A 286851-nucleotide genomic window follows, 5' to 3' on the forward strand; every position below is an offset into this window, starting at 1 on the left:
GCAGGAAGCTATTCTGCCTGGCTTTCAATTTGAACTTAGACTGATCTTTTATTCCCCTTCCTTCCCTCCCCTTTTTATGAATCTTACCCGCTCTGGGATCCCACAGTTAATTCTCCCCTGGTCTCTTCGCTGGCCCAAAAGGACTAACTTAGCCAGTTAGCCCTGGTGATCACCTAATGTTTATTGGATGGATTTCCCCCCTAAACTGATTTTTGAATTCTGAATTTACTGTTATTCACATTTTAGACTGTATTTTATGCTGTTTTTTGTTGCATCAATTGTTTTAAATTTGTTGTTAGCCGCCCTGAGCCCAGTTTTCTGAACCAGGAAGGGGTGGGGTATAAATAAAAATTTATTATTATTATTAGAGCAGGTCTATAGCAGGCCCTCGACCCTCCAGATGTTTTGGGACTACAATCCCCATCAACCCTAGCTAACAGGACCAGTGGTCAGGGATGATGGGAATTGTAGTCTCAAAACATCTGGAGGGTAAGTAAAGGTAAAGGGACCCCTGACCTATAGGTCCAGTCGTGGCCGACTCTGGTCTTACTAAACTGAAAACTATGGAGAGGCCTGGTCTGAATAGAGATTGGATTCTTGTCTCATTACATATGCTAAAGCTATCCTTTGTCATCTGCATACTACCCCTTGCTTTTTCCTGTAGGACTAATTGCAGTCGTTAACAGTCGTCAACAGGTTTACCATACCCATTGAGTCAATCACCCATCTCCTACCACCCTCCTGAGAAAAACCCAACCCCACCCTCCGACTATATATAAGGGTCTGGTGACTTCTGTTTCAGTGTATCTGAAGAAGTGTGCATGCACACAAAAGCTTATACCCAGAACAAACTTAGTTGGTCTCTAAGGTTTTAGCAATGCCTCAGTGCATGTGGGATTGTGAAGCTGCCATTTGCTCACATCTACCAATGTTTTATTCAAGACATAACTCTACTTTTACTATCATTTGTGTATACTGGAGATGGTAGGATTGATGACAGAAGCCCGTTCAAAACTACACAGGAAACACAAATTTTAGCCATTCAGAATTAGAACTTGATTGAAGTATAATAACGTTGGGTTAGTAATATGGACAAAAAGGTGTTTAGAATTTTTTTATTAAGCACATTCCACAGTACAAAGCCTTATATCATGAACAATATCTGTACAATTCAACAGTTGTCCAATAAGCTGTTCATACACACACTTTCCAAACAGGTAACTGGCAAACATAATTACAAGTTAGAATAAGACTATCCCAGTGCTTTGAAACATTAATCTAGCAGTAACATACAGCTGCTCAGTAATGATTAGCGAAACAAAGTCCAGAGTACAGCCAGGATCACTATCATTAAATCCCAGGAGCCAAGCTCCCCTGGGTGCCAGTCACAAACTCCACAGCTATGTTACACCAAGCACAATCAAAAGTAGTTTAGGCTGCATCTTCAAATACCATTATTTCCCATGGGAAAAAAAACATGAATTTCATCTTACACATGCATTAAAAAAGGATAGTTTTCCATAAATACCTTTTTCTTCAGGGCTGCAATAGAAAGTCTTTCACATGACAGCCATTCAATGACATTGGGGGGGGGGGGTCATTCATATTACAGCTATCATAAGACAGTTGTGTGACTGTCGACCATATTAAAAACCGAGAACATGGGAAAGGCATCCTCTGATGGATTTGATCATATCCATGTCTTAAGTCTTTGAAGCAGTGCTCCGAGGGGGCAATTCATGAATGCAAAAAGCAGTTGATTTGTAACATCTAGGAAGGTAAAGAGTGGAATACCAGAAGCAGATCAAAAAGTTGCGCCTTTTGTTCACATCTCACGTGTGCTTTCTTTTGACTGACAAGCTGGCAGGTGTGCAAGTGAAATATCCAGCCGCAGCTGTTCCACTAAAATAAGCGATATTCATTCATTGGTCTTTTTTTATATATTGGTTATCAACATTCCTTGACCCCTCAACCAAAAGAAAAAAGGGAGAGGGAAAGAGAAATCAGGAGTGGCGGCAAAGGAAAAACAAATACAAAACCATATGACTAAGGAATGACAGTATCCATATCCATGCCAACTACACAGTTCTTAGACCATCCAGTATTATATTTTATTAGTTAATAATTTTCAAAACTAGCATTAAGAAGAAGCCACTAAACAATATTGCCCAGCAATAACTTAAAAAGATGAGAGAGAGGCTAGGAAGTTTGCTTTTGTACAGGGAAGCGTATGACGAACTGCCACCACCAGTCATACTTTTAAAGGAGAAGACATTCCAATGACACGCTGCCATAATCCGCCGGGTTTCTCAACAGAACTGTTAAGGAACACAGACCATCTCTCTTAAAAGATCACAGTGGAATTGCAGTTTCTGCTTCAGTTCAACACATAAGCGCACGGTAAGATCAAGGACTATCTGAATGGATTGTAAAAGTTGTTTCCAGGTATGCAACTTTGGCCAACGGCTTAAGATGGTTTGCAAATATTGCAGCATGGAAAATCAGAACCACTTTTAACTTTAATTTTTTTCTTAAATAAAAAAAAGTTCTTGAAGTTTAACATTAAGATGTTTCACCTCATTTTTTCTTCTTTTCTTTTTCTTTTTTTAAAAATCCCAATGGATACCAAAATCCTCCTATTCACAGAGAAATATTTCTAAAGCAATTCATCCCAACCCCATTATGGTGCCAGTGGTAAGAATGCCTTGATGCTTAAAAACTTCTTCCTTGAAATCTGCATACAGTATCAGGAGACCCTGACTCCCAGCACTTGGAGGTTACAATGTTTATGTACAATATATCTACATGCTTATACAGTTACGGTATTGGAAATTATGAGGCAAGCACACATGAAGAATTCGACTATACCAAACATGAGGTGGAGGTGGAGGAGGAGGAGGAGGAGGAGGAGGAGGAGGAGGAGGAGGAGGAGGAGGACGGCTGTAGTACAAAGCACAATTAAAAGAAAGGACAGTGCTGTACACCTAGTTTAGATACTCTAGCCCAATTTACAATCGTTAAATTAAAGCAAATTACTGTTGCAGAAATAAGTAAACAATCATCCAAAATATTACTGATCCATTCAGAAATATCTCTATCAGTCCAATTGATACTCCTAGCCAACAGAAGAGGATCCTCATCAGTCGTGAAACGTAAAGTCTACAGGAGGAGGGTGGCTTTGAGAGCAAAGCCCTGTACATTCTGGGTATGTTTGGCACCCACATTTCACTGAGAATGTTTTTCTTCTTCAGAGTCAGATAAAAGTGCAAAGCAAATATAAATTAGGTCAAGTCCTTCCTTGACATCTGATTTACTCCTGGAAAAACAAGCCATCAGTTCAGTGTATATGGGCAATTTACTCATGAAGCTTTGGATCTTGCATTGCAGTGAAGGACAGACTGAATTTCTTCTAGCTGGACTCAGTGAGGAGGACTGGAAAAGGTAAGTTTAGATATAGACTTGTGCTGCTTTGCATCTACACAGCATCTAGAACCACTTCCGACTTTAGCGGTGGCTGATGTCTTCAGGTGTGTAATTGCCAAATGTCCAGTAGTTCAAAGACTGTGGAATCCTAAAAAAGAAGAAGTCTGAATTAATTTCAACGGTCTATAGTTGCTTACTGTCAGATTTTAGGCAACGGCGCACACATCTACAAACACCAGTGGTCACAGCTGTCATTTAGGGAACTCTTTGTTTCGGATGTTCTGCTTTTTCAGTGGTATTTCACCACTCTTTAAATACACAGTTTGGCAAGTATTTTTAAATCCTCTAGGGCTGGCTTGTTTTTGGTACAGTGGTACCTCAGGTTAAGAACTTAATATGTTCTGGAGGTCCGTTCTTAACCTGAAACTGTTCTTAACCTGAGGTACCACTTTAGCTAATGGGGCCTCACTGCTTCAGCGCGATTTCTGTTCTCATCCTGAAGCAAAGTTCTTAATCCGAGGTACTATTTCTGGGTTAGTGGAGGCTGTAACCTGAAGTGTCTGTAATCCGAGGTGCCACTGTACTTTATTTGGTTATTTGCCATTCTGTCCACTTCTAACCAATAAACTCTGTGGCTGGTATTTGGCTGGTGAGATGGTTTCTTCCCCCGTCTTCCAGCCATGCTCACCTGACCTGCAACTGATGTCGTATGACGTCAGGTGTAAGCCAGGTAAAGCTGTGTCTGCAATTTTTCCCAAGTTTTCCTCTGCAAGCCTAGCAGGGACCAGCTCCCTTGGCAGCTCCTGAGCAGGGCCAACCCGTCAAAAGCAGGAATGGTGTGTTATGAGGAACAAAAAGCTACAGTGGAAGGGGAAGTCAGGAGACATCTATAGGGCTATCTTGTATAAAAGTGTCTTTGTGTCCACACAAGACAGCTCTGGATCCTAGGGCATTATTAAGATAGATTCAACTGATTTAAAGGAAGACCTTTTAATGCAGGCAAGAGTTAAGTTCTCTCTGCAATATTACAGTTATACAAGTGCAGTGCTTTATCGGCTCTCCTGAAACTAATACAACTTACTGAAATTAAGCACAAACTAATTAAACTTAATCTTCTATATATATTTTTCTTCCCAAGAGAGGCAAGCTTTGGTGCTCAGTTATGGACATGGGAGTTTCGCCGCTAAGAGGCTAAAACATTTTTTATTTTATTTTCCACTAAAGTGTTTAAATAGCGGATTATATTAAGATTATCATATGGTAACAATTTTGATCCTGTTACAATAAAAAAGGAATTCAACAGAAGGCAATAAAATTCTCTTATGGCCAAGAGCGCCAGGGTTGTCAGAAATGATCGACTTTAAAAGGCATATTCATTTGGGACATCTAGAAGGGAAAAGGTGCAGGATTTGGTTAAAAAGTTAGAAACCTACATTACTTGAGGTGAGCACATAAAACGGCTCCTCTATCGTTAGTAATATTTGTTATTTTACAGCTTTATAAAAAGCAACATTTCTGCCCTGTGATGTGGGAAAAACTGCAAGCCGTTTTAAACAGCGCCGGATCACTGGCAGTCCGGCACAATCCACTTGGATTGGCAGTAGCCCTACCCTCCAGGGAAACCTGCGACCCTCCAATTTCCATCAACGCCAGCTAGCATGGACAGCAGGCAAGGATGGTTTATTTTTATTTATTTCTATACAACCCTGAATCTGAGGATCACAGGGAAGTTTACAATATAAAAACACAAAAGCACCGTATTTTTTGCTCCATAAGACGCACTTTTCCCCTCCTAAAAAGTAAGGGGAAATGTGTGTGCGTCTTATGGAGCGAATGCAGGCGGGAGGCAGGTGGGAAAAGCCCCCAAGAGCCACACACACGCTCCACGCGGCTCTTGCGGGCTTTTCCCTAGGAGGGAGAAGGGACTGACTGGACGCTTCAGTCCCTTCTCCCTCCTCGTAGAAAAGCCCACAGGAGCCACACGCTCTTTAAAAGGTGCGCCGCTCTTGGGGGCTTTTCCCTGAGGAGGGAGAAGGGACTGACTGGCCGCGTCAGTCTCTTTTCCTTCCTCATAGAAATCAATGCAAAAGCCATGCGCTCTTTAAAGGGTGTGTGGCTTCTGCGTGTCAGTGACAGGGGAAAAGCCTGCAAGCACTGCCCCCACGCTCCACGCGGCTCGTGAAAGGGAGTGCTGTGCAGAGCCTGGGATGCATACAGGTTCTGCTCAGCGCTCCCTTTAAAAATATTTTTTCCCTTGCATTCCCCTTCTAAAAACTAGGTGCGTCTAATGGTCAGGTGCATCTTATGGCACAAAAAATACGGTAGGTAACGTATTAACAAGCAGAAACATTGCCCCCCATCCCAACAGTTTAAAAGACCATAGACTGTTTAATTAGCCAAAAGCCTGGGAGAAGAGGAATGTTTTTGCCTGGTACCCAAAGTTGCAGTTTGACATCTGAAGATGCCAACGATCAGAAACTGAAACCTCCAGCTTCCAGGGGACGTTGTTTTGCTACGGAGTTTTGCACTTTTCTTTTTTTTTTTTTATAAAATTTTTATTTGGTTTTCTGCTTTTATAAAGACAAAACATACACAAAGAAGACAAAAGACAAAGACATGTATAAAATCAGCAAATCCCCATTTCATAACCTTGTTCCTTGACTTCCCCCCACCTCCCCTCGTGCATCCCAGTTTCAAGATTATATCAGCAAGTTGGTGTTTCTCCTCTTAACAATCTTATTCATCTTATTACCTTTTTTATAATAAAAATTGATTTTCATAAGTTGGACTTAAGTTCTCTTCCATCGATTTTCATTTTATCTTAATTAAGAGTCATCTTAACCAAACCTAGAAGTCTTAAGAGTTTATAAGAGTCTCTTCTTCCCTCCCTCCCATCCCCGGTTTTTGTCCCTTCCCAATAAAAATCCAAATTCGAGATTCTCAGCCTGGGTTCCTCACGTCCGAGGCTTTCAAATCTCTTTCAGTCCCTCTTCGCCTGTCCTGTTGGTAATCCTTTATGTCAGTCGTCGAGTCTGGGAAAAGTTCTTTCACCATCAAAGTGTATCCTCTTCCCACAAGAAGATTCAAAAGTAACTGCTGAAGAATTTCCACAAAGTCTATCCCTTCAAAGTCTAAGTCCAAACGGAGGGAGTTTTGCACTTTTCAGACAGCTGTTCAATGACTTGCCTACCTCTCTCTCCACTTAAGGGAGACACGGCTTTATGTTTCCAGGGCAACTCAAGCGTAATCCAGGGTTTGGAAATTGCCCAAGGCCTGTAACAGCAAAGAGGTATTGCCTACAACTGCTCCCCACCCCCATTCAATTACCTCCTCTGTTGTACATGATCCCCACAATCATGGCAGATCACGCCTCTCAACTGACTGGTGCTCAATAGGAAAGCATGGGAGTGAAATCCCTTCACTGGTGATTGCTCCCTCCTCCAACATGTACCTCTAGCTCATGGGTAGACAAACTAAGGCCCAGGGGCTGGATCCGGCCCAATCTCCTTCTCAATCCGGCCCACGGACAGTCTGAGAAACACAGTGTTTTTACATGAGTAGAATGTGTCCTTTTATTTAAAATTCATCTCTGGGTTATTTGTGGGGCCTGTCTAGTGTTTTTACATGAGTAGAACGTGTGCTTCTATTTAAATGCACCTCTGGGTTATTTGTGGGGCATAGGAATTCATTCTTCTTCTTCTTCTCCAAAATATAGTCCGGGCCCCCACAAGGTCTGAGGGACAGTGGACCGGCCACATGCTGAAAAATTTTGCTGATCCCTGCTCTAGCCAAATAACACACTGTCTCGAGGAGCCTGGGAAGAGGACATAAGATCCCCATTCCTTACAATTACTGTCCTCCTCATAGAAGTATGCCTCTCATTTGAGGTATATACACTTTTGGGGGGAAAGCGAGGTAGAGAGGAGGCGAAAGCAAGGTACAGAGGAGTTTTTGAGCATACCCTAGTGATAATTCGCCTTGTCCAGTAGCACCTTAGAGACCAACTAAGTTTGTTCTTGGCATAAGCTTTCGTGTCCTGGAGAGACCTGGTCTTAATAGAGATAACAGTGGTACCTCGGGATGCGAACGAGATCCGTTCCAGAGCCCTGTTCACATCTTGAATAGAACGTAAGATGCAACAGCGCGTCTGTGTGGGTCGCGTTTTGCCGCTTCTGCGCATGCATGTGACATAATTTTGAGCGTCTGCGCATGCGGTGAAACCCGAAAGTAACACGCTCCGTTACTTCTGGGTTGCCGCGGAGCGCAACCCAGAAGCGCTCAACCTGAAGCACATTCAATCCGAGGTATGACTGTATTGGATTCCTGTCTCATTACATAGGTTAATCATAGAATCATAGAGTTGGAAGAGACCACAAGGGCCATCGAGTCCAACCCCCTGCCAAGCAGGAAACACCATCAGAGCACTCCTGACATATGGTTGTCAAGCCTCTGCTTAAAGACCTCCAAAATAGGAGACTCCACCACACTCCTTGGCAGCAAATTCCACTGTCGAACAGCTCTTACTGTCAGGAAGTTCTTCCTAATGTTTAGGTGGAATCTTCTTTCTTGTAGTTTGGATCCATTGCTCCGTGTCCGCTTCTCTGGAGCAGCAGAAAACAACCTTTCTCCCTCCTCTATGTGACATCCTTTTATATATTTGAACATGGCTATCATATCACCCCTTAACCTCCTCTTCTCCAGGCTAAACATGCCCAGCTCCCTTAGCTGTTCCTCATAAAGCATTGTTTCCAGGCCTTTGACCATTTTGGTTGCCCTCCTCTGGACACGTTCCAGTTTGTCAGTGTCCTTCTTGAATTGTGGTGCCCAGAACTGGACACAGTACTCCAGGTGAGGTCTGACCAGAGCAGAATACAGTGGCACTATTACTTCCCTTGATCTAGATGCTATACTCCTATTGATGCAGCCCAGAATTGCATTGGCTTTTTTAGCTGCCGCGTCACACTGTTGGCTCATGTCAAGTTTGTGGTCAAATCATCTGCATAGTACCCCTTGCTTTTTCCTGTAGGACTAATTGCAGTCGTTAACAGTCATCAACAGGTTTACTATACCCATTGAGTCAATCACCCATCTCCTACTACCCTCCTGAGAAACCCCCCCCCCTATATATAAGGGTCTGGTGACTTCTGTTCCAGTGTATCTGAAGAAGTGTGCATGCACATGAAACTTATACCCAGAACAAATTTAGTTGGAGTCTAAGGTGCCACCGGACATTTTTTTATTTTTTTATCAAAAGATGGTTTGTGCTTGTTCTACTGAAAAATCTCACTGAAAGTATGAACGACAATTCACTTTTACCAGACCCACTACCAGGGATGGCAGTATAGTGGATACAAAAAGGACATCCTTAAGATAGCAAGGCTTACCTTGGAGAGCAGTACATTGCAGACTGTTATCTGGAGATGTAAGTGTATGTTCTTGATGGAGAGCGTGTCTCATTTTGGGCATTGGGGGGCACATTTAAAAAATCCCAAATCAAAATGGTATCATCATGGGAACTACTAATGATCTGAAATTCATCAAATTGGAGTCTAAACACACGTCCTGAGTGTTCCTGAAAAATGGCAAAAGAGTTTGCAGTTAGGAGGGCAGAAGACTCTGTTTACCGTGTTCACACTTGCACTCAACTATTCATTTCTACTTGTAGCTGGAAGGAAATATGAATGCGACAATCATGAGTTTTATAAAACGTTAGTCAAACTCAGAGTAGACCCCATTGAATTTAATGTTAAGTTGGTCACATTCATTTCTGCATTGCAGGGGTTGGACAAGGTGACCCGTAGGGTCTCAATTCTACAATTAATTAATTTCAATGGTCTACTCTGGGTTTGACTAAAATCAGAAAGAGCCCCGTGTCATAAAGGATTTTTTAAAGGAAGGAGGAAGCGTGTAGGTTATCATTCAGAAGACAAAGGGACTAGAGTAATTTAGCACAATAGTGATACCTTGGGACATTTTAGAAACTAATCAGGAAGAACTGAATTTCACACAGACAACATGCCAAATATTTGCTTTCAACAATTACTGCACTCATTTAATTAATTTATTTAATTTGTGTACCACCCTGCATGCGAAGATCACAGGGCAGTTCACGATCTAAAATGAGAACACAAAATGCACAATAAAAACAAGGCGCACCAGTAATGCCCCCATTGCCTGCCTACAAACATGTTTAAAAGGGAATAGAATGCTAATCAGCAAAAAGCCTGGTTAAAGAGAAACGTTTTCACCTGGTGCCTACAGATATGTAATGAAGGTGTAAGGTGAGTTTCCCTGGGAATTAAAAAAAAGAGAGCCATTGCAGAAAAGGCCCATTCTGGTATTGCCATCCTCTGGCATAAACACACCAAATTTCCACTCCATTACAAGGTAGTAGATTTAGAAACAAGCAGACAAAGGTACGGTCAACATGTACTACTGCTGTACGATAATATCTGTATAGTTGATGTACATACCACCAATGTACGTAAGCATAGCGTACTTGCTGGGGCACGGGGGTCAAGAGCAGCTTGCAAGTCCCAAACTTTGATTTTGCTATGAAGCAAAGAGAGAAAAGGCAGTGAGAAAACTACAACACCCTCCGAGTACTAAGAACCACAGAAAACCAACCTCCCAAGTGAAAACAGAACTTCGCTTTTAAGTACATACCCATCATAGGCTCCGCTTACAATCCTCTTGTTATCAAATCTGATGCACCTAACCAGTTCTTCGTGTCCTTCTAGCACTCTTAAACAGGCCCCACATTCTATATCCCAAAGCCTGAAAGAAGGAACACGTACAACTTTTTTCAAAAAAATAAAATAAAAGCAACAACGCATATATTCTTTCTTATATAACTTTTGCAATTTCCATCACAGCTTGACCTAATCATTTCTGAAAAGTCTATACTCAACACAACATTGGTTGTGGATGCTGAAGCGCTTGGGGGTCATGCTGGACAGATTCCCTGGAGTAGGGCTCACTGCTTCCCTCTCGCACCAATGGTTAAGCTTGATTACTTGGCTCAAAGTAATTTAATGTACTAAGCAGAGCTTGCGTTAAGACAATTTTTCAAAACAGCAAGTGAGTTTCCATACAGCCTTTCCCTGTCCCAATTGCTTTTGACCCTAGCAGTGTCTCCCCTCTGAGCTGATGCTACTGGGGAAACCCAGCCAGTTGGAAAGGATATAAATAAATAAATTTGTTGTTGTTGTTGTTGTCATTATTATTATTTGGCCAAACTCTGTCCATAACAAGCCAGCAGCTTTGAACATGTGCAACGGCATCTTCCTCTTCTAGAAGCTCACCTGCGGCCAACTGCTACTTCCACCAGGGGATCAAGTTTGTGACAAACAGCTAACTGAACTAAGAATGGCCAAGAAAAGCACACAGATCCCTGGGGGCGGTCTGAAGGCACATGAGGCTGCCGCCTAGTTTAAGCTAAGCATTCCTGGGTCTGATCAGTGCCCTCCTGGAAACTAGATGTGTATCACCTAGGTTCCACAACAGAAGAAAGATAGGACAGGCTATACATAAAAAACAAAACCTTTAAAAAAAATGAAATCCAGCAAGGTAAGACGACAAAAAACTGGAACCTGGTGCTTGGGCAGTCAAATGAAAAGGGGGTTGCAATGAAACAATACTGTTTCCATTTATCTTCACAGATTCCACCCACCCCTTACCTAATGGTATTGTCTGATGATCCACTCACAACAAGCCGATCCCTATACTGCAGGCAGGCAATGCCTCGCTTGTGCCCATTAAGAGTGCGAACAAATTCACATGTGCTTGTGCTCCAGACCTATGAGGAAAATAAATATTTAACTGCAAAAGATATAATGGCAATTTGGCACATTTTGAAATTCTGCATTAAAAGAGAGAGATGAAGACAAAATACAGTTTTCATTCCGAAAGCCTTCCCTTTTTTCAGACTATAGATCACATCCGCCCCCCCCCGGGAAGTTTGGAGGGGAGGCACATATGTCAATGATGGGCGTGGTCAGAGGCCAAAGTAATGGATGTGACTCCAACCTTAGTGCAGTGGGTTATATTTCAGCTATGCAAAAAGTCAGAGGATTCTACACACCCTGCCCGCAATCTCCCCATCCTTCATCTAGGCACACACCAACCAAGCAAAAGTCCTTGAGGAGAGGATGTGCTTGGGGAGAATCTCAAGGGCTAGGTAGAGAGAGCTGGAAGGTCACAATCTCCCCTGGGCAAGAATAAGGTTTTCCCACCTAAATTGCTCTGCTTAACCTCATGACAACAGTGTGCTACAAAGGGAAATATCTAAAAAAAGCTTAAAGCCATTAAAGCAGTCTTTCTCAACAGCGAGTTCCCAGATGTTCCTGAACTACAGCTCCCATCATTACTGGCCAAGCTGGCTAGGGATGATGGGAGTTGTAGTCCAACAAGATGTAGGGGCCCCTGGTTGAGAAAGGCTGCATATAGGGAATGTCAGACATACAACCACTATCCTTAGAAACTACTTTAATGGATGTTTCAGCAACACGTCAGTTAGAGACCAAACTTATTCTCCCATAACTCCTTTCTGAATTTGCAATTTTGAGAAACTGGTTGTCCACTTACTTTAATGGTCCTATCACCAGAAGCAGATACAATATACTTGTCGTCGAAGTCAACGACGTTAACAGCCGCCCGATGGCCAACTAATACGCGGCGCAGAGTGATGTCAGTCGGTGAGGCCATATCCCAGACAGCAATAGATCTGTCCTTTGAACAGGTCACCATTAAGCCATTGCTGAAACGCAAGTGAAGCACAGCCTCGTTGTGATGAATCAGTGTGTTGAGGACTTCACCTGTGTTCACATCCCAAACTCTGCAAAAGCACATATACACACATCAGATCATTTGTGCAATCAAAAGCTAGTTTCATGGGTGGTGGTAGTGGTGAGCCTTTAATTGTTTCAAACCACAAACTGCTAATGTCACACTATTCCTGAAGACTTATTTTCCAACCTATAACAATTAAATATCATCAGTAGTGCAGCATCATTGTTGCAGTCACACCACCATCCATCTCCATGTTCAAGCGCTCAAAGCCCTGTCCACTTTCAGCGGTTAAGAATAAGAATAAGAACAATACCTTTATTGTCAATGTACAACCCGTGTACAATGAAATTAACCGAGCCTCCCTCCCCCCCCCCCCACAAACACTCAATCTCATTGCACTCTGTGAGCTTGTCGCACAACACCACAACCCCGAAAGTCAGTTGCGCTATATTATTTTCTGTTCAGCAGCATAAGAGGCCACTGATAGAAACTGTCTTTTAGCCTGTTGGTACGACTGATTATACTTTGATATCTCCTGCCCGAGGGTAGAAGATTAAAGAGGTGCTGGCCGGGGTGTGAATCGTCCCTGAGAATTTTTCTCGCTCTCCTAAGGCAACGATCCCTTGCGATGTCATCTAGCGGGCTCAGGGGACAGCCCATGATATAATGCACTGTGTTCACCACCCTCTGTAAAGACTTTCTGTCCATGGCTGTCAAGCCAACGTACCACACTGTGATACAATATGAGAGGACACTTTCTATTGTAGACTGGTAGAAGGAGGTCAGCAATTGTTGTTTGACATTGTTCTTTCGCAAGACCCTGAAGAAATGGACTCTTGTTCAAGCGAGGGTGGTTAAGTCCCATTTGTTGTTTGAAGTCACTTTTACAGGGCTGCTAGGAGACAAAACCGCACGACTAGGGGCAGACCCAGGTCCTGAAAGCAATGTTGGCTCTCAAACCGCTATAAGCCATCGGGATGATGTAAGGCAGCAGTGGTGTGTGGGAGAGGGTGCTTAGTCCTTCCTCTATGGAGCTTCTGTAACTGTCTTCCCAAGGTCTCCCCCAAATTCAACATATTGGCTGTATTATTGGGGAATGTGGCTGGCAGAAGAAGGTTATGTCTTTTCCTCATGCCAACCCATTATCCTCTGCCAACTGTCCCCATCCAACAACATTTTAGGTGTTGCACAGAGACTGAAGTGTTTCTGCAATTGTAAAGACAGAAGCCATAATTCACAGTATTTAATTAATCTGTTCTGGGGTTTTCCCTAACCCTCCAGAACAGATTTACGGGGTCATGCAAGGACAGGAGGAGGGCAGGGACGTTCCACTGCACAGCTAAAAGTCCTTGTTGTGCCGGCAGAACTGCTTTGTTGGATACAGTCCTTAATTGGCCTGTAAACCCAAGACTGACTAGTACCAGGAACATGGGAGAATCTAGAGAATTCCAGATTTAGGTGGGCAACCCTTCTTTTCTCAAGAAAGGTTGTACCTTTCACTGGCTGTGAATTTTCCCTTTGCATCATCCTTCTCACCAGTTTCGCAGCTACAAAAATGCTCACCTCACAGTGGAGTCAGAAGATCCAGTTACAATTACTCTTTCATCATATTGCAGACAGAGAACGGAGCCAGTATGTCCTGTTAATACTTTCAAACATTCCAATCCTGTTTTATCCCAGATCTGCCAAACAGAAACCCAAGAGAATTATATGACTGCAGAATCACTATCTGTAAAGCCATGTCAAAATGAGTCCACAGTCCCTGTGGACATGGGTTTCCCCACTTGTTTCTTCTATACTTTCTATGCCTTTCTGGAAACACAGAAATACATAATTCACCTGAGTATCTGAATTATAGTGTTGTGCAGAGGGAGGTTTTTAAAAATAATAATAATCACAGAATCCTGACTGCCATTATTCCTTAATACCCCAGCATTACAACGTTTTAAAGAAAAATTATATTCTGGCTCCCCTGGTTACAAATAAGCTTGAGAATGCACGTGTGGTTTTTGCAGAAGCATCAGAAAGTAGAACTGGGTAAGATGGTGCAAAAGTGACTTAATTAAGATCTATAGTCCTCTAATGGCCCCCAGTCCCCAAACCTCTTTTATCCTCCTTCCCAAACACTGTTCATGTGTTCACACATTCCCAACTGCATGGGGAGCACGCTTGTTTGCCTTGCATCTTCTGTCACATTCCTAGGAGCTTGGCAATGCCACCCTCCCCCTGTTGAGGCTCAACGTCCGCAGAAAGGACGCATTCACTATACTCTCATAGGGTGCCCATGTCACTTAGAACCATGAATGGACAGTATGGGGAGCCTATATGAGCCTCCCCACTATAGAGTTTCAGCCTTAGCACATTGAGGGGCTGCAGAGACAGGCCACCAAAACACGATGAAAGGGACAGTGCCAGTGAGCACGTTCTCATTCTCCTCTCTTGTGATGAGGAATGCTTAATTCAAGGAAATGAGGGAGACTACAAGCACTGATTTTTTAGAAGGTATATATTGTATTCATCTGTGTTATGCTCTGACATGCTCTCATACTGTGATAGCTGCCTTGGGCATTCTCTTTTAAATTGAATAACAGGGTTTAATGCATGCTTAAAGATAAAGGGACCTCTGACCATTCGGTCCAGTCGTGGCCAACTCTGGGGTTGCGGTGCTCATCTCGCTTTATTGGCCAAGGGAGCCAATAAAGTACAGCTTCCGGGTCATGTGGTCAGCATGACTAAGACGCTTCTGGCGAACCAGAGCAGCGCACGGAAACGCCGTTTACCTTCCCACCGGAGTGGTACCTATTTATCTACTTGCACTTTGACGTGCTTTCGAACTGCTAGGTTGGCAGGAGCAGGGACTGAGCAACGGGAGCTCACCCTGTCGTGGGGATTCGGACCGTCGACCTTCTGATTGGCAAGCCCTAAGCTCTGTGGTTTAACCCACAGCTCCACCCGCGTCCCTTAATACATGCTTAATCAATAATAAATACATAAACCTCTGGAAAAGAAGAGATTTTTTAAGAATTACATCCTGCTTTTTCAGATTTGCTCTTTCTTCTTCTTGCGAAAAGCAGAATGTAGCAGAGTTCAATGGGCAGCATGTTGTATTCTAGACTATTAGTAAGGGCTCAAGACTTCTTCAGGTTCAACCAAGCAATATTCTACTTTTGTGCAGCAATGAATCATAGAATTGTAGAGTTGACAGACGTGAACAAATGATCTCACCAGAAACAAGACAAAAAGTAGTCAAGAAAGGCCTTTTTACCTTAATGGAGTTGTCCCTTAAGCCACTGATAATCTTCTCATCATCATACTGTAAACAGTAAACACCTTTACTGTTTTCAGAACGGCATTGAATTCTTTGCAAGTTGTGCCTTCCACATCGCCAGTTAGACTCTATAGTCTAAAAGAGACCACAAAAAAAGGGGGTGGGTGATGTAGAATCCCGACACGTTTTCATATCACACATGTTTAAGACTACGTTGTAATTCCATACCCACTTACCTGGAAGGAAGCCTCACTGAACATAATGGAACATGAGTAGACATGTCTATGAGTAGATAAGAAGAGGATTGTTCTCTAATTTATCCCAAGCCTTCCCTTAACCCCCCTCAGAGTTGTCATATCAGGTAGAAAGCAGCATCTGAGTTAATGAACATAGAATTCTGTGGCAAAAGACGATTCAGTCTGCAAACCCAGTTTGTCCAAAGGAAAACCACACGTCTACATGCAAGTCACTGCAGTGTGAGACACCTAAATGCCAGAATTAACCTGGAAAGAAGATTTATGTATTCATTTGAACAGATTGGCTGTCACAGCAACCTGAGAGATAGGAGGGATTTTTAGATTGGGAATCCAAACCGGTCAGCTTTTGCCCAATCTCTAACTTGCAATATTAACAGTGGACTACCCTGCTGCTGCACGTTACGTTTTCAACCCAACTTGCACCATGGGGATTAAAAGCAGTGGATTTAATGGAAGGGTCATCGTAAGCAACTCTCAGCTCAAACTTAGACCCTCTATTGAAGGTTAATTCCTCTGGGCAATGCCACAAGGCTGTTGTAAACCATTCAGAGCCCACCCTGAAATATTCAGTGTGGCACCATAGGCCTTCATGGTCACTGTCTCACAGCAAGAGTCTCTTCAAACCTGAAATACTGAGACAGTGCACTGAATGTTCTTAGGCATTTGCATAATCAGGACTATTTTTTAAATGTGTCTGTTTTAAATAAAAACTGAGAAAGCGCACAGCTCTTCTTTTTGCTGCGATATTTTGGAGGGTGGCCAATCTTGGGTTATGCTAAAATCTTGAATATCTCCCCCAATTTCTATAGGCAACTCTCACTTCCATTCCTAGGGACATTTTAAAATAATCTAGGGCTGTATTCAACACTGCAGCTAGGCTTGCACAAGAGACATCTGTGCACCCAACAAAACTTGCTCTTCTTCTCAAGTCCCCTTCACCCCCCATGTGCCTTCAAAATGAAGTCAAGGGAGTGTTGGGGAATGCTCCAGAGCAGATTTGGGGAGTGTGAGGGGCAGGGAAGAGGGGAAGTCCCACTGCACACGTGGAACTCTGCTTGCACAGTGTTTCACGCAACCCTTAGTATTTATTTATGCATCACCCATCCAATTTGCTGGGAGGTTCACACAGACACATAAATAATTCCAGGTGTGAACTATGAAATGGTTCTCTGTACCTTTTTTATATCTATGTGCCTCTTTTGTCATCCTCTTTTGCTCAATTCCCTGGGAGGGAGAAAGAGAAGGGGAATAATGGAGCACAATTCAATGGAGGAAGAGGCATAGACAAATAACTGCCTCCTGTACGCCTTGTCTTGAGTCTTCACTAGCCTTTTCTGCCTGCCAAGTAATCAGTAGCATTTTGTTGTGCCGTGACCACATCTTCTTCATCAGTAACTTCCCACCAGACTGCTAATTCCTCTCTCTCTCCCAATTACCTGCTTTTCTTTTCCGTCTAACTCCATGTTTGGTGTCTTGGATTGTTTTGTGGGGTTTGCAACTCCCTACAGAGGTTTTCCATCCCACAAAAAAGGGGTTTTGCAAACATTACAGTATCCCCTAAGCCTACTTATACCTCTCTCAGGTGCAGCAGTGGTGCAGTTTTAGCAACAAAAAAGATTTTAACTCCTCTCCAAACTTTGCAAATAGAGGGAATAGAGGTCAGAGCTTTCCAAACTGTGTGCGTCGACTGCAGTGTATATATGTGTCTGTGAATTCTCCCTGCGCTCCTCCCAGGGCTGGAAAGGGGTTAGTTTAACCTCTGGCTTGCTAGTAAAACAGAATTACTGTGTCATGAAATGATGCATGTCTAAAAAGTGTGTCACCAACATGAAAAGTTTGGAAAGCTCTGCAGTAGATTATATATTTCCTAGTGTGGCAAACAGCCAAACAGCGTGGACATTTACTTTCCCTCTCATGGGGAAACACTGTTTTGCCCTGTAACTAATCACCCATAATTCCAGATTGTGCAGACCTAACTTTGTCTTAAAACAAGGGACCTTGCATTGTTTTCTGCATGCGAACACATAGCCAAGGAGAAATCTGTAAATTTCACAGTTGTTCCTCTTTGTCTACACCACTACAACTGGGTTGTACAAAAGGCACAGGAGTTGCATGACCACAAGTTCTGGACTGTACTCTTAGGTAGTATAAACACTCCCAGGAAATGCATTTATTATAAAATGGGAAACTTGATATAAACCTGTCTTTTCTCCCCTTCAAACAACTGATTGAAACATAGATTTAAAATAAATTCAGTCTATGTTGGATGGGCATAAGATAGTCCTGCGAGACTCAGGTTGTACTCAACACAGAAACCCAGTTGATTAGTATTAACTAGCTAATTCATATGGTTATACATATGTGCTTCAGTTGTTTACAGTTCCCCACAGTGGCCACGTGGGCACTTGAATCGGTCACATATTTTGGCAAGCCACTGATTCTTGAGGTATTGCACATAAGCGCCTGTTCACCAAATAAAATACCAGTCAAAACAATTCTACCTAAGGGTTTAGGGAGAAATATGCTTTCCATTTTGTGCAATTTTCAGATTTTTAAAAAGCTCCTTTATAAAGTTACCAGAAGAAAATGTGGGCTGCAAATCAAAGCAACTGGAGCGTGTTATTCATCCTCGGGCCAGAGAGCTGTGAATCAGTAAGATCCATGCAGGTGCACAGTTTAATTCTATGAGTAGATGTGATTTCAGAGACACATTAATGTGGTGTTGCTACTGTGGGAAAATATTTTGTATTTTTGAGAATTTGTAAAATCCCCTTTGCCGTGTCAGTTGCCAGTATACTGGGAAAGTAGCCACAATACACAAAAAGTATACAGCTGCACAGAAATTGGCAGGAGTAGAAACATATGCGACTACAAAGCAGAAGGATTCGAGAGAACTAAATATAGCTGAGTGGGTGGGCCCTTTGAGGACCATCAGGAAAAGGCCCTGCTGAATGCAGCCCTCTGTAACCAGGCACATTGGAGGCTGCGGGTATGAAACATATTTCTAATATATGCAGATCTGATGCAGGCATAACAGGCCAATCACAAAACCAAGAACCAGGAGCACCTAACACTGGTGCACTTTCATTTTGCCGTACTTGTGACTAATGCCTTGTGATGCCTCATGGATTGTTTCAACATACTCTAATTGAGGACTGTACAGATAGAATCCTGATGCCTGGCCTTTAGCAGGAGTTATTAAGTATTAAGTCATCTTTTATTATTAACAGGAGTTATTTAAGTATTTATATATATATTATATATTATATATTTATTTATATTTATTTTATATATATTTATATATATTATATATATTTTATATAATATTATATTATATATATATGTTAATATATATATTAACAGGAGTTATCTAAGTATCTTTAGCAGGAGTTATTAAGTATTAAGTTATTAAGTATTAAGTCAGTATTAAGTCATCTTCTTGCTGAAATGGCGAAGCTCTGGTCTCATTCCAAGGCTCTGGGGTGCGATCTATGAAGACCTAAATGGCGTTGGCCCTAGGGAGCACCTTTTCCCACATGAGTCTTCCCCTCTCGTTAAGATGTGCATCAAGATTTCTGCATCCTCTATATTGAAAATGGCAGAATTGTGGAGGGAAATTATGCAAAGTTTGCAGACTTTATAGGGGTTATGGAATCCAGCTTTTCCTAGTACAGAATTTGAGCTGCCTGGTTGCTTATTTTATTTATTTCAGTATTGAATGCATGCAGTCCTCGCATCAGCTATGGAAAATGACCTTGGACGGTCTTTCCAATTTATCAGCCTTGTAATTTACAGCTGCCTTCAGGAGTCTAGGGCCACTGCTGTACTATGTACTGCTGTACTATGTTCTGTACTGCCCTACTATGACAATTGCCAGTGGGTTTTCTTTTTTTTAAAAAAAGGCTTCTAGCCAGACATGTAATTCTTACTCAAGTGGGAAGTCTGCGTGTCTGGACCATAAGGTTTCAGTGCAATTGAGGGTTAATATGACATCATGCTATTACCAACAAAACAAATCAAAGCCTTCCATAGAGAAACAAGCATATTAAGCGAAAGAGAAATCCAGCCTAACCTTCTCTTTGATATTCTCACTTTCTTCACTGAGGTTGTTTTTTGTATGGACAAATGATCAAGTCATATGTGCCTGTCCTGCAGTTGGTGAGTGGTGTCACCTCCCGGACAACAGATCTACTAAATCAGAGGGGAGAACTAATCCTTAAAGCTATTGACATCAGCCTAGAAGTAAATGATGCCTGCAACATTCTGCAACATTCCTAGCACCATACTACATAAAGAGCATACAGCCATAGAAACTGCTTGAGTGGCTCTCAATCTTCGTTCTAAGCCTTAATAGTTACTGTCACTTTGATTAGAAGGAAGAATGAGAGAAGAAGGAATAACAATCTCCATAACGCAAGGCAGCACTAAGGAGGCTGCATGTGTACAGCTCTTAACTTTCATTTTTGGTCCCTGCCCTAGATAGCACCTGAAACAGCTCCACAGCAACTATAAGAGTGTCTGTGGTGGCGGTGGTGAAAGGAGGAGGAACTCTGAGGGCAGGTAGGGCAGAGATTCTCCAATCAAGTGTTCACAGGGCTGCAATTCCATTTTAGTCTACTTATTCTGAGGAAGCATATTGCTCATTGTGTTATCTTTCCAGCATGGCTGGAAATACCGTATTTTTCGCTCTATAAGACGCACCAGACCACAAGACGCACCTAGTTTTTGGAGGAGGAAAACAAGAAAAAAAATATTCTGAATCCCAGAAGCCAGAACAGCAAGAGGGATCGCTGCGCAGCAAAAGCAGCGATCCCTCTTGTTGTTCTGGCTTCTGGGATAGCTGTGCAGCCTGCATTCGCTCCATAAGACGCACACACACTTCCCCTTACTTTTTAGGAGGGAAAAAGTGAGTCTTATAGAGCAAAAAATACGGTATATTGAAAATCAAGCAATAGATGTGCCCAGAAGTCCTTGTAGTGAATAATGCTTCAATATCTTGGTCACTTCTGGATGGATATATATCCATTTTTCTATCTTGTCTCGGCGGACAGAGGGAATGTAGGTGGATATTTTAACTCTCCTTTCCTTGGGTCCAATAGGTGGAATCTTTTTAATAGTCTGGCCACATTCTTCATCCCCACTTCAAAATCTTGCAGGGGAGGAGAGAGACAGGGAGCTTCCATATGTCACAAGACAGGAGAGCAAAAATAGTGTTTGTAACTGCTCATGAGGAATAAATTATATCTGTACTAATTCTAAAGGAATAATGAAGAATTTGGCCCAGCATCATGGATAATATGGAAAAGGCCCAGGGATTTAGAATTGGGAGATCAACAGTACACCTGGCAATCTGCCTATTAACACAGTCTGCTAATAAGAGTCAAATTGTACTACAATATTTTGGGACTGTGTCCAAGCACATGATTAACTGAACCAAGTCAGATTTCCACAAAAACAAGTTTTGCATACCTAAATAAAATTTCCTGGGAAGAACCCAAAAGTAGTCTTCCCTTTAAGGGAGTTCCTAAAACAGTTAAATCTGGCAGGTCAGCACAATGGATCCAGGCAGTACCAGAAGTTATTGGACCACCCTGAATGCAAGAAAGCCTCTTCATAAAACTATTGCCCTCAACTGCCTGCCACTGTGGAAGCAGAGAAACTATTTACCTATTTCCAATAATCACCCCCTCCAATACACAATGGAATGTTGTGCGTTTTAGGCACAACACTGTGTTCTTATAAGACTTTTGCAGGGGATTAAACACACACTGATGTCAAGTCTGCAATGTCACTTGCCAACTCCTACTTGCAACTGCATGTATTTTTGGCCCCAAATTTAAAGAGGGGTCAAAAAGGCCAGCTTACAACTCTGCTATGCATAATTCCTCACTGCCATTGAGTTTAACAGTTTCCTTTTAAACTGAATCAGTGCACTGATGTAGCTAATCACAATAAATTAAACAGTTTCCCGCTCACATTAGTAGCAAGAAAAATGATGTGCCTCAGATCTCTGTGTCCCCCTAGAAATAGCTGCTCCACGGTAGTGTAATTTTTGCTCCTTGGTGATCTGTTGACGTCCAAGACTAAGCATCTTTTGAAAAACTTTCTTTTTGTTAGCTTCTAGCAGCAGGAGGGGAGAGGCTAGGAAAGGTTCTTAGCATTTTTCATGTCTGATTTACTTCTATTAACATCTTTAAAATGAATGGGTGGCCCCAACCTTTTGGAAACTGTGCAGGTTGCAAATTTAAACAAATAAAAAAAGATTGACTGCTGGGAAGTAACAGAAATAATAAAATTGTTTGTATTACGTTGTACCTTAATGCCAATTTTTTTACCGTAACCACTAAACAGTAAGGCTGGGCGATATCAGCTTTTCAACATCATGGTGTATCGCCGGCCAAACATTGCGGTTTGGCTATAAAAATGTGTTCGGGGGGGGGGGCTATTGGGTTGTTGCTTTTACTTTTGTTTTGTGGTTTTATATCTTGATTTTATTCTGTGAACCGCCCTGAGAGCCCGGCCATAGGGCAGTATATAAATCCAATCAATCTATTATTATTGTTTATTGTTGTTGTTGTTGTTGTTGTTACTGCAATGTTGGGGGGGGGAAATGTCTTGGCCTCTGCTCGTGAGACACTGGGTAAAACTGCCCCAGCTGTCACCTTGAGAGATGAGGGGGTTTCACCCAGGCGCTTGCAGGCTGGGACTATGCAACTTCTTTGCACAGCTCAGCTGGGGATCAAGAAAGTTCCCCCTCCCCAGCTGAGACAGCCCTGCTGCATTTCATGCAAGCGGGCGAAACATTGGGGTTCCTTTAACTGCTTCCTGCAGGGAGCGGCAACCACGCTCCCCTCAGCTGAGCAGTTTCAGGGAGCCCCCACCCTGCCGGAGCCAGCGCCGACTGCTCAACATAGCTGTCAACCTTCCCTTTTTTTGCAGGAAACTCCCTTATTCCAGCGCCGTTTCCCACTGATATCACGGATTGTTTGATATCCCGTAGACTGTCCCCGGGACAGGTGAGGCTACTGGATCCCTTATTTTCGAGGCTGCTGATCCCTTATTTTCAAATCTGAAAGTTGACAGCCATGCTGCTCGACTGAGGCAAGGGCAGCTGCACGCACCTTAGTCAAGCAGTTTCAAGAGGCACAGGGAGGCACAAGCTCTATCAGCGCCTCGCTGATACAGTTTGTTTCTCCCTCTGCCTCGTATGAGGGCAGAGTGCGATGGCAGTTGCACTCAGTGATATATCGCTGTTGAAACTTCCGCCGCTCCTGGGTCCCTCTGCTACCACTGCCTGCTGGAAGAAGGAACTGTTGACTTCCTCCTGTGGACGCTGCTGGCAAAGGGACTCAAGAATGGTGGCGGTTTCACCAGCGATATATACTGCTGAGTGAAGCCGACATTGAGGTCTGCTTCTCATACCGGTCCTGGGCGATATATCGCCCAGGCCTACTAAAAAGCTATAAATACTCTCCTTTTACTCATAAACAAAGATCTCTGAAGAGACCATTCCCTTCAAATAAGAAATCAAATCCTCTAAATTTAGCAATTCTTTTTCCTGGGGGAGAGAAATCAAGCGGTCCCCCGGAACGGATTACGTTAGAAAACCGAGGTACCACTGTATGACTATTCTGTGTGTTGGCAGGGTACAGAAATGTTCTTTCTACTGAAATCTGGGAGCACAACATGCTGAAACGTTACAGGCTGCATTATCCAGTCAATCATTATCAGAACCTTGTCTTTAATTAATTTAATTTGCAAGTTGTAATGTAATGTTCACTTATACTATATAAATTTATTTATTTATTATAGCTGGGTAAGTAACAAAGAGCAGAGGTTGCCAATCATTTTTTTCCCTCCCGCCCCTGCAATTTAAGCACCCATTTGGAATGGGCGAAAAAGAATAAACCTCCTCTCCCAGTTTCTGAACCACTGCCCTCTCCCTTGCTTTCACCACCAGAAAAGAACAAAGCACAAAGGTTAGATAGAATAGAAATTCTCATGATAATAAAGCTTTGAGACCTATGTACTCCAATTATCATCAGGCTTGCGATATGCTATTAGAAAGAAACCCCTAAGGAGAAATTTGATGATCTAAAGTTATGTTACTAATATTTTTTATTTTTTTAAAGCAGAAATAGTTACTTGGCCCTATTCTAGTGACAGGGCAGGATTAGTGGCTAAGCTAAATTCTCCTGTGCTCTATTTGAGTAATTGTAACTGAGTAAAGAGATTTGCAAATTTTGGAAGCTTTGCTCTGTTCAGCTTTCGGTAAGGCCAAGAGTCCTGATCCTCTGGGCACAGAAATGCTGACATATACGCCAAACTCAGAGAGAACAAAAGAACGCACACATGGATCTTTTGCCTCTGCTGTAATAAATGGAGTGGCCACCATCTGCAGACCAGCTCCATGTGCGCAGAAAACCTGGATCAGAATACATTAGCTTCTTCCCCTGCAACTCAGTAAGTTATTGTGAGTTTATCACATCAACTTACTTGCTCTGCTTTGATACTTTCACATTTCTCAATTCCTTACTTTACGGTAACACTTCTTAAATCCACAATTCTTTAAATCCACGGCTGCTCGTTCTCATAATTCTTTTTTTTAAATACGTCTACCGAAGATCCTCATAACACTGAAACACATTTCTAAAAAGCATGGCAAAAGAATGAAGTTTCATGAAAACGCAGGCTTCAAACTCAGTACAGTTTAAAACAAGGTTTTCGAAAACATACCTCTATATCTTGTATTATCTTTGGGTACAGTGACCTGTAAAATGAATTAGGAGGGCCATCTGTGGGTCTGTTTTTAAACAGGTACTGATCCCTATAATAATAAAAAAGAGAGAGGTGAAATTTCGCGTTTAGAAACAACAAGCCTTGCAAAATGCACTAAGGTAAAAGGCAAGAGCAGCTCTAGTCCTTAGACGCCTACTTGACAAGCCAACTGTTGCCATGGCAAGAACAAACCACGAGCAGAGGATGTCCAGTTATATTTGCCCATCTTTTCTTATGCCCCACCAACCCACAACCCTGCTCATCACCTGAGTTGGGGGTGAGTACGTACAACTGCAGTGACATGGCTAAGGATGGGCCTGCACAGCTCTTGCATACCTCCTGTTTTTGCTTTAACTATAGTAGCAGAGCAGCCGGACCCACCTCAACTTCCTGAGCAAGACCAAAGGGCAGGAGTCACCCAACAAACCCTGCCAGCTGAAGACCTGTGTGAAGGCTTCCACTTGCACAACAGGCCTTCCCACCCCCTCGTGTGTGTCCCCTGAAATTGGCTCAGGATTTGTGTCAGGAGAGCATCCAGAAAAGCGGGTGGGGGAAGGTAAGGGGGGAGGATCGTTCTGCCTGGCAAGCTAATATGCTTGTGCAGACAGAATGTTTGCAATAGTACAATGTTAAATTCCACCCAAGGAATAGTGGGGCCGAGATCATCTATGGCTTGCATGGCTCCTCCTGTATCTTGATGGCGCAGGGGAGCATGCCCGGGTATGGGTGTAATTCTGGGAGACCACTCCCAGCATTTCTGCTGCGTACAAGTTACATTGCTCATATGGAGTTTAATATATTCTACCACCTCATAGAAATGCACACTTAAGGTGGCTGGCATAATGGCTATTTACAGCACAAAGGTAGTCAAGGAGCAAGAAGGCTAAAGACCAAAAAAGGGGGAGTAAGAACACACAAGTGCCAATTTTTGAAGTCATTCACTGTCATGTAATCCTTCTACTAAGAGTTTAAGTTGACCAGATGTGCCCAGTGGAATTGTTTCTGTTCTAAAGCAAAGGAGCAAATTTTGCACAGATACTTACCAGCCCCTTCTTTCCGATAGCCCCTTCCAAAGCGGATCGGTTCGTACCATTCTTTCAATAAGCTTCTTCCATAGCATTCCTTCTGAAATAACTCGCTGCCATTCCTTGCACACCAGCTCTGCTGCACAGAGTGACCTGGCATCAAGGTAGGAGAGGATATTTTCTGCTATGTGATCTAAGCCTTGCTCTAGCAAGAGAGAAAAGAAAAAGAAAGCACTGTCAGTCTTTTCGTAGCCAATGACTCTCTTGCCTGCAAATGTACTGTGCATGCTATGAGGCTGTACTGCCTCAGGGGGAAAGTCACACAAAACAGATTTAGCCTTTTTTCCCCACATATTTATATCCAATTTATGGGACACAGGTGGCGCTGTGGGTTAAACCACAGAGCCTAGGACTTGCCGATCAAAAGTCGGCGGTTTGAATCCCCGTGACGGGGTGAGCTCCTGTTGCTCGGTCCCTGCTCCTGCCAACCTAGCAGTTCCAAAGCATGTCAAAGTGCAAGTAGATAAATAGGTACCACTCTGGCGGAAATGTAAGCGGTGTTTCCGTGCGCTGCTCTGGTTCGCCAGAAGCGGCTTAGTCATGCTGGCCACATGACCTGGAAGCTGTACGCCGGCTCCCTCAGCCAATAAAGCAAGATGAGCGCCACAACCCCAGAGTCGGCCACAACTGGACCTAATGGTCAGGGGTCACTTTACCTTTACATCCAATTTATTACTGCACAGTTTTGGATAAATGCAATGTAACACTGACTACATAGCAAATTGCACAGAACTGTGATAAACTTTGAGGAGCTCTTGGGCTTATGTGACAAAGTGCCTATGGATCCAAATGATGTTATCCCTGGACTGGGATCCAAAGAGCTACTTTAAGCATGCCCAAAGGTTTACTTGCTCCCAGTGAAGTTTTTACATTTTTTTCCTAAGAACAGATCCCATCACCCCCAGAAATTGTTTTGAAAGTGGCACGCCATATGGCTAGGAGCCTGCCATTCCAGTTCAAAGCTCCATACTGCTCTGGATCCTGGCCTTCGTTCTTTATGGTAACATTGGTTTCTAACAGGCTTCTAAAAAACCATTTTATCAAAGGCATGCCTACAAGCAGAGGCTGGATCAGACTAGCATCTACATTCAGCTAGAAGTCTCAAGCCATTTTCTCTCCAGAGCATTTGTCTAAAGTAAAATAACTGCACATCCACACACATAACATCCACATACATTACATACTTGTTGGTCTTTTCTTACGTGTCAAACCTTCAGTCTAACACATTAATATATTTGCCTGGAAGAGTCAGCATGGTTGAATTAACCACCACGTGGACTGCCTGTGTTTTGATTCTTAACAACCCTCTTCCCAGGAACCTAGTAAGTTATGGATAGAACTTGGCAAGCTTATTATTTTCTTGGCTTTTCAAACTCCATTACTGGTTATCTAAAAAACATAGTATTTTACTAGTTAGAACACTGAAATGCTGGTTGGCCAACAAATTGAAAAGCCACCCAAATTGTAGAACAGAGACCCAAGCCTCTTTTGGGGGGCGGGGAGCCCCGAGGTTCTCCCATATCCTACAGATAACTATTTTGTGGGGTGGGGAGCCCCCAAGCACTGTTCCAGCAAGAAGTCCTGGGATGAATTCTTTGGGTCAGGAAAATGTCATGGTCTTCTCCACTGGAATTAGGAGACAATTGTCCAAAAGGATTCAACTGTTATTGATATTTTATTAACCAATTAACATAGTACTAGGGAAGGCAGGAGATTGACAGTCATGGTCTTTCATTCCTGACACATTTTTAGGGTAACATTGAGAAAGTGTGGAGGTGGATATAATGGGAAAGTATTCTCCTGGTCTCTTGAAAGAGATTCGGAGCTCTTTGAAGTATTGGTTCTTGGCGCATTTTCTTCTGTCTTTGCACTGCTTGGCTGGAAACTGATTTCGGGAACAGGGGACGCCATCCCTGCAGTAACAGCTCAGTAGCTGGTGCTACCATCCTGAACTAGACACGCTGCTCTAAAGTTTCAACATGTACAAGCCTAGCAACCAATAATATGCACTTTCTACGCCAGCAAAGGAAAACCACCACATAATTTGGCATTGGCTGAAGATTTCAGTAGCCTGAGAATCCCGGCTTTGATGTTTTCAAGAAGTTTCAAGCCGTTACGGCTGCAAAGACAAGCTTGGTAAAGTGTGGCTAATGCCCCGTTGGAAGCCAGAAAAAGAAGCTAAGTATGATTTGCAGTGGTCAATGAAGAGGCTTCAGAACTATAACCCTTTCCATGCTTTGAAGTGTCAGAATAAAGCGAGGATGGCATGAGCCATGTCTGTTCAATACCTGGCCAGTCAATTTTCCTTGATGCACAGAGTACCCACAACCCTGTGTCAATACTGTTCTGGCATCTGATGAGGAAACTATTGTGCTCTTGTGCATTATATAGTTCAGGGGCAGCTGAAATCAAAGGGCAAAGCTTCCTCCTCAACACAGATGGAAGACAAAAACAAAAGTACCAACCACAAAAGCTATTCATACTGAAGTGCGCCAGCGGCATCTAACCGTGGTGACTTTATTAGATGGGAAGACGGAAGTGGCAATGAGCTTTTGAGAGATGACAGAAAATTTTTAAAAATGTTAACAGCTTGTGCATTTCAAAAACAGTTTAATTTCCTTCAGACTTCACAAGCATCCTCTCTCTTGTGGTAAAGCAAAATTGGCCTGGAGTAGGTCAAAACAATTCTATAATCCAAAGTTAATGGATGAAACTAAGACTTTATAATGGAAGCTAGCAGCAGCTCACTTTCCAATAGCAACATTCAACCTTTGGACACTTTGGTTGCTTATATAGGCTGAGATTGCAGTTTATGAGTAATCAGAGCCCAAATTAAAAATCTAAACACTTCGGTTTCTACAGTTCAAGGTAGACCAATCCATCCTCCTATAGATATTGGCCAGCCGTTATAATCTATGGGGGTCTACCTATTCTGGCCAGTAAGCGGCAGACGTGCCAGAATCCTCACAGAAAAACACTAAGTAGCATTCCTTATCACCAGTTGATTCTCTGCGTACAGGAAGGTAAAACTGCAACAGATGTTATAGCCTGCATGAACAGTTGTATCAAAAGGATCCCACAGATCAAAGTAGTAGTGAGCTAATTTCCCGACTCTAGCAGACTTGAGGGACGAGATAATAAACATTAATTAAAATGCTAGAATACTCAGTTTATGTTTCATCCACTGTAGTGTAGCCATGCAGATGTATTCAGAAGTTGAGTGACAGCTCAAGGCAGCTTTCCCCAACCTTGGGTTCTGCAGATATTGTTGGACTTCAGCTACCATCATACGAAGCCAGCATGGACAATAGTCAGAGATGGTGGAACATGTGGCCTGGCCTCCAGAACACAGTAGCTTCTTTGGAGGGGAGACCAAACTACTTGAAGACCGCTCCTGAAGACAGTTCGGAAACTTCAATTGGTCAAGAATTCAGCAGTCAGACTATTGGTCTCACGCTGGTGAAATTCTCTTTCATCTGACACACACTTGAGCAAGGTCCTTGTTAGCATACCTGCAAGTTATCCATTATATCTGGCTACACTCATTTTTTATTGATTTCAATTTTGTATTGATTTTAATTATGTCAGTTTGGTTTGGATTGCACAATATTGCACAGATATTTTTCGGATGCTCCTGCTCTGGGAACTTTTGGAAATTGAAGAGCCGGTTATAAAATCTCCACATAAAGTATTGTTGATCAGATTTTAGTTACAGTGGTACCTCGGGTTACATATGCTTCAGGTTACAGACGCTTCAGGTTACACACTCCGCTAACCTAGAAGTAGTGCTTCAGGTTAAGAACTTTGCTTCAGGATAAGAACAGAAATCGTGCTCCGGTGGCGCGGCAGCAGCAGGAGGCCGCATTAGCTAAAGTGGTGCTTCAGGTTAAGAACAGTTTCAGGTTAAGTACAGACCTCCGGAACGAATTAAGTACTTAACCCGAGGTACCACTGTATATCCTTTCCTGCCTTCTTCTCCATGTTTTATCTTAACTGAATCGTTTTTAAAACAAAATTTAATGAACGATCCCATGTGGGAAAGAACCAATCAGAACAAATAAATCCTGATGACTGATATAGTGTGGTGATTTATCCCATGTGGAACAGAACTAAAGGATGCATTTTTACTGAAATTAGTGTTCACAGACATGTGTGTGCCTGGTTTGCTGTACTACTAAAAAAAGAAGACACACTGCTAGTGACATGACTGGCTTATGATAATATTTAATATATTATACTTAGTATTACATATAGGAACAGAAAACAGTATTCCATACCTAAAATTACTGGTTTCACCCCTTAAATATAACTTACTTTAGTTTACAGTGGTACCTTGGGTTAAGTACTTAATGCGTTCCAGAGGTCCGTTCTTAACCTGAAACTGTTCTTAACCTGAAGCAACACTTTAGTTAACGGGGCCTCCCGCTGCTGCCGGAGGACGATTTCTGTTCTCATCCTGAAGCAAAGTTCTTAACCCGAGGTACTATTTCTGGGTTAGCGGAGTCTGTAACCTGAAGCGTATGTAACCCAAGGTACCACTGTATTAGAATTTTTGATTTACCTTATATTCTTTCCTAAGGCCACAAAAGACCATCACTGTTTGAAAGTTACTCAATATAAAAACAGATAAAAGCTAAACAGGATAACTGGAAAGCCATCAAAGTTAACTATGCAGGTTATATATAGCCCCAGGTCAGTTTTGCTCCTTAAAAATAAGGATTTTTTTTATGCTTCTTGTTCAGTGTTAGAAACTCAGATATATAAACTAGGTGCCAAATAGCTTCTTAAACCAGGGTTACAGTCATCAAAACAGAAGGTCTAGTTGCCATTTTGGGGCCAGAGAGCTCTAGAGTCATATTTTTCACTACGACTTTTTGGTTCCTCAAATTCATTCTGATCGTGCAGATAAAATGTGACAGACAGAATTCTACAAAGTGTGCTGCTAGTGTATGAAAACAGTCAAGCTCCAAGGATCCACAGGCATGCATCTCCAGATGGTGGAGACGTCAGGTGCCATGAGGACATCTTCACTTGATGACAAGTGGTTGATAAAGGTAAAGGGACCCCTGACCATTAGGTCCAGTCGTGGCCGACTCTGGGGTTGCGGCGCTCATCTCGCTTTATTGGCCGAGGGAGCTGGCGTACAGCTTCCGGGTCATGTGGCCAGCATGACTAAGCTGCTTCTGGCGAACCAGAGCACGCACGGAAACGCCGTTTACCTTCCCGCTGGAGTGGTACCTATTTGTCTACTTGCACTTTGACGTGCTTTCGAACTGCTAGGTTGGCAGGAGCTGGGACTGAGCAACAGGAGCTCACCCTGTCGCGGGGATTCGAATCGCCGACCTTCTGATCAGCAAGTCCTAGGCTCTGTGGTTTAACCCACAGCGCCACCCGTGTGATAGCCAGGTGCAAAATGTGCCTGGTGAATTCCAACACTGTTCTGGTTATAAAGCGAGGGTGGGTAACTTATAGCCATCCAGCTGTTGTTGGGACTTCAACTTTCACTACTCCTACCCACTGGGAATGCTGGCTATGGCCAATGGGAATCTGGAGTTCAACACAATCATCTACTATGGTAAAGGAAAGAACTGCCTAGTGGCAGATATCTCAAACCATTAATTTACACCCTGGTGTACAATTGGGTCACCTTGGGTCACCTAATGCTCTCTCAGGGACTCCAGGGCAAAGAGCTAACTCAATGAACAAAATGGTCTTTCCAATTCAAGCCTGCTAGTTGCTAAGAAAGACTTAACTGTTGCAAAGTGCCTTTTCATAGATAAAACTAAGCAGAGGAGAACAGCTAAAAATGCAAAAGGTACAGTTATTCAGGCTGCAGCACTCCTTCTCCACAAGACATTGTTTCTGTCTGATGTTCTATGAAAAAGTACACTGCAGTAAAACTTTCAAGAAAATATAACCCAGCAGTAAGAAAAATTGAGGCTATCTAAACACAACACCTGCAGGGTCAATTCCAGGCTCTATTTCAACATCTTATTCACAGCATGACAATACATCTTGCCTCGTTTAAAGCATACGCCTTCATTGCTAACCACAAACTAACTTGACAAGAACAGACTATGCAAACTAAACGTTCTACCACCATTTTTTGAAAGTTCATATCATAATTATCACTTTTTCCACTCAAAGGAAGCCAGAGACCACAACTATTTTCCATCTTGTCTGCATGCGGACAGGTGCAAAATCCAGAATGGATGGTAGCAAGCGAGAGCAACTTGAGCATTATTTAAGTTTATACGAGACTATCTTTTTCAGAACATTTTATTTTAATGTGGCATTAGCCAATTATGGGATTAATTCAGAACAGCTGACAGGATAATCAGCCAAGGCCATGTGTGTGCCATAATCAAGATTATGCAAACATCTTTTCTCCCTCTTGATTTGTAAGATTTTAAGATTGCCCCAGAACACAAATCTTTCAATGCCACTTGGTGCTTGCTCACAGTGCTAGTATTACAGCACCATCCATACAACTGTAAACTAACCAAACATGTCACAGGAAATGGAAACTGCTCTTCATACAGAAAGCACAATTTGTATCACATACCAAGGTTTCATGCAGCCCAAATGACAGGCATTTCATTGCTCAGTGAAGATGAACCAAACAAAATCTTTGCAGAAAGTATATTGAAAGGCCAATGGGCAGGTGTTAGAAGATCCAAAATTCTAGTATCTTCCCTCCCCCAAATGGGCAATGGAAATTTTCTAAAGCACATGACTGAAGATTCTAGATACTGCAATGTGAAATCAAGACATTTAATATTTAATCAAAGCTGGCACATGTCAGATGGTAAAATATCGCCAGAGATCAATGGTGTTCCTGCAATTCTGTGCCTTTTGTTATGACTGGTCTAAAATTTCCATACAAAAGACTGTGGAAAATAGCGGGGAAGGAGAACAAATATCACAGTTGGCTTTAAAAAGGCTTAAGGTTTCAGAATTACTAAACTGGCATGGTCCATATATGCAAAGCCCATGCAGTCAGGAAACAGGCATAGGCCTGCCTTGTAGATAAGCCCACGGAAGTATTGGCCTGCAAAAAGCCCCTCCCACCTTCTTCCCATGGGATGTGGGTGGCGCTGTGGTCTAAACCACTGAGCCTCTTGGGCTTGCCGATCAGAAGGTCGGCAGTTCAAATCCCCGTGAGGGGTGAGCTCCCGTTGCTCAGTCCCAGCTCCTGCCAACCTAGCAGTTTGAAAGCATGCCAAAAAAAAGTGCAAGTAGATAAATATGCTCTGCTCCGGCAGGAAGGTAAATGGCTTTTCCATGCGCTGTTCTGGTTTTGGTGTTCCATTGTGCCAGAAGCGGCTTAGTCATGCTGGCCACATGACCTGGAAAAACTGCGGACAAACGCTGGCTCCCTAGGCCTGTAAAGTGAGATGAGCGCCACAATCCCAGAGCTGTCTGCTACTGGACTTAACTGTCAGGGGTCCTTTACCTTTACCTTTTTTACCTTCTTCCAAAGTTGGGAAAGTGCCAACTAGACTTTGGGGAGGAGATTGGGGGGCTACAGGACCCTGTCAGAGCCCTCATGCCTCCTTCTCAAAGCCCAGGGTCTCGCTTGCCTGGCTTTGGGAAGGCAGCATGAAGGCTGTGGAGGGAGGGAAGGAGGGAGGGAGGGAGGGAGGGAGGGTGTCAAATGTTGCCGTGGGCAGCTAGAAAAGGCCTTGAGGGCCGTGTGTGTCCACTGGGCTGCTTGTTGGACCGCCCTGGCTTAGGGTGCGAGCTAGATCCAGGCTATGGAAAGAACATGGAAAAAACTATGGAATCAGGAGTGAGGAAAAGTGACAAAGGATGCTAACAGCAGGTACCCTTATGTAGAGCAGAGAGAAGAAGGAAAGGTCCAAAAATTAATTTCTTCAGGTAAGTCCATTATCATTCCTACAGACCTGTGCTTGACTAAATGCTTTAGAAAGATATACTAGAAATAGATCTCTCAGGATGCTTCTAGAGGACACACACCATTGTATAAGGAAACTTTTTTTATATATTCGCTCTTTCACTTTACAACATCTCTGTAGGTAAATAATAGCCCCTACAATTTTGAGAAAGGCATGCAGAGGTTTCAGGTGAACAAAGCAAAGCCTCAAGGTCACACAGGGAGTTTCTGCAGACTCAACTAAACTATGCCAGCCCGTTGCCAACTATAAGGCTACCTTTAAAAAGAAAAAAAATTGCCTGTCTGGTGAGCCTAATACTGATGAGTCTAACCGCTTACCAATTTATACAGCTTTGACCTTCTGCTTGTTTTTAGATTCAGAACTTGCTTGCTTGCTGCATCAACCTGCCACTCTCAGACAGCAGCCCGTGCAGCACTTATCCCTTTCACTTATTCCATGCCATAGAGCAGTGGTGCCAAACTTTTTTCAAAGAGGGCCAGATTTGATGAAGTGAAGGGCCGTGAGGGCTGACTAAAGGGCCGACCACAGTTGTTGACCTTTTTTGAGGATTGAAGTTGTTGAGATTTTTTTAGGATTTTACCCCAGGAAATAAACTGCCACTGGGGCCTGATTAAACCGACCAGTGGGCTGGATTAGACCCCCGAAATGGACTTTGGACATGCCTGCCCTAAGAGTGTTTTGCGATCCATCACAGGTTCAGAGGCAGATCCTCAAGCTTTTGGTGCAACAGTAACACCTCCCCAAATCCCACTCTTCTCCCCATACCATAAAAAGCTCTCTGTCCTACAGCATCCCGCAAGGTTACGGGGTCCTTCCTCATGAGTCAAGGCCATGAGATACACAGCCAGTTTCTCATGCCTGTTTTGTATTACAGTTTCCAACTAGCTGGGATGTGTGGGCAAAACTCACAGGAATCGTTACTCATATGTCATTTAGGAGTGCCTCTGGCCCGTGTTTGGGATGAGAGGATTGCCTACACTGCTCTGAGCTCCCTGAGAAGGATAGAAACAGGCAGTATGCTCAGATACCAGAACTGCAGGAAAGTTAATTTAATGCACTCATTGCACAATGGTCATAAAAGTCTTCAGGTTTACAAAAGGAAGCCAAGCATCACTCCAGCTGTCCGTTCCTTCTTCCTTTTATATCTAGGGTTTTATAATATTCAAAGACATCCATATCAAGATTATACTAGGCACAAAACAGTGAATATATCTAATCAATAGGTTGGGGAAAATGAAGACCCATTTCAGCATAAATAAGTCTAAAACAAATTACAATCCAAGTCCTGAGGGCTGTCAAAGGAAGTCACAACAACTTCAGTGGGCTTATCTGTCTAGGATCAATGAAGTGTTACATCTAGCACAATAATACTGAGTCTCATAATGAACAAGTGTATGAAGCTGTTTCTTTAACTACCCATCCAGTTTTGAAACAAAACTTTTAGAAAGAAAAGCTACTAGGCTAGTTTTAATACAACGCACCTGGTACATGAAAACCAAAATAACTAGGTTAGTTGAAAAAGTATGGACCTTGTTTTACCTCTGAGACAGTTTCTAACAGTAGCTAGGAAACACAGCATTGAAAAATGCAGCACAAGTCTTGCATGTAAGTTTGAGAAGTTTAAAATACAATTCGCACTTCAGATAAAATCCCATTTAAAGACAAACAAGGCATATTCTATGTTTCGATGGAACAATACTGGCATCCAGTGGCCACTGCAATTATTCAGACATAGCTAACTGTTTTTTTAAATATGCACCGTACTGACTCCATTAACAAGAAATGATATTAGATCATAGCACACATCCATTTTGTACATTCCTTCTTTTTAAATGTGATGCAGCTTACCTGGTAAAGCAGTGATGAAATCCCTTTGCAACATAGGCTTTAGGTAAGAATTAATATGTCCATGCTGATAATGACACATTCGTGAAATAAGGTGTTCCACAAATTCAACCTGATCCGATTCAGACCACTGGTCAAAATATTTAATACACAAGTCTTTTTCCTTTTCGTAGTTTCCTTCAGATGGTCGTTTCCTTGAGACTATCACAGATGAAGTTCCATTGCTTATCTGTTTTTTAAGAACACAAAATTAAACCATATCAGCATTTCAAATTCTACGTTCGGGGAAAAAGGTTAGATATGACTAAAATTAACAACAACAACCAACCAACCAACCAACCAACCAATCACAAAATAGCTATTGGAACACCTTTTTTTGCACTCTGGACCAGAATTTTCCCATCAAACATTAGTCAGCACACATTTGGTACATTCTTTTGACATTTCGTTTCTATGTGGGTACTATTATGGATTTCAGCATCTGAATTGCTGTCCGTTGATCTCCCCCCTGCCCCATAAAGGAATAAGTTGTGCACATTATTCCAGCAGTTGTTTATGATCAGTTTCTTAAACAAACAATACTTTTGATTGACGTACGTATACACAGTGATAAAGACAAACTAGTTAGTTAAGTGGCTGGATACAGATAAGCTTGCTGCCTTTAAGATGTACAGCATGAACAAGGCACAAGAGTTTTCACAACAGCTTGATCCAATTTCATAAACTGAAACTGTTGCAAGAGCTGCAGTCTGACATAACGAGTGTGGTTTCACGTAAAGCCAACCTGAACAAATTGGGTCAGCTACCAAATCAAATATCTGAGTGCATCTGGAAACTGCATCAAGCCAGGCACCTATTCTAACTAGACTGTATTCTGTGAAAAATGTTCTAATCTCTACAAGTTGTCCACAAAATAAAATAAGATTCAGCAAAAGACGAGAGAGCAGTTAGGGTAATTTCCACAGTTATTAATCTTAGGCTACTAAAAGCAAGCATGTCAGCTAATTTCCTAATCTCTGATGAGAATCTCAATCATTGCACTCACAGCACCACCTAGTGACTGCAAAAGGCAAAACAGATGACAAGAACTTGTGAACAAGGAATCCGAAATTCACGATCCACAGAGAAAAAGATTAATTCACAGTACCATGCAGAAAGGCACTAGACAAAGCCCATTGACTGTTGAAACTTTGGCGATAGCCCACAGGGGCCTCAGACATCAAGCAAGAACAGTGACAGTCCACCTTAGAACTCAGAAAAAGCCTCCTGAAACTTATAAATGTGAACCTTACAACTGTTCCTTGACCCCTTATTCAAGGCTTGTTAAAAAAGTAGAACAAATATTAGGAGAAACACATAACATCCTTGTAATTTATATTTGCCTAGAATGAGTAGCAATTCCTGATATACATGCAGGGCATGTGTGGATAACCAAGTGGCAAACTGAGCCTGCCACTTTTACATAACCACACAGCAATACACTACCGTATTTTTCGCTCTATAAGACGCACCAGACCATAAGACACACCTAGTTTTTGGAGGAGGAAAACAAGAAAAGAAATATTCTGAATCTCAGAAGCCAGAACAGCAAGAGGGATCGCTGTGAAGGAAAGCAGCAACCCCTCTTGCTCTTCTGGCTTCTGGGATAGCTGCGCAGCCTGCATTCGCTCCATAAGACGCACACACATTTCCCCCTTTTAGGAGGGAAAAAGTGAGTCTTATAGAGCAAAAAATACGGTACATTTCTTGGCCACGAAAATACAATCCATCAGCTTGCAGCTCTGAGTTGTATCCAACACAACCATTCCAGTTCTGCACAACAGAACTTCTTTCTCCTCTGGCACCCCCTGAGCACACTCCAATATCTGCATGCAGGGAGAGGAAGGGAAAGCTCTGCTGCACAAGGGGAACAGTGCTTGTGTGGTGTTGCATACAACCCAAGGCCTTTGAGCCTTAATGGCTGTAGGGTGGTGTGTTAAAAGTGTAGTTGCTATAGCTCCGCAGGTTCTGTGCTGTTCCGCTTTCCATCTTATAGCCAGAACAGCTAGCGTCACACAACCACTACACCCCTTCAAGCTCATAAATGCCAAGTGACAGTGGCATGTTGAATGAACCCCATTTCCAAAACGGTTGCATTTGTAGCTGAGTAAAGTGCCATTTGAGATCAGGGAGCCCAAAGCAAAGAAAATAAGGATTTTGGCCAACAGAGCAGTGATGCTGTGATTATTAAAAGTTCCAGGAGCAAACCCTCCCAAAGTGAAGATGAAACTTAAAAGTAATTATATTATCCATCTGCATTTATGTAACTGCCACCCTGTTGTAGACCACCAAGAAACCCAAAAGTTGAATTACCATATTTTTCTGTATATAAGACTAGGTCGTCGTTGTTGAACTCAAAAGGGTCTTGTCAGAAGGTGCAGCAAGGGGGGGTGTTGAGGCTGGAATGTCCAATTTTGGGGGGCGTTTTATACATGGGGGCCATCTCCCTCCCCCATTTTCTTAAATCGGAGTCCCCAAAAATTGTGGGTGTCTTATACATGGGGGCGTCTTATAGACATAAAAATACGGTATATCCAAGCCATAACTTATAATAATAATATTTGTATACTGCCTTATACCTGTAGATCTCATGAGGCCTGAATTTTGTCTGGTAGCTCTTGCATATGCCAAACTTAAGAACATACCAATAGCATCTGAAGACACTATGGCTGGGGAAATGCCAAAGGTAACAATCCCAAAACAATAATAAAAGAAAAAGAACAGCACGATGACATCAATTTGCTGCATTTTTTTAAAAAGCAGAAAGGCCTACCTGCCACAGTGTGTTTTTCTTTGGAGACTCATCTTCATTCTGATCCTCCATTACTGATGTGTTCTAGGAAAAGAATACACATATAAACTAAATAGGCATATAAACTGAATTTTCTTCTGCATTATTATAAAAATTTTACACCAATTTCAGAAAGCAAATTCAGAACACTATACAATCCTACTCATAGTTATAAGATACATGCAATAGTTGTGTTTCTACATGCTGATACCCAGCTATGTAGATTCGCCATGTACTGATATATAAAGTAAGTCTGCAACTTACACACGTTTAATTTGTGTGCATTTAGCAATCCGCACATGGCGAAAAATTCAGAAGGGGCCAGAAAGGAGGTGGGGTTCCGGGGAAAATGACTTTGGCAAACCCGCCCACCACAGATCCCAATGTCTTTTGACAATATGCAGTTTTGGCTTTAGGCGCAACCTCCAAAATGGAACCCCCACATAAGTTGCGGGCTTAGTGTTTTAGTAAAGAGTAAGAAAGTAAGAGAAATAGAATTTCTTTGATCACTACTCATTTGGTTTTTTAGTGGAAACAGCCCATTTTAGACATCAGTTTCTCATCCGAGAATAATGAAGAAAATGTTAAGCGACACACTTCCTTGTATGAAAACAAAGGTCTTTTTAAAAACTTTGAACCTATAATAAAAAGTTATTGAACTCTGAGCCTTTGTCTATATAGTACTACTTCCTTCCTACATATCAGATTCTTCAACCTATGCATGTTTCAAGTAAGAAGATAAATGCAACTGTGAGTTGCATCCAGCACTATACACCCAGAGGTGCACTCCATTATCTTTCAATAATAATAATAATAATAATAATAATAATAATAATAATAATAATAATAATTTTTATTTATACCCCGCCCTCCCCAGCCAAGGCCGGGCTCAGGGCAGCTTACAAGCAATAATAAAAACAAGTTGAATGATTACAACTTAAAAACAACATTAAAATACAACATTAAAATATTGAAACATTAAAATATTAAAATGTAGCCTCATCGCAGGAGGAGAAGGAAAAGAAAAAAGAAAGAGAGGGAGGGAATCAAATTGGCTCCACGCCAAAGGCCAGGCGGAACAACTCTGTCTTACAGGCCCTGCGGAAAGAAATCAGATCCTGCAGGGCCCTGGTCTCAGGAGACAGAGCGTTCCACCAGGCCGGAGCCAGAGTTGAAAAGGCCCTGGCTCTAGTTGAAGCCAATCTAACCTCCTTAGGGCCCGGGACCACTAGGGTGTTGCTATTTATGGACCTTGAGGCTCTCTGTGGGGCATACTGGGAGAGGCGGTCCCGTGGGTACGAGGGTCCTAGGCTGTGAAGGGCCTTAAAGGTCAAAAGCAGCACCTTAAATCTGACCCTGTACTCCACCGGGAGCCAGTGCAGCTTGAAAAGCACTGGGTGAATATGCTCCCATGGCAAGGACCCCGTGAGGAGCCTCGCTGCAGCATTCTGTACCCGCTGGAGTTTCTGGGACAGCTTCAAGGGCAGCCCCACGTAGAGTGAATTACAGTAGTCAAGCCTAGAGGTGACTGTCACATGGATCACTGTGGCCAGGTCGGGTGGGAAAGGTAAGGGACCAACTGCTTGGTCAATTCATTTCAATTCAAGAAGAGAGAAGAGAAGAGTTTGGATTTGATATCCCGCCTTTCACCCCCTTTAAGGAGTCTCAAAGCGGCTAACATTCTCCTTTCCCTTCCTCCCCCACAACAAACACTCTGTGAGGTGAGTGGGGCTGAGAGACTTCAAAGAAGTGTGACTGGCCCAAGGTCACCCAGCAGCTGCATGCGGAGGAGCGGAGACGCGAACCCGGTTCCTGAGATTACGAGACTACCGCTCTTAACCACTACACCACACTGGCTCTAGATTCAATTCAAGACAGATGGATGACAACAACAACAACTGCAGTTCCAACTCATGAAGCAGGATTTCTCTTTCTACTCCTCACCGGTGAAGCCATCTGCACCACCACCCATATCTTCTCTCAAGGGTCCTCCAACCCTCTGGAGCTGATTCTGGGGGCATGTGGCAGCAGGGGCTGTAGGGGAGAGGAGAAGAAGTAGAAATCCTGCTGCGTGGGCAGGAATCTGTTGTGCCTTACACAACAACACTGTCCCAAAGCCAGATTCTTCTCTCCCAGATCTCCTTCCCAGGCACTACTTTGCCAAAGATCTCAACCATTGGCTATGAGACCTCATAATGCATTATTGCAGAGCAGCAGACCAATGATGGAGAGGCAATAGCAGGGTGCTAAGGGTCAAACTACATGTGAAGTTAGTCATGTGCTTAAAACAAGCATGCTGCTAATAATAATAATAATAATAATAATAATAATAATAATAATAATAATAATAATAATAATTAATAAATAACTGCATAAATAAATAAATAAATTTATACCCCACTCTCCCCGGCCAGAGCCGGGCTCAGGGTGGCTAACACCAATAAAATCGCAGTAAAAATAGGGGGGGAAAGAGGGGGGGGACAAAAAAGCCAATTTAAAATACAGGTTAAAATTCATTTTAAAATGCAGCCTCATTTTAAAATAGCCAATAAATCAAGACCATATGGGGCGGGAAACATAAGGGTCAGACTGAGTCCAAACTAAAGGCCAGGCGGAACAGCTCTGTCTTGCAGGCCCTGCGGAAAGATGTCAAGTCCCGAAGGGCCCTAGTCTCTTGTGACAGAGCATCCCACCAAGTCAGGGCCAGTACTGAAAAGGCCCTGGGCCTAGTTGAGACCATTCTAACCACTTTGCAACCTGGGACCTCCAAAATGTTGTCACTTGTGGACATTAAGGTCCTCCGCGGGGCATACCAGGAGAGGCGGTCCTGTAGGTATTTTTTTATTGTAGGTATTATTTATTGTCTACATTTGTACAGTGCCCAACAGCACATGTTCTCCGAGTGACTCACAAACAAACCACCATGAAAATACAAAACAACAAAAGCTGAATCAAAATTGGTACTTTCTGGCAGATATACAGTACAATGAAACATGAGTCATAAACTGGGACACTCAGATTTGAAAAGAAAAAAAACACTCAAGTTGAATATAAAGGTTCTCAGCTTGGACAGAAAAGATGCTTTAACCTTTCTGGAGAAAAAGCAGCTGCAGGGCTGCAACCCAGAACACGCTCCTGAGTGGAGTCCCCTGTTGGTTTTCTAATGAAAATCACTCCTTCCTGGCTGTTTTTTGCTCCCCAAGAGTACTGTTTAATGCAAACAACACCTTTCGGGCCAAAAAGGAATCAGGTTAGGAAGGACGGAGGATTCAGCAAACTGGTAAGGGGCCTAATTTGAACCCTATACAGTGGTACCTTGGGTTACAGACACTTCAGGTTACAGACGCTTCAGGTTACAGACTCCACTAACCCAGAAATAGTACCTTGGGTCAAGAACTTTGCTTCAGGATGAGAACAAAAATTGTGCTCTGGCGTCACGGCAGCAGCAGGAGGCCCCATTAGCTAAAGTGGTGCTTCAGGGTAAGAACAGTTTCAGGTTAAGAATGGACCTCCAGAACGAATTAAGTTCTTAACCCTCAGGTACCACTATAGCTGCTTTTTCTTCAAAATAACAACAGCTAGGTTGAGCATACTTGATGAAACAAGACTGGCATCTTATGTAATTTGGCCATAAGAGGGTTCCTTAAAGCCAAACCAAAATCAAAAGTCCCAAATGGAGATAAGTTTCTGCGAAAGTGTTACGGTTGATTCCCCAACACATTTCTTCCTCTCGTCAGCAGTTGTGGGCTCTGTTCTTGCAACACCAGAAATCTGCGGGAAATATTGGCCTATTTAGGAAAACCAGCTTTATGGGCACCCACTCAAAATTTACCCGTCTGCCCAAATATAGCTTACGTGTATAGCTATGTCAAAAAAGAAATAAATTATTCTGCAAGAGGCGGCTCAATCATGAAAATAAAGCAACTTTTATTCTTTATTTACCCATCCATCTATTACTGCAATATAAAAGGACACTGTTCCTTCCTTTGGAAGGAAGGGTGGAATAGAAATTTAATAAAATAAATAAATTAAAAGAGTGCATTATTTATTTGCTAGACTTTCCAGAAGGGTATACCTGAGCTTAATCAATTAAGAGCAAAATGAAAGTACTCCACAGTTCTTTGGAAGAACTTTTCATCACATCAGGACTTTTACTTTGATCCCTTCTGTTTCCATATGTTGAGATCAAGGTGTGTTTAAAGCAGTGGTTCTTAAAATAATAATAATAATAATAATAATAATAATAATAATAATAATAATAATAATAATAATAATAAATTTATGGGTCACATTTTCAGAATAAAAATTTACTTGCACCACACCTAATTTTTTTATTGATAAGAAATACATTGGAAAACAAAAAGAAAACTCATAGCAGTGCTTGATTTATAACAGAGAACACAACTACTTTATAATATGATCATGGAACATCCAGAAAGTATAAAATAATGCAGCCACGTAAGAACATAAATCGTTCCAGAAATATAATTATAAACGAGCCTCTTACAAATGTACCTTAAGTAGGTATACAAACTCAATGAGAGGTCAAAATAAAAAAATTCCTTCCAGTAGCACCTTAAAGACCAACTAAGTTAGTTCTTGGTATGAGCTTTCGTGTGCATGCACACTTCTTCAGATACACTTTACTCAGAAGGGTGGTGGGAATGGGTGATTGGCAGATAGCTGAGATGAGCCTCAATGAGAGGTGTGAGTTTGCTTTTGCCATGTAATTTCATATTCGTCAGAATTGAAAATCCGTGTTCACAACAATATGTCACGGAGAACTATAGCAATGCTCTTGAAGAGGCATGGATACAGTTTCTGGTTGTGTGTATGTATACACACACACACACACACACACACACACACACTACTGTGGTACCTTGGGTTACATACGCTTCAGGTTACACATGCTTCAGGTTACAGACTCTGCTAACCCAGAAATATTACCTCGGGTTAAGAACTTTGCTTCAGGATAAGAACAGAAATCGTGCTCCGGCAGCCCGGTGGCAGCAAGAGGCCCCATTAGCTAAAGTGGTGCTTCAGGTTAAGAACAGTTTCAGGTTAAGGACAGACCTCCGGAAAGAATTAAGTACTTAAACCGTGGTACCACTGTATTTTAATTTGACACTATATCATACTGTACTGAAATGTTTAAATATTTCTGATTATCCTTGAATCTTCCCACCACACTTGCCATCCTCTCCTGCCACACCAATGCGATGTGCCACACCCTTTGAGAACCACTGGCTTAAAGCACAGGAGCCTCTGGCTCAAGAGAGGGCTGATCTATGGGAGGAAAACTAATAAAAAAAATTAAAATCAAGATTTTGAGAGGCAACAATTAAAACATGCTAGCCAAACCCTGGAACTATAATGGATGCTAGGCATTACTCTGACATTCTGCAGTGTTCCTATGAACAGCAGGAATGGGGAGGCATAGGAGTTCCTTCAGCCAAAAATCACAGTGCTTTACTGAGTTATGTGACTAGTTGTGTGTGTTCATAATGGAATTATCAAGACTCTCTGTTGTTGTTTAGTCGTGTCCACCTCTTCGTGACCCCATGGACCAGAGCACACCAGGCACTCCTGTCTTCCGCTGCCTCCCACAGTTTGATCAAACTCATGCTGGTAGCTTCGAGAACACTGTCCAACCATTGCATCCTCTGTTGTCCCCTTCTCCCTGTGCCCTCAATCTTTTCCAACATCAGGGTCTTTTCCAGGGAGTCTTCTCTTCTCATGAGGTGGCCAAAGTATTGGAGTCTCAGCTTCATGATCTGTCCTTCCAGTGAGCACTCAGGGCTGATTTCCTTAAGAATGGAGAGGTTTGGTCTTCTTGCAGCCCATGGGACTCTCAAGAGTCTCCTCCAGTACCATAATTCAAAAGCATCAATTCTTCGGCGATCAGCCTTCTTTATGGTCCGGCTCTCACTTCCATACATCACTACTGGGAAAACCATAGCTTTAACTATACAGACCTTTCTTGGCAAGGTGATGTCTCTGCTTTTTAAGATATCAAGACTCTTAGTATACTGAAAAGTGGTCTAACGCACAGCCCCTGAGGCCGTTTTTTGGCAGCCCTCAGTAACACTTGACCCACCCCACCCTCTCAGCCTTCGCATTGCCTTCCCAAAACCAGGTAAGTGAGGCTCTGTGCTTTGAGAAAGGTGGGGGGGGGGTTCTGGAGGGCTCATAGAGTCCTCCCACACCCTTCCCAAAGCCTAGCTGGTGCTTTCCCAGCTTTGGGAAGGAGATGGGAAGGCTCTAGGACCCTGCCAGAGCCTCATGCCTCCCACCCAAAGCCCAGCACCTTGCTTAACCAGTTTTGGGAAGGCAGCATGAGGGCTTAGTGGGGATGGGGATCAATTTTTGAGCTTGCCCTCCCCCACACCCCACATGTGCAAGACAAGGCAGTGTGCGGCCTGCAAGTCCCATGTCCCAAGTACTCTTGTTGCTCACTTGGTATGAAAAGTTGGGCTGCCCTGGTATACTGTATGACTGCAGGCTAGAGGGAATAAAAGAATCAGGCAAAACCAGTTAGAGAGACTGGGCGTTTATTCCATGTTTAGAGTAAATAAGGCAATTATACATTTCCACAGCCTAAAGAATTATGGCTACAATGCACTAATTTATGCTTATTTTAAAAACAGTCTAAATACAAGTTTATGTTTTACTGAGATATTCATGATTGCTCTGTTTTGTTTGTAATCATGGCTTTGCCTGGACTAGGTAAGCTTTTAAGGACAACAAGGAAGGTTCAATTACAGTAACACAGAAGACAGTGGAAATGAGATTGGTTATAAAACTAGCTGTTTGTTCATTCAAAAGTAAGCACCTTTCTGAAGAACACAACTGATGTGGAGAGGGGCACTGCTTTGGTCTAAGGATATTCATATCATATGGTTGGAAAGTACCTCTCCATTTCATCTAGTTACTCATTTTTAGGAAAAATAATTATTCGTGCTCCACTGTATCTGAGGAAATGTGTTAATATGTATCTAAGCAAATACCATGTTCCCTAAAAACAGCCTCTAGTATAAACTTAAGTCTCTATTCATTTGTGAAGAGTGAACATTTCTGAATGATGTGAAGAGTGGAAAGCCCTTTGTCATAATCAAGTAATAACATTAGCAGCTAATATCTGAAGAACATCAGAGGTTCACAGAATAATTCTACTAGTGCAACTTTCAAACTGTATTAATCTAAATGTATTTTAATGTGGACACGATCTATTGTAAAAAAGAAATCTCTCTGTTTTCATACGGAACTATGAACCTGGTCACACGAAAGAAGAGAAAAGGTGGCAGAAGAAAACGGTCTGTAGAGAGCTTTTGGCCACAGTATGTAGACTAGATGAAAAACCTAAATGTAACAAATAAAATAAAGGGCTGTACTAAGGTAGTGGCACCAGTTAGGGAGCTGATGGGAAGAGGAAAAAATAGGAGGGAGGAAGGCATCACATGAAATTGGAAGTAAGCTGAAAAAAACACCCTCAGAAATACAGTGTTACTCCTGGATGCGAACGCGATCCGTTCCGGAGCCCCATTCACACCCTGAAGCGAACGTAACACGCGACTGCACGTCTGTGCCTGTCGCGTTTCACCGCTTCTGCGCATGCCGTCATTTTGAGCATCTGCGCATGCGCAAGCGGCGAAACCCGGAAGTAACACGCTCCGTTACTTCCGGGTAGCTGCAGAGTGCAACCCGAAAATATTCATCCCAAAGCTACTTCAACCCAAGGTATGACTGTACAAGTTATTATTTCTCATTTGGATGGCAGAATAGCTTGGGAATAGTGAAGTACAGCGCACATACACACTTATACTGTAATTAACTGAAATGTCAAACATGATCTGTTATGTACGGAATTTTAAGGCGTACAGTACAAATTTAAATGCCAGTCTTGCAAGCAATTATTTGGAGCCGTATGCCCTGAACTCCTTGACTGCCTGCCCTTCTTCCTCCAATGACCCTAGCTTTGCCTCCTTTCCTCCTCTTCCAAGTACACTTCTTTACCCCCAAACTCAATGCCCCCCACACCCCACATGAATTCTGCTGAATGGGGCTTCTACTTTGGACAGGACACCGTATTGATTGCAAATATGGCTGACACCTCCCTTTCTAAGATACTAAGAGCTTCTGGCTCCTGGTCACCATGAGGAAAGTCACCAATCCCCACCATGCACATGTCCGGTGCAAGGGCAGTACATGGTCTGGATGAATGCAGAGGTTTACTTTCCCTAAATGGACCACACTGCTCCCCAAAGAGTGCCCGATAAGTGGGAACAAGACGCATTCCCCACAGTTAAGAGATATAAGCTCCATGACTGGAAGGAAGAAATCCCAAGGCAGGTACCATACTGCTGCCACTGTGAGGCTTTCTGGCTCCCTTCAGCATTTTAGCATGTGGCCCTTTAAGGCAAAGGGACGCGGGTGGCGCTGTGGGTTAAACCACAGAGCCTAGGGCTTGCCGATCAGAAGGTTGGCGGTTCAAATCCCTGCCACGGGGTGAGCTCCCATTGTTCAGGCTCAGCTCCTGCCAACCTAGCAGTTCGAAAGCACATCAAAGTGCAAGTAGATAAATAGGTACTGCTCCGGCGGGAAGGTAAACAGCGTTTTCGTGCGCTGCTCTGGTTCGCCAGAAGCAGCTTAGACATACTGGCCACATGACCCGGAAGCTGTACGCCGGGTCCCTCGGCCAATTAAGCAAGGTGAGCGCCGCAACTCCAGAGTCGGCCACGACTGGACCTAATGTTCAGGTGGGGCCTTTACCTTTAGGCAAGGAGGGAGAAAACCGTATGATCAATCATGAAAACACAACACAACTTGGGGGAAAACAGAAGGGCAACAGCCTGGAGACTGCATGCACACGAATCTATCCATACATCAAGGATATAATTTTAAATCTCCCTAGGCCAGGCATGTCCAAAGTCGGTTTTGGGGTCCTAATGCGGCCCCCCGGCTGGTTTTATCCGGCCCCTGTGGCAGTTTAATCCTAAAAAAAGCTCAACAACTACAACTTTGGTCGGCCCTCTCGCATGTTCACTTCATCACATCTGGCCCTCTTTGGAAAAAGTTTGGGCACCCCTGCCCTAGGCGATCTGACGGATGCCTTTTGTAAGTCCATTAAATATCACAAGAAATTACGGAATTCTTACTTTCTGTGGCCAGCACAGCACCAGCAGTATCTGATCTAACAACAGGAAGTAAAAGACACGAAGGCCTCTGGAAAGTGAAATAACGAAGGATCCTTGTCAAACTACCATGAAAAATATGGAAGTAAGAAAAGGGAAGCCCATTTAGCAAACCAAAGGTACTAACTATTCATATTTTGTGGTTAACAGCAGAACTGTATTGTTGTTATAGTTAAATAGTCTAAAAACTATTTAGCACATTTGTGAATCTTAAGCAAGTTGTTCTATTAAATGTTTTATATGACTAGCTACAGAGACCATCAGTTATTGTACTACCTTATGATACAGAATACAACTGAAGAGTGGCAAGGTATCCACGAATAACTCATCTAGTCTAGAACTGGCTCAACTAAGCAGGAAAACCACATTATAGATTAAAATTTAACATGTCAAAATCAATAACCAGGCCTTAGTTAAGATCTACCATTTTCAGGTATCAAGAAGCATATCTCATCCAAACTAGTCTACCTGTAAAGAACAAGAGCTGGGATCCTGAGTCTACATACCAGCCAAGGGCTCTCCTCAGATAGTGCGTCTTAAGACTAAATTGAGAATATACTTCTCAAAATTTGTCAGACACTCTATTTTCCTCCCTCCACTGGTACCCACTATTTCTTGTTTTCTCTGCACTTTCAATAGAAAATACATCTTCCCTCACTTTGTCTTCTATCTAAATTTGTTCCAGATTAATTTCCTTTTTTCTCCAAACCTCTGGCTCGGTATTCAAAGAACAGCCACATAACTGTTACAAAAGTTACCATATTTTTCTGTGTATAAGATGCCTCCACGTATAAGACGACCCTATTCTTATTTTTATTTCTTTGAAGCAAAAATTTACAAGTCAATATTTATTGAGTTCTTAAGCTTTGGGGGGGGGGGGAGATTGCCGTTGAGTTGCTGAGCTTTTCCTGCAGAGATCACCCAAAGTTGTTAAGCTTCTTAGAGTGGACTTGTTTGGCTTTTGTGGGGGATGTCACCGCCACAACAAAACATTGTCTTGGACCCAGAAAAATTGTCTTGGACCCAGAAAAATTGTCTTGGACCCGGAAAACTTCTGTTTCTTTTAGGCCACAACCTGCTACTGAACCACAATAGGAATATGTGGGCTCATATCCTACAGGTATTTGCAAAGCTGCACTAACAAGTATTAGGGACGCGGGTGGCACTGTGGGTTAAACCACTGAGCCTAGGATTTGCCAGTCAGAAGGTCGGTGGTTCGAATTCCCACAACGGGGTGAGCTCCCGTTGCACGGTCCCTGCTCCTGCCAACCTAGCAGTTTGAAAGCACGTCCAAGTGCAAGTAGATAAATAGGTACCGCTCCGGTGGAAGGTAAACAACATTTCCGTGCACTGCTCTGGTTCGCCAGAAGCGGCTTAGTCATGCTGGTCACATGACCCGGAAACTGTAAGCCAGCTCCCTCGGCCAATAAAGCGAGATGAGCGCTGCAACCCCAGAGTCGGACACAACTGTACCTAATGGTCAGGGGTCCCTTTACCTTCACTAACAAGTATTAGGATCTGCAGACTGCCTAAAATATGTAGTGCAAGAATTGGACGGGGGGGGGGACACCCATTGGGCCATTACTACAACTACCTTGTTTCTAAATCCAAATATTAAAACATGTGCTGTGTTGCTAATCTATATTCAGCTATCTTATGCTTCTGGTTCTTGATCTCCTTTTCCTTTGTTGTTCTCTTCCTCAGTGGCATGCACTGCGATCTGCAAATCCTAATTTCTTACAATCTTCATCAATAGGGCGGAGACATGGATCAAAGTATGCCAAGAAAGCTTAATCAATAAGCTTAAGCAGCTTGTTTCGGCCCCACAACCTGAAAAATCTGAACGATTTGTGAACATGATATACTTTCCCACACAGTGTTTTGATTTCATTCCTTCTCATAATTCTTGTACACAACAGCTCCCTAAGGCTTTGAAGCAAAATAAACAAGTGCTTTCAAAGGCTGCTGTCCAACACTATTCATTGGCTCACAGTAAACACAAAATCTGCCATTTTGTATGCACCAGGCTTCCTATAAACACACATTTACTTATATACCGAAGTAGCAACTCTTCCTTACTATCTATGCAATCAGTCTCCAAAGGCATTTTTTACCAGAAGAGCTGCTGCCATCAAGAGAGATAATGGGTGGAATCCAAACACCTCCACCTGGTTCCTTGGGCAAAGGGACCCAAGGGTGATGACCCCCTGAAATGGCACCCTCTGAGGGTGACACTGCCACTCTTATGTGCACGATGTAGAAGCACTTCCCCCAAATGCATGAAGTTTGAATAAGTGAAAAATTGAACCCAAGATTGGATTAAAGCCCTAAGGCAGGCATGGCCAAACTTGGCCCTCCAGCTGTTTTAGGACTACAACTCCCATCATCCCTAGCTAACAAGACCAGTGGTCAGGGATGATGGGAATTGTAGTCCCAAAACAGCTGGAGGGCCATGTTTGGCCATGCTCGCCCGAAGGCTTGCAAAATACTTTTAACATGTGGTGTGCAATTGAAACATAATGTTGGAAAGCTTCCAGGCAATGGCCCTAATCTCCAAAAGGAGCACGTGCACTAGAATTCATTTTTGTGTGTGCTGCAAGTCATTGCAACTAGAGGCATCAGTGCTAGCTGTCATATAGACACCTGTAACAAATCTTGCAGACTGGAAGTGCGAGGGATAGAACTCAACTGATTTTGTAGCTCCATGTCAATAATAATAATAATAATAATAATAATAATAATAATAATAATAATAATTTATATCCTGCCCTCCCCAGCCGAAGCCAGTCTCAGGGCGGCTAAAAACAATAAAATAATACAACATTCTAAACATGCATGCAATGGGGCTTTAGGCCTGGTTTTGGCACAGAAACTGCTTTGATCGCCCAGTAGAGGCTTGCCTGGTGTCTCCATTACATATCTTTAGGCACTAGGTGAAAACAACAGAGGGGAAGGGAAATATTTTATTTATTTTTATTTAAAACATTTATAACGGTTATAATATTTAAAAAAATATCTCAATGCTGTACAACAGAAAACTGCAAAGAATATAATTAAAACAGTATACAACATAAAACCAGCAAAATAGTATTATAAAAGCATATAAGAATACAAACAAGAATTCAGGGAATTTATAGACAAAAATAGGGTCTGATCTTATAGGTCAGGAAAAGCTTGGGCAAAAACATGTATCTTTACAAGAAATGTGCCTTTTAGAACTGCACCTTACTGTTTTTAAAAAATTCCTACAACATGCAGGAAAAACAAAATCCAGGATGTCATGACCTTTTCAAAACCAGATTCCTTGCAATTAAAAATGTGATGTAAGTGCTGAATAATCTTAATTATTGGTGCATGATTATATGAGAAAGAATGGTGTGGAAATGCCTAACTGCAAGTTTTACTCACTCTATGCAATCTTTCCTAGCAAAGGGTCTCTTGAGAAATATAATTACTAACTCAGTAAAGCAACACAAATCCCAAAAGCATAAGTAACACTTTTAGCCATTTATATTAAATCCAACAGATATAGTTAAATATGTTTTATAAATATTAACACCCTAACCAGTCTTCAAAGTACAGAAGAATGCAACCTCAAGCCTTTTGGCATGCAAAGTTTTATTTTCGAACACAGAAGAGGGGATTGACAGACATGAGATTTCCAATGCAAGTAGAAAAGAAAGAATTAAATTCAAGCTTTCTGGGTTGTATCCAACTGTGTCCCACCATTGATGGAAGGCTCTTTGATCAATTAGAGGCGCCTGTGAGCAATAAGGGGGGGGAGGTGTTTTCAAAAATACCCTCTTTTCTCCTGCAGGCCCTTGCATCACGTCTCAATGCTGTTCCAAAGGGCCCCCCAACTCTCTGGAACGTATTGGCATGGCAAAGGGAGCTGCAAGAGGGAAGGTGGGATTAGAGAAAATTGCCTGTACCCACCCCGCTTTCCATTCACTGAAGCCTCTGTTGGTTCAAAGAGTATTCTGTCACAACTGATAAGAGGACACAAATGGATCCAATTTTCTGTATACAGCATATATCATGTTTGCTTGCAAACTATCGGAAAAAAGAAGAAGTAGTCATATTTGCAGTTGAGAAATGGGGACGGGGTAGAGATCTAAAAGTCCCTTAACATTATCCAATAAAAGTACATTTTCGACTGCAATCGCATTATCCAGTTCATTACATCCGAATCACACCCAAGCTTTTATGACTTCAGGGCAACGTATACCACGCTCTTTCATTTGATCTTCAGACGAAAGGTAATGGTGAAATGACTTAGTGGAGATTTCATCCCCATGGTTCCCGAATCGAAATCCATCACTACCCATTCTATCACAGTGGCCAAAAACAGTGCAATAAAAGGTGCTATGCACAAAACTGACCTTTCCCCCTAAAACAATTTACTTCTTCCCTTATCTTTATCATCTGTCTACAGTTGATTTTATCTTCCTAAATTTTACATTTCTTCAACCTTCTAATTTTAATTTGGGGAGCAAGCGCCAAACAAACACAGAAACACAAAGTGCAAAGAGAATTGTCAGCCTAAACAACACTGTGCTGAAGGCCCCCTCACCACGGTATCAAAGCCTTTGGGGTGGGGAAAGCACATTCATTCATCCAGGGTCTCGCATGAGCGAGCGAGAAGCATGAATGAGCCATATAAAAGAAGGCTTCCTGCCCAAACAGTCAGCCAAATGGGGCAGACATAACAGCAGTTCAGTTTTGTTCAGCATAATATGATCAGTCCAGATACTGTTGCAATAATTTAAAGTGAGAGACTTTTCACCACTTTGGGGAAGAAAATGGGACCTTGCCATTCAAAGTTTGAGCCTGGCTTTTTAAGATAAACACTGTTAAAAGAAATACATTCTCACAAAACTCTACATACACAACGTACACAAATTTAGATTAAGACTAAATATCTTTCCTGAGCACCTGTAAAATACTCTTTGGTTTTTCAGTGCACAGAGATTTCTATTCATGTGCTTACTGTCATCTTCCTCTCTGTTGTATTTGAAACTTAAGAAAAGCAACACACCTCTTTCCCAAATGGGACAAAACCTAGGAACTGAAACTGAAGTTGACCTAGTTTTGTCACGCAACGGCTGAGGCAAATGTAGGTCAGTAGAACATCAAGTAAGCTACAAGGTAGAATACCAGTTTATCACTCAGCACCTCCCAACTTTACTCACACACACCTCGAAACCAAGGATAAAAACAACTACTTGCTTTGGATTCAATTCCTGTATTTCTTTGCTGTTTACAGCACTTTACTATTTTAAAATATTTATTTAGCACTAAGGTGTCAGGCAGTGTGCAAAGCCATGAAACTAATATAATTGCTGCCCAGAAGGCATATGATCTAAAACTGTAACAGGACCAAAAAGGAGACTGGACAAACTTCAGTTGGAAGAGGCTGGAGAGTATTAGCTGATAGAGAAAAACTATGGTGGCTTCAGAAAGTCTTTATGAAAAGAAAAAAGTATTTCTAGTGCTGAAATCACTCATGCCTTTTACTGTTTTCATCACCACTCAGGAATCTTTCACCATTTCTGTTAATGCAAACGAGCCAGATCATAACTTACTATCTTCCCTGCGTTAAATAGATTCCTTTCAGCTGTTGCAGATAAAGCCACTCCTTCCCACCTACCTATCCTGGTAAAAACCAATCTGGATTCTGATGAAATCTCACATAGATGTTCCTAATGCACCCCATTGCCATTAACTCATATAGGGAAATCTGGTAGGGAAAGACGGGGTTCCACAGCACCATGTGGTGTCACAGCGTTACAACGCATACAACGCATATAAAACACTTTCACTTTACCAATCTAGCTGAGTCCTTAGCTCATTGTCCAACTTCTGCTCAGCAGAAACTGCTGAAGTCAGATTCACCAATGACTTCTCTCTCTTTTTGTTTTTAAAAGTATTGCTGAGCAGCAGTGTGCATGTCCTTTTGAACAGGAAAAACAAAATCCACCTGCATTTCCAAGCAGCTTCAGCTGTGGCAGAAGAAACTGGAACTGATGCAACTGACAAGTGACAAGGTTTTCCAACCACACGTTTAAAAAGTGCAAGTGGGGAAATGGTGGGTGGGCTAAAAATGTGCTTAAGATAGAACTTTTCTATTCATTACAGGTAATACCTGCAATTGTATATCCATCTTCCAGTATGGCCAAAAACCATTTTTTTAAAAAAGCTACGCATTTAAAATTGCATCTCTGTCTTTCACATAGGCACATTACAGCATGGGAAATAAATGTAACTATATAGTCCAGATCAAAGAGTGTGAAAACAGCACTGCAAATAGCTTCTGATGTGAAGTACCACCCAAACTGATCACCTTAAGATATGCCCTATGACAAGGGCAGGGGGACCACTGATTTGTTTTGGAGGGGGAGGAAAGTTTCTTCGCAAGACTGCCTTATATTTAAGGGCTAAGAGCTCAGAGACAACACAGACATAGTAACAAATCTAGTACAGTGGTACCTCTGGATACGAACAGGATCCGTTCCGGATCTATAAGCAAACGTAACTAGCAACAGCACGTCTGCGCGCGCATGCGTCACTTTTTGCCGCTTCTGCCCATGCACGTGACGTCATTTTGAGCATCTGCGCATGCACAAGCAGCGAAACCTGGAAGTAACGCGCTCAACCTGAAGCGCATTCAACCCAAGGTATGACTGTACAGAGATTAATAGCCATCAAGACTTGCAACAGGACTGTCGAATGCTATAAAACAAAAAAAATAGGCACATACTTTTTATTTCTCTAAATATTTGTAGCCTGCTCTTCAGTGTCCAAGCCTTCACAAGGCAGCTCATGTTATAGCAAAGCAATATAGATCCAATTTAGAAATACCCACTAAAACTGAAAACTAAACAAATAACTGAACTAAAACCACCCCAAAGAATTGACATAGCCAGAGCAAGTTAGTACAGTCATGCCTCGTGTTGCGTTAGGGTCACGTTGCGTCTTTTCGGCTTGCGAACACGGCAAACCCGGAAGTGTATACTTCTGGGTTTCGCCATGCGCACATGCACAGAAGCGCTCTATCGCACTCCTGAGCAGAAGCACCACTCTAGATGCGGACTTTTCGGGGTACGAACGGCACCCCGGAACGGATTGTGTCCGCAGCTAGAGGTACCACTGTATGTGGAAGAAGGAGCATCTCTGCCAGAAGGCAGGAGTTTCACCAGTGAGTGGGCAATGCCCACTGCAAAGGCCCCTGGTATGCCTGTGGAACGGCCTTCAAACAGAGTGTTTTGGGAGGCTGGGACAGATCAATGGTGGCTTGGGATGCAAAGCTCCTTTGCACTTCCAAGAGGCCCCAGGATTAGGCTAATCAATTCCCCCCTCATTACAATGGAGGCAAATTCTTACAAAATGGAAGCGTGGTTGATATGCCCCTCCTGATTCCCCACTGGACTGGACTGGACTGTTACATAACAAAGGAATAAAACCTAGTATTCAACCCCCAGCAAAATACGAGTTTAAGAGGTAGTTAATCTAAGCTGCTCCACTGTGCCAGAGACAGTTGGTTCTGACAGAATGAGCACCAGAACTGAGAGTTTTCTTAGTGTTGCATTCAAGTGATAGCATTTTTTAAAAAATTTAAAAAACCAAAAATGCCTAAAGCCACAGAAACAGAGCCATGGGGACTGCCTGGTAGTGGAGGAATGTAACAACAAATAAGGGAAGGGCAAGGAGGAAACTGGTTGCTTCCAGATTAACAGAGTTTATAACTTCTGTGTATTGATGTAACATTTTTATAGTTGTTTATCCCAATGTCTACCATAGCTTCCCGTGACAGTGAAGAACTTCATTTTGCTGCTCAATTTGTAGTCAGACAATTCTTGTGGATAACCCTGGATCCTTGCATTTTGAGGTAACAGCTTTCCCCGACTCACTTTTGCCACTCAATTTTAAAAGCACCTACCACATCCTCAACAGCAAATTTATCACCTTTTAGGTTTTTCTCCATTATAAATGGATTATCATTTTAACTTGCCTTTCTTAAACATAATTTTCCCAATTATATGATATACTGTTTGAGGTAAAGCAATGTCAACGAAATGCAGGTACATGTAGCCAAATTGTACCTACGATTCTAATAATCTACAGCTAAGATGGCAATTTCTTGCTTTTTATCTGTTCTTAAATTCTTTATATTACATTTGCTTTCTTCATTATCACGCTGCTCAAAGTTGACATTTTCACACTGCTCAGTTGACATTTTCAAATGACTGCAAAGTATTTATCAAATAGTTAAAGTCAATTAAGATATCTGTATGTGCACTTGGGGGTGAATGTGTAGGAATAATGGTTCCAAATGCCATTTATTTATGATCAGCACTGAATTTTATTTTGCATTCTCTTGCCCAGTTTCAAAAGATCCTTAGGGAAATAATCTTCTTTGAATTTTACTATTCTGAATAGCTGGCCATCTTCACAATTTACTCCACTCTACAGATTTGTGTTTAAAAAACACACAGAAAAGGTCTCAAAACACTTCCATGTTACACCACAGAGAATGACACCATAAAAACTCTGGTTCTGTAGTTTTCTCTCAGTCAAATGACACTTTCCTTGTTATGTACAGAGCATCATGTACAAAGATCAATTTATTTAATACACAAATATGACAGCAGCTCACAGATAAGAGTGATGATGAGAGCTAAGGCTTAGATACATAGCTAAGCAATTATAACAAAAAGGTAATCATTTACAAAGAAAGAGAATGGTAATAGAAGGTTGCTTTTCATGCATACAATCTCACATTGCGAAGCAGTCCTGTATTGTCATCCATAGCATCCCAAACTCTGAAGCATGCTTGCAATAGACTCCCACCAAATAACACAGCCATACATATTTCAAGGGCAGGCTCATGCATTTTCAGGTAATGATCAAGGGTGGATTTATCATGTGTAGTCCAACACATATCAGATTCAATAATAATATTATTATAATAATAACAACAAATTTATTATTTATACCCCGCCCATCTGGCTGGGTTTCCTCAGCCACTCTGGGAAGCTTACAGCATATCTAAAAACATAATAAAAGCTTCAAGCATTCAAAACCTCCCAAAACAGGACTGCCTTCAGATGTCTTCTAAAAGTTGTGTAATTCTTTATCTCCTTGACATCTGAAGGGAGGGTGTTCCACAGGGAGGGTGCCCCTATGGAGAAGGCCCTCTGCCTGGTTCCCTGTAACTGCCTGGTATGCATTAATTCAATTTTTGAGGTTCGCTAGATTTATTGTAGTCAGGAAAGCCTCCCATATACTAGCAGAAGAAGTCTTCAAAGATTTGGCCATCCAATGGATAAAGGTTCTGCTGGTCAATCCCAAAATGCATACAGTGGTGCCTCGCAAGACGAAAAGAATCCGTTCCGCGAGTCTCTTCGTCTTGCGGTTTTTTCGTCTTGCGAAGCAAGCACATTAGCGGCTTAGCAGATTAGCGGGCCAGCTGATAAGCGGCTTAGCGGATCAGCTGTTAAGTCGCTTAGGATCAGCTGATAAGCGGCTTAGCAGCTTGGGAAAAAGGGGGGGAGGGGAAAAACCCCGCAGGAACTCGCAAGACATTTTCGTCTTGCAAAGCAAGCCCATAGGAAATTCGTTTTGCGAAGCACCTCCAAAACGGAAAACCCTTTCGTCTAGCGAGTTTTCCGTCTTGCGGTGCACCACTGTATTTAGATTGCTATTTCCATTGTAATAACTGAAAATAGAGAATATTTTCCCCCTTGATATGTAACAAGTTTATTATCTGATGTTTAACACACAGCTAGAAGGTGTCAAAAATATACCATCAGTTGTTTACTCCTTTGCTACTATTTTCTGTACATAGTGCACATTTTGCATAAGGTATACTTTTCAGGCTACCAGTGCTACAAAGCAGACTCAAACATTACCTTGTACACTTACTTTCAAGAGATAGTGTGGTATTATATTTAAACCATATCAAGATACCAAATAATGGATTATATTTGCATTTCTCTAACACATAACTTAACTGCTGATCAGCACTTTTGCAATGGAATCATAGAGTTAGAAGGAACAACGAGGGTCATCTAGTCCAACCCCCTGCAATGCAGAAATCTATTTACCCAATGTGGGGCTCAAACCCATGACCCCAAGATTAAAAGTCTCATGATCTACTCTCTGAGCTATCCCAGTGATGTTAAGAATGACAGGGGGACAGTGTTCTGGCTGCTTTAACATTTCTATAAACTTACTGAAGAGAGCCATCTGAAGAGATAATATACAGAAGGAAATCTATTTTATTTACATAGAATATGATATCTAAATGAAATACAGTGGTACCTTGGTTTAAGAACAGCCCTGTTTATGAATGATTCGGTTTACGAACTAAAACAAAACTGGTAGTGTCCCAGTTTGCGAACTTCACCTCGGTCTAAGAACAGAAGCCGAAAGGTGGAAGGGCACCGGCAGCAGGAGGCCTCATTAGGGAAAGCACACCTCGGTTTAAGAACGGTTTCAGTTTAAGAACAGACTTTCAGAATGGATTAAGTTTGTAAACCGAGGTACCACTGTATAAGGGTCAATAGCTGTATAGTGGTACCTTGGTTTGCATACGTTTTGGATTACAACTGCGTCAAACCCGGAAGTGCGTATCCCGGTTTACAACATTTTTTTTGGATTACAACCCTTTTTTTTTATTACTAACAATTTTTTTTGGGAGGCCCCATTAGTGAAAGTGCGCCTTGGGTTACAACATGTTTTGGTTTACAAACGGACCTCCGGAACGGATTATGGTTGTAAACCAAGGTACCACTGTATTTTAAAGGTTTTAGTTCTGCCACTATCCAGGGAGGTCATATAACACACAGTGTTTGAGATATGGGTCCTAAGGCATGACACCGGTGGAAGCATCCACAAAAAAAACACACCAATTGTCTGGTTGTTGTTGTTTTTTAGTAAAGTCTCATATCAACAACCTAGGTGCAAATAAGCTAGAGAAAAAGAAAACAAATGTCGGCATCTTGTTGTGCCCCTGGTTAACAATTTAGACTGGAAACCTATTTGATTTCTTTATCTCACTATACTGTATGACTCATGGAAGAAGGAGGGCTGTATCCTTAAATTCCCAGGGAAGCCTCCATACAACATACCCAGACACCTTGTCAAATCCAGTATGTCACATACAATTTGCATCCGACACAGAGAATTACAGATTAACATTATGATCAACATTCCACTATTCTCTGTGGGCATAGATGATTCATGTTTCAGAAGACTTGGGGCAACTCATATTTATGCGATTTATTAGGGTCAACAGAAAAAAAACACCCTAAAAACACTAGTTATTTTCCTTGTGCATTTTGAGGTGCAGGGGTTGGGGTGGAGGAGACAGTGAGAAAGAACAGGGCTACCTCAAATCTCAAAGCACAAATATAAGTCCCATCCACCTGCTGCATGGCCTGTGGCCTAACTTATGTGAAAGTTATTTCTCATACTTGGGAAAGACCAATTAAGCCCACACAGTGAAATCCCAGAAAGCGAGAAGTGTACAAAGGTACTGGTGGGTAAGCCACCGAGTTTGGCCACTAGAGACAATTTAAAATGATCCCAGTGGCCCAAAGAAATTACTAATCATTTGCCATACTTAGTTCAGCTACGTCCACAAACAAAGCCCTCAAAAATTAAGAAACGCCACTACCATACGCTATTCTTTAGCAATACCTATACAAAACTAAATGTACCATTGTGAAGAGAAATCAGAGCTAGTGATCTTGCTATTTACACATGTTCTCAAGCTCCATAATTAAAAAGAAATAAATTCATTCATTTGAAAGAAACTCAAGCCATTTAAGTGGGTTCCATGCTAGCACTATTGTAAGAATTTTAACACTGGCACAAGAGAGCCCCTGATTTCTTCCATCTAAAAATCTCTTCTCTCTGAACATTACAAAAACTTTCTCAGGAACATTATTTGCTGTATACATGGAGGATTCAATGCAGTCGAGAAAGGAATTAAAACTGATATATCATTGTATTTGCTTGGCGGATTTCTTTATTTATTTTGTATTTTCACACCACCCTTCATCAGTTATTCCAATGATTTTACTGTGGAAACTCACAAACAAAAACAGGCAGCATGCAAGCCTTATTTGCATTGCAACTGGAGGCAACAGGTAGAGCAAAAAAAATGCGTACTACTTTCAAATTAGGAGTTTTATCATGCAGAGCCCTCTTAAGGAGGCCTCCTACAAAAAACTGAAGAGGATCATACAGAAAACATTCAGAAGGCTATAATATTTAAATTGAACCCAGCGAGATTTTAACAATGACCACAGCATAAGCATAACACATTTACAACAAGAAAGAAGAAAGGCACCTGGAGACATCTGACACTGGGCATGCTCTGCAGGCATCTCAGTGCGCACATGCTCTCTACCAGGTTGGAGCAGCCTAGCCACAAAGACCTTGGCACAGAACACTGCAGGGTGACAAAAAGGAAGGAAGAGAAGAAGCAGTTAGATGCCACAAGTTACTGAACGCAGGTAACTTATTAGTATGTTAAAGCGGATAACCAAAGGTAGGCAACCAAAAACATCTAATCCCATTCCAAACTGCTTAGCCAGATCATCAATCGAGGGCTGAATCCACCAAACACTACAATTGACCTACGCTATCTGAAGCATAAATTGGGTTGAATTCACACCAAGGGATTGTCCACATTTGAGCATGAATTAGCTGTTCATCTACTATCTCTCCATTCACATTAGGCTTGTGTGGTCCACAAATGCCTATATTTGAATCTGTGCATGGGAAACAACTAATAGGCATTCCCTTTTGGATGTGTCCCTACCGTCTAATTTGTTGATTATTTTATGCCAGGGATGTCCAACAAGTCAATCACGATCTACTGGTAGATCGCGGTCGATCGCTGGGTCCCCTTCCTCAGCAGTGCTAAAATTGATTCCTGCCCCGCCCCCCATTGCTGCACCATCTGCAGAATGGAAGACGGAATTTACTGAGTGAGGTTGTTTGTTTCCCCAGCGATTTGTTAGTGAGCGTCTGTTCCTCTTTTCCCCAAAAAACCGTTAAAAGCGGGGCTTTCCTCCTCCCTAAAAAAAATGTCAACGACTTTGACCTGAACCCCCCCCCCAAAAAAAGTGGGGGTAGATCACTGCCAGTTTTTAATTCTGTAAGTAGATCACAGTCTCTTGGGGGTTGGCCAACCCTATTTTATGCCAATGCATGTGCACAGACAGCTTTTTTTGGTTTGTTTGTTTTTTAATAAAAGCCACTTATGAAGTGGGCAAGTCAAGCAACTGTAAATTTGCTTGTGCAGTCTTCTGGTTTTCTGCAAATCATAAGGGATCAAAGGCCGGGGTGGAGGGGAGAACCTCTGTTCAGGAGCTCACAGGAAATAGTTATGAGCACAGGCAGAAAGAAATGAGAGCATCAAGGAAGTAGTGGGCATGGGCATGGGCAGGGGAATGGAAGAAAGTGAAAATTGAGTCATCCAGCCAAAAACACCCAAATAAAACCATCTGTGACCCTGAGGAGAGTGGTTTAGAACCCAATTTCCCTCAGTTTTTCAGATTATCTCCATAACAGGTAAGCATTGAGACAGGTGTTGTTTGAGGGTATTGCATGTGGACTATGCAAATTAAAAGGTAATACAGTAAACACTGGTGTTGACAACCCCCAAGTTAGTTGCTCTTGAATCTCACTGATGTAAACAGATCCTAAATCTGTCAAAACTAGTTGATTAGTTGACCAAAATGCAACTAATTTTATCCGCCAATCTACTGGAGTTTTCAACAGCCCCAATGAAATGGAGCTTGCAGAGTAGCACTTCTTAGTGCTGCAATTATCTAGTAACTTTCATTGGTCTAACCACTTCAGCATTTATGAGCTCCGAAAGGAAATAAATGAGAACAGAGCCCTTGAAAGTGGAGCCCGGAGTGCTCTCAGTGTTGATCGCTTTTTGTACAAAGCCACTCCCAATACACTACCCAAACAAAGAGAATCACAAATCTGGCACTGGGATACAAGTGAGGAACTTGATTCAGTGTTTTACGCATAAGTTTCTCACTGCTGAGTTTGAAAAAGCTTGCTGATCTATTGTACATAACTTGCCGTTGAATCAATTAGTTTCTCTGTAACTATTTCTAATGATTCATTCCAAGTCTCATATACTTAACTTGGAATGAAAATAAGTTGAAGAGTGCAGGCAGTTATGATGAGCCTATTACATAGCTCTTCTGTTATTGTGGACAGAAAGTGTTACTGTTTAAAGAAAAATAGAAGTTTCTCATAATTGTTGTTGAGGACTGAGCCCTACTAAGGATTTATTAACTTGTACAGCACATAATCCCAATTAGTTGTTAATGAGCCAAACAATTTAACATCAGATTACATAATTTGGCAGGCCACTAAGTCTACCCAGGTCACAAATACTTAACAGAGAGGCAACTTAAGGATAATTCATCCTGGACATAAGCTAAATGAGTTTAAAATCATAAGACTTTAAAGTTTGAAAATGGATCATAGGCTTTCAAATAAATCTAAAACCAGTCATCCCCCCCCCCCCCCCCCAGTAATAAACACCAGGGAAGCTCTGAGCATTGAGCATTGAGATTTTACACCACCTCTGACATTAGCAAATATGTAAAAGTTAAGGCTATAAAATACAGAAATCTACCTTACACTTGACAAAATGCATTGAATAATGTATCTCTTTTGCATTGCAAAGAACAAACCACTATACCATAAGCTGTTTTTGAAACTCCCAAGTTTCAAAAGCAGTTTATTGCACTGGAAGAAACTGGGGCTGCAGTTTGAGAAATGCAAATCTAAAGTTGATCATTAGTTTTGAGGCAAGGTGCCATCAGTATGCTGATGACACTCAGCTCTATCTCTCAATTACATCTGGATTGGGAGAAGACATGCAGTCCCTGGATTGGTGCCTGGAAGCAATGGTGAGATGGATGAGGAAAAACAAGCTGAACTTGAATCCTGGTAAGACAAATGTACTGTGTGTGAGTGGCTCCTGTGTCTGTGAAACTGGTCAATTTTTCACCCTGGATGGGTCAAATAATGCTATTGCTTTATACAAGAATGCTTGCATTTTAAAATACTGCAAATTAGTACTGCTGACTCATATCAAGTACTTGTCACATGGTCATAAGCAGACCATCAGGTACTACCATTTACCTCTCGTGTTAGTGATTAAGAAGACACAAAGTCTGGCTTTTAAGTCCCTGCACAACTTTGGTAAATAGGTAAATTGCTTATTAATTAAATAAAAGTGGTAACCCATGCAAGTGGGGGGGGGTATTGCTATCACGTCTGTTTTTAAATGACCCAGAGAATTAACTTTGGAAGGGTTCAAAGGCTTATCTTATCTACTCAAAACAGGCAATCGTTTCCCCAATTAGTCCAGATCACAGTGGGCCACAAGACAAAGATGGTTCTTGCACAGATGTCAATGCAATAAAGTCAAACTAAGCACTATAGCACAGGAAAGCAAAGAGGGCATCACACTGCCCATCAGTATTGCTGGTCAATCCTTCCTGGAAAAACATGTCTTCCCAGAACAACATATGCTGGCCAGCTAGCACTAATTTATTTAATTTAATTACTGGCATACATCTCCCCATATTTTACAGCATAGTGAACTGGTGCTTCATGTGCTGGTCAGCATTCTTGGCTAAGTAAGTCTAATCACTACAGTCCTTTCAGTAAGGGGGAAAAACATAGGGTAGATCAACTTTCAGTAAATTTTGCATTGAACAGCAGGAAGCAAACATGTTAAAGGTAACACAGTTCAAAAGCAACCCAATGCATTCCCATCAGTACAGGTCATCCTGTTTTTGACTATGTGATCAGCAACTTTCTTCAAATCAAGTCAAAACGTTTTTTTAAAAACCCTAACACAGAGCAACGGTTTTGCTTTCCAATAATCGACTCATGGGCTGACATTTTCTAAAACATTAACGTAATTTTTGCTCTCGTGTACTCTGGTGTGCTACTAACGCTAACCTTCTGCACCTTTTTAGACTTGACAGGATTATTTCATTGTAATATAGGCAGTTCATTTGTAGGCAGCAGACACACTAGAGCATTTTGGCATTTAAGCTAGAGCATTTTGGCATTTAAGCTCAGCAAATGCTTTGAATAGTAGTGCTCCTGTAAAAAACAAACATCTGAAGATGCCTTACAGTTAAGTAGATCACTGGCCCATCAAGACCAGTACTGGCAACTCTGTTGGCCAACCCCTCAGGGAACCTTCTATATTCTGCTCTCCAAGATCATTTAGTTCACAGATGGACTCCCAATTCCCATCAGTCCCATCTAGCATGAGCAATGGTCAGGGATGGCAGGAGTTGAAGTCCATTATCATGTGGAAAGCCACAGGTTTCCTGCTCTAACTGGAGATGTAGGGCACTGAAGCTGACACCAGCTACGTACTAACCAGGTTCTCGATCAGTGAGCAATGGGTCTCCCTCCCCCTTCTTGCAAAATGAAAAAAAGGAGGGGGGGGGGAGAAAGCGCAAACCTAAAATTGGAAAACAGAGAATTGGAAGCATTTAATAGCTTGCACAGCTCTGATAGAAGTCGAGTAACATAACATCTGTGTGTTTCATCAAGCCATTACATTCCTTCACAACTTTAACAATATGCTAAGATTCTTCTGGTCTGATGCCATCCCCTCCCTATTTGTCTCTAATATGAGACTGGAAAAAGTCTTTGGGCAGGGAGAAGTGAACATCTGAGCAAGAAGAACCCTGTGGTCATTTGATGAGGTGCCTCCTTTTACCTAAAAAGAATTAACCCTCCTTAAGGATAATAGGGGAAGCGGGTGGCACTGTGGGTTAAACCACAGAGCCTAGGACTTGCTGATCAGAAGGTTGGTGGTTCAAATCCCCGCGACGGGGTGAGCTCCCATTGCTCGGTCCCTGGCTCCTGCCAACCTAGCAGTTTGAAAGCACATCAAAGTGCAAGTAGATAAATAGGTGCCACTCCGGTGGGAAGGTAAACGGCGTTTCCGTGTGCTGCTCTGGTTCGCCAGAAGCGGCTTAGTCATGCTGGCCACATGACCCGGAAGCTGTACGCCGGCTCCCTCGGCCAATAAAGCGAGATGAGCGCCGCAACCCCAGAGTCAGCCACGACTGGACCTAATGGTCAGGGGTCCCTTTACCTTTAAGGATAATGGCCAGGGAGGTTTTGTTTAGCCTTACGTGGCTGACTTTTGTCTGCTTGGCTTGTAAGTTTTAGTTGAGCCCCTCAATTTCACTTGACAGAAGTTGAAAGTGGTTCATTAGTTTGGTGTTATAAGGAGGGAACACACTCTCAGCACTGCATCATTTACACAGTACTATTAGTGTACATCTCCTCTACAGAACAACTAACAAAAAGAGACATATTTTTGCCCATAGGACATAATTGCCTAACTTTTGACAATGAGGAAGGCAACAAGGAGAGACAGCTGTGAACAAGGGATGAATGCAAACGGTATGAATGCAGCATGTAAATACACACTTGTCCACTGGGGGATAAGGACTGGAGAGAAATTAAGCTGGAAGCTTCACAGGAAAAGTGGGTTTTGAGGAGTGATTTGAAGAAGGGAAAAGAGATGGCACCACACAGGCAATCTGAAAGGACGTTCCATACACAGCGGAGCAGCAAGAGGATGAGCAAAGACAATACGTATTTCACACACATATTTTACATGTGTGCAATTCACATTTTACACACACACACACACACACACACACACACACACGGTGTCCCAGTCAAATGAAGTTTCACTTAACTAGTAGTGGAAAGAAGAATTCTCTCCCCTTAACTCACTCTAAAGAAAATTCACCTTGAAAATGAGGGAGGGGGGAAATGATGGGTTGCTGCTGGTCACATCAGTGGCAACTTCTGAGTTCATATCATTACGGCCATTTTACAAGGACTGTATGTATTGCTTCACGGCAGGAAGGAAAATTGCTCTAAAAGTGAGAGCCAGTAACAGATGTGGCTGCAAGTTGGCTGCATCATCAATAGTTTTATAAAAACCCTACAAGATATAAAAATCAAATATTTCTTAAAACGTCACCAAGGACTTAAGCAGCAAGGAGTGCTGGTTCCTTTCACGGGTTGACAGTATCATGCACCCTTTTTGCCAGTCTACTAAGAAAGCACCATTCAATTTGAGAGGTCTCAACCCTTGGCTCATATGGACCAGTCCTGTAGCAACAGCAACAGACTGCATCTTGCAGGGAACAGGGCTGCTGGTTGAGATCTAAAGAGCTGCTGAGACTCACAGAATGGGCTTGCATGAAACTTTAGGCTTCTCATTCTTCTTTGAAAACAGCTGACATACACACCCCACATCATGTGACAGAGTGCTTTTGAAATCCTTCATAGTTTTCAAAAAGTCAGTTTGCCAGGCACAACGGCAGACTGCTGTTAAGAGAAAAAGTGTAAAGCCCTCTTGGGCTCATGGAATTAATCCCACAATTCCTTGGATCCCTGCCCATAGCCTCTGTTTCCTAAGGAGCCTCTTTCAGCTACAACACAATTGTTACAGGGAAGAGATGAAGGAAGGCCTAACCCAGTGTAAAGCACCATCACTGCGAATGCCTCGCAAGACGAAAAACTCGCTAGACGAAAGGGTTTTCTATTTTTGTGTTGCTTTGCTAGACGAATTTCCCTATGGGCTTGCTTCGCAAGACGAAAACGTCTTGCGCTTTTTTTTAAAAGCCGCTTGAAGAGGCGCAGTTGCGACGGACCGTGCTTCGCAAGACGAAAAACATCGCAAGACGAAAAGACTCGCGGAACGAATTCTTTTCGTCTTGCGAGGCACCACAGTACATTTCTGGGCATAGAACCCCTGATGTAACACATTTACATGCCTCGCTCTCCATAGCTTTTTTCAGGCATTCTCCCTTCCATGTGTTTACAAATGAGCAAGAGGGAGAGCAGGGCTGAACTTGCTACCCCTGCTGCCATGTACTCACAGACACCACTCCCATAATCCACATGGAGGGAGGGATGTCTGAAGTGAGCAGCCTGCTGTATACTCATAGGCTTTCCTTATGGCGCTGTGGGCTAAACCACTGAGCCTAGGGCTTGCCGATCAGAAGGTCAGCAGTTCGAATCCCCGCAACGGGGTGAGCTCCCATTGCTCGGTCCCAGCTCCTGCCAACCTAGCAGTTTGAAAGCACGTCCAAGTGCAATTAGATAAATAGGTGCCACTTTGGCGGGAAGGTAAACGGCATTTCCGTGCGCTGCTCTGGTTTTGCCAGAAACGGCTTAGTCATGCTGGCCATGTGACCCGGAAAAACTGTCTGCGGACAAACACCGGCTCCCTCGGCCAGTAAAGCGAGATGAGCTCCACAACCCCAGAGTCGTTCGCGACTGGACTTAACTGTCAGGGTCCCTTTACCTTTATGATCTCTAGTCCTGCAAACCAGAGCAGTAAATTGTGTTGGTAGCCTACATGTATGCAGCAAACTCTCCTGCTTCCAACCTCCCCCAATGCATGAATGGCAAGGGCGAGGGAGCAAATTCAGCTCCATTCGCCCCCTTCCGTGATTGCAAATGCACAAGGGCAAAATGCCTGGAAAGTGCCACTAAAGTTCAGTATGGGTTTTTTCCCCTGACAGCTGAGATGGCCACAGGCAGATGCAGTCCCCTAATAATTCTAACTGGCCCCTGGTGACCCTAGGAAATTTTTGTCAAGATGTGGATTTAGTATACAAATGTAGGTATTTTGTATGTAATCTAGACTGCATGTGCACTGCAACTGTGAAGGCTTGACTGCTAAATGATGACAACCTTGTTATGGGGGCTGACCACTCATAAGAAAGCTTATTTCTAATCCCACCTCTCCTACTGGAGGCAGTTCATAACTGTTAGAAACAAAAACCATCAAAAACCTTGGAAAACCAGCAGTAAAAAAATAATACAAACACACATAAAACAACCCAATTTCACAACAGCAGTTTTATTTCATTGGTCTACGTAGGAAAACATGCTTCTGGAACCCACAACACTGTCCCAATAAAAGTGACTCCCTTCTGCTCCCCCAACTCAAGGCCAAGGAATACCACACCAGAAGTCATTTGTGAAACATTGGGAAAGAAGTACCAGACTCATTTTGCATGTATGATAAGCGTATGCTCCTTGGCACTTCTGCCATACTACATCAATTCTATTTTCATTTGTTGACAAGTCACAAGAGTGCAGAAGGTTAAGTATGGTACTTAGCCACATTGTTCTCAGGTCACAAAGGGCAGTTTTGTTCTTCAAAGTGAGGCTGTTGTTTTCGTCCAACATGAGCATCATTGAGGAGACAAATACCAGGAAACTACAGCAAGTAAGCAGAACCATCTTGGGTTTTCCTCTTTAGCTTCCAGCCAACTTCACTGAATCCAAAATAGTGATTTGACACTGAGTGAAATCCTGTGAGCATCTAATCAGAAGTAAGCTCCACTGAGTTCAATAGGGCTTGCCCCCAGATACGTAGAGATCTAGGATTGCAGCACATGGGTCAGTTCAACTTCAGCATCTATATGTATTTCTTCATTAATCCTTTCATGAAACAATGCACCAGCCAGTTCAGCTAACGGTCCTATGTTGTGTTCATTGGGGCACAATAGCAGGGGAAATTATCTGTTTTTCATTTTGTTTACTTGGGTTTCGAGTCCACCCTAGCCCTCCTGTTGATGGGACAGGAGATCAACACTTCCTTCTTCTGTACAATCTGGTTTTTTAACAAAACAAAGACCTTTGTGCTGGAACTCCCTGTCAGTCTCATGTAGTGACCTGTTGAGCCCTGACGGAAATACTTGTGGGCACATGCCACACTTGCAATGCAAGGGGATCATGCAGTTAATGTACGGATGAGCCAGACCCAATTGTAGAAGAAGAAGAAGAGTTTGGATTTTATATCCCGCCTTTCACTCCCCTTCAGGAGTCTCAAAGCGGCTAACATTCTCCTTTCTCTTCCTCCCCTACAACAAACACTCTGTGAGGTGAGTGGGGCTGAGAGACTTCACAGAAGTGTGACTGGCCCAAGGTCACCCAGCAGCTGCATGTAGAGGAGCGGAGACACGAATCCGGTTTCCCAGATTACGTGACTACCACTCTTAACCACTACACCACACTGGCTCTCAATAGATATTACACATTGCAAATAAGTAATTTGTAATCTTGCTCCCACACAAACTAGAATTTGAAAGCCCACTTTAAACCCTGGTTTAGTTGTTTGGAAGCAACAACCCAGGATGCTAGGCTTGCACATTATGATAAGCCATCGCTTATTGCAGTGTTTTTCAAACAGTGTGACATGGCACCCTGGGGTTCCCTGAATGATGGTCAGGGGTGCCACAGGCAACACTGGCCTCTGTCCTTCTTTCCTTCCCTCCCTCAGTCTCGTGTCTCTGCCTCCCAAAAGCTTGCACAGCTGTTTGTTGCAACAGCTCTGGCTACAAGCTCCCCAGGCGAATGGTGCCTCTGGTGTTGGCCAGGGGGTACTTCCCAGACCTCTGTTGGGTGGTGTGAGAAGGCACCTCTCTTTGGGGCGGGGGGAGGTGGCAGCTCAGAGACTAGGGGTGGCAGCTGTGACTGCCCAGAGGACTCTGAAGAAGAGGGGAGAAGAGAGGCAGCTGAAGGAACACTCCACAAAGGAGAGTGTTCAAAAAGGGGTGAGGGGCTGCTGGCTCTGCAGGCAAGGGGTGACTTAATGGCCTCCTGAGCCCCACAGGGGTGCCACAGAAAGAATGTAGTTGGTCAAGGGAGCCATGAACTCCGAAAGGTTGAAAACCTCTGGCTTATTGGTTAGTCTAAGCTGCTCACACAAAGGGAAAAGCAAAGCATGAGAGACCAGCAGGTTGCTCATTCACAGTATGCCAGGATAAACTAGGAATCCTGGATTTACCTTGATATGCATACAAGGACCTGGTATATTTCCAAGCAATCTAGAACACCAAAATACCATTACAGAGTATGAGACCCTGCAGTCAAAAATCTCTGTTAAGCTATTATTTGCTTTCCCTCTAAAGTGCAGAGAAACTTCACAAGAATCAGTTTATACCTGCTGCTCTAAGCAATTCAATATGAAAGGTTTTAGACTATTTATTCAAGTGGGTATTTCAAGAGCTACATTTCAAGATTAGTCTTAAGTCAATAAAAAGTCAAGAAGTGATGTTCTTAGCAGCAATATGCCAGCAACCCCAAAATAACAGTTGATGTTCAAGGTCAACTATGTTCATCAGCTTTAAGGCACATGTTTTTGTCTTTCTAGAGCGTTATTACTAAGGATGTTTCTATTATTAGCTATTCAACACAGGAAGGTACAAACTGACAGCAAGGTACTAATTTCATTGTTTTCAAAGTGTCCCTTCTAAATTGAGGATAGGCAGTGTGGTTGCCTCCAGATGCCGTGGACTAAAACTCCCATAATCCTTGACTACTGGTCATCCTTGCTAGAGCTGATGGGAGCTTGAGTCCAATAACATATGGAGTGCACCATGTTGCCCACCTGGGTTCTAGTTTCATTCGCAAATACAAGGAACAAAGAAACAAAACCTCTATGTATGTAAGAAGAATGGAAACTGTAAGATTGTCTGAGTTGATAAAGTATTTGCATTAGAACTTTAACTTTGCAAATCACCTAATGCTGTAACGTTTCAAAGTTAAAACTGATATAAAAACATGTTATTTGCAAAGGATCGTGAGCAATAAGGGAGCAGCAGCAGGAGGTATATTGCCTCCAGAAGCTATCTGACAGGAGTTTTGCTACCAAAATTTAGGAACAGCTCAAACAACAATGGGTACATTTCTTTCCTTGATGCAGCTCAACACTCTGTAGTATGGAAAAACTAGAGCAAGCTGAGAAAGGCACTGGTGACCCCTAAACACCTTAATCGCTAGCTCTGAAGAATGGCTAGTAACCAAATTTTTACATCGCATGAAATCATATGCTAATCATATGCTTTATCATGAATACTAATGTCATTCCCACCTTGCTCCTCCTCTAGTGCAAGTGAAACCAGTAATTGCTTGACTTGCTGTGTCTGAACCAAGAATTCTGGTTTAGTTTGATCAAACAAATCATGATCAGGAAGCAAAGAGCAACCCTTGGCTTGTTTGGAACAATGGAAACCGTGATTCCTGGTGTGAACACAGTGCTAAGCCAGTGTTGGTGGTTTGCTCCTCTCACATGAAACAACTGAATGGATTGTTCATTTCTGTCGTACAGTCTCCAAAACCAGGCTCCCGGGGCTCCCTTACAGGTCAAATGGCACACACAATAGTAGCTGATTCATTTGTTTAAATGCAGGCCACACCCCTACAGAGCATTTTAAAGGAAAATGGGGCAAGCAGGTGAGGAAAGTGGCCCACAACAGTCAATCATCTCTCCATACCCTCTCCTCTCAAATGCTTTCCTCCTAGCTGAGCTCACTGATTTTCAGCCAAGCTCTGACACTGAAGAGTACCCAAGAGAGACAGATTGCAGAGAGGTAAGTCATAGGCCTGTCACCATCATGTCTAGTTTGGCCCCAAGCCCAGACTCATCAGTGCATTCTTTCCCACGTCTGTCTCCTTCTGTCACTGTACTGTATGTATGTGTGTGTTTGTGTGTGTGCAAGCATGCACAGCTGGACAATGTAAACCCACACCTGGCAGATCACTCCCAAAGACACAAGAGACACTCCATCCATCCCCAGACTGCATGTGACCAACTTAAGAGCAGCCTCTGATGTTTTACTTCTACTTTAGTGTTCTGCAATATAAAAAAGGATTCAGCATGTACAAGTAAATAGACATTCTTTGTGATTATACAATGTTACAAGAAATGTGGTATATAATTGTCAAGGAATCTATTTTGCCCACAGCTGCATTTCACTTAATTTGATGGTTCTGTGTTAGAATGTTTCCGTGATTGTCAGATTTTTTTTATAAAAAAACACCTGACTTGCTTAATCCTGTCTAATTGGCATGTATGTGTTACCATAACGTACAAACGTACAAACAATTAACCCTGAGCCATCAGATGCAGGCTGTAACAACAATACAGGCATTTATGTTACATACATGCTGCTATAATCATGACAATAATTCTTTAAGATAAGCCACTGTCATTACTCCCATACTGCCAGGAGTGGGACAGATGGAGGGAGCCGCCTGAATATACAGATCCTTGTATCTATAAAGTATATGTAGATTTATTTTCCCCAGTGAATCAACTAAGTGTGTTTTCTTTAAGCATGCAAGAAAATTTTCTTCATCAAGAAAAAGCTAGTTCCACAGGTTGCAAAGTGAAGATCTAGGTTAAATAAACCTTGGAAATTTAGAGATCAAGGTTGGGAACCTCGGGCCTGGGGACTGAATATGGTCCTCCTGGAGTCTCTATCTGGCCCTCTTGAGTTTCTCCAACTGCACATGCTCTTCCAAGGCCACACCCCTCACTCATAGCTCCTCCCTGCTTCACATCCTACCAAAGTGTTTTTGCCTGGTTAAGAATGTGTGCTTTCAATTGACTCTTGCTTGCCTGGATGGAGGATAAAGAGGCGTGTGAGTGTGTGTGTAGAAACTAGCCTATTGTACAAAGGTAAAATTTATACACATTGCTCTGCTCACATTTGCCTCTGATCCCACTCTCTCATATGTGCCATGAAAGCTTGCCCAGAAGGCAATGAAGCTCTGAGGCTGAAAAAATGTTCCCACTCCTGCTAGACCTTCATGCAAGTATAGCTTCCTCCACTTCAGGAATTAGTTCAGGGATGTTGGGAGTTGTAATCCAAAAACAGAACAAAGTCTGGGAAACTCTGATCTGGAGTACAGGTAAGCTGCCATTTTAGACAACAACTTGACTGGATTTGATTCTGGAAAAGCTTGGGATGTAGCAAATAAACGACAACCTTAGAAATAAGAGTGTCCAAGACAGGTATGGAAAACCTTTGGCTCTCCAGATGTTGCTGACTACAACTCCCATCATCCCTGACCACTGGCCATGTTGGCTGGGGCTGATGGGAGTTCTAGTCCAACAACACCTGGAGGGCCATGGGTTCCCCAGCCCTGTCTAGAAAAAAACAAACAGAAAGGGGTGGCTTCAAGCACTTGAATACATTCAAGGCCAGTAGCGACTTTGGCTAACACAACTGTAAAAAAATGCTGCTGTAAACACGGACCATTCAGATGGGAAATGGACCAGGAGTACTACAGATAAACAGTGATTCCTCAATGATGATGATGAAGCCCACTATGGGCAGCTTCCAATACATATAAAAACATAATAAAATGTCTGTCAAGAGATTCCTCAAGAGAAGGAATCCGAACAAGTTGTAGTGGGAACAAAACTCATAGCACAGCCAAGAGTTTAGAGTCTACAAAAACAAAGCTAGGAAGCAGCAGTTTTTATGCAGCCTCGTGATTCATGCTATAGAAGGAAGAGGGATGAGGAAATCAGTGAATCAGCAATTTTGTCCAGCAACAGATCCAGCTGTCACAGCAAAAGAGAAAAGCAGAAAAGTGCGAAGCACTTGGGATCAGGAGATTCCTCATCCAATGTAAGAACATGCATCTAAGAATGACCTTAGGCAAAAGCCTATCATGCTCTAAAATGGGAATGGGGCAGATGTTTCCAAAATACTGTTCCCTTAGAAAATTAAGAGTCAAATGCCAAAATAGCTTTTAAAGTAACTATATAGAATAGATTTCTGCAACCCCTATTGGATTTTTCAATTTCTTTTGCAGAGTAGCCTTTAGAGGCTTCACCCCAAAATACATTCTGCAATTTGCTCTCTTCTCCCCCCCCCCAAGGGGGGGTGTCTTTCAAACTGCAAAAGGTATTTCAAAACTCACCTAGATGCAATTATCAGATGCTTAAAAGTGCCAGCACAGGTCCATTTTCCAAACACTTTGTTTGGCTTGGCAGCTGAATCAAGCTTTTCCGTGTTTTAGAGTGGCTGTTCTCTCAATTCATCCCCTTATCAAATGGAGTTACTTACATATATGAGGATCAGTGTCAAACAGAGGCCAGTGGAGAAAGAATATGTGGCTCAGAAAGCTGGAGATCAGAACGGTATTGTAAGCCAGAAATAATTTTCTCAAATAACAAGAAAGGGCTGGCAGGGGTGGGGAGTGTTATCAAGAACTGTTCTTTCTTAGACCTCTTTCAGTACCAGTAGTAAGGATTGGCCTAGAGGCAGGAGAATGATTTTGTATGAAACAACTTCCAGAGTAGTAACCGTTGGAAGTGAGAACAAATCGTTTCAAGTTGCCACACTATTGTTTTAGACTTTATAGTGTGCAACTGACTTATTGTAGTGAAAAATGAACTCAAACCTGAGTGCAGCAGATTTTACCACATGCATTTTTGCAGAAATAGGACCAAATTTCAAACACCGGTGGGAGCACATAAAAAACTAATAAAAGGCCTGGGAAAATGTTTCACTACAACGGAGTACCCAGTCGTTTTTAAAAATGGTGAACTAGCAATTTTTGTGGATCTGCAATGCTAAATCTTTAAACATTTTCTCACTTTCTTCAGCCCAGGCTAGAGAATCATGCAACGCTAAATTCGAAGTTTTAAAAATGTTTCCAAAATGAAAACTTGGTCACTGCTACCAGAAAACAAGGGGTACACAAGTTAGCCTTGTAGAGAGCTTTGTCTAATCAGCTTTAAAAATAGAGCTGCAATCCTAAATACACTTAATGGGAAGTAAATTCCATTTTAGAAAGATGGGCTTACTTCTGAGCAAACATGCATAGGATTACACTGTTGGTGACTGTAAGCTTCTCAAAGTTGTTTCCAACTCTCTGAAGGTAAGGTAAGACAAAACATGTCATACCATTGTACTTAAAAATCCAGCTGCTTTCATTTGGCTAAAAGTTGTTTTTGTACGCCATGAACTACCAAGTTTATGAACAATTTACAACCAGCTGTTCAAATTAAAATGATAGTAAAATCCAGCCCTCAGACTACAAAGTCATAAACTAGACCTCAACAGACTTTCCTTATTTATTTAAGAGAAACACATATTTTACTCAGATCTACCAATGACATTTCATTGGAGATAAATGACTTAGAAATCTTATCCACGAGGAAAGCGGTATAGTGAAATAAATACACTGAACAGACCTGTCATGATATAAGGCTTAAATGTTTTTATAAACTCTATGCAGCCAGTTTTGGTTAACCAAACTCTGCATTTGTAACACTATTGAGTACAGGGAATTTCTTACCTGAAACTCTGTTTCTGTGCTTCAGATCCACCAATCCAGAATGAATGGAAATTCGAATGGGGTTTCCTTTTCACACTTGTCTGTCAAAAGAGAGCAGCCAATCATCTTCAGCTTGGTGTATCTACTTCTTTTCTTGAACGAAATCCCAATATGCACTCCTAATGTTGTTAGAAAGACAAGGAAACCTGTACAGCTAGCAGGGTTCCGGTAGCCATTAAATCAGATGGGTCACCGGATTGGTGGATCTAAGACAAGAAACTACATTAAAGACAAGAAATTGTACTTCCTCATACCTGAGACAACCAATCCAGAGTAAATTACCTTGGTTATGTACTATGCATGCTGCTATGACATCTCAAACAACAGTACAGGCCTAAGGAAAGCATTAACTTCAATTTCATTAGGATAAAAAATGCTATTTCTCCTTAAAATACAAAGTACCTATAGATAACCTATGCCAGACCCACAAACTAAAGCCAGGAATAAAAGAGTTAACCTGAGTGTGCTTATGGACTTTGGTGTGACAAGTAGGATTTTTTTATTTTTCTTCTTTGAAAGGGCATTCCTCCATGCCAAATCACAAACAACTCCTGAAATTTCCTTCTATTTCCCAATAGGCTTCTATATAGCATTGCAGAAGATGGGGGCTACTGTTCAAGATACGCCAGCCCAAAGCTCCCATGGGCTCATGGAACTAGTTTCTATGTTCTTTTGATCATAGCAAATTACGTCTTTCTTATCACAATGTCATGTATGTACCCAAGGTGCTTGTATTAACCAATAACGCTTAAGACTGCATTAAGACATTGTGCCCAATGATTTGACCTTACATCTAAAATCAGCTTAAGTAAAAGTGACAACACTTATCTCTGGAAATTAAAAAAGGGAACAAAATGGCACCTTCACCAGAGAATGCAATCATTATACACTGTTATACATGGTAATAATGAAGGAAGCAGTCCTATTTTATTTATTGACTCAGACAAACTAATTCTGTTTAACCTATAAACTTTAATTATATCATTTCCCAGTTTGCATGCAACCAGCTAGGCCTTGCTACCTGCCCTTGACAAGCCTTCTGGTGCCTATTTTTTCTTACTGCCAACACAAACCTCGCTTTTGATCAGGTGTGGGGAAACTCTGACCCTCCAGATATTGGTCATTTACAACTGCCATTAGCCACAGCAAGCAGGACAAATGGCATGGGAAAATGTAAGTTGTAGTTTGGCAATTTCTGGAGGGCCAAAGGTTCTCCAAACCTGGTTTAACTGAAACACACACACACTTCAAGGCTACATTTCAACACAATGTAGGGTCAACAGCTCTCAGTGCACTAGGTCCTTGACAGAACAGGTCCTTGACAACGGTATCAGATTTAGCTCCCTTGTCAGATGCTGCTTAGATTATCCAGATATAAATGTTCACCAAATGCTTGTTAGTGTGCTGCCCATGAAGATGACAAATGAAGCCTCATGGAAGCTCCTTTGTCAGATACATCAACTCAGGATGAAGGAAAAACATTGAAAAATAGCAGCTGCCACTCATTGCACTCTGTGCATAATCAATCATTTTAGATACTCCTTAGCGATTAGGACAAAAGCCTGGTTTTTACATTCTGAAGCCTCTCTTAACAAGAGAACACTTGGAATGGATATTTACAACAGAAGTATCATTGCAGATGCATTTGCACAACTAGCCAATATATGTGGGTTGATTTAAGTCACTAGTAAGATTAAGAGAGAGCAGGTAAAGCTAACACACAAGACTGCATGGATGTTGAGTCACCAGAGGATCTGTTTAACCACATGATACATTTATTGTCAAAATTAAATACAGTTAGGAAACATGTTGTGTCTTTGTTTTCTTCTTCCCACTATAAACTGCAGAGGGTCAAAAGCTTCGTTGAATCCCATTCATGGAGAGGGAAACAGCACATTAAGTATGAAGGTATGGAAAGAACGGCATCCCATCCACTCCCATACCTTTGCTAAGGAAGGAGAATGGAAACACATGGTTTTGATATATATTCCGCAATTTCTCAGTTACATGAAGTATTCCCATCTGTGTTCATAGAAAGACACATAGTTACCTTTATAAGCATACTGCAATTGAAACTTCCACATTTTGTAACCTTTTGTCCAATAAATAAGCCTTGCTGGAAGGCATCTCATGACACACCAAGAGGAGATATTCATTCAAGTCTGCTGCAGATTCTCCGCAAACCCCATCAAGTCAAAATATGCAGTGTCTGCAAAAGTACAGCACTGCTGAATCAGACCACTGGTCTACACCCTGTCATCCTTTTTCTTACACAGGTCACCCATCAGTAGGGCCTGAAAGCAGCAGGTCTCCCCTGCTGTTGCCTCTTAGCAACTGGTTTCATTTTCAATTCTTGGCAAAGAAGAACAACCCTGCTGGATCAAGCCAAAGGCCCATTAGGACCTGAGTGCAATAGCACTCTCCCCACTTACAATTTCTAGGAACTGGTATTCAGAGATATACGCCTAAGATGCCTTTCATATGTGCTGTGTCAGGAAGATTTGGGCATCACATGGCAGGACAGAGTCTCAAACAAAGATATGCTCTCCCAAGCACACATTCCTTGCATGTTCGCACTTCTGTCCCAGTGACATGCTCTACAGGCTTCAGTCACTAGGCCTGTGGCAGACCAACTCCTATAAAGATGTTTGCAAACTTGACATGAAGGCTGGCAACTTCTGTCCCAGTGACATGCTCTACAGGCTTCAGTCACTAGGCCTGTGGCAGACCAACTCCTATAAAGATGTTTGCAAACTTGACATGAAGGCTGGCAACATTAACCCCGCCATGTGGGAATCCCTTGCTGATGATTGCAGTGCCTGGAGACAGGCAGTCAGGTCGGGTATCCACAGCAGTGACCAAAGGAGGAATGACCACCGGAAGGAACACAAACAGAAGGAACACCATGGTGCACTTGTAGCAGGTAAACCAAAACACTTTCATCTGCCTCCATTGGTCTCTACAGTCACAACATGTGCTAAAACTCTTCATCGGAACTCTTCCATTGTCTCCAGAGACAGATGGATGCCAACTCATTCACTCAATGCCTCCGATACTGGATGTAGTACACAGACATCATGATTAGCAGCAATGAATAGTCTTAAACTTCATGAACTTGTCTAATCCCCTTTTAAAGCTGTCCAAGTTGATGGCCATCACTACATCTTGTGGGTGCAAATTCTATAGTTTAACTTTGTGCTGTGTGAAGAACTTCCTTTTATCTGTCCTGAATTTTCCAACATTCAGCTTCATCGGTTAACCCTGGGTTCAAATATTTTGAAAGTAAGAGGGAAACATCTTCATATCAACCTTCTCTACTCTGGGCTGAATTTTATATACCTCTATCACACTCTTTCCTGCTACACCTTTTTTTAAAAAAAGCCCCAAATAGCCTTCCACTATGAAGAAACTGCTCCAGCCCTTGATCATTTTGGTTACCTTCTTATGAATCTTTTCTGGCTCTACTATAACCTTATTGAGATATGGTGGCGACATCTGTACAGAGTATTCCAAGTGTGGCTGCATCAAAGATTTGTATATTATTATATTGGCAAAATTATTTTCAATCCCTTTTCTAATTCACCCTTTTCACAGCTGCCGTACACTAAGTCCACATTTTCATTAAACTATCCACCATGGCTCCAATATCTCTTCCCTGGTCAGTCATTGCCAGTTCAGACTCCACTGGCATACATGTGAAGTTAGAACTTTTTGATCCAATGAGCATCACATTATACTTCCTTACACTGAACCATATTTGCCATTTTAATGCCCACTCACCCAGTATGAATAAGTCCTTTTGGAGCAGCTCACAGCCCTTTTTCATTTTAAACACCTAGAAGGCACCAGTCACACTACAAATCCTTGGGAGATCTCACTTCTTACATCATTCCATTGTGAGAACATTCTGTTTATGCCTACTCTCTGCATCTTGGTCTTTTAAGAGACCTTCCTGAGAGGGTCTGTAGAATGACTGCTAAACTTAGTCAAGAGTTTCTGAAGAAGAACTTTATTAAAAGCTTTTTGGAAGTCCAAGTACACAATGTCCACTAATTATTTACATGTTCTTGACACTCTCCAATAAAAATTTAGATACAACTTACCTTTGTGGAACCCACACTCCTTCTTCTTCAGCAAGACTTGTTCTTCTGTATGCTTGGTAATCTTAACTTTAATAATGATTTCCAGCAGTTTTCCTGGAACAAATGTTAAGCTAACCAGTCTCTAAATACCCAAATCCTTTAAAAAAAAATGGTGTTGCAATGCTAAATAGCAGTTATTAACCTGTCTAAGCTGTTTTTAAAGTGACTAAAGCTCATGGCTTTTTGTAACAGGAAATTCTATAAAGCTAATTATTCATTCTGTGAATAATTACTTGCTTTTTCCAATTCTGAATCTACTATCAATTAATCTCATTGGCTGATCCCAAATTTCTGTGTTACGAACAAGGAGAGAAATTCTCTGTCCTCTTTTTCCACACGATGCACAATTCTGTAAGACAGCCATCCCCAACCCAGTGCCTTCCAGAATATTTGGACTACAACTCCCATCAGTTCCCTTACTTTGTTCTACTTCTTAAACTGTAAATAATGCAAACTTCTTAAACTGTAAATAATGTGAGGCACCGAATCTTTAAGAGCCAAATGTATACTTCCTAGGGATGGTCACCTGAAAAAAGTTAAAAGCTTTGATTTTAGATCACCAAACATTATTGGTATTGTACACATTCATAATTTTACTAATTAATTTCATAAAACCATACATATCTATAAATGGTAAAATTTCAGCGGAGAAGCAAGTGCAGCAGAAAATTTTCATTCCCACTTCACTGGTTATGACCAAGCATCTCATTGATTTCACTGAAACATACTTTCAGCAAGCATGCCTATGATTGTAGGCTAACCTGAACTTATACTCACCTCCATAGCTCCACCAACCATTTGCAACAAGGAGTCTGCCGAGGTGCAATGAAGTGAAGCATCTATAATTTGCAACGTAACAAGTAACCATGTTGCTACTTGTTTAAGCAGGGAAAGTGTTTAAGCAGAGAAATGCCAAACACCGTGAAGTTGACTGGCAGTAGGCTCAGGACTGACAAGTGGCATTTCTTTGAATTTAACTTGCAGAACTCACTAACACCAAGTGCAATTAGGCTGCAATCATAATTCCACTTACCTGGGACTTGCTTCTGAGTGGATGCAGTGAGGATTGCACTGATAGACAACTTAAAAATCCAAATCATGGAGGATAGCCATTGTGCTACTAGCTGATAAAACTAATCAGAACATCCAAAACAGTGACAGTATACACCTAAGCACTAGAGGCAGGGAACAAACAGAAGCAGTCACCCTCATGCCTCCTCAAGGACTCCCTGAAAGGAGACTGATCTTTGGCCTGATCCAGAATGGCACTTCTGTTTGAGATATAAAAATTAACGGTATAATTTCCATCTCAGATAAATATAACAGTGAGACTATTTTGCCCATCATATCTGCAGTGATTACTAAAACAACAACAACCACCACCAGGTACTACTATAAACCACAGGTGCCTAATACACAGAAGAACAGCTTTGCTTGAGCAATCCTGTCATAATTTTAAAAGCAAAAGTATTTCTGTACACTGCATTTTTTAATTTATCTCATTCCATGGCATGCATGGTTACCGTCAAAATTATTATTAAAATACATCACTTTCCCCCATAGATTTCTGTGCTACTTTGAATTTCTATATCAGGCTGTCCTGTCTATTGCAGCATCCATAGGTCCTGAATGAGTCTCAATAAGTCTCACTTTCATTTGCCTCATACTAATGCATATTACTCCAACTTAAGTTGTTTTATGTCTGAGCAAGAGTTAAGCTGAATTTTTAATTGTAAGAAAAAAAATGAAACCTGGACTAAGTTGCCATATCACATAACTTTAAATGTGGTCATCATAGGTGTGGTTAAATTTTGCTGTAATACAAAACCTGAATTAGAACTTACTAGGACGTGGAAATTTATCACCGCCACCCTCACTTAACTTTTAACAGAGACCAAGAAAATTAAGCCACTGATGGAGACTTCGCAACATTGTTTTGTCTAGAAATTCAAGTAATAGCTTGTCACATCTACTTATCCAAAATAGAGATAGCAATAAAAGAAGATCCATCCTTACTCTCAGGTACACATCATGATTAACATCAATTATCTTTATACTAGACTACCTGCAAACCCCACATGGGATTAGCTGTTAACAGCCAATCATTAAAAAATTGGTACAGAATGCTGTAGCCAGCTTTTTGCTAGCACACTGTAAAAAGGCAACACTGTTCCCAGAATTTCAGAAACCCACAAAATGGCAGACTAGCCGTAAATTGTTTTTTGCAACTATCAGCTCTTTCTGATAGTTTTTAACTAGGCTGCTATTCACTGACATACAATGTACAAGAACAAAGTATTATGTAGGTTTGGTCTTTGAAAGTAACTCCTTTCTGGTTACTGGCAAAACAATTTTCTCGTCAATGCTGGACAGACAGAAAGATAGGAGGAGGATGGAGATGGGTACACGGAAGAAGGCATTTCAGTTATGGTTTTTCATTTGTTTAAACATTTGTTAATTACACTCTTGCTGGGCAACAACCTTCAACTGATTTAGAGACACACAGAGAAGTAAGAACTTCATATAATGTTCATTTTACATATATATTTCCAAAGCTCTCCTTCTCCCCAACCTTATTTCATACCGATAGCAAGATGTTCAAGATGGCAAAGACTTGTGAAACATATAGAAAAACTAAGGTCATAATATTACTGTCATCGAATTCTGTTGAATTTCGGTCCTGAGAAAATGGAAATATGCTCTGCTACAGTCTGTTCATTTTCACTACTTGCTAAAGTATATATTAATGCAAATTAGTGCACTTCTGTTCACGCAATGGGACTTTTCCTTCCTCTCCCCCATCCTGCAATCCCCACATCTCCTTCAGATCTGCTCCAGAGGGCTGGGGGACCATTCAGAGCAGATTTTGGGGGTATAGAGAGAAGGCTTCAGAAAGACGACGTCCCACATAGAAATTGCAACTTTGTTCTGCTTATGCACAGACAATGGGTAAAAACCTGTTCATTTTCTTGCTACAGTTAGAGCGCCTTCATGCAGAATTGCAACCTAACAAAATATGGAGGGTAATTTAAAATTAATGGAAATATATAGGCTACTGCAAGCTATGACAAATATACAAGTGAAAAACAATATTGCATAGGATTTGCTGAATGACAACAAAAACTGAATATGGTACAGCCATTGATTAAAGATCTGGAAACAAGAAAATTAATGAAAAAGAATGCTTAGCAGAAATCAAGACCGTCATAACATCAACTACTCAGTTCATTAAACATATGGGAAAAAATACTCGCCCTATTTTAAGTACAGACAAATCCCACTTTGCACGCATTCAAGACATGCATGATCCCTGACACATGCACCGTTTTTGGCCCCGGAACAAGGTGAGGCGGGCTTATGCCTACCCAGCTGATGCACGCAATGACCAAGAACACAATCCCTGTGCAAATGGGGACCTGCCTGGAGTCCTCTATCAAGCTTGGGGCCACTTTGATTCATAGTTGCTCTTGTGTGGCAGCCCAATACACTAAGGACCATCTGCATGCAAAAACACACTACCATGTAGAGATCAACATCCGGGAAAGGTCTCATATATAATAAGAGTGGCACAATATGGTACAAAAATCTTTTACCTAGGTCTCCAGTAATCACTGCCACATGAATTCTACATATCGATTCTCATCATGCACATGACCAACACAATCAGCTTGATGGGAGTGTTAGGGAAATGAATCTAGGCCCTGGTTAATGAGCAGTAGCAAAGTTTACAGTGACTTGTGTTGAGCTACAGTTATTATTTTCCTAAATATACTGATTGTTACTGTCTTTTCCCATTTTGACTCATTTTTGTATGCTCTACATACATTACAAAACAATGCTTATGCTGCATTGTTTCTGTGTAAGCATCCACTGGAAGCTGAGCATTCTCAGTCTCTAGATTTTATTTTAGATATAACTTAGATTAGTTTAGTATTTAGCTCAATCAAAATATTGGCCACATATAATTGGACTGCCCTTCCCCTCAGAAATCTGCTGACCTTTGAGGCAGTCCAGCACATTTGAAAGTTTCTTGCTCGCTCTCTCTACCTAAGCAAATACAGCAGGCACTCAAGTTTGATAACCAAGCATTCTTTATTTCCTGATGGGCTGGGTAGCAACAGATCACAAGTGCCTCTGCTGGGACTATAAGGAGTGCAAGATCAGGAAATGGGAAATAGCCCAAGCATCATTGTGGGGATCTCTAGGACAAACTCTTTTTGATAGGAAGGGCACCAGGTGACAGAGGAGCAAAACTCACTCACCCAGCTCACATTTTCTAACTGGAGGGGCTCTAGGCAGTGAATGGGATTCACTTGGATAAGAACACTACAGAAATGCAATTCTTAAGAAATATGTGAAAGAGAGGGGGAGAAAGCAAGATTAATGTTTAAGTAATTCTTCTGCTGTTTATTGGTAGACCGGGAGGGCAGGCGAAAGAGAAGCTGCATGCACAAGACCAGCCACAGTTGAAAACACTAATGTTTGGTGATCAACCTAGGTAGTTTGTATGCTTGATTTTGCAGGTCATGTGGAATTTCCATGTATATTTGCATTATCCCTCTCATATATAATAAATGTTTTTAAAACTCTAAAAACCATTAATCTAAAAAACCCCTCAGAAGTTTCCTTCCTTTGCTTTACTAGAAAGTAAGTTTAAGAACAAAAATAATGTCGATTTTAATTATAAACATCTGTAAAAGTAATTAATCAAAGAGTCATCCCCCTCTCTCCCAAAAAAAGCTTTCACCTTAAAGTCAACAGACAACAAGCAAATGTACCATAAATAAGCTGGTATAAAAACAAATCATGTCTGAACATCAGGTTCAAAACACTTGCTTTTCACCTTTCTAAAATCCAAAGACAGTAAAACAATGGGTGATATCTAACGTTAGTCACAGAATAGGGCCACTGAAATTAATGGACTTCGATTTCAAAGCGTTTACTCCAAGCATGAAAATATTGGAGATCACCACAAGCCTATAATTTTTGGCACTTTTAGAATACAGTCATACCTCAGGTTAGATGTGCTTCAGGTTGAGCATTTCAAGTTATGCTCCGCGGCAACCCTGAAGTAAGGGAGCGTGTAACTTCCGGGTTTCGCCGCTCGCGCATGCACAGACTCTCAAAATGACATCACGCACATGTGCGGAAGCAGCAAAACACGACTTGCGCACGCGGTCGTGTCTTACGTTTTACTCAGGATGCGAACAGGGCTCCGGAACGGATCCCGTTCGCATCCAGAGGCACCACTGTAATAACTTGAATGCTTAAGATTAACAATGACAAAATTAAGCCACCTGGAATTGGCTGCTTGATTCATCATACCTGTCCATGCTAATTTTACAGTACACTTTTTCACAGAGGCGCTTTTTAGAAAAAGCTTATCAAAACATTTATCAAAACTGAAGAGCAGCAGTCAACAACACCACCACATTGTCAAAGTTCAAACATTTCAACAAATTATTCTTCATATTGATGATTCAATTACTGAAAGTAAATGCTGCAGCCATCTGACAAAACTCACTGAAGACTGAAAAAAACAATGCCTTGATCCAGTGTCACATTTCATATTACAAAAAGAGCTTTCGACTTGCTGTCCAAGACAAATGCAGAGTCTGTTTGAGTACCTTCCCTATCTTAATGTTTTCTTTCATCGTTCTGATTTTGAACTCCCACACCAAATATCCAGTCAAGAGTTGAAAGAAATCATACCCAAAAGAAGCAAGTGGGGAAAATCTGCTCCAAGAACACCACAAAAATTTGGCTGTTCTTACAGGCAATATCTATGTAGTATAAGTTTGATCTGCACTACAACATACTACCCTAAAATTCAACATACTACCCTATAATTCAGTTCACTTATTTTGAATCTGCAATGCTGTTTGTGAGTACTTATTTTACACATTTTTCTTCTTTGAGTTGTCAAACAGCTATGACTTCCCGGATATAATGTGCAGAAAGGACTATTAAGGTTTTCAGAGCAGGACAGAGAACTTCCTCCTCCCTATGGCACTGTCATGACTCACTTACTGGGATTTCCTCATTCTCTTAACATTTAATAGCATATCTGGATGGGGTGGGGGTTGCGCCAGTACAGAATTTATTGGGAGTGGGGAGGAAAGCTATTACCCAGCAATGAAACCCAGTTTGTCCAATTGGTTTCCAGGCTGCTCCAGGTGGGAGGGTTGCTGTCCAGAAAACAGACTGGACCTTATAAGGTAACCACTGCAGGTTGTTGTACTGGTACACTGATCCCAATGGGTGAGAAAGGCCAGGATAAAAAAGTCACCTGTATTAGGATTCAGTCCCTCCCACCCACCTTGCCACAGCCTTCTGGAAGGGAAAGGTGCTACCTTGCTTCACTCAAGTCACATCAGAGGGCATAGTTTAAGAGCAGCTCTCCAAAGTATTAAGATACAGATCTTTCCTAGTCCTAAAATTGTTTCAATAATGATGCCAGACACCGAATCTGGTACTCTGTGGGTGCAAAGCAAACGCTCTACTGCTACTATAGCATAGTGACCAGCACTAATGGATTAAGAAATACAAGAACACACAACCATAATATTACTGTAATGTTTGGCCATGATTAGAATTCTTAAGACAGAGTTTACATGTTTCCCAAAACTAGCAGTTTGCTTGTCAGCTTAAATAAATCCCAACTGCTGTCAAAACCCAACTGTAGCAAAGTGCAGTGTTTAGTGTCAACAACTCAGTAAAATGTTCATTACAGAGAAGGCTACATAAAATATACATATAATTCATAGCACTCTCCTGATCACTGCCAAGTCACTTCACCATTCTTATTTTTTAAAAAAGCTTCTACATAACCACATTTTACTATTGGGCCTTTGGGTTTGCAATGTTACCCTCTTCATTTTCCCTGTGGCCATTTTATCTGCTATGTGCTTTTCCAACAATGTAGAATTGAGCAGTCTTGCCCTTGCACTTCACTAAATTATACTGCTTCTGTAAAACGAATGGTTCTACTGAGGAAAATTCAGCACATTAATGTAAAATGAAGATAAACAAATTTAACATTCTACATTTATTCTGCACTCTTTCTGAAGTCCATAAAAGGAGCTTCTGCCTTAGTATTGACACACAAAAGGAAACAAAATTTCCAAGAAAAAATAAACAAATAAGCACATTCTTCACATTATCAACCATGTTTGTATATACGACAACAGGAAAGTGACTAAAAAATGTAATAATCAGGTACTGGCCCCAGTTTAATAGCTCCAGAACATATGTGAAGGGTCGTCCCCATCACAGAGACAAATGGAAAGTTTCTTTATACACCTTTCCCTGACAAAGAATGACTGCAACTAAGGACTTCTTTGGTTGTGATCCATACTTGAACTCACAAAAGCCGAACTGATCTCCAGGGAATCTCCATCAGCAAAGGCAGATTTGTAAGATAACAAATTTCATTGTTTTGTATAAACATTATTCCATTCAAAACAGATTTCTTTTAAAGCCCTTTCATTATTATGGTAATTGTAAAACAAAACGAACAGAAAACCTCCAGCTTCTTCAATGTTCAGAAGGTGTATAGCTGACATTAAGGACTCATATTTACAAGGATCTGAGCAAAACTAACCACCTTCTGTGTGGTTTCTCTGGACATAGAAACGTTGCACGAGGGCTGGGAGCGAGTTCCATAGTATGTTGAGCACACCACATTTCAGACCACTGCATATTGCGCATATACAACACAGCTCCACAATATCCCATGACAGACATTTCCCCTTTTTGGCTAAAAGTGTCAAAGTGTTGCTTGCTAAAGAGTCTTTTGCATTAAAAAACAAACAAACAAACAAAACTCAAAGTACCAAAATAAATAAGTACGTAAGCAAGAAGAACACTAGCTTTCTATCCTTCTACGGTGGTAGAGCATAGTTCAGTAGTCATCCAAGACAAATGTACCCAAAGAGAACTAAGGCTACCAACTGATACAAAGGATTTAAAATCAATTCAGCATCACCATCTTAATGTTTATATGATGACCAATTTTAATTACCCAATTACAATTGAAAGTGCACACAATCAACAACATTCAATAAAGGTACTCTAAAGAAAGAGGTCAGCATCTCTTGAAGATGGTCACTTATGATTATGAAATCTTAAGTTACCACACTGTAAGGGGGGGGAGGGACACCCGCATTCTTTAACCAGCACATCTGTGCAAGCCTCTCTGCATGCCAAGTAGGCCACTTAGAAGTCCTGAGGCCCAACGTCTTTGCCTGTCATCCACCCCAACAATGATCTTTTTCGGAGGGGTGAGAGAAGGGGCCGAATCAAACCCGCTAGCTGTTCAATCGCCCTGATTGATTGATCAAAGCTTTGCAGTCCTAAGGAGCCTGGAAGCTGAAATGTACACACAGCAACAGCCCAAGCACATCGCCCCTCCAAACCATGCCCCTTGCTTTGTGAAACTGGACTCTTATGCTGCGAGAGACAACTTGGCTTGCAAATGTCACCTTCAGCATATTCTCTCTCTCTCTTTTTAGGGGGTGAGGAGCGACACATGTACCCAGAAGCCTTTCACCTGCGCGGATGCCCAAGACCTTGCGTGGCTTTTGTCCTGGTCACTTGGGACAGTAATAATAATAATAATAATAATAATGATGATGATGATGATGATTTAATAATAATTTTTATTATTTGGACCCATCTGACTGACTGGGTTGCCCCCAACCACTCTGGGTGGCTTAGAACAGGGGAGGAGGGAGGCGAAACACCCTGGGTGTAGAGGTTGGGGTGGTGGGGAAAAGAAGGGGAGCCAAAAGGGGCCGATCTCTCCCCACCCCCACCTGACACATAACGGGCAGCGGCGAAAGGCGGCTTTCCGAGGATCCCTTTTGCGAATGAAAGAGCCGGAGAGAAAGAAACCTGGCTTGGAAGTGCGAGGCCGGCCAGCCGGCCCGCCCCCTCCTCCTCCTCCTCCCCCCCTCGCTCCCCACTGCGGGGATGGAAGAAAAGGAAGGAGAGAGCGGAGGATGCGCAGGCGAAACCCGAGGCCTACAAAGACCAGCTCCCACCGCGCCGGCGCCTCCCGTTCCTTCTCTTTTCTGGTTCCCACCTCGCCCCTCCCCCCCCGCCCGGTTGTGGCGTCTCCTCTCCTCGCGAGGCCTCGCCCGCGTCTCTGGGGCCTGAGGGAAGAAGGCGGCAGAAAAGGGCTCCGGCGTCGGTTTCGGCCCCCTCATACTCACCATCAACTCGATGGTCTTGTCCTCGATCACCGACTCCGGCTCCATGGCGGCGGCGGCGGCGGCGGGAATGGCGGCGGCAGCGGCTCCTCCTCGGCGGCGGCTGAGGAGAGAAAAGCCCGTATCGACCCCCCCACCTTTTCCTTTTCCCTCAGAGGAGGAGGCCGGCTGCCGATAGATCGACCGACTGACCCGCCGCCGCCTCCTCGGCCGCGCGCCCGGAAGGGGAAGTGACGCAGCAGGCCGACGCGGCGCGCGGGCGGGCGAACGTTAGCAACGGCGGCGACCGTTTCCCCCTCAGCAGCCGCGTCGGAACCGCCGTCGCGACCAAGGGTGGGGGGGGGAGGAGGAGAGGCACTACGGTTCCCGACAGGCTTTGCGCCGGCCGGCGGGAAAAAGAACCACAAGGCCCGGCATGCATAGCGCCGGGGTGGGGAGTGCTTTGCGCTCCTCGCGGCGGAGGGGCTAAAGGGACTACGTTTCCCAGCATGCAAAGCGGTGGCGAGGAGGGTTCCCCCCTCCCAGCGGCGGATTATTTTAATTTTTTTTAAAGAAGTCGCTCGAAGGTGCTGCGCCTTTGCTTCTTCCCAGCTGCCCGGGGCGATGCCCTTTTTGGGTGTCCCGGTTGCTGCCGGCGACGGGGGGGGGGGGAGGAGGCCTAGGCCGCAGGCGCCGGGAACGCAGGCGCAGTGGAGCTGCCTCATGGCGCCTCAGGCCGCTGTTTCCTCACAAAAGGCTCCGTCGTGGGCGCCTTTACCTCAGGCGTGAGGGCGCCGAGGGCCCCACGCTCGTGTATGGCAGCGCTAGAGGGTGGGGGCGGCTATTCCCTTTAATATTATTGTTATTATTGTTTATTACATTGGTATACCGCCCACCTTCCGTAATTTACCGGTTCTCAGTGTAGGTTTATCGGTTCACTTCCTTTATATTCGTCCTCAAATGACTATTTGCAGCATAAGCCTGTGGGGATAGTTATTCTCCCATGAAAATGGGGGCATCCTATTCCATAATAATACGAATAATTGTGTTATTTATACCCCACCCATTCCACTGGGTTGCCCCACTCTGGGCAGCTTCCAGCATATCTAAAAGATAACATATTTTTAATGCTTTATTATGCTTTTTTATATATGTTGTGCTACAGGTATTCTCCCACAAAAATAGGGGTGTCTATTCCATCATAATTTTATTACTTATACCCTGCCCATCTGACTAGGTTGCCACAGCCACTCTGGGTAGCTTCCAACACATATAAAAAACAGAATAAAACATTCAACATTTATTTAAAAATTCCCTACGCAGGGCTGCCATCAGACATCATCTAATATAGTCCCTTATCTCCTTACTCAAGGGTCGCAAAACTGCATACCCTCTGATGCAGCAGAAGAATCTTTTTTTTGCATCAGCCACAAGCCATAGCAATAACATAAAATATAATACTGAAGATAGAGGTAAAAACTATAGGAAATACATTTTGGGGGTTTACATCAATAATAAAATAATAGGTCTTATTCTAATCGCCCCCAGTTTGCAGTTTTTCTGTCACCTGATTATCTAGATCTGCTAAAAGAAAGGACAATAGCAATAGTTGAGCAACCCGTCATGGACAATAGTAGAGAGGTAATAACCTCACTCCTCAAATCTATAGAGTGCAAGCCAGAAGTACATGAGCCACTGACTCAATACTGCCATCTCCACATGGATGTAACCGTTTTTCCAGTGGAATTTTTTGAAATCGGCCCTCAAGTACAGCCTCAATCTTCCGAAATGAAAGCACATCTGTATTTTGCAAACAGAATGTCAAAATGACCAGGTGGAAAATAATCATGCCATGGACAAAATTTCCTTATTGTGGTCAGATTATTCTGTTGCTCAATATCATATAGGCGCTGTCTAATTAAATTATTTGCTTTACCCTCCGATGAAAATACAGATGTCCTAAGGGAAAACGGGATGTTCCAGGTTCAGATCAGAAACTAGGACGGTTTCTGTAAATCCGGAACTGTCCCTGGAAAATAGGGACACATGGGAAGGTATGGAAATGGCCCAGGGTGGGTTACTCCACAGCAAGTGTTGGGTATATGCCATTTGTACATCACCCTCATTAATCAAATTTAAATACTGCTCTTCAGCAGAAGTTCACAGGGCGGTTTACAGCGTAAAAATCTGAAATGAAAATATCTAATGCATAACGCAATGGCAACATTATGCAGCGATTCCAATCCTGTTTTATAGGCCCCAAAAGAACAGAAGAAGAGCTACAGTGGATCAGGCCACATTCCAGCATCATGTTCTCAGGAGCAGCCAGCCAGAGTCTCTCTGCATAGCTTACAAAAAATTATTAAAAGAAAAAGACGTCACAACTGAAATTGGCACAGCGATCCCTAGGCAGCGTTTTCCTAACCTTGTTCTTGCCTAGAGTCATGCCAGGCAACAAAAAGGAAGTATCTCTGCTAAAACGCTGGTTTTCAACTGGGTGGGTGGGTGTCCTGATTCAAGATGGGTCGCGACTGGACCACTACCAAATGGTAGAAGATTACCGGTAATAAATGTGTCTCCAAATACCTGTTTGGGTTAAAAGCGACTTCTGGGTCTGAAAATATCTGTTCTGAAAAACGGGCTGAACATTAACGGGCAGATTTCTAATGGTGCATTTAGGAGAACTCTGGAATCTGAACCATTCACCAGGTGGCCCAGTGCACTGTAAACACTCAACTTGCGTTGACTTTAGTGTGACAAGAAAAATGCTGCGGAAATCTCCATATTGGGAAGAAGAAGAAAAAGCGGCCTAGCCCTCTCCTTGTGAAGGTGGATTTATCAAAAGAAGAAGGAAGTGAAGTGGACAGTGTTGTCCTCTAACATGGTGTGCAAAAGCAGCCCTATCGCCATCAAATATATGGTAAAAAAAAAAAAGAAAAGGGTCTCAATATTTGTGCTAAATGTCAAGTCCAGGGTCTGAAAAGTTTGAAGTTGACTGGCATGAGTCATACTTAAGGTCTTTGGCAGGAAGAACTTCAGAGATGCCACACCAAAAAGGTCTTCCCTTCGCACTATAAAGGAGCAAGGAGAGGAGTCTCACAAATTAAGTAGTCTTATGTTACCTGGTCCAATTATGATACACATACACACTTGAAATGAATCAAGAAAAGAGTATTGTCATCTACTACCATACAGGAAACCTGTCCTTCACTTGTGCTTCTGCGATAATAATATCAAGCTTTGTTGTTGCTGTTTTGTCGTGTCCAACTCTTCATGACCCCATGGACCAGAGCACTCCAGGCACTCTTGTCTTCCACTGAATATCAAACTCTAGACTGCTAAAATGTTGGTCCACAAGCCATTCTAGGACATGGATCCGCCCACAAGTGAGGGCCACATCTCAGTTGCAAGTTTTTCTCGAAACAGTCACTGAAACTAAAACTACCATGTCTGACTCATCCTTAGTTTGCAAAAACAACAGAAGCACCTTACAGGGAGGCAGTTCCCAGCATCATCGCTCCATAACAAAGCTGGAATTTAAAACTGGGTAGCCACATTTCCCATATCCACTTCTCCCATCACCCTTCCTGTATCCTAAGATCTGATGGAAGGCGTTTGTTTGTCTCTGCACAAACTCTGGCCCAGTTTGCATGTCGCTCTGTGCCAACCCATGTATCCCAAAGCGGCAATTGAGGTTCCTTTGCTCCTCCCCAGATCATTTTGCTGCTGCGCAGTACTGAGCTAAGCTATGGTTTGGCTTAGTGTGTCATTCAAACCCAAGCTCGTGCTTAGCTCTCCTAGACAACTCCCAGACTGTAAACCAGGTCAGCAACCTAAGGCCCATGGGCCACAAGCGGCCCATGGGGGTTGTTTAACCGGCCCATGGACCCCCACCCACTCAGTAGGCTCCCGTGCGCCACACTAAACCGGCACAGAGCAGAGCAGGGACCACCTTCAGTGATGCTAGCCAGCTTCCCATTGGCTGCAGGAAGCTCCAGAAATAATGTTTGCATATGTGTGCGTGTGTGCACGCGCACTCCGGCCCACTGCAGCGTCTGCAGGACCATGAACCTGCCCAAGTCACAAAAACTTTGCCGCCCCCTGCCGCTGTAAGCCATAGGACAAGCCTTGGTTACAGCTTGCGATTTGTGCAGAGAGAGCTAAACCATGAGCCCACATTCAGATGACACTCAAGCTAAACTATGTCTTGGTTCAGTACAGAACAGAAGCAGAATGAGCTGGGAAGAGCAAAGCAGCCTAGCAGTGCTATTTTTCTAGAAAAACCAAACCCACCGTGAACACCTCCCTATTTCTCTTAGAATGGCAATGGCGCACACCTGAGAGGTGCCGGAACTGCGTTCCGCTGAGTTCCAGCTGAACAAAAGCCCCGCTCCTAACTTTTAGGTCCTGTTCACATGATTCATTTCCAGACACTGTGATTAATATGGTTATAGCTTGTTCATCGTTTATATATAGAATATTTGTGTTTCAGGGCATCTGCACACAATAAGGAGAAAATTGCATTATGGACGGAGTTCGTTGGTATTTTAAGACAGAATCACATGATTGAGTAAACTTAAATCAGTTCTCCCTTCAAAAGAATGTGCTTTTTCCAAAGGAAAAAGCAACAACCCCTGAGGCAACAAAGAGTAACAGTAGGTCTGCTTTTAAAAAAGAACCTTTTTCCATACCTACTCTGGCAATTGAAATTACTATGGACCGTTTTGGATCCATATTCAATGACTATTTGAAATTATCCACCTGTTTTTAAACTTCACATTTAATCTAAACTAAAACATTTTCAGATATCCACTGCTATTCTTAGTTGCACTAAATCCCTAAAATGTTACATTAATTTTTGTTCCCTGACATGATGAATGGCTGAACTACCCCCAATTTGCCATTATAAGCCTGCAATTGATCCTGTGCGCACTTAGGTTGGAGTAAATGCCACTTAATTCAATATAGCCTGCTTCTGAGAAGACATGCGTAGGATGGCGCTATCGAAAGAGGAGATTAAGCTCCACGTCATAAAAATATTTCATGTTATGAAGGAATTCTAGTTGTACTCTGTGGAATATTATTGTCTACAGAATATTATTCTACAGTTGTAGTATATTATTGTCTAATATACCATGAGCATCACAGCTGCTGCGATCTGATGTATCTGATTCACAACAGGGGGAGGGGAGCGCTTTCTATAGAAAAAAATGTAGGTTAGAATTTAATTAACATCCTTTTATGATTTTTGCCAAGTGTAAATGGTTCTTCCTGGTTATTACAATGACTCCTTTGCCCAAATCAATGGCCCATCAAATTCGGAGCCCTTCCTTTGTGCAAGTCTTGGTAGCTAAACCTGCCACCCAGAGTGTTCCTGCTTATTTCTTTGTTAGAGATGTAATCCTATTACCTATGAAGTTCCTGCAGGAAATTACTTCCAGAGGCATAGCCATGTTAGTCTGTTATAACAGAAAGAAAAGACAGTCTTGTGCTACCTTAAAGACTAAAAAATTATTATGGTGCCATAAGCTTTCATGGACCAGAGACCCCTTCAGATGCGCCAGACAATAGCTTATGCCACAATAAATTCATTAGTCTTTAAGGTACCACAAGGCTCTTCATTGTTCAAGAAATTGCTTTACATCTTAGACGATCAAGTAACGCTGGGGCTCCCTGAGAACTGAGGTCTGGAGTTAGCTAAAAATTATGTCACCCCTCCCTTATTTAATCTTTTTCTTTCTTTCAAGTTTGTCCCATGACTTTGGGCTTTGATCTGTTTTGTAATTTGCTTTTGACTAGTCTAGAATTTCTCTGATCCCAGGTGTCCATTTTGAATTTGTAGGTCAGAGAGTCTGTCTGGGGAGAGCTAATTCTTACTAAATTGTTTGATTTGAATTCTTTTACAAAAGCAACTAAAGGTCTCTGCAGCTTGCCTGTGCACTGACTACCATCAGTGCCCAGGCAGTTTTGCTTTGTTTTGTATGCTTTTCTGTTTTTTCAGTGTCTGAATTCTGCACCGATCATCAATTTGTTTAAAAGAGATTCCACTGGTGGTTATAACTTTAGCAACGTTAACGTTTACGTTCAGTGATGTTCCATCTGTCAGTATGTTTAAAATATTGTGCTGATAATAATAACTGCAGTGAATTTACATAGCATGCTCATCCATCCTATATATCTGGTCTCCATGCTTGGCCAAGGTTTGAATGAAAATAGGGGTTTTCACCACTGAGCTTGTGGGCAGGATTGCCAACCAACTCTTCAACAAATCCATTGTAGAGTAGAGAGACCACTTGCCAGTCTCTTAATATGATTGCTGGTGACTTCTTCTGAGCTACCCTCTCCTACAGAGTTGGTAAAGGAATGGGATTCCCCAGGAGAATTCAGACCAGTGATTTTAAATTGTTGTTGTTGTTGTTTAGTCGTTTAGTCGTGTCCGACTCTTCGTGACCCCATGGACCAGAGCACGCCAGGCACTCGTGTCTTCTACTGCCTCCCACAGTTTGGTCAAACTCATGCTGGTAGCTTCGAGAACACTGTCCACCCATCTCATCCTCTGTCATCCCCTTCTCCTTGTGCCCTCCATCTTTCCCAACATCAGGGTCTTTTCCAGGGAGTCTTCTCTTCTCATGAGGTGGCCAAAGTATTGGAGCCTCAACTTCACGATCTGTCCTTCCAGTGAGCACCCAGGGCTGATTTCCTGAAGAATGGATACGTTTGATCTTCTTGCAGTCCATGGGACTGTCAAGAGTCTCCTCCAGCACCATAATTCAAAAGCATCAATTCTTCGGCGATCAGCCTTCTTGATGGTCCAGCTCTCACTTCCATACATCACTACTGGGAAAACCATGGCTTTAACTATACGGACCTTTGTTGGCAAGGTGATGTCTCTGCTTTTTAAGATGCTGTCTAGGTTTGCCATCGCCTTTCTCCCAAGGAGCAGGCGTCTTTTTTTTTCTTTTTTCTTTTAATTTCGTCTTTTAATTTCGTGGCTGCTGTCTCCATCTGCAGTTATCATGGAGCCCCAAAAAGTGGCTTTAAATACCCCTAGCTTAAAGGTAAAGGTAAAGGTCCAGTTGTGGCTGACTCTGGGGTTATGGCACTCATCTCGCTTTATTGGCCGAGGAAGCTGGCGTACAGCTTCCGGGTCATGTGGCCAGCATGACTAAGCCGCTTCTGGCGAACCAGAGCAGTGCACGGAATCGCCGTTTACCTTCCCGCCGGAGTGGTACCTATTTATCTACTTGCACTTTGACGTGCTTTCGAACTGCTAGGTTGGTAGGAGCAGGGGCCGAGCAACGGGAGCTCACCCCTTCGCGGGGATTCGAACCGCTGACCTTCTGATCGGCAAGTCCTAGGCTCTGTGGTTTAACCCACAGCACCACCCGCGTCCCTATCCCTAGCTTAGACCTGGTCTATAATGAGGTGGTAGAAATTTGAGGGGCCTGTACCATGGACTGTGCCACCATGCATGGGGTGACTTTATTGGTTGTAAAATATTTCCCACCAAAGAGGGGTTGGGGAAAGAACCGTAGCCTGGGATATCAGGGAGAAAGGCTCAAATCCTGCTCAATCTGTCCTATGCTAATTTGATACTTACACAGGAATTGTGTGGTTTTTCACCACCACCCCATTGTTTACATAAGGGCACATTCAGAAACCCTCCAGTAGAGATGGGGGAGAAATTAATCCAGTTTGTATTTAAAGGTGAACATGCCTAGTTCACATTTTCTGAAAAAGCATGTGAACTGAAACACAGCCGGCCTTCGAAATTTGCACATTTTTGAATTTTGCAATGCAATTCTCCCCCCCACACACACACTAATGTGCACAGAAGAGCATATACTAAAGTGTGTGTATAAATTGTTGTTGTTGTGTTGTTGTTATTATTGACATTTATATACAGTGGTGCCCCGCAAGACGAATGCCTCGCAAGACGGAAAACTCGCTAGACGAAAGAGTTTTCTGTTTTGGAGGTGCTTTGCAAAACGAATTTCCTATGGGCTTACTTCGCAAGACGACAATGTCTTGCGAGTTCCTGCTGGTTTTTTTTCCTTTTCCCACCCTTTTTCTAAGCCGCTAAACCGCTTATCAGCTGATCCGATCAGCAGATAAGCCGCTAAAAGCCGCTATGGGCTTGCTTCGCAAGACGAAAAAACCGCTAGACGAAGAGAATCACAGAACGGATTCTTTTCGTCTTGCGAGGCACCACTGTACCCCCTTATCTTCCAAGGAGCTGAAGGTGGTCACATGGTTCTTCTCTTCCCCATTTCATTCTCACAACAACCCTGTGAGGTAGGTTAGGCTAAGAGATAGTGACTGGCCCAAGGTCACTCCCAGTGGGCTTCATTGCTGAGTGGGGATTCGAACCCTGCGCTCCCAGGTCCTAGTCCAGCTTTCTCACCATTGCGGCACAATGGCTTGTGAAAGTGACATACAGTGGTGCCTTGGGTTAAGAACTTAATTCTTTCTGGAGGTCCGTTCTTAACCTGAGGTACCACTTTAGCAAATGGGGCCTCCCGCTTCTGCCACTGCACCGCCGGAGCACGATTTCTGTTCTCATCCTGAAGCAAAGTTCTTAACCCAAGGTACTATTCTGGGTTAGCGGAGTCTGTAACCTGAAGCGTTTGTAACCTGAAGCATCAGTAACCCGAGGTACTACTGTACAGGTGAAACACATTAGGGAAAGCAACATACAAAACATGCCTCATGGATTGGTTTGCAAAAGGCAAAACTGCAGACAAAAACGTGTATATTAGTGGGAATTCACACTAAGAGGTTTATGAGGGTGTTTAAAAAAATAAATAAATCACAAAGGATTATGGAGAACTGACTTTGGCTGGAAAAACGAGAACCTTGGAGAAACTGAAAACGACAGATTCTCTCATCCCTATGCTCCAGAGCCCTGCAGTTTAAGTGGGACAGTCCATTCTAACATTTTGCTAATGAAAGCCCATGTCAAGGGCACCAGAAACTTGCTTCCCCTGGTGCTGGGAGTTTTGTAGAGATCTTTGGTTAAGTATCAATGGAATGCTCCCGGATGAAAGAGGAAGGGACCCATTGAGCAAAGTACACTCACCAGGGAATTTTGACACACAGATTGACAGCAGGATTGTGGCAGGCGGGCCCCATCCGATCTCGAAAGCTGCAAAGTGCACTGTTAGCAGAGACTTGTTTTCCCAAACGCCCGTCAGCTAACATAGCTGTCGGCTCCTGCTCCCAGCCAGCTAGTCATGATCCTTTATCCGTTCCATCAGTGTGATGTAGGCTGACAGCTTGAACTTGCTCTCCGATGGGCCCTGGCAGCGAGAGAAGCTGTTGGATGGATTGGTGCATTCATAAGCATAGGGAGAGAAGCCGGTGGCAATTAAAAGTTCAGGTGCTACGATGAACGGCCAAGGTCACTCGGGAGGAAATGTGATGCCGTCGACATAGCAAGTGCTGATGGCCTCAAGAATTGCCAGAGATCGCCGGCAGATATTGCTCTGAGCTAGCACCTGGGGACAGACACATGCAAAGCACTTCTTTTAAATGCGGCAGCTAGACTGGTGACTGGGACTGGCCACCGGGACCACATAACACCGGTCCTGAGAGATCTGCATTGGCTCCCAGTACGTTTCTGAGCACAACTCAAAGTGTTGGTGCTGACCTTTAAGGCCCTAAATGGCCTCGGTCCTGTATACCTGAAGGAGCGTCTCCACCCCCATCGTTCAACCCGGACACTGAGATCCAGCGCCGAGGGCCTTCTGGCGGTTCCCTCATTGCGAGAAGTGAGGTTACAGGGAACCAGACAGAGGGCCTTCTCGGTAGTGGCGCCAGCCCTGTGGAACTCCCTCCATCAGATGTGAAGGAAATAAGCAGCTATCCTATCTTTAAAAGACATCTGAAGGCAGCCCTGTATAGGGAAGTTTTTAATATTTAATGCTGTATTGTTTTTAAAACTCGATTGGGAGCCGCCCAGAGTGGCTGGGGAAACTCAGCCAGATGGGTGGGGTATAAATTATTATTATTATTATTATTATTATTATTATTATTATTATTATTATTATAGTTTTTAGTCACCGCTAAAGGATGAGGATCATGGGCCAACCTTAGGGCAAGTCGCTATCAGTCTGGTCTGCCTCACAGAGTTGTTGAAAGGATAAGATGGGAGAAGAATGACGCATCCACCATCTGAAGGCGGCCAGTTAGCTTTAGGGGCACAAACATGACACACTCACAGCTCTCTCACAACCATTTCCTGTCCCCTCAGTATCATCTGCTGCCCGTCTCTACCTAATAGTAGCCTAGCCTGACCCCAAACTATTCAGGCACTATTTATCCATATCTGGGTAATGAGAAAGAAATGAAAAAACCGAGCAAATATTCTGAAATTTGTCTCAATTTGACCCTTTCAGCCTTCTTTCCAGCAAGTAAGCCGGATGAATCAAAACACATCTTGCTCTTTCCTCTGGGAAATTTGTCTACGATCTCAGAGCTACTTTGTGTCCTTAAAAAAAACAAACAGGCTTAGTTGTCAACTTCAGTCTCTTCTATTTTGTGTCATCTGTTTTGCCTGAGGAATAGGTCGACTTCAGACAACAACAACACATTTCAGCAGCTAAGTTTTTGGTAAAAAAGCAAGCATCATATAAACCTTCAGAAAACCAGCCGTGCAGTCCTTTGCATATCAACTCACTGAACTCAAAAGGGCTTACTCCCAGAGGATAATAGGATGGTAGCCCAATTTCCTGATTTTGAACCTAAAATGACAGTGTTTGTGATTTTTTTAAGCTTGCATGCGAACTTTGGGTATCACTCAGCTCCAGCCTCTGAAAACTACAATGGGGGGAACTAGCAATCCTCTTTTGGAAACTACCATAGAAACATAGGACAAGCAAGTGGAACAGTTATAGAAGAGCCCACCTTGTGGACTTGCATAATGCCCAAAGAACTGCATTGCTATCATTTAACAAAGAGGAAAAAACCATCATGCAGATCATAGAAGTGTAAAGTTGGAAGGGACCTAAAGGGTCATTTAGTTCAACGCAGGAATCGCCGCTCAAGAACCCCAAAGCTCTTTGCTGGAAAAGTCTGAGCATACAGCCGCACAATTGTGGACAGCAACCCCACCAGAATTATGGTACACTGCAGATTTAAGGCCTCCAACCAACCAACCCAATTATACCTTCTAGCAGACTTACCGTATTTTTCACTCCATAAGATGCAATGGCGCAAAAATATGGTTACAAAGCACAGGTCCACATGGATTCTCAGGATTTTTGCATTGGGCTACCCCAAACTCACCGTCAAATCACATTTCTGTGGCCACAGCATGAACCACAAAAATCATACATCCACTGTTTCGTTCAGAATACAGTGGTACCTCTGGTTACGTACTTAATTCGTTCCGGAGGTCCGTTCTTAACCTGAAACTGTTCTTAACCTGAGACACCACTTTAGTTAATGGGGCCTCCTCCTGCTGCCGGAGCACGATTTCTGTTCTCATCTTGAAGCAAAGTTCTTAACCCGAGGTACTATTTCTGGGTTAGCAGAGTCTGTAACCTGAATCGTATATAACCCGAGGTACCACTGTATTTTTTCCCTTGTTTTCCTCTAAAAACTAGGTGCGTCTTATAGTCAGGTGCATCTTAAGGAGTGAAAAATACGGTAGCATTAAAGAAGTTATTGATCCTTGTATCAGATCTTGGGAGAACCATTTCTTACATGGCTCCTTATTCTGGATTCAGTGGCTAGTGTCAGAAACCGAGAGCAAACCAAACTGATTCAAACACCATCCAAGCCCAACCCGCCGAGTCCTTACCACAGAAAGACTTACCCAGCCTTAGCGCAGCAACCCAGCCGCTTCCTTCAGAAAGCGCTCAGAACCACTGAGCAAGGGGAGACGTTGCCTTCCATCATAAACTATTCCACTATGACATCACCAGACTTGGAGGGGAAGAAGGGAGTCAGATGCGAGTTTTGCTTTCAAATTTTGCCTAGAACGGAAGGGATATTGTTGGAGTGGCACACAAAGGATGAACAAGTGAAATCTGTGGTGATAGATTGGGCAAGAGATGTCCGACATAACTTAATGTTTGAAGATTGGGAAAGGTTGTGGAGGAAAGGGGTCAAGTTCACTCCATGTACGGTGTTAATGTTATGAAAATGATGTATAGATGGTTCTTAACCCCTGTAAAACTAGCAAAGATTTACCATAAGAGTGATAATCTAGGTTGGAAATGCAAAGAAAAAGAAGATACATTCTATCATATGTGGTGGACCTGTCCCAAGGTGAAAGACTTCTGGGAAAAGATTCATAATGAATTGAAAAAGATGTTGTAACATACATTTATTAAGAAACCAGAAGCCTTTCTACTTGGAATAACAGGTTCAGGATTGCCCAAGAAGGATGTTAGATTGTTTTTGTACGCCACAACTGCAGCTAGAATTTTGTTGGCCAAAAACTGGAAATTACAAGAAGTACCAACAGTGGAGGAATGGCAGATGAAGATGATGGACTTTTGGGAGCTAGCCGACCTGACCGGAAGAGTCAGCGACCAGAAGGAGGAGGAATACCAAGAGGAATGGAAGAAATTTAAAGACTATTTAGCTAAATATGTTAAGATAACTTAAATAGAATTACTTTCAAGTATCAGATTGGCCTAGGATTTAAATATGTGATGTTATAGAATAATATGTTTAAAGTTAAAGTGAAAAGAAAGAGGTTAATTGACTAAGCACATTTTAGTTGAAATTAGTTTTGGAAAACTGCTACAATGATATAAATGGAAATTCAGGCAGGGGGATTCGAGGAAGTCACCCAACAATGTTAACAAAAATGGAATTATTACAGTTAGGATTTATGTTTGCCTGTTTTTCTTTTTGATGCTTTCTTTTATATGTTTGTCATAAATTTGGAAAATCAATAAAAAATTTTGAGTGGGGAAAAAATAGAATGGAAGGGATAGGCAAACGGCTGGGTGGTGAACATCAAGTTGTTAATCCGCCTGTAGTTGCTCAGCCCTGCCTTCTCACAGGTTGCCAGAAAAAAAAAATCTCTCACACTGGAAATGACAGACTTATTTATATCTAGTGTGCATGTTTATATGTATGCATGCAGGAGGGGTGCGTGTTAGAGAGGTAGTACCTCTGGACACGGGTGGTGCTGTGGTCTAAACCACTGAGCCTAGGGCTTGCCGATTGGAAGGTCGGTGGTTCGAATCCCCGTGATGGGGTGAGCTCTCGTTGCTCGGTCCCAGCTCTTGTCAACCTAGCAGTTCGAAAGGATGTCAAAGTGCAAGTAGATAAATAGGTACCACTCCGGCGGGAAGGTAAACAACATTTCCGTGCGCTGCTCTGGTCCACCAGAAGCGGTTTAGTCATGCTGGCTACATGACCTGGAAGCTGTACGCAACCCCAGAGTCGTCCACTACTAGACCTAACAGTCAGGGGTCCCTTTACCATTACCAGTACCTTTGGTGGGGGGCACATCGTGCTCCCCCTGGGGTCCTTTGCACTCAGCTCTCACCTGTGGCTCTTAGAAGCTGTCAGCATGCAATAGTGGCCACAGTCCAGGAAACGGCTTTGACTGGAAAGCTAAACCGGGCGAGGGTTCGCCGATGGGTCTCCAACCCTTGGTGAGTTGGGGATTTCCCCGGCTTGCGAAGACAGGCTCTGGTGGATTGAGCACATGAGACCAATTTTGTGGGTCCTACGGTTAAGAAGGCAGTTTTTGTACCCGCTGTAGAGGGAAGTGAGGGGCAGATTGTTAGGATATTTCCGTTCCACCTTAAAAGGGAGCAGGATGTTTGTGTCACAGCCTGCGTATTTCCTGTTCACAGGATGTTTATGTTTTTTGTGTTGCTTTCGTTTCTCTCTCTGTCTGAGACACTGTCGCAGGCAGTCATGTCTTTCTTTGTTCTGATCAACACTGAATAAAGTGCGACTTTTGGCTGTGCATTATCTGCTGATAAGGGTGTGCATGAGCTCTGGAATGTGGCAAGTTATTTTCTAGAAACTCATGTCGCTAATCAATGATACTGCGTGCCTACGGGAGATCGATGGATGTCCGGCAGACGGCTTGGGGCCATGATGGACTTTATCTCCCTGGCAGTATCCAGAGCTCTGCAACCTGGAAAGGTAGCCCATCTAGGAGAAGGAAAACTCTGATCCTAAACCTCCACTGCTTTGGGGGGTATCTTCAGGAGAAGAAAAGGTTAAGGAGCAAACCCTATACAAACTCCAGAGTGGAGTCCCGAAGACAATTGGATGGCAGCCTGTACGCCTCCTGCCAAACAACTCCTGCAGCCAAGTTGGTGCCAAATGTCTTGGTCTGCTTCCCTTTGGACCATATCAGTGAGGCTGAAGGGGGGGGGGTCTTGTCATCTGGACAGCCCAAGACCTTCATACACCCTGCCCAGGATTGCGCCCTGGAGAGGTCACTTCAGTGCTGCTAAGGCAGCAGTTTGACTTCACCCCCGGAGGCGCACGCCACTGTCTCTCGAGACAGATGGATGCCAACAACATGCATGCAGGAACGCTCTTTTTCCATGGGGAAAAACCAGCCCAATGTGGGGAGAGCTGCATTCTTCCTTTGGTGTACACACATACACATGCACCAAATAGCCATCCATTTACTCTTTCACAACTTGCAGCTAGCAAAGCTGGTGGCCTGGACCCAGCCTAGGAGTGACAATATTCACCGGACACAAAATAAACAGGTAGTTATCAGCAATGATTTTTTTATTCTTTTTAGATCAGCTTTGAAAGGCCAAAGATTTGGCTCCCTTCCCATTCCACCTGAAATTTCTATTCTGTGAAATTCAAAAGGTTGCATGCTCTTACAATCGGCCTAAACCAGGGATGCCCAAACTTTTTTCAAAGAGGGCCAGATTTGATTTGTCGAGCTTTTTTAAAGGGATTTAAGCCCAGAGCTGTAGAGCTTTTTTTAGGACTGAAGTTGCTGAGCTTTTTTTAGAATTTTAACCCAGGACATATACTGCCATGGGGGCCGGATTAGATAATAATAATAATGATAATAATAATATAATTTATTATTTATACCCCGCCCATCTGGCTGAGTTTCCCCAGCCACTCTGGGCGGCTCCCAATCAAGTGTTAAAAACAATACGGCATTAAATATTAAAAACTTCCCTGAACAGGGCTGCCTTTTAAAGATAGGATAGTTGCTTATTTCCTTCACATCTGAAGGGTGGGTGTTCCACAGTATGGGCGCCACTACCAAGAAGGCCCTCTGTCTGGTTCCCTGTAACCTCACTTCTCGCAATGAGGGAACCGCCAGAAGGCCCTCAGCACTGGACCTCAGTGTCCGGGCAGAACGATGGAGGTGGAGATGCTCCTTCAAATATACTGGACTGAGGCCGTTTAGGGCTTTAAAGGTCGACCAGCGGGGCGGATTAGGCCCCCAAAACGGACTTTGGACATGCCTGGCCTAAACTGAAGGTGATGACAAAGGCAGAAGGAAAAAGAGCAACCTTATTTCAGCCCAATTACATGAATGGAAGACACCGATTGCAGGATAACATGGTGGAGGTGTTCAGTCTTCCAGAAATGACTTGTTAAAAAGTGCCCTTGCTGCAAGAGGCTGCTCATCAATGATGGCTATTATAACCTCAGATCCGTTTGCTCTTCTGTTCGCGGAAAGGGAGGTGCTTTCTGCCAACATCCCCTTCCCTATTCTAGCCCAGATCATTCCTGAATTCCTGTCAGGTCATTTTGGGGAGAGGAAAGATGCTACAGAGCAATGCAATGGGGGACACAGGTAAGATAAGATCCAAACCAAAACTTGTATTATCCTGTACTATGTGGTTTGGGTTTCCCTCATCTCCTTGTGCCACCTAGTGGTTTTGTGAAGTTTGAGCTTGCACATCATTTAGGGCAGGGTGGCTTCTGACTTTGCAAAGTCGTGGAGCAGGGGTCAGCAAACCTTTTCAGCAGGGGACCGGTCCACTGTCCCTCAGACCTTGTGGGGGGCCGGACTATTATTTTGAGGGGGAAATGAACCAATTCCTATGCCCCACAAATAACCCAGAGATGCATTTAAAATAAAAGCACACATTCTACTCATGTAAAAACACACTGATTCCCAGACCGTCCACAGGCCGGATTTAAAAAGCGATTGGCCCAGATCCGGCCCCCGGGCCTTAGTTTGCCTACCCATGCTTTAGTTAGTAGGTACAGTGATTATTGAGCACGGTAGATAAGAATCCGAAAGGGTATGTTAAAAATCAAGTTTTTTTTCAGAACGTGGGGAGCAGCATGGTAGATTAGAATGATTGGGACCTACATACATCATGACCAAACTGGCTGATTGCCGGACTGTCCGTGGTCCGGATTTAGAAGGCGATTGGGCCGGATCCAGCCCCCTGGCCTTAGTTTGCCTACCCATGTCATAGAGTCATAGAATTGTAAGAGACCCTGAGAATCATCTAGTCCAACCCCCTTGCAACGCAGGAATATACAGCTGTTCGGGACCAATCCTGCAACTTTGGCGTTATCAGCACCATGCTCTAACCAACTGAGCTACCCAGGGACTTGATTCCAACTGGCCTTTTATCTTTCTTTGCTTCCTCTGCCAGTAAACAGCTATTCATAGCTCAAGGAGGACTCCTCTATATCAGGGGTAGCTACTCTGTGGCTTGTTGGCACTCCAACACGCATGGCCAATGGCAAGGAACAGTGGCGATATCTGAAGATCAGCCATCCCCGTTCTATATTGAGACTTCTTTGCTGGGTGCTTGGTGGAGTTCATTGCACTTTAGGCCAAGAAACACAAGATCCTGAGGGACTTGGGACTACAGTGGTACCTTGGGTTAAGAACTTAATTCGTTCTGGAGGCCCGTTCTTAACCTGAAGCACCACTTTAGCTAATGGGGCCTCCCGCCTCCGCCACTCAATTTCTGTTCTCATCCTGAAGCGAAGATCTTAACCCAAGGTATTATTTCTGGGTTAGCGGAGTCTGTAACCTGAAGCATCTGTAATCTGAGGTACCACTGTACTTATATGATCACAGTCAGGGTCCCCTAGCAATTACTGCTTGTCAAGTGTGCCTGGTAGGGACCTTACAGCCATAGAAAAATGTCAAGCCAGATTGTGTTTGTGTCTCAAGCTAAATTATGTCTTAGTTCTCATGCTGCTGGACGAATACTGCGGCAATTCTGTACCAAACGGCTATCAAGCAGGGCATCCGAGAGGAATGTGTCAACATGACCTAGAAAACAGAACAGTACTGAGTAAAAGAGCTAGTGCGAAGCATTGCAGTGACAGCTACAGACACATCTGAGACGAATGCCAAAAGGAGTTGTTGTGTGCCAGCCAATTGCTGCAAAACCTTGGAAGTTGCTTATGGCACCTTAAAGGCTAACAAATGTATAGCTTTTCTGGGTCAGAGCCCATTTTGGCATCGACGTATTCTGAGACAGTAGTTTGGTTTGGAAGACCAACCAGCCAATATATGCTTAAAATCTAGCTTTTAGTGGTGTTCACTTGGGTAGCAACAATATGCTGGTGTGTTAAAGCAGTGTTTCCCAAACTTGGGCCTACAGCTGTTTTTGGACTACAACTCCCATCATCCCTAGCTAGCAGGACCAGTGGTCAGGGATGATGGGAATTGTTGTCCAAAAAACAGTTTGAGACTCAAGTTTGGGAAACACAGATACGCTGGTGCAATTGTTTAGTATCAGGCACTAGCCAATCTTACTGTTTGGTTCATAGTAACTCACTATTGCAATCCTTCCCCGAGTCAAATAAAATCAGGAATCCAGGGTATATTCTTAAATATGGTTTAATACTCTTCTCCATTCTGTACATCACAACACCAAGATATCACTGCTTGGGAGCTCTCTGAAGAGGCTATGTAGTATGCAAAAGGCTAGGATTCTCACCCTTTTAATGTGTTTGTGTAAGTGTAATACATATCGGTATATATTGATATACACATCAATATATAATGCAATATATATCACCAGATATAACACATTGATTAAAGAGATACAAAAATTTGGCATCATTTCCAAACTTAAATAGTAAAAATAAAACTACAAAAAAAGGAGCTGCATACCCTAAATGTGAAACAAGCAGTATATTCAAAAAATGTAAATTTACACCCAATTTTTCTGCTCTTGTCATGTCACAGCAGACCCATTTACAATGGCAAAATCCAAGTGTACTGCTTTTGGAAGAGACTTCACCCTACGTGAACACTTCTTGTGGACAATCACACACACTGCCTGCTTGCGGAGTTATAAAAAGATACAAATTCTATTGCTCACATTGACAGAAAGTCATTTTGGACCTCTTTTTAAGAATACACTGTGAGGAGGTTTACGTAAGACAAACCCGCCCTCCAGTTCAAGTGAGACAGGATTATTGGAACGATATGCAAAGTTTGCCAGCTGGGGAGTTTGACCAATACATGAAGGACAAGAGGAAAATGTGAACACAGCTAGGCACTAAAATATCAAGAGTATCCTTTAGAAAACCAGACAGTCCCAGGGGGATTCAGGAAAGTGAGCTAACTGCCTTGCGTGAGCCATCCCACAGTGTTTAAAGTGAACCTTTGGCGCCAAGCTTCTGAAAAAAGAGAGAACTTGCTAATTTCTACAGCTGCTTCACAGCCCCCAGTGCCAAGGTTGACATCAGTCACATTTTGCTAGCTACTTGCATTTAAAGCAGTTTGTGAAATTTTGATGTTAACTCACACCAAGGCAGCTTATGCAGTCCCAAAGCAGAACTAAAAAAACAACACCTCCCAAACCCTAGTAAAGAATAGAACCAAGCATAAGAAGCATTAGCTTGCTTGTGGAAACTGTTTATTGACTGACAAGAGGGAAGAGTGAAGGCCACACGACTCATAATCCCAATCAAGCCTGCCGAGACCCTGGCATTTTGATTGCCACAATGAGACATACTTCTTGATTGAAACAAGCAGCGCTTTTGCAGTCAAAGATTAAAATGGGTGGAGCTCCCAGGCTGTCTGAATTTACACATCGCACCTTTGAAAGCTGGCATGCCATAAGGGTTCAATTTCTTTTACTTCCACCCCTGTAGACCAAGAGCAATGGGTGCACCTCCTAAGGTTCTTCTTCCGCAGTCTAAGCCAAGAACGCCATGTAAATGGGTCGTCTCACTGCAAAACGCAGCGACTTAATTGCCTCCAATCAATTTAAGAAACAAACCAGTATAATCTATTAATTTTTCAAATGAAGGTTTTACAGCAGTTAATGTAGCATGAAGGTTAAAAAAATCATTTTCATAAAATACAAGAGCAACCAATTTCACCATTAAGTAAAAGTAAAAACTGGGATTTTTTTTTTTTAATTAGTCCAAAATGGCATTATAGAAACTTAGTAGATTGCTGCTGTACTGACACTATGACAAATCAGTAGGGTTTGCTTCTTTCTTCTTCTTTTAAACCCGGTGTTCTGGATAAAGTTCTGGAAAAACTCCAATTCTAAGGCAGGGATCTGTTTTGTATTCCATCGCAAGCTTTCTCCTTGGGTTGGATGCTGGAGGGGTGAGGCACGTTTTGCCAGACCCAGGTCGACTACCTAGTAGTCATCAAGGTCAAAAAATTCATCGTCTCCTCCTTGGTATTCCATTCCCTGGAAGTCCACTCGGTACCGCAAGATACCTTTGGAAATAAACGTTAGAAGGGAGATGTTACAAACACTTTGTACAGACGACTGTACATATTTCCTTTCCACCTCTATTGATTCCATTTCTCGGAAAGACCCGTGTAAAGCTGCAAGGTGGGAAGAGACCTGTGCATAAGCTGGCAGGTGAATTCTTCAAGTGAAGCATTTGACTGACAAGACAAATCTAAAGTCAGAGGAGGTGGTAAAGAATTATTCCAGCCTTAACAAGCAAGCATTCACAGTCTGGCCCAACTGAAGTTGAAATTTGGGGTTCAATTCTGAGAAATAAAAGGCCTGTTATCTGTAGTGAGAGAAGCCAACATTGAACGAGCCTATACTGTATGTGCAAACGAAGAATAATAATAACAATAACAATAATAATAATTTATTATTTATACCCCGCCCATCTGGCTGAGTTTCCCCAGCCACTCTGGGCGGCTTCCAATCAAGTATTAAAAACAATACAGCGTTAAATGTTAAAAACTTCCCTGAACAGGGCTGCCTTCAGATGAAGAAGCAGTCCCCCCTTTTTCTTTTTTGTAACCTTTATTTTTTTATTTTTTTCACATTTAAAAGTTTTGATTCATATATATCTACAATATAACTAAAACAAAAAAACCAAACCCAGCCTTTAAACTCCTGTCATTTTCACCAGCAGCCAACAAGAGTGCTGGGAAATTATCACATTAAGTTATTCTCCATCGGTTATAAAATACTGACAGAGATGTGTCCGTGTATGCACTATTCGGGTCTCTCTCTCTCTCTGTAAGATGAGTTACTTGTAGACCGATTCCCTCTGTGCTCGGTAGAATGTACGGTTTCTGCTCTGGGTGGAGCATACAGGACATACTGCCCCAAGGAAAACCATACCCCTTTCCTGGTTACAGGTTGTGTCCCCTTATGGGGACATAAGTCCCTCTCTATGCTGCAATTCCTCCAAGATTATCCTGAAAAGCTTGTTAGCGGACTTGGGAATGAAAGATAGGGCCATGGGAAGCATCCATGAGGGAAGGTGGACATAAAGATACAGCAGATCTGTACTGAATCTGAATTTGTTTTCATGAATATGCAATCTCATTATTCTATTATCACTTTGAGCTATCACAAAGCAGCATGAACTATCTCAAACATAGATACTTATATGCAGCCTAGGACCCTCTTACCTACAGGACCGCCTCTCCTGGTATATTAAGGTCCATAAATAACAATTTGGAGGTCCCAAGCCTCAAGGAGGTTAGATTGGTTTCAACTAGGGCCAGGGCCTTTTCAGCACTGGCCCCAACTTGGTGGAACGCTCTGTCACAAGAGACCAGGGCCCTGCAGGACTTGACATCTTTCCACAGGGCCTGCAAGACGGAGCTGTTCTGCCTGGCCTTCGACTTAGACTCACTCTGACCCCTTATATGGGATTCGGTATATAAATTTTCCCATAGTTTTTTTTGCTAGCCCATGTAGGACCAGCATGGATAGCTGGCTCGGGTGAATATCTGATGTTTCCTCCCTTTATGGTCTTGATTTATGGGCTACTACTAAAATGAGGCTGCATTTTTAAGCTGTATTTTAAGCCATATTTTAATTACCGTATTTTTTGCTCTATAACACGCACCAGACCATAACACGCACGTAGTTTTTAGAGGAGGAAAACAAGAAAAAAAATATTCTAAACGAAATAGTAGATATATGATTTTTGTGGTTCATGCTGTGGCCACAGACATGTGATCTGACAGTGAGTTTGGAGTAGCCCAATGCAAAAATCCTGAGGATCCATGCTTTGTAACCACAGAGGAGGGAAGGAAGGGGAATCATGGATCCTCTGCTCACGACTGCAGCAGATCCCCCCGCCACCCACAGGCATTCGCTCCATAACATGCACAGACATTTCCCCTTACTTTCTAGGAGGAAAAAAGTGAGTGTTATGGTGCAAAAAATACGGTAACTGTTTTTTTCCCTATTACATTTTATTGTAATTTATATTTGGTGTTAGCTGCCCTGAGCCCGGCCCTGGCCGGGATAGTAGTAGTAGTAATAATAATAATAATAATAATAATAATAATAATATTTAACAGTTGTAAGAATTCACTAAAGTAATGTAGGGTGCTGCAATTGTGGATTACAAGAAACACACCACTCTGCCATTTCCCCTTTCCAATTACCTCCAATTCCTCCAAATCCTTTCACAAACTGGGATCCTTCCTGTGACTTATCTGTCACGATCTCCAACGTGGCTCCAAACTTCTTGTAGTTGTTTGCAAACCACTCAAGCAGAGGCATGCTTTCTATCAGCTCGTGTTCCTGTCCAGTCTAAAGATGAAAATGGAAGAGAATTGCTAAGCAAATCGATTTCCTGTACTTCCATCAATAGCTAATATGCCAACTGTCTTAGGTTGCTTCGCAGCTAACGTACGAAAAAGATGTGACTTTGCATAAATACCTCTTTATCTGTGAAGTGAGATTTATCTTTTTCTTGTTCTGGTGTCAGATAGAGAATCTTCTCCTCTGTAAGGGGAAAGAGAGAGAGAGAGAAGTTTAAGAGGCATATTAGTAAAAATTCCCCAAGACAATCAGATTGCACATGCACCTGACAAATGAAAAGCCAAATGTTATTAAGCTCAGGGAACTAGAACATCAATTTTTGTGGAGAGGCATTTTTAGCCCAGTCACCATACTTGGAACGTTATGGAGAAAAGGTGCAACTAGAATGCAAGCTGGGCCAAAAAATATTGGGGGATGTGTGAGAAAGCTACTGGCTAGAAGCTGGGACCACCTATATTCTTCAAGGAGAGAATGTATATGTTCGATGTGTCGTTAAATGCCATCAGTGTGAGCACATCTAAGAGCCAAACTGCTTTACATTGTGATCTACCCATGTTAACATACAATTCCTATTCCCCTAGATCCCAATATTTGTGTAGGTAGGAGCTACGTACCTTCTGTGCCTTGGCAATGGAGAACATATCTCATTATATCCAGGTTCTCATAAACTATCAGGATCTCTACTGCTCCCATTTCTAAGGCTTTTAGAGTGTCTTCAACACCAAAACAGTATTTTCCTGTGTCCTGACTGATCTCATCAAAGTATCGGCCTACATTTAAAGAAAACAAGAGAGATGGAAATGAACATGTCATACATATTTTTAATCAGTGCAGACTGGAACACAAGAGCAACTAAATTTCACGAAGATCACCGCACTGCTGTGACATCAGGGAGACAACGTTGATTACGTTCAGAAAGGTGGAAGATAATTACTTTGCAGTACATGGACAGTTGACTCACTGACACTTTCATAGTTACCAGGTTATGTACCCTGTTGACCTGGTTCAGAAGTCACGCTAAACCATAGCTTAGCATGACAAGAATGGGTCTTGGTAAGCTTCAATCTCACTTGCTTCCCGCCCCTTTCAGCAATGCTACAAGGAGGAATCCAACACCTTGCTGGGTTGCTCAAATCTGAATGACTGTGGTTAGTCTTAACTATGGTTTATTTGAAACATGCCAATTTCAAACAGTGGTTTATGAAGCTGGCTTGTTTAGAATAACAATAGTTATATGATGAGGAATTGACACTAGACGTCACTATCTGTCAATATAATAAGGACTATACATCAGATAGATAAGGACTTGTCCCTCACTTCATTATTTCATGAGAATTAGGCATCAGATGTGCTATACATCAGAGGACTTGACAGCTGGCCTGAGGAGAGGAGAAGCCAACTGGCGGTCATGCTCTAGTTATCTCACGCTTGGACTACTGCAACGCGCTCTACATGGGGCTATCTTTGAAGGTGACCCGGAAACTGCAATTAATCCAGAATGCGGCAGCTAGACTGGTGACTGGGAGTGGCCGCCGGGACCACATAACACCGGTTCTGAGAGATCTGCATTGGCTCCCAGTATGTTTCCGAGTACGATTCAAAGTGTTGGTGCTGACCTTTAAAGCCCTAAACGGCCTCGGTCCTGTATACCTGAAGGAGCGTCTCCACTCCCATCGTTCAGCCCGGACACTGAGATCCAGCGCCTTCTGGCGGTTCCCTCATTGTGAGAAGTGAGGTTACAGGGAACCAGACAGAGGGCCTTCTCGGTAGTGGTGCCCGCCCTGTGGAACGCCCTCCCAACAGATGTCAAAGAGATAAATAATTACCTGACATTCAGAAGACATCTTAAGGCAGCCCTGTTCAGGGAAGTTTTTTAATATGTAATGCTGTACTGTTTTTAACACTGATTGGGAGCCGCCCAGAGTGGCTGGGGAAACTCAGCCAGATGGGCGGGGTATAAATAATAAATTATTATTATTATTATTATTATCATCATGTAGTTGGCCCAGCCATGGAACTGCCCTGAGACCTCCGGGTATAGGGCGGTATATAAATTCAAACAACAACAGACAATTAATTTTGATTCATCACTGGGAACAGAGGGAGGATGGACACTGTGCCAACTGCAGCAGATAAGAGAGGACCTGCTATGAGATCATGCTTGCAAGCCTCTATTTAAGTGCCTGACTTCAGAGGCTTGGCGAGCCTTTGCACTGAGTTCTACCAGTGAATGGTCAGTGTTGGTCTCACCAACTGAGCGAAGGATCTGCTGCACCCGGGGGCTCCGCAGCAAATGAGATGAACCACAAACTTCGCCTTTGCAGTTATTTCCCCCAATATCCTTTTGTTCTTGCACTTCTGGCTTGGTATCTTAAGTGAAACTGGTTAGTGAGTACGATATGTAACTGCTAGACGGCTTCTTTTGTTTATTAGTTGCTGTATTGTAGTATTGTAATACTTGCTTAAACAACTTAATAAACTTAATGAACCACTTAATAAACCACTTTCTTTTTTATCTAGGTCTGCCAGTCTTCCATCCACTGGGATCCTAAAGAACCTATTGCCTGCCCCTTGCTCTACCCACTAGGCAACACACCCTTCCCAAAATTGTGCTTTACAAAAACATTGAGTGTCAGCTTACGATAACAGATTAAATATAGTATTTTATTCATACCTATTAGTTTCTTTTCTTGAATGAATTTCACATTAGATAGGACCTCAGTGGACAATTCAATTGCTTGATTGAATCCATTTTCACCACCATATGAGATGTCAACTAGCTTTAGTACTTTGGACTGCAATCGCTATAAATAAAAAGATGTGGTGTTAGAAGACACATTGCGTCAGGCATGAGCAACCATTATGTCTGTTGAATGAAGGCAGCATTCCCTTGGGTGTGGTATGTTGGGGGCCAGAAGCCAGCAGCTGTTGGGGTCAAAACCAGTAGCTGTGGTTGTTCCCTTCTCTTTTTACCTCTAGGCCAATGGACTGCTGGGGGAGAGGGAAGAGCACAAATTGAACTAACAGCCTGCAAAGGGCTTTTGAAATCAGGCCAATGCTTGAAAGTTGCTCACCAAAATAAATTAGAAGCCTATAGTTTTACACTGTGGAGTTAACAGAACCTCTGGTTGCAAATGAGGTTGCCTCATACTTTATCAATACTAAAATCAGGAGAATCTGGGTAACTAATATCAGGCTTTCACCTTGAAGGCAGTGAAATTCCCACCCTCAAAAAAGGTTAGCAAATAACTCTGCTATCATTTCAAGAGTAAATTTGCAAACCCTCTTGATTGTGCAAAGTGCAAATACACGGGTAGCATTTGGCGAACACCCAGATCTAGACAGAATTTTCTGAATGATTTCAATGGTCACATGATAGAACATTAGTGCCTGCACATCTGTTCTTCTCAGAGTTAACAGTGCCTCTTTTTATTTTATGTATTCACTGAATAAATCTCTATACTATTCTTTGTCAATAACCTCAGAGAAGTTTTCATATAGATACAGTGGTACCTCGGGTTAAGTACAGTGGTACCTCTGGTTACGTACTTAATTCGTTCCGGAGGTCCGTTCTTAACCTGAAACTGTTCTTAACCTGAAGCACCACTTTAGCTAATGGGGCCTCCTGCTGAGCACGATTTCTGTTCTCATCCTGAAGCAAAGTTCTTAACCTGAGGTACTATTTCTGGGTTAGCGGAGTCTGTAACCTGAAGCGTATGTAACCCGAGGTACCACTGTAATTAGAATTATCATCATTAAAAGTGTAAAGCCCAATATCACATTAGAAGCAGTACTAAAATCTGTATCAAGTCAACAGCAGAAAGCAGTCCCTCATTACAAATGGGCAATTCTCCATCAGCCAAAATCCCCATTTACCTGATCAAACATGTCTGACTGACTTAGTTCAGTTTTGAAGTCAGCTGACCCAGCTAAAACGAGACCAGCCACGTTCACCTTGTCGCCAGAAATGAACAGCTGTACAGCTGTTTCTGCTACTTTCCTTACATAGTTGTGCCGCTTCTCCATTCTCAAACGAGCAAAACGCAAGGCAGACTGACCTCCTCTTCCTTTGAGAGACAGAGGTAAAAGCACAGCAATAATGAAAGTTGCTTCCATCCCCGAGTTTTTCCCCTACCCCCATTTTTTTAAAAGCCAAATATTTTAGAATTCTTTCATGTACTTTGAAGTGCTTGGACCACATGTTTGTCAAAGCATATAACCAAGTTCACACAAAATACACGTCTATATTAATGTTCACAAACACTTGTTTCAAGGCAGAGTATTATAAATTATGACTCAACTGCAATGACCACAACAGCATTATTGTGTGAGGACATCGTGGATAGTGCTCATCACATGAAGCCAAGCCTATTTAGTGATCATACTTGCTGCACAAAGCACTATTACTGGCTGTGTCGATTGACTGCTTTATTAGTGCAATGGCAGCTTTCTGCAAAATCACAAAGCCTTTAAGCAATGGGATGCTGGTCTGTATCTATCTACAGTATTACTACATTTCAAGTTACCCAAATAGCATAAAGGTAAAGGTACCCCTGCCCGTACGGGCCAGTCGTGTCCGACTCTAGGGTTGTGCGCCCATCTCACTTAAGAGGCCGGGGGCCAGCGCTGTCCGGAGACACTTCTGGGTCACGTGGCCAGCGTGACAAAGCTGCTCTGGCGAGCCAGCACCAGCGCAGCACACGGAAACACCGTTTACTTTCCCGCTATAAAGCGGTACCTATTTATCTACTTGCACTTAAGAGTGCTTTCGAACTGCTAGGTGGGCAGGAGCTGGGACCGAAAGACGGGAGCTCACCCCGCCGCGGGGATTCGAACCACTGACCATATGATCGGCAAGTCCTAGGCACTGAGACTTTACCCACAGCGCCACCTGCGTCCCTACCCAAATAGCATAGAAAACAATAATTTAGGTATGCAATATCCCTCCTTCCAAATGACATGACAGAGCCACTTACAAATGTTCCCAATCATCTTCTCTTTCCTTGATAAACCATGTTTTGTCCTATCTACTATTAATAATTCTTGAGCTATTTTTACACATTACCATGCTTCTTTGGGAGATCGACTGTGAACTTGTGCAGCACCTCTCTGGTGTTTCCTTGAAGAGTTCCGAAGAGTGCACCACTACCATCTATTACAATAAAACCAAACTTGCTGTCGTCTGACAGTAGTGCTGTAAGGGCCTGAAAATCAATGCAGCAGATGCCAGTGTTATACTTACGATATTCAATAGTTATGGAAAGTCTGTATCAATATGATCAATCTAGGAGGAGGAATGTTCTCCTGAAGGAATGCCTTTATCCCTTTTAGACTCTGAGAATCAACTCGCTTCAAACTCATGTAAAAAAACAAGTTAATTGTGTTCACCTAGGGCCTTTTTGAATTTAGGACTGTCACTGCTCACTGTGCAGCATCCCTTTAAGCTTGCTAGAGAGAACTGTTAGCAAGTTATTTCTGATTATGATGACGTGTAAGCTAAGTAAGGGGAAATAATCAGAAGTCAGCTTGAGTAAGTAGCAAATAAAAACACTTCTACACAAAAAACGTGCATTATTTTGTGGCAGGGAAAAGAAAAGCAAGCAACAAAACAGAAAAGGCTCTAACTGGTGCTTGATGGAGAATGTATTAGTTATACACAATAGAAGTCTGAAGCTTGCATTTTGTGCCATCCCTGCAATTAATTGCTCCCCTAAGGCAATCAGCAATTGTTTGAGTAAGTGAGTGTCAAACAGGAACATCAAAGCTCAAGCAACAAGCACGGGCGCAATATGGCTCGACTGGAATGGCCAGCCCAAGGTGGCCAACTTGGCAATTCTTGACTAGAAACAGTGTTAGGGGTGTGCAACAATTTAAGCTATTAAAAGCCTTTCTCAACTCCACTGACTGGCACACCATATGAAAGAACTGGACGTTACAAATATGTTCTGAGATGCAGGTGGCTGTAACACTGGCAAAAACCTGCCCGAAATGTATATTAAAAAGGAACCATAAGCATACTGTTACTGTTTTATTTAGATCAATATAGAAAAAGCAAGTTCAAGTCTTTCAGTCTGAACTGGTGTCGCACAAACACCAGACCTTTCCCAATGATATTTGCTGCACACCTTGGAAACACTGAGCAGGGTTCAAGGAATGAGTCCCACGAATCAAAGCCCTGAGCAAAGCCTTCTAATTGCTCAACAGGGCTTCTGCCCCACCCCCCAATGGCTCGGGGGGGGGGGGGGGTTGTGCGTCAGGAGAATTTCTGGAACAGAATGAAGGGGAAGGAGAGGGTGGGATTTTTTGGTCTGGAAAGTCAAAATGTTTGTGCTGAAGCAATGATCAGAAAAATGTTGAATTTCTCCAAATATGTGAGAAGTGGGAACTGTTTTTGCATCTTCCCCACAACAGTTGCTAATGCAGCGTTTCTCCCAGAAAAGTAGGAGCATAACTAGTGTTTGAAATTCCCATTGTTCTATGTGCATTTTGCAACAGGGAATTTCATTACCGAGAGCAGCTTCTGAGCTCTGGGCACAGTACTGCGCCTAAGATTTCACATTAAAACTGCAGTGTGGAAGGAAAGGAGGACCCTTTTCTGCCTCCCCACTTCCAGAAATTCTCTGAAGACTGGAGAAGAGACCCTCTCAAGAATATTAGGGGGGTGGGGCAGGGGAAGGACATGTGAAAAATGAACATAATATTTTAGCTGCAGTTCATTCATTTTCAGCTTTGTATTCTTGTTATACAAAAAGCACGCCTAGACATTCCATTGTTGCGCCCATAACCTAGGTTTAAGGTGCCATGTAGCTCCTAGCTTTCATATCTCAGTTTCCAACTCTGAGCATAACACAGTACACCAATATTAATTGATCTGGGCATCACTGACATGACAAGTTCACAGGCCGATCAAGAAATGGTGTCCCCTTGCTGCATAACAATTCTGAATAAACCAGATATCCAATGGTTACCTGGAAAAATTAGCCAATGAATCAGAATTGTTTCTGGGCTAAGAAATAACACAATAGTTATCACACATTTTATCTATAATTATGTGTTTGAAGTGGAAGCTAAGGCCTAGTAAATCACAGTGTTCAACTCCAGGAAAAAAAATCCCCGTATCTCATTGGAACAGTCCACTGAAATCACTTGCGAGGTCTGGCATTTTATGTCTGCAATTTGCTCAGCTCACAATTACATTTACAACCTTCCAGACAAAAATGAACACTTGGAGCCCAACATTTGTGATGCTATCAGCCTTTGTTTCTGGAAAGGTCTGGACGCTTGATGTATAAGTAAACAACCTTGCTTAGTATCTTTGTATGTGAACAGAAACAGGAAATAATGTTTTCAAGTAAAATGCACAAGTGTATGTTGAATTCAGAAATAGGTTGTTATAATTAACATCTAGTAACCAACACATTGTATACGATAACTATTCATGAACATACTGCAAACTGAGCAAAGTTATCATGAGCCAAATTTACAATCTGGCTAGAAATGCAAAATGACACTTACCTCTGTATGGAATTTATTATCGCACAAATACAACGATGTATTTATTGGTTTGAAAGGTTCAAAATCAATGTTCACTTTCTTCTCCTTTCCTTCTTCTGTCACAATTGTTCCACAGTATACAACAAGACCATTTGGAGGTACTGTAAAAAGAACAGGGTGCAACCTTAGATGATGCCAAAGCGAGCACAAAGTTATTCATAAAGTAAGCAGAAGAACTTTTTACCTTTGTTATAAAGTTTTAGCCGTTGCTGTACAGATGTAATGGCGCCGAGGACTGAAAGGCGATTCACTCGAGATTTAATGTTTGATGCTGTACCAAACTCATCCGCTAACATCTTTGCTACTCGTGAAATCTGGTCTTTGGGGGGAATGATCAATGATATCATGCTGGTGCCATTGCTAGGGAAGAAGGGAAAGAAACTATGTTAACACAAGTTGTGTGACTTCAAGCCTGGAAGAAAGCATGCCCAAAACTAATCTCAGATGTTCAGGACTTATTCTCTTTCCATTATTTGCAAAATCCTTTTGGAAGTAAGGCCTTCCATGCAGGCCAGTTGCTTATACTGACCACAGGACTACTATGAGCCTATGTACACACCAAACTGGTTGTTCTATACAGTGAAATAGCAGGCACGCCTTCTTGGTCAAACTCACCTGATCTGCAGTTCCAGAATCAAGCTGTGAACTGAAGCTTACCACCCCACAATTTAAAACAGGCTACCTCTTAGAACATACTAGTCTAGCTGTTATAAAGACTCAATGACAAAGTCAGCTCCCACAGCTTTCTTTGTGCTTCTGGTCTTTGTATAAAGGAAGTTCTACCAGTTATTAGAGAGTTCCTAATAATTATGGTAAGAATATTTAAAAATTTCATCACAATTTCTGAATGTTTATGAGAAGCACATTTTTTATTCTGATTTGTTTTGAGCCAACAATCTATACCTTTTCTCCAAACAGAAATAGTTCTTATGCCTTTAAAGTTGCCTTATCTGAACTGAAATGACCAACCCAGAAGGTAAAGGAAACTTTGAGGCTACTGCATCTTGAGAAATACCAAATCTTTCTTCAGGTATTTTTATCCCTGAAGTCTATGTCCTTTATGAGGCATTAATGCCTTAACTTCCTAGCTGGTTCCTTCCAATGTAAGGGGCAGAAGAGAATGGGCAACTCAAATAGCCTTTGGAGGCTGCATACTTCTATTAGTGCTATTTTCTGAAAAATGTTATCTCTTAGATAGTAACAAGCTTCCAAATGCACACAGGGGGGAGTTTTATGTGTTTTAACACATTTCTATACCTCCCTTCACTGGATCAGATGTCACAGCAGTGAGCCATATCATTCTCAATGCAATAAAATGTAGCCCAAGAGACAACAGATAAAACCACAAAACATGCCAAAGTATAGAAATTTTAAAAAATGCTATAGTAAATAAAAAAAAGTCTTAACCTGACATTTAAAAGCCTGGCAAAAGATTTGTACTGCAACTTATTCTGTTTGCCTTAAGTGCTAGGGGCTAGCAAGATTGCTAGGAAAGCTGTACAACAAAGTCAAAACAAGATGCATAGTTCAAGCACCCCAGATATTAGATCAAATTGAATATACAATATTTACTTCTCCTCACCCTGAATTTAAGACAAGAAGTCTGACTCGTAACAAGTAGCCTGTACTCAATAAGAGAGCAAGCCTACACAGGTAGGATAGAATGTACTGACATATGGGAGTTCCACATTTTTATGGAAGGGAAACCCACGATAAAGACTCATAAAGGCAGCCAGAAATGCAAATCTAACAATGGGACAAGCCCACCACATGCTTCAGTCATTTTCATTTTTTTAGTTTACTGAATTGTTTAAACAAGGAGCACAACCCCCATTCCACCCCCCAAAATCTCCACTTCCTCCTTGTCAACTAACCCACACAGATCACACACCCTCCTATTGGGGAAGAGAAAATTTCTAGTACACTAAAAATGTAGCAGCTAAAAATTTAACCATGCTTACAAAACACAAGCTTTCAATATGTCAGTTACTAGCACTAAGGTAACACTCCTTCCTTTTATGTCTTTGCTCTCCCAACCATCACAGCTACAATCAGGGTTCAAAACTAGCAGGGCACCAGGCACATTTTGCACCTAAAGGTTCTCCATTTGAGAGCATCTTAAAATGTATGGGTGCCATTTGTTGTGCCTGGCTGACACTCAAGGATTACTGAAATGTATGTGCTTTGAAGCCTCAAAGTATATGTTAAGGATAGACAAAAATTTAAGGAGTTTAACAATAAAGAGTAGTGTGTTTCGGACACTGAAGTGTGCTACCAATATTTTTTACTGTAAACACCAAACATGTATTAACAATTTCTGTTAAAAATGTGATATTAAAAATGTGTCACTTATGTGAATTGTGTATTAGTTCATGCTTGGGCTCCTAGCTTTTCTATCCCATTTCTAACATTGGCTATGATGGACAGAGGAAGATGCCAGACCTACTCCTTTTGATTCAGATACAGTGGTGCCCCGCAAGACGAATGCCTCGCAAGACGGAAAACTCGCTAGACGAAAGAGTTTTCCATTTTGGAGGTGCTTCGCAAAACGAATCTCCTATGGGCTTGCTTCGCAAGATGACAATGTCTTGCGAGTTCCTGCTGGTTTTTCCCTCCCCCCCCCCAAGCCGCTAATCCGCTTATCAGCTGATCCGATCAGCAGATAAACCGCTAATAGTGCTAATCCTTCAATGGGCTTGCTTCGCAAGACGAAAAAACCGCTAGACGAAGAGAATCACAGAACGGATTCTTTTCGTCTTGCGAGGCACCACTGTATGTGGATTTTCTTTTCTTTTTTTTTATAGTAATTTTTATTGCATTTTTCCAATTACAGGTAAAACAAAAGAAAGAAAGAGAAAAGATAAGAAAAAAGAAAGAAAAAACCAAACCATTTCAACAACTTATTTCAACTTTCTATCGAGCTTCCCCGCATCTCCCGCACAGTGCATTGTTAACAATAAATTTATCAGCAAATTATAACCTTGTTTCATGTGTTTCTTTTGTATTTTCAATTGCAATTTAAGTTTAAATCCCTTATTATCCATTTACTCTAAAAGCAAAGCATATTATCATTTTTAACCATTTAAACTTTGATTCTTTCAATAGTATTATCCAATTTCATCTATATTCCACTCTCATTGCTGGGGCTAACATTCCAAGTCATGCGTCATCTTATAGTTCATATAACTTATAAAATTTTTGCAAATAGTCCTTGAATTTTTTCCAGTCCTCCTCCATTGCTTCTTCTCCCAGATCTCGGATTCTGGCAGTCATCTCGTCCAACTCCATATAGTCAATCAATTGCGATTGCCATTCTTCCAGTGTGGGTAAATCTTGGATCTTCCAATATTTGGCAATAAGAATTCTTGCTGCTGTGGTTGCATACATAAAAAAGGTTCTATCCTTCTTTAACACCTTTTGGCCGACAATACCCAAGAGGAAGGCCTCCGGTTTTTTAGGGAAGGTGTACTTAAACACCTTTTTTAACTTGTTGTAGATCATTTCCCAGAAGGCCTTCACTCTTGGGCAAGTCCACCAAAGGTGAAAGAATGTCCCTTCAGCCTCTTTGCACTTCCAGCATTTATTGTCAGACAAATGGTATATCTTAGCAAGTTTGACTGGGGTCATGTACCACCTGTATATCATTTTCATAATGTTTTCTTTCAGGGCGTTACATGCCGTAAATTTCATACCGGTGGTCCATAACCTTTCCCAGTCTTCAAACATAATATTGTACCCAATGTCTTGAGCCCATTTTATCATGGCTGATTTAACTGTCTCGTCCTGAGTGTTCCATTTAAGCAGCAAGTTATACATTCTCGATAGTAGCTTGGTCTTTGGTTCTAACAGCTCACTGTATGTGGATTTTCACTGTAGTGCACTTTACAGCACCTATACCAGGGGTCTGCAACCCGCGGCTCCGGAGCCGCATGTGGCTCTTTTACACCTTTGCCGTGGCTCCGGGACGGATACTAGCGAGGGGAGGAGGCGCATTGTGCGCACCGACACTCCCCACTGTGGCGGGTGCTGTACAGGCTGTGACGTCGCATGGGTTAGTCACGCACCGTCCCGACGTCACCTTCCCGCCCGCCCACCCGCTACATTGTAAGGGGCATGTACACTGGTCACTGCATTGAAAGGGGGCATGTACGCTGGTCACTGTTTTGAAGGGGAGTGAAGAACACACCCACACAAAAAAGGTAACTTGTTAATTTAACGTTTATTTCTATGAGGAGTAATTCTGAGGGGTCAAACAAATAATAAAAGTGACAAAAAAGTTATTTTTATAATGATGAGTTTTGCGGCTCCCAGGGTTTTTTTTCCTTCAGAAATGGGTCCAAGTGGCTCTTTTTGTCTTAAAGGTTGCAGACCCCTGACCTATACCGTGAGACTAGTACAGTAAATGATTTAGCTGTGTCGGGTTAGATTGTTTTTTTAAGGCAAGACCATTTATGATACTTTATATAAATTTATATCTTATATAAAAAGTTGTATGAAATCATCCACATATTGGACCTATACTGCAGGGTGCTAAAATGTGTTTTGTAGTTCAGACAAGGTGCAGACAGTATTAAAACTACATGGCAGTCTTACTGCTATAGCTAATTAGATTAGGAACTCCATGAAATTAATTTCAGTGACTTCAAGATACTAATTGTTAGAATAGCCATTTAAAAAGTTTGTACTCTACCATACCACATTATTCTACAGTTAGGTCGAGTTTCTTTAACTTTTCAAAAATTTCCAAATCTATCAGTATATACTTCAGTTGCGGGGGAGACCTTTTATCTTATCTTAATTTCCACTCAGATACAGTACAAGCCAATTTCTACATCTAACTACTCAAGGATGCAATGAAAAATCACTTCAATGACAGTAAGGTTTTTTCACTTCCTTATGTCATTTTAAAAAAGGATACCAATTGCCACCTCGTGGAATACACTGCTGCCATCTGCTGGTTAAATATCTTATCAGCACAAACTGTGATCAAGAGGAATGATAACAGATCTGTGCTGTCTTAATCAAGATTCAGATTAACTTTCAGCATACCGTAGTTTTAGTGCTCTAGAAACTGATCCCTGAATACTGTCAATTATTCAGACGATTTGGAATCCTCAGTTGGCTTCAGTAATCAAACACTGTGTGTTGATTAACTAGAACTCAGGCTATCTGGGTATTATCATGCTAAGATAGCAGAAAATTTGTACAATTACAACACAGGCTAATGGTAAAATATCTTTAGAAACTACCACAAATAATGTTTTGCCTTTCTAGGACCAAAATTGTTCTTTCTCCCCCCCCTGCCCCCGTGTGTGTCACAAGTGAAAAACCAGGAGAAGCATACCTCAGCTCAGTTAAGGAAGAGCCTTTCCAGAGAAATGTGCCTAGAATCATTCTTGTGGTCTTTTTGCACTTTTTTTTAGGCAGTCAGCTCTTTTAAACAACATATGCTTAATGATCTGGGCATCTCCATTTATAATTTGTGTTCTATTGCGTATTTATGTTAATTGTTCTTCTACTTTCTCCGCCAGAATTCATTTATGCTTTTTCAATACCGCATTTCTTTAAAAAATTATGAGCCAACAAGAGAACATTTGCTATTGGGCAGTCATACAAATGCAATTAGCACCGCTTATTATTTAATAATTAAATTATGAAACAAATGACTAAGTAACAGCTCATGAGGTCATTATATGGATTACCAAAATGCGGCTTCAAAACACTTTATAGTACAAAACCACACTTCTTACTGCTCCACAACTGAGGGGTTCCCCACAACCACCCAAGGAGCTTCACCAATAGTAATTTAAACCTATGTCGCTTACGTCCAAGTTCAACACTTCCACAAGAGCATATGGGTAATATTTCAATACAGTGCACACATTTGGGAGTTCTCTTGCGCATCAGAGCAGTACAGTCACTAGAGCAAATGACTGCTCTCACAACTTACGCATGCTAGGATATGGATTATCATTAGAGAGACAAAGTGAGTGCCAATTTACTAGCCAAACAGGAAGCTTGTATAAACAGCTGATGCAGCAACACTCCAATCCCACTTTGGTTACTAGGCCACTATAGCAGTTGCCTAGCTGCTGAAATCACACACACTGGTGTTTTGACTCCACCCTAGGCAAAGCTTGTTGTGGGTGCTAAGGAATAAATCTATAGAGCAATGACAAATGGTTCTTTTTCTCTGGAGCTACTCTGTTCACTGAAAAGTGTTTTGAGGGCAGGTAGTATATTCTGCAACACAAACTACTCAGGTTCTAGAATAAGATTAATGTCAGCCAGAATGCGCAACTGATCCAGTGCTTTCTTTCCTAACCCCATCCTTCTCAAACTTTGTATACTGTCTACTAGAATCTGAGGCTGTAGGCAGGAACAGTCCTATGTTTTAATATCTGTATGGTGCTTTGAAAAGTTCAGGTACTTTATATTAGATAAAAATAATAATCTAGCAGCAAGGGCTTCACAAAAGTGGTATGCACACGCTGATGGACATCAAATACTTACAAATATGTGTTCTAATATATGGATGCAGAGTGGTGATGTAGATTAGAATTAACACAGCTTCATTTTTTTTTAGTAAAGTGGTTCTTAGATGTAAATATTCCTCAAAACATATTGGAAGTCATGGTGGACAGCATAATTCAGGCCATCTTACAGAAGAGGTAGGAGCCCAGGGCTACACAGGCCAATAAAGAAATCTGCTGGACTGGGAGCATTTCTGCAAGACTCTGAGCCCCTGAACTATTTCATGAAATAAGTTTCCATTATGCAACTACCAGCCCATGGTTCTGGGCAACTAAACGAAAAGCATCTGAGCATGTTCTAAGACTTAAAATTTTCCTGATCTAAGTCAGTGGAGACCTAGCATGATATAAAAAAATCCCAAACAACCCAATGCTTTAAATGCAATGTTTTTTTATTTAATACCCTTTCTACCTCCACCTTAGGGATATATAATGCGGCAATAACTGGTGGATCCTGGGCCCAGAGGACTGCACACTGAAGCTCCCCACCTCAACATGCACTATGAAGACACAGAAAGGGGCGCAGATTCATGAAATGCTAAGATGGTCTGAAGTGAAATGTGGAATAATGTGATAATGAAAAGGTTAAGCAACAGACACAAGAGTAGGCACATGGTGAAGTCATAGTCTGAGTACAATCTAAGTGCACAACTGAGATGTCTCCAACAAAGCCATCCTGTTAACACAAAGACTTCCATCTCTGCAGAAGGCCTACTTCTTCCTCTCTAATTCGTTCAGGGCTTCTCCCCAACCCTCCAGGGTAGATCTGGGAGGAAGCACAGCGATACAAAGTCCCATTGCATAGACATAAATTATTGTGCTAACAGGACTTTGCTGGATACCCTCAGATATGATATAAACAGAAGGCACTGGCAAAATAATTCTGGGAAACATAGACCAAGGTAGAACATTTTATTTACAAAACTGCTCATGCACAAATGGAAATCTTTATTTAAAGACAAAAGCACAGGATCTGTCTCTGATGTAACGTTCTCATTAAGCTCCCCACAAAAACGAGGCCTACTTTCCTGACACTCCAAAATGTGCAAGTTAAGCACACTAATACCAAAACCTAAGCTTTTAGGTTTTCTAGCCAACCTATTGCTTGTGTAAAATAAAACATTTTTTAAAAGCACAATGAAGAATGGAGGTGAGTATATACTCACTTAGAGATATATAATTACAAGTGATTCATAAATATTTAAATAAATATGAAAGAAAGGGTAGGCAATTGGTTGAGAAGGGTCACTTTGGAAGTTGCATTCCGAAAGAGTTGCTAACATCATGCTAGATAATTCCTGCCATCAGCACTAAACAGGAAAAAACATTAGGTAATGCAGCTCCTCTATGGAAGAGTAAGGAAGCAACTACATCAGCCAGTGAGACCAGACTCTCCGAAGGCAGACAAAAGAGCAGTCTGTATTCATACTAAAAATAAGTGGCACTTCAAGTGAAGAGAACACACGTCTTCTCCAAATGAGGCTTCATGTGACAGCACAGCCATGCTGGTGATCATACAAGTTGGGCACTAGGTAGGCCAAGGCTGTTATGGACAAACAGATTTTCAGCATGGCTCCCCATCTTATGTTTATGGCTTTCTCTTCTAAATATCTGAATTTCAACTCCCCGCTCCAAGCCTTGTAAGAGTCCAAAGCTTTGATCTGCTAGGCTATCAGCATGCACCTTAATGTGGTTTCTGCTCAGATAAGCACAACCAGAATGTAACAACCATCCTGCAAGCTTCTAATCAAAGCAATCAAATGGCAAAAAAAAAGAAAAGAAAAAAACCTAGTGCTGGGCAACTCAAGAGTACAGGCAACGACTGTTTTAGGCGCATCCAATATGTATGCGACTATGCTCATGAGCTGAACCTGGAAATGACCGGGGAAAAAATCACAAAAAACAGCAGCACAGGGTGTCTGCAGGCTTTTGCAATGGTGTTCCAAATAAACCCAATTTCACTTAAATGCACGGTGCCCTGGAGCATAACCCCCACTGAAATTGTGAGTTACAGGCGCCAAAGAAAAGCCTTGAAAAAATGTAGGATGCTTTCCCCCTCACCACTTAAAAGCCATGCTGGGTTGCATCCTGAAGTGAATCTGCAAGAAGTGGAGCTTCCTCAGCAAAGTTGTGGGCTCTCCATAAATAATCTTAGTTAAAAACTCAGTACCCACGTCCGTATTCATTATATCTTCCAAACAGTTTTTGGAATAAATTCCATGTCAAGTTTCAATATGCTAATTTATTTCAACTATTTATATGCCACTTAATTCCAACCATCTCGAATCAAGAAGAGTATATTAAACTTCCTAGATCTTGCTTCTCTAGGTGTGAGCATAGTTTAATCTACAAAAAGGCAGCAAGGCCCAAGGTACAACCTGGGCATCCAGAACTAAATTTGGTCCAGAACAGTACCTGGTGCTTCAAGTAGAACGCAGCTCCATTCAAAGGAAAACACCCCCCCCCCAATGCATGCACACAGGTCCCACAGAAGGCTTAAGAATGTGTTTGTCTGGATTCAAGCTTATTTACTCTCATCAGACATACCACTGTTGCTTCTGGGTCACAGGAGTATAATAGAGCTGGGTGTCTTTAGTACTTCAACGACACCACACTCCAAACCTCCAGACGGTCCTTCTCAGTAGCTTTATATAGATACTGAACATAGGAGCCAATTTGAAACTGTGCAATTCCCCATAGGTTAACTCCCAAGTCCAACCGCTATCCTCTGAAGTCTTCTTGGAAAATAAAGAGTGCAACCTGGCAATTCCCAACAAGAGGCGATACATTTTTCTTTTGTTCTGGAGATCTGCGTTCCATAAACTTTAAGACATTCCCTGTACTTCAGATATATGAATATGTGTGGAAAGAATAAAAAAGGATCACAGGAGTCAGGACTACAGTGCTTTGTACGGCTTCCTATCCTTCTACATCTGCCACAGTCCCACTCCAAATTCAGCAGGCCACCTAATAAAATTTCCATGTGATTTCTTAATACCTACACAAAAATGTATTGAAGGTGGTAGTGGATTGTATTGGAAGTGGATGACCAATTTTATACTTGGATTACTGTTCAGTCATTGTTGGAGCTTCTTCAAGCTGTTCAATTTTAAAAGTCCAGTATTTGTACTCCTGAGAAAGGCTATTGTTTATTGGACCACTTAATGGAACAGAGGATTGTATAAGATTTGAAACAATTGTACTGTTAAATCCAAGCAGTAAATATTATTTGTTGTGGTTTTATAGCTCCTTTGGTAATAGTCTCAATGACGAATGTAATGATTAAAGTAAGCAGGATGTAATATACTGCCTATCTAGCAGTAGTGTGCAATAACAGAAATTTAGTATAGGATTACTGTTTGATCTTAATTGTTGGGGCATGGACTTTGCTTGTCTCGCCAGCTTTGATCCACACAATCCACTACACAGGAGAAGCAAGTCAAGACCCCTGGTTTGGCCTTATGACTGAATCAATTATTGTGGTTTATTTGGAGTGAAACGAACTACAATTTCTGGATTGAATGCAACGCTAAACCGGGGATTACAGATTGTTTATACCACGTGTGTGTGTGCTGGCTGGTTGGCAGTAATAATAAACATTCATTCTACCACAGGCAAGAGGGGAGAAGCAAAGCAGGCAAGCTCATGATATACAACCACACAAGTGTTTTATCTTCTCCAAAGCAGTACAATAGCTAATCGCCTTCAGATTCTAAACCCATGAATTCTCTCAATCTTTTCTACACTTGCCCCCCCCCAAACACACTTGAATTTTTGTCAAAAAATTTCAAAGAAAACCTGCAATGTTCTTCCACGTTGCCAACAGCTGATTGAAGTCAAAATAATCAGCATGGTATGATAATTACCGTATTTTTCGCTCTATAAGACGCACCAGACAACAAGACGCACCTAGTTTTTGGAGGAGGAAAGCAAGAAAAAAAAATATTCTGAATCTCAGAAGCCAGAACAGCAAGAGGGATCGCTGCGCAGTGAAAGAAGCAATCCCTCTTGCTGTTCTGGCTTCTGGGATAGCTGCGCAGCCTGCTTTCGCTCCATAAGACGCACACACATTTCCCCTTACTTTTTAGGAGGGAAAAAGTGAGTCTTATAGAGCCAAAAATACGGTAACCAATGCCACATACAAAGCCCAGAGATGCTTTGGGCTGCCTGGGGTGGATGACTTCAAAAAGCAGATTATCAAGAATCTCCACTTGCCAAAAAAGTTTTAAGTTTCCTATTTAATCTAAACCTCCACATTTTGGAATGCAGTAAACTGAGAGACCATTTCGCTCCTGCAGTAATCTGTACCCTAACACCAGTTGCTAGGCATTAGAAAATTGTAAAGTAAAGAGACATGAGAAACGCTTTTCCCACAAGACACAGCACATTCAACAATAATCTTAATCCTAACTTGCATTTAGCAGGGTACAAGTTCAGGAAGTTCACCACAAACAATAAGTCAAATTCCTCAAAGCAGGACTCACAGCAGCATGCAAAAGGTTATGCAATTATCCTCAGCTATATATACACATGTCTTTTTAAAAGCCAGAGTTTGAAAAATTAACATTAGGATCTGTCTCGAGTCTTCTTAGGGTCATGGCTTTTTCTTTTTATAAACATACCAGGTGTAATACTTACTGAAAGGTTATGATCAGTGTTCAAAACTCCCATTGTTCTAGGTGCATTTTGTGACAGGGAATTTCATTAGCGCAAACAGTTTCTGAACTCTGGCCACAGTACTGTATTTAAGATTTTAGATTAAAATTGGAGAGTGGAAGGAAAGGAAGACCTTTTTCTGCCTCCCCACTTCCAGCTACTCTCTGAAGACTGGGGAAGAGACCCACTCAAGAATATTAGGCAGGTGGGCAGGGGAAAGACTAGACCATGTACACAGTATTCAAAACTCAGAGCCTCAACAGTTTTCCTCCAGCCTTTTCCCCAAATTAGCAGCAAAATCTAATCAGGCGCATTACTAGAATGTAATGTTTATTAAAATTTTGACACATGGCAACGAGGCCATATGGAGTATGCAATGCCACACAAAAAACGAATGAAATTCATAGACAGAATATCCCACATGTGGTGTTTTGGAAGCTGCTCCTACTTCAGATATGCACAATCATTTCTAAAGTCTCAGTGCTGTGTTGCACATTCCACACACTGAAAGACACCATCCTGGATCATTCCTTCTCGACGCTTTAGTTTTCACAGCTCGTTTTTTATTTTTAAAAAACACCACACACTATTGCCCTTATTATTTGCTTGTGAGACTGTTAACACCATACTCCAGAAATGTCAACCTGAAGCCTCAGCAACCTAAAATTCAGTACAACAAGCATTAGCAACGATAAGCAGACCTTCTCATGTTGCTTTTTGACTGCTATCAAAGTTTACTATCTGGAAAGAGTATCCAATCAACTACCAACAGAGAAATTCTCATTATCAACAATTAACCAGTGGGTGGGATCCAGGCAACCCAGTATACATGCATCAGAGCACTTCAAATTTCGGGAAGGCTTTTTAGATGTCTGTCACCAGAAGGAGGGAGTTTCCTTGTGCGAGACACTGTCTGTGGCACTTCGTATCCTGACGTTGGCTACTACAGTCTAAGAGAATTTCCACCTCACTTCTCAGGCTGCTATAAACACTTGGAACTTGTAAACAATTTGTATTCCTTGTCTCCCTGACACATGTTCAATAGTGAACACTTCTTTTCAGTGGCAGCACATTAAGTGCCAGCAGAAATCAGAAGCATGTCTCTCTGTCATGTGGATTCCATGTTTCACATAATCCTCCAACATGGGAAATGTAAGGTTGCATATAAAATTAATGCTTGCACTCTCTGTGTGAGGAATAATTCCTAATATGGTGAAAAAAGCCAGTGATTTCTCGTTAGACATTAGCAGATGCCATTGAATCAGACTACTAGATCAGCTATACCACTGGGATTTAACTATAGACTCCAAACAAGGTACAATAAATCCATAATGAAGAGCTAAAGTGTCCAGCTCTTTTAGCAAATATTCTACTTGGATTCGGAGCTATGAGGCTGGGCATATACAAAGTGAGGTATCAAGAAAAATGTTTCTGAGAATGTACTAATGATATACAGGCATAACCTGCACAAGTTTCCACTAGAGCATATCAGTTCTGAAGTTTAATGTCTAGCAACCTGTCCAGTCACACAGCAAACGCTAACTTCATTTAATTATAAAATGAGAGCAAGAGTTTAATGAACAGAGCACTCAAGTGTGGGTACCATGTGCCTTTTCCCCAAACCAGGCTGTCTGTCGTATTACATGCTTTCAGCTCAGTACATAAATACCTACAAGGGCAAAAACATTTTTTTTTTGGAGGGGTTGATTTAACTCCACCACAAAACACACAGCAAAGTGGCACATGTATAGCTCCCATGTGAATCTAGGAGGGTAATTGGTCTGGCCTTTGCTCTTCTTTGACAGCTGATGAATCATAGGATCATACAATTATAGAGTTGAAAGGGATCTGAAAGCTCATATAGTCCAACCCCCTGTAATGCAGAAATAAGCAGGTGGCATGCATGGAATTTATAGCTAAGTAGTCTCCCCCCTGAAGGGCCAACCAATTCTGGCTGGCTTTTATAGTGAGCCACTATTTGTGATCCCCACTAAATTCACACCACTCCCAAGTCCTCTGGCACACAGATAATTCAGGAGAAGAAAGGCATCACTCTCACTTCATGATAGGCTTGAGAGACAATTTAGTCACCAAAGCACAGCACCTCCCCTCTCCCAAGTCATCCATGTATGTAGGGAGGAGGAAATAGGCATGGCCTGTTCTTCCCAACCAGTATAAAATGAGACTCTCCCACTCTCTTCAGTGCATGGAAAACTTCAGAGCTCTGAAATAAAAACAACTGCCACAAAGGCTACTATTACCCTGGTAATCTCATTTGCAGGCCTTCATTCCCCACTACGGTTCTTTATTAGGAAAAACTAAGCACAAAAAATAGTCCTCCAAATGTGTACAATACAGTGAGAATGGAAGGAAAACTGAATAAGGACACATAGCTTTATAATCAGGAGGCTGCATTTTTGGCTCAAAATTAATCTCTATATAAAGACGCTAGTGTGGGTTTTTTTAAAGTCACTCCTGCTTCACAGGTGAGTGTGACTACCAAGCAAGCCATAGCATGTAATTCAGTGGAAGTGGAAAAATGTAGCCGAAGACAACACAAGGCAGAGAACTGCACCTCACCTATATACACCTCTCTACTAAGAATGGAAAAATTTAAAGAAACCCAAGAGTAGTGGAATGTCTCCACTCCAGATGACGAAATGCAGGGAATGGGGTGGGGGTAAGATGACTCTTGATACCAAGAGACAAAGCTAAATACAGCCTTTGAAGCAGGGCCCAAGTCACAGGAACCCACATGCTTCACATTCCTTGTTTGGGGATTCAAGGTTGGGACCTGGGCACTCAAAAAACATTCAACTTTCTCTTCTTAGGTGCCCAAGTGGGACAAGCCCACAAGCCTTCTCTTTGCTTTCTATGCACCTGTAGCTCCATATGGACCTTGGCCTCCCAAAAACAGAGGCAAGAGGAACAAAAGGCCTACCACTATCTTGGGGGGGGGGGGGCTAACTCTTTGGGGGAGGGACCCAACCCATATGTCTGGACCAAATCGCTTTATAGCTGTCTGGAAAAAAAGGGGGTGAGTTGAAGGTTTCCACACAGGTGACATCCACATGACTGAATAGTTCTCCATACAGGAGCGAACCAACCCAGTTTTGAAAGGGGGGGCCAGAGAATACTTCAGCTTGGCTTTCTCCCTGAAATTTTAAGCTTTCTATACAGAGGCGATTATTATTTTTGGGGAGGGGAGGTGAAGCGACTCCTGTTCCTCCCTCCCCCTTTTTATAACCCGAAACTGAAGGTTTCTTCCACCCCCACCCCAGGCCCTTCCCCGCCCTCACCCGCGAGCCGCCTCGAGGCTCTTGATGAGCTTCTTGATCTTCCAGATCTCCACGTTCCTGTCGGCAGCGCTGGGATCGTCCGCCATCTTCTCCCTCCTCCTCCTCCTCCTCCTCCACCGCCCCTCCTGCGGCTGTTCGAGTCAACCGCCAAGGCCGCCGCACGGAGAGAGGGGGAAAAAAGAGAGAGAAAAAATGAGAACGGAGCCTCGGCTGAGGTAAAAGTAAAAGCCGTCCCCTCCCAGAACAGGCTCGGCTAGGCTAGGCCCACCCCGGTCTCCCGTCACCGCGGGAGTGCGGCCACCACAAGCCCAGCCAAGCGCTCCTCTGAGGCGAAAGAACGGGCGGGCGGGCGGGCGAGCGCGCGCGTTTTTACCTCAGGCCTCGCCGCCGCCTCCCTTCCCTTCCTTCTCCGGACGGCAGCGAAGGGCTCCTCGCGACGGCGCCTGTGACGTCGCTGACCGGCTTCTTCCTTCCTTTCCTTTCCGCCTCCCTCGCTCGCTCGCGCCCCCTCCCTCCTCCTCCTCCTCTCCTCCGCGCTGCATGTGTTGCAATCGCCTCACATGGGGCTCCTGACGTCAGTTCCGGTCCCCGCACGTACGCACGCAGCGTGAGAGGGGGAGGAAAGGATGGAGAACGCGCGTGCGCGTGGCGGAGGAGAGAGAGCACTCTCCGCCACTTCTCCTCCTCTCATTGGTTGCCCAGCTTCCTCTCCGTTGGGTGGCTCCGCGGAGGAGGCGCCGCCCACCTCACCAGCTCCGTCACGCCTTCCGCAGCGCGCGGCATGCCGGGAGGCGTAGTTTGCTGCCATGGGGGAGGTCGCGCAGGGCGGATGCGGGGCTCTCGCGTTGTCCGTGTCAGCGACGTTTTTTCGCGTCAGGGTGCGTTTCCTTTAAAGGAGACGCGCACGCGTTTTGGGGGGAACGTGTGGAGCAGCGTCCACGAGTTCCGCAGGGCGGGGTGGACCAACAGCATCTGCTACGTCGACGTGTGGAAGAAGCTGGAAGGAGACCCTCCCCAAAGTTTCTGTTGCTAAATCAGGGAGCCCAGTTAACAGTAATTGCTGTCATTGATTAAGACTTGCTCCCATGGAATTCAGTGGAGCCAGGGGTAGACATGCATAGAGGGTCCTTTACCTCTGAATTTTTTCCTTTTGTTGTTGTTTAGCCGTTTAGTCGTGTCCGACTCTTCGTGACCCCATGGACCAGAGCACGCCAGGCCCTCCTATCTTCCACTGCCTCCCGCAGTTTGGTCAAACTCGTGTTTGTAGCTTCAAGAACACTGTCCCACCATCTCGTCCTCTGTCGTCTCCTTCTCCTTGTGCCCTCCATCTTTCCCAGCGTCAGGGTATTTTCCAGGGAGTCTTCTCTTCTCATGAGGTGGCCAAAGTACAGTGGTACCTCGGGTTACATACACTTCAGGTTACATACACTTCAGGTTACAGAAATAGTGCCTCAGGTTAAGAACTTTGCTTCAGGATGAGAACAGAAATCATGCTCCGGTGGCGCAGTGGCAGCAGGAGGCCCCATTAGCTAAAGTGGTGCTTCAGGTTAAGAACAGTTTCAGGTTAAGAATGGACCTCCTGAACGAATTAAGTACTTAACCCGAGGTACCACTGTATTGGAGCCTTCACCTTCCAGTGAGCACTCAGGGCTGATTTCCTGAAGAATGGATAGGTTTGATCTTAAAGTCTTTACAGCATTGGGCTTTCCTTTCGCTTCCAGGCATATCCGCAACTGAGCGTCCTTTCGGCTTTGGCCCAGCCACTTCATCAGCTCTGAATCTACTTGTACTTGTCCCCCGGTCTTCCTCAGTAGCATGTTGGATGCCTTCTGACCTGAGGGGCTCATCTTCCGGTGTCATAACTTTTATATGCCTGTTGTCTTTGTCCATGGAGTTTTCTTGGCAGGCTTACTAGCTGCTTTGCTTCTTAATATTCTCTGGTTGGCCTCTGTTATTTTCTCCTACCAATAGGGAACCTACGTAAGGACTCAATATGGGCTTTTGGATGCCCCATAAGGGAAAAGGGCAGGTTTTTGTTTACAACACCTAAGACCCATCCATTTTGAGATCCTGTTTCCTATGCACAGCCACCCGTTTGCATCTAGGAAACCTACATGCAGGACAACACAATGGTAGTAAATCCCGTTGATTGTCTGCAGTGCCTTTTCTGACAAGTGTTGTCATAATATTGACATCAAACCAAGTCCTCATCTCGTACAGCCATGACTTCTAAGAAGCCCATAAACAGGGTAACATGGAGATGGTCATCCCTTGAGTTTATCTGCAACATCTGCTACTCAGATGTACAGTCTCTGTCCATGAAGGGTGTTTTTATTTGTTCAAATATTTTCATCCTACAGCCTTATATTTTTCAAGGCGCTTACATTACAATTTAAAACTAATGCAGAACGACATACTGTATCAGGGCACATTAAAACAATTTACTCACACATAAAGACATCTCCAGACAGCCCAGCTGTTTCATGTAGATGGAATGGACTGTCCTGTGATCCTTGGATGAAGAAATTTAATATGTAAATAATAAATTAAAGCACGTTGAACAAAATAAGAGCCTGGCAGTACTCCATAATGTGTCAATTGTGCCATGGAGCAGAGCAAATGTGGAGCATTTAACTCCCATTTCCACTTTAGAGGGTTATCAGAGCATTTGGTATCCAAAGCTGCTAAGTCTGTTGTTATTTTAATTTTGTCTCAAGAGAAGCAACCGTATTGCATTCCTGCTATTTTCTCCCTCTAGTGTAGGTCCTCTGCTAAAATCAACAGTTGTGTTTCAGTCCCAAAACCAGGCTAAAAGCCGGACTGAAATGGGTACAGACAATCCGTGTAATCCCAGAATGCTTGGAGTTGAGCCAACATAGAAACTGGATAGACTATCTAGTTCCGAAGGTTAATTCATGTGCCATGAATCTATATGTCTTAAAAACAAAACAAAACAACAACCCATGAACAGTCCGGCTGGGTCAGACTAAAAAGGTAAAATTAGTCCAGCATTCTGTTTTCAACGCTGGAAAACTGGTATTTAAAAAAAAAAATTGACAAGAAGGGCATGAAAATAGCCTTCCTTCATTTTTTGGGCCCCTTGTTAACCTATTAGAAGGTATGCTGCTGTGATAGGAATTTTATGGTCTTATGTTCATAACTGCACATACATAGATCAACACAGGAAGACCGACCTGGAACCATTTTGATTCCTAAACTGACCAAATCCTTTCTCTGCAAGGTTAAACTGGAAAAGCCTCCCCATTGTCTCTTTCCTCACAAATCCTGTCTCAAGGATATGTCTGTTTGAATAAGGTGTGAGCCTGTGACCTGGCCCAGGAAATATGTATTTTACCACTACAAAAGAATGGCCAGGCTCCCCAGGCAATCCAATCAAGTAACTTGCCAGACAGGAGATAAACTGTGATAGGAGAAAAACAACATTTAAATTTCTGTGATGTAGGTGGGATGTATCTGAGGGGTGGTCATAGGTTACACCCCTTCTGTGATGTATGCATAATGTTTCTGGGGGTGGTCTTGGTCTAGAGGATGGGAATTTCAAAAGTCTTTATAAGCCATTGCACAGCATTTTTGGGGGTCCTCTTCCTCTCCTGCGTGTGAGGGGAGCACCCTGTTGCAACAGATCAATAAAGATCAAGCTTACTGGCTGCTTTGCTTCTCAATATTCTCTGGTTGGCCTCTGTTCTTTTCTCCTACCAATAGGGAACCTATGTAAGGACTCTATATGGGCTCTTGGATACCCCATAAGGGAAAAGGGCATATTTTTATTTACAACACTGCCTCCATATGTGAAAGTTCCATCTAGTTCTTATAACTAGCGGGTGCAGAAAGTAACAGCTGCCAACATGTGTGCCTTGGAGAAAGTGGCATATAAATGCAATACAATAAATAAATAAATAAAATACAGACACCATTAAACTGGGGACTAGACACATTCATGGAAGACAAGTCTCAATGTCTAGCATTCCTTATGGCTGTGTACTACCTGCAGTATCTGAGGCAATATGCTGCCTCTAAGGCAGGGGTCAGCAAACTTTTTCAGAAGGGGGCTGGTCCACTGTTCCTCAGACCTCGTGGGGGGCCAGACTATATTTTGAAGAGAAAAAAGAACAAATTCCTATGCCCCACAAATAACCCAGAGCTGCATGTTAAATAAAAACATTCTACTCCTTTTTTAAAAATAAATTTTTATTAGTTTTCCATACAATTATACATTTTTATCCAAATTTCAACAAATTGTCTCTTTTTGAACTTCCTTCAGCGTCTCTGACAATCATCCATGTTTATATCTTTAATACACATTCCCTTCATTCGTATTGCCATTAAACTTCCCTTCTCCATCTATTTCTTATTATCAATACTTCTCTGTTTTTACAGTGCCTCTTGAAATCCCACTAGCGTTGTATTCACGTCACATACATTTTTCAGATAATCTACAAACTTTCCCCAGTCTTCGATGAACTTTTGGTCTCTGGTGTATCTAATTTTCCCAGTTAGTTTGTCCAATTCCGCATAATCTGTCAGTTTCATTCTCCATTCTTCTATCGTCAGTATTTCCTCTTGTTTCCATTTCGGGTCCAACAGTATTCTGGCTGCCGTAACTGCATATTGGAAGAGTTTACAGTCTTTTCTTCTTATTTTCTTTCCTGTAATCCCTAAAAGAAAAGCCTCTGTTTTTTTTACAAAAGTATATCTTAACATCTTTTTCATTTCATTATAAATCATTTCCCAAAAGCTTTTCACTTTCTTACATTCCCACCACACATGAAAGAAGGTTCCTTCTTTTTCTTTACATAAAAACACACATTCTACTCATGCCGATTCCTGGACTGTCCATGGGCTCCGCCCCCTGGGCCTTAGTTTGCCTACCCATGCTCTAAGGACTAGGGAACACTAGCAGAGAGTGCTATAGTGCCCATATCCTAACTTGTGGGCTTCCCAAGGGCATCTAATGTGAGGACAGGTTGTGGTCTAGCTGTGACTTTGGCCTCATCTTTCTTTTGTCCATGAATTTGCCTAACCCACTACAGTGGGACCTCAGGTTACATGCACTTCAGGTTACAGACTCTGCTAACCCAGAAATATTACCTCGGGTTAAGAACTTTGCTTCAGGATGAGAACAGAAATCGCGCAGCAGCGGCGTGGCGGCAGCAGGAGGCCCCATTAGCTAAAGTGGTGCTTCAGGTTAAGAACAGTTTCAGGTTAAGTACAGACCTCCAGAACGAATTAAGTTATTAACCCGAGGTACCACTGTACTTGATCTGTCATGTTCTACCATTTAGAACAGCACCATTTAGAACAGCATGACTCAGGTCGTCTAGTGGGGCATTTTTCTCTGAGCTCATCCTACAGCTCTCCTGCAAAGACCAACACACAAATGCTGGTGACAGCATAAAAGTTTCCCAGAGAAGTGGCACTTCCAGAACCTGCATTGCTACTGGTAAAAGCACTTAAAGGTAAAGGTAAAGGGAGCCCTGACCACTAGGTCGAGTCGTGACCGACTCTGGGGTTGCGGCGCTCATCTCGCTTTACTGGCCGAGGATGCTGGCATACAGCTTCCGGGTCATGTGGCCAGCATGACTAAGCCACTTCTGGCGAACCAGAGCAGCGCACGGAAACGCTGTTTACCTTCCTGCCAGAGGGATACCTATTTATCTACTTGCACTTTGACATGCTTTTGAACTGCTAGGTGGGCAGGAGCAGGGACCGAGCAACGGGAGCTCACCCCGTTGTGGGGATTCGAACCGCCAACCTTCTGATCAGAAAGTCCTAGGCTCTGTGGTTTAACCCACAGTGCCACCCACGTTCCCCTAAAAGCACTTAACTGGTTTTTTAAAAAGGTCACAAGAACCCCATAGGAATATAGTGTGCACTACCTCTTACCTGGATGCCAAATCCCTACATCACTTTCCGTTTGTCTTCAACAGTGTGAGAGTGCTGTTGTCCATCCCTAGTTCATACATAGCAAGTTTCTGCTTATGAACCAATATGGTGCAGCAAGTAGAGTGTTGGGAAGGGATGCAGGAAACTCCAAACCAGCTTCCAGCAAGAAACACAACGTGGTTCCTCTTGGTCAAACCATCTCCCATCTGTATTTTCCGCTCAGAAATATTGTGAAGCTGAAACGGTGCTTTAAGCTCCTTGGAAGCAGTAAAGAAGTTGCCAACCACACTCCTAGTTTACATTTCGGTATTTAGTGGAACCAGTGGTTACACAAAATAGTAAGCATAATTGTAAATACAGTGGTACCTCAGGTTACAGACTCTGCTAACCCAGAAATAGTACCTCGGGTTAGAACTTTGCTTCAGGATGAGAACAGAAATTGTGCTCTGGCAGTGCGGCAGCAGCAGGAGGCCCCTTTGGCTAAAGTGGTGCTTCAGGTTAAGAACAGTTTCAGGTTAAGAACAGACCTCTGGAATGAATTAAGTACTTAACCTGAGGTACCACTGTACAGTTGTACCATGGATTACAAACATATCAAACCTGGAAGTGCGTGTACCGGTTTGCAACCTTTTTTTTGGATCACACCCCATTTTTTTGGGATTACGAACAAGTTTTTTTGGGAGACCCCACTGGCAAAAGCGCGCCTTGGGTTACAACCTCTTTTGGTTTACAAACGGACCTCCGGAACGGATTATGGTTGTAAACCAAGGTACCACTGTAAGACAAAACTGTCTTATGCATTTGCTTTTGTAGCTGGAACCAGCATGACCTTTTGCCTTTAGCCTATATTAAAATACTTCTGATGGTTTCTATGCCATTTGAATTTCCTCCAGCCATTTCAATCACCTGTTTTGCTTGTTTCGAAAGCAGACAAAGCTGAGACATGCTACTTATAATCCAGCAGAGGTAGGCATAGTTAGATAGGCATAGGATTGCTCCCACAGCAGCTGTAAATTCCAGTGACCTCAGTAAAACATGCATGGGATCAAATACCACTTCCTTGGTAAGCAACAGTATTTGTAGCAATACCTTCTTATGCTCTTCCCTTTTACCGTTACTTTGAGATGAAGGTGCAGCTGCTCAAAAGCCTGGGAGATTTATTTCCTAAGTGGGACAGTAAATCCCCCACATCTAACAGAATCTTATTTTGCCCCTTGTGCTATGTTTGATGAATGTTAGGGTATCACAGAATTAAAACTCTAAGCCTGCTAATCAAACAAGTTTCAGTTTCAGTTGCCTGCACCCATGTACATCTATGACCCCTATTTTTTTGAACCAAATATTAAACCAATCAATTGATCTTTCAGTCAAAAAGATTTCCAGTTTTGTACTGATTGAAAACTCTTTAATGAAGTTAAGGGAGACAGATTCCATCGTCTTGGAAACGAACCAGAATCACAGTCATGGGTAGGCAAACTAAGGCCCGGGGGCTGGATCCGGCCCAATCGCCTTAGAAATCCAGCCCGCGGATGGTCCAGGAATCAGCATGTTTTTAAATGAGTAGTCTTTTTTATTTAAAATGCATCTCTGGGATTTTTGTGGGGCCTGCCTGGTGTTTTTACATGAGTAGAATGTGTGCTTTTATTTAAAATGCATCTCTGGGTGATTTGTGGAGTGTAGGAATTGGTTCATTTTATTTTCTTTCCAAAATATAGTCCTGCCCCCCACAAGGTCTGAGGGACAGTGGACTGGCCCCCTGCTGAAAGTCTGCTGACCCCTGATATCATAGTGTTACCTCCTGCTGCCGCACTGAGGTGGGGCCCTCTTTCTCACCTGCCTCATCTCCGGACCTTGGGCTCCCTGCGCTCGGCTCAGCTCCTCTTTCCTGGCCACCCCGAGCAATTGAGCGACAGACCTACCCCTTTGGTCTCCACCTCCTCAACACCAAGTATATTGAGTTTTCTGCGGGGAGATCGGATCACCAAGAGTTACTAAGCTTTTTGTGGGAGATGGGCAGTTCCAGCAGCTTCTTCGGGAAGATAATTTGCTTGTTGTTTTTTTAACACCTGTGCATTGCATTGAATATAAGATGACCCCCAATTTCCAACTAAAAATGAAGCAAAAAAATTGTCTTATACACAGAAAAATACAGTAGTTGGCAACGGCTTAATTGTGCTTTGCAGTGTGGGAAGTTGCTTCAAACCTGAAGGTGAGCTACGGATGGCCTTTATGGCAGAAATGAAACTTCTCTTACGGTCAATACTTTAACAACCCTTTAATCATTATTGTTTTATTTGGCCCACTGAATTGTATGTAGGGTCAGATGCCCACAGCACACTCAATTCTATGAAATGCCAGTGCACACTAATACTGGAGAATGGCTTCTGGATTCCTCAGGAGAAAACCTGTATTAAGTGATGCACTCAAGAGGGAAGAAAAAAGGTACACTTGTGAGCTTTACTCCTGTGAAAGGATGTTTCAAAACACCTGTTTAAAATCTCTAGTACATCTGACATCTTATATCGGTAGTAGCGGGTAGCAATACCAGGCTGGGGGGTGTTTGAAACAGAAGAAAGCGGTGATTTTTAAAAACACACAGGATTGATCAAATAAGAACATTTTTATTAATAGGGAAGCTGTTTTTCTGCAAGAAGAGACATTGGGCAGAGCAGAAAGCCTAGACAAGCAGTGCATGGAACTTCAGAGTAGCCTTATTTATATAGTAACAGCTACATTAAAAACAACCCATTTCCTTTCAGACAAGGATACTACGCTAAGGTGCAGTTCTGTTTTTTCTCTGCCACAGTAGGCAAGCCCTGCCTCTGCCCAACCCAGGCCCTATTGAAATCCCTTCACTAAAGCAGAAATCTGTTCCCAAAAGGAGGATCCATAATTAAGGGTGGAATATACACAGTTCAGGCACCCCATGGGCCTCATCGTGCCACCCTCAAGCTGCGAGACATGGTTTCTAAACCTTCAGAAATCACTGCTGTGCTTACTCCCCCCATTCAATAAGAGCTCCATGAATCCCCAGGATGCACTTGAAAATGTCACTGACCCCGAGGAGCTGTTCCGAAATAAATTTTTGATCAGGTGATAATTTCGCTAGTAGGACGCCATCACTAAATTTATACATTCAGGAAATTATGTATAGTATACTGCAAAAACACAGTAAGACATAAATCTGCCCACAGCTGCTCAGGAAGGTCCATTGGCTCCCAAGCTTCGGAACATTGCCCTCTTCCTGCTCCAGTCCATGCGAGACAGGGGAATTATTGCTTTTCTTCCTTCTGATCCCCAGAGCTTGAAGAGCTTCCCGAACTCTCAGAACTTTCCCGCTCGGATGCCATCTGAAGAGGGGGGAAAAGCAGTGTTAGATCAACAGGGCACCGACTAACAGGAGGATGTAAGAACAGGGCTCCTTCTTACTTATTTCTTCCTGGCAAGCTGAGCCACAAGGAAGAGTGTTGACTAGACCAAAAAAATTAATTCTTTACTTTCGCCAAGTGCTCAAATAAATTATGGCAATTTGACATCTCTATCTGCTACTCCAATCAACAGAGCGGAGGAGCCTGCAATCTTCTCCCTTAATCACCAGATCTCAAGATGCAAGCATTCAAAACTTGCACTACATTTTTTTTTCTTCCAATCACCTCTCATTCCTAAGGTCAGCTATGATCAGCTAGTACATCAGCAGTGTCCAGCAATCTCTCTCAGTTTGACCGAGTGGCTTTGCTTACTTTTCCTTTACCCAGCTGGTCTTTTACTTGCTAAGACCAGGAGCACACATACAACTGGAAATTCTAAACCAGCTGCCCTTGCCCACCCTAATAAATAATAAGAACAATACCTTTATTGTCAATGTACAACTTGTGTACAATGAAATTAACCAAGCCCCCCCCCCCCATACATGACCCTCCTACCTTTTTATAGGCCATTTCAAAGAGTTTCAGGGACGCCTGCTGTAAGGTGGATGCTGCCTGCCTGATGTTCTCGCCGGTTTCGCTGTCTTTACGAGCTAGCAGTTCACGCATTTTCGCAATTTCTTCTCTCAGTTTGTTGCACTGTAAAGCAATTGCAGAGAAACACATGTCGATGACCCTTTCGGCATTTATCAAAGCGGATCTTGACCTCAACTACAGTAATTAGAAGGTGCCATCAGCTCCCAGGGTGGAAGGAATTTTATCAGCAAGGGAGAAGCCATGGAAACCAATCTGCCTGCCTTTACCCCCATTAGTTAAAAAATAAATCACTTGCCTAACAAGTTTATGTTCTCCTAGGTCTTGCTGCAGGTGACTGAAGTTTAAAGTCTATTTATATGATTTCTATCCTACATTTTCTCCAAGGAGCTCAAGGTGACATACATGGTTTCCCCCCACTGATCCTCACAACAACCCTGTGAGGTAGGTTAGGCTAAGAGACACTGACTGGTCCAGGGTCACCCAGTGAGCTTCATGGCCAAGTGGGAATTTGAACCCTGGTCCCCGGTCTTAGCCCAACACTATAACCACTACATGATCTCTCAGACATGCATGGACTGCCATAAGCATCAAGGTCAGTTCTATAACATATTTAAAAATTGGTTGTTTATTCCAGCGAGTTCATGGCGAAAAGGTAAAATGTACTGAAATTCACAAAAATAATGAAAACATGTAGATCGGGCTTCCTCAACCTCAGCCCTCCAGATGTTTTTGGCCTACAACTCCCATGATCCCTAGCTAGTAGGACCAGTGGTCAGGGATGATGGGAATTGTAGTCTCAAAACACCTGGAGGGCCAAGGTTGAAGAAGCCTGGTGTAGATGCTGCTGTTGTGATCAGCTTCCCTCCCCACTGGTCTCCTAGAACCAGAAGTAGAATGAAGAGGGCGGGGCAGAGACAGGCAATTTGGCATGGTCTCAGATTGCTTGGGAAGGACTTGGGAGAAATAGCAGCTTTGGGAAAGGTGGGGAACCTTAAGTCTCCACAACCGCCTCATAGGGGCAAGATCTATCAGGACAAGTTGCTATGCTCACTATACCTGGTTCCTGAGTCGACCTAGTTTCCCTGAATAAAGAGCTAAGTTCATGGAAGCCATGTGATTTATTGCCAATTTGCTCCCGACATCCTGAAATGTTGTCATGAATGATAATAATAATAATAATAATAATAATAATAATAATAATAATAATAATAATAATAATTATTTATTATTTGTACCCCGCCCATCTGGCTGGGTTTCCCCAGCCACTCTGGGCGGCTTCCATAGAAACCAAAAATACAGTAAAATATCACAGATTAAAAACTTCCCTGAACAGGGCTGCCTTAAGATGTCTTCTAAATGTCAGGTAGTTATTTATCGCTTTGACATCTGATGGGAGGGCGTTCCACAGGGCGGGCGCCACTACCGAGAAGTCCCTCTGCCTGGTTCCCTGTAGCTTTGCTTCTCGCAATGAGGGAACCGCCAGAAGGCCCTTGGCGCTGGACCGCAGTGTCCGGGCAGAACAATGGGGGTGGAGACGCTCCTTCAGGTATACTGGGCTGAGGCCGTTTAGGGCTTTAAAGCACTTTGAATTGTGCTCGGAAACGTACTGGGAGCCAATGTAGGTCTTTCAAGACCCGTGTTATGTGGTCTCGGCGGCTGCCCCCAGTCACCAGTCTAGCTGCCGCATTCTGGATTAGTTGTAGTTTCCGAGTCACCTTCAAAGGTGTAAACCATGAACATTGCTGCATAGCTGCCTCACCTTCACTGGCAAAGCAGCAGAAAAATCAGTAGGTGGGAGAAGCAACCAGGGACTGTAATTTTTGCTTTGCACAAGACCAACCACACAAAATCAAATTTTGTTACTCTAATGGATTGATCATAAATTTAGCATCATCACTAGTTATTAAGAGAACAGAACAGCATTTGATTCTCATAAGAGTTCCCTTCCCCCAAGTTGACTTGGCCCCTTCATGGCTTTTCCAGCAACCTTTCTCACACAGGGGATACTACCCCAATATAACAAAAGCTTACAAGATTTTCTCTTTTTAATTTCTTGGGAGAAGTCTGCATTTATTATCTCTGCCAAAGGCTTTCTGGAATTAAAATTAAAGATCATGAATTGTTTTAAAAGCCTTTTCTCATTATTGTAGGCTGCTTAGTTTCTCCGGTGATAAATTAGCACAGCCAGGAAATTGCTGTATGAAGGATTATACAATTTAGAGAGCATTAGTTTTGCACATTCTGACAAAAAAGAGAAAGCAAATTCAGTACATGCCCAGGCAGCGTGTCAAATCCAAACACAATTAATTTTAGACTGAGACAAAAGAAAACAATTCGTTTACCGCAAGGCAGAACACCTACCTCATCAGCAGGTAGCTGATCTTTGAACTCTTCCATTTTGGATTCTGTATCATGGATTATTCCTTCTGCCATGTTTACAGCTTCAACACGTTCCTGAATAAAACAACAACTTTGGTGAAATACCCCATTTGTGCCCCTAACACTCACATATCAATGAGGATCATGAAGCTGACACAGAATTAGGCATCTAAATATACTTCACCCAAATGTAACTCTTCGGATACTCATTCATTCATTGTTCTGTAAGCAAACATGCTGCAATTCTATCAAGGATTTTGAAAAGCGAGTGTAGCATCTATTTTAGTTTGAGGACCTAGACATCTGTTCCAAAGTTCTCCAAAGACATAACTGCATTGGGAATCAATATTTCAGTCTAAAGTCATCACTGCAAACTAACCTTTCTTCGCCTGTCTTCTTCTGCATATTTTTCTGCATTCTTCACCATATTCTCAATATCGTCTTTGCTAAGACCACCAGAAGACTGGATCACAACTACAGAAATATGAAACGGTATTTTGTTTACAGAATGCTATCTGAAACCAAAGCAACACATGCCTAGTAGGCATACAAAACCAATCCCGTAGACCACAAAAATTTTATCTGCCTGACCCCCACTGTAACATTATAACGTCTAGCATTTACACCCATTTGTTTAAAAATTGCCAAAGCTGACTTTCTGCAATCTGTATCTTCAATTTGTTCTTATTTTTTAAAGAGCTATAGGCCTATATTATTTGACTTTTTCTACTATCTGATGTAGTACTGTCATTTTTAAGAACAAGAGTGCTTATGTAACAGATCTCAAAGCCAGGAGAGACAAGCTTCTCAGTTGTGTTGTGCTCAGTTAGAAATCTTCCACATGTGTTTTCAGAATGATGTGTTGATAATAGCATCACTGCACACACTTGATTGGTTCTGGCCATGAGCAAAGCTCAGAGATCTTATCAAAAGCTTCCAGAAAAGCTCAGGTGGGAACTGCAAACTAAACAATGGCCACGTTTTATAGCTTGACAGAAGTTGCACACTAGTGTCTCCTTTCTTCTATTTTTCCTTCCTTCCCATGCTTTCACGATAGTCCTTTACCGTGCCTGACTGCCATAACAATTTCATCTGTTCACATTCCCCCTCCCCTCCAAAGAAGCAACTATCTAGCACACTTACTCTGTTGCTCCCGTCCTGTGCCTTTATCTTTTGCAGAAACATGAACAATTCCATTGGCATCAATGTCAAAAGTGACCTCAATCTGGGGGACTCCCCGTGGAGCTGGCGGAATCCCAACCTAAAATCACAAGGTGCATTGTTGATAACCAAGAGGGAACAATTACTAATAAGCTTTGCGCCTCCTTATTAATTATGCAATAAATAGTAAGCATTTGAGATCAATTGCTGATTCTACTTGCTACTCAGTGAAGCAATCTAACACTGAAGTAGTACTGTACAATCTAATATTGATCCCTGATCAGATGTCAAACAGATAAACAACTATTTGACTTTTAGAAGATATCTGAAGGCAGCCCTGTTCAGGGAAGTTTTTAATGTTTTATTGTGTTTTTAATATTTTGTAGGGAGTTGCCCAGAGTGGCTGGGACAACCCAGTTTGAAGGGTGGCATATAAATAACAAGATTATGATGATTTCCACAACTCCTTGTAGTTGGCATCCATCTGCCTTGGAAGACAAAGCAAGAGTGCACCTTTGGTAGTAAAGTCAAAATGCTGGAGCGTTACAGTGCCTGCTGTGGCTGTAGAGACTAGTATGGGAAAAACATATTTTATTGCAGGTAGGATAGATGAAGGCATCTGGGCTTGCTGAAAACCCACTTGCAGGTTAATGCTTATTTGAAGGAGGATTTTCACTCAATGAGCACATGCTTTGCATGCAAAAAGTTCAAGGTTCAATTTCTGGCATCTGTACGCAGGGTGGAAAGACATCTAAGAGAGTTGCCGCCAGTGTAAACAGTACTTAGCTAGATGAACAAACACAGTTCCCTGTGTTTTTATGCTACTTTTCTATGCTATGACTTACACTCATTCATAGAAATGTAGGGAAACACCCAGTGTCAATCAAACTCCAAGTAGACACACTTATTTCAATGGGTCTACCCTGGCTATGAATTAGTATAGCAAGTCCTGTACATATAATCTGCACATGACAATGGCAAAATTAACGCTACAGTTCATTTTTTCCAAGTATTGTTAAAAGGAGGTGCTAATAACTTAGGTAAAGGTGAAGGGACCCCTGACTGTCAGGTCCAGTCGTGGCAGACTCTGGGGTTGCGGCGCTCATCTCGCTTTACTGGCTGAGGGAGCCGGCGTACAGCTTCCAGGTCATGTGGCCAGCATGACTAAGCTGCTTCTGGCGAACCAGAGCAGCGCACGGAAACGCTGTTTACCTTCCCTCTGGAGTGGTACCTATTTATCTACTTGCACTTTGACTGTGCTTTCGAACTGCTAGGTTGGCAGAAGCAGGGACCGAGCAACGGGAGCTCACCCCATTGTGGGGATTCGAACCACCGACCTTCTGATCGGCAAGTCCTAGGCTCTGTGGTTTAACCCACAGCACCACCCGCGCCCCTGCTAATAACTAAGCTAGGCTGAAAAAATAATGAACTCTTCTAACATGTTCTGGGTGTGTGGTTTTTTGCTGCAGAAAAGGTTTGTTTCTGTGCAGCAATGTCTTTCAACCCTAGTGGGCAAAATGAAACTACTTCCTATAATTTTCATACCATTGCGGCAGATGAAAACAAACTTACCAAAGTAAATTGGCCAAGCAGCTTATTGTCACCAGCCATTTCTCTCTCACCCTGATGCACTTTGATCTCCACCTGAGTCTGTCCGTCAGCAGCTGTAGAGAACACCTGTCAAAATAAAACACATTTGGTATCAGCAGGGTTACACAGCAGTGTTGTGTAATTAAAAACAGCAGCTGAAAGGAAAGCCAAAAGGATAGAAGGTAGCCAAACCAATACGAGACAATGTAATTTCTTCCTAATAATAATAATAATAATAAAAAATCTGTACCCCGCCCATCTGGCTGGGTTTCCCCAGCCACTCTGGGCGGCTTCCAACAAAATATTAAAAATACATCAAAATGTCACACATTAAAAACTTCCCTGAACAGGGCTGCCTTCAGATGTTTTCTAACTGTCAGGTAGTTGTTTATCTCTTTGACATCTGATGGGAGGGTGTTCCACAGGGCGGGCTCCACTACCGAGAAGGCCCTCAGCCTGGTTCGCTGTAGCTTTGCTTCTCACAGTGAGGGAACCGCCAGAAGGCCCTCGGCACTGGACCTCAGTGTCCAGGCAGAATGATGGGGGTGGAGACACTCCTTCAGGTATACTGGGTCGATAGTACTACAACTATCACAGCCTCGAACTTATTAGCTACTGGAAAGCATAATATGTACTAGCAAATGACTGAAGTTCTGGGAGAAAGTATCTTATTCCCTAGAGTTGTAAGACAAAGCAGTGCTCCCAATGGACCTCCTACTCCCTCCACCCTTCCCAGCCACCTGTCTACATAGCTATTGTTAGGTTCTTTGGGATAGCTCAGTTGGGAGAGCCGGAGACAATTAATCTCAGGGTTGTGGGTTTGAGCCCCATATTGGGCAAAAGGTTCTTGCATAACTGGGCAGCATACAACAGTTACATCCTTAAAAATCATAGCCATTGCCATAGTGGAGGAACAGCTTAGTCCTGCACGGCCTGCAAATTACGACGATCTTCAGTTTTTTTCTATACTGTCTAAACCTTTGAGCACAAACAGCAAGAGAATGATGGCCTCGCAACAGACCAAGAGGAATAGGAAGGAATGCTTTAGGGTCAGGGACATAGCATAAACCATAGAAGGGTACAAAGAACACACAGTACCATTTCACGCAAAGCAATACGCAGAACACTGTCTCCCATATACACACACACACACACACACACACACACCTGGCTCTTCTTGGTTGGAATAGTCGTGTTCCTGTTGATGAGCTTAGTGAAAACTCCTCCTAGCGTCTCAATACCAAGGGAAAGAGGGGTCACATCCAGCAGCAGCACATCAGTGACATCACCAGCCAGCACGCCTCCCTGGATGGCAGCACCAATAGCAACAGCTTCATCGGGATTAACTGCTTTGCTAGGAGCGCGGCCAAACAATTCCTGGACAGTCTGCTGTACCTGAATGGATTCATAAGACATGCATGCCTGTTAGGTTTTGGGGGGGCGGCGGCGGCAAGGGGTTAGAAATGGCAAAAAATCCCACTGGGTCTGCAGGTTACTCTACAGTAGACACATTCTCAGTTTCCCTCTAATTCTTGTAACAACATGCAGCCCAGTCTGAATAAGGAACAGAAGCTTTGAGATTTATATACATCATTGCACATATCTGCAGAAAACCACCACCATTCTCTTACGGGAGACAAATACAGCCTTCTCATATGCTAAGAGAAATAAAATTATAAAACGCTTGCCTTTTGGACCCACAGCATTCTTTTATATAACGATCAGCCCTATTCAGTTATTCCTCCCCCTTCCTCCAAACGATGGACTTGCCCCAGCCTCCCGACCATCCTCCGTAAGTTGTAGGGCTATCATCTCTAGTAGGCAACCCACAAGAGCAGCACAGGCTCCCCACTGCACACAGTCATCCTCCAACATGTGAAGGATCAACTGGGAATATGATAGGAGAGGCGGGCTGAGTGCGTTCATCCACGCTCTATGTGATTAACATGGGACAGAACACAAGACTTGGATAGGGCCAAGTGCTGTGCCTTCACACGACAGATATATAATAATAATTTTTATTTATACCCTGCCCTCCCCAGCCAAGGCCAGGCTCAGGGCAGCTAACAAGCAATAATAAAAACTAGTTGAATGAATACAACTTAAAAACAATAATACAACATTAAAATATTGAAACATTAAAATATTAAAATGCAGCCTCATCACAGGAGGAGGAAGGAAAAAGAAAGAGAGGGAGGGAATCAAATTGGCTCCAACCCAAAGGCCAGGCGGAACAACTCTTACAGGCCCTGTGGAAAGAAATCAGATCCTGCAGGGCCCTGGTCTCATGAGGCGGAACGTTCCACCAAGCCGGAGCCAGTGTTGAAAAGGCCCTGGCTCTGGTTGAAGCTAATCTAACTTCCTTAGGGCCCGGGACCACTAGGGTGTTGCTATTTATGGACCTTAAGGTCCTCCGTGGGGCATACTGGGAGAGGCGGTCCCGCAGGTACGAGGGTCCTAGGCCGTGAAGAGCTTTAAAGGTCAAAGCCAGCACCTTAAATCTGACCCTGTACTCCACCGGGAGCCAGTGCAGCTGGAAAAGCACTGGGTGAATGTGCTCCCATGGCAGAGACCCCGTGAGGAGCCTCGCTGCAGCATTCTGCACGCGCTGGAGTTTCTGGGACAGCTTCTTTCAAGCTTCAAGGAGCGAATTACAGTAGTCAGGCTTTCGTCCACAAACAAAAGGCACAGCAGCAAACCAACAGAATAATCTGAAAACAGGAGGACAGAAGCTTGAAAGAAATGACACCACTGTTCTTCTCCTGACCCTTCAGTGCCTCAGTGCTAAGTGAGGGCTTTTTGGAGCCTTCAACCGTCACGCATAAGCCTCTTGGCACACGTTGCCTCATTTATAACTTAAGAGAGATACGCTGGTGAGCTGGGAAGGAAGCCCAAAAGCAAAGACCTCGAGGAAAAAAAAACACAAACAACTCCCCCTGCAAAACAGACTTTAAATTCAAGCTACCAAGGTTTTAGCCACAGTTAAACTTTAACAGGCAAAGTCACGAGTGGCATAGGCAGCAGACAGGTAATGCTAATTTCATGCCAACACCATCTGCTGAGTCGCTACTCACTCCAGTCACCTTTGCTGTCTTAAGAATTAAGCAAGGTCCAAAGGGCACAACTGATGATATGGGGGTCCAAGTATATTAAGTCACAGGAAATCTATTATACCTTAGGCATCCTGGTCATGCCACCAACTAATATAACTTCACCAATGTCGCTCTTGCTGACTTCAGCGTCCTGCATGGCTTTCTGGCAAGGTGCTATTGTCCTTCTGATCAGATCAGCCACAATCCCCTCAAACTGAGAACGAGTCAGTTTCATATTCAAATGCTTTGGTCCTGAAGCATCCATTGTAAGATATGGCAAGTTAATGTCTGTCTGCAATGCAAAGAAAGATAAGCCATCAGAGATAAATAAAAAACAAACAGCACCCTTTCTGATCTGACTCTTTCCTCAAGTCTGTAAAGGTAACCAAATTGTTGTTCGTATTTATTCTGTCCAGACGAAGAATCAAGGACTTCTTTCAAACCAAATTTTTAACACACCAACTCAAAATGTACAGTAATTGTTTAGTTAAAACAAATCCTCCTTTGTTGTTACAGAGAAGATCTCTGACCAAACAGCAATGCTTGACTGCAAAGCTTGAATAAAAAATGTACTTGTCACACAGTTAAGATCACTAGAACAAGCTACAGCTCACTACATGAGCTACAGTTATAGGATATGGCACTTATCTATTACTCTGGCCAGAAAGAAACACTATTTATTTTTTCTCAGTAATAACTAATTCCCTCGGAGCACTGAAAAAGGCAAACCCATCAGTCACCAACATTTGGGAGTTCTCCAGTCATTGTACTGTACGTGATTAGTAGTTTACGCATCTGGTTAGGCTCTAGGAATTTCCCCCAAAGCAACACTTCCATTAGTGTATTATCACATTTATCCAGGACTGCAATACTTCCGCTACTGGGAAATACTCCCCACCCCTTGGTAGTGCTTTTGCTTGGAGTGAAATAATTCATTTACTCACCTGGACTGAGGAAGAGAGTTCACACTTTGCTTTTTCTGCGGCTTCCCTCACCCTCTGTAGAGCCATGTTATCTTTAGTTAGATCAACACCTGTCTGGAAAAGGACAAACAACATGCTCATAGTATTTTATTGTGACATAGCACAGCATTACAAAACCCACATTCTCTTACATGTTCAGTATTTGAAGTGGCTCTTCAAAATCACATGTGGTTTATAGCACTGACAGTACTAATTGCACATGTAACCACATAAACAGCACAGTACAGTCATACCTTGGAAGTTGAACGGAATACGTTCCAGAAGCCCATTCAACTTCCAAAACGTCTGGAAACCAAAGTGTGGCTTCTGATTGGCTGCAGGAAGCTCCTGCAGCCAATCGGAAGCCCCGTTGGACGTTTGGGTTCCTAAGAACGTTCGCAAACCAGAAAGCTCACTTCCGGGTTTGCGGCGTTTGGGAGCCAAAACGTCTGAGTATCAAGGTGTTTGGGATCCAAGGTATGACTATACTACCAACAACTTAAAAGGCTTTGCAGTGTATGTGATGTAACACATCAGAGATTTACCTGACGAGCCGATTTACTAATTTTCATTGTGTTAATGGATCTTTAAATAGCAAGGCTGGGAATTCTCTTTCTTTCATTCTTTTTAATTAACATTAGAACTAATGTGTCTTTTCTTCACTCCAGCTACTAATACTAGACTAGCTACATCTTGGTACACAAATGCCCTCTGTTGCCAAGCGATCATTTCCAGTCCCAGTTATGTTTTGCTTCTCAAGTACGCATCAGTCCTGCCCGAGCTACGTTTAACGGGAAAAGGTAAACCTTCCACTGCCACAAAATGCATGCCAAACGGTACTGGATGCTAACTAAATCTGGCAGTGCTGAATTGCCTATTAATGTCAACATTATATAATCCACTCATTAAAACACCCAGTGAGCACCCAAGCCTTTTCTACAGAGCACCTTCAATTTACTTCAATGAATTTGGATTGGCTGTTCACTAAACTTTATCTGACACGACTAACAAAGCGAGACTGACAGCCAAATTTTAGTTGCGTCCATAAAGAAAGGCACTGCACTGGAACTGTGTGCTCTGGGAGAGGCTTTTTCTTCTACATCCATTCCAGCCTCAAATAGCCATGCAAGGTTGGAAAGTATAACTGCCATCATATGGCATGGAGATCCATGGCTCATGACCATGCAGGCAACGTGTGTCAGGGAGCCATAGCCAAACACAGAACTACAGCACACACAGACCTTGTGCCCCCCTCCCTGCAAGTATACAGATACATGTCTCCTCCGGCTTCATACATTTTGTGAGGGAAATGCAGCAAACATGCCCACCACTGTAAAATGTGTGCTGGTCTTCAGAGAGTTAGGTAAAGGGACCCCTGCCTGTTAGGTCCAGTTGTGGACGACTCTGGGGTTCCGGCGCTCATCTCACTTTACTGGCCGAGGGAGCCGGCGTTTGTCCACAGACAGCTTCTGGGTCATGTGGCTAACATGACTAAGCTACTTCTGGCAAACCAGAGCAGCGCATGGAAGCGCAGTTTACCTTCCCGCTGGAGTGGTACCTATTTATCTACTTGCACTTTGACGTGCTTTCGAATTGCTAGGTTGGCAGGCGCAGGGACTGAGCAACGGGAGCTCACCATGTCGCAGGGATTCAAACCGCCAACCTTCTGATTGGCAAGCCCTAAACCACAGAGCCACCTGCATCCCTCCACGGTGCCACCGAGTTAAAATGTACTAAACACACACATCACATGTCTCCCTCTTGCTTATGTTCAAGAGGTGAAGACGTGTTTAAAAGTGAGCTACAAGAGGATTTCAGTAAGGCCAGTGGCAAAGGAGCAGAGAGTGCACAGCTTTATTGTCTTGGAAACCAGTGTAGCTCTTCTAATAAAGTTAGTCAGATCCATGCAGGTCTCCCTTTTTTAAGGTTAAATGAACACTTGAAAAAGCTCTCTGGTGGTTCCTTCATCTCCAGACCATGAGATACAAGCGACCTACCTCTCTCTTGAAGTCTTTCACAATATGCTGCAACAAGGCCTGGTCAAAATCTTCACCGCCCAAGAAAGTGTCACCATTGGTGGATTTGACCTCAAAGACTCCCTTCTGAATTTCCAAGACAGAAATATCGAACGTGCCACCACCCAAGTCATAGACTGCAATACTAAAGGGGGCGGGAGGGACAGAAGCATTAGCACCTTCAGTCATGGGGGACCACCAGTTTCTTCTTTTAATCAACGACTAACATGTTAAAGGAGTGAGGCTGTTGCAAGTTGCTTCATTTCATTACTTGGAATCTTAAGATTTCAGAGGATGTCCAATTTTTGCCGCACTGTCTTATTTAATTTTAATCCAACAAGCAACTTGTTGAAACAGAAGCAGCTGCTTATGAAGGCAGGTATCGGGAATTGAGAGGTTTATTTCCTTCTTGGCATGAAGGTCACTGTACTCTGCTTAGCTGCATGGAAGAGAGAATGCCACCAATTTCAGAGGTTTCCCTGCATCTCTGCTTACAGGAATATAATATTTTGCTATACTGAGCACAGAGGACTACATATGAAGGTATGCTCGAAAGTCTTTCAGTTCCATTGTTTGCCAAAAAACTGGAGGAAGCCGCCCAGAAGCTGGCAATTCACTTATCTGACCTAAGAAACATGAAAGCAATGAAGTTCAAGTTTTCAGAAGTTTTATATACTTACACTTTGTCTTCAGACTTATCCAAGCCATAAGCTAGTGCTGCAGCTGTTGGCTCATTTATCACCCTCAAAACATTCAATCCCGCAATCTGCCCAGCATCTTTAGTAGCCTTGGAAGAAAATAATGGCGTGTTGAAACATTGCTTGATTACAAAAAAGGCCTATGTTTCCTCTGCAAAATAACTTTTGAGAACTCTTGTAAAGCAACTATAAAGGGGAAGTGCTATAATTCAGTGGCTAGAGAATCTCCTTTGCATGCAGGTTCCATATCCAGCCCCAAGCTTCACTTAGTAGGACTGAGACTGCCCCTTTTCTGAAATCCTGGAAGCTGCTGCCAAGTCAGTGTAGACAATACTTAACTAGATGGCCCAAGGGTCTGATTCAATATAAAACAGCTTCCTAGGTTCTTAATGGAGTCACATGCATTTTGGACTTCAGGCATTAACACACCCATGGAGAAACATATATGGAAAAGTATTCATGTATATTACTGCAGCAGAAGACAAGATATTGGAAACAGCCACACAGATGAAGTAAATTCAGATTTCAGCAACCTTACCTGCCTCTGAGAATCATTGAAATAAGCAGGGACCGTGATGACAGCATTTTTTGCCGGGTGCCCCAGGTAATTTTCTAGTAAGTAAAAAACATCATTTAAAATAGGTTCATATATAGACATGTCAAAGCAGAGGTTCCAATCTGGATGGCTTCCAGCTAATGAAATGATTACCGGTATTTAGACTCTATGAAAGATTGGGAGTGGGTTTGCTTATTAAAATATTTGAATTTTGACATTCCTCCAATGAGTTCAGGGCGACATAGAAGAAACAGTCCCATTTCCTCCTCACAACCACCCTCAGTGTAGGTTACACAGAGCTTCTGACCGGGCTCCTAATATTTGGATTAAATTTGAATCCGGGTCCCTTTGGTTACAATCTGACACACTAGCAAATCACCTACAGTAGCTCTGTTAAGTAGAGATAAAACATGGAATATTTTCCTGTGTGTTATCCCTTTCCTACTCAGGATGTTTTTGATGCTTGATGTTTTACTATGTTTTATATACAGTGGTACCTCGGGTTAAGTACTTAATTCGTTCCGGAGGTCCGTTCTTAACCTGAGGTACCACTTTAGCTAATGGGGCCTCCTGCCGCCGTGCCCTGTTCTGTTCTGACCCTGAAGCACAGTTCTTAACCCGAGGTACTATTTCTGGGTTAACAGTCTGTAACCTGAAGCAGCTGTAACCAGAGGTACCACTGTATGCTGTAAGCCACACAAAGTGGCTGGGAAAGACTATGCATGACTGCAAAATACAGGTTTATGAAGTGCATACTATCCCCCCCCCATTGCCTTTCTCCTCTTTCTTTTATAATCCTTAATAAAATTAATTCATTTGAACCCGGGTCTTGACTGGATTCTCTACCACCAAAGGGAGAGAGCTCCTTCCATGCTGCTCACGGTTCTTAAGTCAAGCAAAATGCTTCAAATTAAGAGGGCAAGATGAGCTGGTGCTGGACCAGTGTACACTGTGGAAATTTAGCTGGGAAACCCACTACAATCTGGTAGATAATCCACGGGTCATGGGCACCTTGTTGGTGTGGGGATGCTGGGTCCCTCTACTTCCCACACTCCCAGCTCAGATGCTTTACAGTACAAACCTGCTGTCTCCTTCATCTTCATCAATATGAAGGCACCAATCTGGCTTGGGGAATACAGCTTTCCATGAGCTTCTACCCAGGCATCGCCATTAGAAGCACGGACAATTTTAAAAGGAACGTTTTTGCTGGAAGTAAAAATATTTTTAAAAGGTTACAGAGCCTGTGTCAACAAATCAATCATGCATAATCACCATCACTCCATTGTTCTTTAATGAAGCAACAAAGCAGGCAAAAGGACAACTCTAAAAGAACGAATGTTGCATTTCTATAAAACCACCTCTAAACTATTATACGACAGAGACCCTCTAGTCCAAAGTCCAATCTTGGTCAGGAAAATTGGCCAGTGAAGGCCACTTTCTTTCATTTGTTTTATTTAGATCATCCACAACTACATCTGGAGCTTACAAAGCTCCACAAGTGCAAATATGTTTAGGTTTGCAGCACAGCTTGCATTAATAGAAAAGATAACTTCCTTACATATCCTTCTGCACTTCCGAATCATCGTATCGCCGCCCAATTAGTCGTTTTGTTGCATAGAATGTATTGGGGGGATTCGTGACGGCCTGTCTTTTAGCTGGCATGCCAACCAATCTCTCCCCATCGCTTGTAAAGGCTACAACAGAAGGGGTCGTCCTGGCACCTTCTGCGTTTTCCAGCACCTATGCAAGATAAAAGAAAGCCAACAGTGACTGTAGTTGAAGCAGCAGAAACTGGGTTTTTCTATTTTATTGTCAGGAAGGATTGGTTTTTATTTAAGACTATACATTCCTTTGTGGAAGAGGTTCCTCAAAAATTGGGGTGTACATTTTAAAATAAACCATGAAGTGGATAAGCAGTTATTTTGAACTCACTTTCGCTTGCTTCCCTTCCATGACTGCCACACAAGAGTTGGTCGTGCCGAGATCAATGCCAATGACAGCACCTTTGATTGCTTCTGATCTGAAAAGATAAATTTAAATGTATTTTAAGCAAGAAAATGTCTACCTTCCATCGTACCACAAAAGCAGCAAGTCTACTACTGTTCTTCCAGCTGCATCATAGTTAAGACTAGTGACTGCATTATAAGCAGTACAACAAAAAGATCAAGGCCATACTTTATTTTGTCCCTAATCTATGCCAAGCACGCACTTCAGCATATTTAACAAGCACTTTAACTGATTCCAGCTTTTCAAAGGCAAAGTTATGGTTTTGGCCACCACTACTCAGAAAAACAGAATAACTTTATAATGGGGACTTCCTATGACCCTTTCCACTACCGCTGTTTCACACAGCAGTATGCTGAGAGACAACTGGTAAGGCACTTGTCCTCCCTCATCACTAGCCAGAGAAAATTCTGGATTGACCCAGGTTGCTTACAGCAGTGCCCTGCACCCTAACAGCACAACCTCGCCTTTGCTCCCGGAGTTTGCCAGGCTGGGGGCGGGGGAAGCCCGAATTTCCCCCGACCCCAGCCCACAGAACGGGTCCGGGAGCGGTGGCAAGGTTGCGAAGCCTTTGGAGCGCAGCGCAAGTTCCCAATGCGCTCCAAAGGCTTCAGGGATAGCTGCCTGAAGCCTTTGGAACGCAGCGGGACCTCGCGCTGCGCTCCAAAGGCTTTGGGTTCCTTTCGCTGAAGCCGGGAGAGCCTTGCCCTGAAGCGTGGAGAGTGAGAGGGGTCGGTGCTCACGACCCCTCTCGCTCTCCATTCGCTCCATAGGATGCACACACATTTCCCCTTAATTTCTGGAGGTGAAAAAGTGCATCCTATAGAGTGAAAAATATGGTAATTTCCCCCTGGAAATCCCTTGGCGCTGGGATCCATCCTCCTGCGTTTTGTAGATGGTAATATACTTAAAGAAGAATTATGGAAGACACTAGGATTTAAGTCTTTTCTCCAACCAGAATCCATGCCCAAGCAAACCGCTAAATTTTCATGTCAGTATTAACAGATTTCAGAAAACGGGTTATCTACACAAACTGAAATTCTCAGATTTTTATTTTTTCTTGAGAGCGAGACTGCATTTCCCAACAATTACTTTTTTTTACCAAAAAGAAAACAGTACGAAGCTTAATACTTGTTTGGCATACGTGCCCCCAACGTATGAGCCAGTCTCACCAGAAATTTCCAATTCTGTCACCCGCCATTTCTTTTTAGTTATTGTCTTTCTTCCCTCTACTTTTGGAGAAAGAGCTCTCAAGAAATGTTTGGTCTTCACACCACCCATGGGTTCTTGATAGGACTATAGCTTTTCCAAAAGCAAAAGCTTTGAATGCCTACAATCTGAGGAACGAATTGACATCTTTGTGATGCTCCTTTTAATAGTGAAGTAAAAATTTGCTTTTGCACTTTCAGTTCACATTGCCATTTCAACAAATAATGCTAGCTTGTTCCGCTATGTTACTTACGCATATTGCCTGCTTGTTACAGATCTGAGGATATCTTGACTTAAGCCATTCCAGAAAACCTAAAAAACAAATGAAGCTAATGAGATGTATTCATAAACAGCTACTATATGTCAATGAAAATGAACCACCTTCTGCCACCACTGTTAATGCTCTTAAAACTCAAAAACATGTCTTCCTATGAGAAGACTGTACCAGTTAAAAGATTGATGATGGCTTCTACTTGGAAAACCTCCTGACTTCTGTAGTTTTTATTGCCCTACCTGCTACAGCCAGTTTACATTCTGATCCTATGCATGTTAACTAAGAAGTCCCACTGAGCTAGATGGAACTTACTCCTAAGTAAGACCACACAGAAATTCAGCCTCATGAGCTATATCAAACACACCTGAGCAAGCTTGCTTTCCAGGGGCAATTCCTTACTAAGATGTAATCTCAAGCATACTGCTTTTCAGTTCCCAAGCATCTCCCACCTTACCAATTACTACTTCAACAAAAGCCAGTTTGGTCATGACATATGCAGGTCCCAATCATTCTAATCCACCAGGGCTAATTTTGCTGCTTCCCACGTCCTGAAAAAAATTGATTTTTAACATAACCTTTCAGATCCTTATCTACCATGCTAAATAATCACTGTACCTACTAGCTAAAGCATGGGTAGGCAAACTAAGGCCCGGGGGTCGGATCTGGCCCAATCGCCTTCTAAATCCGGCCTGTGGACGGTCTGGGAATCAGCGTGTTTTTACATGAGTAGAATGTGTGCTTTTATTTCAAATGCATCTCTGGGTTATTTGTGGGGCATAGGAATTGGTACATATTTTTCCCCCAAAATATAGTCCAGCCCTCCACAAGGTCTGAGGGACAGTGGACTGGCCCCCTGCTGGAAAACAAGTTTGCTGACCCATGAACTAAAGGGCAGAAAGCAAGGAGGCAGCTGTACTATTCCCATTTATTTTAAAAAAGGTCCAAAATCCAGCCTTGCAGCAATACTTTTTATTAGGCCAACCAAAATAATCAAGAAACAGTGCATAACAGTTACATAAATTATACGGCGCGTTACATAAATTATTTAATGGAGATCCTCCCCGCCCCCCACCCCACCCGCTTTAACACACGTGCGCTCCTCACTGGATGCTTGAACCCCTCAGGCCCTCGAGTCGGGCAAGGATCTGACACCCAGCGGCAAAAAAACCCTCATTTTTTTACCCCCCCCCCACACGAGCAAAAAAGATTATTTGAAAAATCAGCAAAAAGCCGGTCAGATTTCACGAAGCACGTGCCTGCCTTGACACACGTGTCCTGCGCGACACACGTGAGCCGCGGAAAGGTCGTGGGAACTAGCCGGTTTTGAGGCAGCGCGCTTCCGAGCTCCAACCCAACCCCCAACCCGCCTGAAGGGCACGGAAGGGGGCCCTTCTTTTCTGAGGGGGCTCCCGAAGCCCTTGCCCTCCCCTCTTCGCTCGTCCGTCCCTCGCGCCTTCTCCCTCTCCGCCCAGGGCGCCTCACCTGCGCAGGCCCTGCGGCGGCCCCTCCGCGGCGCAGAACCAGCAAGCGGGCGGCAGTCAACATGGTGGTGGCGGCGGAGGCCTGAGGAGAAGCGGAGAGAACTGCGCGCGGCCGCTGCGGGTGCTTTCTCGAAGCCTCTGGCCCACGTGAGGGAGGCGAGGGGGCGTGGTCCAAGCGCGAGCGCTCGCGTGCGTCGTGCGAGAGATGGGGTCCTCCGCCTTCCCGCGGCTGTCCTAGCAAAGCGCCGGGGGAGAAACGCCCGTGTCAGGAAAACACACAAGCATACACGTGCCTCAGTATGGCTTTGAAACGCACCAGTTTCTTTTTGTAAGGTTTTTTTATTGTTTTGTTTCTAATTATCCCTCAAGGAATGCATGGAGAAAAGTGCCGCATCAGGCACTTTCCTAAGACAGCTTTGTGGATGGGCCCTTGTGGGGCGGCAGCCGCCGCGCAACGCCTCAAGGTCAAAGATTGATTGATTGACGCACGACGGGGGAAGGCGGGACCGGAAGCCGGCTTTTTCGCAGGCGCAGGGGAAAGAAGGCGGGGGGAGTTTGCTGGGGATTTCTAGCCGCGCGTGCGCAGTTCGCAAGCGCCTGACGAAACGGGCTGCAATGCTACGCACGCGGCTGGACGCAATGGGATGTACTAAATGCGCAGAGTTAGGACCGGTTTGCGAGAGTTCGCCTCTGGGAGGTCGAGAACAGAGGAAGTGATGAAATTCTTCACAGGGTGGCCATGGCTTTTAAAAATTTGCATCCCCCCAAAATCCCTTTTAAATGTACACTTGACGAACCAGTGCCGGTTATACGTACAAGCTAAACAAGCTATAGCTTAGGACCCCACTCTCTTGCCCTCCCCCCAAATATACTTCTTTTTTATATATATATAAATTTTATTTAAATTTTGCTAGCATATAAAACACATACAGTGGTACCTCGGGTTACATACGCTTCTGGTTACATATGCTTCAGGTTACAGACACCGCTAACCCAGAAATAGTGCTTCAGGTTAAGAACTTTGCTTCAGGATGAGAACAGAAATTGTGCTACAGCGGTGCGGCAGCAGCAGGAGGCCCCATTGGCTAAAGTGGTGCTTCAGGTTAAGAACAGTTTCAGGTTAAGTACAGACCTCCAGAATGATTTAAGTATTTAACCCGAGGTACCACTGTACAAATACATTTACACAATACACAACACACTAACTTATTTTCATAACATAAAACATACCTACATTGCTCTATATAATACCTACCTATACTGTACATGTAGGGGACGTGGGTGGCGCTGTGGGTTAAACCACAGAACCTAGGACTTGCCGATCAGAAGGTTGGCGGTTTGAATCCCCGCGATGGGGTGTGCTCCCGTTGCTTGGTCCCAGCTCCTGCCAACCTAGCAGTTTGAAAGCATGTCAAAGTGCAAGTAGATAAATAGGTACCACTCCGGCGGGAAGGTAAATGGCATTTTCGTGCGCTGCTCTGGTTCGCCAGAAGCGGCTTAGTCATGCTGGCCACATGACCCGGAAGCTGTACGCCGGCTCCCTTGGCCAGTAAAGCGAGATGAGCGCCGCAACCCCAGAGTCGGCCACGACTGGACCTAATGGTCAGGGGTCCCTTTACCTTTTATACTGTACATATCAACATACCTACACACCTACCCCACACGGACACCCACCAAGTGACTTGGCTTCCAGCCGTTCTTATTACGCTACTTAATTTTTCCAACTAGCTTAAACGCATGTCATTACAGTGATGCCCCGCAAGACGAATGCCTTGCAAGACGGAAAACTCGCTAGACGAAAGAGTTTTCCGTTTTGGAGGTGTTTCGCAAAACGAATCTCCTATGGGCTTGCTTCGCAAGACGACAATGTCTTGCGAGTTCCTGCTGGTTCCCCCCCCCTTTTTCTAAGCCGCTAAGCCACTTATCAGCTGATCCGATCAGCAGATAAGCAGCTAAAAGCCGCTAATAGCGCTAATAGCGCTAAGCCGCTTATCAGCTGATCCGATCAGCAGATAAGCCAATAAAAGCCTCTAAAAGCCTCTAATAGCGCTAAGCCACTTATCAGCTGATCCAATCAGCAGATAAGCCGCTAAGAGCCTCTAAAAGCCGCTAATAGTGCTAATCCGCTAATCCTTCAATGGGCTTGCTTCGCAAGACGAAAAAAACCGCTAGACGAAGAGAATCACAGAACGGATCCTATTCGTCTTGCGAGGCACCACTGTATTTCTTTAATCTCTTCTTCTGTCTTGACTTTACTCTCCTTTCACTCTAATCATTTTCTGGATTCACTCAATATCTGTCAGAAATTCTACTTTTTCCACATAAATTTTGATGTATTCCTTAAAGATAGCCCACTCCTTTTTGTACCATATCTCCTCTTATCCTCCCTGTTAGTTTGACAATATGGAAGTATTCCATCATTTTAGATAACTAGTCTGTTTTAGTTGGGACGCTGCTGCTTTTCCAATTTTTGGCAATCAGTAACCTTGCTGCCGTAGTTGCATACATAAAGATTGGTCTGACCGTTCTTTTTATTTCCTCTGACATGATACCTAGGAAAAAGGATTCTGGTTTTATTTCAAATGAAAATCTAAACATCTTTTTCAGTTCTTTATAGCTATTTTCCCAGAATCCCTCTATCTCTTTGCACTCCCACCACATATGTTCCCATAAGGTTCCTGCCTTCTTAATTGTATTTTACTATTAATATACTTCTTCTTAATTTTATTTCAGTTCAACAATTACTTTGATAAAATACATATTTTGTTATGTGCAAATGGCTTTAGATACCTATTGTTTAGTCGTGTCCGACTCTTCATGACCCATGGACCAGAGTATTATTATTCATTATTATTAATTCCTTGCGGAATTAATTTCTGTTTGTTTTAACTACAGCAATCCTGTCTTTTAGTTTACCGGTTTTTATTGCAGGGGATTTCTCTCTTTAGTATCTTGTAAGTGGCATTAATTTTTAGATGACAAATCAGTGTACAGTATAAATAATACATACATATCTTTTTCTCAAGTTATCTCATTCCCTGCCCCCATGCTTGGTGAATGATGAGCCTGTGATAGACAGATGTTGCTTCTCTATATTGCATCAGTGATCTACTGCTCTCCAAGACCTTAAGTAGAAGGACCTTCCTAGCCTGTTTTAACTAGAAACCCAAGGACTAAACTTGTGACCTTCTGCACACAAAGCATGTTTTGCTCTGCCAATGAGCAAAACAAATAAATTGGCTGACTTGTCACGTCACACATCCACTCAATTGAACTGAACTGTGCAAGGAGGAATTCATATACACTTTGTATGGCTGTCCTGGGGGAGTGGTACTCCCCCCCCCCCGCGAACGCCCTGTGCTCCATGGGTTCTGGGGTGGAGTACACTCAAGACATGACACCAACTAAGGCCGAGACAGGTAATGTGCAGCAAATCCAAATTAATTGAAGCTTCGGCCCTTGGTCCAGGCCCAAGTCTCCAATTGCACATTCCTTCCCCTCAAACCTGTTAGAGCAAGAGCAACTCCTCAGCATGTTCTGGCTTGTCTCTCTCAGTGCCCAGCTCCTCTCCAAGAGCATCTGCCGTAGACACCAGAAGTTCAGTTCAGCACCACTAAGCCTGGCCAGCTTGTGGAGCCCATGGCACCACAACAGCCTCTTTACAGATAAGAATAATAATTTATTATTTATACCCCGCCCATCTGACTGGGCTTCCCCAGCAACTCTGGGCGGCTTCAACAAAATATTAAAATACTGTAATATATCAAACATTAAAAGCTTCCCTAAACTGCCTTCAGATGTCTTCTAAAAGTCTTGTAGTTGTTATTCTCTTTGACATCTGGTGGGAGGGCGTTCCACAGGCTGGAGAAGGCCCTACCGAGAAGGCCCTCTGCCTGGTTCCCTGTAACTTGGCTTCTTGCAGTGAGGGAACTGCCAGAAGGCCCTCGGCGCTGGACCTCAGTGTCCGGGTAGAACAGTGGGGGTGGAGACGCTCCTTCAGAAATACTGGACCGAGGCCGTTTAGGGCTTTAAAGGTCAGCACCAACACTTTGAATAGTCCTTGGAAACATACTGGGAGCCAATGTAGGTCTTTCAAGACTGGTGTTATGTGGTCTCGGCAGCCGCTCCCAGTCACCAGTCTAGATTCTGGATTAGTTGTAGTTTTGGGTCACCTTCAAAGGTAGCCCCACGTAGAGCGCATTGCAGTAGTCGAAGCGGGAGATAACCAGAGCATGCACCACTCTGGCAAGGCAGTCCGCAGGCAGATAGGGTCTCAGCCTGCGTACTAGATGAAGCTGGTAAACAGCTGCCCTGGACACAGAATCTACCTGCGCCTCCAAAATGACTCCCAGGTTGCGCACCTGGTCCTTCAGGGGCACAGTTACCCCATTCAGGACCAGGGAGTCCTCCACACCCCCTGCCTCCTGTCCTCCCAAAACAGTACTTCTCTCTTGTCAGGATTCAGCCTCAATCTGTTAGCCGCCATCCATCCTTCAACCGCCTCCAGGCACTCCCACAGGACCTTCACCGCCTTCACTGGTTCTGATTTGAAAGAGAGGTAGACGGTTGGTGAGGCAGGAGGCCAATGGAAGGTGTGGTTGAAGCAAACCAATCCCATTTTTGTCTTTGTCTTCCTGCCTGCTGTGTTTACAAGGACCAAAATGAGATTAAGAAGGAGGAAGCTGGGCTGGTTTTGTGTAAGAAAGGAGGCGGATGGAGGCTGGCTGAGGGAGACTGAGGTTGGTGGGGCAGTGCTTCATTTCCCTATATGGACTAGCCTCCACTGCCCGTTTCTGAGAGCTATGGGACTGGGGGTGAGGTATAGGTCTAGCAGTCCTCTTGCTATTTCCTCTTTAGGATAGCCCAGGACCCCACCCAGTGGCTAAGTTCCCAAACCCTCCAAGTGTCCCTATTTTCCAAGAACAGTCCTGGATTTACGGAAGCCGTCCTGGTTTCTGATTTGACTCAGAATGTCCCACTTTTCCTTAGGATGTCCCTATTTTCACCGGAGAAATGTTGGAGGGTATGGTAGGATGTCCCTATTTTCATTGGAGGGTATGGACTTATGCGATCCTTGAACCAAGGAAATAAGTAACTGAAGGCCACCCTGTATAGGGAAGGTTTTTTTTAATGTTTTATGTTCTATTATGTTTTTATGCATGTTGGAAGCTGCACAGAGTGGCTGGGACATTCCAGTCAGATGGGCGGGCAACAACAACAACAACAACAACAACAACAATGCCATCCCAAGTTTCATGGGGGGGGGCATTGGAAAGTATTAGTTCCTCAGTATCCTTTTGCCAAGAGATTTGAGGTGGTAGGTGAGACCCCTTTTGAGTTCCTCCATACTCTAGTACCACAGTGGAGCCAGGAGAGGATAGTCCTCCTGGCCCAAGCATGGGGAACCTTTTGCCCATGAGATGTTGCTGAACCACAACTCCCATCACCCCTAGTGTTATGTACTGAGTTGAATAGGATTCAGAATGCAGCAGTCTGACTGGTCCTAGAACAATAGGATCCAGAATGCATCAGTCTGATTGGTCCACAGGAGCCACCCAATCCAGCTTCAGGTGGAAGGGAATCCGCAACCTGATTGGCCTACAGGAGAATCCCGGAATTAGCCAACCATGTGGGGCCCACTGTGTAAATAATGTATATAAGGCAGACATTCTGGGGGAACTCCCATTCCTCCCCACCACCATGAGCTGAATAAAGAGCATGAAATCCACTCTCGACTCCAAGTATATTTCACCTAGCAAGCATGGCCAACGGCCAGGTATGTTGGGAGTTGTAATTCAGCAAAATCTGGTGGGCCAAAGGTTCCCCACACTTGTTCTGGCCTCTGTTCTCCGCTTTCTCCCTCCAGTAAGGACTATTTAAGCTTATAAACCCCAAGACTTCTTCATTATGGCCTGGTGGTAGCAGCTGCCCCGTCCTTGACCTCCTCTTGGCTGGCCTGACTGGCTTGCACCCTTTTTAAAGATGGCGGCAGTTACTCTGCTTTGCGGACCTCCACACCTGCTCAATAACTGTGTTTGTGAGCAGGTTTCCTTATTCATGGGGCTTTGCTTGCTTCAGTTTCCTCCTCGTCTGTTCAGTCCCTCAGAAGAAAAGGCCCTTTCATGAGCCATTACTTGCATAAATAAAATTAGGGACGGGGAACCAGGGATGATGGGGATTTGAGTCCCAAAAACACCTGGATGACCACAGGGATACCCCTGCCCCCCAAAAAACCCCAATCCCTCAAAAGCAATTTGTGGTGCAGGATTCTGTCCTCCTGAGATGGATGCTGCTCACACATCCTGACATGTAAACCAAAATGCTCTTGCACCAGAGGGGGGCAGCAATGAGCCGTCCCACTTTTATTTCTTTTCTTTCCTTCAGACTGCTCTTGTGAATAATGAGCAGGGCAAGAAAGACAGCTCAATTCAAATCGCTGACAAATGGCATGCATATATTTGGCAGACTGTAATTAAAGCAAAAGCATGCTCAAGGGGGAAGCGATCCCAAAGCTTTGTTTATAACAACTCCCCTTTGTTGTCACTCCACTTACGGAGTCAGTGCTAGAAAAGAATGGATGTCAAATCTTTCAGAAAACGAGGCAATTTTAATTCTTGGCTCAGTCACACTAACAGCAAAGATTGCTATCAACAGAGCAGCAGGGGGAAATCCATTTCGATGCTCCTAAGAGGGGCTGTTAAGACAAAAGAAGAAGAAGATATGGTTTCTCCTCCCCTTCTGCACATAGCTGGACTCAGCCAAGGCTGAATTCCAAATACCAAGCTGTCCTTCTGATCATGCTTCTTCATCTCTTGTATCCTAGAATACAATCTCAAGGTGCAGCCATGATAACCTTTGCTGCAAAAACTCTGGGTGCCTCCAGACCATTTTGGGGGACAGATTCAAGAGCACACCGGGAAATTTAGGTTTGTGCATTTAATACTGATTAAAGCCCTCTGCCAGCCTAACACAGCAAATCGACTTTTAAACTAGAAGCGGGCTTCTACAGTTAGGAAGCAGTGCTGAAATGCACTGAAAGGGTGGGATGAATGCATGTTTCTCACAAAGCTGTATGAACACATTGCAAATGAGGGCGAATGCAGGATAAATGTTCACCTTCCCGCAACCAAATCAGGATTAATAATAATAATAATAATAATAATAATAATAATAATAATTTATTATTTATACCCCACCCATCTGGCTGGGCTTCCCCAGCCACTCTGGGCGGCTTCCAAAAAAATATTAAAATACTGTAATACATCAAACATTAAAAGCTTCCCTAAACAGGGCTGCCTTCAGATGTCTTCTAAAAGTCTGGTAGTTATTTTTCTCTTTGACATCTGGTGGTAGGGCGTTCCACAGAGCGGGTGCCACTACCGAGAAGGCCCTCTGCCTGGTTCCCTGTAACTTAGCTTCTCGCAGTGAGGGAACCGCCAGAAGGCCTTCAGCGCTGGACCTCAGTGTCTGGGCTGAACGATGGGGGTGGAGACACTCCTTCAGGTATACTGGGCCGAGGCCGTTCAGGGCTTTAAAGGTCAGCACCAACACTTTGAATTGTGCTCTTACCTCTGTGTGAGCTTTGCGTTGGCAAATCAGGATGGATGCTCTATAAACAGGTTGCCGGGAGGAGCCCAATGTTGTCTTTTTGGGACGCAGTGAACAGACGCTCCAAGTGCTCCTATTTTCCAGGGACAGTCCCAGATTTACAGAAGCCACCCTGTTTCTGATTTGTTTCTGGAATGCCCCACTTTTCCTTATGATGTCCTTATTTTTATTGGAGAAATGTTAGGGAGTATGTGAGGACGTGCAAGTTTTCATCGGAGGGCATGAGTGAATTAACTGAGCACTAGCCCCAAAGTACAACCCAGTCCAGAGCAAGAAGAATAAGAAGAGGAGGAGGAGTTTGGATTTGATATCCTGCTTTATCACTACCCTAAGGAGTCTTAAAGCGCTTACATTCTCCTTTCCCTTCCTCCCCCACAACAAACACTCTGTGAGGTGAGTGAGGCTGAGAAACTTCAGAGAAGTGTGACTGGCCCAAGGTCACCCAGCAGCTGCATGTGGAGGAGTGGAGACGCGAACCCGGTTCCCCAGATTACGAGTACAGTGGTACCTCGGGTTAAGTACTTAATTCGTTCCGGAGGTCCGTTCTTAACCTGAAACTGTTCTTAACCTGAAGCACCACTTTAGCTAATGGGGCCTCCTGCAGCCGCTGGGCCGCCGGAGCACGATTTCTGTTCTCATCCTGAAGCAAAGTTCTTAACCTGAGGTACTATTTCTAGGTTAGCGGAGTCTGTAACCTGAAGTGTAGGTAACCTGAAGCGTATGTAACCTGAGGTACCACTGTACACCGCTCTTAACCACTACACCACACTGGCTCTCAGGGGTCAAACCATCACATTAAAGTGTATGGGTATTCCTATGATCTAAAGGAGAGGTGAGGAACGGCAACGCGAATGGCAGATGGAACACCTGCCCCATAAGGAGAAATGGAAGACTCCAGGGAAAGGCTCGTTGGGAGTCCAAGTCTCCTTGTGAGTGAGGCCTTCCTTGTGAGGAAACCACTTTTTGACAACAGCTGGTGGGATTCAGAAGAGCCCAAATGTGGTTCCTGCAGCTCCAGCTCAAAAGCCTCAGTAAGAGAAAAGAGCAGATGCTGGGATTATGTTTTTCTACCAGTATTGTATCTGAGCTGTCTTTCCTACATAGAATCAGGCCTTCGATGGAAGTTCCTGTTAAGTTGTGGGTGAACATATCAGATGACACAGCTCTTGTTTATTCACAGGCCAGAACAGAACTGAACTGAAGGGTTCAGCCAACCTGCTTATATAGAGCTCAACTACAAAGCAACAGTAACAACTTTCTGTAACTATCCAATCACCGAATGTCACTTTCAATTCCTTATTTGCATATGCGGATCTGAGTGAAAACTATCTACAGTATCCCCCTGCTGGCCCAGGCTGAGAACTTCAGTACATAACAGTTCCCCTGTGACTCATCTAGGTCAGGACAATTCAATTCAAAATCCTTTATTAGGCATAACACACCACACATTAACAAACAAACATCATATACAGACTGTATAGAATACGGGCTCAACGAACATAATTTATCCTAGTCCTATTCTTAATTCCAAGAGATGAATCGATGTACAAAGATAATATAGTACAACACAGCAACATCACCTACCATTAAAAACCACTAAGTCTCTTTATCATAGCCCATTCTTTCTTCATGGACAGCACTTAAAAATTCAGCCGCTATTAATGTAATTTGATCATCGCTGTCTGCCAGCAGGTAGGTCAGGACAATATAGCCGTTCCATATTTTGGTTTGGGAACATCAAAAGCAGGGCTTGCCCTAGCCAGAGGCTCAGGACAAAATGGCGCTCCCCATTCAATGTGCAGATGCAATGAACTGGTTGTTGAATGAGCATGGGATAGTGTCGTCCAGTAGAGGGTACATGACAGGTCTGTGGTACACACAACTCTGGTTTCTAACAGAGGAGAATGCCCAGGGGGCTCAGCTGAGACAGCTGGGGCAGCGTTGCTGCTTCCCTCCATCAGCTGCCACCTGAGGCAGTTACTTCACTTTGCCTAATGGTAGGGCTGGCCTTGACTGGGAAGTTATTCATGCTCTAAACTTCAGCACTTCGTTGAGGAGGTTGTACAAACGTCCTCTGTAGCCCAGCCACATGTTCTATGACCTCTGATACCAGTAGAGGGGAACCAAACCTAAGTGGGTAATGAGAAATTTAGACTGACACGGTTCTTATTGTTTTTCAGAAGTCACTTAGAATGCTGTCAGTTCAGAGAGCTTGCAAACAGGGACTCCAGCGTCCTTCTGTTTGTTGTGTTAACCTTGGCAGGTTCATTTACTGTGTTAACCTTGGCAGTCTTTTCCCATTTACCTGTTCTGTTCTTTTAGTTTTTCCAGTGTTTCATCCTGCCTAGCAGAAGGCAGAGCTTACAGGTGGCCAGAGATCCAGGAGGTTTGTTGCTTGAATCAGAATTAAGGAAATCCATTATTATTATTATTATTATTATTATTATTATTATTATTATTTCAGTGAGCTTCATTGCTGAGTGGGGATTCGAACCCTGGTTCTCCCAGGTCCAACACTCTAACAACTACACCACACTTTCTTCCACATCTGGAGTGGAAGAAACAGGTCATTTATTACAAAAAGCTAGTTGTAGTTATCAGGGATAGCCAACACAGTGACCACCAGATTCTGTTAGAACAGCGTTTCCCAAATCCCTTTTTGGACTGCAATTCCCACCATCCCTGATGTTATGTACTGAGTTGAATAGGATCCAAAAAGCAGCAGTCTGATTGGTCCTAGAACAATAGGGTCCAGAATGCAGCAGTCTGATTGGTCCTAGAACAATAGGGTCCAGAATGCAGCAGTCTGATTGGTCCTAGAACAATGCAGCAGTATGATTGGTCTGCAGGAGCCACCCAATCCAGCTCCAGGTGGAAGTGAATCCGCAACCTGATTGGCCTACAGGAGAATCCCAGAATTAGCCAATCACGTGCGACCCATTGTGTAAATAATATATATAAAGCAGATATTTTGGGGGAACTTTCATTCCTCACTACTATGAGCTGAATAAAGAGCATGAAATCCACACTCGACTCCGAGTATATTTCACCTGACTACTGGTCTTTCTAACTAGGAATGATAGGAATTGTAGTCCAAAAACAACTAGAGATCCAAGTTTGGGGGAAACTGTTTAGACCACAACTCCCATCAACGATACGGTGTGTGTATGTGTGTGTGTGTCTACAGACCCACCCACCCCATAAATCTCCACTTAATATGCAGGTAGTGTTGAATGCTAGCTCCTGGAGAGAGAAAACCTGATGTAGTTGCCAGTTTCATGAGTGCCATAAATCATTCATACTAAAGTAGTCTACAAGCGCTTGGATCTCTAAGGCAGATCAATTTCAAGGTGCTTCCTTAACATGCAAACATGATCCTTGATGATTGCTTATACAAATATGCATTTTCATTAAGAGTTCCCACATTTCTCTCTCCTCTCCTGAGCAACTCCTCTGACCCGGAGAAGCATCTGTAACTAATGAATTCACTGCTCCCCACTTTCTAGGCTCCATTGGAAAAATACATTACCAAACACATATAAAGTCTCTAAATTTGTGATAAAACGAACCTTGTAATTCTCTGCTAATATGATTTGGGTATCTCAATAAATCTTGGGGCAGGTGATGTGAAGGACTTTTTTTGTTGGACATACTTTTTATATCACTGACATTAATTAAAGGTTTCATGCTCCAAGAGGATTTTGCTGCCTCCTTGAACGGTCTTGTTCTAAGGCAATGTGCTGTCCTTCAGACGTATTTAGACTTCAGCTCCCATCTGCACCAGCCAGGGTGGTCAGTAGTGAAGGATGATGGGAGCTGTAGTCCAACATTATCAGGAGGGTACCATGTTGTCTAACCTGTTGGTCGTGACATCACCCTGGTAGGTTGAACCGTGCACTATGTGTGGAGGGTGCAACAAATGTGGATTCTGTTGGAGGTCTCTGAAGTTAGTTGGTTGGGTGGTGAAGGAAATCCACGCCCCCTTTGTGCCTCTAGGGTCTGCTCTACAGCAAAGTATGGCCATGGACCATAGCTGATACTAGCAGAAGACTTTCCTGTTGTTCACTCACTAATAATAATAATAATAATAATAATAATAATAATAATAATAAATTTATTTATACCCCGCCCACTCTGGGTGGCTCCCAACAGAATATTAAAGGTAAAGGGACCCCTGACCATTAGGTTGAGTCGTGGCCGACTCTGGGGTTGAAAACAAGATGAGCGCCGCAACCCCATAGTCACCTTTGACTGGACTTAACCACACAGGGGCCTTTATAGGTAAAGGTAAAGGGACCCCTGACCATTAAGTCCAGTCACGGACGACTCTGGGGTTGCGGCGCTCATCTCACTTTATTGGCCGAGGGAGCCGGCGTACAGCTTCCAGGTTATGTGGCCAGCATGACTAAGCCGCTTCTGGAAAGCCAGAGCAGCACATTAAAACGCCGTTTACCTTCTCGCCAGAGTGGTACCTATTTATCTACTTGCACTTTGACGTGCTTTCGAACTGCTAGGTTGGCAGGAGAAGGGACCGAGCAATGGGAGCTCACCCGGTCACGGGGATTCGAACCATTGACCTTCAGATCAGCAAGCCCTAGGCTCTGTGGTTTAACCCACAGCATCTTTACCTTTACCTTAATCTGTAAGATTTGAGCCATTGGGATGATGATGATTCTATTACCGGTATATTTCGAGTTTATATACCATCCTATACCTGCAGTTTTCAGGGTGGTTCACAGGATAAAGTCTGAAAATAAAACTACAATATAAAAACAACAACCCAACATCCCACCCACATTTTAAAAGGGCATAGGATGTCAATCAAATCCACCAAAGGCCTGGCTAAAGAGGAACATTTTTGCCTGGAACCTAAAGGTGTACAGTGGTACCTCGGGTTACATACGCTTCAGGTTACATACGCTTCAAGTTACAGACTCCGCTAACCCAGAAATAGTGCTTCAGGTTAAGAACTTTGCTTCAGCATGAGAACAGAAATCGTGCTGCGGCGGTGTGGCAGCAGCAGGAGGCCCCATTAGCTAAAGTGGTGCTTCAGGTTAAGAACAGTTTCAGGTTAAGTACGGACCTCTGGAACGAATTAAGTACTTAACCTGAGGTACCACTGTATAATGAAGGCGCCAGGCAAACCTGCCTGGAGAGAGCATTCCACAAACTGGGAGCCACTTCAGAAAAGGCCATTATTGTGTTGCCATTCTCCTGACCTTTTGTTAAAATGGGCAGAAAACATATTCCTCCTCCCAGTGCCTTCGCCTCTGCAGCACCAGGGCAATGAAAACACCCCAAACGAATAATGAAAACGAATGAGACGCACACTCTAATGAAAGTTAAACACTTTTAACCATGTACTGAACTCTCCTGTTGGTCTCACTCAGCATAATGTAAGCTTCCTGCATTCCTGTGCATCTCTATGTCGGAAATCAAGCCTTTATCTGGAGAAACTGGCAGCTCTCCCAGGCACCCGGCTTGGTCTCCTGTTGACCTCCCTGGCTGCATTCCCCAGCAAGATCCAGGCTAGGTCACGATAGGCGATTCTTCCCAAACGTGGGAAGAACACACCCCCTCCCTCCTGCTCTCCCGGCAGGGAAAAGGAGATAGACAGAAACGTTTCTACATGCTTTTATTTCTGTCTTTGCAGCATTACAGAAAACATGACTGCTCTCTTCAAGCTCCAGCAGTCGAGAGACAAACACTTCCTGTACTTCCTGTACAAGAGCAAGAGGAAGAGCTCATATTACACTCTGAGCTAATTCCGGTGCATTGCCCTGTGAATTGACTGTCCCTCTGTTTCCCACGGACAGTCCCAACATTCCCATCATGTTTTGCTTTCAAGCTAGCAGTTTGCAGCTGCGTTGCATCCATATCGTAACATCTACCTTCTGGTGCAAACAATTAGTCATGCATAAAATACCTTTAAAAAGCATGTTTAGGGTGTCTGGCAGCACTGATGACGAGGAAGCTGTGTTTAGTGTTATTACTATTATTTTAATTGGGGGAGGGGGGAGGAATTGAACCGCCAAGGAATCAGTTCCAAGAGCAAATTGCGAAAATATGTACAGGCAATGGCCTCTGAATGCATAGCTGAGTATATTAGTGCCAGTAGCGTCATTCAGAAAACAGAAATAGCAATCAAAACAGCTGGGAATGTCCAATATTGAATAGAAAACACTTGCAAGAAGCTGCTAGAAAATGATTCTGACTCATGATATTTTTGAATGGGCAAATACAAGGAAATCACACATTGTAAATGGAAAATATGAAAGTAATTGAACAAATTATTCTGCCCGAAGCTGAAAATGCCTGGATCATATTTAACAAATTCATAGCGTTTCTTGTCCTAAACGTGGGGGAAGATTTGCTCTTCCAGCTGATAAACTCTAAAGCAGCGCCACAAGGAAAAAAATTCAGGCATTTCAGAAAAATAGGTTTAAAGTTGTTGAACCTTTGGGATGGACTACAAGCTTTCACTGCATTTCTTTTAAGCTACATAATAGACATGAACTCATGTTTCAGTTCAGAAGGAATGGCGTCAGTTCAAAGGTAAGCAGTGATAAAAGGAATAAATAAATCATTGTTTGCATTTCAGTGTTTCACTCAGCCGAAATAAAAATGGTTTCCCAGAAAACACATTTATTTTTGCATGAAGGGAAGGAAACACTGTGGTTTAGAAGAAGAAAAGAAACCAAGACAACGAGTAGTTGATCAGTCATTTTAGATCTTGGACAAAATTGCCTTATGGGCCACACACATCCCTTAAGAAAATAATGTGTTACATCACATAGACCATGGGTAGGCAAACTAAGGCCCAGGGGGAGGATCCGGCCCAATCGCCTTCTAAATCTGGCCTGCGGACAGTCCGGGAATCAGCGTGTTACATGAGTAGAATGTGTCCTTTTATTTCAAATGCATCTCTGGGTTATTTGTGGGGCATAGGAATTCGTTCATATTTTTTTTCCAAAATATAGTCCAGCCCCCCACAGGGTCTGAGGGACAGTAGACCAGCCCCCTGCTGAAAAAGTTAGCTGACCCCTGACTCAGATGCTTACTGGAACTTCAGGTTTGTGCATTTAAAGAGGAGTAATGTGCTCCGAGCTCTAGCATAACAAAACCACATTTTAATTGGTTCTTTTGGAGTTTGGAAAGTAACAGGGAAATGTATCAAAATGTGTGGGGTGAGAATGTGGTAAATATCCTGCAAACCGATAGGATCTATGCTCACTGGTTTATAACCAGCTTGCAAACAAACCAGAATGAATGCTTCATAAAAAACCCCCAGGTCCAGTCTAACTCCTGTGTAAGCTTTGAGTAAGCAAATCAGGACAAATGCTGAATAACTGGGTCATCTGGAGGAGCTCTTATTTTAAAATAAGCCAGTTCTGTTAGGTTTTGGGCCCCTCTTCATTCTGCTGAGTGAAGCCTTGAGCATAACATAACTTGCTTATGCCAAATCAAAGAACACAGTGGCACCTTGGTTTACAACCATACATTGGTGCCTCGCAAGACGAAAAGAATCCGTTCTGTGATTCTCTTCGTCTAGCGGATTTTTCGTCTTGCGAAGCAAGCCCATTGAAGGATTAGCGGATTAGCGCTATTAGCGGCTTTTAGCGGCTTATCGGCTGATCGGATCAGCTGATAAGCGGCTTAGCGGCTTAGAAAAAGGGGGGGGGGAGGAAAAAAAACCTGCAGGAACTCGCAAGACATTGTCGTCTTGCGAAGCAAGCCCATAGAAAATTCGTCTAGCGAAGCACCTCCAAAATGGAAAACTCTTTCGTCTAGCGAGTTTTCCGTCTTGCGAGGCATTTGTCTTGCGGGGCACCACTGTAATCTGTTCCGGAGGTCCGTTTGTAAACCAAAACAGGTTGTAACCCAAGGCACACTTTCGCCAGTGGGGGCCTCCAAAATTTTTTTGTTCGTAATCTAAAAAAATAAAATAAAAAAGGTTGTAATCCAAAAAATGGTTGCAAACCGGGACACACATTTCTGGGTTTGACGAGTTTGTAATCCAAAACATATGCAAACCAAGACATATGGAAACCAAGGTACCACTGTACAGCTTTAGGAATAAGCTGCAAAAAGGAAGAATTTGGGAGGGTGCTGGATCAAAACAAAGACGACGCATATATTGTATATTCTTGCTCAGCACTGCCCTGATCTAGGCAGCCTGAAAATCAGGGCTTACAATACTTGGTTATTGTAGATGCTGTGCATTACATTTATTCTCCAACAATGCTTAGTTCTGTAGGAACAAAGCAAGACAGCCGCTGGCTCAGATATGCAGCATGCTATTCTTAAATTGCAGGGATCCAGCTTTTATGGAAAATGATAATTTGAGAAGGATAATCTCATCTGGTTCATGTGATTTTGGAGCAATCGTAACAGTCTTGTCAAGCAGGCACATGGGAACTGACAGCACCAGCCTACGCATGTTTACTTAGGTGTAAGTTCCACTCAGTTCAGTGGGACTTACAATCTGCACTCATAGAAATGAGCTGTAAAATTAACTGTTTAGGTGATATAATATATGAAGGCATAGGAAATGTATCTCTCCCAACCTTCAGCTGCCTCAAAACTTTTATTTTTTTAAAAAGCAGAAGCCTTCTCTTCCTTCTTACTTTAATTTCATATCACCAAGAATTCATTTTGTTCTTCCTTTTGTCTGAGCTTATATTTGCCCATCTGTAACACTTTGATAAGGCTTTAAACAATCCTTCTGTTCTGGTTCCTTTCTTCCCTCTCCCACCGAAGCTCCCCATTTATTACTTTTATAAGAAGATTGGTTTCCACAAATGAACAATTTTTAAAGACATCTGAGTTGGTAACATCCGAAACTTTCAGACTACTCTAAGCTGGGAAATAAAATAGACATCTGAAGTCACAGAAGTAATTTTAATGTGGCATTTAGGGCAGAAAGCTGGTGTTTCAGAGGCAGCGAGGAATGCTTAAGCAGTTGGAAGTTAAGAGGCTCACTGGGTTTTGAGAAACTGAAATAAACCATTCTGGAAAGCTGCAGATGAATCTATAATTTAGGGAAAGGTTGTTACCTGTCCTTTTGGAAGAACTTCAAGGTTGTACGCACACATGCACACACCAAAGAAATATACCTGGACATTCTAGATACCAAGGCTGGATCTAAACACATCAAAGAAGTGTTTCAGTTAAATGCATTGTAAAAGGTATCTATTTATCTACTTGCACTGGTGTGCTTTCGAACTGCTATGTTGGCAGAAGCCATTAAAACATCAAACATTAAACATCAAAAAACCCCTCCCTATACAGGGTTGCCTCCAGGTGGTTCAGAGGTCGCATAACTCCATACCCACCGACATTTGTCCAGTGGAAACAGGGACATCCTACCATCCCCTTCAATATGTCTCTGCTCAAAATAGGGACGTCCCTAAGGAAAATTCCAGGGTCAGATCAGAAACTGGGATGGCTTCTGTAAATCCGGGACTGTCCCTGTAAAATACAGGGATGCTTGGAGGGTCTGATGGTCCCTTGTGCACTGTGAATTTTTGAGGGGATCTTTACTGAGACATTTCATGAGCACCACAGAATGTACCTCAGCAATGGACTGCTGCCCACAGGTATGTGGCTGGCGACCCTTGTCTTAGGCCAGCTCTGAGGCATAGCTAAGACCAGCAGTTGGCTTTCAGGGGCATTCTGAACCTGAGGTATAAAGACCGAAAGTCAGATGAAGTGAAACGTTCTCAAGATCCCCTTGGGAACCTTGGGAGTGTGGTGGAGTCTCCTTCTTTGGAGGTCTTTAAGCAGAGGCTTGACAACCATATGTCGGGAGTGCTCTGATGGTGTTTCCTGCTTGGCAGGGGGTTGGACTCGATGGCCCTTGTGGTCTCTTCCAACTCTATGATTCTATGCTTCTAACCCTGCAGGGTGGGGGCCGAATCCCCAGGGGAAGTTCTACAACCTAAACGCTTGTGCTATGTACCGTATTTTTTGCTCAATAAGACTCACTTTTTCCCTCCTAAAAAGTAAGGGGGAATGTGTGTGCGTCTTATGGAGCGAATGCAGGCTGCACAGCTATCCCAGAAGCCAGAACAGCAAGAGGGATTGCTGCTTTCACTGCGTAGCGATCCTTCTTGCTCTTCTGGCTTCTGAGATTCAGAATATTTTTTTTTCTTGTTTTCCTCCTCCAAAAACTAGGTGTGTCTTGTGGTCTGGTGCATCTTATAGAGCAAAAAATACGGTACTTTGCTGAGCAAGCTTGGAGGTTGCTGTGAAAGCCTGGGAACAGATAACTGATTTACAGGGTAAACTGTAACTTTGACAAACCTATAAAAGGGGAGGGGGAGCCAGAGAGCTGGATGGGAGTAATCAGCTAAGCCATCCCTGACAGGAATAAACAACAATTTGCATGGCTTCTTTAGAATCATTATGGAAATGAGCTGTAAGGAAGAGCCAGCTTTCTTAGTTCTCCACCACCACCTCCAACTCCCCACATAGAGATGTCATAGGACCAGCCTTTAAAGTTGCTACAGAAGACACTGACAAATGAGGTTTACGGCTTACCCTTTACAGATCATTTAAATGTTCTGATGCGGTGACTTCAAAATAGGAATGCCGTACTTGAGATATTGCTGGGTTCGAAAACCCGACTTCCAAACAGTGGATTGGGTTGTGGGGTTCCTTGTTTGCTCTTTAAGGTAAAGGGACCCCTGACCATTAGGTCCAGTCGTGACCGACTCTGGGGTTGCAGCGCTCATCTCGCTTTATTGGCCAAGGGAGCCGGTGTCCAGCTTCCGGGTCATGTGGCCAGCATGACTAAGCCGCTTCTGGCGAACCAGAGCAGCGCACAGAAACACCGTTTACCTTCCCGCCAGAGTGGTACCTATTTATCTACTAGCACTTTGACGTGCTTTCGAACTGCTAGGTTGGCAGGAGCAGGGACTGAGCAACAGGAGCTCACCCTGTCGTGGGGATTCGAACCGCCAACCTTCTGATCGGCAAGTCCTAGGCTCTGTGGTTTAACCCACAGCACCACCCGCGTCCCTTGTTGGCCCTTTAATCATTATCTATTCATCTTGGGCTACTGAGAGCTTCAGTGGAGAATTTATTTCATTTTTCTCCAAATCAAATGTGATGCTTTTATTGTACTTTTATGCAAATGTGCGTTTATTCTTTCTTTTTTTCTTTTTTTTTTGAGTTATGCCAAGTGACAAGCAATAGTCATGGATGAACAGAGAATAAATCACACCCGTCTTTCTCCTCTGCTCCCTTCTTCTCTCTCATTTCCTACGCCTATTTGTCGTCCCGGAAAGTGACTAGCTAAGTTTGGCTGCCTATCAGGGTGGTTGCTCAGGTCCCAAAGGGTGGCTTTACGTATCATCAGAAATGAGTTGCATGTGCTGATTCATGTGCATGGAGGAAAATGGAGAAAGAATGAGTCTGGTGTAATTTGAAACACAAGACATCTTGCCCTGGTTAGGAAGACTACAACCAGGTGACTTCTCAGTCTGCTGCCAAGGTCCAACTATTGATAGGCATCTTCAAGGCCCCTTCGTCATGGCAGGAATAGACAGCTGCACACATATGAGATGGGAGAAACTTGGTTTGCCAATAATGCATGTGAGAAGGAACTAGGGGTCTTAGTGGACAACAAGCTTAAAATGAATCAACAGTGCGATGCAACAGCAAAAAAGGCTAATGCTATTCTAGACTGCATCAACAGAAGTCTACTGTCCAGGTCAACGGAAGTATAGTGGTACCTCGGGTTAAGTACTTAATTCGTTCCGGAGTTCCATTCTTAACTTGAAACTGTTCTTAACCTGAAGCACCACTTTAGATAATGGGGCCTCCTGCTGCTGCCGCGCCGCCAGAGCACGATTTATGTTCTTATCCTGAAGCAAAGTTCTTAACCTGAAGCACTATTTCTGGGTTAGTGGAGTCTGTAACCTGAAGTGTATGTAACCCGAGGTACCACTGTAATAGTATCACTCTGTTCTGCCTGGGTCAGGCCTGGTGTACTGTGTCCAGTACTGGGTGCCTTAATTTAAGGATACTGAAAAGCTGGAACGTGTGCAGAAGAGGGTGACCAAGATAATTGAAATATACTCGGAGTCGAGAGTGGATTTTGTGCTCTTTATTCAGCTCATAGTGGTGAGGAGGAATGGAAGTTCCCCTAGAATGTCTGCTTTATATACATTATTTACACAATAGACCCCACGTGATTGGCTAATTCTGGGATACACCTGTAGGCCAATCAGGTTGCGGATTCACTTCCACCTGGAGCTTGATTGGGTGGCTCCTGTGGACCAATCAGACTGCTGCATTCTGGACCCTATTGTTCTAGGACCAATCAGACTGCTGCATTCTGAATCCTATTGTTCTAGGACCAATCAGACTGCTGCATTCTGGACCCTATTGTTCTCGGACCAATCAGACTGCTGCATTCTGAATCCTATTGTTCTAGGACCAATCAGACTGCTGCCTTTGGATCCTATTCAACTCAGTACATAACAATGATGAAAAGTCTGGAAACTAAGCCTGATGAGGAATGGTTAAGGGAACTGGGTATGTTTAGCTTGGAGAAGAGAAAGCTGAAAGGAGATATAATAGTTATCTCCAAATATCTCAAGGGTGTCACGTGGAAGAGGGAACAAGCTTGTTTTCTCCTGCTCTGGAGGGTAGGATCTGAACCAATGGCTTCAAGTTACAAGAAAGGAAATTCTGACTAAACATTAGGAAGTACTTTCTGACATAAAAAAGGTAAAGGGACCCCTGACCATTAGGTCCAGTCGTGGCCGACTCTGGGGTTGCGGCGCTCATCTTGCTTTATTGGCCGAGGGAGCCGGCGTACAGCTTCCGGGTCATGTGGCCAGCATGACTAAGCCACTTCTATGGAACCAGAGCAGTGCACAGAAACGCTGTTTACCTTCCCGCTGGAGTGGTACCTATTTATCTACTTGCACTTTGATGTGCTTTCGAACTGCTAGGTTGGCAGGAGCTGGGACTGAGCAATAGGAGCTCACCCTGTTGCGGGGAGTCGAACCACCGACCTTCTGATAGGCAAGCCGTAGGCTCTGTGGTTTAGATCACAGCGCCACCCGCGTCCCTCACTTTCTGACATACATGCTGTTCAATAGTGGAACAGGCTTCCTTCATTGGAAGTGTTTAAGCAGAGGTTAGATGACCATCTGTGATGGATGCTTTAGTTCAAATTCCTGCATTGCAGTCTTTTGTGTTTTATTTCTTTGCTCTATCTTTTAATTATTTCGCGCAGCAGTGTTTTATCCTCTTGCTCTGATTTGTCTTGATGTTACGTTTTTTGCTGCTTATTGGACTTGCAATTGTGATTATTGTGATTATTATTATTATTATTTTACTATGTCAAGGTTTTCCCTTGTGTGCTGTCTAGGCAACTATTGTTATAGGCCAGCTTATACACTGAACAATGGGTGTGTGGGTGTGTTATGCAGACTCATCTTAAATCCTTTGCTATATGTAACTGCATTTCTACAATTTATTTTCTCTATTGAATATGCCCTGAGTATGGTTCTGTTATTTTTGACATGGTAATATGTTAGCGTGTACATATATTTATGACAAATAATAAAAAGAAGGTGGGTGGGAGATAAACTATGTATATAAATAAAATAAGATGGTAAAAGATATGTTTCTTTAATGGAAACTATTTTTTTATTAGTATCTACAAGAAATTGACATGAAATATATAACAGGATCAGACCAGCCAGCTATCATTATTTCATTATCTATAATCTGCTAGGGCACTCTCATTAATAGTAGCAACTATAATACCGCAAATTCATAACTTGTGTTTGAGACACACACACACACACACAGTTAAATTGAACAAAGTTTATCCATTTCGTCCCAAAATTGATTATCGTTTCTGAGTTATTTTTTGCCATTACAGTGGTACTTCGGGTTATATACGCTTCAGGGTACAGACGCTTCAGGTTATAGACTCCGCTAACCCAAAAATAGTACTTCGGGTTAAGAACTTTACTTCAGGATGAGAACAGAAATCGCGCGGTGGTAGCGGGAGGCCCCATTAGCTAAAGTGGTGTTTCAGGTTAAGAATGGTTTCAGGTTAAGAACAGACCTCCAGAATGAATTAAGTTCTTAACCTGAGGTACTGCTGTATAGTAAATTCCCAGACCTTCTTATACCATCCCTTGATATTAGGGATGCCCACCTGCCTCCCATATATTGCATATATCATTCTAGCAGCTATTAGGATACCAGTTCTCTGTGGTCTCTCTTATTGACCCTTTTAATAGTTAAGGAAGACCAAAACGGGATGCGCTGACGCAGCACACCCAAAGAACTCACAGAAATATATTGTTACAAAGGTTGCGCACCACCCTGACCTTGGCCGAGTGGTACACAAGATTCCAGGGAGTTCCAGGCACTCACCCAGGGTTGTGTTCCCATTGAAAACCAAGAGGCATCGGAGGCTGTACAGTGGTGCCCCGCAAGACGAATGCCTCGCAAGATGAAAAACTCGCTAGACGAAAGGGTTTTGCGTTTTTTGAGTCGCTTCGCAAGACGAATTTCCCTATGGGCTTGCTTCGCAAGACGAAACGTCTTGCGAGTTCTTGCGAGTTTGTTTCCTTTTTCTTAAAGCCGCTAAGCCGCTAAGCCGTTAATAGCCGCTAAGCTGCTAATAGCCGTGCTTCGCAAGACGAAAAAACCGCAAGACGAAGAGACTCGCGGAACGGATTAATTTCGTCTTGCGAGGCACCACTGTAGTGTGTTTAGGAAATATTTTTTAATTACACGTATTTACACCTGAGTTGTCCATGGAGTTTTCTTGGCAGGGATACTGGAGTGGCTTGCTGGTTCCTGCTCCAGGAGAAGCTGATCGCTGAAGAAACGATGCTTTTGAATTATGGTGCTGGAGGAGACTCTTGAGAGTCCCATGGACTGCAAGAAGATCAAACCTATCCATTCTGAAGGAAATCAGCCCCGAGTGCTCACTGGAAGGACAGATCGTGAAGCTGAGGCTCCAATACTTTGGCCACCTCCTGAGAAGAGAAGACTCCCTGGAAAAGACCCTGATGTTGGGAAAGATGGAGGGCACAAGGAGAAGGGGACAACAGAGGATGAGATGGTTGGACAGTGTTCTCGAAGCTACCAGCATGAGTTTGACCAAACTGCGGGAGACAGTGGAAGACAGGAGTGCCTGGCATGCTCTGGTCCATGGGGTCACAAAGAGTCGGACACAACTAAACAACAACAACAACAACAAATAATCACTTGTCTTTATCCTTGGATGGCACCTCTCTATGCCCAGCTCCGGAGGAATCATAGGGAACACCTGGCACCCAGGAATTTGAGGGGATCCTTGCCTACTACAAACCCAAAACAATATTATGACTATGGCTGTCAATATCACAGATAAGGCATCTGAATATGTAGGGACTCCACATCCCATATTACTTTCTGAGTTGCTTCTTTTATATTCTGAGACATTTTGTTTACAACATTTCTCACTTCTTGAAATGTTAGCAGCCCACAATACAAGGCAATACAATACAATACAATACAATACAATACAATACAATACAATACAATACAATACAATACAATACAATACAATACAATACAATGCAAAGAGTTTCCCCACAATATTTTGTCTCTGTGTGAAAAAGAATTGTCCTCTATTTTTCACCTACTGCATATGTTTCACGTAATAGTGTATTGGCTGCAATCAAAACTGATAATCTAGTGGCGTGCAGTGAAATTTTTCAAAGGGGAACAGTTACGGCCAGAGGCGCCAGCTTGTAAGGGAGATGGGGGCAGCAATGTCCTGATGTCACACATGTGAGCATCATGCCTCCCTCCCTAAGCTGTGCAGAAGCTTCCTGGGCTTTGGGAAGGAGGCGCCAGGCTCCAATACTTTAATACTCTAATCTACCCTGAACATTTAGGGGACTAGCCTTGTCCTGCTAGTCCACTCGGGATGCGGGTGGCGCTGTGGTCTAAAGCACTGAGCCTCTTGGGCTTGCCAATCGGAAGGTCGGCAGTTCAAATCCCCGCAACGGGGTGAACTGCTGCTGCTCTGTCCCAGCTCCTGCCAACCTAGCAGTTCAAAAGCACACCAGTGCAAGTAGATAAGTAGGTACCGCTGCGAAGGGGAAGGTAAACGGCGTTTCCGTGCACTCTGGTTTCCGTCATGGTGTTCTATTATGCCAGAAGCGGTTTAGTCATGCTGGCCACATAACCCGGAAAGCTGTCTGTGGACAACGCTGTCTCCCTCGGCCTGAGGCGAGATGAGTGCCGCAACCCCATAGTCACCTTTGACTGGATCTAACCATCATGGGGTCATTTACATTTTCTAGTCCACTGTCTGCATGCCACTGCTGCAAACAACCATGCTGTGATGTGTATGTGTGTGGATAGGGCAGAAGTCTCACTCCACGCAGCCCAAAACAACTGTACTGATCTCTGCTGGTGTGCCTCTCTTTTCCTGTGTGGATTTCCCTGTTTCACCTGCCAGAAGTGTGAGCAGGTGGAAGTGGTGTGGCTGTAATAATAATAATAATAATAATAATAATAATAATAATAATAATAATTTTTATTTATACCCTGCCCTCCCCAGCCAAGGCCGGGCTCAGGGCGGCTAACAAGCAATAATAAACAAGTTGAATGACTACAACTTAAAAACAAGATTAAAATACAACATTAAAATATTGAAACATTAAAATATTAAAATGCAGCCTCATCACAGGAGGAAAAAGGAAAAAGAAAGAGGGGAAGGGAATCAAATTGGCTCCAAGCCAAAGGCCAGGCGGAACAACTCTGTCTAACAGGCCCTGCGGAAAGAAATCAGATCCCGCAGGGCCCTGGTCTCACGAGGCAGAGCGTTCCACCAGGCCGGGGCCAGTGTTGAAAAGGCCCTGGTTCTGGTTGAAGCTAATCTAACTTCCTTAGGGCACGGGACCACTAGGGTGTTGCTATTTATGGACCTTAAGGTTCTCCGTGGGGCATACCGGGAGAGGCGGTTCCATAGGTACGAGGGTCCTAGGCCGTGAACGCCACCAAAGGGGGTGCTCTGTGAGTGGAGAGGAGCTGAGCCAGCCCGTTGCCCTCCGTTGATCAAAATGAGCCTGATGCAGGACCGATCACTATGCTAACTCCAGACTGGCACAGCTTCAGATGTCGCTTTGCCTGCCCTGCCTTCTGCCCCAGCACGATCAATGGGGCTGTGGATGTGGCACTAATTTTGCCACACACCGTTATGCCCTTCTGCTGTCCAGACAAGGTTAGGATTGCTCTGCCGGTTGTGAAGATACCGTGGTTTCATCAGCCGACAAAACACAATGGTTTACATGTAGAAAGAAATGAGCGATGTAGGGTAGCTCGGTTGGTAGAGCACCTTGGGCAAAAGATTCTTGCATTGCAGGGGGTTGAGACTGGATGGTCTTTGTGTAAGGTTACCTGACATCCCCATTTCCTGGGGACAGCCCCCAGATTGACACATCAGTCCCCCAACAAAATCCATCTAATAAATTATTATTATTATTATTATTATTATTATTATTATTATTATTATTATTATTTATACTGCATCCATCTAGCTGAGTTTCCCCAGCCACTCTGGGCGGCTCCCAACAGAATTAAAAGCACAATAAACCATCAAACATAAAAAAATTCCTAAAAAGGGCTGCTTTTAGATGTCTTCTAAAAGTCTGGTAGTTGTTATTCTCTTTGACATCTGGTGGGAGGGTATTCCACAGGGTGGGCGCCACTACCGAGAAGGCCCTCTGTCTGGTTCCCTGTAACCTCACTTGTCGCAATGAGGGAACCACCAGAAGGCCCTCGGCGCTGGATCTCAGTTTCCAGGCTGAACAATGGGGGTGGGGACGCTCCTTCAGATATACTGGACCGAGGCCGTTTAGGACTTTAAAGGTCAGCACCAACACTTTGAATTGTGATCGGAAACGTACTGGGAGCCAATGCAGATCTCTCCGGAACGGTGTTATGTGGTGCCGGCGGCCACTCCCAGTCACCAGTCCAGCTGCCGCATTCTGGATTAATTGCAGTTTCTGGGTCATCTTTAAAGGTAGCCCCACGTAGAGCACATTTAACAGAAATTGGAAAGTGTCCCCGGACCCATTGAAAAAAAATCTGGTAAACTTATCCTTCTGGTCACTTCCAGCTAAACAATTCTATGAGTCCTCTCTGGCCCATTCATTGCATTTGAGCTGTCGTACAGAATAGGCTTGTGAGAATGCCTCAGGCATCTGTGTTGGCTTTTGTTGACGATGTTATTTGCCTTGAAAGAAAAAGTATATGCATTTTAAAGAAATCTTGGAAATACTGATAAAGATCAAGCTCCCCTCTACTATGGCTATCATGTATGCTGCATGGAGCCAGAGACCTGTGTCAGTTGTACTGATGCCGACAACAACAACAACAACAACAACAAGGTTTGGGTTTATTTGTTGGCTGTTTCCTCCCCCAGCCGCATGGTTGCTGTTAGAATTCCTGCTCCATGATTGCAGTCATGGGATTGTTGTCTATCACATGACGGTGTATGTTTTGACTCCACAGAGTGGGAAGTTCAAGTGACAGAGACAGGATGTTTGTGTTACTGTGTTCCGTGAAGTGGGGCTATTGTCCTTTGTCCTTTTTCTCTTTGTTGTCTGATGCTAGAGAGAGAGGGAGCCATGTTGCAGTGCTCCATGTGTGTTTATTTATATATTAGATTAGCCAAAATGCTGAGTTGCTGAGGTCTGTGCAAACTCTGCAGATCCCTAAGTGTGCCTGTGTCAGTTGCCATCAGTCACTGTGACGTTTGGGCTGAAGAACGCTTTTGAAGCTCCCGAACAATCGACCAGGAGGGAGAGAACATGCCAGTTTTGCATGTGTCTCTGCCAGGGTCCTACTTGAGTGTAGGCTGAACTCCTGACAGTTGCTGTGCAGGGATGCCTGAGGCCACACACATCCCTCTCTTCTCTTCTTAATAAAGAAAAGAGCAGCTTCACTGCCCAGAAGAGTCAGTCTGTTCCCCATCTGCTATGTGCAGAAGGGACGTTGTCACTAACAAGCCACCAGCAAGGAGATTGCACAATGACTCAAATGATATCATGGCACACTTTTCAGGGACTGTTCAGGAAGGCCCTAAGAAATGAAGGAAGCAGAAGGAGTTTAACTTTAAAAGGGACTGACAGCTTACGGACTTTATCTTCCACTGAAAGTCAACATATTCCCTGGGGCTGCTTTAAAAGTGCTTGCCTTGTACAAGGCTGCAGAGGGAAATTTATGCGTGCCAGCGATTAATTTCCCCAACTTCCATCTCTAGTCCAAACCCAGTGTCCTGACATCCTTTCCTTTATTGCAACGAGCACTTTATTGTTCAGGTTTTCGTAACAGCAAGGGACAAATGGTACGGAAGGCCTTAGGAACATTGTAGTGCAATATCAGCACAATTATCCATGTTCCCTCCAGGGAGACAACAGAATTTGGAAAGATGTTGACTAGCGATGGAAAAATACCAGATGGTCTTTCTCAAGGAGAACGGAGAGGGGTTGCCACCAGACTGTTAGCAGTTTACAAGGAGGGACGCAGTCACCTGCTGGGAATTTAAGTTTGCTCAGTTGAAGTGGATTGAAGTGTTCTGGTGCAACAAACCCACTTAAAGCAACAACAGCCTTTTTGTGGCTGGGAAGTGAGGGCGAGGCACACTAAAAAGTGTGGGGAGAAACGGTTGATTGACAGGAAGACAAAGCATAGAGCCTCCATGCAAGCAAATCTGGAACCCTGGGATGGCAATGATAGGAGACAAAAGAGAATTATTGGCATCCTTCCTGCACACACAAACATCTCTAGTGCGGAGAGTAATAACTTCTTTGTGCATTTTTTTTTCATACGCCACAGTAGAGCCTTGACCACAGAGCAGAACATTATACCAATGCTTGGAAAGTTAATTTATGAAAGGAACTGCTGCATTTTTCGCTCTATAAGACGCACCAGACCACAAGACGCACCTAGTTTTTGGAGGAGGAAAACAAGAAAAAAAATATTCTGAATCTCAGAAGCCAGAACAGCAAGAGGGATCGCTGCGCAGTGAAAGCAGCAATCCCGCTTGCTGTACTGGCTTCTGGGATAGCTGCACAGCCTGCATTCGCTCCATAAGACGCACACACATTCCCCCTTACTTTTTAGGAGGGGAAAAGTGAGTCTTATAGAGCAAAAAATACGGTTGTTCTAGTTCAGGTTAATCTTGTCCAAAAATGGAACTAGATCAAGTTCATTGTTTTATAAAACATGTGCTGTCCAAGTTCATCCAAATGAACTGTTTAGTTTACAAAAAGTTCATCCTCGGCATTCCGCTCCCCCAGCATTCAGAAAGTTACAAGCTGCTGTATAGAGTTATACTTTTGAACTCTATAGGGCCACATACATGCAATAACAGACAGAATGTCAACAGGTGAAGTTTCCCCCATAAGTATTTCCATTCTAGAAAATGCTTACCTTGTTTAATTTGTGCCAATCACACAGCTGCTAAAGACACAATGAATAATTTGTTTTGTTTCTGCTCCGGTACTTCTCATTGCAAGCTGCTCCTGTTGGAAGAGAGTGAATTTCTTCAGCAGGGAAGATGCAGGAATTGCCTCACTTTCCTTCCTTCTGAAGGAACAGTGACTAAGTGTATTTCTCAAAAGCAGCACCTCTGTATCTGTGTCATAAGCCTTAGAATGGTGCTGCCACACTTTGTTTTCTAACTTTCTTCACAGATATCTGATGGATTTTTTTTAATATAGAAAAAATGAGTGCAAGGCACCCAGGCCTCCTGCAGGGGTAGAGGAGGAAATGAATGTGAAGATTAATTCATTCAAAGTTCTACCCCAAAATGAACTTCATTTACCTTTAGTCCACCTGACAATTCTAGGAACGAAATAGTTCTGTGAACTTTGCTCAACTGAGCTAATTCATTCTGAGCACATTGTTTTGGTGGGAGCACGGGTCTCTCCAACAAAAAGTCTCTAGGATGCAGTTACTTTACTTTTGAGTTTCTTGACACCCCCACCCCACCCCAGTAGTGTTTGAATGTGTGTAAAGTAAAGGTAAAGGGATCACTGACCATTAGGTCCAGTCGTGACCGACTCTGGGGTTGCGGCGCTCATCTCACTTTATTGGCCGAGGGAGCCGGCATACAGCTTCCAGGTCATGTGGCCAGCATGACTAAGCCGCTTCTGGTGAACCAGAGCAGCGCACGGAAACACCGTTTACCTATTTATCTACTTGCACTTTGACGTGCTTTCTAACTGACTGCTAGGTTGGCAGGAGCTGGGACCAAGCAACAGGAGCTCACCCCGTTGTGGGTATTCGAACCGCCAACCTTCTGATCGGCAAGTCCTAGGCTCTGTGGTTTAACTCACAGCGCCACCCACGTCCCTTTGAATGTGTGTAGGTCACCTCAGAAATAACGTATTTCACATTTTGGCAATTCCAGAGATAACCTCTGTCTATCTCCCAACTCTGAGTTCTGATTAAAGACACATTCCCCTTCCTAGACCAATAAATCCAGTCCTGTAGACTTACTAGCAAACACATCCTGCAGGTATGGATGCTTACATAGCCAAAATAGCACCACCCACACATAAGAGGGGATGGAGGTATCAGCAGGCTTCAGAGACCCTCAAGATTTGTGGACACACAAAAATACTTTACAGTGGTGGGGAGGGGCCCCAGCCCCCAATAGCCTAAAGAAGACTGAGCATGCTCAGTGGATGCAGAATGACTCAAGGAGGAAATGGAAAACTTGTGGTGGGAGGTTAATGAAATGGAGTATCCTGTGAAAGGGCAAGGATGACTGCAGAGGAGCACTCTACAATGCAAAGTTTTGCTGGAGGTCCCAATTGCCTCTCTATATCTTCAGCCATTAGCTCCTGTTAAAGAAACGTTATCCTGCCCATCCTGGACTATTGCACACAGTCTCCCTAGCAACAGAAAGAGTCTTTGAATTTCTAACAATGCCTCTTTCTTGCCTGGGTGGCTATAAATGGTGTGTGGGTGGGTGCAGCAACCTCAAACTTTTGCACATAACGTACCAAACGAAGGTAGCAAGACAAATCAATTGCCATTGCCCCTGGTACTACCCATCGCTGCCATTTGCCCCCCAGTATGTTGGTGGCGCTGTGGGTTAAACCACAGAGCCTAGGGCTTACCGATCAGAAGGTTAGCGGTTCGAATCCCTGTGACGGGGTGAGCTCCCGTTCCTTGGTCCCTGCTCCTGCCAACCTAGCAGTTCGAAAGCACGTCAAAATGCAAGTAGATAAATAGGCACCGCTCTGGCGGGAAGGTAAACGGCGTTTCCGTGTGCTGCTCTGGTTCGCCAGAAGTGGCTTAATCATGCTGGCCACATGACCCAGAAGCTGTACGCCGGCTCCCTCAGCCAGTAAAGCAAGATGAGCGCCGCAACCCCAGAGTCATCCACGACTGGACCTAACGGTCAGGGGTCCCTTTACCTTTATGTTGCCTGCAAGTAATGCGTCCCCCTGGCTGAACAAGGTTCCCTCTACCTTTCCCACACATCTGTGGGAAAAGTGGCTCTGAATAATCCCATGGTGAAATGCAGGAAGGGGCTTCTATTTCCTACAGGAGGTGGAGAACAAGTAGGAGGGGCTTTGAAGGATAGTTGGCAGTAGTCAAAGAGTGAGCCGGCAGTAAATCACACCTTTCCAAGTTGGAGTTAACTCTTTATTAACAAAAACACACTCTCCACAGACTTGGCTGAGTGTCAGGCCTAATGAGCACAGACTGTCAGGATGCTGCCAGTGGCTGCCAGTTGGTTGTCCAGGAAAGTATAAAGACACGGAAAAGTTTCTTACTGTCCTTTTTTGTTTCAATCTTCACACAGAGAGGCTATAGAACCCAGCCTCTTGGATAATGGCATTGTCCCAAGTGAATCTCCACCCCTCAAGTCCTCATTTGTCATTCTCATCGTCTCCTCTAAGGGTGCTGCTACGTGCCCTCTGTCTTCGAGCTCTTTGCTCTCCTACTTTTAAGGCTCACCGGGGTCTGCAAACAACAATACTCTGAAGATCCCGGTCCCCAGGGAAATTAGACTGGCCTTGACCAGAGCCAGGACCTTTTCGGCCGTGGCCCCGGCCTGGTGGAACGCTCCCCCACAAGAGACTAGGGCCCTGCAGGATTTGACATCTTTCCACAGGGCCTGCAAGATGGAGCTGTTCCGCCAGGCCTTTGGCCAGGGGGCAGTCTGACCTATTTTCCTTTGTATAAGAACAAGCATGAAGGAGGCCTCCCAGCCTGTTCACAGGTCCTTATATGATCAGTGAAAACAGTTGGTCCTGGCAAGTATTAACCGCTCTCAATCTTAACCGATAACTGCCATTTGTCCAGGTTTTAATTTGTCTGAATTAATTTGAAGATGTATTTTAATTAATTGATGCCTGTTTTTATGTATACTGTGTTATTTGTATGATGTTAGCCGCTCTGAGCCTGGCTTCAGTTGGGGAGGGTGAGGTACAAATAAAACCTTTGAAGGTGACCCGGAAACTACAACTAATCCAGAATGCGGCAGCTGGACTGGTGACTGGGAGTGGCTGCCGAGACCACATAACACCGGTCTTGGAAGACCTACATTGGCTCCCAGTACGTTTCCGAGCACAATTCAAAGTGTTGGTGCTGACCTTTAAAGCCCTGAACGGCCTCAGTCCAGTATATCTGAAGGAGCGTCTCCACCGCCAACGTTATACCCACACACTGAGGTCCAGCTCCGAGGGCCTTCTGGCGGTTCCCTCATTGCAAGAAGCAAAGCTACAGGGAACCAGGCAGAGGGCCTTCTCGGTAGTGGCACCCGCCCTGTGGAACGCCCTCCCACCGGATGTCAAAGAGAACAAGAACTACCTGACATTCAGAAGACATCTGAAGGCAGCCCTGTTCAGGGAAGTTTTTAATACGTGGCATTTTAGTGTATTTTTCATCTTTGTTGGAAGCCGCCCAGAGTGGCTGGGGAAACCCAGCCAGATGGGCGGGGTACAAATAATAAATTATTATTATTATTATTATTATTATTATTATTATTATTATTATTATTATTATTCTGGAAGATGCAGGGCCTGGAATGCTTTCTAATGACAATGTGTCAGCTGGGTGTTGTCCTGGCCCTCCCGTGATTTCCCAGCTTTCCCCCTCATCTGCCTCTGAGCTCCTCCCTCCCTCAAACCCCTGTTGTACAAATCTCTACTGTCTTCCTCTTCCTCCTCCCTGGAAGGGTCAGGGTGGGGAAGTGGTCTCCACCATTCCTCCTCTGCCTAGTCCCTGACACAGACGCTCATCCCCCGTAGGTCGTGCCCCATGAATCAGTTGTCTCATAGCTGTCTAAGTCCCCTCTTCTCCAGGGCTTTCCCCAAGAAATCAGAGACTGAGCCTTCCTGCATCCAACTTCTCCTCCACCCTTTTCATCCCTCTTCTGGTTCTGGGAGACAAAGCGGGGAGGAAAACTTATCTCAGCAGCAGGAGGAGGAGACACCAGTGACTTTCACCAGCTTGCTTGGAACATCTCCTTCTCTTGGCTGCCTTCCCTCCTCCCATTCTACTGCTTCAGCTTCTGCCTCTGATTCTGGACTGCTGTCTGTCACAGACTCTCCCTGCTCACTAAGCCCTGTTACCCTTTCAGCTTCTGACACTTCCTCTTTCCCGTCTTCTCCCTCTTCTCCTTCTGACCACTCATCGTCGTCCCACCACCATTCCCCAGGCTCTGAGCCTTCTTCCCTTGTTGGTGCCCCAGCTGGTTCTTCCTACAACTCCTCTGCTCCCAAATAGTCCATGACAGCAGTTGGGTATGGTTCGTTTTGTGCTAATTGCCTGGTATTTAAAAAAGAGTGCCTTGGTGATCAGTGTGTAAAGGGGATCTCCAGTCTGGCAGAACTATAGCAGCTTTACAAGTCAGAGGAAAGCCTTCAAGGATAAATTAGCTGCCCTTGAAGACAGAGTTAAACAGCTGGAGCTGGTCGCATAAGAGACGGCAACCCCATCTGTTTCCAACACATGATTTGACAAAAATGGCAAATGAATTAATTGAAACGTATCTGGAAGACCTCAGTGGTTTTGCGGCGCAAGCAGTTTCCACCACAGAGGCAGCTGAAAGGGCAGGGAAACTGAATCATTTCCTTGGTAATTATGAAGACCGCTATAACTATGTGTAATAGGTATGAGTTACTCGTGCATAAACTGGTGCCTTTCTCGGTTAATTTGCCTTGTTAAACCTTTCTGACTGCACAGCCCCTTCTCATCGTGGCTGCCTCAGTCACTGGCAGAATCCGTCAGTGGGCGTTTCTTGAACCTCTTCCAACATAAAAGTTGTTTGACACCCAGTCTCCTCTTCCTCTCACTGCGTGGGAGTCTTCTGCGCAGGGAAGGCGTGGGTAGCGGAGGACCTGGGCTCTCCTCACTTATGTCCAGTGAAGAGTCCTGGAGCCCTCTCTCCAATTCCCCCGTCTGCCCCCCTTCATCCCTGGTGTTGCGCTGATTGGCTTCCCCCTCTACTGAGCTATTTCTCCCCCTGCTGCTGGGTCCTTCGCCAGCATCATCTGGGAGCCTCCCCTTCGCCTCTTGCTCCGATGTCAGTTCCCAGACACTATTTTTTATTAATTTCTACATATAAAAGATTATACGCAATTATAGTTTTAAATTATATGAAAAATGGATACAACACACATTACAGTATCCCATTATAATGTTTTAAAGTGGTATTTATTTCTTTATTGATACAGATGTTTCTATGCCGCTCAATCGGGGTCTAAAATATATATATTCTCAAAGCAGTACACATAAAATCAAAGATAAGCACATAAAAAGGCAAAGATGCAGAGAATATAAAACTGGGTCACATGGCAGGGGAAACTTGTGTACACAGAAACCTTTTAAGCTGGCACCTACAAACGAAACACAGTTTATTTATTTATACATACATTTCTATACCACTACAGCAAGAAGAAGAATCTTCTCAAAGCAGGGTACACAAGATCACAATAAACTCAAAGGTTAAATAGATAGGAAAAACTGGTGAAATATGCTTCATCCTAATTCTTTCAACACCATGGGGGTGTCACCCAAACTTGTTGAAGATTGGTGGGGGTCACAAGTCCAAGAGCCCCCCAGGTAGGACACAGAGGAGTAGACACACTTAAACCCTGGACCGTGGGGGTAGGACACTGAGGAGCTATCCCAGGGATACTTACATAAAGTTAGAATTAAAGATTGAGCCTAGGGATTTGTTTTCAGTACTAGAAGTGAACTGAGCTCACAGTCCTTTCACACAAAAGCCCACTCCAAGTTAGTTTCCTTCATTTCAGCAGACCAACCAAAGCGGAAACCAAAGTTATTTTGACTCTGCTGTTGTTAAACAGCTGGGAATCAGAGAACTTCGCCAATCTACTGCGAATCACCCCACCATTTCCCAGTTGATCCCAATTTACTTTCTGCCTGATAGGATGAATGGGAAGGGATTTACTTTGCGCTTCCTCTGAAGTTCAGCTGTTTATGAGCTCTGGCAATGCTGTGCTTAACAATATAAACAAGAGGAACATTTAATGGGCTTTCCTAATAAAACAAATGCAATTTTCACCTCCAGGCCTATCATATTGTTAATTAAAGCGAAATAAAATGAAAAGAAAATTTGATTTCCTCCTGATTGACCAGCACACCCTCGCTCTCCCCGAATAACCTTGTCTACCGAGGCATAATTCCAGCAGCGTCAAATGGAACGCGCCTAGTGTAGCTCGTAAAAGACCAACATTTCTCACAATGTATACAACCAACCAACTTGCTTTATTCCTCTGTTTTACTTTATGGTCCGGGCTCTGGATAACGCAAGCAAGATCAATAAACTCTCACGCATTGGCCATGTCACTGTTTTATGATGTGAATAAATTCTCTTCCTTTCCCCCTTGTCTTAGGTTGCTTTCCTCTGGTATAAATTTTGGCAAGCCTGAGTATACATGAAAGACATCTGCAGAATCTAACCTTTAGGAACAGCCCAGCAGAGGGAGCACTGTCAACATGGAGGGTCTTTCACAGACTTAGGTTTTTCCGACTCATGTAAGAAAGACAAAAAATGCTCATAGAATTGTAGAGTTTGCCTGGTCAGTGGCCCTACTATTTGTGTTCTTGCAGCTTTCGGCCAATCAACTCGATTGGCCCGGTTCTTACTGTAAAATAATCCCTGCGTCTGAGAAATGAATGATGGCGCTATCTTTTGTAAGAAATAATGTACTTTGGCCCCTTTCTCAGCATGCTTCAGAGCTCTGTGTGGAGAACACTGAAGACCAGGCTCTACGTTTTGCAGAATCAAGTGGTGAAGCTTTTCTTGCACGGCACTTTTCTGCAGTCGGAGGGTGGCAGGTCTTGAACGTTCCCTATCTTAGCAATTTGGTGCATTACGACGGAGGGGAGGGAGATGGATGCCTAAGGCAGCCTCCAGCTCATGTAGCAATTGGGACCAGATTGCAGTATTAGCCAAGACGCAGGTGGTGCTGTGGTCTAAACCACAGAGCCTAGGACTTGCTGATCAGAAGGTCGGCGGTTCGAATCCCCACAACGGGGTGAGCTCCTGTTGCTCTGTCCCAGCTCCTGCCAACCTAGCAGTTCGAAAGCATGCCAGTGCAAGTAGATAAATAGGTACCTCTATGGCGGGAAGGTAAACCATGTTTCTGTGCACTCTGGTTTCCGTCACGGTGTCCCGTTGTGACCGAAGTGGTATACTCATGCTGGCCACACGACCCAGAAAGCTGTCTGTGGACAAATGCCGGCTCCCTCGGCCTGAAAGCAAGATGAGCGCCACAACCCCATAGTTGCCTTTGACTGGACTTAACCGTCCAGGGGTCCCTTTACCTTTACCTATTAGCCAGGGCTGAGTGAAAAGCTCATCTGATATTTACTGACTCTTATTGGTTCTCCAAACTCTAAAGGACAGGAGCACCAAACATGCTTCAGTGTTACCCTTTCACCAACACATCCCATCTCACCTCCACATACCTTCCAACATTTCTCAGATGGAAATAGGGACATCCTATTCCATACCACGGTGCGTTATAAACATGCAGCACCAGATGGTGCTGGAGAGTAATAAAATAAAATAAAATCTATGCAATTTTCCATAGTTTTTGTTGTTGTTGTTGTTGTTGTTGTTGTTGTTGTTGTTGTTGTTGTTGTTGTTGTTATCATGAATTAATTTCTGACTTATTTATAGCGTTTCCCCCCCCTGGGTGTAGCTCCACCCTGGGTGGCACCCAACATATATAAAAATATAATAAAACATTAAACATTTTTAAATGAAAAAAAACCTTCCCTATAAAGGGCTGTCTTCAGATGTCTTCTAAAGGTTTTGTAGTTACTTGTCTCCATAGCTTGGGGTATGCATAACTCCATGTTGTTATTGTTTAGTCATTTAGTCGTGTCTGACTCTTCGTGACCCCATGGACCAGAGCATTCCAGGCACGCCTGTCTTCCACTGCTTCCTGCAGTTTAGTCAAACTCATGCTGGTAGCTTCGAGAACACTGTCCAACCATCTCATCCTCTGTCGTCTGTGTGCCCTCAATCTTTCCCAATAACAGGGTCTTTTCCAGGGAGTCTTCTCTTCTCATGAGGTGGCTTCAGGATCTGTCCTTCCAGTGAGCACTCAGGGCTGATTTGCTTCAGAATGGATAGGTTTGATCTTCTCGCAGTCCATGGGAATCTCAAGAGTCTCCTCCAGCACCATAATTCAAATGCATCAATTCTTTGGATCACTGCCTTGTTGTGGCAAGAATAACTCAGATAAGCTATGAGCTATGCCGTGCAGGGCCACCCAAGACGGACAGGTCATAGTGGAGAGTTTTGACTAAATGTGATCCACCTGGAGCAGGAAGCGGCAAGCCACTCCAGTATCCCTGCCAAGAAAACTCCATGGACAAACACAACAGGCATAACTCCATACCCGCCAACATTTCTCTGATGAAAATAGAGACATCTTAAGGGAAAGTGGGGCATTCCAGGATCAAATTAGAAACCAGGAGAGCTTCTGTCCCTGGGAAATAGGGACAGTTGGAGGGACTGGCTCCACATATCCTCTCATTGTATGAAGATGCCAGTCCAGCCACTTGCAATTCTGTAGGCATCTTCTCCGAACAAGGCACAGAGTAATAAACAATCTTTTGGCAAACTTCTACCCTGTTTTCCATCCTCTTATATCTTGCTGAATTAGCTTGGCCTTTGACCTGATCCAACCGAACCTTTCTAATGCTCTTACCTACATCTTTCTCCAATGACTTGTCCAGCGCTTTGATGATCTCAGCAAGAGACATTTGTGCATTTCAGATGTTCAGTCATTCCAGCCAATTCCATCAGGTCTCAGCTGGATATTTAATTCTGTAGGGTGTCTCTGATCTCTGTAGAAAGCCCCCCCCCCCAAATAAGCCACAATGATGAGGAAATAAAAGGGGAGGGTATTTCTCCATCTTGATTTTAGGTAGCAACTTTTCATAGTTGTTAAATAGCATTCTTAAACTTACCATTTTTGTGTTTTATACCCCAAAATGAAACACTTTCTCTTCTTTTCCAGGAGTCAATTACAGGTGTGAGATAAAAGAGGAAAGTAAAGAGATGCCAGGCATGAATAATGTCGCCACTTTCCCAAACTCCTGCTGTGCTAGACTGCAGTAGATTTTCTAGGTGGGTACTTAGGATAACTTGCTTCCTTCAAGAGAGATGCAAGAGGAATTTCCTCGCTCTTTTGGCCCCCTCAATTTTTTTATTTTATAAAACAGATGTTTCTTCCCAGGACGGTGGAATTTGTCTCCTCCATTAAACAAGATAACCAGCCAAGGAGTTAATTGCTCTCTAAAAGATTTATAAAAATACAGCCAGCATGCCATCAGCTCTGGGAGATTTGCCATTTTTAAGCTGTTTAATAATAACATCACCTAACTTCTTATATCTGGGGTTGGAGCATTAATCCTTGCTATGTCTTCTCTGGACAGTTCAAGAAAGTTAATCGAGTCCAAATAAGCCTTAATTATGCTCTTGCCCAAACACTTTCCAGCATAAAAACGTGATGAATTCAGTTAAGTTGGCGATGGCTTACCTTTTCTGGCCTGAATTGGCAGTGTTGGGTGTAGCCCACCCCCTTACAACAACCAACCCCTCCGTACCCAACCAATGACTGATCTGATGACTGATCTGATGCAAGGCGTGATTTGCATCCCCATCAAAGTACATGTGAAAAGGATCTAGGAGAAAGAGTAGTACATGTGAAAAGGATCTAGGAGTCTTGGTTGACCACAAACTTGACATGAGCCAACAGTGTGACGCGGCAGCTAAAAAAGCCAATGCAATTCTGGGCTGCATCAATAGGAGTATAGCATCTAGATCAAGGGAAGTAATAGTGCCACTGTATTCTGCTCTGGTCAGACCTCACCTGGAGTACTGTGTCCAGTTCTGGGCACCACAATTCAAGAAGGACACTGACAAACTGGAACATGTCCAGAGGAGGGCAACCAAAATGGTCAAAGGCCTGGAAACGATGCCTTATGAGGAACGGCTAAGGGAGCTGGGCATGTTTAGCCTGGAGAAGAGGAGGTTAAGGGGTGATATGTTAGCCATGTTCAAATATATAAAAGGATGTCACATAGAGGAGGGAGAAAGGTTGTTTTCTGCTGCTCCAGAGAAGTGGACACGGAGCAATGGATCCAAACTACAAGAAAGAAGATTCCACCTAAACATTAGGAAGAACTTCCTGACAGTAAGAGCTGTTTGACAGTGGAATTTGCTGCCAAGGAGTGTGGTGGAGTCTCCTTCTGTGGAGGTCTTTAAGCAGAGGCTTGACAACCATATGTCAGGAGTGCTCTGATGGTGTTTCCTGCTTGGCAGGGGGTTGGACTCGATGGCCCTTGTGGTCTCTTCCAACTCTATGATTCTATGATCTTCTATGAACCTCCCTGTCCAACACTGGCGGAGCAATTCAAACAATACAAAGCCAGCATCACTTAGGCCAGCAGAACGGATGCCATTTAAATCACCCCAGTCCAAACTCCATTCGGAACGGACTACTGCTATTTGGGCTGACAGGTGAGTATGGGCCCAGGTTTTGAGGACTGGACCCTTGGTCACATGACCAAGGTGAAAAGTGGTTGGAATACGTGTGTTTCACCCCCTTTTGGAGGACTTATGCCAGCATAAATCATGCCAATTTAAGTTCTACTGGCTGCGCTGGCATAGGCACTTGCTACAGCATGGAACCAGCTGAGTGCTGGCTGAGCTAGGATAGCCCCAGATCAAAACTCATTCTGTTCTGCTGTAAGTCTTGCTTTAATTCTTTTTTGTGACTGCTGACAAAATTAGTTTGGAGGGCCAGAAACATTTTCTTTGAGGGCTGGATAAGGCTGGGGGTTAACGCTGCTGCCATAGGGGTCTATCCATAAGAACAGACCATGACTTACTCGTAGATGAAGAAGAAGAGGAAGAAGAAGAAGAAGAGAAGAGTTTGGATTTGATATCCCGCCTTTCACTCCCTTTAAGGAGTCTCAAAGCGGCTATCAATCTCCTTTCCCTTCCTCCCCCACAACAAACACTCTGTGAGGTGAGTGGGGCTGAGAGACTTCAGAGAAGTGTGACTGGCCCAAGGTCACCCAGCAGCTGCATGTGGAGGAGCGGAGACGCGAACCCGGTCCCCCAGATTACGAGACTACTGCTCTTAACCACTACACCACACATTCGCTCCAGTTGCAAAAAGTTCAGTCTTCTTGCTGACATGTGGTTCTTCCTGTTCCCAAACTCACAATTTTGCCTAACACAGAGCAGCATGTTTGAATCTTGTTAATTTCCAGCAATTTATTTATTTATGAATGATTGCATGAGTTTGCCTTTTAAATCTGAGGCCTGCTTTTCCTTTTTGCGACGGACACGTGACCTCTCTCATCCTTGTTTGCCCCTTTTCTTCAAACTTCAATTGAAAAGCAGACAAACCGAAGGCCTCCCGTATAATCCCTGTGTTTGTTTGTTAGTCTATTAATATTGATAGGATGCTTCTCTGAGTACAACCCTTTAAAGGCCGCTTACATAACAGGAATTCAAAACACAACCTTATTTATTTATCTATCTATCCCATTTCCTTCCCTTCCTCCTTAAAGGAGACCAGGGTGACGAAGAACAAAGCAGCAAAACAATACGATTTGAAATAAAAAAAAATGAATGCAACATTTAAAAACATTAAGAACACCAGAAAACATTGAAAGACAGTCACATATCTTTCCAGCTAGTAATTTCAAGAGCCATCCAATGTCAGGAACGCTTAATAATTCCTTCTGAATGTTAATAATGAGAGAGATGGATGCACTTCTCCTAGAAAGGCATTCCACAAACAAGAAGCCACCGCCGAGAAGGACCCGTCTCAGGTTAGCATCGATACCAGGACAGCAACATCACCAGTGTGAAACATAAAACACCATATAACTTCTGCAAGCTAATCCAGGAGTAATATGCCCGCTACATAATATTGTTAGGTTTCTGTTTGTGCCACTGTGCAGTGCTTGGAGTCACAAGACTCTGTTTACATTGCAGAGATTCCAGACTGTTGGAAGTCTCACGGGAGACGGATGTTGATATTACTGGTTTCCTGTTCCTTTGTTCCGGTTGCCTCTCTGCTTTCACAGAGAGAGGATGTATATTTCTTTTCTGTCTGCGTAGTTAGAAATAAAACTCTTAGCAATGTAGCTCATATTTCTCGTCCTTCGCTGCTGCTTGGATACTCTGCGTAATGAGGGAACGTGCATCGGAGGACTTGACTGGAGGAGTAGCTTGGCCGAACGCAAGTCCGACAAATATAACACATTATTTCCATAAAGTCAAGAAAGACGTTCCTCGTGTATATAAGGCGCTTGACAATATTTGGTCCTCCAGGCCTTTCAAAAAGGTTGGAATACAGTAGGAATCTAGAGGCTACCAATCTAAGGAGCCATCTCACATCTCCTCCTGCGTCCTCCTTTAAAAAATGTGAATATATCTTCTCTTATTTTGCTTCAAAAACAGCTTACCCTTAAGCATGTCATGGTATGATCATGTTACTAGAAACATGTCTGTAGCCAAAGAAACATCTGCTGGACCCAAGGATGCAAAATGCAATCTCATCTTGAACAATGAATGCTACGGAAGGAAATTCTATGTCAATCTTTTGCTGAGAGATCAATTTCAGCGGGTGTCATTGATAGCGGCCAAATTTCTGTTGGTGGCAGTGAGGATGGGAAGCCAATGAACCTCCGGAAGTTGTAAATTGTTCGTTGTTGTTTTTTTTATATATGACTGAGCTGCTGCACCTATGCAAACTCTTTTGTATTTGTCCTTGTGTATAAGGTGGTGGTGGAATACTGCATGGCTTATTTCTTGTCTGTTGACCACAATAAACACCATACCGATGAAGAGAAAACATTGAGCAATGAGACGAAACACCCTGTCAAAAATGAGCTTCGGCAACTGCTTTCGAGAGAGCCTTGCCTGTCTTTTCAACCTGGGTTTTTCTGGCAGCCGATCTTTCCTCATAAAGGTCAATTATGGCATTGTAATCCTTCGCTAAATTAACTTTCATGTTGTTGATGGGAGGTGTGGAGTGGCAGAGAGAGACTTCTCTGTGGTGGCACCCCAGCTGCATCACAATATCCCCAGAGAGCTGACAACACCCTCCTTATTCTTCTTTCAGCACCAGGCAAATGCCTTTTATATTTTCCTAAGATTTTTAGATGCAATTTTATTCTTCCTGAACTGTTTAATGCAGGTTTTTGTTGTTGTTGCTTTTAGCTTAGTTTTATTCTTTTATATCTACACGTTACATCGTTTTGTTCTTTGTTGTAAACTGCCCTGGGGAGAACATGACTGAAAGGCAGCATATGAAAAATCGTAAGTAGATAAACTTCTCCTGCTTTCCATTGTTACAATTGAGAAAACATGTCAGCAGAGAACGCTTGATTGAGTGGTGGAAAGAAAGGAAGAATAGCTTTTAGGTTATGATCAGTGATTCTCCTGGAGGTTCTTACTGGTTAGGGAAGTGGCTGTGGGGTGTAAATATGAATATTCATCGGAACTGCATTACATCACAGCATCTCAGCCAATTGGCACAGATGGCCCACAAGGGACTGCCAGTTTTTACCTTCTTTTGTTGTTGTTTTATTTATTAAAGATTTTCTTGAGTTACAAAAGTACACACAGCCTCTCTGCTTTCGGTTCATGGAGTTCTTTCTACAGATCAGTTATATTTGACGTGAGACACTAATGTTATAGACAGCATAATTGGGGAGAAGGGGGGGGGGAGAGCGAGCGAGCAGAGAAGGAGGTTAGTAAACTTTCATTCTTTTGCATAGTGTGTGTGCAAGGTTTTTGTGCCAGCAACCTGTGGGTAGGCCTTTTTGTATTTTTCTTTTTCTATTCATTTATTAGTTTTCATTGGCGATTAAGAGACATGGGGCAGGGCGTGGTTGGTTGCATGTGTGAGGAGACGTTGTTGGGTCAAGTTAGCCATATCGATTCGTGTGCTGTCTGTGGGTCTTTGTTGTTGCCTTGTTGGGTTTTGTATGTACAGTGGTACCTTGGGTTACATACATTTCAGGTTACAGACTCCGCTAACCCAGAAATAGTGCTTCAGGTTAGGTACTTTGCTTCAGGATGAGAACAGAAATCGTGCTCGCGTGGTGCGGCGGCAGCAGGAGGCCCCATTAGCTAAGTGGTGCTTCAGGTTAAGAACAATTTCAGGTTAAGAACAGACCTTCAGGACAAATTAAGTACTTAACCCGAGGTACCACTGTAATAAAGGAGAGCCACGCTGGTGTGAAGGCATCCTCTTTTGTTTGTCCCTGTGCTAGTTTCAGTTTGTTGGTTTGCTTTTTCTAGTAGGGCTATTTCCCATACAGTTTGGTACCAGTGGTCTATGTTCACTCCTGATAGGTCCCTCCAGTGTAGGACCGATGTCCAAAAGGGTTGAATTTGGGGGGCAATCCCACTACATGTGGAGGTATGTGCCTGTAGAGGTGCAATCTCTCCAGCATTTTGGTGAGGGTCCTGTTTTTACCCTATTGTAGATGTTTAACAGAAGGAACAGGCTGAAGTAAAGAAGTCCACCACCCTGTTGTCTTCTTCTTTCCTCCAATTGCACATTTTTACAGGAAGTTCAGTCTGCTGTCATTCTCCACTGTTGCTTGTCTGCTCATTTTGAGAATTCACGAGGCTCAGCAGGCCTGCCTACGTAACTGGTAAAAGGGACCCCTGAGCATTAGGTCCAGTCGTGGCCGACTCTGGGGTGGCGGCGCTCATCTCGCTTTATTGGCCGAGGGAGCCAGCGTACAGCTTCCAGGTCATGTGGTCAGCATGACTAAGCGGCTTCTGGCGAACCAGAGCAGTGCACGGAAATGCCATTTACCTTCCCGCCAGAGCGGTACCTATTTATCTACTTGCACTTTGAGGTGCTTTCGAACTGCTAGGTTGGCAGGAGCAGGGACCGAGTAACGGGAGCTCACCCCGTTGCTGGGATTCGAATGCCGACGTTCTGATCGGCAAGTCCTAGACTCTGTGGTTTAACCCACAGCGCCACCCACGTCCGTAGGTAACTGGTAAAAGGTAAAGGTAAAGGTACCCCTGCCCATACGGGCCAGTCGTGACCGACTCTGGGGTTGCGCACCCATCTCGCTTAAGAGGCCGGGGGCCAGCGCTGTCCAGAGACACTTCCGGGTCAGGTGGCCAGCGTGACGAAGCTGCTCTGGCGAGCCAGCACCAGCGCAGCACACAGAAACGCCGTTTACCTTCCCGCAATAAAGCGGTACCTATTTATCTACTTGCACTTAAGAGTGCTTTCGAACTGCTAGGTGGGCAGGAGCTGGGACCGAACGGCGGGAGCTCACCCCGCTGCGGGGATTCGAACCGCAGACCTTCTGATCGGCAAGTCCTAGGCTCTGTGGTTTAACCCACAGTGCCACCCGCATCCCTAGGTAACTGGTACAGGGATGACGAACCTATGGTCCTCCATGCATTGCTGGACTCCCATACTGTTCAACCCTAGCCATCATGGCCATGGGTCAAAGGTGATGGAAGTTGTAGTTCAGTAACATTTGGCGGGCCACAGGTTTCCTGTATCCACTTTACAAGCCACCACCATTGAGGCAGGTACCAGAGGGACTCAGCTGAAACAGCCATCACAAGCCATAGATCAAGCAGTTTTCTGGAAAGGGCTAGCCCTATGTTTGTTTAAAAAGGAAGGGTTTGCCAAGCACTGGTGATTTGTTTGGGTCATTGGTGGTGAACTATCAGAGTCTGCTGATACTTGACAAGAGGCCAGGTTTGGCCAGGGACCTCTAGTTGCTGGTCCTTATGCCAGGGTCCTTATGCCTGAATCCTAGGTGGCCTGAACTCTGCTATGTACATGAAAAGCTACGAATACCACCAGCTAGGGCCGGGCAATATATACAGTGGTGCCCCGCAAGACGAATGCCTCGCAAGACGGAAAACCCGCTAGACGAAAGGGTTCTCCGTTTTTGAGCTGCTTCGCAAGACGATTTTCCCTATGGGCTTGCTTTGCAAGACGAAAACATCTTGCAAGTGTTCCATTTTCCCCTGCTCCCCCCCTTTTTCTAAGCCGCTAAGCCACTAATAGCCTTTTAGCCGCTAATCCGCTAAGCCTTTAATAGCCGCTAAGCCTTTAATAGCCGCTAAACCGCTAATAGCGCTAATCCGCTAAGCCGCTAATAGGGTTGCTTCGCAAGACGAAAAAACCGCTAGATGAAGAGACTCATGGAACGGATTAATTTCGTCTTGCGAGGCACCACTGTAAATATATTGTCCAAAACTAGTTTGAAGTCTATATTGTGATATTGGTTTCATGGTTCTTGACCTAGCAATATATCAGAAATCATGATGCATGTTTGTGATAGGCGATATATCATCCAAAACCGGTTTCAAGTCCGTATCATGATATTGGTTTCATAATTCTTGACCTGACAATATATTGTGAATCATGATTTGTGTGTGTGTGTGTGTGTGTGTGTGTGTGTGTGTGTTTGCTTCCGCATGCACACTATGCAAAAATCACAATGTGGGAAAAACTGTGAAGCCAGCCAATGCATCTACAAAGCTCTATTCTTCTTTCAGACATTCTGATATATTGGTATATCATATATGTTTAGCTGGTGATGTATTGTAATGTTGATAACCAGATATTGACCAGCCCCACCACCAGGACATAGTTATGTCAGTTCTGAGCATGTGCACAGCATGTCTGTGCACTTACGACTATGCATATGATATAACCACAAGGCGTTACAGTTTCTTCTCTCTTTTGACACAGATCTGTCGAGCTTTGGAAATCTGGAATAGCCAAGTATTTCAGTTTCGTTTTAGCCACAGTACCTGTCCCAAGTCTGCATAATACTACTACTTTCTACTAAAACAGGCTGGTATGAATCAATATTCATATATGCATGTATTCATGCATGCGTGTAATAAGACTAGATTATGGTTGCTGTGGGTGCTATAGTATTTCATCTTTCTTTTACCAGAAAGCTGTTCTGAAAGCAACGGCGTAGTACAGCCTTCCCGAACCTGTGCCCTCCAGGTGTTTTGGTCTCCAACGCCTCTTAGCCCCCGCCAGTATGGCCAATGATGAGGGATGATGGGAGGTGTAGTCCTAGAGGTTAGAGAAAGCTGCCCTATATCTTTCACCAATGGATAGTTGACTGTGGCCTAAAGGTATTTTCTTTTTGTTTGGTTCTTGATGGCCTGATCACCATGACTTTTTCAGCATCTCCTGTGATTCTGAAGCCTCTGGCAGTTATCTACAAAATGGTTTTATAAAGGGGGGAGATTTTTATGAAGAGTTGAGAAAAGCAAAAAGATCATTTTCACATTAACTTTTAATATGGCACTTCAATAGCTTTTGAAATTTCTCCCATGTTATTTAATTCTTCATTCATTATGCTCAGCGTGGAGCTTCAAGGAGAACATATTTGATCCACAAGACAGATTTTTGGATTTGGGTGCAGGAAACAGTTCAGACTTCGCCAGGGTCACAGGCTCTTTGATGGTTAGCAACAAAACAAAACACTGACAGTCTCAGTTTCCCATGTCGCTAAAAGATAGCTGCTAGTTTATAACATTCACTCCCATAGTGCATCTATTTGGAATTCAATCCTATATATCTGTGGTCTCCAATTTGGTACCTTCTGCCCCTCCCAATATTTTCTGCCCCTGTGTGTGTTGTGTTTGTTTTGGAGGGGTTGCTATGGGAACCATCAGTTTTTCTCTTGTGAAGCAGGTATTTTGGGTGGCCCCAATAGTTTCTTATATTTCCAATTGTGTCCCTGCCCCTAAAATAGACTGGTGACTGGGAGCGGCCGCCGAGACCATATAACACCAGTCTTGAAAGACCTACATTGGCTCCCAGTATGTTTCCGAGCACAATTCAACGTGTTGGTGTTGACCTTTAAAGCCCTAAACGGCCTCGGTCCAGTATATCTGAAGGAGCGTCTCCAACTCCATCATTCTACCCAGACACTGAGGTCCAGCGCCGAGGGCCTTCTGGCGGTTCCCTCACTGTGAGCAGCAAAGCTACAGGGAACCAGGCAGAGGGCCTTCTCGGTAGTGGCACCCGCCCTGTGGAACACCCTCCCACCAGATGTCAGAGAACAACAACTACCAGACTTTTAGAAGACATCTGAAGGCAGCCCTGTTTAGGGAAGATTTTAATGTTTGATGTATTACAGTATTTTAATATTTTTTTGGAAGCCGCCCAGAGTAGCTGGGGAAGCCCAGCCAGATGGGCGGGGTATAAATAATAAATTATTATTATTATTATTATTGTAAATATTGGGCTGGAGGACTGCACTGTAAAATCCGGAGACATTCTAACTCTGAAGGGTGGCTGTGTAAATTAGGTAGGTTCACTATTAAATACGAACTGGGTCAAATATCTCCTTCATCCGAAGCAAGAAGGCCTTCTCAGCAGTAGCCCCACACTTGCAAGTCAGTTGGGGTCCACATGGCCCCATGACTACAAGCCTTCAAACAGGCATTAAAGATCTGTTTCTTCCAAGTTTCCCAGCACCCCCAAAGTATATTCTGCTGCTGTTTTATCTAGTGCTGCATTATTTCATCAGTTTTAATGATATTACATTGGAATGAATGCTATAATTTATTGTTATGGCTGATCTACTGTCATTTTCATTGCTGCTGAGTCCTGCTGCCGGTTTTTTTTTTAATGTTTTATGGTGATTCAGTCTTTTAATAAATGTTGTGAACTTTTATTTTATGTTTATATGATGCAGGGCAATTGGTGAGTGCTTGCTTGGTCCTGAAAATACCTCAAATAAATAAATAGACCATGTGATAACATTAAACATTCTTAAATGTTTGGTCCATTTTGCCCAATCATCTGCTTTACTCCTTCATCTGTTTTGGTTGCTCAGTTGTTTAGTTTGGTTGTGAAGAGAGAGAAGAGGTTTATATCTGGATTCTGGCTCTTCCAAGCTATAACACATGTTCTCACCTTAACGTCATGTCCTGCTTTTCTGTCAGAGCCAGACCTACCATTAAGTAAAGTAAGACGACCACCTCAGATGGCAGATGTTGGGTGATGGGGCGGCTGGCTTTTTGTCCTAAGCCCCTTGGCCATTTCCCTTCATTGGAGGACAGAGTTGTGCTTGCTCCTAAAGGTAAAGGACCCCTGACAGTTAAGTCCAATCGCAAACGACTCAAGGGATGCGGCGTTCATCTCGCTTTACTGGCTGAGCCGGCGTTTATCCGCAGGCAGTTTTTCTGGGTCATGTGGCCAACATGACTAAGCCACTTCTGGTGAAACCAGAGCAGCGCATGAAAATGCCGTTTACCTTCCTGCCGGAGCGGTACCTATTTATCTACTTGCACTTTTATGTGCTTTCGAACTGCTAGGTTGGCAGGAGCAGGGACTGAACAACGGGAGCTCACCCCATTGCGGGGATTCGAACCGCTGACCTTCTGGTCGGCAAGCCCATGGCTCAATGGTTTACACCACAGTGCCACCCGCGTCCCCGTGCTTTCTCCTAGCCACCCCAAAGTATCACCCTGCCCATGTGCACTGGAGGATGCTATCTTGTTGCCATTGTAGAAGTAGGATTCAACTGAGTGGGTGCCATCTTGTCCTTTGCCTCGGGCAGCAAAATATCTTGGCCTGACCCTGTTTTTGACATGCCTTTGGAATATGGCTTGCTATGCACCTCCCTTGCTCTGACCTGGGACAACCATGTGGATTATCTCCTGTAATACCGGCATGGTCTCTGTCAACAGGTGCCCCACTCAGTGGCTTTGGGTTGCTCTGACATTCTGTTGCTATTCTGCATATTCCAGTTTAGCAGCTCACCTCAAGTCACAATCACATACCCCTCAACATTTCTCTGATGAAAATAGGGACATCCTATTCCATCACATCATCATAATTTTATTATTTATTCCCCACCCATCTGACTAGGTTGCCCCAACCACTATGGGTGGCTTCCAACTTATATAGAAAAACATAATACAACAGGGGTGGCCAGCTCCCAGGACACATAGAATCATAGAATCATAGAGTTGGAAGAGACCACAAGGGCCATCGAGTCCAACCCCCTGCCAAGCAGGAAACACCATCAGAGCACTCCTGACATATGGTTGTCAAGCCTCTGCTTAAAGACCTCCAAAGAAGGAGACGCCACCACACTCCTTGGCAGCAAATTCCACTGTCGAACAGCTCTTACTGTCAGGAAGTTCTTCCTAATGTTTAGGTGGAATCTTCTTTCTTGTAGTTTGGATCCATTGCTCCGTGTCCGCTTCTCTGGAGCAGCAGAAAACAACCTTTCTCCCTCCTCTATGTGACATCCTTTTATATATTTGATCTACACTGCGATCTACTCACAGAATTAAAAACTGGGAGTGATCTACCCCCTGTTTTTTAAGGAAGGAAAGCCCTGTAAAGTTTTAGGGAGGAGGAAAGCTCCGATTATTGAGAATTCAAGCCTAACCTCGAGGAAGAAAGGGTGACGGCCACTTACCAACACATCTCTAGAGAAACTGGATTCTATTTTACCTACATTAAGGAAAGGGACCCAGAGATCAACCGTGATCTACCAAAACCTACCAGGAATCTACCAGTAGATCGCGATCGACCTGTTGGACATGTTGTAATATAACATTAAACTTTTTTTAAAAAAATCCCCATACAGGGCTGCCTTTAGAGGCCTTCTAAAGCTTGTGTAAGTGCTTATCTCCTTGCCTCGGGGATCGTATAACTCCATACCCTCCCACATTTCTCCAGGGAAATGGGAAAGGGACATCCTACCATACCCATCAACATTTCTCCGTTGAAAATACGGACATCCTAAAGAAAAGTGGGACATTTCGGGATCAAATCAGAAACTGGGATGGCTTCTGTAAATCCAGGACTCTTCCTGGAAAATAGGGACACTTGGAGGGTCTGTGGACAGGGGGAACCACACTTTATCCCATCTGTCTCCATTGTTATGGGGAGGGGGAGGTAAAGGTAAAGGGACCTCTGACCATTAGGTCCAGTCATGGCCGACTCTGGGGTTGCAGCGCTCATCTTGCTTTATTAGCCGAGGGAGCCAGCGTACAGCTTCCAGGTCATGTGACCAGCATGACTAAGCCGCTTCTGACGAACCAGAGCAGTGCACGGAAACGCTGTTTACCTTCCCGCTAGAGCGGTACCTATTTATCTACTTGCACTTTGACTTGCTTTCGAACTGCTAGGTTGGCAGGAGCAGGGACCAAACAACGGGAGCACAACCCATTGTGGGGTTTCGAACCGCCAACCTTCTGATCGGCAAGTCCTAGGCTCTGTGGTTTAACCCACAGCGCCACCCGCATCCCCATGGGGCGAGGGAACTCCTTACCAATTTCATGAAACCGGCAGCTCTGCTATGATTTAGGGGAAGTGAATAGCAGCTCTTGATAGGCTCAAGAAGGAAGCTGCTACAAAGCCTTCTTGTAGGTTGCTTAGTGACACGGTCATTGGGAGGCTAAACAATGGAATGTCTTGTTGCTTTCCGTCATGGTGAGGACGTATGATTGATTTCCTCAAAAACAAATCGCTTGCCAAAGCGGACTGCTGTGAGACTCGAAGCAGAGCTCGTAGGGCTTAATTGTTAATTCCCTTTCGACGTTCTTTCTTATTTTGCTAAATGGGCCTAATTATACATATGCAAATAGGCAACCTTTGGAAGGAAAGGGATGCGTTCCATTTGGTAAACTGCATTGCACTAGCTATCTCAGATGCAAGCCTGCTGAGATACCAGCAAACAACCCACCATGAATGAAATGTCCGCAGGCTGAAAAAGAAGAGGAACAAGATGAATTTTAACAGGGAGAAATGTAAAGTATTGCACTTGGGCAAAAAAAATGAGAGGCACAAATAAAAGATGGGTGACACCTGGCTTGAGAGCAGTACATGTTGAAAGGATCTAGGAGTCTTGGTTGACCACAAACTTGACATGAGCCAACAGTGTGACGCGGCAGCTAAAAAAGCCAATGCAATTCTGGGCTGCATCAATAGGAGTATAGCATCTAGATTCAAGGGAAGTAATAGTGCCACTGTATTCTGCTCTGGTCAGACCTCACCTGGAGTACTGTGTCCAGTTCTGGGCACCACAGTTCAAGAAGAACACTGACAAACTGGAACGTGTCCAGAGGAGGGCAACCAAAATGGTCAAAGGCCTGGAAACGATGCCTTATGAGGAACGGCTAAGGGAGCTGGGCATGTTTAGCCTGGAGAAGAGGAGGTTACGGGGTGATATAATAGCTATGTTCAAATATATAAAAGGATGTCATATAGAGGAGGGAGAAAGGTTGTTTTCTGCTGCTCCAGAGAAGCGGACACGGAGCAATGGATCCAAACTACAAGAAAGAAGATTCCACCTAAACATTAGGAAGAACTTCCTGACAGTAAGAGCTGTTTGACAGTGGAATTTGCTGCCAAGGAGTGTGGTGGAGTCTCTTTTTTTGGAGGTCTTTAAGCAGAGGCTTGACAACCATATGTCAGGAGTGCTCTGATGGTGTTTCCTGCTTGGCAGGGGGTTGGACTCGATGGCCCTTGTGGTCTCTTCCAACTCTATGATTCTATGATTCTAAGAACAGCAGGTCTTTGATTCTATCTCCAACGGAAGCTAGTTGACATCTAATGTTGGTATCCATCAAGCTCTCTGTCATTTCTGTTGTTGTAGTTGGAACAGATGGCATGAAAGTACAGTGATACCTTGGTTCTCAAACTTAATGCGTTCTGGAAGTCCGTTCCAAAACCAAAGCATTCCAAAACCAAAGTGCGCTTTCCCATAGAAAGTAACGCAAAACGGATTAATCTGGTCCAGACTTTTAAAAACAACCCCTAAAACAGCAATTTTACTATCTAATGAGACCATTGACCCATAAAATGAAAGCAATAATTAATGTGCTGTTCTATAAAATAAATAAAACAGTATTGTAAATGATAAAAATTAAAATTATTATTTTTTCTTACCTGCACTTATGATAGTCATTATTTGGATGGGGGGCTTTTATCCATTTCCGCAGTTAGTCAATCAATCAATCAATCAGTAGCTGAACTGGGATCCACACAGTCACAAAAACAAATTAACTGAAAAAGCCTCAAAATAAATAGCAAAAACAAAAGCCCCAAATATAAGCTCCAAATACCATCTGAGAACACTGCAATCAGAAGGCTTGAATTACAATGTGGGGTGTGTGTGATGCAAATTAGCAGCGCAACAGGAAACACAGGGGTATTCAAAACAGAGCACGTTTGGCTTCCAAAAAAAAGTTTGAAAACCAGAATACCTACTTCCGGTTTTGCAGCTTTTGGGTTCTGGAAGGAAAAAAAATAACTTCCAAGGACTGATTTATGAAGACTGTCTATACAAATTTGACTAGCACTGTGCTTGTTTACTTGGACACCCCAAGGTATTCGATGGAGCTTACTCTGATGTAAATTTGCGCAACATTGCAGTCTTAGTAGATTCTCTGGCATGCAGCCTGCACCCTTGAACACATTAAGGGCAGTGTAACCTCAGATTAGATTACTGCAATGCGTTATACATAGGGCTGCCTCTGAAGACAGTTTGGAAACTTCAGCTAGTGCAGAATTCAGTGGCCAGGTTGCTCACTGGAGCAAGACAGTTTGAGCAAATGGCACCTATCCTGGTCCGACTGAACTGGCTATGAATTAGTTTCTGGGCCCAATTCAAGTGCTGGTTTTGACCTATAAAGCATTAAATGGCCCAGGACCGCAATACCTCAAGGACTGCCTCTTTCCATATGAACCTACCTGGACCCTGAGATCATCTTCTGAGGCCCTTCTTCGTGTGCCTCCTCCTCAAGAGGTCTGGAGGGTGGCAACACGAGAAAGCCACTTCCGCCTTCAGAGGAGGTGGGATTGCGGGCTGCACGCCCCCACCACATGTGCTGTGATGGCCTGGGAATCTGATTCAGAAGCCAAACCAGAGGAACTCCAGCCTGCACAGGAGTCCCCGCCTCCAGGGCCAGCTGAGCTGGGGCAGGGCCTTGGATCCTCAGGAGCAGGCACCAGGTGTATCCACTCTGGCTCCGGAGGGGATTGAGGACACATTGCCTACAGGTGCGCCTCTCCCAGCCCTGTCAGGGGAAGGTGAGTCTCCCCCTGGGTCCAGTAACCCTCCAGCCTCTCCTGAGCTGCGGAGGCTCAGGGCAGAGAGGCGGAGGGAACTGGTTTTCCCCAGGAGGAGTGCTTGCCTTAAGGCCAGGAGAGGCAGGTCTCCTGGGGGCCGGGACTGCCCCTGGCCTCAGAGAAGATAAAGGCCAGTCAGCCCGGTCCCAGGTTGTGGGAGCAATGTCATTGGATACCTGCTTCTGCCCGGACCCAGACCTGTCCTTCCAGAGTTTCCCGTCCCCGCCCGGCATCCTGCTTCGGACCCCGCTTCGCTCTTTGTGAACTGTTTCCAGACTTTTGACCCAGGACCGGACTTCGACCCTGCCAACGGTAACCTTCCCCCCGGACCAAGCACACCCGCGGTGGCTGGCTCTCAGCCTCCGCGCAATTGAGGGAATCCCCGGCTGCATCATTCCCTGGACAGCCAATCGGCTGGCTCGGGGTGTGTGGCCTGCCCAATTTAACGCAGGGGCGGCCGGGGATCTCCCTCTTTTGCCGCCTCCAGCTGCTCCGGTTTCCCACCCACCCATTCTTTAAGGTTTCATCTTTGACCTTGCTATGGACCTCGGTTGGTCGCCGTTAAGGGTCCTAGTAGGAATTTTTTTCACTTGGCAAACTCGCACCAGCCACTTGGTTTTTCACCTACCTCGTAGCAAATCGTCACAACTTCCTTGGTGTTGGCGGTTAGGCATTGGTATTGGTATTGTTATGTAGATGGAAGAGGGGAGGAAGCGCCATCACCTGCCCTGCATATTGCAGGGTAGTCCGATAAAGGATTCCGGGGTGTGTGGCCCTGTCCGAAGCCTAGGGATGTGAGGGCCTAAGGCACGCCCCCGAGCGGTGACCCCGGGGGAGATCCTAGTTGGTGTGCATCAGCAGGACTCCCCCTACTGGTGGTTAACCCTTCCCGGACTTCACGCAGAAAGGCTGAAGCTGGATAGTCGGTTAGGACCAATGCCTAAGCCAATACCGCTCATCACCTGTAACCCAAAAAAGTTGTGGCCATATTTAGCCCATTAACCTTAAATAATTGTGTCATGTGTCTTTATTTCCACTGGGGGCGGGGGGCGGGAACTCACCACGCAACTGGCCTTCTCCGCAGTGACTCCCTGTCTGAGAAATACTCTCCCCAGGGAAGTTCACCTGGTACCTTCATTGCACACCTTTAGGTGCCAGGCAAAAGCCGTAGGAGCAGGTGTTGTTGCTAGAGAGGGAAGGGGAGGAGCTCAGTGTGAGCAACTCCATCATGGAGGAATGACCGGAATTCTTTGTCATTTACCGTGATGACTGAATAAATCATATGTATGAACTTTCTTGTTTCCTCCCTGCTTCTTGGTGCCATTGCGGGGAGGGAGGGGATTCCTCAAGCCAGACACCAGTTTTGTGAAAAAAACAAAGAACTGTGTGCACTCTCTTTTGATGACAAAATGCTTCTCACGGAGTGCTGAGAAGTTCCAGGAGTCTTGACATATACCATAGGTTTCGTTACCTTGGAATTAAGGTTACTGGAGGCTAATAGCATTTATGTGATATAAGGTTTATTTGCGATTACACTTGTCTATCTTTTTTTTAAAAAAATGCTTTTTATTGAGATTTAAGAACACCAACACCAACCAACAAAATCATCAAGTCTTATTACATATATCCTACTTTATGCTCCATAGAGCTGTTGACTTCCATCCTTCCCTTCCGCAAGTTTTCTTATTCCAATCTATAATTCACAGTTTCATTGGTTAAAAATTACACCGTGACATAAGATTTAATTCAATCCTGCCAACGCTTTCATATTTCTACAGTTCTCACTTATATAAATTTACTCCATTCTTTTTGGTACTTCATCTCCTCCTGATTGCGAATTCTGTGTGTCAATTTTGCCATTCCAGCGTATTCGACCAGCTTTATCTGCCATTCCCTTACAGTCGGAATCTCCTGTAACTTCCACTTTTGGGCTATCAGAACTCTAGCTGCTGCTGTTACATACAGATTTAATCTTTAGTCTGCCTTCTTAATATCTTCTCCCACCAAACCTAGCAAAAATTCTTCCAGCTTTTTTGGAAAAGTATATTTAAACATCTTTTTTAACTCATTATAGATCAATTCCCAAAACTTCTATTTTGTTACATGACCACCACATGTGGTAAAAATCGCCATCCTTTTCCTTGCATTGCGTGGACAGGCGGAGTCCCCAGATCCCGCGCGGTCCCCCCCGTCATGTGAAATAACGACTCATGACAACGTGCTATGGGATTAAATTGGCCACAACTTTATTAACTTTCAAATGTGGGTAGACCTTGGCTCAGGCATTGGGCGTTCTCCCTCCCCGGTCCCCAGCCGGGGACCTAGGGAGCATCATGGTTATCCAGTGTGTGTGTGTGTGGGGGGGATGGGCCGGCTCTGGAGAACATATGTTCAAGCAGAGATAGCTGCCCCCGTTACGCCGCCACCGCAGGGGAGAGCAATGACGACCTTTCGGCGTACGGTCAAAGCCTCCCTTCAGAAACCCCTTTAACGGGGAACCCTGGTATCGCCGCCGCAAGAGGAAGATGGACAAAAGGATTCCGCCCAAGGCCTGATACCGCCAAAGTTGTGACGTTTTGCTATGGGAAAGGCGAAACCTGCCAATGCAGGGAAATTCCTTTCCGGCCCTTTAACAGCGACCTTATCGTAGCAGCGCCCGCATACCTGTGAAGAAAAGTTAACCTGCAAAACCTGTGAAGAAAAGTTAACCTGCAAATAAGACATTAACTGAGGGTGGGTAGGGTGGGAGAAGCTCTGGAGCCAAGTGAGGATTCCCAGGTAAGATCCTCCCTCTATTGTGTGGGCAGGTAATCCCTCCCCCTACCTGGCCTGGTCTCCTTGGCAACGCTTCCCCCAGGTGGGATTGGACAACTGACTGAGGTAGGCGGGGACCTCCAGGTATCCCACCTGAGGGAAGGCAAACCAAGCCTATGCTGTTGGAGCCGCTCCAGATCTAGGGGCTGCGCGCGTCCACGCAAAGGGCGCCCCCCGTTTTAAGCGTGGAGCGGTCATTTCCACCAAGTTTTGCTACTTGTCCTATATGTTTTTGCCAGTTTGGTGGGAGTGAGATACCAGCGATAGACCATTTTCATAACATTCTCTTTTAAAGCGGAACATACAGTGAATTTTAGACTCTCGTTCCAAACGATTACACTTGTCTATCAATCCATACATCCCATGCTTATTTAAAGGGCAGACGGTGGGAGGGAACAGTCCTTCTGGGGTCTAGCTGTGTGGGAAATATTCCGGCAAAGCAGAGACTACCTGCCTCTCCTTCCCACCTGGGATCAGGCATGGAGAAGAAGAGAAAAATAAGGCAAACCATAAGGAATTTTAAGAGCACATACAATGAACACCCATGATAGAATTGAGGCACTTCAGAATATTTTGGCTGATAGGAGTTAACAGTCAGAGACTGGCCATTGTGACTTCATGCTGATGCTGCTCACCTGAAGGAGAGGGACTGGCCACTGTGACCACATGCTGATGTCACCTGCTTGAAGGAGATTGGCCATTGTGACCACATGCAGGTGCCAGGATACTGACTAATCCATGTGTCCCCATTTGGCTGTCCTTCCCAGGAAGAGAGAAACTGGCCAATGTACCAACCCACCTGAAGGAGAGAGAGAGAGGCCATCCTTTTCAATTCATTGTATATCATTTCCCTGTAAGCTTTAACCTTATACAAGACCACCACATATGATAAAAAGAACCTTCTTTCTCTTTACATTTCCAACACTTGTTTAGTTTAGAGTTATACATTTTTGCCAGTTCACTCGCTGTTAGTTACCAACAATATATCATTTTCATATCATTTTCTCTTAAACCATAACATGATATAAATTTTATGTCCATATGGATATAAAATTTACAGCAGCCATACAGTCCTGCTTCTGCCTGCCTTCATGAGTAGGGCAATGTGTCCCCTATTACCTGCTCTGATGAAGGTTGACCAATGTGTTAGGATGTTTCCGTTCCACCTTAAAAGGGAGCAGGATGTTTGTGTCACAGCCTGCGTATTTCCTGTTCACAGGATGTTTACGTTTGCTATTGCTTTCGTTTCTCTCTCTGTCGAAGACACTGACGCAGAACAGTCATGTCTTTCTTTGTTCTGATCAACGCTGAATAAAAGCTTGTAAATAATGCTCTCCTGGGTGCGACTTTTGGCTGTGCATTATCTGCTGATAAGGGTGCGCATGAGCTCTGGAATGTGGCAAGGTATTTCCAGGAAACTCGTGTCACTAATAGCTCATACTGCGTTACTACGGGAGGTCGATGGATCGTCCGGCAGCCGGCTTGGGGGCCATGATGGACTTTATCTCCCTGGCAGTATCCCAACACAATGTACCCACATGATGATACCACTGGCCTCAAAGACAGAAACTGGCCACTGTGACCTCATGTTGATGCTGCTTGCTTGAAAAAGGCACCAGCCATTGTGACTTCATGCTGATGCTGCTCACCTGAAGGAGAGGGACTGGCCACTGTGACCACATGCTGATGTCACCTGCTTGAAGGAGATTGGCCATTGTGACCACATGCTGGTGCCAGGATACTGACTAATCCATATGTCCCCATTTGGATGTCCATTCCAGGAAGAGAGAAACTGGCCAATGTACCAACCCACCTGAAGGAGAGAGAGGCCATGATGATACTGCCTGCCTGAGGGAGAGACACTGGTGTGACGTCAACATATGAGAGTGCTGGAGGTGAAATAGTTAAACAGGTTACCAAGTCAGAACCCAGGGGGTGGAGTCAGAGGGACTATAAAACCAGCTCTGGGAGGGGCAAAGTGGGGAGTTGGTTGGGAGTTGGTTGGAGTGGGAGTGAATTGGGATAGAGTCTGTGGGTAGGTTGAGTTAGTGTAGTGAAATAAGCTGAGTCAGGAACCGTTAGCAGCTAGGAAAGCAAGTACCGTATTTTTCGCTCTATAACACGCACCCCACCATAGCACGCACGTAGTTTTTAGAGGAGGAAAATCTGTAGGCATGCCACCCGTAGGCATTCCCTCCATAACACGCACAGACATTTTCCCTTACTTTTTAGGAGGAAAAAAGTGAGTGTTATGGTGCAAAAAATACGGTAAATATCTGGGAGGTGGTTTAGTGAGTGAGAGCAGGTAGCGGAAGTTATAGGTCTGGATAGGCACCCCATGATTGTAATTGACCGATACCGTTTATGAAACCACACGCTTGTTAAACTGCAATAAATAAACAGAAGTTTATGTTCCAATTTAACCCTGACTGGACTCAGTATTGTACCAGGTAGGGCCTGGGTGGTGGCAGCGAGAAATAAAGTGGTGGCACAGGGATCAATAGACGGTGAAACGTCCGGGGACCCTGTGTGATCGCCACAACTGGCGATTGTGGCCTCATGATAATGATGCCTACTTGAAGGAGAGAGAGGGGCCAACCTCTGTGCCCATGCTTTGCCAACAACTTTCACGATAAAGGTACCCAAAGCCCTTGCACTCCATAAAAGTAGAAGTTGAAGTTTCTCAACTTCCTTTCTTATTTCTTCTCTCAAAGGCAAGAGTCATCTCCCCTACAGCTGTCATCCAAGAGGTGGGGGGGACTGCCCTTCTATCTTTTGTTGGCTGCCTGTGAGAGCATCTTCTGTTCTGTATCTGCCAGAGGCCTGGAACCGCTTCAGGGTTGTGTTGAGGATTATGGCTTCCCCAAGACGTTAATCTACTGAGGTGGCCATCCTAAAGCCACTGCAGGAAGCCCTATGGCCCATCTGCCTCATGTGTCAGTAGTCCAGGTTCCTGGCTTGATAACACAGTAAGCGTAGGTAATTAAAAGGGAGGATTTATTGCAAAAACAGATAGCTCCGGATGGCTCTAATGCAGCGGCTGGCATTATCACTCAAGATGACCCTCCTGAAAACTCTTTCTGATGTCTTCAGAATATATTGAACCAACGCCCCTTACATTTCTTGTTTTGCTTCCTGTCTAGCAGCCCTCCCATTCGCCGACTCCTTGGCCTTATTGGATCATCTCCAGCCTCTTCCTTTTCTTAGAGACTCTCTCTGTGTCTGTTTGAGCTGCCTGAGAGCTTTGGCTGTGTTCCAGCCCACTCTCAGTTGCTCCCTTGGCAACCAGCATTCCAAGGGGCAGGGAAGCCGCGTGTGACCACTGTTCAGCCTGCATCAGATCTAACCCTCTCTGTTCTGCAGCTGACTGTAAAGTTCCACTAGGAGCTGGCTTATTCCTGACACCATGTTGGCTTCTGGACAGGGACATCCGTTGAGACCCCTTTAATGTCACGCGCACACTCCTGCACTATGCGTTGATGTTGTGTGCCATGTTATGGGCTGCGCACAAGTAACATGGGCATGCCACATGGGCTGCATGATTAGGGTGAGCATGTCGTGCTGTGTGCACACATGGTTGCTGAATTCTTGTGTGTGTGCCTACCCCCCTGCTTGAAAATTTGGTGGGAAGCCTTGGTCACCACGACCCCCCCCCAAGATGGCACCTATGGAATGCACTCCCACAATAAATAATGACAGTGCTTTTTTCTGGGGGGACGCAGGGGTATGCATACCCCTAAATATTTTGCGACTCTAATGGGAGAAGGAACTACTACTATTATTATTATTATTATTATTTTAAAAAAATAGTTTCTTCTATAGCACAGTGAATCGTTATTTCCGTTGCTACCCTGATGGCAGCCTTATTTCCTGTCAACAATGTTTCTTGAGCCTCAGACGGAAGCAAGCGTTTAATGTGTGAAGTAGGAATTGGAATCTAGCACGCTGATTGGTCCATTTTGTTGTATTTACTGTATTTGTTTCCCCCAATTTGAACAATAAAATGTTGATTTTCATGAGTCATAATGAGAGTACCCCTAAACGATTTTTTAGAAAGAAAGAAAACGCACTGTATGATGATGTCCACCAACTTGGGCGGCTGTAAAAGACAAATTGAGACAAATTTGTGGATGCTAAGGCTGTCGGCAGCCACAACCCACAATGAATGAGTTCTAACTCCCCTGGACGGAGGCAGTATGTCTCTGAATGTAAGTTTCTGGGAATCACAAGAGGGCAGAGGGACTTGTTTCACTCAGCTTCTGCTTGTGGGAGTCCCATAGGCACCTGCTTCGCCACTGTGAGAACAGGATTCTGGCCTACATTGGCCTGTTTCTGTGGGCTCCTCCTAAGGCAAAGTGAGGTGGAACGGAGCCGACTGCTCCTCTAAACAGCCCCTCAGGTGGGGGGCAGGCAGAGACTGTGCAACCCTGTGGTGGAGGAGGCAATAAAGCGGGTGAACTTCAGCAGAGCAATTCCACAGAGACTGGAGCTGCTCCTCCTACCCCGATGTCCCCCTTTCTCCTTCCATTATCACTATATTTCATTCTTGATGCTTTGCATCTCGCATCCTTGAGATGGTTTTATTCATGGTCTCATTAGTGTTGAGTTTCTCTTCAAAGAGAGCCGTGTTTATCATTTCATTCCCCCCCCTCCGCGATTATTTCCTGCGTTATGACTTTCACCACAGGGTTTGATGCCCATTTACCTCTGACAACTGACAACCGCTTGCTTTTGCTGGAGGCATCTTATTATTCTATTTGCTCTTTTCCTCCTCTGTGTTTGCTTCCGTGTGGATTTCTAATGATCTGTTTTGCTGTATTCTTCCTGGCAACAATTCTTGGGGGATTTTTTTGTTTTTTTTGTTCTCATAGGTTTGAATGGAACCGTGCTGGAATCGGCGCTGACATCTCTGGATTCTCGCCCCGATCTTGCCTGAGTTTGTGTGTTTTAAATATTTTCGGTGACATGCCTTGGCTCATTCAGCGAAGTCGCTCTTAGCCTTTGAAACGTGTCATTAAGGGATGAATGGATTTAACTTGCAGTCCTGTGCACACATACCTGGAATCAAGTCCCATGGAAGCTTACTTCTGAGTAAACCTGCACAGGATTGCACTGTGATGGAAACATTAGCATTTTCACATCCAGTGCCAGTTCATTGGTTATTCAGTCAATCATAGTCTGCTCTTCTGTTCACAGAGCACAACATAAAATTGCAAAAAAGTACACATCAGCGGGGGTGGGGAGAGCAGGAATTTTAAAAGACAGATTGTCAATCAGCAATAGCGTTAAGCATCAAATGCCTCTCAAAATGTATTAAACGTTTTTGTTGAAAGTTTTCAACATAGAATACAATAAAAGCCAAACTAATCTAAATAAAAGAAAAATAAAGAAAAACAATTTTTTTAAAAATAGAGAGGCAGGAGAAAATGAGAAAAGTGAAAAATGAATTAAAAAAGCCCTCTATCAGAATGATGTCAAATCACCTTTTCTATTTGCAGAAAAGTAGACCTTCCCAGCTCTCACCTGGGCCCCAGCCTCCTACCCTGTGAAATGCTTTCTGCCCTGCCTCTCAGATAGATCCCTTCCTCTTCGATTGCGCTGTGGGTTAAACCACAGAGCCTAGGACTTGCCGATCAGAAGGTTGGCGGTTCGAATCCCCACGATAGGTTGAGCTCCCATTGCTCGGTCCCTGCTCCTGCCAACCTAGCAGTTCGAAAGCACGTCAAAGTGCAAGTAGATAAATAGGTACCGCTCTGGCAGGAAGGTAAACGGCATTTCCGTGCACTGCTCTGGTTTGCCAGAAGCGGCTTAGTCATGCTGGCCACATGACCCGGAAGCTGTACACCGGCTCCCTCGGCCAATAAAGCGAGATGAGCACCGCAACCCCAGAGTCAGCCACGACTGGACCTAATAGTCAGGGGTCCCTTTACCTTTACCTTTACCTTTAAGAGCTACAAAATAAAAGCAGCAAGACTAAGTAAGAGAGACAGGAAAAGGAAAGAAAGAAACAGGGGCTTCTGATTCTCTGTCAATTGCATATGTATAACAATCTTTCAAAATATTCAAAGCATGCACTACAGCATAACATAAATCAGTTGCCTTATCCTTATAGTCACCATTCACTTCTCACCATGTTATGTACTGAGCTGAATCCTGCAACAATTCTAGAATTCTAGAACAATAGGATCCAGAATGCATCAGTCTGATTGTTCTGCAGGAGCCACCCAATCCAGCTCCAGGTGGAAGTGAATCAGCGACCTGATTGGCCTGCAGGAGCAGCCAATCAGGCTCCTGGATGAAGTGAATCAGCACCCTGATTGGCCTACAGGAGCAGCCTGGAATTAGCCAGTCACGCGGGGCCCATTGTTTAAATAATGTATATACAGTGGTACCTCGGGTTACGGACCCTTCATGTTACAAACGCTTCAGGTTACAGACTCCACAGGTTACAGACTCCGCTAACCCAGAAATAGTACCTTGGGTTAAGAACTTTGCTTCAGGCTGAGAACAGAAATTGTGCTCCGGCGGCGCGGCAGCAGCAGGAGGCCCCATTAGCTAAAGTGGTGCTTCAGGTTGAGAACGGACCTCCAGAACGAATTAAGTACGTAACCAGAGGTACCACTGTATAGCTAGACATTTTGGGAAAAGATTCATTCATTGCTACTATGAGCTGAATAAAGAGCATGAAATTCACACTCGACTCCGACTATATTTCACACTATATTTCACAGAGCCCACCCGAGTGCACCAACCCTCACCCACCATGGTTCTCACACAAAGAAGGGTTACCCTTGCTCTTGACCGAACCCAAAAGGGTACCCACAAAAAAACCACTGTTCCTGGATATTTGTGTTCTCCCAGGGTGGGCCTTGACATAGGAGCCAACTCCTGGGGGCATGGGGGCTTCAGCCCCCACCATAAAACATTTGAGGGGGCCTGGCCCCCACAAAGTTGATGGGCATTCAAATGGTGTGTGCTCACTGTGTCATGTGATGCAGGACAGGGCTTACCTAGGCCTCCACAATATTTTGTGTGATGGCCTGGGATTCGGACTCGGATGCTGAACCTGAGGGATCCCAGACTGCACAGGATTCCCAGCCTCCAGAACCAGCTGGGGCATGAGCCTGAAGGGTCCTCACCTGTGCTGGATCCTCAGGTGCAGCCATCAGCTGAGTCTGCTCTGGCTCCTGAGGTGATGGAGGACCCATTGCCTGCAAGTGCTCCACTCTCAGCCCCGTTCCAGAGGAAGCTGAGGTTGTGTCTGGGTCCAGTAACCCTCCAGCCTCTCCTGAGCTGCAGAGGCTGAGGGCAGAGAGGTGGAGGGAACTACATTCCCGCAGGAGGAGTGCTTGCCTCCATGCCAGGAGAGGCGAGTCACCTGAGGATCGGGGCCGCCCTATGCCTCGCAGCAGATAAAAGCCAGTCAGCCCCAGTCCCAAGTTGTGGGAGCAACATTGTTGGTTGCTAGTTCCTGCCTGAACCCTGTCCTGCTTTCCTGCCTGAGCTCCTGACCCGCCCTGGCTCCCTGCTTGCAAGCCTGTTCCTGACTTCACCCGACTCCCTGTCCTGCACCCAGCTTCAGCTACTGCCGACTGCCTCCACGTTGCACCTTTGACCACGGACCGGACTTGGACCTTGCCTGTCGGGTAACCCACGGGACCAGCACATTTTGTTCAAGTTGGCGGCCTTTGGTGTTCTTGGGGTTCCTGATTCCCCCCCCCACTGGCTCTTGCCGGTCCTCCACGGCAACACACTGACCTGAGGCTTATTGACGAAAAATGCCACCCCCAGGCAACTGGTCCATGACTCATAATATAAATTCTCTGCTCTTCTGTTCTCTTGGCTGTTGCATCTCTGGAGTGGAAGTATTTACTAGCTGAGTAATCTGGGGGCAGCAGGTCAGAGCGTCCCTTCCTCTTTGTTCTCTAGTGCATCAGCCTTCATAAATAAATCCATGCACCTGTGTGCATAATGCATCTACCGTATGTGCTTTTGCTTAGGCGTCTGTTAATGCAGGCATTCCCTCAATCACCCAATGAGCTCTCCTGTTTTAATGGTTGTGTTGCTTTAACGGTATTGTTTTATTGCACATTTTAGTGGTGGCTATTTATATTTTAATGTTTGTGTAACTGGTATCTATTACGGCTCCACACAGCTCCCCTGGTTGAAGGATGGGGCTAAGGTTTAATCAGTGTTTTTAAAATCCTATTTGAACATGTGGTCAGGAGGGGGAGGGAGAAGGAGACACTGCCTCTCACTCACCCTGACTGCATTGCAAGAGCAGTCGGGTCAATCCTGCTGGGTGCTGTTACCTGGTGAAGTAGACCCCTGCAGCCAGCAGGATTGAAGCTTCCACTTACCAGCTTATCATGCTGGGGTCTGCTTCCACATCCCCCTTTGAATCAAGCCAAATTTTGGTTCGGGATCTAAGCGTGGGCTAAATCCACTTCACAACACTAGCTTTTATATTTGTAAACCACTTAGAACCCTACATTGGTATTAAGCGGCATAAAAATTAATAATTCTAGAAACACACATTGGCTAGTTCTGAACAAAAAAGGATGGTCTTGCCTGTGGGCCTCCCATTGTGTCAGGCTTCAAGGAAGCGGATCCCTCCCCCGGTGGCAGCGATTAAATCAGGCATAGGTAAACTCCAGCCCTCCAGATGTTTGGGACTACAATTCCCATCATACCTAACCACTGGTCTTGTTCGCTAGGTATGATGGGAATTATAGCCCCAAACATCTGGAGGGCTGGAGTTTGCCTATACCTGGATTAAGAAAATCAAACAAAAGGAGCGTTCTTACCAGAGGTTCTTTAATAATCACAGTGAGAGACAAAGGAATGCACAACCTTCTAAAAATGATGTTGCTCCCAGTTAAGGTTCACCCCCTCCGTCCCCCTTAATCTATGTCACTCCTACATTGGGTAATCTGAGCTTGTTGCCTATGTGCTTTCTGTTCTATCACTCTCAGAACTCATCCAGTCCTAGGCAAGGAGGAGTCAGGAATGATGTCCAAGGAACACTGAATCTGCCAGCTGTCTCTCTCCTGGCTTGCCCTCTTCTAGCTGTTCCTCACCCAGTATTTCCCAGCTTCTTCCCTCTGGACGATGCCCCTCTGCAAATCACTGTTCTAAATCAATATTGTCTTCCTGCCCTTGGGAAGGTTCAGGAGAACAGGGGTGGCGGCTCCCACCATTCCTCTTCAGTCCAGCCTCTGACACATTGGCAGGTGGATGGTGAGAACTGGTTGCCAGATTAGATGGGCTTATGGTCAGATCCAGAAGGAGCCTTCTGACATTTTTTGCTATCATTATTATTTCATCTGTATTGCCACCCCTTCCTAACAAGGAGGTCGTTCATGGTTCCTCCATCACAACCACCACATGTCACGGTCTGGTTCATGGGCAATCAAAGTCCTGGCAGGGGACGTCAGGACTGGGGGCAAGATGGAGGGGTGGGAGCAGGAACAGGGGTCCAGAAGCCCGGAAGCCAAGAGTCCGAGGGTCAGAGAGCCGGGAATCAAGAAGCCAAAGGTCTGAGGGTCAGGAAGCAAGGAGTCAAGAAGTCAAAGGTACGAGGATCAAGAAACAGGGAGTCAAGAAGTCGAGGTTCAAGGATCAGGAAGCAAGAAGCCAAACACAGCAAGGCAGGAAGTGTGTTGCTGTGGCAAAGAGCCGAAGGGAAATGCTGACCTTATATTCCTTCCCAGCTCTTGCCACCAGGTGCTGTGATTTACCAATCGGCCTCACCGGTGAGGCCGCGCCTTGCCTTTTCAGAACAAACTTAGGAAGGCCCCAGTCCTGCAAAGTCCTATTGGTCACAGGGCCTGGCTCCTACACGCACACCTGACACCACATGAGGGAATTTACACTGAGAAATGGTGGCCATGACTGAGTGGGAACTTCAGTTCAGGCATCCCAGATTCTAGTCTGGTGCCTTAACTACTTACACCATAATATCTCCTTCTTCTAGGAACCTTTTCCTCCTGAAGTAGCTCTGGCCAGCTCCATCCTGACTGGGCCACCAGTTCATTCTCGATGTGTTGGGCCTGGGGGGTACCCCGAGTAACACGGTCCAGGTCCGGTCCCAAATCAAAGGGTTCCGCGAGGTGTCAGTCCGACAGGGCCAAGGCAGGACGCGAGGCAGAAAACCAGGCAAGGTCAGGCACAGGATCACAGGCAGGTTCTAGCAAACAGCAGTGTTGCTCCCACAACCTGGGGCAGGGTCCGACAGCCTTTTATCTCTGTTGGGGTAACCGGCCAGTCCAGATACCCTGGTGACTCACCTCCCTGTCTTGCCCGAAGGCTAGCACTCAGGTCTCTCCTTCTCTCAGACCTCTGCAGCTCGGGAGATGTCGGTGGATTACTAGACCCAGAGGCCGCCTCAGCCTCTCCTGACCCAACTGCTAGTGGAGCAGCTGTAAGTGATGGCCCAGCTGGAGGCAACGAGGTAATCCCCACATCTGGAGCCAGGTCAGGCTCAGGCCCCTGACCTGGCCCAGCTGGTGCTTGTTGCAGGGGAACCTATGCAGACTTGGGCTCTTCAGAATCAGGCCTCAGACTTGGTTCAGATGCTGCCTGAGGCAAAGGATCTGGTGAGGACTGAGACTCCTCTGGCTCCGAGTCCGACCCCGAGTCCCAGGCCATCAGACTCTATTTCCATATGGGGCCCATCTGCCTTTGTAAGCAGCATGCCCTCTGCTCCTGTTTCAGGTGCATCTGGGTAGTTCCAGGTGCATCCATCCCCAGGTGATTCATAGAATCAGGAAATGAGCCTTCAAATAACCAAGGTAAGGCCACGATTGTTGAGAAATTTGTTTTTCAAGCTGCCAAGACACATTGTTTGCAACCAGCTCCATCACTCTGGACTGGGCTGTTCAGCACTTTCAGTCGTATCACTCAAGCTCCATACCCTCCTGCATTTCACTGATGAATATCCCATATAATCCCCCAATTCTTATACCAAGGATTACTGTCCAAGCCTCCCATCCGCCCATCTCTTGATGCTGACAGATGTGTTCTCTCTGCTCTCTGCTTCAGCAGTGTTTCATATACAGTGGTATCTCGGGTTACATACGCTTCAGGTTACATATGATTCAGGTTACAGACTCTGCTCACCCAGAAATATTACCTCAGGTTAAGAACTTTGCTTCAGGATGAGAACAGAAATTGCATGGCGGCAGCAGGAGGCCCCATTAGCTAAAGTGGTGCTTCAGGTTAAGAACAGTTTCAGGTTAAGAACGGACCTCCCCTAACGAATTAAGTACTTAACCCGAGGTATCACTGTACTGGCAAGAGGTGCTTGTTCTTTACATTAAATAAATGCATATTAGAAAAAATACAATTGTCCTCTAAGCTGTCATCAGCAGTTCAGAATGAGTCTCAGAAGCACATGAAGTGGCAAGTTGAGTATAGGATAGCATAATTCATCTGTTGCTAACACTTTATTATATGTTTTTTCTCTCTATCAATTTTTTGTGCATTAATTTTTTTATTAGTTTTACAATTCAAATTTACATTCAAACATAAAATAAAATCATAAATTGTGGAATTCTCCGAATTCGCGGCCTTCCATCCTCCCCTAACTCTGCCTTAATGTGAGAGTTATCAGGAAAACAAGCCACAAGGAAATAATTTTAAAGGTGACCTGGCAAAAGTATGAGTGTGTGAGGTCATGTCAAGCGTTTCAAAAATCCCTCTTTACCTTGAGCTCTTTCATCAGGTTCAGGGTACTGATGCCATCCATTTTGTGAAGCAAATTTTCATGTTGTGTGGAGAAGTGCATTTGTCTTGGCACTCCGAGGTTGGCTTTCCTACCAGCTACTGGCTATGGAGATTGGACCATTAGACACCATGGGTACAGTGGTGCCTCGCAAGACGAAAAGAATCCGTTCTGTGATTCTCTTCGTCTAGCGGTTTTTTCGTCTTGCGAAGCAAGCCCATTGACGGATTAGCGGATTAGCGCTATTAGCGGCTTTTAGCGGCTTATCTGCTGATTGGATCAGCTGATAAGCAGATTAGCGGATTAGAAAAAGGGGGGGGGGAGGAAAAAAACCAGCAGGAACTCGCAAGACATTGTCGTCTTGCGAAACAAGCCCATAGGAAATTCGTTTTGCGAAGCACCTCCAAAACGGAAAACTCTTTCGTCTAGCGAGTTTTCCGTCTTGCGAGGCATTCGTCTTGCGGGGCACCACTGTACCATGATACTAGAGGAGGAAAAGGAGATTGCAAAGAAACTGAATGAAATCCGTGTGGCTGCCCTCACTGTGGGTAGAGCTGATAGCTATGCCTGAACTGAATATCACAGGAAGGGAGTCTGAAAACTGAGCATGCTCAGTAGCCACAGAATGCTAGCTGGCTATTGGAGGAGGTGATGGTAATGGAAAGCCAAGAAGGTAGCAGGATGGGAGAGAATATCCTGAAAGATGATATGGTTCACTAGCTGGAATCCTGAGCAGTAACACTCCATACTGCAATGTTTGTTGCAGATCCCTGTTGTACACATATATTTTAAAGAAATGTAGAAAGAGAACAAATGGGAAAGAAGCAAGCAGAAATAGATATGAATGTCTCAGTCCATTACTGGTTTGTATTTTGCATGTGTTGAGTTTGTTCCATCCCATTTCATAATCTTTATTTTTTTTTTAAACTGGCATGAAAATTCATATCTGAATTCACATTTAAATATGTATTTTGAAATACTTTTGAGTGGGGCACACATTTCTCATTTTAAAATACATTTTACCTGGAAATCCACATTTGTGAGCACATTTTGGTATTTAATTTTTTTAAAAAGCCGATTACTCCATCGCAAAATTCAAAGAAAGGCAAAATTCTCTAGCGCAGGCATAGGCAAACTCGGCCCTCCAGATGTTTTGGAACTACAACTCCCATCATCCCTAGGTAACAGGACCAGTAGTCAGGGATGATGGGAATTGTAGTCCCAAAAAACATCCGGAGGGCTGAGTTTGCCTTTGCCTGCTCTAGACAGCCCTGGAGCTGTGGATCAGGTCAGTTCCTCTTGGAATTCGCAAAGAACAAATGCCTTGTTGTTGTTGTTTAGTTGTTTAGTAGTGCCCGACTCTTCATGACCCCATGGACCAGAGCACGCCAGGCACTCCTGTCTTCCACTGCCTCCCGCAGTTTGGTCAAACGCATGCCGGTAGCTTCGAGAACACTGTCCAACCATCTCGTCCTCTGTCGTCCCCTTCTCCTTGTGCCCTCCATCTTTCCCAACATCAGGGTCTTTTCCAGGGAGTCTTCTTTTCTCATGATGTGGCCAAAGTACTGGAGCCTCAGCTTCAGGATCTGTCCTTCCAGTGAGCACTCAGGGCTGATTTCCTTAAGAATGGAGAGGTTTGATCTTCTTGCAGTCCATGGGACTCTCAAGAGTCTCCTCCAGCACCATAATTCAAAAGCATCAATTCTTCAGCGATCAGCCTTCTTTATGGTCCAGCTCTCACTTCCATACATCACAAATGCCTTAAGCGGCTCTAAATAGAATGCACCCCTTCCAGTGTAAATGACTAGTAACAGCGCTGTGCATTAGCCTTCCCAAAGCTTTGAAGAAGCCCCTTTGCCTGCAGAAACTCCCCTGGCTTTGCATGAAGCGGCTCAACCAAATGCTCTCCACATTTCCGAGCAAACACAAGACAGTGCATCTTGAGCTTCCTGCTAAGATGGCCAGGTCTGTTAAATCAACACATTAAAATTCCACCAGTGCCTGCCACTATAGGAGGGACTCTTAAAAAAAAAAAGAACACGGCTTTTATCTCATCTCTCGCCTGGATTGATTTCCCCATTACAGGCACCGACTCTTCCCGAAGGACTATAAAGAACACGGGGATTTTGGAGGGGCTGGCAGGTGTGACAATGAGGGAAGCATTTTTTGACACCCAAAGCAATTAATTGATCTCCGAGTGTCGATGTGTCCACGGAGCGTGTTGCCTGCCAGAGAGCTGAGGATTGTGCGTGTGTTGAGCGGTGGGCTTGACATGCTTTTGATTCAAGGAACTGAAGGGAGATGACAGAGGGAATCTAAGGGCTTTGTGTTGACAATAGCTGGTGGAGCTCATTGGCAGTGTAGGTTGATGCTTTGGTACAGGACAATTCCCATATGGTCTGTGCTGTGTCAAGCCATACGAGGTTGCAGCTCCTTGTGAGAGCCAGTGTGATGTAGTGGTTAAGAGCGGTGGACTCGTAATCTGGTGAACGGGGTTCACGTCTCCGCTCCTCCACATGCAGCTGCTGGGTGACCTTGGGCCAGTCACACTTCTCTGAAGTCTCTCAGCCCCACTCACCTCACAGGGTGTTTGTTGTGGGGGAGGAAGGGAAAGGAGATTGTTAGCCACATTGAGACTCCTTAGGGTAGTGATAAAGCGGGATATCAAGTCCAAACTATTCTTCTTCTTCTTCTTCTTCTTCTTCTTCTTCTTCTTCTTCTTCTTCTTCTTCTTCTTCTTCTTCTTCTTCTTCTTGTAGCAGCATGCAGCACACCCGGATATGTGAGTGTCAAGAAGCTCCTCACACATAAACCCACCCCTGATAAGGAAACATGCCTGCCTGCCAATGCCCCTCAGCCTGAATTGGAACCTAGGTCATAGAAACATAGACTTGCAGAGTTGGAAGGCACCATGATGGTCTTCTAATAGTCCAACCATCTGCAATGCAGGAATCTTTTGAACCCACAATCCTGAGATTAAGCATCTCGTGCTCTACTGACTAAGCTAAACCTCTGGTTAAGAACTTAATTCGTTCCAGAGGTCCGTTCTTAACCTGAAACTGTTCTTAACCTGAAGCACCACTTTAGCTAATGGGACCTTCTGCTGCTGCCGCGCCACCGGAGCACGATTTCTGTTCTCAATCTGATGCAAAGTTCTTAACCCGAGGTACTATTTCTGGGTTAGCGGAGTCTGTAACCTGAAGCGTATGTAACCTGAAGCAAATGTAACCTGAGGTACCACAGTAATAATAATAATAATAATAATAATAATATTTATTTATTTATTTATTTATTTATTTATTTATTTATTTATTTATTTATTTATTTATTTATTTATTTATACTCCACCCATCTGGCTGGGTTTCCCCAGCGACTCTGGGCGGCTCCCAACAGAATATTAAAAACGTGATAAAACATCAAACATTAAAAACTTCTCTAAACATGGCTGCCTTCAGATGTCTTCTAAAAGTCAGATAGTTGATTATTTCCTTGACATCTGATGGAAGGGCATTCCATAGGGCAGGCGCCACTACCAAGAAGGCCCTCTGCCTGGTTCCCCATATTTTGGAGGGTGTCTTAGTAAAAACAAAAACAAAAAACACAACTTTGGAGCGTCCATCAGAATAGCCGTACCCACCAGCTCAATTAGCATCTGTTAAATATGTTCGACTTGCAGTCTGTTTATTCTTAAACACGTTGATAGAGAAATAGAAATATATACTGTCTACAAATACAAATTTAAAAATATTATAATATTTAGCACACTACCAAATGCCATCTTGTTAACAACGCAGTTCTAAGATACATTGCAGAACATAGATCTAGTGAGGGGGGAACCACATGGGATGTTTATACATAAAGGCGCTATACTAAATAAAAAGATATTTTTTTAGATTTGAAAGAAGGTTCTGCTGGTAAGTTCTCACATGCCACGCTCTGCTAACAGGCAGCTCCTGCTAGTGGGAAGAAGGGCAGCACCAATCTCCTTTCTTCATCATCAGCCCCTTGAAAGTCTACTCAGGAGGGTCAGGGCAGCAAGAGAAGCAGTGCAAAGAGAAGGGGCAACTGGTCAAAAATGCTGTTGGCCACAAATGGAAGGAGATCTTCCATTTGCAGAGGCTGCTAATTAGAACTCAAGCCATTAAATATTGCAGTTCCCAGAAGTTCACCTTGGTATTCACCTTCCCAAAGGTCGTATGAATTGAATTTGTCTTGAAGTCACTGGATTTGGTCTTTAAAAGATCTTTCTCCTTTCACACATCTTTTTGATATTTCAGGTAGCATCATGAGTTAGCTGACGAATTCAGCATTGGCTATGATTTACAGGATTCCTTCAAGTCCACCTGTCACAAGCAGTACAACAGTAAAAATGACATTCGGCTCATAGGATGTAAATTTGCCCAACAAGGAAGTGGACGGACAGGATTATGCTGCCCGCAGTGATCACAAGTCTGAGCCTCTCCTTCAGTTAGATTCCCTTTTGTACCAAGGTCTAGCCTGATTGCTTCTAGAACTACCATAAAGAAAAGCAATATGAGATCAAGAGTGAAGAAATCATCTAGATAAGTGAAAACTTGAATTTTGTAAACAATCATCAGCAGGGTTGCGAAAAAGCAAAATATACCGTATTTTTGCCTCTATAAGACTCACTTTTTCCCTCCTAAAAAGAAGGGGAAATGTGTGTGTGTCTTATGGAGCAAATGCACTCTGTGCAGCTATCCCAGAAGCCAGAACAGCAAGAGGGATTGCTGCTTTCGCTGCGCAGCGATCCCTCTTGCTGTTCTAGCTTATGGAATTCAGAATATATTTTTTCTTGTTTTCCTCCTCCAAAAACTAGGTGTGTCTTATGGTCTGGTGCGAAAAATATAGAGTGAAAAATATGGTATAACAATTTCCATTTAAACAGAAAATAATCTGTTAGAAGACAGAACAGATGATGGTCTTCCTGGCCTGATGGCCACCATTTTTTCACTCCAACCCATGCTGTGCAGCACACACAACACTGTCTTCCAGCAGAGGGGAATGGCCTGTGGTCCTTTAGAGCAACAGCCAGAGTGCTTCTGCCAGCTCTGCCCAGTATCTTCCACCTGAGGCACTTGCTTCGGCTTACCAGCCTTGTTTCTGTCTACACTGAACAACTGGAAATGAAGGAGAAGGGGTCAGTGCTGCAAAACCTGCCAGCTACTTTCAGAGAACAAAGAACTTTGCTGCAGATGATTTACTAGATTGGCCTTGGACCGGGAAAGGAAAATGAACTCCGTTCTCCTGCAGCCCCCATTTGGCAGGCTGAATTTGAAAAGGACGGATGTTTTGCGGCCAAGGGAGAAGAGGCCCGGGTGTTGTTGTTCGCTCGCAAGTTGCTACAGATGGATTCCTGCGTAACGAAGCATGTCATCCGAAGTTGGCTCTGTTTGCAAACAGGAGGATCTTCTGGCAAGAGCGACGCCATCCCTCTATGTCGTACAGTTTGTTCCCCTCTCGCATAGCCTAGGTGCTTCCATTTGTTGGCACCTAGGCGATGTTAGAAGCTGGCGTTGTACCCCAGTGGGCATGGTGCCACCTGAACAGATGGGCACAAGGACAAGCATATTCAAGAGAAGCTGTACACATCAGTTGCATGCATGCCTCTTTTGTTTTGTTTTTAATGAGATGTGGATGTCGGCACAGGAGGCATGGTGTAACAGCAGCTCGGGTGATGCTTCAGCAAACGTCGCAGAGAATCGTTGATTCAAAATATATGGAACCGAAGTCCCTTGCGATTTGAAGGGGGGGGGGAATTAGAATGTCGCTACTATGGAAGGAAGACGTGGGTGGCGCTGTGGGTTAAACCACAGAGCCTTGGGCTTGCCGATCAGAAGGTCGGCGGTTCGAATCCCCGCAACGGGGTGAGCTCCCGTTGCTCGGTCCCTGCTCCTGCCAACCTAGTAGTTTGAAAGCACTTCAAAATGCAAGTAGATAAATAGGTACCACTCCAGTGGGAAGGTAAACGGCGTTTCCGTGCGCTGCTCTGGTTTGCCAGAAGTGGCTTAGTCATGCTGACCACATGACCTGGAAGCTGTACACCAGCTCCCTCGGCCAATAAAGCGAGATGAGCGCTGCAACCCCAGAGTCGTCTGCGACTGGCCCTAATTGTCAGGGGTCCCTTTACCTTTACCTTTACTATGGAAGGAAACCATTTCCTGTTTGAAGAAAGGAGAGGGGCATATCTCTTTGGTGTCAAATTAAAGGAAGAGGGCTATTGTCACCCAGTTCTGTCTTCTCTGAAGCTCCATCACTGACCATGAAGAGCCACCAGATTCCTTTCTTCTGGGCCTCCACCTTTCCCTCCAGCCATGATCAATTCCTGCCTTCCTTGCCTTACTCACAACTAGGACCTCACTCCAGATGAAAGGTGATGTCTTGGGCTACTCCAGCAGGGCTTCGCACTAGGAGGCTTGCTGCTTCCGCTAGGACCCACCCCTTCCCTTCTGGCTGGTATCCATTAGAGCTGATAGGATGTAAAGCAGGCGGCCAACAGTAGATGGAGCCAGAGCCGCTAACAGGCAGAGACAACTAATTCCAGTTTTGTCCCCCATTCACCTCCCTGCTAAGTTCTAAAAGGGGCAAGACTAAGGAGGAGGAAGGTGACGGCCGAGGCTGCTTCCTGGACCTGTTGTAAGGACGAAATCGGGCGGGCGGGGCCTGGCAGAGAGCAAAATGAGATTGGTGGGGCAGGGTCCCATTTGCCCTAATGGAAAGGAACGAGAGTCTTTTCCATTTTTCATGGACCCTCCTCCTGCATCTGGGGCACAGGAGTCAACTCCTAGGGGCCAAGGTCCCTTTGGCCTCCCCAATAAAATATTCGAGGAGACCCACCCCCAAGTTGATGAGGATTGGCATTCAAATGGTGTGTTTGTGCCATGTCATGTGATTGATTATGTGGGGCAGGGCTTTCCTGCCCCTCCCGCCAATATTTTATTCAAGTTGGCACCCCTAATCCTGGGGCTCTGGCATGGATAACAGTGCCCACACACTCCTTGAAGATCACCGCTGTCCTCTCTCATGAGCACAGAGTGAGTTGTACCTACATCCAGAATGCAAAGGTTGCCCCCCCCCACCAAAAGCATCAGAACCCATTTTTCATAATGTGCGAAGGCACTTGCAGACGGTCAACGCCAAGCACATAATTGATCTGTGAACTTGGAGCCAAGGTGGATATTTGTTTGGAAACATTTCAATCTCATTTTTTCCCCTGAGGCTCAAGGCAGCTAGCATAAAACACACTGAGGATGCCACCCTACCTTCTCACAGTCACTGCTGTATCTGTAGCCCAGACACAGGTGGTGAGGTAGGGGACCGGGCAGATTGTTTTTTTTAAATAATTTTTTTTGCTTTCTCCTTTCTCTTTTTTTAAAATAATTTTTATTTTTTAATTCATCATTAATACATATATACAAGCATACAAACATACATTTCATACAATCTTTAAAAATGTTCAAACATACTTACACTCAATCCCACAAATAGTTCCTTTCCCCATCACCATCCACCAACCCTTCACCCCACCTTTGTGTTTGACTTCCAATCTACTCAATTACAATTTCTTTCCACTTCTATTACTTTCTTTCACACACCTTTACCCTAATTTCATACTTCTTTTTCTATTACACATTGTTTTCCATCTTATTTGATATTTCAGTATTTGAAACGGAACTTGTTTATTCTAATAGCAGTTCTGATTTTTCGATATGATTTTGCAAGTATCTTTTAAACACCTTCCAGTCCCTATCTATCTTTTCTTTTGAAATCCTTCCAATTTCTTCCATTGTTTTGGATATATTGTAATACTCCAATAATTTGGCAAGCCACTCTGTTTTTGTCGGTATTATACCACTTTTCCAGTTTTTCGCAATCAATAGCCTTGCTGCTACTGTTGCGTATAAATATAAGGTCTTATCTTCTTCCTTATCTTCTTCCTTTAGGCAATAGAAAACCTTCTGGTGTTTTCCTAAATGAGTATCTAAACATTTTTTTCATTTCATTATATATTATTTCCCAAAATTGTTTGATGTTTAAACAATTCCACCATATATGTATCATAGTACCTTTTCCCGTATTGCATCGCCAGCAGATATCGCTACAGTTTTTATTCATTTTTGCTATTCTTTCAGGTGTTAAATACCATCTATGTTGCATTTAAGGTAAGGTAAGGGGACCGGGCAGATTGGACCCAGTGCTGGCCAGTGCCACCTGTGAGATGGGGCTTAGGATCCGGCAGATGCTGCTCAGCTCTGCCCCCTCATCACCCTTGGAAGGTTCTATTTGGGGGCTTTCGGCTGGTGGTGATGAGCAGCCCTTCTACCTACCTGCAAGCTTGGCTTCTGTTTGACTTAACTGGCAGGAGAGAGCAGAGGGATGCCCCTATTCAGTCCACCAACATAAAGGGTGGTGAAGGAGTGAAGTCCAAGCCTGGATCCATTGACATGGGAGTAAGGCCAACTGAAAGGGATGCGGGTGGTTCTGTGGTCTAAACCAGTGTTCCCCAACCTTGGGCCTCCAGCTGTTTTTGGACTACAATTCCCATCATCCTTGACCACTGGTCTTGCTAGCGAGGGATGATGGGAGTTGTAGTCCAAAAACAGCTGGAGGCCCAAGGTTGGGGAACACTGGTCTAAACCACAGAGCCTAGGGCTTGCCGATCAGAAGGTCGGCGGTTCGAATCCCTGCAATGGGGTGAGCGCCTGTTGCTCAGTCCCTGCTCCTGCCCACCTAGCAGTTTGAAAGCACGTCAAAGTGCAAGTAGATAAATAGGTACCACTCCAGCGGGAAGGTAAACAGTGTTTCCGTGCGTTGCTCTGGTTCGCCAGAAGCGCCTTAGTCATGCTGGCCACATGACCCGGAAGCTGTACGCCGGCTCCCTCGGGCAATAAAGTGAGATGAGCGCCACAACCCCAGAGTCGTCTGCGACTGGACCTAATAGTCAGGGGTACCTTTAACCTTTACCAAGGCCAACTGAACTCAGTGGGACTTAGGACTCAGCTACATTAGTAAAAAAAACCCAGCGTTTTGAATGCATTATAAACATGCAACTCTAGATGGCACTGGAGAGCATTTTTTGTTGTTGCAATTTTCCACAGTGTTTTTTCCTTTTGTTATAACAATTTAATGTCAGACTTATCTATAGCGTCGTCCCCCTGCCCTGTGTGTAGATCCACTCTTAGTTTCCAGTAGACAAGCACAGAACTGCATAGTAAGCAACATTAATAGAACAGTTTAAAAAAACCACAAACTTGTTCAGCTGTAATAGAAACAACCAGCCATTGTTAAGTTAGTATCAACTCAAAAAGCCAAACCACATTGTTTTGGGCTAATATAATGACTTCAAGGAGCGGGAATCCATATTTCCATGTTTTTCTGACTGTCTACTGGTTTGCTGTACTGTAGACTGAATTATGCCATCGCATGAGCACAGATCAATGATCACCTGATCCCACCTGGCTGTCCAGGCTTCAGCTCACACCTAGTTGTCATTGGCATCTATCTGTCTTGGGAGATAATGGTGCACCACTGGGGGTAAAGTCAAACCATCAGAGAGCTACAGCGCCTGCTGTGGTTGTAGAGACTGATATGGGAGAGACATGTTTCATTGCAGCTGGGGCAGATGAAAGCTACTGGTGCACCCCAGCATTTCTTGTTTCCCCACTCCTCCCAGTGGCCATTCCTCCTTTGTTGAGTGTTGTGGATACACAACCTGCCTGTATCTCCAGGCACTGTGATCATCTGCAATTATCCAGGCACCGTGGTTATCTGTTGTTATTTATACTTAATCCCTCCCACCAGAGCTGGTTTCCACAGCATATCCTATGGTAGAGCAATAAAACTGCTGCTGTCATATTGTCAGGCTTCAGGGAACCCGATCCTTCCCACGTTGGCAGCCAAGGAACAGATAAACACGAGGAGTTTTTACCAAGTAATTAATTCCATAATTCACAGAGACACACAAAGGAATGCAGTCTCTCTAAGATAATGGTGTTGCTCTAAGTCCAACCCCCTCCGTCTCTCCTATTGTACATCACCCTTGCACCAGCTAATCTGAGCTTTCTGCCCCTGAGCCTTCTGTTCTTCTACCCTCTGGTCCTGAGAGAGGGGAGGTCAGGAACGCTTTCCAAGGACACTGAGTCTGTCAGCTGTCTCCCCTGGTGTTTCTTCTTCCTGCTGTTTGTCTCCCAATATCTCCCAACTTCTGCCCTCTGCAGCCTCTGAACTATGGCCTTCTGCAAACCACTGTTCTAAATCTATACTGTCCTCATGTTCCCAGGAAGATTCAGGAGAAGGGGAGGGGGCACCATTCCTCCTCAGTCCAGCCACTGACACATGTTGCTGTGCTGGTCCGTAGGTTACCCGAGAGGCGAGGTCCAAGTCTGGTCCGTGATCAAAGGTGCAACATGGAGGCAGTCCCTAGTAGCTGAAGCTGGGTGCAGGGCAGGGAGTTGGGTGAAGTCAGGAACAGGCCTGCAAGCAGGGAGCCAGGGCGGGTCAGGCAGAAAAGCAGGACAGGGTTCAGGCAGGAACTAGCAACCAACAATGTTGCTCCCACAACTTGGGACTGGGGCTGACTGGCTTTTATCTGCCGTGAGGCATAGGGCGGCCCCGATCCTCTGGTGACTCGCCTCTCCTGGCCTGGAGAACTCCTCCTGCGAGAACTTAGCTCCCTCCACCTCTCTGTTCTGAGCCTCTGCAGCTCAGGAGAGGCTGGAGGGTTACCGGACCCAGAGGCAACCTCCTCTTCCTCTGACGGGGCTGAGAGTGGAGCACCTGCAGGCGATGGGTCCTCCATCACCTCAGGAGCCAGAGCAGACTCAGCTGATGCCTGCACCTGAGGATCCAGCACAGGTGAGGACCCTTCAGGCTCATGCCCCAGCCCCGGCTCAGCTGGTTCTGGAGGCGGGGACTCATGTGCAGGCTGGGATCCCTCATGTTCAGCATCCGAGTCCGAATCCCAGGCCATCACATTTGCAAAGCTAAGCAGGGTCCAGTATGGTATCAAATTGGATGGGGGAAAGTGTGTTGAGATCCATGCATGCTGGGGGTTGGACTAGATGACCCTTGGGGTCTCTTCCAACTCTGTGATTCCCAGGATGCCCCCATTGCCCAGCTGTGCTTAGTTGCTGCTTCTGAAGGGGAAACTATTAACAGCAGACTAGAAGGTATTTGCAGAGGAGACTCAGCTGGTGTAAGAAGCCTTAAATACTACCGCACCTCCCTGCCAATTCTCCCCTACAACTGCATTTGCCTTACAAAGAAAACACATGTTATCCTATTCACCTTTAACAAAGACTGGCTAGCTCCATAGAGAAAGCAGCCCCGGTCTCCCATCTCCTCCCGTTTCTCCTCCCATCCATGGACATGGGTTTTTACAAAAAGCAGGTTTGACAGGCCTTACCCCGAGGGGCTCGCAATCTAAAACAGACAAGCAAATGTTTCTTGTTTAAATGCACTTGTTTCTCCAGAAACTTTGGTTTTCAAAATGCATGCCAGCATCACTTACGAACCCCTGTCTGTTTTGCTGAAGAGCTGTGTGTTCAGTCAACTGGCTGAGATGCACAAAATCGTTTGGTTGATCTTGTAGAGGAGAGCATTTCTATAAAATGAAACTGGAAACAGTTTTTAATTGGAAAGGCAGTGTTTTTAGAGAGCGGGGGAGAGAGAACAAAGAATGAGCAAACATGTCATAGCACTATTACTTTTTTGCTAGAGGTAGCAGAATACTCTGCTTTTAAGAAAAGTTGAAACAATCTGATATGCACTCTGGTGGAATGGATAGTAAAGCAGTTCTTTATTCCAGAGGCTATGTTAGAAAAGGATGCAAAAAAAATGTTTATTGTGGCAAATGTGAAGCTGTAGAGGGACCAGACAAATGTGCAAATAATGATTGCCTTTGCTTTGTGCATTAGCCAAATTGAATACAAATTATTTTAAAAATTGACTAGATGTAAAATGGCGAGGGGAAAAAAAACTTTAACCACTGTTACCTGGACTGCATTCAGACAGCAATTTACTGATGCTTCCCTAGCTGTTAATTTGCATGTTATATTTAGCACCAATTTCCACAATATTTGCATGCAGAAAAAAAAGCTGTTTGCAAGCCTGGAATCTGCTTGCAAGCCTAGAAGTTTTGTATTGTTTTAGTGGGCATCTGCCTGACTCAAGAGACAATGGAGTGTGCCTCTAGGGGAGAAGCCAAACCCCTGTGTGAGCAGCACTAAAGTGACCTCCCTGGCGCACAAGCCTGGGGAGTATGTATGGAGGCCCTGGGCTGCCCAGATAACAAGACCCACCCCCTCGGCCTCACTGATGTGGTTCAAAGGAAAGCAGGCTGTCAGATGCTGGTGGTGGTTGCTTGTGAGTAACCAGGCAGGACTCCGACCTGTCTTTTACAGGTTTTATTAGGGACACGGGTGGTGCTGTGGGTTAAACCACAGAGCCTAGGACTTGGCAATCAGATTCCTGTAACCTGCCACACTTTATTATGGAGCGTGTTCAGTTTATCATTAAGCAGTATGGCATCTCCCAGGGCAACAACTAATGGCCAGGATGATCATTTTTAAAACACGTACATGCACACTTCTAACATTGAATTCTAGGCATCTTTCCCAGAGTATCCGAATGCTTTTGGCTGATGCGCACATACCGTTTGCAGCCATTTTGCGTCTGTGGACTCCTCACCCCCAACCTTTGCCTTTCGTGGCTTTTGGGATTTCAGATGCAGCAGCAGCAGCACCTGTGACCATTATGGAGTCATCCATTACCTTTATTTGCCTGGTGAAGGCTGTTGACAGTGGTCCTGCTATTTGTGTGTAAAGGCCCCATGACCCGCAGTTCCCTGGGTAGGAGGGCTCCCTGGCCCTCTGCGGTTAAAATTCCCGACAGCCACACCTCCCGCCGGTGCTGATTGGACAGTGGGGCCACCCCTGGCCAGGGCCCCACTCAGTGTCAGTAACATGGACCGGATGGCAATGAGGGGGGCATTAATTTTCACCCCCTGCTGAATCACTGCAGGGACCTGGATGCCTGGCTGCAACACTGCCCACCAGAAAAAGTGAGCAGATTTATATTTAGCATAGGATACGTCCCATAAAAAGGGACGTGGGTGGCGCTGTGGGTTAAACCACAGAGCCTAGGGCTTGCCGATCAGAAGGTCAGCAGTTCGAATCTCCACAACGGGGTGAGCTCCTGTTGCTCGTTCCCTGCTCCTGCCAACCTAGCAGTTTGAAAGCACGTCAAAGTGAAAGTAGATAAATAGGTACCGCTCCGGCGGGAAGGTAAACTGCATTTCCATGCGCTGCTCTGGTTCGCCAGAAGTGGCTTAGTAATGCTGGCCACATGACCCGGAAACTGTACGCCAGCTCCCTCGGCCAATAAAGCGAGATGAGCACTGCAACCCCAGAGTCATCTGCGACTGGACCTAACAGTCAGGGGTCCCTTTACCTTACGTCCCATAAAAAGTTCAATTTCCAACTCCAGCACCCTTTCCGCAGGGTTGTCCGCCAATGAGACAATTCATCTCAGGGTCTTGTGTCACCATGGCAGAGAGATCCCAACGCTTCACGCCCGCTGTGTTGTCGTCCTTCATGACTATTTTTATTATGAAAACAATGAAGAAGACATTGAAGCAAAACTCCCAAGCCGAAAATTCAGAGGTAATTTGAGGGCCTTGATATTCAACTTCCTGTCCAGAAAACCTACTGCCCAACCCAAGTCTCAGGGACAAAGACCCTGGTAATCCTACTCAAGAAGGTGTAAGAGTGAACCATTAAAACAGAGACTCAACAACAAGCAATAGTGCTTCAGGGCCAATATAACCATCATTTTGAAGAGCAGTCAACATACATATCTGTTGACTACCTCAGAATCCGTATAGTTATACCTCAGGTATACCGTATATCTCAGGTCTGTATAGTTAAAGCCATGGTTTTCCCAGTAGTGATGTATGGAAGTGAGAGCTGGACCATCAAGAAGGCTGATCGCCGAAGAATTGATGCTTTTGAATTCTGGTGCTGGAGGAGACTCTTGAGAGTCCCATGGACTGCAAGAAGATCAAACTGATCTATTCTTAAGGAAATCAGCCCTGAGTGCTCACTGGAAGGACAGATCGTGAAGCTGAGGCTCCAAGACTTTGGCCACCTCATGAGAAGAGAAGACTCCCTGGAAAAGACCCTGATGGTGGGAAAGATTGAGGGCACAAGGAGAAGGGGACGGCAGAGGACGAGATGGTGGGACAGTCTTCTCGAAGGTAGCAGCATGAGTTTGACCAAGCCGCGGGAGGCAGTGGAGGACAGGAGTGCCTGGTGTGCTCTGGTCCATGGGGTCACGAAAATCGGACACGACTAAACAACCTCAGAATCAATCTTCCCTATATACTGTACTCATAGAAATATGGTCGTTCAGAGCCTGTTCTTTTATCCAACCACACTTGAGGGTTTTCACAAGTGATCATGGGTGCTTCATTTACAGTAGCTTTCCTTCGGATCAGGAATGGGGAAGCAATGACCCTCCAGATATTTTTGGACCCCAACTCCCATCAGCCCCAACTAGTACGGCCAATTTTCAGGGCTGGCGAAAGCTGTAGTTCAGCAACATTTTGGCCTCCTTATTTATGTTCTTCAAACCAGTGACCATGAGTGCTTGGGAATCTAAGTCAACCACATTGATTTATGAGGAGCAGGTGGGAGAATCTGACCCAGCGGTTGGGCCACACAAGTTATATCACTGGGTACAAAGTACCAGCAAATGAATTTCTTTCTTTTTCATTTTACTGCATCAGATTTGAATGACAAAGCACGTTATCATTTCTTAGGCCAGGTGCAGAATTATTATAAGGGTTATAAATAGGCGAGTCTTGGAGCATGGACTCAGAGCAGCAGGAGTGTATACGCATGATAAGAGTGAAGCCTGAGAGCTTGTCAGTGAGTAAAATGTTATGAATAAGCAGATATTCTCTCCCCCTTTTTTTTTGCTTTTTAATAAGTTGGATTATAATAATGTAGAGTGAATATTTTCACCGGAGCTTGCATATTGCTGCATTGCAGAATAAATTATATTATTCCTTTCAAACTTCGGAACCTGCAACAGCCCTATATGATACAAGTTTTTATTGAGGTTTTATTAAAGTATAATTGGAATTCTGGAGATTCGTGTTTTACGTTATTAAAAAGTATCTCCCCCCCCCCCCACATTTTTGAAGCACTGACTATTTTAGTCCGTGCACAGGGGGAAGCCGTTGAAATAGAGACTACCGATGAAGACTTCTCAAAGTTGAAACGTGTTTGGCAAACTATTTAGGATGCAGGTTTTGTAACCATTGCTCTCACCTTAGATTTCCAGGCTTTGGGCCACAACATCTTTACATTCTATTGCTGTGCGGTAACTAAGAGCTTAAAGACATATTAAGCCAGCACAGCTAGAGCTCAGAACCAATTTCTGTGAAATCGCATGCTGTGTACTAAAATGCTGCAAAGCCGCATAAGACCGTTTAGCCATTGTGGTATATTGTATTGGCTGTAAGCAATAGATCTAATTTTGGTACAGTCTAAATGGTACAGCGTAGGTACATTAAAGAAATGCACTGTGCTCATCTAGACATTGGCTTCCTTCGTTTACCAGTAGCCGGTTATGAGTCAGGAAATCAATCCTCTCGTTTTGGTTCCTTTCCAATCTAAGACAGCTCATGCGTTGGTTGGGGGCATGACTGGCAAGCATGTCATTGTTGAGTGGGTTGAGTTAACCCAGCACATTCTAGACAGCAGAAACCTGAACGCTTGAATTGTGGGATGTGAAACACAAGAGCAGTCAAGTACAACATTCCTAGAGTGAACATGTTTACACATGGGGAGGAGTGTTTGTCCAGCCAGCAGGTAAACCTCCTGTTTCCTTCTGGGCTGGGACAGACTTCCTCTGCATGTGACTATAAGTGGGCGTGGCCTCACCTGTGCAGGTAATGACAGAAGCAGAGGGCAGGGCAGCCGTCTCTCTCTTTTGACTACATGCATCAAAGAAGCAACATCTGCTTAGCCAAAGATGCTCTCTTGGCTCCAGCCAAGTGAGGACAAAGGGACTGTCTTCATATGAGATAGCTTAGAAAAGTAACAAACACCTAGAAACTAAGTCTGCCTTCTGGGATCCTATTGTGAACAGAATGATGTGTGAGTAAACCTTTTTATGCTTTTATAGAAGACTGTGTCGTGTCTTATCTTTTATAAGGGAATAAGGGGAAAATACCAGGACAGTTATTATAGAGGCTTTAGCGAGCCTGAGCAAACGCATCCGCTGCAAGTTTAAAAAGGGGAATGTTACTCTGCTTAATTGTGAACTTGTTAACACAAGTTGGAAAGGCTATTATCAGACAATATATCCTCTCCTGCATCCCTGAACATTCCCACATGAATAGGACCACCACATTCACAGCATGCATTTAAAGCACTACTTTAAACAGTCATGGCTTCCCTGCAAGGGAAAATCTATCCCTCTTCCCAAGGAACTCTGGGAATTGTAGTTCTGTGAGAATCCATGCTTCCCAACAACTCTCAGCACCCTTAAGAACTCGCGGCTCCCAGAATTCTTTGGGGAAAGCCATGACTGTTTAATGTGACATCATAGCACTTCAAACACACGGGGCAAATGGGGCCCAGGAGTTCTGTTTTCCACTCACCCTTCTCCTGTTCTCTTTCTTCTCAGAGAGAGAAACTCTTCCTCAACATTTTCTCCCCCAGGATTACTTCTGCATCTCAGCTGAACTGAATATGTGTCATGCTTTGGTGAGGTTTAGCTCTTGCTCAGTTCTGAGGCAACTGAACACCATACATTGCATCCCCCTGAAAGGTACGCCTACAATGTTGCTATAAGCAAACACTTAATGGTGAATCCAACATATGCTTTCCAACAAAATCCAACTATTTTTGGACTACAACATCCATCATCCCTGACCACTGGTTCTGCTAGCTAGGGCTGATGGGAGTTGTAGTCCAAAAACGGCTGGAGACTCAAGTTTGGGAAACCCTGCTTTAGGGGGGGACAGCCATTTTAGTCTTTTGGGAGTTCTCTCCCACAAGAGATGTTCAGTTTATAGGGAACTTGTTCTGTGACAGACTATTGTTGCAAGTGGTTTTATTTTATATACAGCCAAACCTTGGTTGTCAAAAGTAATCCGTTCCAAAAGCCCCTTTAGCTTCCAAAATGTTCAACAACCAAGGCACAGCTTCCGATTGGTTGCAGAAGCTTCTTGCACTCAAGCGGAAGCTGGACGTTTGAAAACCAGAGCATTTACTTCCAAGTTTTCGACGTTCAGGAGCCGAAATGTCCCGAAACGGAGGCGTTCGGGATCCGAGGTTTGACTGTACATATAACTTTGCTGTGCCAAAACTGGTCCTCCAATTCTCAAAAGATTTATTCCCTTGCAAAAGAGGCTTTTGCTTTCCCCCTCATGATATAATTTTCTACTGACCATAAGCTACTCACCACAGCAAAGCAAACCTACTAAAATTGTGTGAGGAAGAGGCCGGGTGGGGCAGGGGAATTGAAAAACGAATGACGACAATTCCAGGCCATGATCTGTTGCTTTTCTAGGAGTAGCCATTTCCAAGGAACAATTGCGAGGCTTTGAAATAAAGCCAAATAATATTAGTTGTTCCTCTACCAGCTTCACAATCAAAGCACCGACAACAATACTTACGTATTGACAAGGTAAGTATTATGATCTGATTGCTACAATTGTCATCCTGTGTTCAGCATTTTTCTTCAGGTAATTGTATCAGGTTCACTTTTGGCGGGGAAGGCAATATGAGGTAGGGCGGGCTAGGCCAGGGAAAGAAGAAAGAAAGAAAGAAAGAAAGAAAGAAAGAAAGAGAGAAAGAAAGAAAGAGAGAAAGAAAGAAAGAAAGAAAGAAAGAAGAATGCCTCACTTGGTCTAGTTGTTTTGCCAGCTCTTCAGGGCTGGCAAAAGAAGCTGCTTATCTTTGACATTCAAAGGATGGCGAAACAAGGCTAATATTCTGGAAATCCTTGTCTTAGAGTCTGTGAAAGGATTCTGTGGATCTGTAACAACCCTTCATGTGGGTTATTGGACTCTATGAACAGACAGGCAGAATGGATACTGATGTCGGAAATCAAGCCTTTATCAGGAAAAACTGGCATCTCTCCCAGGCACCCGGCTTGGTCTCCTGTTGACCTCCCTGTCTGCTTTCCCGGCAGGATCCAGGTAGAGGTCATGATAGGCGATCCTTCTCAGCGTGAGAAGAACACACCCCTCTTTCTTGCCCCCCCCCGGGCAGGTGAAAGAGATGGACAGAAACGTATTTACATGCCTTTATTTCTGTCTTTGCAGCGTTACAGAAAACATGACTGCTCTCTTCATACTCCTGCAGTCGAGAGAGATCAAACACTTCCTGTTCAGCTCATATTACACTCTGAGCTAATTCCGGTGCCCTCTGCACTGTGAATTGACTGTCCCTCTGTTTCCCACGGACAGTCCCAACATTCCCATTATGTTTTGCTTTCAAACTACCAGCACGCAGCTGCATTGCTTCAATATCGTAACAACTTATACATGTATGGATCTTATGCATGAACTGACTAGAGAATGAACTGATCCACTGGGTCTTCTGCTTTTTTCGTTGAACTTCTGTTGAAATCTACAATTTGACACAATGAATATTATACCTTATTTATTCAAAAGTACAGCCGGTTACGTCTTGTGTGTTTATTGAGTATGCTTCACGTAACCATAGGTTTGTTGTTGTTGTTGTTGTTGTTGTTGTTTGGCTCTTCAGGGCTGGCATGAAGCTGCTCATCATTGACATTCAAAATGTCCCTCCCATTTCCTGCGAGTAAGTCGTTTCTCAAGCACTCTCCCATAAAGATTGACTCCTGCCTGCTCTTTACGCTGACACCAAAAGCAAAAGATGGAGAGAGAGAGAGAGACTGGGAGGGTCATGTTACTAGGAAAGCTTCTAGCTTAGGCTTTTCCTGCACTAATTTGAGCAAATGAAGGCACCCTCAACATCACATGAGCGAATATGCCAGTTTTGAGACCACATAACACCGGTCTTGAAAGATCTACAATGGCTCCCAGTATGTTTCCGAGCACAATTCAAAGTGTTGGTGCTGACCTTTAAAGCCCTAAATGGCCTCGGTCCAGTATAACTGAAGGAGCGTCTCCACCCCCATTGTTCTGCCCGGACACTGAGGTCCAGCGCCGAGGGCCTTTTGGCGAAGTTACAGGGAACCAGGCAGAAGGCCTTTTTGGTAGTGGCACCCACCCTGTGGAACGCCCTCCCACCAGATGTCAAAGAGAAAAACAACTACCAGACTTTTAGAAAACATCTGAAGGCAGCCCTGTTTAAGAAAGCTTCTAATGTTTAACAGACTATTGTGTTTTAATATTTTGTTGGTAGCCGCCCAGCGTGGCTGGAAAAACCCAGCCAGATGGGTGGGGTATAAATAAATTATTATTATTATTATTATTATTATTATTATTATTATTACTACTACTACTACTACTACTACTACTACTACTACTACTACTACTATTCGCTTCCTCTGTTTTTCATTTTTCTCAAGATCAGTTCTCAATGTTTCCACATCAGTTTGTGAATTTTGTTTTAAAGTCATCATGAAAACTCTTCAGCACTTAAGTGCTAACTTCTCCCCTCTATTCACATTTGTGCGCAATTTTGTCTGATATGCATGATTTTGCAAGGAAACCCCCCTAAAATAATGCAGTTTTGTACGTCGTTCTCAGCAATACCTGCATTGTATGCACATTTCCTCTAAGATGTGCATTCTTGTTGAAATTACTTGGGTGGAGAATTGCATTGCAAAATCTGGAGACACACACATTTTGAAGGAGGGCCATGTGTTGGTCTGCAAATTGTTTCAGAAAGTGCAAATTAAGTAGGTTCGCCTTGAAACACAAATGGAACCAAAGCTCTCTCATCCCTAGGACCTCCCAGACATGAAGAGGAAGGATTCTTTTGTGTGTGCTGAGCTCCAGCTTTCCCACCATTAACACTAGCTCACACATATAATTCAGATACATTGTTGTTGTTGTTGTTCTTAGTCATTTAGTCGTGTCCGACTCTTTGTGACCCCATGGACCAGAGCACGCCAGGCACTCCTGTCTTCCACTGCCTCCCGCAGTTTGGTCAAACTCATGCTGGTAGCTTCGAGAACACTGTCCAGCCATCTCATCCTCTGCTCTGTCGTCCCCTTCTCCTTGTGCCCGCAATCTTTCCCAATATCAGGGTCTTTTCCAGGGAGTCTTTTCTTCTCATGAGGTGGCCAAAGCTTCAGGATCTGTCCTTCCAGTGAGCACTCAGGGCTGATTTCCTTCAGAATGGATAGGTTTGATCTTCTTGCAGTCCGTGGGACTCTCAAAAGTCTCCTCCAGCACCATAATTCAAAAGCATCAATTCTTTGGCGATCAGCCTTCTTTATGGTCCAGCTCTCACTTCCATACATCACTACTGGGAAAACCATAGCTTTAACTATACGGACCTTTGTTGGCAAGGTGATGTCTCTACTTTTTAAGATGTTGTCTAGGTTTGTCATTCAGATACATAGGCTGCATAATTGCATAAATAAAAGCTTCTCCCCTTGAACTGGCATGGTGCACTGCAAGAAAGTATAGTGAGACCATTAGGTTTCCAGCTCTCTGCCATCTCCTGATTATGTTGTGGTTTTCATCCAAAATGCATTAGGGTGATTGGGATTCTCGGTACAAACGTTCTGTCTGGCCAAACTATTGAAGAGCATTCCCTGTGGGAGCGGGAAGCTCTGAGAGGGCGCAGCCATGGCAGACATGGTGACCTCTTTCAGAATGATTAACATCAGAACTATGTCCTGCCCTGGCCCCTGATTTTATAAAATGCCTCTGCTGCATTTCCAGTCCATGTGTGCCTCATGATCTCATTTAGGTTTTCTTTTACAGAGGAAAAGCATTAAAAATAAAGGGAAAGAGCGACTTCACTTTAACAAGCCTTGGTGACTGGTGTCTATTAGGACTTGTGGGGTGGAAGGTAGGGAGTTCAGCAGCGACAAGTGGAGCCAACCAATTTGCCCCCCCCATCCACTTCCATGTTCCATTCTACAAGGGTGAGATTGCGACTAAAGACTCTCATCCCCCCCCAGGCCACACCTCTCATTGACTCTGCTCCACGCCCCCCTTGAGTGCTCTTGCCTGGCTGAAATGTGCTCTTGAGTGTCACGGACACAGAGGAATGGTGGAGGCACCAGCTTGGGAACCTCCTAAGGGAAGAAAGCTCAGAGCCCAAGGATTGCTGGTGGGACGATGCTGAGTGGTCAGAGGGAGGAGACTGGGGGGAGGTGATATCAGAAGCTGAAGAGGCAACAGGGTGTTACAGTCCGGGCTACAGGCAGTCAGAGTCCCGGCTTGGTACGTCGGGACCGGGGTAGAGGTCGGGAAGCAGGAATCAGCAGTCCAGGGTCAGCAGTCCAGGGGTCAGGAAGCCAAGAGTCAGGAATGACACAATACGATATGATAATCTTTATTGTCATTGTCCCATACAGAACAACGAAACTGAAAAAATCTACAGCAGACATTCAGAAACCAACAAGCCTGCTATCCCAGCTATCCCAACCTGGTTAGCCCCCTAAAAACTCTGATACCCCATTTTTAAATACAATATACTCCCACAGAGACTCCTTACACTGCATTTAAAACCAAAATTGCATTTGGATAGAAACTGTTTCACAGGCGACTAGTCCTAGTCTTTATAACCCTGTACCTTCTTCCAGAAGGCAGAAGCTGAAAGAGATCATTTCCGGGGTGCGCACTATCCTGTGCTATCTCTGCAGCTTTCTTATGGCACCTGGAAACATAGATTTGATCCAAAGTGGGAAGAATGCACCCAATTATTCTCTCCGCAGTCTTTACAACCCTGGACAGCATTGGTTTTCCCCCTGACCGTGCAGCTCCCAAACCACACACAGACCATAAGTTAATACACTCTCAACAGTACAATGGTAAAATGCCATCAACCGGTTCTTTGAAAGATTGTTTTTCTGGAGGATTCTCAGAAGCCAAGAGTACAAGGGTCAGGAATTGAGGAGTCAGGAAGCCAAGGGTCCAAGAGTCAGGGAACCAAGAGTCAGGAAGCCAAGGGTCCAAGAGTCAGGATACCAGGAATCAGGAAGCTGAAGCACAGCTAGGTGGGTAGCGTGTTGCTGTGGCAAAGAGCCAGAGGGAAATGCTGGTCTTATATACCTCTCCCAGCCCTTGCCACCAGGTGCTACGAGTCTTCTGTCAAGCCTCACCTTGCCCTTCCAGGCCAAACTCAGGAAGGCCCCAGTCCTGCGAGGCCCTACCAGTCACAGGGCCTGGCTTCTGCACGCACTCCTGACACAGGGCTTGGTGAGAAGGGAGAGCCTGTGGCAGAGGTAAGTCTAGAAGCAGAAGCAGGAGAGTAGGATGAAGGAGGCCAAGAGGCAGAGATGAGGCAGGCTGGTGATGAAACAAGGGTGTCTCCCCCTCCTGATGTGCAAACTCCCCTCCTCTCTGGTCTCCTCCCAGGACCAGGAGAGGCATGAAGCGGGAGGAGTTAAGGCAGCCACACCGGCGTAGTCTCAGATTGCTTGGGGGAAATCCCTGGAGAGGACGAGACTTAGGCAGCTGTGGGAAGGTGGAGACCTTCAGTTTCCACAACTGTCTCATAGGGGTCAAGACCTACAGAAGAAGAGTTGCTGTGCTCATTAGGCCTGAAATGCCTATGCAGATCCTGGTTTTTTTTCTAATAGATAACTTGACCTACTCGGTTTGATTTACTGCTGGGCTTGCTCCTGGCATTGGCCTTTTGCTTGCCTCCAGTGGGGTCTGTGTGTGAGGGGCGTTCGCATGTAGAAACCTCTGGCTTTCGTGCTGCACCACTCACTACTGTCACATGGTCCCAGACTCCCAGAGGGATGTGCATAAGAGATTGCAGCCCTCAGGCTACAGATAGGTAGCCGTGTTGGTCTGCCATAGTCAAAATAAAAAAATTCCTTCCAGTAGCACCTTAAAGACCAACTAAGTTAGTTCTTGGTATGAGCTTTCGTGTGCATGCACACTTCTTCAGATACACTGAAACAGAAGTTGCCAGATCCTTCTATATAGTGAGAAGGTGGGGAGGGGTATTACTCCGAAGGGGCCTTCCTGAATTTGGCCTGGAAGGGCAAGGTAAGGCCGCACAGGTGAGGCTTGACAGAAGACTTGTAGCACCTGGTGGCAAGGGCTGGGAGGGGTATATAAGACCACCACCCTTCTGAGTAATACCCCTCCCCACCTTCTCACTATATAGAAGGATCTGGCAACTTCTGTTTCAGTGTATCTGAAGAAGTGTGCATGCACACGAAAGCTCATACCAAGAACTAACTTAGTTAGCCCTCAGGCTGTAAAGGTTCTCCAGTCCTGCAGAATATGATCTCGGTTGTCTGTCAAAGAATTGCATTTCTTGTTCTCCACTGTGGGTGTTTTGGGGGATACACACACACCTCCCAACATTTCATCCATCCTCTCAACACCTTGTGCTCTTTCCCTAAGGTCCCTAAAGGCTTGACCTGGAAAAGCAACTCAAATACAACCTTTCAATTGCATTTTTGGTTAGGAAAAGTCTGGTAAATACATCTTTCGAGGGCATCAAGATCACCCACTTAGCACATCCTGGGATGTTAGTCAACAGTCAGTGTTGCATATCTTCTCCTGGGTGATATTAGCAAGGGCTTTGGTAGTTTGGTAGTTTGACAGCTGCAACTCAGCCACGCACAAATTGCTACTTCCCCAACCTCTTCCTCTCTTTTAGCTTGCAATCCCCATAGCTTTGCTCCGTCTAGATCTCAAGGTGGGGCTACATGCAATGGGAAGAGCAATTCCACTGTGGCCTGCCAGCTCTCAAAATGGATCAGTATCAAGTCATGCGGGAAAACAATCCGACAATTTATCATTTAAGACAAAGCAAAAATGGGGCAGGAGAGGAGAGGAACATGATTCTGTGAAGTAGAACAAAGGAAGGGCTTTCCTTCATAAGTATCTCTTTTGACACCCTTATTTATTTTTCAAAAGCTAGTTTCGTGCAATGGATTGAGGGGCGGGAGAGAGAGAGAGAGAGAGAGAGAGAGAGAGAGAGAGAGAGAGAGAGATTGCTTTTTAAGCACCCTGTCCCAACTACTCTCAAACAGGAGATCAGGAGTTCTTGTACATTTTTCACAAACACAGCTCTTCCCCTGCAACCTGATCAGGGATGGAGGAACCCATAGCTCTCCAGATGTCACTGCACTCCAACTCACATCAGCCTCAGTCAGCATGACCAATGGTCAAGAATGATGGGAGTTGTAGTCCAGCAATATCTAGAGGGTCACAGGTCCCCCATCACTGAGTAAAACAGTCCAAAGGGGTCCTACTTCTTCCCCTTCGCCTTTGCCAGAGTAAATAGAGTCCGATGCTTTCAGAGCATGTGTTTCTGGCCTTAAGGAGAAGGGAGAACCACCCTTTGTCATCATAGCCCTGGCTGTTGAATCACCTTGGCAGATGCTTTACTGCAGCCACTGAGAGCAGACTCTCAACACAAAGTGTTTACTGCCTGCAGTTTAGTGATAGGCAAATCTGTTGATTTGGGGTTTTCTCAGTTCCACATTTTTCAAGTTTTAAGTTCGCAATGCTGTATTCTTTCATGATTTCATTTCTTAAAAGCCAACACTTTTGCATTTATTTGGCAATATATGGCCTCCTTCATGGATCACTGCCTTGTCGTGGCGAAGAGGACTGAATAACTCAGAGAAGCTATGAGCTATGTCATACAGGGCTACCCAATACAGACAGGTCATAGTGGAGAGTTTTGACTAAACGTGATCCACCTGGAGCAGAAACCGGCAAACCACTCCAGTACCCCTGCCAAGAAAACTCCATGGACAAAAACAACAGGCACGACAAAGGTCCGTATAGTTAAAGCTATGGTTTTCCCAGTAGTGATGTATGGAACTGAGAGCTGGACCATAAAGAAGGCTGATCGCCAAAGAATTGGTGCTTTTGAATTCTGGTGCTGGAGGAGACTCTTGAGAGTCCCATGGACTGCAAGAAGATCAAACCTATCCATTCTGAAGGAAATCAGTCCCGGGTGCTCACTGGAAGGAGAGATCCTGAAGCTGAGGCTCCAATACTTTGGCCACCTCATGAGAAGAGAAGACACCCTGGAAAAGACCCTGATGTTGGGAAAGATGGAGGGCACAAGGAGAAGGGGACGGCAGAGGACAAGATGGTTGGACAGTGTTCTTGAAGCTGCCAGCATGAGTTTGACCAAACTGCGGGAGGCAGTGGAAGACAGGAGTGCCTGGCGTGCTCTGGTCCATGGGGTCACGAAGAGTCGGACACGACTAAATGACTCAACAACAACATATGGCAAAAAAGTGTATGCATTTCCAGGCACATTTCTCCCAATATTTGCAGTTAATATGCAATTTGAGCTAATGCATATACATTTTTCGCAAGAGGTTCCCCCTAATAAAAATGCATTTTTGTACATTATTTCCACTGACATCCACATTTGGGACCCATGCACTTTCCCCTAATATATTCATGCTTAGTATGCCTTTGTTTGGCTGGAGAACTGATTTGGAGAAGTGCAAATTCCAAGGGATAAATGCATTTCAGTTCCTGGGTATTGGTCCAGGAATTCCAGATCAGGCAGGTCCAAGTTAAAATGCCAGCCAAAGAAATATCTCACCGCTCCCTACTGCAGACAACAGTATTGTACTGATTGTGTGAGAATTTCTAATACATAAACACTTACCGCCGTTTTTTTTAAACCCCCCTATTAGGTAGCAAGGGACGTGGGTGGCGCTGTGGTCTAAACCACTGAGCCTAGGGCTTGACGATCAGAAGGTCAGCGATTCGAATCCCCTTGACAGGGTGAGCTCCTGTTGCTCGGTCCCTGCTCCTGCCAACCCAGCAGTTCGAAAGCACGTCAAGGTGCAAGTTGATAAATAGGGATCGCTCTGGCAGAAAGGTAAACGGCGTTTCCGTGTGCTGCCCTGGTTCACCAGAAGCGGGTTAATCATGCTGGCCACATGACCCAGAAGCTGTACGCCGGCTCCCTCAGCCAATAAGATAAGATGAGTGCCCCAACCACAGAGTTGGTCACGACTAGACCTAATGATCAGGGGTCCCTTTACCTTTACCTATTAGGCAGCAAAGGATGTGGGTGGCGCTGTGGTGTAAACCACAGAGACTAGGGCTTGCTGATCAGAAGGTCGGCGGTTCGAATCCTCGCAATGGGATGAGCTCCCATTGCTCGGTTCCAGCTGCTGCCAACCTAGCAGTTCGAAAGCACGTCAAAGTAGATAAATAGGTACCACTTGAGCGGGAAGGTAAACAGCGTTTCCGTGTGCTGCTCTGGTTTCGCCAGAAGCAGCTTAGTCATGCTGGCCACATGACCCAGAAAAACTGTCTGTGGACAAACGTTGGTTCTCTCGGCCTATAGAGCGAGATGAGCGCCGCAACCCCAGAGTCGTTCGTGACTGGACCTAACGGTCAGGGGTCCCTTTACCTTTACCTTTTTATTAGGTAGCAGCAGTCATGAGCTTTACTGACCACCTTTAGTTCACATTGGGCTAAGGCAGTTTGTGACTGCCCCGGAACATGGGGGTAGTGGTGATGGAAGAACTGCAGGAAACAGCTTGTAATGGGAGCAGAGCCGTAGCAAGAACAGCATCTGTCTGCAGCTGAAAGAGCTGAACAAAATTGCCACAGGAGTGAATGCAGCCCCAGGGAAATGGCAGACAGCCGCTTCTGCTAGGTTCTCAAAGACTGAGAACAGATTACTGCCATCTCCAGATGGCCCCTGTGGTCCTAAAAAGAGCTATTTGTGGCAAGCAATTGATTCCACTTCAGACTCCGCTCTCCTATTTACTGATTGTTCAGAAACAGGCTTTGACAACATCGGACCATTTAACGCAAAGACACTCCAGCCCTCACATGGCTTATGAACTGAGTTGTTGTGTGTCTGGTCTCCAGGGCAAGTGTTAGGCAGGCTTGATCTCCCACACTTTAACCATTAAGGACTTCTGTGTTAATAGCATAATTCAAAGGCCCACCATAGAGTCACGCCATGTCTGGCATTGTCCTGTGATTCAGAAGCCTTTATAGCAGGGCCTTCCCACCTTCTTAGGGCACAGAGGCAATTTGAAATTATAAGGCACACTAGTGCAAACCCCAGATTTAGGGAACCCAAGCTTCATTGCAGTCTATTGATATCAATGGGATTTCTTGCAAGTCTGGATGGTCATCTAACAGAAACAGGAAAGACCCATAGAATAAGTGATACAATGTACAATAAAATGCTATTATTGCTGAAGAAGGAAATGTCCCCAAAAGTTAAAAATAGCAAAATAATGTTGTAAAGGAGAAATGCAAAGGCAAGACAAGTGCATATCTCCAATTAAAATAGGTAAAGGTAAAGGGACCCCTGACCATTAGGTCCAGTCGTGGCCGACTCTGGGGTTGCAGTGCTCATCTTGCTTTACTGGCCAAGGTGTACAGCTTCCAGGTCATGTGTACTGAGCCGGTGTACAGCTTCCAGGTCATGTGGCCAGCTTGACTAAGCCACTACTGGCGAACCAGAGCAGTGCAAGGAAATGCCATTTACCTTCCTGCCAGAGCAGTACCGATTTATCTACTAGCACTTTGATGTGCTTTCGAACTGCTAGGTTGGCAGGAGCAGGGACTGAGCATCAGGAGCTCAAACCACCGACCTTCTGATCAGCAAGTCCTAAGCTCTGTGGTTTAACCCACAGTGCCACACGTGTCCCTTCCAATTAAAATAGTGATGTCCTATTTCATAAGAATAATAATCATTTTATCATTTATATCCCACCGATCTGACTGGGTCACCCCAGCCACTCTGGGGGGCTTCCAGCATATATAAAACTTTTAAACATTTAAAAGAACTTCCCTATACAGGGCTTCCTTCAGATGTCTTCTAAAGATTGTATAGTTACTTATCTCCTTGGGGGTTGCATAATTCCATACCCTCCCACATTTCTCTGATGAAAATAGGGACGTCCTTAGGAACAGCGGGAGATTCCGGGGTCATATCAGAAACTGGGATGGTTTCTATGAATCTGGGACTGTCTCTGGAAAATAGGGACACTTGGAAGGTCTGTGACAAGCTTATAAATGCTAAAATTTAAAAGTATGGTTCAGGAACACAAATGAGATAACAGATTAGCAAAACTAGAAAGTCACTCATCAGTCCTGAAGAACAGATCTAAATGGGTCAAAAACATTAAAGGTCTGGGTGTTAGAAAACAGAGCTGAGTCACAGTACAAAATAGCTCTAAAGATAACTAATTCACTTAGCCCATGAAAAAAATATCTTATTCACGATGCATCAGAGCAGTTTGTACACCTGATCCCTATAACAATAGATGTTCCTGTTCTCGCAAGAATACCCTCTCCAGTTAGCCAAATATAGCAGCAGACAGATCAGTTAAAATTCAACAATACATCTACATTAGAAAAAAAACCAAACACATTACTAATAAGGCCACCATTTAAATCTGATTAAACCATACAACAAGCCTTTCAAAAGTTCTTATGACATTAATATGAAAACAAGCTGCAGTGCTATTAGGTAAGAATTTGTAAGACCTAAATCTCTGTGACAATAACACTCCAACTTGTCAAATGTTGCTAGAGATTGCAATTTAACTGATGGAGAAGAGTTTCACATGCTTATATAACACGGGATGAAACTGGGCCACCCATCGGAGAACACTTGCTACAATCATGTGACATATGCAAGCTCACTTTGGACATAGTGGCAAACCACAGTTTACTTTAGCATATGCACATTCTATGGACAAAACAGTGCACATTGATGTCAATGTATGCTTCATATCTGTTCAAAGGAGACCCAAAACGATGTTGGAAGACTGGAACAAGCTTGCCAATCCACTGTCCTGTTTGGCCATCATTTGATTTAAAAGTCTGATGCCACAAAAGCATTTAAAGCAGCACTGAGGTCTTTCACGTTTACACACAAATAGTGGGGGAGAGGCCCAAGGGAAGTGTAAATGGTACATGTGAGATCTTTTGAACAGCAATGACTCATAATAACATGAAAACCACCTGCTGGATCAGAACAAAGGCCCATTCAGCTGTTAGCTATTTATTATGAGTTATTCAGAGGGATACATCCGTTTCGCCCTCAAACCTTTGTGATAAAGTAGACACAAGACTTGAAGATGAGTCTTTACTTATCAGGTTGGCAATAGTTTAACAAATATTATTCATATATTATTATTAGTAGTAGTAGTATTTCTTTATTATTAACTTGTTTTTGCATTTTCAGGTTTACAAACAACAATAAAGAAAGCAATTAAAATATAATCGTCGAATCCTCTTTGACTTCCTTCCCCCTTTTGTGGATCCTTGTGCCAGCATTTTCTCCTGCGACTCTTCTATTACTCCAGTTTTATCAAATCTTTAAATAATCCATAATTAAACTTTTACCTACAAGTGTTAGTTATATCAATCCTACTAATGATTTTTATTGTTTACAATAGTTTTTTTGATACAATATATATACTTTCCCCAATATATACTTCCTCATTCCTTATTAAAATTTAAATCTTCCTGGTTCCTAATTCTTCTGGTCAGTTTTACCATTTCAGCATAATCCATCAGTTTTATTTGCCATTCTTCCTTGGTAAGGACTGTCTTTTCTTTCCATCTCTGGGCTAAGGAAGTCTGGGCAGGTGTACATAAATAGTCTCTTCTGGTCACTTAGAATTTTGGCACATAGAATTCCTAAAATAAAAGCTTCTGGTTTCTTAGAAAATTTTATTCTTAACATTTTTTCAACTCATTGCATTCATATATAATAAGTCCAATGCATTTCTCTCCCTTGAGCCCAAGAGAGGGTTTAGTCCTTTTCCTTTCAAAACTCCTTTGTAGTAGTACTTAAGTAATTAGTCCATAACTTGCCTGTCCTCACAAGCGTCTCCGGACAGCGACTGCTTGAAATCTTCACACTCCCATGTTCCCAGTCAGAATGAATCGATGGCAGGAAAAACCAACTGTCAACTCCTTTCCCCTATACCATTTATTCTTTGTGAAATACAATTACAATATAAATACCATTCAAATACTAACAGTAGCGAACCTGTCAGGTTTCCGGGTTCCCAGCTTGATAGCACAGTAAAAAGTAAAGGTAAAGGGACCCCTGACTATTAGGTCCAGTCGTGACCGATTCTGGGGTTGCGGCGCTCATCTCGCTTTATTGGCCGAGGGAGCCAGCGTACAGCTTCCAGGTCATGTGGCCAGCATGACAAAGCCGCTTCTGGCGAACCAGAGCAGTGCACGGAAATGCCGTTTACCTTCCCGCTGGAGCGGTACCTATTTATCTACTTGCACTTTGACGTGCTTTCGAACTGCTAGGTTGGCAGGAGCAGGGACCGAGCAACGGGAACTAACCCCATCACGGGGATTTGAACCACCGACCTTCTGATCGGCAAGTCCTAGGCTCTGTGGTTTAACCCACAGCGCCACCTGGCCCACAAATAGCACAGTAAGCGTAGATAATTAAAAAGGAGGATTTATTGCAGAAACAAACAGATAGCTCCGGACTATCATATAATGCCTTTTTGTATGTTCTTTTCACTAACATATGCATTTCAATGCATGTGGCCCTAGGACATGCTTATTTGTACACATTACATTCCTGGATAACTGCTTTGCAAAACTCAGGGAAGTGCCCATTTCGAAGAATGTCTGTGATTCTGTTTTCACATGGTTTCGGAAAGTGTGAATTAGATAGCTTCTGCTTTAAATGAGAACTGAATCAAAGTCCTCCTGTATCCCTGCTTCCAATTTGTATGTCCTTCCTTTCCCAGTCTACCTTGAATTCCTGCCGCTCTTCTACAATGGACCTGCCAATGGGTGTGAAGGAACACAGGAAGGGAAAAGGGATGTTGAATCTGCACACAGCTGTGCCAATTAATTTTTCACCCTGGCTAATATACCGAGTGAAAACTGCAGCGGAAATGAGTAACCAGCTCTCCAGAAATACAAAATATTTGATCGATATTTGATGCACATTTTGATCCACCTCCCTGCCTTCCGGAAGTGTTGCTTCTTCATAGCTGGCTCATTGCTTTTCTTCTCTCTCCCCTTCCTGCTCCACTTACAGCCAAAAGACAACTTTCATGGCTTGGCAGCATTCTCTGCCTGGCAGCATCTATGGGAGGAAGCTGACATCAGTCAGTACGACAGTTCAGAAAACCCAGAGCACCAAGCATTTGCCAAGGGCTCCTGTTTAGTATCCCAGTGTGTGTAGAGAGCCAGTGTGGTGTAGTGGTTAAGAGCGGTAGACTCGTAATCTGGTGAACCGGGTTAGCGTCTCCGCTCTTCCACATGCAGTTGCTGGGTGACCTTGGGCTAATCACACTTATTTGAAGTCTCTCAGCCCCACTCACCTCACAGAGTGTTTGTTGTGGGGGAGGAGGGGAAAGGAGAATGTTAGCCTCTTTGAGACTCCTTAAAAGGTAAAGGTACCCCTGCCCGTACGGGCCAGTCTTGTCAGACTCTAGGGTTGTGCGCTCATCTCACTCTAGAGGCCGGGAGCCGGCGCCGTCCACGGACATTTCCGGGTCACGTGGCCAGTGTGACATCGCTGCTCTGGCGAGCCTGCACCAGCTCAGCACACGGAACGCCGTTTACCTTCCCGCTATAAAGCGGTACCTATTTATCTACTTGCACTTTAAGGGTGCTTTCGAACTGCTAGGTGGGCAGGAGCTGGGACCGAAAGACGGGAGCTCACCCCGCCGCGGGGATTCGAACCGCTGACCATACGATCGGCAAGTCCTAGGCACTGTGGTTTTACCCACAGTGCCACCCGCATCCCTTTAGGGTAGTGATAAAGCGGGATATCAAATCCAAACTCCTCTTCTTCTTCTTCTTCCCAGAGATACTAAAACACAAGTCACTGGTATTAGTGGGCCATGGAGTATGGCCCTTTCTCTAACCACCATGTAGTTCTCCTGACATCACATATATCAGGCCCAAACTACATGTGTTTCTCTGCCTTGAAAAAGTTTTGAATGAAGACCCTGAATGGGAAAAGCCACCTTCATGTAGTGGTGGCGATTGGGAGTGGGAAAGGGTTAAGCACACATGCTTGCCACCCTCTGTACAGTGGATGCTCGGGTTGCGAACGTGATCTGTGCAGGATGCACTTTCGCAACCCGCAGCGTTCGCAACCCATAGTGGTGCGTCTGCACACACGTGGGTTGCGATTCAATGCTTCTGCGCATGCGCAAAGTGCGATTTAGCGCTTCTGCGCATGTGCGACTGCCGAAACCCGGAAGTAACCCTTTCCTGTACTTCCGGGTTTCGGCGGTCCATAACCCAAAAAAAGAAACCTGAAGCGTCTGTAACCCGAGGTATGACTGTACTATCTATCAATCACCCCTACCCCACAATGAGAAGCTACGTCCCAACATTTAATGGCACTGTGGTGTACAGCCAGTGTGGTGTAGTGGTTAAGAGCAGTAGACTCGTAATCTGGTGAACCGGGTTCATGTCTCCGCTCCTCCACATGCAGCTGCTGGATGACCTTGGGCTAGTCACACTTCTCTGAAGTCTCTCAGCCCCACTCACCTCACAGAGTGTTTGTTGTGGGGGAGGAAGGGAAAGGAGAATGTTACCCGCTTTGAGACTCCTTCGGGTAGTGATAAAGCAGGATATCAAATCCAAACTCCTCCTCTTCTTCTTCTTCTTCTTCTTCTTCTTCTTCTTCTTCTTCTTCTTCTTCTGTTGTTACACAAATTTGAGTGTAACATCATCATCATTTCATTTGTATGCCTCCTTTTCATAGTTGAAACTGTCCTCAAGGTGGCTTAAAACACGACAAGATTTACACAATCACAGGCATAGCAAAAGTCATAAACAATAAATAAAACACATCAAAAAGCGCGCAACCAAATGGAAACAATTCCCACGTAAATCCTAAGATCTAAAACTAAAGATACAACGATAATATCGATAACAGCAACAACCTCTCCCAATCCCCCTGTAAAAAAAGAACTCCAGCCCAAGAATCTGTTCAACAGCCTGAGCTTTTGTAGCTGGAGTCAGTCCGCACTCCACTCTCCCAGGCCAGATGGGAAAAGGCCAGCGAGGCAGGGTGCAGGTCTTCCAGGGCTCACAGCCAAGATGGTCTCATTTAAAACAAGACAATTTAAAAGAGGGGCCCTCTCTGCTGAGCAGCAGCCACAGTCCTTGTGAAGCCTGTCAGGCCCCAAGCCAGGTGGACAGAGGCGAGAGCAGGGCCCTTCAGGATCTCAGCAGGCAGTACTGGGCGGCGGCAGCAGCAGCAGCAGAAGTCCTTTAGATGCAGCTTGGGCCTTATTTCCTGGAGTAATGAAACTGGCAATCTATTAAGACCGTGTTTTTACCCCTCTGATTCTCCCCCTCCCCTCAAATTCCCAAATAGGTATCCTTTTCCAGCGGGAGATTGTGGAAAGGTCTGGAAGAGCAAGACGGGAATTCAAACCAAGCGGTAGGACCATGGACAGCACCCTGTTCCTAGCAGAGTTTTTAGCTGGACCCAAAGAAGGAATTTCACTAAGGGAGCAAAGCCCTCAGCTGACTCCAAGCATACAACAGGTTCAAATGTTGCTCCTACAAGGATCTAGAGTTCAGTGAAGGCTTATAAAGGCAGCTGCCCAGTCAAGATGCAGAACTTCTCCCTCGCCTGCAGGCAGAATCCTGTAGCTTAAAGGGGCTGTGCCAACCTTTGGTTTGGGTAACTGACTGTAAAATAAGAGGAAAACAAGTCCCTTAACATAGAAAACTAACATATCAGGGGGGAAGTTTCTAGGTTAGAATTTTTCTCCCTGCAATCCAGTTTTCCACATACAGGAGTCATCTCTTTTCTTTCTCTTTCTTTCTTTCTTTCTTTCTTTCTTTCTTTCTTTCTTTCTTTCTTTCTTTGCCTAGAGGAAAACTCCATCTTGCTAGGCCCTACCTGTGGTATGAAGTACAGTCAAACCTCAGTTCCCGAACACCTCTGTTTTGGAACGTTTCGGCTCCCAAATGCCCCAAAACCAGAAGTAACTGTTCCGGTTTTCGAATGATTTTTGAAGATGCTACACAGCTTCCATTTTGAGTTTCCTTATTGTATTGAGGTTTCTGCTTTCAGTTTTTGGTTGTCGAACGTTTCAGAAGTTGAACGGATTACGTTCGACAACCAAGGTTTGACTGTAGTGCAACCCAAACACACCATGACCACCTCGATAAGAAAGAGGCCACAGTCCCAAAGAACTAAGCAACAAAAACCTGAAGGTGAAAACAAACCGAGTGTGATCCCTTGAAAGGGAGTGAGGGTGGGACGAAGAGAGCAGCCTGTACAAAACAATGAATCAGCCATTTCCCCAGCATTCTTTATCATTCTACTGAGCTTTCCAAAATTTCCAGCTACAGAAAACAAAACCTCCTTTGGCAAGCGAGAGAGAGAGAGAGAGAGAGAGAGAGAGAGAGAGAGTCATTGCCCTTGAAAGCCAGAAAAAAACACTCACCAGGAAGCGGCTGGCACTGCAGTTTCCTGGTGCACGTACAATCTGAGGAACAGAGGCATGTGCTGATTGCTACGCCTTACACATGACAATCCGCAAGCTGTTCGCCCGCCTGAAAGAGCCATCCATATTAAGGAAATTTACTGCCTTTCAAGTGACCTTGATGAAGGCTTCATTAGTAGGCCCCAAATGGGTGGGACCTAAAGTGGATATGGTGTAGTAAGCCATGAGAGAAGGAAGGAGCGCCACCCTGGTTTAGTGGTTGGATCAGGGAAAGGGCACCTGTGGCGCTTCCTCATGCTCTTGGATGACAGCTTCCAGAACACCTGAGCTTGGGCCAGGGTGGCTGGTCTGATGGAAGATGATATTGAACAATATCTGGAGGGCTACAGGTTGCCCATCTCTGGGCTAGGGTGCTGGAATAAAGGTAAAGGGACCCCTGACCATTAGGTACAGTCATGACTGATTCTGGGGTTGCGGCGCTCATCTCGCTTTATTGGCCGAGGGAGCCTGCGTATAGCTTCCAGATCATGTGGCCAGCATGACTAAGCCGCTTCTGGCGAACCAGAGCAGCGCACGGAAACGCCGTTTACCTTCCCGCCGGAGTGGTACCTATTTATCTACTTGCACTTTGATGTGCTTTCGAACTGCTAGGTTGGCAGGAGCAGGGACCGAGTAACGGGAGCTCATCCCGTCGCAGAGATTCGAACCACCGCCCTTCCGATTGGCAAGTCCTAGGCTCTGTGGTTTAACCCACAGCACCACCCGCGTCCCAGGGTGCTGGAATAGGACAGAGGAAAACCAGGTTCAAAGCCCTACTCTATCATGAAGCTCACACAGAGACCTTAAATCAGCCTAACCTACCTTAGAAGGTTGTTGTGAGGATCAAAGGGAAGAAGCATTGATGCTGCCTTGAACCCCCTGAAGCAAAGATGTCAGAAAGGAAGCATGGGAAATCCGTGATCAGATCTTCTGACATATTTTTTTTAAAAAATGTGATAGGAGTTGTAGAGTCTCCAAGTGACCCAGAGCAGTGCTGCTGAATAATTTTCTTCCATCCTAAACATGGGAGTAGGGTTTTAGACAAGCTATTTGCCTTGGGATACCTTGCCCCCCTTTGATATACTACTACTACTACTACTACTACTACTACTACTAATTTATTATTTATACCCCGCCCATCTGGCTGGGTTTCCCCAGCCACTCTGGGCGGCTTCCAAAAGAATATTAAAATACTATAATATGTCAAACATTAAAAGCTTCCCGAAACAGGGCTGCCTTCAGATGTCTTCTAAAAGCCTGGTAGTTGTTGTTCTCTTTGACATCTGGTGGGAGGGTGTTCCACAGGGAAGGCGCCACTACTGAGAAGGCCCTCTGCCTGGTTCCCTGTAACTTGGCTTCTTGCAGTGAGGAAACTGCCAGAAGGCCCTCGGTGCTGGACCTCAGTGTCCGGGTAGAACGATGGGGGTGGAGACGCTCCTTCAGATATATTACCTATGTCCCCCCGTGGTATTCTTGCAGTGGAAACTGGTCCCCTCCCCTCACTGTTATTAGCTCTGTTTAGTGGGAATGGGAGCAAAGAGGGCTACAACAGGATACCCACGTATACTGGTCACATGACAAATAAACAGAGACATCACTTGAGAAAGCCAGGACAGCCTTGCTTCTCAGTCCAGCCCTTCCTGTCTGGGAGGTCCTAATAGGCAACCTCGGTAGGTGTGGCCCATCTATAGCCTTTACTGCCAGGGAGGAGGTTCCAAAAACTCACCTCATGGGTCGGCTGCATGTAGCATCAAAAGTTTGCGTGGCGAGTTCCCGCCTCCTCCCCCCCCCAGAAATAAAGACACGAGACACAAGAATTCGAGTTAATGGGTCAAATTAAGCCACAACTTTACTGATTACAGGAATTGAGCAGTATTGGCTTAGGTATTGGTCCTAACAACTAACCGGCTTCAGCCTGCATGTAGGTGGAGTCCTGCTGAGGCACGTCAACTAGGACCTCCCCCCGGGGTCACTGCGTAGGGGTGTGCCGTGGGCCCACAGCTCCATAGGTTTAGGACAAGGCCACCCCCCCCCCCGGAATCCTTTAACGGACTACCCTTTGCTTTGGGGGAAGGTGATGGCGCTACCTCCCCCCTTCATCTGCATAACAATACTACAGTACCCCACCAATGCCTAACTGCCAATACCGTGGAGTTTTGACGGTTTGCTACGAGGTAGGCAAAAACCAAGTGGCTGGTGCCAATCTGCCAATTGGGAAAATTCCTACCAGGCCTCTTGACGGCGACCAACCGAAGTCCATAGCAATGTCAGAGAGCCTAGCCTAGCGGGTGGGTGGGAAGGGAAAACCAGGTCAGCTATGGCGCTGGAAAGAGGGAGACCCTCGGCCTCACCAGACCTAAGTAGGCGAGGCCACGCCCCCCGAGCCAGCCAATTGGCTGGCTCGGGGTATGAAGCGTTCAAGGATTCCCTGGTATCGCAGGGGCTGAAGCCAGCCCCTGTGAGAGTGGGGAGGGGCGTGAAGCCCACAACCCCACCTCCTCCCTAGCTTGGAAGTGGCTTTCCCAGTCAAGTGCTAGAAGCTCCAGACAGCCACTGATTTCTGTCCTGCTAGCTGGGGACTGAATGCTACTCAACTGGGAGAGGAGTCTATTGTTTCTGAAGCTGCTGGAACACCGAAGTAGCGTTGGAATGTTGTCACTCAGTAGGGGTGGTGGTGGCAGTGGCGTAGCGTTGGGAGGGCACCGGGGCGGTTGCCCTGGGTGCAAAATTGTTAGGGGCACAAAATTTCAACACCCAGTGCTGCCTTAATACAGCTGCATGCTTCCATTGTTGGACTTCACTGAAAACGGCTTCTCCTTGTGAACCAGGAAATGACCTTTCCAAACAATGGAACAACTCTTCTTTACTTATCTCTGTGGCTGTGAACTCCTGGGTGATGTGGACACCATTAGACAGTTGAATGTGCATGTGTGCTCCATCAGTTTCCTTCCTTCCCCCTCCCACCCCCCTTCCCAAGACCCCGGGCACTGGCAACCCATGATACGCCACTGGCGGTTGGTTGGATTTATTGGGTCAGAGCTCTTCGATGAACGTACCTGGTCTGCAAACCTCCGGCTGGCGTGATCAGAATGCAGCTCAGCTGAGGAACCTGTGAAGTCAACAAGGTGGTCTAAGGGATGCCACTGACTTTTTCTTCTGTTCTCAACAGTTGAGTTCTTGGGGCCCTTAAAGCAGCTCACAACAGCAGCTACAAGTGCACGCTTTGAAAACTGCCACCTCAAATGCCCCGGGGTCATCATGTGATACGGGTGATGAGTCTGACATTCCTTTCATTATCCATAGAAAAATATGGATGCTGCCTTAGATCTATAGCGCGACAGATCTAGCAGCAGGGACCCCTGGATCTAGCAGCTGAATATTCTACTTATCAGTTGCATCAAAGGAGTGCCCATATCCGCTATCTTCGCTGCAGCCTTGCCTCTCCTTTAGCCCTGCTCCTCACACACAAACCAATGTCCTAGTTCATCACTCAGTTCTTAACTATAGTTTCAAATCCCACAAAGTGTCTGGGCACGCAATCCGAATGGAAAGCTTTGTGCAAATGAGGCTTTATTGTCGGCAGATGACATCACGCATTCTTCTTTAGCTGAAGCCCAGTGATTAAATATGTATATGGCAGCCAAGATATAATTTATTTCTTTTGTGTTGTAAATTCTTCTTCTCCTTGGGTTTTTCTGAGCTGCTTATAATTAAGACTTTCTGACACATCTCAGCGTGGCTGGCTACCAGCAGCAATGTTATTATATCCAATTTGTTTAAAGTGGAATATTTGTATCTCTTTCCTTCTCTCCACTCTAATCAGCGAAGGGATTATTCTTTATTAATGCCAGTAATTATTTGATTTCCTTCTTTATTACCAAACAGAATAACACAGGCTTGAATTAGCAAGACGTATCTTGCTGTTTCCTTTTTTGTTTTCTGGAAAGATTTCAAAATATTTATAAACTGTGGGACGGGGGGGGAGGAAGAAAGGTTTCAAAAAGAAAGAAAATAAAGCTGCATTGTGATTGTTTGAATGCCATTTCCCCTGTTCTTCCTCATCAGCAGGAGCTGTAATTAATCCCATTGTGTACAGACTTTATGCTGAATTGACTATATGTTCCACAGACTGAATTCTCACTCTCTAAAACCATTGATACAGCAAATCCATGCATCTGTCTGCAATGTGAACCCGTGTCAGATACACAAGCTTCCTCCCTATCCTTCTGCTGTCTATCTAACAAATGTATAATTTGTTAGGCATCACACACAACAGGCACACAGGTGACCTACAACGTTGCCTAATGCCATGGATGGAGGAACTTGTTGCCTTTCAGATGTTGTTGAGCAACAATTCCCATCCATCACAGCTAGGATGACTAGTGATCCGGGATGATAGGAGTTGTAGTCCATCAATAACTGGAGGGCAACATATTCCCCATCTCCACTTTATATGTCTGCTATATGGAGCTAGGGATTTATGCTGCTAGATCTGTGATGTTATAGAGCTAAGGCAAAAACCATATTTTTCTCCATGTATCTCAAAGAATAGCAGACTCGTCAGCGCCATCGCATGAAGTTGACTCATATTGAGTCAGTGCATTGGTCCACCCAGCTCTTTACTATCAACTTCTACTGTATTTCAGACTGGAGTTATCCCCAGCCCTACTTAAAAGTCAGGGACGTGGGTGGCGCTGTAGTCTAAACCACAGAGCCTAGGGCTTGCCAATCAGAAGGTTGGCAGTTCGAATCCCCGTGATGGGGTGAGCTCCCATTGTTCAGTCCCTGCTCCTGCCAACCTAGCAGTTCGAAAGCACGTCAAAGTGCAAGTAGATAAATTGGTACCGCTCCAGCGGGAAGGTAAACGGCATTTCCGTGTGCTGCTCTGGTTTGCCAGAACCGGCTTAGTCATGCTAGCCACATGACCCGGAAGCTATCTGTGGACAAACGCTGGCTCCCTCGGCCTATAGAGCGAGATGAGCGTGCGACTGGACCTAATGGTCAGGGGTACCTTTACTTTTACCTTTTACTTAAAAGTCACACACTGCTCTGCACCTTTCTCCTCTGTTGTTGGCATCTGTCAAGGCAGGAGTTGAAAGCCAGTCAGCAATAACTCACAAAGTGTTGATGAAGTTTACTCTTTATGCAAAGGAACAAAACAGCTCCGGCCTAGTGAACACAGCAACTCTTCCCCAATGAAACAGCTGTGAGGACTGAAGGTCCATGGATCTGTAAGTCTTCACCTCCCACTGGTCCTTCCATAGCAACCTGAGACTTTGTCACCTTGCCTGTCTTTGCTCCACCCTCTTCATACCTCTGTGGGTTCTGGGAGACTGGAGTGGGGGCTGGTCACAGCAGGAGGGGAAGACTCCCTAGATTCTTCAGCAGCCTGCCTCATCTCTGCCTCTTGGCCCCACTCCTTTCCAGCCTCCACTGCTGTCTCTGATTCTGGGCTGCTTTCTGCCACAGCCTCTTCCTGCTCAATAAACCCTGTTACTTCTTCAACTTCTCACACCTTCTCCGCCCAGTCTGCTTCCTCTTCTCCCTTTGGCCACTCATCGTGATTGCACCACCAGTCCCCTGGCTCTGAACCTCTTTCCCTTGGGGGTTCTCCAGCTGATGCCTCCCACCACCCCTCTGCATCCAGCCATTCTGTGACAGCATCCATCTGCCTCGAGAGACAATGGAATGTGCTTCAGAGGGTGAAGTCAAACAGCTGAAGAATCACAGCGCCTGCTGTGGCAGCAGAGGTCCGTAACTCATAACGGTTGCCTCCTGCATAGTTTTTGCTGTTTTAGCAGCCCCAAAGTGACCTTTCTGGGACACAAGCCTAGGCAGTATGTGTGGAGGTCCTGCACTGCCCAGAAGACAAGACCCCCCTCTTGGTCTCACTAATGTGGTCCAAAAGAAAGCAGAGCAATACATTGGCACCAGCTTGGCTGCAGGAGTTGCTGGAAGGAGGTGTACAAGACGCCATCCAACCATCTTAGGAACTCCACTCCAGACTTGTGTAGGGTTCACTCATTGGCCTTTTCTTCTCCTGAAGATGTCCCACAAGGCAGTGGGTAATCTTGACTCATTTTTTAAACAGCAGAATCACAAAGAAATGAACTTGGTTGATGTTTTGCAGTCATCATAATGGTGATTTATTTATTTTTTTGGCAGATATATGTCTGCATATGTATGTGTGTGTGTATTTGTTAATATGTTCCACTAATTACAATGCCACCCACTGAAAGTCAGCATGGAAGTTTGGGGATCTGAAGTTTCCTTCCCCTTGAGAAGGAACTGTGATTTATTCTCTGTCAAATGCCAAGCTTTCAATGTTCTGCCAAACACTTTCTCGCCCGTCTCTGGTTGTTTGTCCTCTATAATTTGCGATGCTGCAACTTGTTATTTCTCTAAAAGCACTGAGCAGGCGGACATGCATTTTATGCTTCTGAATTACTAGATACCGGATGGCAAATAACAAACTGGGTGCCATTCTGCATGGCCTGAAACTGCAGTGTTAGGATTGACCCCCAAAGCAGTCCATAGAACCCTCCTCTTCTAGGCTGCCACTGTAAGTGCATTGCCCATCCTCAATTGCAGCCTGGCCATTTCCCCTAAGGTATAGCATTCCATCTGTTCTGTGATGGCCTGGGATTCGGACTCGGATGCTGAACCTGAGGGATCCCAGCCTGCACAGCATTCCCTGCCTCCAGAACCAGCTGAGCCGTGGCTGGGGCATGAACCTGAAGGGTCCTCACCTGTGCTGGATCCTCAGGTGCAGGCATCAGCTGAGTCTGCTCTGGCTCCTGAAGTGATGGAGGACCCATTGCCTGCAGGTGCTCCACTCTCAGCCCCGTCAGAGGAAGGTGAGGTTGCCTCTGGGACCGGTAACCCTCCAGCCTCTCCTGAGCTGCACAGGCTTGGGGGAGAGAGGGGGAGGGAACTAAGTTCCCGCAGGAGGAGTGCTTGCCTCCAGGCCAGGAGAGGCAAGTCATCAGAGGATCGAGGCCGCCCTATGCTTCGGGGCAGATAAAAGCCGGCCAGCCCCAGTCCCAAGTTGCGGGAGCAACATTGTTGGTTGCTAGTTCCTGCCTGAACCTTGTCCTGCTTTCCTGCCTGAGCTCCTGACCTGACCTGGCTCCCTGATTGCATGCCTATTCCTGACTTCACCCGACTCCCTGCCCTGCACCCAGCTTCAGCTACTATGGACTGCCTCCATGTTGCACCTTTGACCATGGACCGGACTTGGACCTCGCCTCTCTGGTAACCCACGGGACCAGTACACAAATCCAATAAATGGATAAATGAATGAATCTTTAGCCCCCAGTGAATTAATGGTTTGTTGCCCTCTTAAGTACAACCATAGGCTACAATCTTCCCCCACTCCTTTTCCTCTGACCTTGACCTGGGGTGGAGGATCTGTGGCCCTCTGGATGTTGTTACATACCCTCCAACATTCCTCAGATGAAAGTAAGTTCATTTCTCGCTTCCCCACAACTGACCCACTTTAACCCCCCATTTTTGTCTCTCCCCCCCCCCACCGCACAGCATCTCCTGACAGAAGAAGGCAAGCGCCACCACCATTGAACCAATGGGACACAGCACAAACACCCTCCCTTCTCCCAAGAAAACCCCTTAATCCCATTTTTTTAAAAAATGAAAAAATCTTTGGTAGGGTGGCCATATTTTGAAGAGAAAAAAGAGGACACTAAGAGGACTCTCATTTTAAACACCCCTACCACATATAAAAAGCAGACACATCACCTTGCCAACAAAGGTCCATGTAGTTAAAGCCATGGTTTTCCCAGTAGTGATGTATGGAAGTGAGAGCTGGACCATAAAGAAGGCTGATCGCCGAAGAATTGATGCTTTTGAATTCTGGTGCTGGAGGAGACTCTTGAGAGTCCCATGGACTGCAAGAAGATCAAACCTCTCCATTCTGAAGGAAATCAGCCCTGAGTGCTCCCTGGAAGGACAGATCCTGAAGCTGAGGCTCCAATACTTTGGCCACCTCATGAGAAGAGAAGACTCCCTGGAAAAGACCCTGATGTTGGGAAAGATGGAGGGCGCAAGGAGAAGGGGACGACAGAGGACGAGATGGTTGGACAGTGTTCTCGAAGCTACCAGCATGAGTTTGACCAAACTGCGGGAGGCAGTGGAAGACAGGAGTGCCTGGCGTGCTCTGGTCCATGGGGTCACGGAGAGTCGGACACGACTAAACGACTAAACAACAACAACCATATGTAGGCCATAGAACCTGTGATATATTGCTGAGGGGGGCAGGAGAAGAGAAGAGGAAAGCAGGCCTTCAACCACCAGTTATGTCTATGTCTCATCCAGAAAGTATAGCCAGAGACATTTTGGATTTTTTTTTTTAAAAAACTACCTGGACAGAAATTTTAACCCTGAAAAAGAAGACATGTCCTGGCAAAAAAAGAGAGAGAACACCCTACAATCATACCTCATGTTACATCCGCCTCATGTTACGTTCTTTCAGGTTACATACTGCGGCGACCCGGAAGTACCAGAAAGAGATACTTCCGGGTTTCGCTGCTCGCACATGCGCAGATGCGCAAAATGACGTCATGCGCATGCACAGAAGTGGCAAATCGCAACCCGTGCGTGTGCAGATGTGCCACTGCAGGTTGCGTTCTTTTCATGTTGCGAACAGGCCTCCAGAACGGATCGCGTTCGCAACCAGAGGTACCACTGTATTAGATTTACAAAAAGAAAAATAGGCACCAATAACTAAATTTTAGAAAGGGGCAAGAAAGTGGACACACAAAGCATTTTTAAATATATACAGTGGTACGTTGGAAGTCAAACGGAATCCATCTGGAAGTCCGTTCAAATTCCAAAATGTTCAGAAACCAAAGCGCAGCTTCTGATTGGCTGTAGGAAGCTCCTGCAGCCAATCGGAAGCCCCGTTGGACATTTTGATTCCAAAAAACATTTGCAAGCTGAAACACTCACTTTGTGGATTTCAGGAGCCAAAACATTCGCGTTCCAGGGTGTTTGACAACCAAGGTATGGCGCTGTGTGTGTGTGTGTGTGTGTGTGTGTGTATGGGACGTGGGTGGCATTGTGGGTTAAACCACAGAGCCTAGGGCTTGCTGATCAGAAGGTCGGCGGTTTGAATCCCTGCGACGGGGTGAGCTCCCGTTGCTTGGTCCCTGCTCCTGCCAGCCTAGCAGTTTGAAAGCACGTCAAAGTGCAAGTAGATAAATAGGTACCGCTCCGGTAGGAAGGTAAATGGCATTTCTGTGCGCTGCTCTGGTTCACCAGAAGTGGCTTAGTCATGCTGGCCACATGACCCGGAAGCTGTACGCTGCCTCCCTTGGCCAATAAAACGAGATGAGCACCGCAACCCCAGAGTCGGTCACAACTGGACCTAATGGTCAGTGGTCCCTTTACCTTTACATTATAATCAGGACTCCTTGTGCTGTGCTCAGCTTCCCCTTTCTTTCTGCACAGAGCGGCTCTGTCCTCTGTCTGCCTTTCAGTGCCAGCACATCACACAGGGCCGGGCCGCAGTGGCCGCAGCCTCTCATCCTTGCCCGCTCTCCAGCAGCCGCTAAGAACTGCCCAAGAGAGGAGGCCAGCCATGCCAGCCATGGAGAGATAATGGAGAGGCAAGGGGATGCTCCTTCACAGCCACAGCTGCCGTTGTCGCTTGGGACAAGCGCTGTCTCCTCCTCCCCCCTGATCACCTTAATGCCACCCAGAGGAAACTGCTTAGCAGTGAATTACACCATTGGTCCATCTAGGTCAGGATTGTCTACACTGCCTGACAGTGGTGCTCTGGGGTTTCACAAAGGGGACGTCCCCATCCTTTCCTGGTGCTGCTGCGGATTGGACCCGGGGCTTTCTGCATGCAAAACAAGTGCAGGAAAAGTTAGCCGGTCTAGATACAGTCCCAGGTAGAAAGATGGACAGGGAGGAAGGCAGGTGGCAGCAGAAGCACAAGAGGAAAGTGAAGCAATAGAGGTTCTGGCTTTCGGAAGACACGTCTTGAAGAAGTGGCTCGATGGGGGGGGAAGGCAGGGAGCCTGGGAGCCTGTTCCCAGTGCAGAGAGCACGGCAGATTGACGTTGATGAAAAGCACCAGGATTTAAGGAGTGGGGCGGCGTGATCCTAGGCGAGAGGAGCGAACGAGAAGTGTACCGAGGGCATTCTGCATTGATTGGCGAGATGAGGTACAGCGGGAAGGAAGGCCAGCCAGGGGAACTTTACAGTAATCCAGAGCAGACATGACTTGAGTGCCAATTAGGTACAAATGCAACGCCTGGTTTCCAGGATTCATCAACGAAAGAAAGAATTCTTGACTTTGATTATGGACGGGGGGGGGGGGGGGGGAGATGACTCTTTTGTTTCAGCTTTTAGATGATTGCAGGACCCATTTTCCCAGTCAAGGAGTGCCAAAAAGGTATTTGGATTTCTCCTTTTGCTGCAGATTGAAGCTGAGCTGTGCCCCCCACACCACCGCCCCCAAATGTGCCCCATTTAGCACCCTTCTTCGCCTTCTATTTTGAGGGATGCACGCCGACCAATGACTCTGAATACCAATTCTTCAGCTGATCTCTAAAAGTTTCTTCTGACAAATATTGTCTACTTAAACCACCCCACCCCCGGCAACACACACACACGGTCCAATTAATTGTGCCTTTGCTGAATCTAGATGGAGGGGCCTTCCTGCTGTGGTCGGCTGTGGCGAGAGAAACAATCCCCTCTCCAGATGGCTGTAAAGGTTAGCAAGGAATTTATTCGTGGCTATGTATAAAACAGATTGGCTCTCCCCCCCCCCGTATTAGAGGGAATAAAAGCAACCACATAACTTCTAATCCCACACACAGAGTGCAGTGTTGCAATGTAGCTTGGGTGTTACAGAAAAAGTGGAGAATGCCAAGCTGTTACGCAGGAGTCTGATGCATAATGCTATGTGTCCTCTAGCTCAGGCTGCTGCATTAGCCAGAATAATAATAAGAAGAGTTTGGATTTGATATCCTGCCTTTCACTCCTTTAAGGAGTCTCAAAGCGGCTCACATTCTCCTTTCCCTTCCTCCCCCACAACAAACACTCTGTGAGGTGAGTGGGGCTGAGAGACTTCAGAGAAGTGTGACTGGCCCAAGGTCACCCAGCAGCTGCATTTGGAGGAGCAGGGAAGCGAACCCAGTTCACCAGATTACGAGCCTACAGCTCTTACTGACTACACCACACTGGCTCTCTGGATGAGGAGTGGAGATTCGAACCCGGTTCCCCAGATTACAAGACTACCGCTCTTAACCACTACACCATACTGAATAAGGGGGTGCAGGACTAGCACTTTCCAAATGCAACCCCCGCTTTGCTTGTCACTCTATGCTCGGTTTCCCCTACAGTCCCACAAACTAGGAACTGTGCTCAGCTTTAGGTAAAGCTACACACCATGCCCTCTTCTGGAGAGAATCAGAACCACTGCGCACTCTTGTCTATTATTTCTGATTGGTCAGAGGGATATTTAGCAATTTGGCTTTTTTAAAAAAATGATTTTTATTATTATTGTGGTACAAAACCAACAAATAGGGACCCGGGTGGCGCTGTGGGTTAAACCACAGAGCCTAGGACTTGCCAATCAGAAGGTCGGCTGTTCGAATCCCCATGACGGGGTGAGCTCCTGTTGCTCTGTCCCAGCACCAAAAAGGACAAACTGCAGAACAACTTGCAATCAAAGAATAGAGCAAGCACAACTCTCGTGCAGCATATGGTAAGGTTACCAGATTTTTTCCAATGAATCTGGGGACACTTTTCAACTTCCTACTAAATAGATGGATTTTGTCAGGGGACTGATTTGTAAATCCGGGGACTGTCCCTGGGAAACGGGGATGTCTGGTAACCTTAGCATATGGCATGTCTGAAAAAGAGTTTTCCCCTTTAAATGACAGAAGTTGAGGGACTTCTCTCCACTCCCACCCTAGATTTCTCCCTATAGCATTTGTGTGCAGCACAGAATCCTGAATCTGGCAAGGCTTTCTTTCTGAGCCTGTTCTGTTACTCAAATTGTTTTGGCTTAAAATGTTAGTTCCCCCAGGCATCCTCTTCCTGAGCATATATAGGAATGCCAACTGAATGATATCCAAGAAACAATGATGTCTCCCTCCCTCTCTCCCTCTCTCCCTCCCTCCCTCTCTCTCTCTCTCTGCGTTAGCATGATGGTTCTGAGATCAAGGAGCACGTTTAATAATTGGTTTCTAAACTGAACATTTTGTTGTTTCATTGGATTCCTGAGCATTGTCAGGTACAAGGCTGTTAGTGTCGGTGTGTGTGTGTGTGTGTGTGTGATATGCTGAAGATATACATCTTTATCCTGGCCTTTGACACACACACACTCTCTCTCTCTCTCAATATATATTTGGACCCACCTTATTCTTGTACAGTGGTACCTCAGGTTACATACGCTTCAGGTTACATACGCTTCAGGTTACAGACTCCACTAACCCAGAAATAGTACCTCGGGTTAAGAACTTTGCTTCAGGATGAGAACAGAAATCATGCTGCGGTGGCAGCGGGAGGCCCCATTAGCTAAAGTGGTGCTTCGGGTTAAGAACAGTTTCAGGATAAGAATGGACATCCGGAACGAATTAAGTATGTAACCCGAGGTACCACTGTAACCGTAATTTGTTTTAAACTGTTCTGATATTGTATTTAAATTCATTGCAACCCGCCCTGGACCTCATGGTGAAAGAATAACTACTAACTGAAAGAATAACGACTAATACAGTCATACCTCGGATTACAGATGCTTCAGGTTGCGTATTTTCGGGTTATGGACTTGTCGAAATCTGGAAGTACTGGAACAGGTTACTTCTGCATTTCGGGGGTCGTGGATGCGCAGAAGTGCTAAATCACACTTTGCGCATGCGCAGAAGCACCTAATCGCAACCGCGCATGTGCAGACATGCAGCAGAGGGTTGCGAACGCTGTGGGTTGGAAACGTGCATCCTGCACGGATCACATTCGCAACCCGAGCATCCACTGTACTACAGAACCACCACCACCAAAGGAAGACTTGCTTCCATTGTGAGCTGAGAGACTTCCAGCTCCCTTGCCTCAGAGAACAAAGTCAAGGAGAGCCTAAGGTGAGGGAAGGAAATCCCACCTGAATCATCCTGACACCATAGGATCTTTTCTGCCTTGATTCAAAACTTGGATATGACCTTTATTGTGCTATGACAAAGGAACAGATTTGGGGAGAACTTCTCATCCTTAAAGGTAAAGGAACCCCTGACCATTAGGTCTAGTCGTGACCGACTCTGGGGTTGCGGCGCACATCTCTCTTTATTGGCCGAGGGAGCCAGCGTACAGCTTCCGGGTCATGTGGCCAGCATGACTAAGCCACTTCTGGTGAACCAGAGCAGTGCACGGAAACGCCGTTTACCTTCCCGCTGGAGCGGTACCTATTTATCTACTTGCACTTTGATGTGCTTTCGAACTGCTAGGTTGGCAGGAGCAGGGACCGAGCTCACCCCGTTGCGGGGATTCGAACCACCGACCTTCTGATCGGCAAGTCCTAGGCTCTGTGGTTTAACCCACAGTGCCATCCGCGTCCCCTTCTCACCCTTACTGGAGGTAAAAACCAACCCGATCATCTCTGCAAAGGCCATTTCTTACTCTTGTCAAAGTGATGGGGGACAGATCTTACAGAAGCTGTACATTGCAGCAGCCCTCCTGAGCTCATGCGCACGATTTGTCATGAGAAAGGGAAGGGGGAGCACTCCTTTGCAACCTAGGAGGCTGAGGTTGTGGGGGAACTTTCATCTGACTTTCTCCAAAGGGGTCTGTCCCAATTGGCATCTGGGGAAACGTGCCAGGGGAGCTTTAAATAACATTGACTGGGAAGGCCGCTATTTTCTCCTTGGCCCGCAGCTGCTTTCTCATTCCTTGCACACATGCACAACAAATAACCGCCATCTGTATTCCAGATGGCACAACAGCAATGATCTCATCACACACATCAACCTTTAGTGCAATGCCAGTAATTTGGCAAACTAAAAGAGAGCTACCCCGAGTCTTGCCTAGGCAGCCTCCTGCATCTCTCCGTGCTGAAGCAAATCACTTCGTTTCGCTCCAAGAGCAAACAGACCACCCGACCTGCCTGCAATACAGAAGGGTATATAAACAAGCCATGGAGACAGCCAGCAGCGGCTCGCTTGTCCTTTTTCTTCCTGTACAACTAAGTCTAAAAAAACCTATGGCTAAATAGTTATGCCCCATAGGGAAAACACCCTCTCTCACACACACTGCTTCCCATCCAAGGTAAATGGAGGTGACTTTTTCACCATCACTTGTCATGGGAAGCCTAGTGTCCAGGTCAATAATAATAATAATAATTTACTATTTATACCCCGCCCATCTGGCTGGGTTTCCCCAGCCACTCTGGGCGGCTTCCAACAAAACACTAAAATACAATAACCTATTAAACATTAAAAGCTTCCCTAAACAGGGCTGCCTTCAGATGTAAAAGTCTGGTAGTTGTTTTTCTCTTTGACATCGGGTGGGAGGGCGTTCCACAGGGCGGGTGCCACTACCAAGAAGGCCCTCTGCCTGGTTCCCTGTAACTTGGCTTCTCGCAGCAAGGGAACCGCCAGAAGGCCCTCGGTGCTGGACCTCAGTGTCCGGGCAGAACAATGGAGGTGGAGACGCTCCTTCAGGTATACTGGACCAAGGCCGTTTAGGGATTTAAAGGTCAGCACCAACACTTTGAATTGTGCTCGGAAATGTACTGGGAGCCAGTGTAGGTCTTTCAAGACTGGTCAAGGGAAGTAATAGTACCTATCTATTCTGCCTGGGTCAGACCACACCTGGAAAACTGTGTCCAGTTCTGGGAGCCACAATTTAAGAAGGATGTTGACAAGCTGGAACAACCAGCTGCACCAATATAAGATGGGGGGAAACCTGACTTGCAAGTAGTACTAAATTGACAAGGATCTAGGGGTCTTAGTGGACCACAAGCTTAACATGAGTCAACAGTGTGATGCAACAGTGGGGGGAAAGCAAATGCTATTCTAGGTTGAATCAACAGAAGTATAGTGTCCAGATCAAGGGAAGTAATAGTAACACTTTATTCTGCTTTAGCCAGACCACACCTGGAGTCCTGTGTCCAATTCTGGAAGCCACAATTTAAGAAGGATGTTGACAAGCTGGAACATGTGCAGAGGAGGGCAACCAAGTTGATCCAGGGTCTGGAAACTAAGCCTTATGAGGAATGGTTGAGGGAGTTGGGTATGTTTAGCCTGGAGAAAAGGAGACTGAAAGGAGATATGATAACCATTTTCAAATATCTCAAGGGCTATCACATGGAGGATGGAGCAAGCTTGTTTTTTCCTGCTCTGGAGGCTAGGGCTCGAACCAATGGCTTCATGTTACAAGAAAGGAGATAATAATAATAACAACCAGGAAGAACTTTCTGAAAGTCAGAGCTGTGTGACAGTGGAATGGACTCCATTGGAAGGTGGTGTTCCTTCCTTGGAGGTGTTTAAGCAGAGGTTGGGTGGCCATCTGTCATGGATGCTTCAGTTGAGATTCCTGCATTGCAGGGGGTTGGACTAGATAACCCTCGGGGTCCCTTCCAACTCTACAATTCTATGATTCCAAGTTTCATTCTAATAACCCCAAATCCCTCACATATGATTTCTATGGAGAGCCTCTACAAAAAGGGAGTGTACAGATGTTTCGGGTCCTGTAGCATCAACTGGGTTGGGCTGGGGATGGCAAGATCTCCTAGAGTAGGAACCAGAAGCTGGGCATGAGGAGAGCATGAGCAGTGACTTGGGAGAGGGCCCCGCCATATTGCTGCTGGATGACACAGACGGGAAAGGGGAGCCACCTAAGTTGGTCCCTACTCTGTCCCCTGACAATGAGGTTTCCATGGCAGCTGAGGAGGTGACCGGTAAACTGGCAGCGCCAGACAGATTGGAATATGTGGGAGAGTCAGAGGGGTGGACTGAGGTTCCATCTCTAAGGACACACTGCCAACAGTGACAGCGTAAACAGACCTGGCCACCACAGCCACCGCTCACAGGAGTGCATATTTGCAAGCTTGGTCTTCTCACTTGGATGGAAGAACTACATCAGGGGTCAGTCAACTTTTCCAGCAGGGGGCCAGTCCACTGTCCCTCAGACCTTGTGGGGAGCCGGACTATATTTTGAAAAAAATATATGAATTCCTATGCCCCACAAATAACCCAGAGATGCTTTTTTACATTCTACTCATGTAAAAACACATGATTCCTGGACATGAATCCGCAGGCCGGATTTAGAAGGCGATTGGGCCAGATCCAGCCCTCAGGCCTTAGTTTGCTTACTCATGAACTACGTGAATGATCAATCCAGCCCGCCCTTCAAAAGAGGGGCAGGAGACACATGTCCGGTGTTGGGGCAACCTATTGGTTGAGTGGCAAGTCCCCTCCCCCCATGTGAAATGAAGACACCGGACACATTATTTAAGGTTAATGGGCGTAAAAGGCCACAACTTTATTGATTACAGGAATTGGAAGGTATTGGCCTTAGGCATTGGCTCCTATCGACTCCTCAGCATGGAGACCGGGAAGGGTTATCCACCAGCTGTGGGAATCTTGTTGAAGTACGCCAACTAGGATCCCACGGGTGTCACCGCTCGGGGGCGTGCCGTAGGCCCTCACCTCCCTAGGTTTCGGACAGGGCAACGCCCCCAGGAGTCCTCTACCGGACTACCCTTTTCATTGGGGGAAGGTGATGGCACTTCCTTCCCCCTTCATTTGCATAACAATTACCCCTGCCAATGCCTAACCGCCAATACTGAGGAAGTTGTGACATTTGCTACGAGGTAGGCAAAAAAACCAAATGGCTGGAAGTGCGCCAAGTGGAAAAAAATCCTACCAGGCCCCTTGCGGCGACCAACCAGAGTCCATAGCAAGGTCAAAGCTAGCTAAGCCTAAGGCAGTGTTTCCCAACCTTGGGCCTCCAGCTGTTTTCGAACTACGATTCCCATCATCCCTGACCACTGGCCTTGCTAGCTGAGGATTATGGGAGCTGTAGTCCAAAAACAGCTGGAGGCCCAAGGTTGGGAAATGCCGGCCTAAAGGGTGGGTGGGATGGGGGAAAAGGGCAGTCCCTGGGCATACTGGCCTTAAATGGGCTAGGCCACGCCTCCCCAGCCCGCCGATTGGCGGGCTGGGTCGTAGGCACGCCCGGGGATTCCCTCGTTCTCGCGGGGGCTAAGAGCCAGCCCCCGCATGTGTGGGAGGGGTGGGCCCGCAACCCCACCTCCTCTCCAGCTTGGAAGTGGCTTTATCTCTTAGTCATGTATCTTAGAGCTCTCTCTTAGATTTATGAATTGTGTATTTTGTACTCTGGGCTAATGCTTAGATAGTGTGCTGACTTCTCAAATAAAATTTCTGGATTTCCTTCAGCAGAGAACTCAGAGTAGAATGATAGAATGACAGAATCTTAGAGTTGGAAGGGACTCACAGGTCACCTAGTCCAACCTCCCGCAACGCAGGAATTTTAGCTAAAGCATCTATGACAGATGGCCATCCGACCTCTGCTTAAAAACGTCCAAGGAAGGAGAGTCCACCACCTCCCGTGGGAGTCTGTTCCACTGTCAAACAGTCTTACTGTCAGAAAGCTTTTCTGAATGTTCAGTTGGAATCTCCTTTCCTGTGTAACTTGAAGCTATTGGTTCAAGTCCTACCCTCCAGAGCAGGAGAAAACAAGCATGTTCTGTGTCTGAGAGTGGGAGCCAGGCCAATCAGTTCCAGCCAGCATAGCCAACGGTCAGCGATGATGGGAGTTGTAGTCAGCAGCAAATGGAGGGCAACAGGTTCCCCATTCCTGGCATTTTTGGAAAAAATCAAATCAAGAATCCACTCTCCCATATTTGCTGCCACTGCATCCAGTGATGACGGGTACCCAGCAGAACTGGGACGGCTGGAGGCAGGGAGGCTAACAGGAGGCAGAGTCAAGCAAAGCCAAACAATTCTAGTTTTGTTCCAATCCTCCTTTGTTGAGTGGCAAAGGCACTGCCATGCCCTGGACTGCAGCAGCCTCCACGAACCACATTACCTGGGACAAGCACACTCATTCACACTGGAATCCTATAGGACTCTAAATTATGGCAACTGAACAGATTATGTGGTAGTATAGATTGATCTAAGGGACGCGGGTGGCACTGTGGTCTAAACCACTGAGCCTCTTGGGCTTGCCGATCAGAATTTCTGCGGTTCAAATACCCGCGATGGGGTGAGCTCCCATTGCTCGGTCCCTACTCCCGCCAACCTAGCAATTCAAAAGCACATCAAAGTGCAAGTAGATAAATAGGTACCGCTCCAGTGGGAAGGTAAACGGTGTTTCTGTGTGCTGCTCTCGTTTCAGTGTTCCGTTGCACCAGAAGCGGCTTAGTCATGCTGTCCACGTGACCCAGAAAAACTGTCTGCGGACAAACGCTGGCTCCCTTGGCCTGTAAAGCAAGATGAGCCCTGCAACCCCAGAGTCATCTGCAACCGGACTTAACTGTCAGAGATACCTTTACCTTTTTAAGAATAGATTGATCTACCTTCCAGCTGGGGATGCAGGTGGCGCTGTGGGTTAAACCACAGACCCTAGGACTTGCCGATCAGAAGGTTGGCGATTCGAATCCCCGCGATGGGGTGAGCTCCCATTGCTTGGTCCCTGCTCCTGCCAACCTAGCAGTTCGAAAGCACATCAAAGTGCAAGCAGATAAATAGGTACTGCTCCAGCAGGAAGGTAAACACCGTTTCTGTGTGCTGCTCTGGTTCGCCAGAAGCGGCTTAGTCATGCTGGCCACATGACCCGGAAGCTGTACACCGGCTCCCTCGGCCAATAAAGCGAGATGAGCGCCTCAACTCCAGAGTCGTCTGCGACAGGACCTAATGGTCAGGGGTCCCTTTACCTTTACCTTCCAGCTGAGGAACTGAAGCTCAGAGACCATGACACTGGAGGTTAGAAAAAACCTGAGCCGGGATTTGAATCTGGAACTCCCAAGTCCGATAAGTGGTACCTCGGGTTACATATGCTTCAAGTTACATACGCTTCAGGTTACAGACTCCGCTAACCCAGAAATAGTACCTCATGTTAAGAACTTTGCTTCAGGATGAGAACAGAAATCGTGCTTCGGCGGCATGGCAGCAGCGGGAGGCCCCATTAGCTAAAGTGGTGCTTCCGGTTAAGAACAGTTTCAGCTTAAGAACGGACCTCCGGAATGAATTAAGTACTTAACCCGAGGTACCACTGTAGATTATCTGATGGACTATGCTGGTTCTCAGCTGCTTGCTATTAAAAAACCGCTCCCACGACATCAATTGTACAAGTCATATCTGTTGAAAATTGTATTGAATACCATTTCAGCAGAAGGTGGGTTTAAAAAAATAGGTGATCAATAAACCACTTTCTGGTCTCACATGCAGAAGCGGAAGCACCTCACTTCCTAAGGGCTCCTTTGGGAGGCAGGATGAGATTAAAAAAAATGAAATAATAATAATAATAGCAGCATCAGCAGCTTGCCAGACCTCCAACAAAAATTTCTCTTTTTTAAAGGTTTTCCAGGTTTGATTACATTCCTTATGAGGTAAGAATTGCCCTCAGCAAAGTGCTTGGTACTCAAAGGCATTCTTTTCTTTTCCCTCAGGTTGGTGGGGAGGGATTATAACTTTGTTTGCTGTTTGTGTGGCTGCAGCATATTGAGTTGACATTTCCAGAGCGGTATTTACAGAGACTCTAGGATCTTTCTTGAAGGGTAATAGTTAGAGACGAGCCAAACCCACGGGGCAAAATCTCACTGATGGTTTCTGACTGGTTCCAGACCACTGTTTGAAAGGGTTATATTTACTTGTACAAGCCAGGCTGGGATTTCAGCTGAAGCAAACTGCAGAGCTGGTCCATGTCTTGACGTCTCAGGAGCAAGTTAAAAATCCAAAACAGGCCGTTGGAGTGGCATACAAACGATGAACAAGTAAAATCGGTGATGATACATTGGGCAAGAGATGTCGGACATAACATAATGTTTGAAGACTGGGAAAGGTTGTGGAGGAAAGGGGTCAAGTTCACTGCATGTACGGTGATAAAGGAAAATATTATGAAAATGATGTATAGATGGTACTTAACTCCGGGAAAATTGGCAAAGGTATATCATAACAGTGACAATCTATGTTGGAAATGTAAAGAAAAAGAAGGTAACTTTTATCATATGTGGTGGACCTGCCCCAAGGTGAAAGACTTCTGGGAGAAGATTTATAATGAACTGAAAAAAATGTTGAAATGTACATCTATTAAGAAACCCAGAGGCCCTTTTTCTTGGAATAACAGGTTTGGAATTGCCCAAGAAAGATGTTAAATGGTTTTTGTATGCCACAACTGCAGCAAGAATTTTGTTAGCGAAGAATTGGAAAACACAAGAAGTACCAACAGTGGAAGATTGGCAGATGAAAATGATGGATTTTTCAGAGCTAGCCGACCTGACTCGAAGAGTCCGCGACCAGGAGGAGGAGGAGTACCAGGAAGAATGGATGAAATTTAAAGAGTACTTAGCGAAATATGTTAAGATAACTTAATTGGAAAAGCTTGCAAATATTAGATAGGCTTAGGATTTAAATATGTAAGGATAGGAATTAAGATGTTTAAAGCTAAATTAGAAAGAATGAAAGATGTTAAGTGATCAAGTTAATTTTTTGAGAAAATTGATTTTGGAAAACTGTTAAAATGATATACAATGAAATTCAACCAGGGGGATTTGAGGAAGTCACTTAACAATGTTATTAAGATTGGTTTAATTACGATGAGGATGTTTGTTTGTTTGTTTGTTTGTTTGTGTTAAAGTTTTTTTGGGGGGGAAATTGGGGAGGGGGAGAATCCAAAACGGACCACGGTATGCTCAGACTCAATGCATCGAGAAACTATCACAAAGACCAAAGAGGGAAATTTTACTAGATTATCTTTTTCTTGACGTTCCCAACACCTCTCCCCGCTCGGCGACTTATTATTAAAGTACAACCAAGGAAACCAGCGTGAAGATATTTTAGGTGATATTCCTAAGTGTGTGCTAACAGCGCAAGTGTTAAAATAAGGCCCAACAGCAAATTTAAGTATCAGTTTCGTTCCAAAGGAGGAGAACTGGGTTGCAAGGTGCTAATTAGAAAGCTTATTTGCACGCTTGACTTTGTGTGTGTATATATATCTGTCCTGAAAGTGCACTCCAGATCATTAACACATTTGGAAGTGGAAATCCGGCAAATATTTCCTCCCAGGAGATAACTATGTTACTTGCAAGTGTGTCTAATGGCCGTGGTGCTGGCAAGAAGCTGGACTTTATAAATACATTTATATAAAGGCCAGGGGGGGGGGGCTAGAAAATAGCAATGAGTAAGTTGTTAAAAATATTTCAGCCAAGGAATAAAACAAGATTCTGTTCAAACCTAAACAAATAAGATTCTATAAAGTATACAAAACCCTTTAAAAGCCAGTACTCCTATTGACATTGTTCCATAATCCATCCCAGTGGGCTGCAAAGATATCTACATTTGCCAAATAATAATAATAATAATAATAATTTATTATTTGTACCCCGCCCATCTGGCTGGGTTTCCCCAGCCACTCTGGGCGGCTTCCACAGAAACCAAAAAACACTAAAATATCATACATTAAAAGCTTCCCTGAATAGGGCCGCCTTAAGATGTTTTCTGAATGTCAGGTAGTTGTCCATCATCTTGACATCCGATGGGAGGGCATTCCACAGGGCGGGCGCCACCACCGAAAAGGCCCTCTGCCTGGTTCCCTGTAGCTTCGCTTCTCGCAATGAGGGAACCGCCAGAAGGCCCTCGGCGCTGGACCTCAGTGTCCGGGCAGAACGATGGGGGTGGAGACGCTCCTTCAGGTATACTGGGCCGAAGCCGTTTAGGGCTTTAAAGGTCAACACCAACACTTTGAATTGTGCTCGGAAACGTACTGGGAGCCAATGTAGGTCTTTCAAGACCGGTGTTATGTGGTCTCGGCGGCCGCCCCCAGTCACCAGTCTAGCTGCCGCATTCTGGATTAGTTGTGTTTCCGAGTCACCTTCAAAGGTAGCCCCACGTAGAGCGCATTGCAGTAGTCCAAGCGGGAGATAACTAGAGCATGCACCACTCTGGCCAGACAGTCAGCGGGCAGGTAGGGTCTCAGCCTGCGTACCAGGTGGAGTTGGTAGACAGCTGCCCTGGATACAGAATTGACCTGTGCCTCCATGGACAGCTGTGAGTCCAAAATGACTCCCAGGCTACGCACCTGGTCCTTCAGGGGCACAGTTACCCCATTCAGGACCAGGGAGTCCTCCACACCAGCCCGCCCCCTGTCCCCCAAAAACAGTACTTCTGTCTTGTCAGGATTCAACTTCAATCCATTAGCCGCCATCCATCCTCCAACCGCCTCCAGGCACTCACACAGGACCTTCACCGCCTTCACTGGTTCTGATTTGAAAGAAAGGTAGAGCTGGGTATCATCTGCATATTGATGGACACCCAGTCCAAACCCCCTGATGATCTCTCCCAGCGGCTTCATATAGATGTTAAAAAGCATGGGGGAGAGGACGGAACCCTGAGGCACCCCACAAGTGAGGGCCCAAGGGTCTGAACACTCATCCCCCACCACCACTTTCTGAACACGTCCCAGGAGAAAGGAGCGAAACCACTGTATAACAGTGCCCCCAGCTCCCAACCCCTCTAGACGGTCCAGAAGGATGTTATGGTCGATTGTATCAAAGGCCGCTGAGAGATCCAGCAGAACTAGGAAACAACTCTCACCTTTGTCCCTAGCTCGCCGGAGATCATCAACCAGTGCGACCAAGGCAGTTTCAGTCCCATGATGAGGCCTGAACCCTGACTTCCTTAAATTGAAAACATTCTTCCTTTTCTCATTATACTTTAGCAAATGGACTAACAGTCATGATAACTATCTGCTACCTCCAGGGATCAGATACTCTATGGCGATGGCTATGAGTAACCAGTGGGAAACAGCAGCATGTAAGGGCATTTGGCTGAATATGCTCACAAGCATCACAGTGGTTTTGTTGTAATATACAGTTACTGACTCACATTTGCGCTTTTTTAAAAAAAGTTTTTTTATTCAAAATTAAAACAAGACATATTATCCAAAAACATATCATCCTTGTCCCCCCCCCATTTTTCCTCCCTCCCCCCATTCTCCCACACACCTCCCCGACTTCCCTCAGTTCCAGTCTTTGGTTTCTCTGAGACTGCTGTTTTCTGCATGTTACAAAGTTGTATAGATCCTCAAACTATTTAGCTGATTATTATCAATAAAAAGTTTGTGAATGTTTATTCAAAACCTGCCAAGGAGTCCAGTTCGCTTTGTTGCGTCTTCAGATACTTTGTGAAGGGTTCCCATTCATCCTTAAAGTCAGTTATCCTTGTCCCGTAGCTTATCTGTCAGTTTTGCCAGTTCTGCATAGTCCATCAATTTTTCTTGCCACGATTCTTTAGTTGGGGTTTCTTCAGTCTTCCATCCTTGTGCTACCAGAACTCTTGTGGCCGTTGTCGCATACATGAAGATGTTTTTCAGCTTTTTTGGCAGGTCTTTCCCTACAATCCCCAACAAAAATGCCTCAGGTTTTTAAACAAATGTTAAATGGAACATTTTCTTCAATTCATTGTATATCATTTCCCAAATTTTTTTAATTACATTACAATCCCACCACATATGATAAAATGTCCCTTCCTTTTCCTTACACTTCCAACATATATTTGAACTAGTTTTATACATTTTCCCTAACTGCACTGGTGTTGTGTACCATCTATACATCATCTTAATGTAATTCTCCTTCAACAGAAAACAATCTGAAAATTTTAAATCAGTTTTCCAATCTTCCATCATAATGTTCTGACATACATCTTGTGCCCATTTAATCATAACTGATTTTACCTCTTCATCTTTCGTCTCCCATTCTAATACTGACTCACACTTGCATGCAAGAAAGAGTTAACTGGAGCCCATATGTGGCTTAACAGGCTCTGTGCTTGCCCTCCTCCACCCCCTGATTTTTTGGACATTGGGGGACCTCTGGATCCCATCCAAAAAATATTGGGTGGGAGGGACTAAAAGGGCTTAGCCCCTCAGAGATGGCGCCCCGATCAGGAACCATGATAACACAGAATTCGCAGCCACAGTGATGCTTGTGAGCATATTCAGCCAAATCCCCTTACAAGCCCCCTCTGGCCTTTCCCACTCAAAGCAGGAAGTTTGGGGACAAAGCTGACATGCTCTATCCCCAGTATCCGGCCCCCACTTTCAAATGCAGGCATAAGACTGTCATTGGTCTTTCAAAATTATTGATATTCTGTAACCGGGGGATATTGGTTTAAAATTGGGAAAGGAGTACGACAAGGCTGTATATTGTCCCCCTGCTTATTTAACTTATATGCAGAATTCATCATGTGAAAGGTTGGACTGGATGAATCCCAAGCTGGAATTAAGATTGCCGGAAGATATATCAACAACCTCAGATATGCAGATGACACAACCTTGATGGCAGAAAGTGAGGAGGAATTAAAGAACCTTTTAATGAGGCTGAAAGAGGAGAGCGCAAAATATGGTCTGAAGCTCAACATCAAGAAAATGAAGATCATGGCCACTGGGCCCATCACCTCCTGGCAAATTGAAGGGGAAGAAATGAAGGCAGTGAGAGATGTTACTTTCTTGGGCTCCATGATCACTGCAGATGGTGACAGCAGTCACGAAATTAAAAGACGCCTGCTTCTTGGGAGAAAAGCAATGACAAACCTAGACAGCATCTTAAAAAGCAGAGACATCACCTTGCCAACAAAGGTCCGTATAGTTAAAGCTATGGTTTTCCCAGTAGTAATGTATGGAAGTGAGAGCTGGACCATAAAGAAGGCTGATCGACAAAGAATTGATGCTTTTGAGTTATGGTGCTGGAGGAGACTCTTGAGAGTCCCATGGACTCCAAGAAGATCAAACCTCTCCATTCTGAAGGAAATCAGCCCTGAGTGCTCACTGGAAGGACAGATCCTGAAGCTGAGGCTCCAATACTTTGGTCACCTCATGAGAAGAGAAGACTCCCTGGAAAAGACCCTGATGTTGGGAAAGATGGAGGGTACAAGGAGAAGGGGACGGCAGAGGACGAGATGGTTGGATAGTGTTCTCGAAGCTACCAGCATGAGTTTGACCAAACTGCGGGTGGCAGTGGAAGACAGAAGTGCCTGGCGTGCTCTGGTCCAGGGGGTCACAAAGAGTTGGACATGACTAAATGACTAAACAGCAACAACAAGAACCAGGGGAAACCAGGAAAGGCTTCTAGAAAGCATGACTGAAACAGAGCAGGGTGGTAGCTATTTATGCTCCAATGTTTTTTTGGGGACACACCATAAGGAGGCACATGCAGGAGGACAGAAGATCCCTCCATCCATCCCAAAGTGAACTGCAAGCATTGCTAACCGTACCTGCAACAGTGACTACAATCTACCTTTTTAATATAAAAAATCTTTGATATATTTGTTGACAAACCCTTAAAAACCTTTTTAAGAGAGAGAGAGAGAGAGAGAGAGAGAGAGAGAGAGAGAGAGAGAGCGCTCCTGAACAGACTAATTGTCAATAACAATGTTTGGGCCTGATAAAGACGAGTGACTGAATAGAGAGTAAGGTAAAGGGATCCCTGACCATTAGGTCCAGTTGTGGCCGACTCTGGGGTTGCGGCGCTCATCTCGCTTTATTGGCCGAGGGAGCCAGCATACAGCTTCCAGGTCATGTGGCCAGCATGACTAAGCTGCTTCTGGCGAACCAGAGCAGCGCACGGAAACGCCGTTTACCTTCCCGCCGGAGCGGTACCTATTTATCTACTTGCACTTTGACGTGCTTTCGAACTGCGAAGTTGGCAGGAGCAGGGACCGAGCAACGGGAGCTCACCCCGTCGCGGGGATTCGAACCACCGACCTTCTGATCGGCAAGTCCTAGGCTCTGTGGTTTAACCCACAGCGCCACCCGTGTCCCATGAATAGAGAGTAGAGTGTTGCATTTGGATATTTCACATCGTCTCATAAAAGAGCACCAAATACTGAGAAATGGATGCAGCACCCCTGCGC

The 286851-nt window shown here is 44.4% G+C and overlaps 3 protein-coding genes and 2 long non-coding RNA genes across 9 annotated transcripts; 2 read left to right on the plus strand and 3 right to left on the minus strand.

Moving 5' to 3' along the window:
* Positions 1 to 1101: 1101 nt before the first annotated feature.
* Positions 1102 to 97312, minus strand: FBXW11 (F-box and WD repeat domain containing 11). Of its 5 annotated transcripts, XM_083493791.1 has the most exons (15): positions 88008 to 88215; positions 74612 to 74691; positions 59748 to 59849; positions 38178 to 38240; positions 35369 to 35594; positions 25560 to 25746; positions 24475 to 24565; positions 15479 to 15616; positions 13777 to 13895; positions 12010 to 12259; positions 11103 to 11221; positions 10090 to 10200; positions 9897 to 9975; positions 8808 to 8995; positions 1102 to 3571 (listed from the first exon to the last, which is right to left on the minus strand). In XM_083493791.1, exons 3-14 carry the CDS (start codon positions 59796 to 59798, stop codon positions 8834 to 8836), a joined length of 1596 nt encoding a protein of 531 aa, XP_083349917.1. In that variant the 5' UTR covers positions 59799 to 59849; positions 74612 to 74691; positions 88008 to 88215; the 3' UTR covers positions 1102 to 3571; positions 8808 to 8833. The 5 variants fall into 5 exon arrangements, with proteins under 5 accessions (XP_083349917.1, XP_083349919.1, XP_083349916.1 ...); XM_083493793.1 differs by lacking the exon at positions 59748 to 59849 and having other exon boundaries at positions 88008 to 88352; XM_083493790.1 differs by lacking the exon at positions 74612 to 74691 and having other exon boundaries at positions 88008 to 88328.
* Positions 54737 to 60635, plus strand: LOC310702365. Its single transcript, XR_014523472.1, has 2 exons — positions 54737 to 56753; positions 57086 to 60635. It is a non-coding gene; the product is annotated as an uncharacterized lncRNA (long non-coding RNA).
* LOC310702357 lies at positions 88716 to 90588 on the plus strand. Its single transcript, XR_014523465.1, has 2 exons — positions 88716 to 88814; positions 90240 to 90588. It is a non-coding gene; the product is annotated as an uncharacterized lncRNA (long non-coding RNA).
* Positions 97313 to 105752: 8440 nt separating the features above from the next.
* ETF1 (eukaryotic translation termination factor 1) lies at positions 105753 to 132679 on the minus strand. The gene is made up of 11 exons (XM_083493804.1): positions 132349 to 132679; positions 131976 to 132106; positions 117672 to 117847; positions 117449 to 117588; positions 114999 to 115137; positions 113810 to 114000; positions 112608 to 112737; positions 110548 to 110703; positions 110052 to 110116; positions 109774 to 109921; positions 105753 to 107616 (listed from the first exon to the last, which is right to left on the minus strand). Exons 2-11 carry the CDS (start codon positions 132059 to 132061, stop codon positions 107534 to 107536), a joined length of 1314 nt encoding a protein of 437 aa, XP_083349930.1. The 5' UTR covers positions 132062 to 132106; positions 132349 to 132679; the 3' UTR covers positions 105753 to 107533.
* Positions 132680 to 140480: 7801 nt separating this feature from the next.
* Positions 140481 to 159803, minus strand: HSPA9 (heat shock protein family A (Hsp70) member 9). Its single transcript, XM_083493785.1, has 17 exons — positions 159264 to 159803; positions 157761 to 157819; positions 156227 to 156314; positions 155853 to 156034; positions 155376 to 155500; positions 154277 to 154350; positions 153721 to 153827; positions 153023 to 153185; positions 151008 to 151100; positions 150146 to 150355; positions 148139 to 148366; positions 146954 to 147058; positions 145364 to 145481; positions 144600 to 144694; positions 144203 to 144295; positions 141803 to 141943; positions 140481 to 141229 (listed from the first exon to the last, which is right to left on the minus strand). The coding sequence occupies exons 1-17, from the start codon at positions 159324 to 159326 to the stop codon at positions 141152 to 141154; spliced, it is 2022 nt and encodes a 673-aa protein (XP_083349911.1). The 5' UTR covers positions 159327 to 159803; the 3' UTR covers positions 140481 to 141151.
* Positions 159804 to 286851: the final 127048 nt, after the last annotated feature.

Source organism: Podarcis liolepis (assembly GCF_965112155.1).
Source record: "Podarcis liolepis genome assembly, chromosome: 3".
Taxonomy (NCBI): Eukaryota; Metazoa; Chordata; class Lepidosauria; order Squamata; family Lacertidae; genus Podarcis; species Podarcis liolepis.

Excerpts from the sequence above, each read along its gene's own strand:
- FBXW11 (XM_083493790.1), bottom strand. The coding sequence starts at position 88,052 with ATGGAGCCGGAGTCGGTGATCGAGGACAAGACCATCGAGTTGATG. Across the intron at positions 15,617-24,474 it reads AGATAATACAAGATATAGAG|ACTATAGAGTCTAACTGGCG; the intron begins GTATGTTTTCGA and ends GGTCTCTTTTAG. Across the intron at positions 10,201-11,102 it reads TCATCAGACAATACCATTAG|GCTTTGGGATATAGAATGTG; the intron begins GTAAGGGGTGGG and ends TCCTTCTTTCAG.
- ETF1 (XM_083493804.1), bottom strand. The coding sequence starts at position 132,061 with ATGGCGGACGATCCCAGCGCTGCCGACAGGAACGTGGAGATCTGGAAG. Across the intron at positions 110,117-110,547 it reads CCATTGCCAAGGCACAGAAG|AGGAGAAGATTCTCTATCTG; the intron begins GTACGTAGCTCC and ends TTCCCCTTACAG. Across the intron at positions 107,617-109,773 it reads AGGATTTGGAGGAATTGGAG|GTATCTTGCGGTACCGAGTG; the intron begins GTAATTGGAAAG and ends TTATTTCCAAAG.
- HSPA9 (XM_083493785.1), bottom strand. The coding sequence starts at position 159,326 with ATGTTGACTGCCGCCCGCTTGCTGGTTCTGCGCCGCGGAGGGGCCGCC. Across the intron at positions 153,186-153,720 it reads GATAAGTCTGAAGACAAAGT|TATTGCAGTCTATGACTTGG; the intron begins GTAAGTATATAA and ends CGCCCCCTTTAG. Across the intron at positions 148,367-150,145 it reads GCATGACCAGGATGCCTAAG|GTACAGCAGACTGTCCAGGA; the intron begins GTATAATAGATT and ends GAATCCATTCAG.